The sequence below is a fragment of the Schistocerca cancellata genome, chromosome 3 (assembly GCF_023864275.1).
Source record: "Schistocerca cancellata isolate TAMUIC-IGC-003103 chromosome 3, iqSchCanc2.1, whole genome shotgun sequence".
In the NCBI taxonomy this organism is placed as follows: Eukaryota; Metazoa; Arthropoda; class Insecta; order Orthoptera; family Acrididae; genus Schistocerca; species Schistocerca cancellata.
Window position 1 is genome coordinate 11627181 of NC_064628.1, and position 288358 is coordinate 11915538.

Consider the following 288358-nt stretch of genomic DNA (forward strand, 5'->3'; position numbering starts at 1 on the left):
ATGAAGAACACACATCCACTGACCACATAAGAGAACCAATTTCAAGGTAACCCTCTCCCCATTTGTCTGGGCAATAGGATGACATAAAATGACGAAAAAATCAAGACAGCCCCTGCCCCCGCCTACACCCCCCTCCCCCTTCTGTCACTAGTTCAGTTGTGAGAGCCTCATGAATCAAGCTCTCTACACCTTAGTAAAAGGATCATCATGAAGTGTCATCAGAGATCAGCTGCAGTTGAACTGCCAATGTGATTTGGTTTGGTGGGATCAGGTACACAGGCTGATTTTTCCCCCATGAACAAACTCTAGGTATTCATCGATGAGAGGATATGGAACAAAAAAGGTCTAACGAGCTTATGCCCAGAAACACATGGTTTCCATGCTAGAGACCATTTATACAATCATACTTTGTAGCAGAGACTGTAGTCTAGTGCATGCTGTACCATGCAGCCACAGTTACAGTATGCATGGTTTCCTCCTAGAGGGTGGTACTGTGCCTAAAATGTTCGAACACCACACCTCTTACTTTAAGAGCAGAAAGCAGAAGGTAATTCTCCGCAATATTGAGAGTGGTAGTGATGTTCAGTCCCAATGGGGCACTGTTAAGTGGGGCGTTCCCCAAGGATCGGTGCTGGGGCCACTGCTGTTTCTTATTTATATAAATGATATGCCTTCTAGTATTACAGGTGATTCAAAAATATTTCTGTTTGCTGATGACACCAGCTTGGTAGTGAAGGATCTTGTGTGTAATATTGAAACAGTATCAAATAATGTAGTTCATGAAATAAGTTCGTGGCTTGTGGAAAATAATTTGATGCTAAATCACAGTAAGACTCCGTTTTTACAGTTTCTAACTCACAGTTCAACAAGAACCGATATTTTGATCAGACAGAATGGGCATTTTATAAGCGAGACGGAACAGTTCAAGTTCCTAGGCGTTCGGATAGATAGTAAGCTGTTGTGGAGAGCCCATGCCCAGGATCTTGTTGAGAAACTAAATACTGCTTTACTTACCGTTAGAACAGTATCTGAAATAAGTGACAGTTCAACACGAAAAGTAGTCTACTTCGCAAATGTTCATTCGCTTATGTCGTATGGTATTATTTTTTGGGGTAATTCTTCTGATTCAAAAAGGGTATTTTTGTCTCAAAAACGGGCTGTTCGAGCTATATGTGGTGTAAGTTCGAGAACCTCTTGTCGACCTCTATTCAATAGTCTGGGAATTCTGATATTGCCCTCACAGTATATATTTTCTTTAATGTCGTTTGTTGTTAGCAATATTAGCCTATTCCCAAGAGTTAGCAGCTTTCACTCAGTTAATACTAGGCAGAAATCAAATCTGCATGTGTAATGCACTTTCTTGACTCTTGTGCAGAAAGGAGTGCAGTATTCTGCTGCATCCATTTTCAATAAGCTACCACAAGAACTCAAAAATCTTAGCAGTAGCCCAAACTCTTTTAAGTCTAAACTAAAGAGTTTCCTCATGGCTCATTCCTTCTATTCTGTCGAGGAGCTCCTGGAAGAGCTAAAAAATTAAGCAATTTCCAGTGTTGCATTGTTGATTTTCTTTATTTAAACTTACGACTTGTCGCCTGAATACGTTTCTTGTATTTCATTTTATCTGTTTCTACTATCGTGTTATAATTTCATGTATTGACTCGTTCTATGACCATGGAGACTTGTCCTTAATTTGGTCCCACGGAACAATAAATGAATAAACAGGAAAATGTGATTAACACTGTGGAAGGTGACTGCTGTGTCAGCACCAGGCAGTAGGCCCGCCAGTACAGGGTAAGCCAGACGACCGTGTGGAACATTCTCCATGACAATTGTTACTGCCCTTACCACTTAAAGCGTGTGCAGGGCTTTCTAGCGACATACTTTCCACATCGGGAGCACTCTTGTCACTTGTTGCTTCACCAGGCAGCCACAGTTCTGGGATTTGTGTCGTCCATCCTATTCTCAGATGAGGCCACCTTTACATAGATTGTATCTTCAAGTTTCATTAAACTCATCTGTAGGATAGTATTCGTAACCTCCATGCTAAGATGACAGTGAATCATCCGCATCGGTGCAGCCGGAATGTGTGTGCAGTGGATAATTGGCGAACATATTTTGGGACCAGTCTTCCATCCACATTCACTAACATGTGGGTTACTTTGCTCTCCTGCTGGAAGACGTTCCACTGATGATTTGAAGGGTTATATGGCTGCTACGTGATGGTGCTCTTGTCCACTTCGCCATTAACCTCCAGACGCATCTCAATCATGTCTTTCCTGGTTTATGGATCAGATGAGGTGGTCGAGTTGCATGGTCTGCTCGTTCACTGGTTTTCAACCCGTGTGATTTCTGCTTATTGGGCCATCTCAAAAGTATCGAGTATGCTAAGCCCAATCCAGATGTGGAGACAGTGGAGCAACGTATTCATGCTGCTTTTGACACTGTTCGGATGCAGCCTGGTCGATGCGAATGTGTGAGACAGAACACGCTACAGTGCGTACACCCATGCATTGAGGTGCGTGGAAACTGGTTTCAACACGTACTGTAGCTATGGCTGTATGGTACAGAGCGTGTTAGACTGCTGTCTCTGTAACAGTGCATGATTGAATAAATGATCTCTAGCACCGAAACCATCTATTTCTGGACATAAGCTCATTAAATCTCTTTTGTTTCGTATCCTCTCATCGATCAGTCCCTAGAGTTTGTACATGGTGGAAAAAATCCCACTGTGTAAGGAAATTAATTTCAGCTTTATTCACAATATATACAAATAATATTTTCTTTGCTAACGGTGTTATTTGTGCTATATGCATTTGTTTGACAACAATTTTTTTGTACAGGGATACTTGAATAATGAATAGAAAGTTACACATATGCTGAGGGATACTTTCTTTACACTAATACTAGCAAAAACGATGAAAGACAAAAATAGAGCCCATGCGCCATGTTTCCCATGACAGTCTTTAAAAAATGTTTATGGCAATCATTCTTTCCTGATGCAGTCATCACATAACTTTTGTGATACAATTATCATCCTTTTTTACCAGTGTTTCAACATATAAACCTTTATTATTTATGTGGGAAATGAGACACATTAAATAATAATACTGACTGCTATAACTAACAGCAGGTGAAAAAAGTTATAAAACACACACACACACACACACACACACGCAATATACTCAGATGTTTACAAGTATATAGTACACATGCACACACACACACACACATACACACACATATATATATATTTCATAGATAGTCAAGTAAATGTTTCCTCTTCTACAATAGAAAAGAAGTTGAAAAACAATGTGAAAAATAGATTAAATAAATAAAATAAAGTTACTTTGGAGTCTGAAATCATATAAGTGATAGGGTTATAGTTCAAACCCATAGATGCAGTTACAATTTTCATAATGAGGTCGGAAAGTTTTTTATCTTTTCCAAGGGCGTCTGGAACTGATTCATATCATGCACTCATAAGTCTTGCTGTTGCAGGAACCAGCAGCCCAGTCAAGTTAAGGATTGTGTAAGTGGTATGGGAACTGTTATAAAACATACTGGATGTCAAGTCTTACACGCAAGCTAAGCTCACCATTGAAAAATAGTTAAGGATTGTGTAAGAGGTATGGGAACTGTTATAAAACATACTGGATGTCAAGTCTTACACGCAAGCTAAGTTCACCATTGAAACTGTGATACAGGTATGTGAATAGTAACCTGAAAGTTCAGGATTCTTTAAGTCAACAATAGAGTCTGACCGTGGTTTCAGATAGAACACCTATGATAAAGTAATTTCTGTTGTGGCCTATGTAAACACATAAAAATTGGTGCAATACAGGTTTATCAAGGACAAATGGTTTAGTAAATTATAACATCTCCTGGTGCAGCATGTGGCAGCTATGAGCCAGGATGGTGCATAGTTGGTGAAGATGAGGTGGGAACCCAGGTGGCTCCAGAGAAAGGCAGCTGAAAATGTAACAAGTTCTTTTATTGACACATCTGCACTGCTCAGTACGCTTGATTAGTGACTGATTGGTCACTGAATTCTGCTGGGCTGGCTGCCCACACACCCCATGTTGCTGACACTACACCACGTTGGAGGTCTTGTCACGTGTTCCGGTTGTAAATACAGACCCCACACCAGGTGTGGCCACTATGTGGCCACTATGACTCCTGCAGCCGTCCAGTGGCTTCATGGCGAGAGATGTCCACCTCATTGAAACGCCCATCCAGTGGCGGCAGACACTGGCTGGAGTGCAGGGGAAGCGACCCTCTGCCTCCTGTGTCAGGCGTTGGCCGTGCTGCTGGAGATGGTCAATTGTGGCCAGTGGCTCTGTGTCGCTATGTCCAGGGAGGGACTTAGTGCACAGAGCTGTTGTCCTGCCATGGTCTCGAACCGGTGACCTATGCTGGCAGGTCCGTGTGGCGTCCTCATCTGGCACAGTTCCGACGTCCTGGTTGGGTTGTGAGACTCAAAATAATTCTATTACAAGAGTGACCAGTGCCTACAGTCACCAGCAGCGCACTCGTTGTGTATATAAGCCACTACCAGTCACGTGTCTTAAAACTCTACTGCTACTGTTGGTGTGGAAATCTGCCTTGCCCTAGTCGATGCAGTGCCGCTGAGTTCGCTGTTTCAGTAAGCTACATTTTGCTGGCCTCATTGTATTATTTCAGTGACAACATCCCACGATCGCCCACCTTCAGTACTGTTGCAATTTACTGCTCAGACTCACAATAATACGCCCATAGAAGGTTGTTATGCCACGTTACTCCCCTCTGCGAACATGACCCAGTCCCTTGGGTCAATTATAAAACCAGTTTCCTATCAAAGTACATGTCCATATGGAATACAGAGAAATTATGTAACTAAACAATTGCGACCTGCTCACATGGGTTGGATAGGACACCCAATCTTACTTACTATGCTGCTTCTTACTACTTATTTATGAGTCTACTTCTTACATTTGTTTTGCACTTCAACCTTCATAGCTTGTCTTGTTGCTTCTTTCCCTCTTAGCTCTATATTTCCACCTATTCTGCATTCACACCACAAGGTTTCACTCTCACTGTCTCATATGCTCTATGGATCCAGTCTTTTGGAACCTGGACTATTGGTGGTTTATGCTGATGGTTGGCTCACCACCTCAAAAGAATACAAGCCAGACACAGCTGAGTTAGAGCCACAGTACAATCAGTTGATTAACAAGGTATATTAAGATTACCAACATTAAAGGTTTTTAATTGCTCAACTGGATCTTACTTTAAGTTAAAATTATTTAATCATAGACTGCATCAAGTACCTCCACTATTCAATTTTGATGTAACTCAAATCAACATATAGTAGACAGGTGGATGAAATGGTTGGATCAGGATACGATCATGACAGTCGTGAATTGACAGGTTTCTGTGGCCACATACCCACTCATCATTGTAGTCCTTGGAACTAATCAGAACACGGCCGATAGCCATGTACGAGGGCACATGGAAGAATAGAACATCTGAGTTGAGGTACCCTGCCTTCTCTATTTTTCATTAAATAATATTCTGACTGCTGACCATGAATTTAGGTTGACTCCAATAAGCAGTCAATGAGTGGTTGTATAAGAGCACAACACAGTTTGCTTACTTTTTTCATTTATTCTCGATCAGTAATTGATGATAATAGTTCATGTCTTTATTCCTTATGTGACAGTCATTCAGTGTCCACACCCCTAGCTCATTACCCTAACAATTAAGCATCGTTTACCTTCCTACATAAAATTAACCACAAAATCCTTTGTCAGTTTTTATTTTTCACCCACTACTTCTTGAAGTATTCTTTACATCTGTATTCAGGATATATACTAAGTTTTAATTCGAAACATAACCTACTTCTCGTAAAAAAAAGACCTTAAACGAGGAAGATCGACACCCAAGTCATGACTTACCAATTGCAAAGATTGGTGTTTAGCAACTATATAACGAATAGCTTAGAAAACATATGTACTATTACACTCTCTCTCTTTGACCCATTAAAGCCAGTAATTCACTATGGAGTAGGTTAATTATTTAAATCTAGAGAATGAGGCAATCCTGAAACTATATTCCTCCTAAAAACTTAATCAATATGTTCCTTATTACTACTGAAAATCACAATCATTCATAATCTTATGCTTAAATAACATTTTCTATTTGATCAACTTACACTAGTCTACCAAATAAGATAACCAATCATACTGTACATATATATATTCATTGATAAACCTTTTATCACAACTATCAGAATTAAGATTACCCCTATTCTATCTATAAATTCTCCAGTATTATAAACAGTTGGTGATATTTTCTCTGTTATCTAATATCACCTCTTATCATTAATTTGTTTCTGTACTTACGTTCAATTTTCCTTCAAATTTTATGTGGGTACAACCCTTTCATTCTTCCACTAATAGGGTACATCAATAAATAGGCACCAGGTATTGGATATCCACTATTCGAAATGGTCCAATATAAATAAACTTATTACTTTGACATTTACACCATGATAATTTTGGATGACTACATAAAAGGAGTTTTGTTCTTGTACTATACCATTGCATTCTTGCAATATTATGTACCTTGCTTTCCTTTGACTAAGTTTTGATATTAAGGTAACTATTACTTCTCATACCGTTTGCTCCCACACCTCAGTGTTCCTGGGAATGTGGGGTTATTTATCCACCCATTCATTTCTCTCATACATCTGTAACATTAATTCTGATGGTGTCCTATTTGTTGAGGTACAGATCAAGTTGTAAATCTCATCGAACGGCTACAGATACTCAAACCATGAACTGTGCATATGAGAACTGTAACTGGTTTAATTCCCCGATGAACTGGTTAATGGGGTTGGGTTCAGGGTGGTGTCTTGAGGCTAAAATTTGTTTTTCCCTGCATAAAATTCCTACAACGGAACACCGTGAAATAAGATGCATTATCTGATAACAATAGTTCGGGCTTTCCAAGATTATGGGCATTGTAATGTTACGCATACTTAGACGAGCTAATCGGCCGCCTAGAATTAGTGCAAGATAAGATGAATTTGTTTGCGGAGCTGTGCGGTCCCTGGAACAACAGAACTACGCGGCTGGGCGGGTCGCCACGGCAGCTCCAGGTGAGCTACGTGCGTTACCAGAGAGCCGGATGTGGAGAAAGTCACGAAGCTGCGCGTTTGGACGGCTGTTACTCGCATGTCCTTTGTGCAGCAAATGCTCCGGAAATGGAGTGTCAGAAAATCTGAAAGATGGCTAAGTTACAGCTCTTTGAGATTCGACAATAACTCACAGTCAGATATTAGCGCAAATCTGAATATATCTGCGATCTCCGGAAAATGAGGCACATCCAGAGACACAATAATGTCGCAATCTCTTTAAAACTACAAAAGTTAATATCTCACAGCCAATAAACTTGTTCACTATGCCAGCTGAATTAACAACTTTTAATGGCTTTATGCGATTTCAACAAACGATACCTCAGATGACAGCATTTTACAATAGCTATCACTCTGAAAGCTACGTGTCTGTGTCTATCTTAATTATTGATTTACGACGTCTTTTACATCTTTTTCACTATGCAAATGTTTGCCTGAACATAGTATTCTCCACATTTACACAACAAATGAACATAGCATGAATAGTCACATTTTGTCATTCTTGTGTATTTATTGAATGAACAGTTTACTACTTTGCCAGTAAGTTTATTTAAACGTTGATTGTAAGTGCTGTTCAAAAACTGTGATAATTTAGAGGTGGTTAGTCGCATGCGTTAGCGGACACCACAATTGAAAAGAGAACGAAAAGAGGCTTCTATCAACAAGGCATAAGTAATTGTTTAAAAGATATTTCACGACAATTCATTACAGTATCATTTAAAATGAGCGCACTTGCCCAAGAACGCTGACTTATTTATTTATGAGTCAACTATTACTTATGTTTATCGTAAATGGTATGAATGTAACCGAATGTTTATAATATTTCTTCTATTTAAATATTGTTATAATATATTATTTTAGTGTGAGAAAGTGGTCAAGAGAGTCAAATCGTATCTGTAAAGTTTGAAAACGTTGTATTTTTGGTGGGGAAAATATTCAGCCAATAAGAGTTGGACAGTGGCGGAACACTACTGGAGTAAAGTGGAGACTGAGACTTTTCGAGTGAAGAGCTCAGGGGAGCAATTCTGCTCTTTATGTCAAGTGCTGGAGGAAGGCAGACTGCCGAAGGTAACGTGCGTCATTATTTGGTGTGGTTGATTGGTTCTGGGCGGTGAACGGCAGGTACAATATTCTAACTTTTGAAGGGAGTCTAACTCACGAGAGATCTAAATGTGCTCCACTTACATCCCGAAACTGAGGACAGACAGAGTATGGGTTACTATTCTCTGTATCGCTTATGTTAATTTGTGAATCATCATGTTGAATTCTGAACTGTTTTAATCTCATGAATATTTCGTATACTGTGATCAAGAAGTAGACTTACTATTCGTGAGTCTTTGATGACTGTTCTGTTTTTTGTCTGTATTTTAACTGAATATTGTAGGGCCACTTCCTGTTTATTTGAGATGTCCTTCGTTAAATGAACATTATTTAACATAATTCTCTGTCGCCTACATCACTTACAGACGTTAGAACAGAAGTTTTGTTATTAAATTACTCGTTTAACGTTTACTTTGTATTTCAGTGTATTTTATTAACTCACAATTCTATGCAATGCATAGCCTATTTGACTGCATGATCATGGGTACAGGTCATAATTTTCAGCGAATTAGCTTTGAGGCATGAAAGCAGACCTGAGCGATTCGACCTTATGACTACATGAAGATATTTTTTTTAAACAGAACCGTGCACAGCCCCAGTACCTAAAGTACGAGTAACCACAGGTAAAGACGAAACCAGTTTGCTCGTATGGTATCCTGTTTCGAAGCAACCCAGCAGCAGTAACAGTTAGGTACAGTCCCAGCATACATGATGCAGATTTTAAAGAATGAAGTGTAATGTACTTTGAGAATAGATAATAAAATCCTACAATTTATTATAATGTCCAACTAAACCAACATATACAATCTGTAGTGGTCTTTTGGTTATCATTGAGTGTAGCATGTCTCAAAATCCCTGACTTGAATGTTTTGCCTTTTACCCTTCGTACTTTACATCGTAAATTAGGTGTATAACAGTATTTTCCAGTCTTATCAGCACATCAAACCACTCCATAATGTCCTTACGTGTGGTGAGTCCATGAAATCAATTTCTCCTGGTATTCAGATTGAATACAAACACACCACTGCTCTGATATTTCAAATCGTCTATGAAACTGCTCTTTTATATTCCTGATAGAGAAATGTTACCCTAGCGTTTTGTTTCAAAGCAAATTCAAATGTAACAGTGTGTCAGTTCCTAAGGGACCAAACTGCTGAGGTCATCGGCCCCTACAAAACAAATTGCTCTTGGACATAAATCCACCTTGGATGCTACTTCCGCAATGAAACCATGTTGTTACACGGCAATATCCAGGACCTTTCATAAGAAGAAGACGGAATTCTGAAGATGGTCTGTTTATTTCGTGATTCTCCCTCCGTCCCTCAGGCAATGCTTGCAAAAGCTCAATGCTTGATGGTCGCAGTATGCTTTTGTATTTGTACCTGCCAGGTAGTAATTGAACTTTTTAAAAGAGCAAACGACCAGAAAGGCATCTAATTCAGTCATGATATAAGTTTATTCACAATCTGTCAACACAAATGCGATTGTGCAGAAGGTAGGGGTACCAGATTAATTGTATTTGGAATAAACACAATCCCAATTCGTACAATGAAGAATCAGTCACTAAGCAAATATCAAGATCCATGTTGGGGTGATGCAATAATGGAGCATTCTCGAGTGCTTCCTTAATTTTCTCAAAGGCATCCTTACTTTCACTAGTCTATTGCCACTGAACATCCTTCTTCAAAAAATTCGCTAATGGTTTTGCATTCATCAATTGTATATCAAGAAATCTTCGACAGAATAATGCTAATCCTAAAAATTTCTTCACTTGTTTTGGTGTTCTTGATGTAGGCACATTCTAGACTGTTCTGATCTTCTTTCGATCTGGTAACATTTCAGTTTCTGTAATGTGATTTCCAAGATATTTAATCTCAGTGAATCCAAATTTAGATTTCTTAAGATTGGCTGTTACACCTGCCTGATCAAACTTATTGAGTAGCAATTAACAGGTTATCCACGAATTAGAAAGCTTGGTCTTTAATCTTGGGATCCAAGACTGATATAGATACTCCGGCACTTATGTTCAGTCCAAAAGGCAGAACAGTAAATCGCTAGTTCTGACAGATTAAATAAATGCTCCATATTTCCTTGGTCCTTTACCAACCGGAACCTGCAAGTACAATGATCTCATATTAATACTACTTAAGCATTTATCATACAGAAACTTTTGTATCAATGCGTCATAACTGCAGGGTCAGGTGCATACTAGTAGAATAATTGTACTGATAGTACTAGCATTCAGTACCAGGTGCACTCTAGCTGCTGCTTAAGCCACCACTAACAGTTGAGTTCAATGTGGACTTTCCGATCGCTCAGTTATTCCACATTGTTACATGTTCCTTACCTTTTGGTCAGTGGCTGTTTCTAATGCCCAAGGTACTACATATTAACCGTAACAATACGTTTTATGAGTTTTCACTTTAAAATGGCACTGATATCCCCAATCACATCAGGTTTTTCATCAAAAACCTCTGCAGAACTCATGAAAGTAGTAATAATACATTCCTTTCCTCTTGTGACAAAGTATCTAATCTAGAAATTTTTTCTCTAATCTGTTCTAGTATACTTCATATATCACTGACAACAGGAGATGATTTTGACTTGACCCAGTGTCTATGACCAATACATCTGATGCTCAATCCCTGGAAATATTTTCCATGTATCATCTCCTTCACTACTAGGTCAGCTGAAGTTGAGCTGTCACCATTCATAAATTTCAGCTTGCTGGCAGAAAAGTAGATCGATGCATCTTTCCCTTGTCACCAGGCAAGTCTGAGAATACATTCTATGACGAGATTTGATATGGCTAGCACTTGTATTCTGTAACTCCATTACCTAGTGTCAATATTAGTCATGTCTGTATTTTTGCCAAATGTGACTGACTTCCAATATCACCTGTTATACTACAATTTGTTAGAGGGAAAACCAGTAGATTTGGTCTCTTCTTAAGTTTTCTGAAGAGCGTCGTTGAAACTTCACTTATAACAGCGCCTATGTCTGAAATCACCTTTGCTATCACTTACTTAAATACATCCATCACAGTGGAGTACTGGATTTAAGCTTGTGCTGCTTGGAACCTTCTGTCAGTGCCTCACAAATGTGCCTCCCATCATTATAGTGCAACATTAACATGTATTTATTATGTAGCACCTAGCACAAACCTTGATTAACATATTGGGGCAAAATGAGGTTGTTCTAGTTAAATGTCAAATTTGGTTATCTACCTCCATAACTATAGTAGATTATTATGTGATGCACTATGCACTTTTGCTGAATGAGATTGTGATCATTTATCCTGTCCATCATTGTTGTCATCTCCTGGATTAATTTGCCTTTTGCATCTTCAATTTCTGAATCAGTTGTTGTTCAGTGTGTTTCCATTGCCATTAACACTGTTATTATTTCGATTCCTGTGGTTACTTAACTGTTTATGTTTGCTTTGTGCATTGTCATTACCTAATGTTCTACTCTTCCCTTTGGAACCATACCCTCTTCCATTGCCTGAACCATTCAAATTAGCTATATGAAATGAATTCGTCGCACCGTTTTTACTGTCTACATATAGCATCCCTATTGTGACAGGAACAAATAGGAACTTTTCCAAAATAGATTCATTCACATCGATTAATTTTTCTTGAATGTGTATTGGCAGTTTCGCCTTTAAAACCCTCATCATATCTTAGTTCAATATCCAAATGTTTCTCGTTAATGTACATCCCAAATTCCTTGTGCAAGCTATTTTGTCTTGCATTAAATGACTCGACATTGAAAACTTCTTTACGCAAGCACTCTTGAATCACATGTAACTAACACTTTACTATGAAAGCCTTTTCAAACTCTTCATACATACGAAATGCTTATGCTGCCTCAACAGCCCTTTAGACTCCATCACAGTGTGTGCATCCAGTTATTAAGCTTATATTTTGCTCCTTTGTCCACATCTTTGGCAACGCTTCCTTAAAAGCATTTATAAACACGATAGGGTTAATAGCTTTCTTTTCAGGCGTAAATACCGGCAACTGTGTGTTTTATAAATTTCTCTTCCATGATACATTAAGTGTAATCAGTTCCTGGGCCTTGGATGAATTGTATGTGTGGTGAGAAATTTGGTTGCCTGCTCTTATGTTGATCTAAAGAAAACGTCGGTTACAAATGTTATACATACCCATGATCATTCTCACTCACCATAGACATAATGTCAAGCAATTCTCTTCTTAGGATTGTAACTTCACAATTAATATTATCAACACGTTGGTAATCTCAGCCTCCCGTTGTTCAAAATTTTTAATTTTCCTTTCTTTAATGACTCCAGAACCATTCTATGTATTTTCTGCTCAGCATCCTTAATATCTTCGCTGAACTAACTTTGGAATGCACTTTTTCCGCTAACTGCGAATCCCTCTGTTTAAGTCAGGACTGAAAACTCGTTGTTACATTTCTTCTTTTGATCTGTTTACTGCTCAGCCATAACTCTTTGTAATTCTAGATACTGGTTCTACTAATCCATCCTACTACCAGCTAATGATTCATGAATTTGCTTTATAATAGATACCCCTGTCTACACTTTAGTAAATGCTTCAGGCAAATTCCTATACACTTCTCGAAATTCAGCTATCTCACTGACAACTGCTGAATGTGATTCTGTTATCTCTATTACCTTTCATTGCAATACCATACGTGAATCTACTATTTCCTTACGAAGTGTCTTTCGTACTTCTTTAATTTCATTATTAAAACTCATTCATGTATCATGCATCTGTAACGCTAATTCCTATTTCATACCATCACCTACTTTTTGTTTTACTCCATCCTATTCGTCAAACGTTTCCTATTTATGTTATCTTGATATGATGGCAGATCCTGCTTAATATTATAATGCTGTGCTGGCAAATCATGTTTAATGTTATCTTGCTGTGCCAACTACTCTTGTTCATTGTTATCTTCCCATGCCAGCAGCTATTGTTTAATGTTATCCTGCTGTGCCAGCAGCTCCTGTTTAATATTATCTTGCTTTGCTGATAACTCTTGTTTAATATTATCTCGCTATATCAACAGCCCCTGTTCAATATTATCTTGCTACACTGAGGCACCATACTAAGGGATCCTGCAACATTTGACTACTCGCAGTGATTTCTATGCTTCTTAGGCCTGCTCGATGTTGTATTCCGATTGCTCTGATGTTTTATATTGATGTCGAGTTTTTACCATGCCATAAAGAAAATTTGGCAGTTGACCTCAAATTATTTCTCAAAGTGACATAATTAATCCTTATGTCATTAATGAAAGTCGTTCCACTTAAAGCTGACTTAAATAACAAGACGGAATTTTATTTCATAGCAAACAATATTGTAATGACTTTAGCATCATAATCCATTCATCCTTGAAAACATATGTAATTCTAACGAAGCCTCACTAATACAACAGAAAACAACAATTTACCACTGAACAACCCTAATACACTTGGTACGAGTAGAATCTGAAAGGAATTAAATGTGAACAAATACTCGCAGCTCTACTGCGACACTGTGAGCAGGCTTACATGGACTGGATCTCATAGATTTTACACTCAGTTACCAATTTCCATAGACTGGACATGAAATAAAGCATACATGGGTTGTGCACTATATAATATTGTAGAAATACAAAAAACATAAATCAGTTATTGTAAGCGCTCTCCTGGGTGTAATTGGTTGACAGATTTTACGCTATCTCCTCGATTTTGCTGGCATCTATCCTCAGCAAAACCTACAGTAATGTATTATTACAGTCTCTAACAAATTTCTCCAGATTCTTCTGAAAATAGATAGTCAGTAAATCAGTCATTGGTCTTGGCTCGGTGCAGTGTGATCTAGGTATAGGAACTTGGAGCTCATTGCGGAGGCTTAGAATCCTGCATAGACCATGTGCTGCAGGCTCAAGTGTGGTGTCCAAGCTCCTCACCGTCCATCCTAATGTCCTCCAATGTCTTATGTAACATTAATAAAGTACAGAGTAAAAGAATTCCTGTATCATCACCGTCAGTCTCATGGATCTATTTCTTTTTAATTATTTTCGTAATGTTGCAGTGTATTATTATAGCACTTCATAGAAACAACCTGTAATTTTTCTGAATAATTCCATATTCGTTGATCACTTAACAGAAAATAGGCCTAGCTAGATAACATCTTTTTTCTCGAAGAATTATTATATCATCTTTGTATGATAACAGATACCCTCTCTTATATTAATGAATAAAACCTAGGGCATGAAGAGTATAATACAACTATCGCACATTCACATAGCGTCTTGGTCTACATAGTAGTGCATTTTCAGTGCCATGAATTGTAGGCGTTTTAGTTTTTCAAACTAAAGTCCTCTACTCTATTAATTCATAAATGTGATGTTATGGAGGATTATAACTCTATAAGTAGCGAATGCGTGATTAAGTGTAGGGGATAGATTTAATATTTCAAATACAGAGAGAGACTTTGCTTATTGACAGCAAATGGAAGACTGAAAAAATTGTCAGTTATTATTAAGGACCTGTCTGATATAAAACAAACTTGAGTGTTTATTTGTAAAACACTAAATAACATTTAATTTGCAACATTTAAAATTTATTAGTAAATTAAAAACATACTTGAACAGTTAGTGCTATGCCACTAAAAACAACTGAAAAGATAAGGGTTATTTTGAAAATTGTGGTGATCTGATGGTTATATGAATCTTACTGACTTCAAAATAACGGTTGTGCACTATGTATGTTATTGATTGTATGAGAGAAATGATTTCAACTACACAGATATTAAAGTCTTTTGTGTTTCAGATCCTTAATACAAGGATAAAACGATTATTAAATTTTCTTATTTGTTAAATGTTGGTACTATAAATGAAAGTGGAAATGGATTATAAGATACAGAGAAAAATGAATAGAATAATCTTTGATAATAATTATGTATGAAAGTACTTACATGTTTACATTACTGAAAACTATGGTTTTGTTATATTATGTGAAAAATATTGATTAGTACTTGTGTTTGTGGTTCATGTGTAAAAATTACATGACATATTTTTTCAAGAGATTAATGTAAACGTAAAACTTAATAATGGAGGAACTTGTGTAACAACACACACATTGCTAGCATTGTCGATCAATCAGAATCAGTTTTCATTTCATGAGGTGTCAACATGTGTGTTCAACACGGATGACCAGTCTGACTTCCAACACCAGTTGGGTGACGAGTTATGTGTACACTTATGACATCGAGTTACAGTAGTGCGAATTAAAGAAGCATAATGTAGTATGATTTGATGCCCTAAGAGCTTTACTGCACGGTGCTGTCACCTAGCGCCAATGATGGGACATAATTAAATTTATTCTTCATTGTGTTTTAGAGTAGAATACTGATACTGTAGTGTGTTGAAAACAAACTGCTAAATAATATTGTCCACGTATTTATTTATTTCACAACAGAGCACTGGCTATTCAATATGGTTGGTTACAGGGAAATATTGTGGGTCCATGGATGTTATATGAAGCCTGCTTTTCATTAGTCGTTCAGAGATGAGTTCGTCATACAAAAGCCAAATGTTTTACAGGAGATATTAGAGAATTACGACACTCATCCCAGATGTAGTCGGAGATAGAGAGCGCATTCAATAGGTAATGCAACATTTTTTTGTGTGTTTAATTAGGTTAGTTTTATTCAGGATCCCAGTAAATTATATCATTTCTCACTCTTTTGGCTACAAAACCCCATTTTTCAAAATAATCTCCATTCAGTGCGATAGCCTCACACCGCCTTACTGGCAGGGCCTGTATGCCCTCATGCTACTACTCTACAGGTCGACGCAGGTGTCAACGTCTTGCTGCATCCACAACCTTCGCACCATCTATATACTGCTTCCAGCAGGGTGCATCCTTCATTGGGCCAAAGAGATGGAAGTCAGTATGTGCAACATCAAGTATGAAGGGTGGATGAGGAAGAACAGTCCAGTGGAGTTTTATGAGCTCCTCTCTGGTGTACGGACATGTATGAGGCATTGCATTGACTCGGAGAAGGCGAAGTTTGTTTGCATTTTGTGGCGACGAACACGCTGAAGTCGTTTCTCCAATTTCCTGACGGTTTCACAATACCTTTCGGAGTTGATCGTTGCACCATGAGGGAGGAATCAAACAGAATGACCCATTCAGTGTTCCACAAGACCATCACCATGACTTCACTTGCTGAGGGTGCAGCTTTGGACTTTTTCTTTGGGGAGAGATGGTGTGGGGCCGCTTCATGTTCTACCGTTTTGTTTCTGGTTAGAAGTGCTGAACCCGTATTTCATCACCTGTAACGACGTTCGACAAAAGAAGTCAGCCTCGTAATGCCCAAGCAGTTCTGCGCAGAGCGTCCATCGTTGCTCTGTATGGTTTTCTGTTAGACAGGGAGGAACCCAGCGGGCGCACACCTTTGGCTACAGCAACTGGTGGACGAGTGTGTCGGCCCTACCAATGGAGACACCAAGTTGAGCAGCTTGGCGTTTGATTCCGATGTGTTCATCACTAAGAATGAGAGTGTCCGCACGTCACGACACTACAGCTCCGTGCAGTCTTCTGGCTTGCAGGAGATGGCACAGGACTGCGCGACCTTGTTGCGATGATGAGAAACGCCTTTCCCAACGACTCTACACGCTTTTGTTCATTGCTGGGTCTTTGTAGACATTCTGAAAGCGCCTATGAATATCTGCGATGCCATTTGGAAGGCCATGTATAGCGCTGATACCTATTGGAACCTCATGAAACCGCATGGGCTGACGCGAAAATAACCCATGATGCTCAAAAACAAATTCCACATTTTCTCGACCGAAACTGGTCGAGAAAAAAGAAATGTGTTACATTACTTATTGAACGCCCCTCCTACAGCACTTGGAAGAAAGCAGTTCTCGGTATTTTCCCTATCATTTTCAAAAAGTGCGCATACATGAGTCGCTAATGAACTCATGATGTTTGATAATGCCGTCTATCTTGTTTATTTACAACCTATGCAGACGTTTTTCAAAAACCCCTAAACAATAACATGTAACGATAGTAAAAACAAACGTGTGAAACCCCAAATACATCAAAACAGTGAAAAAACTGTCGCAAGCAAGGAAAACTTCAGCAATGGTCGCATCAATGCCTTCTCTGCGCGATAGCAATGGAGACACTATCGAAGACAGTGCTGCCAAAGCAGAGTTACTAAACACAGCCTTCCGAAATGCTTTCACAAAATAAGACGAAGTAAATATTCCAGAATTCGAATCAAGAACAGCTGCCAACATGAGTAACGTAGAAGTAAATATCCTCTGAATAGTGAAGCAACTTAAATCACTTAATAAAAGCAAGTCTTCTGGTCCATACTGTATACTAATTAGGTTCCATTCGGAGTATCCTGATGCATTAGCTCCATACTTAACAATCATATACAACCGTTCGCTCGACGAAAGTTCCGTACTCAAAGACTGGAAAGTTGCACAGATCACACCAACATTCAAGAAAGGTAGTAGGAGTAATCCACTTAATTATAGGCCCATATCATTAACGTCGATATGCAGCAGGATTTTGGAACATATATTGTGTTCGACATTATAAATTACATCGAAGAAAACTGTCTATTGACACACAGTCAAGATGGGTTTAGAAAACATCGTTCTTGTGAAACACAACTAGCTCTTTATTCACATGAAGTGTTAAGTGCTATTGAGATGGGATTTCAGATCGATTCCGTATTTCTGGATTTCCAAAAGGCTTTTGACATTGTACCACACAAGCGACTAGTAGTGAAATTGGTTGCTTATGGAATATCGTCTCAGTTATGTGACTGAGAGGTCACAATTCGTAGTAATAAACGGAAAGTCGTCGAGTAAAACAAAAGTGATTTCTGTCGTTCCCCAAGGTACTGTTACAGGCCCTTTGCTGTTCGTTATCTTTATAAACGAATTTGGAGACAATCTGAACAGCCGTCTTAAGTTGTTTGCAGATGACGCTGTCGTCATCACAAAACAAACTGCATAACGAATTGGAAAAGATGTCTGAATGGTGAGAAAATTGGCAGTTGACCCTAAATAACGAAAAGTGTGAGGTCATCCACATCAGTGCTAAAAGGAATCCGTTAAACTTCGGTTACACAATAGATCAGTCAAATATGAAGGCCGTAAATTCAACTAAATACCTGGAAATTACAGTTACAAACAACTTAAATTGGAAGGAACACATAGAAAATGTTGTGAGGAAGGCTAACCAAAGACTGCGTTTTATTGGCAGGACACTTAGGAAACGTAACAGATCTACTAAGGAGACTGCCTACACTACGCTTGTCCGTCCTCTTTTAGAATACCTAGATCCTTACCAGATTGAACTGACGGAGTACATCGAAAAAGTACAAAGAAGGGCAGCATTTTTGTATTATCGCGAAATATGGGAGAGAGCGTCACTGAAATGATACAGGATTTGGGCTGGACATCATTAAAAGAGAGGCGTTTTTCGTTGCGACGGAATCTTCTCACGAAATTCCAATCACCAATTTTCTCCTCCGAATGCGAAAATATTTCGTTGACACCGATGTACATAGGGAGAAACGATCACCACGATGAAATAAGGGAAATCAGAGCTCGTACGTAAACATACGGGTGTTCGTTCTTTCCGCGCGCTACAGGAGATTGGAATAATAGAGAATTGTGAAGTTGGTTCGATGAACCCTCTGCCAGGCACTTAAATGTGATTTGCAGAGTATCCATGTAGATGTAGATAAATTTGGAGGCTTTTATTTAATTTTTCATTTTTTGTCGGCATGTAACTCTAAATTACACAGAGGTGGTGGGTTCTCACCATATACAGTAGTGTGTGGTAGAAAGTTCCCTCACATATTCAGCTAGTTAAGCCTAAATCGAGAAAGCATTTGGCAGTTGTATGAGGAGCACGTTTTTGAACGTCTAATGGAAAGGAGGCCTCGCATTGCACGGTCCTGCAGTATTTCCCTGCAACCAACCCTATTTAACAGCCAGTGCTCTCTTCAACATCTGCTTGAACTAAACCTACTGGTTCACGTGGCAGGAGGGTAGTTGCAATAACATCTTTATTCCCAAGAATGTACTCTACTGTAAATAGTAATACTTGGAGATACACTGCCCATTGTGGAAGTCTCCCATGTGTCAACTTAGCATCTACAGTAACTGCAGAGCTCGTTGATTGGTAAACACCATTGTCATCCTACCAAATAAGTAGTACCAGAATTTGGTAAACGCCCATGTAATTGCAAGTGCCTCCAACTCTGTCACAGAATAACTTCTTTCGCAACACGTGAGCACCCAACTCACAAAGGAGATTGTTTTCAAAGAAGGCGGCTCGCTGTCTTCTGCCGCCTGGAATAACACGTGTACACTCTACTATAAACTGTAATTCTTGGAGGCACAATGCCCACTGTGCCAGTCTTCCATGTGTCAACTTAGCAGTCATCAAAAACTGCAAAGATTGTTGACTGGTAAACAGCTTTGTTGTACTACCAAACAAGTATTACCGAAATTTGGTAAAGTGTCTCCAACTCTGTCACAGAATAACTTCTTTTGCAACGTGTGAACACTCAACTCACAAAGGAAAGTGTTTTCGAAGAAGATTGCTAGTTACCTTCTACCACTTGGAATGAAACAACACCCACACCTGACAATGAGCTACGTGCCATAAGGCAGGAAACCTGCGATACACTGTGGATGTGCAAGGATTGGTGTATTGAGTAACACATCCTTCAGTCTCATGAATTAATCTTGTGCCTGCTGGTCCCAAACCCACAGAGCATTCTCTCCAATCAGGGAACAGAGATGTGGTGTGGAAGTCAGCTTTAGAGTCACGAAGCTCTTGTAGAAATTGCATACATATAAAATTCTCCTCAATTGATTTTTAATGGTTGGAACTATGCATTCTGCAATTGTGCTAATTTTGTCTAGGTAGGGCTGTATTCTGTCTGCAGGCACAATGTGTCCCAAGAATTTTGATGTCCTTCCTACCAGATTGTGACTTTTCTAAGCTCAGGGTTACTTCAGCGTTTTCAAATGCCTCTAACAAGTGGTGCACTACTCCGCTGTGATCCATTCACGACTTCTCTGCCACCAGAATGTCATCTACATACAGTGTTACTCACGATAACAAAACCTCTGGAAGAATACTGTTAAGGCCTGTTAAATAAAGGCAGCTGATGAAACATTCAGACGAAATGGAAGGCTTTTAAACTTACAGCAACTCCCATAACAGAAGAATGCAGTATACAGTCTGCATGCGGGGTGTAATACTATTTGCCAATAGCTTTAGCATAAATCAGTTGAGGACATCACCATTGTAGGAACTCAACTCTGTGATCCGTCTGTAGCATGATGCTAACATTCACTTGACTAGAATCTAACACATAGATTACAGATCTACTACGTATCGGCAGTACTAATTGTGATGAATTGTATGAGCTCACCACTCGTTCAGTCACACCTTGGTGCAGGACATCGTTAATTTCACACTCTACCTGTGCTTTATATGTCAGTGGAATGGGGTATGGCTTGAAAAAAAAATTGATTGTACTCACACACCCTAAACTGATACACGAATCGTTTGGTTACACAGGTGCGTCTGAAAATACACTAGCATGATCTCGCAAATTGAGGGACAATCTATTTCAGTCCACTTTTAATGCTCCAACACTGGTAAAGCACCTTTCCGCAAGCTTCGCAAAACAGCCTAGCTCTGCCGTTTGTTGGGTGGACAGCTCAAATCACTAACGTAGTTGATGAGGACCTCCAGTTCAGGCCGTGATCTGGGTCGAGAAGGAAACCCCAAGCAGCTGACCTCGGGCTAGCTATGCAGCGCACATTCATTAAAAACTAAAATTATGGGACCTCACTCAATTTTAACAGTTATCATTCCCCCACCCAGGTCAATCATTGTCTGAAGGATATTCATAAAATCGGTCCCTGTAATTGCTTCTACTTTCAAGAATGGTACAATCAAGGAACTACACTTACGTTCCTGCCCTCGAAACATAAAAATAACTCGAGCTTTCCGATTTCGAAATTCTTTCCACGGATTGCTCCCCACACTTCCATCCATCGCAAAGGAAAGCGCCTGCCTTCTCGCATTTTAAAAAAGCTGTTTCATTCAGAATACTGAAGGGGCTCCCAGTGCTCAGAACACACGTCAGTCACCACAGGACTCACAGCTGGAACCGTTATTATTAGTAGTGTCAAAAGTAGTACACCTTCCTCATTCATGTCTTCGCTTGCAACAAACCGAACATCGCTGATTCCTGTCACAATGCCCTCTGCATCAGTCAGTCATTACTGCAGTGTCCGCGGTCTATGGTTTGGTCAACTATAGTGGGGATTTAGCTAACCAAATCTTAACGCCAGGTGCCAGAACAGTGTTTTGTAATGATTCTCACCACACTCATTACGGAAATGGTCACGATTGGCGTAAGTATACTGAGCTCCATTCGGTAATTTGTGCTCACCACGCCTGCACCTTTCTGAATTAAGATTCCAATCACTGGCACCGTTGTGACGCCAGATGTCTTGGCCATGCCGATCGTGAGCAGTCCCTCCTTCTACTTCTACTCTGTCCGCGACTGTTATCGTGACTCATCCTGAGATTCCCGTTTTGTTCGATACCTTCTTTCGTTTCGTTACCAACACGTACTCATGCCCTGGTTTAAGACTTTTTTGTGCTATGGCTTCTGTGACCCCTCTCTTATCTGTGCATTTAAATTAAATGTTTTTCTGATCTCATATTTTGATCATTGTTAATGTAGGTCAATGGTAAATTTCCATGTTAATTCTGCACGTTAAAATCCCTTTTTTCGCTGTGTCTCGTCATGGAGGAGAGCCTTTGTTTTTTTTCTTTTCTCGTCTGTGTACACCTCATTAACTGCATGTGGGTCTTAAGTACTTGTATGCTTAACCCATCCTTGAATTATTCCCATTCCATAACCCACTAATTTAGTAGCGGACTCAGAACGAAGGTTTAAGATTTATCAAGTATGGAACTTAATATATATCAAGTACTAGCAATTGTCACATTTATTATGTTCACAAGCGTTTTTATTATTATTATTATTATTATTAGTCGTAAAGCTCCCAACATGGAAGACGCTAAGTAAAGATGGTTCACTTCTGGGGCTTCTTATTCTTCTTGTTTGCCCACCAGGTCTTCATTCTTTGCGAGAATTCAGCTTTTCTTTCTTCGCTCCATTTTGTTCCAGTTCTCGGCGCTTTTGTCTCTGGTTTGACCTCCCATTTGTCAAGTTTGAAATTGTTTCTTTTGTTCATGTCTTCAGTAGTAATGTTGGCTAATTCCAGATCTTTCTTTACATTTTTGATCCATTCTCCTCCATTAACAAGGGATGCTACGTATCTTACTATTCTTTTTGCAAGTCTGTGATCGGGAAGTCTCATTATGTGGCCATAGAATTTTAGACGCCTCTTCCTCATGTCTATCTCTATGTTAGAATATTCTTCAATTTTAGAATTTTTCTGTAATCTATACCCCTCTTTGGTCCATCTTGGTCCCAGAATTTTCCTAATGATTTTCCTTTCCTCTTTCTTCAGGTTTTCCATATCTGTTTTTCTTTTAAGTGTCAAGGTTTCGCTGGCATATAGCATTATTGGTTTAATTACCGACTTATAATGTTTAATTTTTGTATTTATAGATAGACATTTTTTATTGTAAATGTTTTGGACCAGCCCTAGACCCCTACGAGCTTTTAATATTCTTTCTTGTTGTGAGTATTTTTCAGAAATTATCTCTCCTAAATATTTAAAGTATGGTACCCTCTTAATTTCTCCATATTTGGTTTGTAACTTAGAAATTTCTAGATTTGTTGTTGTAAACACCGTTTTCTCAAAAGATATTTGTAGGCCAACTTTTCCTGCACACTCTTTTAAGGTTTCTATCTGTTTGACTGCCATTTCACTAGAATCTGCCATAATTGCAAGATCGTCTGCGTAGGCTAAGTAGGGGATTTGTAGGTCATCTTTTTTGGTTCCCAGTGATATTGGTTTCCAGTACTTTTCTTTTTTGAGTTCTTTTTCCCATTCTGCCATGACTCTATCCAGAACTAAGTTAAATAACAGAGGTGATAATCCATCACCTTGTCTAACCCCAGTTTTTATCTCAAATAATTTTGAAAGTTTTCCCATGAATTTCACTTTGCATTTTGTATTTGTTAATGTCTGCTCTATGATGTTCCGTGTCTTCTTATCCAGTCCTTGTTCTTCAAGAATTTTAAATAGTGTGGGTCTGTGAATTGAATCATATGCCTTTTTAAAGTCGACAAAGACATATACTGTAGGCTTCCTTCGCATTTGTCTCATCCTTGTAATCAATTTCAAGTTTAAAATTTGTTCTGGACATGATCTGTTTGGTCTGAAACCAGCTTGGAAATCTGAGATTTTGGGTTCTAGCAGTTTTTGTGTTCTTTCAAGAAGACAAGCTGATAATATCTTGTATGTGACGGCAAGTAAGGAGATTCCTCTATAGTTGTTCACATCCGATTTATCCCCTTTTTTATGTAACGGATGTATTAGGGCACATTTCCAATCTTCTGGTATTTCTTCAGTAACCCATATGTTTTGAATAATTTTAACTAGCTCATTTCTTGAGTTAGACCCTAGACTTTTGAGAAATTCGGCTACAATTCCATCTTCTCCCGATGCTTTATTAATATATGGAAGTTAATAAATGTTAATTTTATCTTTAATTATATTGTCTTTCCATAAATCAAAGCCATCCCATCTTCCATCCGCCTCTGATCCAGGGTGTACCCTACAGCACTTCCTTGCGTGATAATTAAATACAGACCATTCTTTTTCATGAATTATGAATTATTTAAGCTAGCCCAAGGTGCGATAGGTTGGATCGTACATTCTCAAATCCCCAGGCGTAAGTAGCAAATCAGAGCCAAGACTATTTAGGCAGAAGCCGCGATCTTTATTTGAGCAAATTTCAGCGAAGTACGCTAGCTGTAGGTAGTGACAGACATCACTACAACTTTATTTAGTGTTGCAACCCTGTAACTCAAAAAGTAGTAACCTTTTATATGGCGGCCCTGACTCTGGATTATGCTCCTCAAATGGTTCAAATGGCTCTGAGCACTATGGGACTTAACATTTATGGTCATCAGTCCCCAAGAACTTAGAACTACTTAAACCTAACTAACCTAAGGACATCACACAACACCCAGTCATCACGAGGCAGAAAAAATCCCTGACCCCGCCGGGAATCGAACCCGGGAACCCGGGCGCGGGAAGCGAGAATTTTTTGACAATTATTTAGGTTTTTGTAGAATATATAAATGTGTTTCTCTAAGCACTTCGACAATTTCTGTGTCGTCTTAAGCAATGACCGTGGAAACGGCGTTGTGGTGAATTTTTCGTTGTTTCTCTCGTTTCTATTTCATACATGAGTGTATTTGTGTGTTAATTTAGGCTCCGATAGTAGGATCATGTAACTTTACCGTAATTTGCGTCTGGAGAATTTCATGTTTGCGTAGACTAATTTATTTTGATTGTCATTTGCGCGTGGAGAAATTCACTGGGTCGATTATATTTATTGCAATCTGTGCGTAGCACTCTGCAATATTTGTATTCAAAGCGTATGAGGATATTGCGTATGTGAAGCAGCGTTCTTGTATTAGTAATTTTGCTTGCAGAATCATTCCTGTGTAGACAAATTATCTGGTAAAAAATGGATATGATTAGGCATTCTAAAAGTAATTCTAGATGAAACAAACCCGAGAACAATATGCCACCGAGAGAAGTTGATAACAGAGAATCGGAAAATATGGAGAATGTAGGGAGCAATGTTCCTGCTTCTCAGATTGTTCGCAGACCAAGTGAGTCGTTCGGTGTACTGAATTTTAGTGGCTCTGCAGACCAATAGGTTCAGAGGAGCGACCTGAGACACAGAGTTCTCAGAGAAGAGGCAAAATTCTTGCAGAATTCGATAATAGCACAGACACGAACCGAGAACCGTGTTTATTGGATTGAGCACAGTTTATGCCAAGATTTGAGACACCTTTGGTTACGAACTCCTAACGTATTGAGAGTTTAGGGGCGCAAATGGCCGCAAATAATGAACAAATGTCTGAGGCCAACGCAAGAGTCGAAGGTTTAGGATCGCAGATGACTGCAGATAACGAGCAAATGTCCGCAGCCAACGTACGGAGTATTTATGCACAAGGCGAGTTGAGAAACATGGCAATGATTAGTAAAGAAATTATCGTCGCTGAACTTGAATCAAGGTCTGGGTAGCGCAGTCGCTTGACACAATACAAGCGACTCAGGTACACGCGAATAGGATGTGCGAGGATCGTAGAGACTGCCTTGAACGGGGCTTCTGGGCAAGTGTGAGCACGAGCCTCGGCAGAGAGCTCGAGAGCTGAGGAAAATAAGTGCACGCGGTGTTGAGAAACTTAAAGAGAGGGTGAACAACTCAAATGCATCTGAGGGTGGTGAACGAACCTCGCCGACAGCAGAAAATGACAGAGCGGACGTGCAGTCCTTGCTGAGGTTTCAACAAGGGCAGTACGAGATCAATAAGAGGCGAAGGGGACTACGGTAGATTTACGTGATATCTCTTCCTGAGAATCGGATAAGTAGTGATGAAGAAAGGGATACGTATTACGAAAAGGCTGGGCGAAATAATAACAGGGGCTCGGGGCATGAGGATGAATTTGACCTGACAGGAGAGTCGAATCGCGTGAAGGCGAGGAAAATGTGGGAATTCTTGAGAGCGTTCTCTGAAAGGGAGGAATGTGACTTCGATTATAAGCATTTCCTCACAGCGCGACGATTCGAAGTGTTCGCTGTGCTCAGAAATGATAGGAACAGAGAATTCGCCCCTGGGCCTGAGTGGATCAATTTCAGTTTTCCTCGCCTCCCACATGATCCAGTGCACATAAAATTGAATTTATGTGCGGATGTCTAGAAGGAGAAAGTGCTCTACAAATGAGATCAGTTGGGTATCACTGCAACGCCGTGTACGAATTTTAGGAGGCGTTCCTTGCGGCTTACTGTTCTGAAACGGTTCAGTACCAAGTAAAAGATGGCATTACAATGCCAATAAACCTAAATCAGTCCAGTTTTACGAGTCTGGCGTGCCTATTCGAACAGGTGGTTCAGCGCAGTCAGTTCTTGTACAGTCCGTATGGGCCAGCAGAATTTATTCGCAAATGTATGACAAAACTTCCGCCACATCTCCGGCACGTACTTTTAGCCTGCAGATGCAACGACCACATAAAAGTCCTACCGCAAGATCTGGAGTGAGTCCACACTGAACAGAGGGCAGGTCGCACAAAACCACTATGACCTTTATTTTTTACTAACTGCACTGTAAACCAAGATGCCAGAGATATTTTAGATGAGGTTAGTTTGCATCATGAAGAGGCTCACATAGATACATCCATCTTGATGCTGTACCCAGAACCGAGACACGTCTGAATAGACGACATAGTGGCACTCCTGAGGTGAGTGTTGTCTTTGGGTGTCGGCGCGCATAAACCTGCTGCCACATCACAAGGCAGCCGCGACAACCGTCGCCATCTGGACGGCCCTGCAATGCTCCACAAGTACTGGCGGTGCCCGTGTGGATACTTGTCCTTCTGCGAACAACTCCATTTCCTAACTCAAGGTGTGTGACGACATCTGCGACTGACATAGGACTTCTCGCAAAGGACAAGCATCCAATGGTTCAAATGGCTCTAAGGACTATGGAACTGACGTCATCAGACCCCTAGACTTAGAACTGCTTAAACTAAACTAACCTAAGGACATCACACACATCCATGCCCGAGGCAGGATTCGAACCTGCGACTGTAGCAGCAGCGCGGTTCTGGACTGAAGCACCTAGAACCGCTCGGTCACAACGGCCGGCCAAACATCCAATGGATCCAGAATGTTGCCTCCACCATGATACGAAATTGCTGGGCGGTAGCGCTTGTTAAATTCTATTCCGAAGTGTCTCTGACTTGTCGAAATAGTTCGCGGGTGAAATGCCGGATGTCGATGTCCAACAGGCTCAATATTTCGCAAACGACCACGTTGTCATCATCAGATGCGCTGATGAACTGATTGAGAACATCTGAGAGCGGTTTTACAGAAGAAATGCTACAAGGAGTGCCAGAGTGAGAGAGCCCTACATCCTACACCTTGTGTACAACCGGCAGAATCAGAAGAGCATTCGCAAGAGTATGCGGCCATTGCATTCATTCCTTTTTACAGTGCGTCATCAGGGAAGATAGGGAGAATTCTGTGGAAACTCCAGGTGAATACGGCCTTCTGCACATCAGCCAAAACACGGGCACTGCTTGGTAGTCTGAAAGACGATCTTGGGGTACAGAAATCCGCGATGTATCAGATACCCTGCGAATGTGCTAAGACATACATAGGTCAGGCGGTACGTACTGTAGAAGATCGTTGACGAGAACACCGACGGCACACCAGATTGCAGCAGCCTAACAAGTCGGCAATCGCACAACATTGCCTGACGGAATGACGTGGAATGGATTATGACAACACCAAGGTTCTGACACAGACTTCAAACTTCTGGGACTGCGTCATTAAGGATAGTATTGAGATTCGAGTAAGGGAACCGTTGATAAATCGTGATAGCCGTTACATCCTTCGTAAGACATGAGACCCCGCTATGAGGATGGTCAAGAAGAAAAAAGAGATACTAGACATCGAACTGACTTCGGGGGCAGGTGGAGGAACAGCAGAGTTGCCGCCAGCAAGCACACCTGGGAGCGGACGGCGGATGGAGAGGCCGATCTATGGGACAGGGAGGGGGGGGGGTAGACAAAAGCGCGTCGCCGGTCCGCCATCAATCAGTTTATCAGCGTCACGGTGGCAACGTTATCGTTTGCGGAAATATTGTGCACGTTGGACACTGACATCCGGCAGTTCACCCGTGAACTGCTCGACATGAAGTACGCCTGGAGAAGCTAAAGAGTCATGTCTCTGCTTTGTTACAGTAATCCTCTCTTGTGTAAACTGCATCGCACAAAAGGCTCTCTTGTTGTGAGGCCGCCATTTTACAAACAGCAACAGTGCTTCTGGTGACGAAACTCGCCAATAACCAGTTTACAAAGATCGGCATCAATGTGTACCACTGTTGACCGAGTACGTCTTTAAACAGACTTTAGGAATTTCGTTTCTGTATAACTCTATCAGGCCGTGCGAATTTACCTTTTTTGTTTGTAAAACCCTGTACTTGTATGATTAACATCAGCCACTCCACAAACGCAGTAGGGGCCGATGTCCCTGTCGACCACGTGGCCATAACAAGTCCTCTGTTATATGCGGTACCAAGAAATACTGATGTTTCTCAATCATTCATTTCCCACACGTCTCCCGTCTATGTGCTCAGGACTGCATATTTATTCTTGACGAACATCATGTACTCACGGGACTGACATGATTTGTTGACGAGTCGCTTATAACTGTGTGATCGCTTATTGTGAGTAACAGAGCATAGCTATTAGTCAAACCGTGAAATGTCTTTTACATACCACAACGTGTGTACATTTAGTGACACATACTGACGTAAAAAAAATTAGTACATCCTTTTAGAGGTTTCCGATTCACTCAATATTTATTGTTGCAACAGTGCATATAGAATACATGAAATTATTACATTTACAGACTAACAGCACAAGCGGTTCTGAGGTATCAGGTATCGACTAATACTGAAACACCAACATCAGTACGAGGTGTTGCCACTATGGGTGGCAATGCAAGAACTGGCTCTGGGACGCAGTTGCTGCTTCAGATGGCGAATACTGCCCTGTGACACGTTATTCCACTTCTGCTCGTCCTGTCCTTGTAGTTCTGTAGGAGTTGTTGGCTGACGAGTCACACAAGCCATTTCTCATCCGATCATACCCCACACGTGCTCGGTTGGAGACAAGTCCTGAGATCCCGCTGGCCAGCGAAGTTGCTGCACGTCTTGCGGAGCACGTTCAGTTTCACGGGCAGTGTGTTGCCGACCATTGTCCTCTTAGAACAATACACCACCTTCCCGCTGCAAGAGCGACGAAAGAACAAGTTTAACAATATTATGCGCTTACAAAGAGCTGGTTAACGTCCCCTCCACCAAAGGTGAAAGTTCTTGACATCAGTCACGATATTAAACACATTGTCTCACGCTATCATCACCATGGAACAAAATGTGCAGACAAATGTCGTGCTTAATCTGAATCGAGAATTAAATGCGGAGCACTTTATCTTGCATCTCAGTAGTGTCTTATCTTCCACGATGTATCACTTTTCAGAATCAAATAACTGTCCAATACTTCTAAGCTTAAAGGAATCCTTGATCTTCGTTTCAAACTGAATCCACAATTTTATTAATATTTTCTGTCAAAAACAGTCTTGATCACAAATTATTTATTCCAGTGACCGCTTTCGACCACAACTGTGGTCATCTTCAGACCAATGAGCGTGAACCTCCTCCTGGTGGTAGTGGTTTACCACCAGGAGGTGGTTCTTGCTCATTGTTCTGAAGATGACCACAGTTGTGGTCGAAACCGGTCGCCGGAATAAATAATTTGTGATCAAGACTGTTTTTGATAGCAAACATTAGTAATAACATTGATCACTGTTTACTCCCACAATGTATTCAAAAGCCACAATTTTACATTTTACTTCCATATCACCCCCCTTCCTCCCCCCCCCCTCTCCTAGTCGCTGCTAGAAGATTTCGATAGCATGTGAAGGAAAAAGACATGTATACTCGTTCATAATAAACAAAGATATCATGAATATATTTGCAAAAAATTTCTTTTCAACAAACTTCTTAAACTGGAAGATGTTCCTTGTGAAGATTATGAAAGAAATTTGCAAGCAAATGTAATAGCGTGACAAAGAGTGTACCATGAGAGTACTTTCATCTTCAAAGGAAATTTTATTTAGAAACCAACACGTTTTAGTTATTGAATGGAGTTGCGTATGAACATAAAATGACACGGCATCCTTACACTTATTATCGAGAAATACATAAAACTATGTAAAGTTGAATTTCTGATGATACACACACGCACAGCGCGTTTTTGGCGAAGGTATAATTTTAGAGGGCTTCACGCTTGGCTGGTACAAAGCACAACTCAGCCGTCAGGGAAGAAGAGCAGTCATTCGCAAGAGTGGACGGAATGCGTGCTGTGTGTGTGGTGTGGGCGGCTCCGTTATTTATGGTTCTAACCTGCGCAGCAACCAGTAGGTGCTTTGAAACTGTTACTCAGTTTAGCAAGATAAACTAACAACAGAGTAATGACTTTTAATTTTGCTACTTTGTTTCCCATAAACTGGAAAAAAATCACATACACAGCAATTGCTAGGGAAAATATACGTTTATGAGTAATAGCATTAAACAATGGCGGCGGTTGTCGCAGGAGAGTTCAGTGGTTGTTTTATTGCTCACGAACAAAACAATGTAGTACCGCGTTTTACTAACTGTTGGAAAGGTTTCGTCCGAATTAGTTGTTCTACATATTTAACACTAGGATAAAGAGAAATAAAAACATTAGTTATACCTTGTCATCTAGACACTTTATAATAACATACGAAGGGGTGTAGAAGGTTACCTAAGAGACAGGATTGTTGCTTCCGCCGGCGTCGGCTAGTGTGCTTCGGAACAACTAATCTGTACTAGTATCATAAATTATTTATTTATTTATTTCTCAAGTGAAGACCTGTTTCCTGTTCTTATATAGCAGGTCGTACATGGTGTGATTTTTACATGTTATTTTTTATAGTTTTTACAGTTTTTATAGTTTTATCAATAGTACATTGTTATGAGAATTTTACGAAAGGATAAAATAAAAATACCAAATAAAAAAATATATAAAAGAGTACAACTGCAGATACAATTTTGTTTACACTTGTTACTAATATTATAAATACGAAAGTAACTGTTTGTTACACTTTCACGACTAAATCGCTTAACCGATTTTGATGAAATTTAGTATGGAAGTGACTGGGACGCTAAGGAAGAACACAGGCAACTCTAGAAAGCGCGTAATACACCATACTTATTTGGAGAACATAACCGGAAATATAAAACAATATTTACTCTCTGAAAAAACTGTTTACTTTCTGCCTCCTGAACTTTTATCATACTTGTGGAAATGCTTTTATTGTTTGATATGTTCTACATAATACGATTCAACGTAATGAATGCAATGCTTATACAGTCATGTACATGTTACATCCATACTTCCTAATATCAGTCTACATCTACATCTACATTTATACTCCGCAAGCCACCCAACGGTGTGTGGCGGAGGGCACTTTACGTGCCACTGTCATTACCTCCCTTTTCTGTTCCAGTCGCGTATGGTTCTCGGGAAGAACGACTGTCTGAAAGCCTCCGTGCGCGCTCTAATCTCTCTAATTTTACATTCGTGATCTCCTCGGGAGGTATAAGTAGGGGGAACCAATATATTCGATACTTCATCCAGAAACGCATACTCTTGAAACCTGGCGAGCAAGCTACACCGCGATGCAGAGCGCCTCTCTTGCAGAGTCTGCCACTCGAGTTTGCTAAACATCTCCGTAACGCTATCACGGTTACCAAATAACCCTGTGACAAAACGCGCCGCTCTTCTTTGGTTCTTCTCTATCTCCTCCGTCAACGCGATCTGGTATGGATCCCACACTGATGAGCAATACTCAAGTATAGGTCGAACGAGTGTTTTGTAAGCCACCTCCTTTGTTGATGGACTACATTTTCTAAGGACTCTCCCAATGAATCTCAACCTGGTACCCGCCTTACCAACAATTAATTTTGTGTGATCATTCCACTTCAGATCGTTCCGCACGCATACTCCCAGATATTTTACAGAAGTAACTGCTACCAGTGTTTGTTCCGCTATCATATAATCATACAATAAAGGATCCTTCTTTCTATGTATTCGCAATGCATTACATTTGTCTATGTTAAGGGTCAGTTGCCACTCCCTGCACCAAGTGCCTATCCAATGCAGATCTTCCTGCATTTCGCTACAATTTTCTAATGCTGCAACTTCTCTGTATACTACAGCATCATCCGCGAAAAGCCGCATGGCACTTCCGACACTATCTACTAGGTCATTTATATATATTGTGTAAAGCAATGGTCCCATAACACTCCCCTGTGGCACGCCAGAGGTTACTTTAACGTCCGTAGACGTCTCTCCGTTGATAACAACATGCTGTGTTCTGTTTGCTAAAAACCCTTCAATCCAGCCACACAGCTGGTCTGATATTCCGTAGGCTCTTACTTTGTTTATCAGGCGACAGTGCGGAACTGTATCGAACGCCTTCCGGAAGTCAAGAAAAATAGCATCTACCTGGGAGCCTGTATCTAATATTTTCTGCGTCTCATGAACAAATAAAGCGAGTTGGGTCTCACACGATCGCTGTTTCCGGAATCCATGTTGATTCCTACATAGTAGATTCTGAGTTTCCAAAAATAACATGATACTCGAGCAAAAAACATGTTCTAAAATTCTACAACAGATCGACGTCATATATACAGGTCTATAGCTTTGCGCATCTGCTCGACGACCCTTCTTGAAGACTGGGACTACCTCTGCTCTTTTCCAATCATTTGGAACCTTCCGTTCCTCTAGAGACTTGCGGTACACGGCTGTTAGAAGGGGGGCAAGTTCTTTCGCGTACTCTGTGTAGAATCGAATTGGTATCCCGTCAGGTCCAGTGGACTTTCCTCTGTTGAGTGATTCCAGTTGCTTTTCTATTCCTTGGACACTTATTTCGATGTCAGCCATTTTTTCGTTTGTGCAAGGATTTAGAGAAGGAACTGCAGTGCGGTCTTCCTCTGTGAAACAGCTTTGGAAAAAGGTGTTTAGTATTTCAACTTTACACGTGTCATCCTCTGTTTCAATGCCATCATCATCCCGAAGTGTCTGGATATGCTGTTTCGAGCCACTTACTGATTTAACGTAAGACCAGAACTTCCTAGGGTTTTCTGTCAAGTCGGTACATAGAATTGTACTTTCGAATTCACTGAACGCTTCACGCATAGCCCTCCTTACGCTAACTTTGACATCGTTTAGCTTCTGTTTGTCTGAGAGGTTTTGGCTGCGTTTAAACTTGCAATGAAGCTCTCTTTGCTTTCGCAGTAGTTTCCTAACTTTGTTGTTGAACCACGGTGGGTTTTTCCCGTCCCTCACAGTTTTACTCGGAACGTACCTGTCTAAAACGCATTTTACGATTGCCTTGAACTTTTTCCATAAACACTCGACATAGTCAGTGTCGGAACAGAAATTTTTGATAGGTAGTCTGAAATCTGACTTCTATTACTCTTGCTAAACAGATAAACCTTCCTCCCTTTTTTTATATTCCTGTTAACTTCCATATTCAGGGATGCTGCAACGGCCTTATGATCACTGATTCCCTGTTCTGCACTTACAGAGTCGAAAAGTTCGGGTCTGTTTGTTATCAGTAGGTCCAAGATGTTATCTCCACGAGTCGGTTCTCTGTTTAATTGCTCGAGGTAATTTTCGGATAGTGCACTCAGTATAATGTCACTCGATGCTCTGTCCGTACCACCCGTCGTAAACATCTGAGTGTCCCAGTCTATATCTGCTAAATTGAAATCTCCACCTAAGACTATAACAAGCTGAGAAAATTTATGTGAAATGTATTCCAAATTTTCTCTCAGTTGTTCTGCCACTAATACTGCTGAGTCGGGAGGGCGGTAAAAGGAGCCAACTATTAACCTAGTTCGGTTGTTGAGTGTAACCTCCACCCATAATAATTCACAGGAACTATCCACTTCTACTTCACTACAGGATAAACTACTACTAACAGCGACAAACACGCCACCACCGGTTGCATGCAATCTATCCTTTCTAAACACCGTCTGCGCCTTTGTAAAAATTTCGGCAGAATTTATCTCTGGCTTCAGCCAGCTTTCTGTACCTATAACGATTTCAGCTTCGGTGCTTTCTATCAGCGCTTGAAGTTCCGGTACTTTACCAATGCAGCTTCGACAGTTTGCAATTACAATACCGATTGCTGCTTGGTCCCCGCATGTCCTGAATTTGCCCCACACCCTTTGAGTCTGCTGCCCTTTCTGTACTTGCCCGAGGCCATCTAACCTAAAAAACCGCCTGGTCCACGCTACGCAACCCCTGCTACCCGTGTAGCCGCTTGCTGCGTCTAGTGGACTCCTGACCTATCCAGCGGAACCCGAAACCCCACCACCCTATGGCGCAAGTCGAGGAATCTGCAGCCCACATGGTCGCAGAACCGTCTCAGCCTCTGATTCAGACCCTCCACTCGGCTCTGTACCAAAGGTCTGCAGTCAGTCCTGTCGACGATGCTGCAGATGGTGAGCTCTGCTTTCATCCCGCTAGCGAGACTGGCAGTCTTCACCAAATCAGATAGCCGCCGGAAGCCAGAGAGGATTTCCTCCGATCCATAGCGACACACATCATTGGTGCCGACATGAGCGACCACCTGCAGATGGGTGCACCCTGTACCCTTCATGGCATCGGGAAGGACCCTTTCCACATCTGGAATGACTCCCCCCGGTATGCACACGGAGTGCACATTGGTTTTCTTCCCCTCTCTTGCTGCCATATCCCTAAGGGGCCCCATTACGCGCCTGACGTTGGAGCTCCCAACTACCAGTAAGCCCACCCTCTGCGACCGCCCGGATCTTGCAGACTGAGGGGCAACCTCTGGAACAGGACAAGCAGCCATGTCAGGCCGAAGATCAGTATCAGCCTGAGACAGAGCCTGAAACCGGTTTGTCAGACAAACTGGAGCGGCCTTCCGTTCACCCCTCCGGAATGTCTTTCGCCCCCTGCCACACCTCGAGACGACCTCCCACTCTACCACAGGTGAGGGATCAGCAATGCGGGCAGTTTCCCGGGCAGCCACAGTCGTAGTCCGATCGGGGGATGCGTGGGACGAGCTGGCCGTCCCCGAAAAACCCCCATCCGGACCCCCACGGTCATGCCCATTGGCAACAGCCTCAAGCTGTGTGACCGAAGTCAACACTGCCTGAAGCTGGGAGCGAAGGGATGCCAACTCAGCCTGCATCCGAACACAGCAGTTGCAGTCCCTATCCATGCTGAAACTGTTGTGCGAAGAACGTCTGAACTAATCTACAGAGAGCGCAAACAATTCCACACAAAATTTAAACGGTTATTAAAATACAAGAATGCCTAGTAAATGCAGTAATGCTGCTACTTGCGCACTGCTGACACACTGCTCGGCGGCAGAAGGAGACTACGCGATTTTACACTATTCAGGTACTAAAACGCGGTGCTACACTCTCAAATACTATAATACGCCCGAAATTTATGAATTAAACAATGCAAGTACCAAAAATACGCAAAGAAATTAAGAATTAACTATGTAACAAATAAGTGAGCTAAGAGTATACGACTTGCTGTTGCAGCTGCTTATCCAACGGCGGCAGGGAGCACACAGCATTGTAACTGTGGAACGTCACGCGTCTCTCATAACTTATAAGAAGGATTGCGATTTGTGTGAACAGCTCGTGGTCATGTGATTAGCTTTGCGGACACACGGTCATGCGGTCGCGGATTCGATTCCCGGCCGTGTCCTGTCTGGATGTGCGTGTTTTTATCATCATCGACGTCCAAATCACAGAAGTGGCGTCAAATGAAAAGGCTTGCACCAAGCTCCCGAACACCCTGACTGGGATCTCTCGGCCATTAAAGGCATACGCACATTTCATTTCATTTTACGGACACGCGAGCGCAGCCGAGGGTAACAGCTAAAACACCGTGCTTCTACAATTCTCAGCATGTTTGATCCATACCAATCCATACTTCCAAGCTAATATTATAAATACGAAAGTAACTCTGTCTGATACGTTTTCACGATTCTACCGCTGAATCTATTCCGACGAAACTTGCTCTGGAGATGGCTTGAACCGTGAGGCCACTTTAGAAAGTTTTATTTTCCCGAGTATTATTAACAATTTTAAATAGGGTATACGTGAGTGGGATGCGGACGACTCTGGCAACAATGTCGGCGACTCTTAGTGTTTGCAGATTATTCCAGACAGTGCTAATGCAATGTTATTGTGAGCGCGCGGTTTATCGTATTGAATTGCTATTCCACCTGGCATAGATGAAGAGCTTTTGTGGAGATACAACAATAAAATCCGACCATAAGCGCGAGAATCCTATTTAAAATTATTACGATAAGCCTTGCAAATGTTAAGTCTGATTTACCACGTAGTCCTAAGAGAGTTCGAGCTGCGAACGTTATTCGAATCCAGCAAACCTCAGAGCATTCTTAGGACCGCCGGAACTTCAATACGGAACGTTATGTGGCATTGAGAGCTACAAAGAGAGTGGAACATTCACAAGCCGGTCGCATTTTAGTAGCTGAGCGTCATGCATCTCTAACAGCTTCCCAGACACTTAAAGACTCACGACCATATTAATCATAAATTAGTCATCTTAGTGTGGTGGATCAAAAATCAGTACGTTGAAATAGAAGGGAAAAACGGTTAGCATGTGTTCCTCTGGTAGCAAAATCTCACATTCAGTACTACGTAAGCTTGACGAAACGCTAAAAACGGTATTTTTGCAGTAATGTAATGAATCGATGCATTTTTAAATATAATTAGAAAAGTAATGCATTCTTTAATGTTCGATATGCGGCAAAATAATAGAAGCACATTAATTATCTTCCTACATACCGCCACTGCACACATTTTATGTCTCTATACCACTATATACACAGTAATTTGTAAATTACTAGCTTACTTACTCACAGTCACTCATCAGAAGAAAACTAGTAATATGTGAGCGCAGCCACCAATAAGGCCTAAAGAGACACGTGGTTATCCTGATTCAAAATGGTTCAAATGGCTCTGAGCACTATGGGACTCAACATCTGAGGTCATCAGTCCCCTAGAACTTAGAACTACTTAAACCTAACTAACCTAAGGACATCACACACATCCATGCCCGAGGCAGGATTCGAACCTGCGACCGTAGCGGTCACGCGGTTCCAAACTGAAGCGCCTAGAACCGCACGGCCGCACCGGCCGGCGGTTATTCTGAATACTGAGATTCATCGGTACTATTATGGTAGAATGGTCGCCCCAATTCACGGACGTATTGACATGCGCTGTTGTGTTTCTTACACATTTGTTACAAAACTTACAATACGGATAAAATGAGCTAAAATACAGCGGTTTAAATTTTAGCAATGAAGGTGGCCTTTAATAGCACGCTAGTTTCGTTATCAAGAAAGTCGAAAATCTTAAGCCAGTACCCGACCAGCGGAAAAATGCTCGTCTGGGACCACAAAATAGGCCAATATGTTCGTCTTTAAAAGTATCTGACAGAATAGTGGGGAATCAGCTGGCTCGATCCTCGTTCCAACTTCCGCACCAAAAATTTTGGCATAGGAACGCATTCAAGCCGTTTTAACACAGAACATTCCAAATCCTTTTATCCAATCTCTCTTTGACTGTCATTGCTATTGTCTTAGTGTCTCTCTCTCTCTCTCTCTCTTTCGCTGTCACTGTCTCCTAACATATCTGTGTCCTCTCTCCTTGTCTCCCATCGGCACTGCCTCCCACTCTCTTCCACCGTCGTTGTCTCTCTCCTACAATTTTTCAGCACAAAAAACCGAATTATTGTTCGTGTTCCAAAATTTTTGGTGTAGAAGGCAGAATGAGGATTGAGGCAGCTGGTTCCCCACTTTTCTGCCAGAATGTTTTAATGTGGAACGTATTTGCCAATTTTGTATTCCGACAGGGGCATTTTTCCGCTAGTTCCCTTCTTTTCCCTGCTACTACAGGCTGTGCTGCTTACACAGCACGAATTCTATAGGTCAGTAAAGTTTTGATAGGTTTTCTTATACACTTCGACACATTCATAAACTTCGACACATGTAGACAACAAGCAGGCACGCACAGTATAAAGTTAACACAGAATACAGGAAAGACGTTCTTTTCGTCCAAACGGGGATTGCCGATCTCTTCGTCAAAACAGAAAAAAATTGATTTTTACGTTATGTTCAAAAAAGTTTGGAACCGCCGCTTGAGGAAAAAAAAATTTTAAGCGTTATTGTAAAGGTATGGTGCAAAGTGACCATATACAAAACAGAAGCTTCCTCGAGCTCAATGTGAATGCATGAGCCCATCCAAGATAAGTTCGCTTCACACTACTTCGAATAAAAATGCTCAACACATTAGCCTACACCTACAGTATTCCAAAAAACGCGGTGTTTGATTTGCAACTACAAAGAATTTCGTAGGGCAAAATGCTTTCTTGTATGGTGCTTACGCCATCAGGTGGCGCCGCCAAGTAAGTCCCAGGTCGAGACAGACTGTACAGGCGTCAAGTATCCAAAATACACAGACAGTGCGTCATGAAGTGTTATTGGTGACAAATTGGCGACTGCAAAGAAGGACTGGTGACCTCAGAACCCTTGTGGTGACTCCAGAACCTTTGCAATTTGTTCACTACGTCAGTTAAAACTGCATTTGTCCCTCAAACCGGTTATAATGCACATATTTTACGTGCGTGAGTGCGGTAACTTTGAACCTCTGGATCTTGTGATACTAGATGAATATTTGTAGTATGCAAGGATTGCTTTGTGGAGAGCGAGCGCGCTACATGGTGCGCGATTCGCGGAAGCTCTTTGCGCGCCAGCGCGAGATTTGCAACGGTCGGTGGGGTGGGATGGTCTCCGTCGCCGAGCGGCCACATGGCTCGCAGCTAGGGAGCATTGTTTGGTTTTTCGCGCATTACGCGGAAACTATGTAACTTACGGTTAAGAGCAATGCGGCAGTGGATTGTGGTCAGCAATATGCACCTTCTGAAAGATCGATCTTTATTTTAAGACACGAGACGCAAAAGTTATAGTAACCTCAAAATCGGCTAATATCACGAATACTGAAAGATTAGTAAAAATAGTAAATAACAACTTACAGGGATGAGCGAGCACTAATTAAAAACGTTTCGTATTAGCGGATCGAGTGCGATAGTCATATGTTAAGATTCATAAATAATTAAGCCCGTAAAGAGCAATAAACAAAGTTTGAGGGAAAATTGTCCACAAAATTCAATAAAAATTCATGACGTAAAGAACGGCACTATATAATATTTTGGGTGGTATCACACGTATTTTAAACTAGTTAAGTTATACTATACACTTAACCTGCAATAGTTTTCATTGTTTGCAAATTATTATTAACATTTATAGCCCATGACAATTATTATAGATATGAAGATTTTGAGCAGCGCAAGAGGTAGATCGCTAAAGATTACGTGTAAAAACGGTGCTATATGCAGTTCTGTATTAAAACTTTACAGCACATTGTAAACAAATTTGCGCTAAGTGGCGAAATTTTGCAAAAACTAAAACTTGATTTACGCGTCATAGGATAATCCTAGAAATTAATGTAACATGGTACATAGGATGTATTTTTTAGCGCGGTGCCGATGGTGTACTTATTTCTGTCGAGAGATGTATGTATCAAAATTTGTGACCTTAACTGGGGAGATTGGTACTTAAATAAGCACTGGGGTTGACGTCCGAGCCTATATAAGCAAGCGGCCATCTTGGACAGGGTTCAGTCGTTGGTCAGTCGTTTTGGAGAGTGGGTGGCGAGCGAGTCCCAGTTGAGGGTGGCCCATGTGGTCGTTTGAGAATTCTTTTCCGCGCCGATTTATTTCGACAAAGAGTATTGATTAATAGTGCAAGTGTGCAAGCATATATTTGGTGAACTGGAAGTGCTACGATTATTTGTGTGAGTGCGATTTACCAGGTATACATCGTCGTAAGTGAACATGTGGCGAACTGTGATTTCGCGCCGAAACTGTTAGAACAAAGAGGACAGTGGGACTTGTGGTTCTGTTCGAACTGATTAAGTAATTTTCGTTCATAGCAGCCTACGTTACTGCTACTGGGGGTTCGGAGTCAAATTATTATTAAAGTAAAACTGTAAACCGTCTCACCAGTGCTAGTTTCATTGTGTGAAAGAAAAGGACAACGCCAATATATAGTGATTGAACTGTGTTGTGAAAAACTGATTTTGCTATAATAATCGCATAATTTTCGTTCCATAGCATAAACTGTACTCACGTCTGAGTGAATAATTAATTCAAAAACTGTAACTAATGTGCGGGTGCGGAACAGTGTAGTAATGCACCATGTGTGGAAATCATCCCCTGAGACTTACGTGAGAGCCAAAATTTGCGATAACATTTTAAACCAACATTTGTATATGCACATTCATGTGAACTCTGCAACCGCACTCCTTTATTTACCGCCCCATCGCAATCGCAATCTCGATAACAGATAATGATATCTAAAAGATTTCGAAGCTTACCTGAGGACATCATCTTAAGAACACATGGTAAAAGGTTTAACGGTTTGCCATGAATACAAATTATAGTAGTGGCCATTCCCTCAATGGTACTTTAGGTATTCAAAAATCATGGTTTTTCGGGTGTACCTGGATAACGGATAACTTACTTATACTGGCCGCACAAACCGCAGCCAGTACTTGCCCTCACTCAGTCCAGCCTTCCACACTTTCCTGTCATCTCCATCGTCCTCTCCCAGACCCAATATCTGCATGTCTCCCATGGTATTATCCTTCCATCTCATTCTCGGCCGTCCCAGTGGTCTCTTCCCTTCAGCTTCTCGATCCATTACAGCCTTTATTACCGTGTTCTCCCCTCTGCTCCTCACATACCGGATAAAGATTTACGAAAACGGGAAAAGAGTGTTCAAAAATGGTTCAAATGGCTCTGAGCACTATGGGACTTAACTTCTAAGGTCATCAGCCCCCTAGAACTTATAACTACTTAAACCTAACTAACCTAAGGACATCACACACATCCATGCCCGAGGCAGGATTCGAACCTGCGACCGTAGCGGTCGCGCGGCTCCAGACTGTAGCGCTTTTAACCGCTTGGCCACCCTGGGCGGCAAAAAGAGTGTTACTAGACAAATGTTAAAATAATATACTGTTAAAATTTGAGCCATTAACTATTGTTAGTATTTAGATAATTGCGGCCCACCGTGCAATAAAGGCTAGAAAAAGTTTTTGGTGTTTTCTCAGGAACCGCCTATGAATAAATGGTGCGCCTGCAAGCCGCCTGAGCCCACCCTAGACCACATCTAATTCAAATAAACCAATCGATTTGGTCAATATGCGTGGGCTGGAGGAAGTGTAGAACGTTTAAGTTTGCACCCTGTACTGTACGACAGCCTCAGTATGTCCTTTCTTCCGGTAGGTATACAAATGGTCACTAGACCAAAGCTATCCGAAACACTTGACTCCTTAGCTCTGTGATCAATAGAACCAGAGATATGACCCTCTGAAAAATCGCATTTGAGCGCGTGGCTTCTTGGAACAATTTGTACCGTGCACTGTCGACCACGGGCCGTTAGGTTACAATAAAACGACTCTAACGTCATATGGAAAAGGACAAAATACAGAGCTGTATCATCCGTTTGAGAGTTGGAATCCTTAATCCACTCCCGGAGCGACTAGGCTGGGCTACCCCCAGGGTCACATACTTGAAGGCGCTACTTGATCTCTGTGCTCACAATCGTCTGATATCACTGCAATCTTTGTCATCACTGCTCGTCTGTGTTGCTGCAGCTCTGTCATCGTCTGTTACCCGTGGCTACTCATACGCTGCCATCGCCTGTCAGTCTTGGAGCAGCAGCCATCGCAGTCATTCTCTGTTTGTGTTGGTGGCCAACGATATCGCATATCTCTTCAGCTTTCACGTCGTTTATGGCATCCGCTATCACAATCACCATATTCACAATCTGATTTTCTGCCTACTAGTTTCTAAAGCAATCAATCTTTCTACTACCACAACTTGCGCTGTTACCTACAGCCACCAAAATTCCATCGCTACTACCACACGTTCCTTTACCCCTCCCCCCTATTCTTTACTGCCTCATGGATTTCACACCTTATCTAGCTATCGCGCTGAAAGGGCAGTTCCTGTAGTCGTTCCCCTCACAACTTAACATTCATTATTTTACAGTATCTGTAATTGTTGGACATCCAGAAGTTCTACTAACATCATCACCATCACACACAGCACACAGCTGCTCCATCATCATATACACAACCACAGCTACATCATTTCTGACAGCCAAAGACGCAACATCACCATTTGTAAACGTCACAACTCCACCACCGCCGTAATCCACAACAAACACAGCCACAGCAATATCATATGCAACAGTCACAACTCCATGACCATCGTTTGCAACAGTTGCTGTTGCACCACCACCATTTGCAATACAACCATATCACCAAACTTTTCAACAGTCATAGCTACAGCACCAACATTTTCAACAGTCACAGTGGCACCAAAACCGTTTACAACAGTCACAACCAAACCAACATCATCCGCAACAATCAAAGGTGCACCGCCATCATCTGCAACAGTCATAGTTGCACCACCATCGTTTGCGACAATCACGACTGCTAGAGCAACACATCCTACAGGCACAACCACACCACTATCATCTGCAACAGTGCTTGGCTATCATCTGTAGCACACATAACCACAGAAACTTCATTTCCATCTTTTACAGCCACCCCACCAGCATTTACAACAGTCACAGGCAAATCTCGCGCTGGCGCGCCACGAGCTTCCGCGAATCGCGCACCATGTAGCGCGCTCGCTCTCCACAAAGCAATCCTTGCATACTACAAATATTCATCTAGTAGCACAAGATCCAGAGGTTCAAATTTACCGCACTTACGCACGTAAAATATGTTTGTTGCAAATGATGGTAATGCAGCTGTGACTGTTGCAAACAATAATGGTGTGCCTGTGACGGTTGCAAAACATAGTGATATGACTATGATTGTTACAATGTTGCAAATGATTGTGGTTAGGCCTTGGCTGTTGCAGATGACGGTCATTATTATTTGCAACAGTCACAGCCACACCTCCATCATCTGCAGCAGTCACAGCTGTCCAGAATCATATGCTACAGGCACATCTGCACCACCATCATCTACAGCATTAACTGCAGCATCACCATCATCTGCAACAGCACACCCTAACCACCATCACTTGCAACATGGTAACAATCATAGACACATCATCATCATTTGCAACAGCCACAGGCACACCACTGTTATTTGCAACAGTCACAGCTGCATTACCATCACTCACAACAAACACAACCACAGCTCCATCATTCCCAACAGTTACAGTTGCATCACCAGCATTTGCAACAGTCACAGCTGCATGTCCTCAATACAGCTGCACCACTACAGTTAGCAACTGTCACACCCACAATGCTGACATCAGGAAGCCAATCACAGCAGCACCATTTGCAACAGTCAGCTGCACCACTAGATTTTGCAACAATCACACATCAGTCATCATTATTTGCAGCAATTGAATCTGAATCACTATCGCTTGCTATCATTTACGACATTCATAGCCACATTTATTTATTTCTTTATTTGTTGCTGTTCATCCGACTCCATAGTCTGGTGTATCTATAATGGGTTATCAGATTTTATACGTTTCACATTTCTTTCAGTCTGAGATGGAAAATACAAAATAAAATCTGGAACTAAATTCTACAGCCTTTTTAACAGAAAAATATGAAACAAAGCAATAAGAGTGAAGTAAAAATGAAAGAAAATACCAACATAACACGACACTTTTTTTCAATCCCATTACGATAATAATCGGCAATCTTGGAATAGCTTAACTTTAGTGACCATGAAATTTGCTGTGCTACATCTAAGTTTATCCCTTTAATGAACTACTCCCAACTTATACTGCGTTGGCTGGCAGCACTAGAGCCTTCTCATTGCTACTTTGGTTCCTATGACTACTGGTTCAAGAATCATAAAAGAAGGTTGCACACATGGAAGAATCCTGGAGATACTAGAAGGTATCAGATAGATTTTATAATGGTAAGACAGAGATTTAGGAACCAGGTTTAAAATTGTAAGACATTTCCAGGGGCAGATGTGGACTCTGACCACAATCTATTGGTTATGAACCATAGATTAAAACTGAAGAAACTGCAAAAAGGTGGGTATTTAAGGAGATGGAACCTGGATAAACTGACTAAACGAGTGGTTGTACAGAGTTTCAGGGAGAACATAAGGGAACAATTGTCACGAATAGGGGAAAGAAATACAATAGAACAAGAATGGGTAGCTCTAAGGGATGAAGTAGTGAAGGCAGCAGAAGATCAAGTAGGTAAAAAGACGAAGGCTAGTAGAAATCCATTACGGTAACAGAAGTAGTATCGAATTTAATTGATGAAAGGAGAAAATATAAAAATGCAGTAAATGAAGCAGGCAAAAAGGAATACAAACATCTCAAAAATGAGATCGACAGGAAGTGCAAAATGGCTAAGCAGGGATGGCTAGAGGACAAATGTAAGGATGTAGAGGCTTATCCCCCTAGGGGTAAGATAGATACTGCCTACAGGAAAATTAAAGAGACCTTTGGAGAAAAAAGAACTACTCATATGTATATCAAGAACTCAGATGGAAACCCAGTTCTAAGCAACGAAGGGAAAGCAGAAAGATGGAAGGAGTATATAGAGGGTCTATACAAGGCCAATGTACTTGACGACAATATTATGGAAATGGAAGAGGATGTAGATGAAGATGAAATGGTAGATACGATACTGCGTGAAGAGTTTGACAGAGCACTGAAAGACCTGAGTCGAAACAAGGCCCCGGGAGTAGACAACATTCGATTAGAACTACTGACGGCCTTGGGTGAGCTAGTCCTGACAAAACTCTACCATCTGGTGAGCAAGATGTATGAGACAAGCGAAATATCCTCATACGTCAAGAAGAAAATAATAATTCCAATACCAAAGAAAATAGGTGTTGACAGATCTGAAAATTACCGAACTCTCAGTTTAATAAGTCACAGCTGCAAATTACTAACGCGAATTCTTTCCAGACGAATGGAAAAACTGGTAGAAGCCGACCTCAGGAAAGATCAGTTTGGATTCTGTAGAAATATTGGAACACATGAGGCAATACTGACTCTACGACTTATCTTAGAAGAAAGATTAAGGAAAGGCAAACCTACGTTTCTAGCATTTGTAGACTTAGAGAAATCGTTTGACAATGTTGATTGGAATACTCTCTTTCAAATTCTAAATGTCGCAGGGGTAAAATACAGGGAGCGAAAGGCTATTTACAATTTGTACAGAAACCAGATGGCAGTTATAAGAATCAAGGGACATGAAAGGGAAGCAGCAGTTGGGAAGGGAGTGAGACAGGGTTGTAGCCTCTCCCCGATGTTATTCAATTTGTATATTGAGCAAGCAGTAAAGGAAACAAAAGAAAATTTCGGAGTAGGTATTCAAATCCGTGGAGAAGAAATAAAAACTTTGAGGTTTTCTGATGACATTGTAATTCTGCCGGAGACAACAAAGGACTTGGAAAACCAGCTGAACGGAATGGACAGTGCCTTGAAAGGAGGATATAAAATGAACATCAACAAAAGCTAAACGAGGATAATGGAATGTAGTCGAATTAAGTCGGGTGATGCTAAGGGAATTAGATTAGGAAATGAGACACTTAAAGTAGTATAGGAGATTTGCTATTTGGGGAGCAAAATAACTGATGATGGTCGACGTAGAGAGGATATAAAATGTAGGCTGGCATGGCAAGGGAAGCGTTTCTGAGTAAGAGAAATTTGTTAACATCAAGTATAGATTTAAGTGTAAGGAAGTCGTTTCTGAAAGTATTTGTATGGAGTGTAACCATGTATGGAAGTGAAACATGGACAATAAATAGTTTAGACAATAAGAGAATAGAAGCTTTCGAAATGTGGTGCTGCAGAAGAATACTGAATATTAGATGTGTAGATCACATAACTAATGAGGAGGTATTGAATAGAATTGGTGAGAAGAGGAGTTTGTGACACAACTTGACAAGAAGAAGGGACCAGTTCGTGGGACATGTTCTGAGGCATCAAGGGATCACAAATTTAGTATTGGAGGGCAGCGTGGAGGGTAAAAATCGTAGAGGGAGAGAAAGAGATGAATACACTAAACAGATTCAGAAGGATGTAAGTTGCAGTAAGTACTGGGAGACGACGAAGCTTGCACAGGATAGAGTAGCATGGAGAGCTGCATCAAACCAGGTGCTCTTTCAAACTCTTCACGCAGTATCACATCTCCCATTTCATCTTCATCTACATCCTCTTCCATTTCCATAATATTGTCCTCAAGTACATCGTCCTTGTATAGACCGTCTATATACTTCTTCCACCTTTCTGCTTCCCCTTCTTTGCTTAGAACTGGGTTTCCATCTGAGCTCTTGATATTCATACAAGTGGTTCTCTTTTCTCCGAAGGTTCAAAATGGCTCTGAGCACTAGGGGACATAACTGCTGAGGTCATCAATCCCCTAGAACTTAGAACTACTTAAACTTAACTAATCTAAGGACATCACACACATCCATGCCCGAGGCAGGATTCGAACCTGCGACCGTAGTGGTCGCGCAGTTCCAGACTGTAGCGCCTAGAACCGCTCGGCCACTCCGTCCGGCTTTTCTCCGAAGGTCTCTTTAATTTTCCTGTAGGTAGTATCCCCTAGTGGGATAAGCCTCTACATCCTTACATTTGTCTTCTAGCCATCCCTGCTTAGCCATTTTGCACTTCCTGTCGATTTCATTTTTGAGGTGTTTGTAATTCTTTTTGCCTGCTTCATTTATTGCATTTTTATATTTTCTCCTTTCATCAATTAAATTCAATATTTTTTCTGTTACCCAAGGATTTCTACTAGCCCTCGTCTTTTTACCTACTTGATCCTCTGCTACCTTCGCTATTTCACCCCTCAAAGCTATGCATTCTTCTTCTAATGTATTTCTTTCCCCCATTCCTGTCAATTGTTCTCTTATGCTCTCCCTGAAACTCTGTACAACCTCTGGTTTAGTCAGTTTATCCAGGTCCTATCTCCTTAAATTCCCCCCTTTTTGCTGTTTCTTCAGTTTTAATCTACAGTTTATAACCAGTAGATTATGGTCAGAGACCACATCTGCCCCTGGAAATGTCTTAAAATTTAAAACCTGGTTCCCAAATCTCTGTCTTACTAATATATAACCTATCTGATATCTTTTAGTATCTCCAGGCTTCTTCCATGTACACAACATTCTTTTATGTTTCTTGAACCAAGTGTTACCTATGACAGCTTAATATGCTTCATAAAACTGCTTCTTTCATCCAATTGGACTTCTAGACCTTGCTGCGTCATATATAGGCGTTGTTAATTCTAATCGTAGGCGTTTACTAGATTGAGGTAGTTGACTGTGGATTAGTATGTAATAACTTTGTGTGGTGCAATGGCTATTTTATTACTGAACGCCATGACTTCATCCACTTGAGCACTCCACTAGCCCTTTGCTCCAGCTTCGAGAGTCAGCAGACACAACAATAATATTGTGGGGAAGGCGAAACAAAGACTGCGGTTTGATGGCAGAACACATAGAAGATGCGACAAACCCACTAAAGAGACAGCCCACTTTAGACTTGTCCATCCTCTGCTGGAATATTGCTCCTGAGTGTGGGATCCGTACCAGGTGGGACTGACAGAGGACATCGAAAAAGTGCAAAGAAGGATAGCCCGTTTCGTGTTATCGCGCAATAGGGGTGAAAGTGTCACTGATATGACACGTGAGTTGGAGTTGAAAAAAAAGGTGGTTTTCTTTGCGGCGAGATCCATTACGAAATTTCACTCACCAACTTTCTCTTCTGAATGCGAAAATATTTTGTTGACACCCACCTACACAGGGAGAAATGATCATCATAATAAAATAAGAGATATCTGAGCTCGAACGGAAAGATTTATGTGTTCCTTTTTCCCACACGCCATTCTAGAGTGGAATGATTGAGAAGAAGTATGAAAATGGTTCGATGAACCCTCCGTCAGGCACTTAAGTGTGAATTTCAGAGTAACCATGTAAATGTAGATGTAGGTGTAGAACCACCAAGACATTGTCTACGTACGTCACTACCCCACTGACAGTGTTCTCATTGAGAAGAAACAGGAAAGGTCAATAGTGAAGGAACAGAACATAGGACCGCTTACAGATCCCTGTGGGCAGTCATTTATGTTTTTTAACAACTTTTTGTTCCCATGTGCTCCATTGAACAATATGACCATAGCAATAATCTTTAAAGCTATTGTACAAACATTTTGGGACCCAAAGATCCTTGAGATGCTTGAACACTGTAGTCCACCAGACATTGTCGAACGCGCCTGTGCTGTCACTCGTGATTGCTGTTACATACTTACTTTCGGGGCCATAGCAATATCAAGGCTCTACTGATAGCATCATTAATAGATCTTCTTTGCTGGGAGCCATGTTGCCACCATTTAAGTCCCAGGAGCTCCCTGTGTGTCTCCAACTGATCGCACAAAAGGCACTCCGGGAATTTTGCCAGACTGTTCGACAGGCTTATCGGACTGTAGCTCTAGGAAGCAGTCGGACCCTTACCTGTGCCCATGTTTAGCCTTACGGCTTGTGACACTTGCCAGTTCACGGGAAGCCTTTCCTGTGCTACAGGCTCATTACGACTACAGGATATATTCCGTCCGGACTTGGTGGCATATTGTTATTTCCTGTGCAAAGTGTGTTACCGTAGTTGGTACGCTGGCTTCCCTGAGCCTTACATGATCGTCATTGTCGGTGTTAGCGTCATCGTCAGGTAAAAGCGGGAAAATCAGATACTTTATTGATTCTCTCCAGCCCATTATCTTGTTACCATCTGCTCTTCTGATAGTGGACAGAAATATTAGACATCTAGCTGTCTTCATAATCAACCTATAGGGTTGCAGTCAAGCTTCGCACCACATTAATTCCCTTACATATTTTCCCCAGTGTATCCGTTTCGTTCCAGGTAGCACTCTTATTTAGCTCTTCTGTACAGTTGGAATGATCTTTCTTCCTGCTCTACTAAACGTTGCTACATTCTTCATGGTGCCCTGAGCCTCGACCTTAAGTGCCACATCTCTATGCTCCATGGTGTTTTAGCTGGTACACTCCCTCGTTTCTTGGCAGTATAGACTTCTTGAGTTTTAGAGTGTGCTGTGTAAGCAGCTGTGCAGCTAAACCAACATGGAGAGGTATCGATCTCACAGATGCAGCAAGGTCGGCACAAATTCCTTTCCAGTCTGCTTTATGAAGATCGAAGCTTATCGACTACACTGTATCTTACATGAAAGGAGCACGTCAACTACATGTGCAAAAAAAATCTCCTGTAACACCTACCATCTAAAACGCCTTTCTAGTATAATAGCGCCACATGTCTTAAGACAAATCTGTTTTGGAATCATACTCTCCCACCTACAACATGGTAGTGAGATTTGGAGTGGGTCACCAATCGTAACATGGATAGGGCTTTCAGAGCCAGAAAAGAGCAATTAGCATAACAGATAATATTAGTAAACGTCAATCCTGTAGCGAATACTTCATTACATATAACATACTAACAGTGTATTAGTTGTATGTTCTCAGGGATATACTGATTGTATAAGACAATATGAAGCATAGTACAATCAATAATGAAATCCAGAATTATAATACAAGAAAAAGAGATGTTACCACGTAAAATTTAGCAATGAAAGAGCAACAGATCGTAGTCTATTTTCTGCTGTAAGACATTTTTATAACAGACTGTCAAATAATATAAAACTGTTAAATGGAAACATATTTAAGACAAAATTAAAACAACTGTTAATTGCTTAATGTTTGTACTCTATCAAGGATTTTTAATGTCGTTGTGTATAATTTATTTTTATTTCTAAACGTTGTTATGGAGAAATAAACTATTTATTTATTTATTTTTATTCGAAGCTCTAATGTTATTATTGGGAGATTGAAGCTTAGGTTCGATAGCATTGCGTTCGCTCTAAGTACTGAAGCACCTTCCACTCTTCAGATCTCGCTGCTGCTGCTCTGTTGGCAAATGTTATATCTACAAGGTCATGCAGTTATGACTGGCCACCCCAGATATATCCAGAATGAATAAATGTTGGGTGTCCATAACTAAAGTTCCAGTTTCAAAACGATGTGTAAACAGAACCACTCATCAGAATGACCTCACATTTGAACAGCATATTGTTGACACGGGTGGAAACGTCATGAAACAAAAAATGTCCAATGAAAATTTTACATATAGATTGCGCTATAAGCTTCTTAATGTGAATTGAGTCGGCTACAAATGGCCGATGAATCGCGATATGACCACTATGTTTTGTTTGAGTTGTACGTTACACCATCCGTACTGGTCAAGCTGCGTGACTGCACAAGTTCGGCTGTCAAAAGTTGGTAAGCCCATCATCCACCATGGCGAGATCGCACCACATCAGATCAAAAAAATCGGTTTTTAATTGTCTTGGGGCCAGAAACCGCATACAAAATAAAATGACATTGGTTTCTAACACTCGTGAGACTGACGCAAGATATGTTCAGTGTGCTGTCCACCGTTTTCTGCCACAAGGTGAAATCGAGAAACAGCATGTTCCACAACAGATTGGAATATGACTAATTTCCTGACGTTTACAAGTAATTTTTGATAGTTCATAATCGGCGAAATGTGTAATGGAACTATACACTTATTTCTTTGGTATCTGAAAGAAGTTTCTAAGAGACTTTACTGATATAACATGTATGGGACGTGAGCAAATAGTATCAAGGTAACAGCGCCGCAAATCACTGTCCCGCAGTCAGAAGAGGAGGTTCCACAAACGCCTGACCTGTTACACCAAATGTAAGCAAATGCGTAACTCAAGTACGATTCGTTTGTTTAGTATCCGGTTGTCCTACGAAGTGCTGAAAATGTTGATCTTGAAAATTGCTACACGCTATAAACTGATTCTGAAGAAACAAGACTGATCGTTGAATTTTATCTGGAATTAACAGCACAGCACGTGTTATAAGGCATTTGATGCCTTCGGCAGTCGTCGACGATTCCTAATAGAGCTCCAGTTTTAATTTTCGTCGCAGATAAAAGCACAGAAGTGTTACGTTTGGTGAGTGTGCAGACAATTTTGCATTTCCTGAACGACCGCTCCAATGCCCTCCAAATGCGCTTCTAAGGGGGTCTCTCACAACACGTACCACACTGATTGCCTTATGTCCAGTGGGTTGTCTTCCAAATAACTGCGGCAACAGCATTTCGTAGGAACTCGAGATACTTGAATGCATTTAGATTCTCATAAATACAATAGTAATATGGATCTTGAAAAACAAGCACCAAACGTTGATAGACAAAAATGTTCAAATGTGAGTGAAATCTTATGGGACTTAATTGCTAAGGTCATCAGTCCCTAAGCTTACACACTACTTAACCTAAATTATCATAAGGACAAACACACACACCCGTGCCCGAGGGAGGACTCGAACCTCCAACGGGAACCGTTGACAGACAAAAGAGCGTTGTTTTTATCGATTTCTTTGACTCAGTCCAGATTTCTATGGATGCAGATCCCCCTGGCCACCTTTGTTTGGGATATGTGAACAAACATTTTCGAGCGTGCATAGTGGCGCACAAGATATGATGTACAGAGTGCATTAGACTCTGTGGAATATAGATGTTTCGTGTTTGTTGATGGGCAACGTAATATATTTAAGTAGCCAAATGTATTAATACGTGTTGTGCGAATAAAGCAAAAGTTTATTTTGTCCCTTAAATAGTTGTTACTTCTCATTTAGCTGCGTTAATCTGCATAAGCTACAACAGGTTATGGGCCCAGCTACTGGATTAAAGCGAAACAATAAGCTTTAAGGTGACGTGTATTTGAGTTAAAGGTGCGCGGAAGTTCGTATAAAGTTGGATTGTGTACGCTATACGAAGAAGAAAAATAGTTGCAAAATGAGTATAACACAGATACCGCAAATAGAGTGGCTTGTAGGGCGTATTTGCACCTGGATGACTTATGGCATGTCGTAAACGGTAAATTGGAACCTACAAAATCAAGTTTTGCTACTATGGATCAGAAGGCGAAATCAAAACTAATCCTTTTGATTTATCCAGTGAATTATGTTCACGTAGAAAAGGCTATGTCAGCAAAAGATGTATGGGACAAACTGAAAAACGCATTTGAAGATCGGGTGCTTTAGCCAGAAAAGTAGGATTACTTCATGAGCTGATAACCACAAGATTGAATAAGTGTGGAAGCGTGGATGAATATTTGAATAAAATAATTTCAATCTCCAATCGTCTCAGGAATATTGGTTTTGAAATTGCGGATGAATGGATTGGAACTTTATTATTAGCTGGACTACCAGAGAAATAATCGCCAATGATTATGGGTTTGGAAAGTTCGGGAATACCCATTACAGCGGATGGTGTTAAAGTAAAGATTCTACAGGACGTGAAGAATGCAGCAGATTCTAATGCTTCAGAAAAAGAAACAGCGTCGGCTTTATACTCTAAGCACTAGAAGAAGAAGCCAATAAGACGTTTCAGATGCCAGAAAATTGGAATATTGCTTCACAGTGTAACGAAAAGTTAAGTATAAAAGAAAAGAGGCATGTTAATTCTAGTAGTCCTGAGAGAAAGGCTACCGATAAAGGTAAGGCATTTTCTGTTTTTTACTCTTTTAATGAAGCGAGTGACGATTATGCAGAATGTTTCCTAGACTCAGAAGCATCTGTGCAAATTACCAAAGCTCCGTCAGGTTTGTATGATGTTCAGTCAAGGATTGACATTAGAATTTCTACAGTTGACGGATCTAAGTTAAGGTGTGAACTCGCAGGAAAAGTGGATCTTAATTTGCTTGTTAATGGGGAAAAATAAATTGTTACTGCTCATGATGTACATTTTGTAAAGAATATTGCAATTAATTTCTTGTCAGTAAATAGTAAAGAGCAGATCTACTGAAGTTTTTGCTACTCATACACTTAGATCTCTGTGGAACTATGGAGAATAAATCCTTAGGAGGTAGCTTCTATTTCCTGACATTCATAGGTGATTTTTCTAGATACATGTATGTTTTTTTTATAAGTAGCAAGGATCAAAAAATGGCTCTGAGCACTATACGACTTAACTTCTGAGGTCATCAGTCGCCTAGAACTTAGAACTAATTAAACCTAACTAACCTAAGGACATCACACACATCCATACAGCCAGACCTTCAGAGGTGGTGGTCCAGGCTGCTGTACGCACTGGTACCTCTAATACCCAGTACCACGTCCTCTTGCATTGATGAATTGATTTGTCATGGCATACTACCCACAAGTTCATCAAGGCACTGTTGGTCCAGATTGTCCCACTCCTCAATGGCAATTCGACATAGCTCCCTCAGAGTGGTTGGTGGGTCAAGTCGTCCATAAACAGCGCTTTTCGATCTATAGGGTTCACGTCTGGAGAACATACTGGCCCCTCTAGTCGAGCGATGTCGTTATCCTGAAGGACGTCATTCACAAGATGTGCACTACGGGGGCGCGAATTGGCGTCCATGAAGACGAATGCCTCGTCAATATGCTGCCAATTTTAGAATATTTACTTCGTCTTCTTTGCTGAAGGAAATTCGGAAAATTGTGTTTACTTTAGTGCAACTGTCAACTATCAGTTGAAGGATGGCATTCACGTGTCGTACAGCCGTTACGGCACCTTCCGTGACTACCAGTGGCGTACGTCGGCCCCACATAATGCCATCGCAAAACAACATGGAACCTCCACCTTGCTGCACTCGCCGGACAGTGTGTCTAAGGTGTTCAGCCCGACCAGATTGCCTCCAATCACGTGTCTGACGATTGTCTGGTTGAAGGCATATGCGACACTCATCGGGAAAGTGATGCCAGTCCTGAGCGGTCCATTCAGCCTGTTGTTGGGCCCGTCTGTACCGTGCTGCATGGTGTCGTGGTTGCAAACATGGACCTCGCCATCGACGTCAGGAGTGAAGTTGCACATCCTGCAGCCTATTGCGCACATAATGAGTCGTAACACGACGCCCTGTGGCTTCACGAAAAGCATTATTCAATATGGTGGCGTTGCTGTCAGGGTTCCTCCGAGCCATAATCCGTAGGTAGCGGTCATCCACTGCAGTAGTAGCCCTTGGGCGGCCTGAGCGAGGCGTGTCATCGACAGTTTCTGTCTCTCTGTTTCTCCTCCATGTCTGAAGAACATCGCCTCGACACTTCCATTGTTGAGAGTCGTTCCTGACACAAAGCAACAATGTGGTCGCGATCGAACCGTGGTATTGACCATATAGGCATGGTTGAACTACAGGCAACACGAACCATGAACCTCCTTCCTGGTGAAATGACTGGAACTGATTGGCTGTCAGACCCCCTTCACCTAATAGGTACTGCTCATGCATGATTGTTGACATCTTTGGGCGGGTTTAGTGACATCTCTGAACAGTCAAAGGGACTGTGTCTGTGATGCAATATCCACAGTGAACGTCTACCTTCAGGAGTTCTGGGAACCATGGTGATACAGAACACTTTTTGATGTGTGTATATGGGCTATGCATTGGGAGTGCAAAGCACACACCATTTTGCATTTTTAAATAATTAATTAGGTCTGTAATGACAAGTAGCTGCATGTATGTGCAGTTTGTCGATCTATGCTAACAGAGATGGCCAAGGGATAAGCAATGAGAATGTTCTGCATTGCGTTAAGTGCAAATTATTTCTGCAGATACTGTTTCATGTGGGATTGAACTCAGGGTGCCAGTGGTGGGAAGCCTGCAGCGCATTAGTCCAAAGGTTGAAGTTTAAGACCTCCAGCAGCCCACGTATGTTGGCACTAGCAGGGTGATCTCCAGCAGCAGGGCTTTGGTACTGCTGGACAGGCAGGCAGCATTTCCGGCAGCACCCTGTGACGCAAGCACAATGCCTCCCCAAAGTGAATAAAGTAGGTAGATGCCTCGGTAACAGACACTCACCATCCAGTGGCAACTGCTCATGGTACGTCAAGCATACAGGATTCTCACTGCTCCCAATTCGCCAGCATACCAGCTGCTCATCCAGCTATGGAATACCTTTTCTTAAATCGTCCACGAGCAACAAGACTGTTAGGGATCACCATGAAGCATGTGCTGGAGCCACTTGGTGTGGGGTAGGTACAAACCCAAATCCATGGTTGCAACCGACTGCCACTCTTGTTACTGCAGACACCCAGAGTAATTTTCGAATTAGCGTGATACAGGAGAAGTGTGCTCCTGCATATGTTTTTCATACAGTGTTTTATGACATTTTAAGTGAGCACCACAACTATATATCTGTGATCACAGATGAGTCTAAAGAAGGAATCTCCATTCGTTTGTTTGTTGTTTCTCCTGATTATGTCCTCAGGCCCCGATTGCTTCAAAAACTCACCATGTTTTATACAGAATTGTATGCGAACTTTGGGTTATCGGTGACCTTATCGGCTTTACTCCGCAGATGGCGCTGATTTGCGAAGGCTTACGATCACCGATGTCTTCTTGCGTCAGTATCTATCTGATCTGTTCTTCATGCCAAGCCACGACCCTCCAGAGTAATTCCTATTGAGCGGCGCAGCGATCAGGTCTTGTACCTCTTCAGCATAGCGAAGTGGGCTCGCTATGAGGACGAATTTTGTCGAGTTGATCGTAATTCCTGCGTAGCAAAAATTGGGTTCGACTTGAGTGAACCATAAGACCGGGTTGTTTGGCGAGAATCAATTACACGACCAGCCGTTATACCAGCAGCAAAATCAACAGCAAGAGCAACAGAATCATCATTAGCAACAGGAGAATGATCCACGACAGCAGCAGAATCAACTTAAACATTAGCAGAACCAGGACTGTCAACTAAAAAGCCTTCAGACAGCAGACATAAGCCAGTGCCTCCATCCCATCTAAATGATTTTTTAATGAAAACCAGAAAGAGAAGAAAGCCCACAAGAGAAACAGAGATCTGACCTTATTTAAGTTGGAAAAGCAGGGAAATCTACAACAAGGTACTTTAAAATAATCCACCAGAATGTACAGGGCCTGAGCAATGAATAGGAACAATTAGACATGTTTGTAAATGAAACTATGCCTGATGTGCTTGCCATTAGTGAACACTGGTTATCTGATGCCAAATTAGAACTTTTTAAACCTCTAAACATGGTACTAGCTAATAAGTTTTGCAAATCTCCCTTCAGAGGTGGGGATATGTCACTGTATGTAAAAAGCACATTTGGTTTTAATTCTGTAAACGTAAGTAAATATTAATAAGAAGGGGCAATTGAATTATGTGCAGCATGTATAAAGATACCAAGTGATAAAATATGTTATATGTTTATACAGACCACCAGATGGAAACTTAGTTTTCTTAACAAAGTTTTGTGACATGATAGAGAATGTTTTAATGTCACACCTGAATAAGTTAGTAATTACAGGAGATTTCAACATAAATGTATTAGCAGATAAGTTACACACTAGACTATTCAAGTACATTCTGCTTCTATATAATGTATGATACCTGATAAATACTGCAACCAGGGAGAATGTAACATGCCAATCTGCAGTAGATAACATAATCACTGGTATTCATCTTTGTGATCATACACTTCCTGTTATTATGAGTGCTTTGTCAGACAACCACATAGTGGAACTAGGTGTGAACATAAAAAACATTTCTACACACAGTTACTATAGATATATTAGGATGAATACAGGCCAAAATATAACTCATTTGAATAACATGCTAAGCAATGTGGATTGAAACAGTATTCTAATGACACATTACAGTTATGACAAATTCTCAAGTGAACTACCGTATACTACATTCTCAAGATGGTATGAGTATGCTTTGTTAAATGACTGTGCAATAAAAAATTAAAATAAGAGTTCAAAAAGTACCAGAAATGCTGTATAGACCGCCTAATTTCTGGAAAACAGAAACATTTAGAAAGTGTCATTCAAAACTCAAATAATATTTCCAAAACATTATGGTATTAGTCAATAGAGAAATAGGTAAATCTGGGAAACATACAACCAAAAATCACTTGCTGATAAATGGCACTATACAAAATGGTCAGAATAAGGCAGCATATCTATTTAACAATTACTTTTCTTCTGTTGGCTCCAGCATAAACAATCAGCTTACAAATCACCAATACAAATTCAAAGGAACACCAGAGTCAGGAAGTATATTTTTGACACTAACAAGTGAGGAAGAAATAATTAAAATAGTGAGTAGCTTGAAGAATTCTCCTGTGCAGGGTATGATGGTCTTAGTCTGGACACTTAAGAAATGTATTCATAAAATTGCATCACCTTTATCAGCAATTATCAGCTTTCATATGGAAGATGGTCTGTTTCCAGATGAGTTGAAAATTGCTCGAGCTGCGCCTATTTTTAATAAAGGAAATAGAAATCTAGTAGAAAACTTTCTACCCATCCCTGTTCTTCCAATAATATCCTAAATCTTTGAGAAAAGAATCTGGAACATCCTGATAAGCAAAAAAGTTATTTCTAAGGGGCAATATGGGTTTGTCAAGGGGTCATCCATCATTACAACAGCATCCAACTTAATAAAAGAAGTCACTCAAGCAATAGACAATAAACAGCATGTATTTGGCATCTTTCTAGTCTTACGAAAAGCATTTGTTTTTGTTGACATGACCATACAGCTGGATATAAAGTGAAACTATGGCATTCGAGACACAGCGCATAATCTTATTAGATCCTACTTGACAAACAGGAAGCAGTTTGTGTCTATTAGCACTACCGAGGGAGAATACAAATCGAACACCACTGACATTAATTTTGGTATTCCACAGGGGTCAATATTAGGACTACTTCTATTTATTATTTGTGTTAATGATATTCAGTTTATAACAAACCCCACTACATCTATCTTATATGCAGGTGATAACATGTTAACACTCTGCAATCCAAGCTTATTGCAGCTCGCAATGGAAGCCAATACTGCAGCAGGCATAATCTGCAGTATTTTAATGTAAACAAACTAAAATTAAATACAAATAAATATTTCTAAATTGAATTTGATCTTGGGAGGCAAAAAACTCATGAAAACTATATTTTAATGGGTGATGAATACACTAAAAAAGAATGCTCGACTAAATTTCTTGGCCTGACACATGATGCAGAATTAAACTGGTCTGATGATGTAAATGATATTTGCAATTGCTATCTTCTACCAGATGTGCCCTAAGAAAACTGACACTTTTTGTAACATTACCACTCCATGGCAAATATATTTTGCACTATTTGAATCCCATCTAAGCTATGGGATAGAGTTACAGGGAGCCAACAGAAAAGATAATATGAAAAGTGTACTTATCCTACAGAAGAAGGCACTTAGAATTATGGGAAAGAAATGTTCCAGGAGTCCTGCAGATCTTTGTTTAAAGAATTTAAAACACTAACTGTTCATAACCTGTATGAACTTAAGATAATCATTATGGCAGTAAACAGTAAGAAAACGCTTAATAGAGACCTACACGATCACAGCACTAGAGGTAGAGAGAGACCCCACAGTATCTCTCATAGAACAACACACTATGGGAAAAGTCCTCACTAAGCAGGTGTAAAACTACTGAATTGCTTCCAGCCTAATATCTCCAAACTGCCCATTAAAGTACTAAAAAATAAATTAAAATTATGGCTCCTAAACAATCCTGTGTATTTAATAGAAGAGTTTCTCAATTTAGTACACTCGTATGGTGGAAGACCATCTATCTAAAAATATATGAATCTCAGATCTTAGACTGTGTCACAAACTATAAATATTTGAATCTCAGATCTGAAGACTGTGTCACAAACTGTAAATTTTTTAATTACGTATTGTAATAGCAATTTGTTGTTATGTATAGTTCATATATGTAACATTGTTCTCTCATGAAATTTAGAAAAGGTTGTGTAGATAATAATGCCAGGCAATAATATGTAACTGTATTAAGTAAGGCTCTGAGTTATCCAGAAGACTGGAACAAAAAAATTGTAATCAGTTGATACTGAATCAAAATAAATAAATAAAGGTAAAAGGATCGCTAGTCTATACACTGTCAGCATGTCTGTATCTTGCATGATATATAAATTCCACATTAGTCACTCAACATTCTTGTTCAGCCCAGATCATGTCGGGGTCATCACTTGTTGAGATTAGCATGATTTGAATTAATCGACCTTTCTTTGGTGTGATCAAAACTGAGTCTGGAGATTCCATGGAACAATATTTTTTATTTAGGTAATAGTGTATGCTCAACGGATTGGACAACCAGTTACTCTAAGTTGAGTACGAATCCGAACGTTAAACTCGGAGGTGAAACGTTGTGAGAATGGGTATAACCCAGGAAGATGCGAAAGAGAAGACGCTCGTTGACACTGTATCCCTGAGAGACTGCGACTCAAGGAAACATAAAAATATAAAAACATGAAACAAACAAAATTATATAAAAATTCTTATGTTAAAGAATAGGCAATACAAAAGACCATAAAACAAATTATTGGCGCGGTAGCTGTTTCATACACACACACACACACACACACTACCACATACAGCACTGCACTACTGAACACAATGACATCATCGGTTGGCACGAACTTCGCAGCAGACTCTAAAACTCCTACACATTACGATAAACTGAGCAGTGAACTATCTAGAACCCTGACGGGTATCGGCCATTGTAAAATTCACTCTGCACAAACAGATGAGAAACACCTGACTGTACAAACAACTTCCTCAAACACGTTTTAGCGTCGGATTTGCAGATATCTCCTGTCCACAGCTCCGGTGTGTCTGTGCAGATGTGATTTGAACCCACAGATTTGAACGATTTCGCTCAAACCTTCAACGCCTACTTCCTGGTTTGCACATATCTCATTTATACACAAATACTCTTCATACGCAGCGATCTATCTGCGCAGATATGATGTGTGCAGTCTTTTGCGCAAACAGAGCGTTGCGTATGAACGGAACTCTGCACCGCTATGTTGGTAACAGTTACTTTCGATTTCGATATGTATCGAAACCAGTGACTGTATCTCAATTGACAATTGAACATGTTTGGTATGCCTGAGCTTGGAATCATATGATTGTATACAAATATTTTACATGTTTATCAATCATGTGAGGTGTAGATAGGGCATTACATGAGATTATGTCAGCGTAAATGACATCGGATAAGTGATAGTTTTTTCTTACTTGTGTTGCCTAGTAAAAAAACATGCATGGTTTACTAAAGAATTTTTTTAGGAGGTTCCGGGGAAAACAGAACATTGAAACAAGAGCTATTTGTCAAACGGACCAGGACACCGGGTTCTGTAGAGAATCAGCAGCTGATTTTAATAAATGTGGCAATGATACTTTAGCTACAGAGTCGCATGCTGAAGGACATTCGTGGAAATGCGACTTGTCAAACTGTGCAGTTTATTTCGTTTTTATGCTCCTGTTTGGAATTTTCGTTATTGTTCCGGCAGTGTATTTACTACACTGTTTCGATATTCTAAATAGCAAAACACCTGCGTATGTTGATATTCCCATTCGAGGCTATCAGCCTCATCGTGCCCAAACGCTGCACCCAAAAAGCAGACCAAAGAATCTACCGGACCCGCCTGCCCCATCCGTAAGTCAATGTTCAGTTGAAAACAGTCTTAAGTTTGACTGTTATCCAGAGGACGGATCCAATGAAGAAGGTTGTCGCAAGAGGGGATGCTGCTGGAAAGCCGTGTCTGATAGAAATATCAACGAAACACGTATTTCTTTGGGGATACCATTCTGCTTTTATCCCCAAAACTATGGTAGTTATAAAATAATCAACAGTACTGAAACTCAAACTGGAGGAGTAGTATTTTTACAGCGTATGTTTCGATCACCATATCCTAATGATGTGCCTGTTCTACGAATTGATGTAAAGCACTGGAAAGAAAATAAACTGCGAATTAAGGTATGTTATGTAAAAGAATTGTATAGCTCAGTACTATAACTAACCCTTGAAGTTTATTTCAATTAAGAAGATAATGTTTCAAGTCAGCTGTTGACTTAATGTGTCGTGTCTTGGTAGCTCATAGGACTGATAAGGGAACTTGAACACTGTCCATGGAGGGAACAGTAGAACATATTATGAGCTCAAACATTGTGACCTATCTTGAACAGAATGTCCTCAATGTTAACCAGCATGGATTCCAACCCAACTCACACTTTTCTCACATGACATACTGAGAGCTTTGGATCAACGCAGTTAGGTAGAAGCAGTATTTCTTTATTTCCGAAAAGCATTTGCCTCAGTACCACTTGTACTCTTATTGTCAAGAGTATGATCATATAGGGTATCAAGTGAAATGTGTGCATGTTATCGTGGGTGGAGAGTCATCATCAGATGTAGAAGTAACTTCAGGTGTGCCCCAGGGAAGTCTATTGGTACCCTTCTGTTCATGTTATGTATTAATGACCTTGCCGACAACATTAATTGTAACCTCAGACTTTTTGCAGATGATGCAGGCATCTACAATGAAGTAGGGTTGAGGCCCCAGTTATGGCCACATTAAGGGCAATTTGAGATACATCACGTTTTTAGTATGGGAAGAAAGTATACAAATTACTTCAAAAAATCATATCTATTGCTTCAAAGTCTACACATTACAACCATGTAAAAACAAATAGGCTATTCTAAGTTATTTAACAAAAGCTGAAAAAAATATTGAAAAATAAATGGCACATTTCCCCAGTTTTGGCCATGTTAACCCTACTTATGCCCAGTTGTTTCCCCACTTATGGCCACTTCATATTATAATAAAACTATGGCTAAAATAATTGTCAATCCATGTGCCAGAAAGTAATTTGTGCTTTATATAAGTATATAAGACAACAGACAACAAACATACATCAAATAGGTAAAAGATACAGAAACTGAATGAACAGAAAAAAAATCATTAGGCAAAATATTGTCCCAGTAATTACTTAAATCAACTTCCACACAAGTTTATTTCTCATGCGTATCAATGGAACCAGGGAACTTTGTTTTTAATGAACGTCCTTCTTGCATCAAGACTGGATCTGGCAGTTTCCCTATAATATCTTCACTTGTCATAGTCGAAACATCATTTTCAATGTATTCGAAACAAGTTTTCTGAGCAGTAGAACTTTTTAGGCACTGAATTTCATATTCAGAGTCGGAAAGCACTTTCAAAATTACAGATACATACTTAAAAATTGCAGGTCTTGTTCTTCTATTTCCTGTTAAACTAAATTTTACCAAAATAAAGTCCCCTACTTTCAAATTCTCACTCGAAGATAGTTTAACATTTTCTGGTATTTCATCTTCACCTCCTCCTACGTAGTCATCTAAAATGCTTCCACTGTCTGTTCATTCTTCTTCCTCGGAAGAACTTGTTGGCCTATCACTTAACTCTTGTCTGTTTCTTGTTTTCCCCTTTTTTTACATGAGATAATGCCAAGTGCTGCTCTTTGGACTTTAACTCCTTCATAGCTTTTCTCTTCCTTTTTTCCTGCTCCTTCTCCTGCTTCTCTTTTTCCTTCAGTTCATGGTATTCCACCCACTTGTCACTAGTCACAACAGTGGGTGTATGTTCTTTCTTTCTCTTTGTGCCTTGTTGTTTGGGTTCTGGACAAGTGATGACACTTTCAAAAACTGTTGCTAATGATTTTGGTGGTGTCACTTGGATACGCACTGAAGATGGACTATGGTTGGATGTTGGAGTACCTGAATTATGTGAAATACTGTTGGGGGTTGTTGATATATCTGCAGGAATAAGACTGTTGGTGGGTGTTGCAGGAATATCTGAATTCTGTAAAATGCTGCTGCGTGTTGAAGATATGTTAGTATTACCAACATTTTGAATGGATGAAGGATTAAGTCTGTCTGTGTTTTGTGAAACATTCTCTGTTTGATTATCTTCAGAGGGAGGCACTATGCTATCTGTCAGAATGTCATTAGTGTTACCACTAGCACCATGCATTTCAATCTCATCAGCTATTTTTCTCCAGAACTTGAAAAGTAATAATGCTTCTTGATTTCCTTCCCACTCATGATTACTTCTCTTGGTTGCTCTAAACTCATCTAGAAGGACAGGATCAATTTGCTTTTCTATGTATGAGAAATGTCTCTGAAGTTCCTCATTTATCTGAACTGTGGTTGAGGCTGGTATACTATGAACAACTATCTTGCTGTAATCTACATTGTTCACATTAAATGGAAACAGACCAGTTGCCCTGAAACCAGCACAAATATTTGCCACCATTTTAGGTTCTGTAATAATTTGTGACAGAACAGAAGGTACATCAGATTTTGAAATTTCAGTGCCATTATTTTCAAAACGCTGTTTCTGAACAATCTTCTTCCACATTTTTTTCGTAGGTCCAAAGACAGCTACATCTAATGGTTGCAAGGTGTGTGTAGAATTGGGATGGAGAGCAACTAGAATGATCTGATTTTCCCTACAATATCTGCTCAAATGAAGTGTCAAATGAGAGCAGTGCCCATCTAAAAATATTACTACAGGTTGGGAAATTTCAGCTTCTTTCAAGAACGGATGAAATACGTTTGTTATATACTCAAAAAACTTTCACCTGTCATCCACCCATTTTCTGTTTTTCCAATGCCCCAGTTTGGAGGAGCTGCTTTCACCAATGATGCTGGAATCCTTGCATATTTGAACAGTGTTATGGGAGGGGAAAATTTTCCAGCAGCATTCACTGCAAACAATGTAGTAATGTTAACTTTGTCAGAGTTACATGACTCATCATAAACATGATGGCCACGAGGACCTATGATTAATTCCCCTTTAGGAGTCAGAAAAAAAAGAAGTTTCATCCAAATTAAAAATTCTATTTGGGTCATTTAACAAAATGGTTCAAATGGCTCTGAGCACTATGGGACTTAACATCTGTGGTCATCAGTCCCCTAGAACTTAGAACTACTTAAACCTAACTAACCTAAGGACATTACACACATCCATGCCAGAGGCAGGATTCGAACCTGCGACCGTAGCAGCCGCGCGGTTCCGGACTGCGCGCCTAGGGTCATTTAACACATCCATGTCATTTAAAGGGATGGATACTTCGTGAAACCAGTTTCTTATTTTCTCTTCTGTAACAGAACCTCTAGCCCTATTGACATATTCTGCATGTTTTTGTGACAGAACCTTGTGTCTCTTAAGAAATCCATAATACTACTTTTTTCCAGGTCGATTGTTAGTAAATGTAGCCTTACAACTTTCCATATCTGCACTCTCAATAAGTTTTTGCACAGATGCACAGAGATTTTCTTTAGTAACTGGAAATCCCATGCTAGAACAGTCCAAAACCCAGTCCACCAATTTTTTCCAATTTGTTCTCCTAAGACAGAATGTGGACCACAGTGCCCTGTAGATTCTTTTGGAGATACACCAGAAATTTTGTTTCTTAATGTTGTTCTTGGAACTTTGTACAACTTGCTTGCAGTAGTAACCTTCATTCCCTCATCAATAGCCTTTAAAGCATCTTTAACTTTGCTGGGAGAATACTGAAACTTCTTATTCTTTGGTTGACTCATTTTTCCTATAAATAATGCACAAAGATGGAGTTAAAGAATGTTGGATATTTGAATAGTGCCTATTGCATATTTTGTATCTTGCAAGCATAGGTAAATTAGTATGATATGCCAAGACAATACTAACAGTGAGGTATATATTGATATAAAAATACCAAAAATATTTTAATAAGCCTATTTAAATAAAATTAGCCTAGTGTAATGTAGGACAGAACGCTAATATTGATGTTTTTGTATCCGTTTTTAGAAGTGGCCAAAACAGGATACATATATGTCTCCACTTATGGCCACATGCATGGCCGTAACACGGAACCAGGGCTAAATATGGATCTGTTAATGGCCACATACTTTTGATAACATGTTTTTAGGCTGAGCGATATAAAACTTAAAAGAAATGAAAATATAATGTCTTATCTTACCTCTGAACAGATTAAGTTTCTTCTGATGTTTTATTTAAACATGTAAAATACAAAAAAACAGATCATGTGTTGCTTAAAGAAAACTTCTGCAAAACCCAGCTTCTGCAACACTGATCATTTCACAAAATGGTGTCTCCAAACAAAAACAGACAAAAGAATGATTATGTAGACAAATGAATAGAGCCTTTCACAAAGTTTATAATAATCTATAGTAGAACTGGCTGGTATTCCAGAGAAGCTTAAAAATTAACCTTTGACATCAAGGTGGCCATAAGTGGGGTAGTGGCCAAAACTAGAGCCTTCACCCTACTATCTGAAAGAAGCTGCACAAATATTCAGTCAGATTTTGATAAGATTTCAAAGTGGTGCAATGATTGGCAACTTGCTTTAAATGTTCAGAAGTGTAAAACTGTGCACTTCATAAAATGAAGAAACATAGTGTCCTAGGAGTATAGGCCTAATATCAGTGAGTCACTGTTGCAAATGGCCTACTTATACAAATATCTGTGTGGAACCCTTTGTAGGGATATGAAATGGAATGATTACATAGGCTCAAATGTGAGTAAAGCAGGCAATAGACTTCAGTTTATTGGTAGAATACTGGGGAAGTTTAATCAGTCTACAAAGGAGATTACTGACAAATCACTCCTGTAACTGTTTCTAGAATATTGATCAAGTGTGTAACACCTGTACCAAATAAGACTAACAGGGGATATTGAGCATACACAAAGAAGAGCAGTACAAGTGGTCACTGGTTTGTTTGATTTGTGGGAGAGAGTCACTGGGATGTTGAAAGAACTCAACTGGCAGACTCTGGACAATAGACATAAACTGTCACTAGAAAGAGTACTAACAAAGCTTTTTAAGAACTCTCTTTAAATGATGACTCTAGGAATATACTACAATCCCCTGTGGAGTGCTCACATACAGATTGTGAGGCTAAGATTAGGATAATTACTGCGTGCACAGAGGCAATCATTCTTCCCGCACTGTGTATGTGAATGGAATGGGAAGAAACCCTAATATCTGGTACAGTGGGACATGCAGAGTATATATGTAAAAGTAGGGGGCTACAAGGAGGTAAAGAGAGGAAAAAACAAAAAAAAGCAGTTAAAAATTGCATTAGACATATCTTTGTGATGGTAGTCACGAAGACAGGTATACATAATGTGTTCACAAAGAAATTAAAATATTTTTATTGAGAAAACAGAAAACTTTTGAGCTTGTAATTCTGTATCTGTCCCTGTTTCCTAAACATCGCCATTTCTTTTCCTACATCCCTCTTCCTTTCCATTCTGCCAGAAGAAGGAGCCACCTGCTCCCAAAGCTTGCCCATTTCCATATCTTCTGTATGTTTTTTCTCCTGCTACCATTTGGCAAGTAGACTTTCATCTACCCATATTATATTAAATTTTCAAGCATTTCTTACTTCCATAGATATAATGTAGTAATGTGTTTGACTTCCATTATAAATGAAATGCCATCACTATCAGTCTTAGTAAATGTGGAACTCATTTGTTGTGCTACAAAGTTGCAGAATTTTTAGAAGCAATATTTATATTGAAGACTTGGTTCTTTATGTGGAAAGTATACAGTTATTTTTTAGCCAAATGTCTTACGTGAAATTTGAATTTCAGGTTTCTGATCCTAACAATATTCGGTATGAACCACCAGTGCCAGAAGTTCCTGCAGAAGAATTACTGTCTGTTGAGCCAAACTACAGGCTGCAGTTTAATGGAGCCACCATTGATGTGTTGCACAAGTGGACCAACAGAACATTGTAACTATGCGACGTTTATAACCGTTCTGTTGCTTGCTTTTTGTTCTTGAGGAGAAGTGGTCCTGATTCACATATCTGTGACTTTTATGTGTCTGATTTTCTGATCATCAAACATGTAAAGTGCAGTGAATTAGCAGTCCATTGGGGGAAAATTTATGAATAGGGGCTGTGCTAATACTTGGTTATTTTATGGAACAATGTTGGCAACACTCCCCTTCAGCTGTGAGGGAAAGCGAAGGGTTGTTTTAACAGCTTGTATTAAGCTACCAATCGGAGAATAGTATGCTTACACTGTGCTTTGTAGTGGGGAATTGAAACTAATCTCTCTTCTTCCACTCACGGTACAAAGACCTACACACAACGTATTTGGAAAAGAAAGCCATGACCAGTAATATTAAGTAGTTTTTGCAGAACTATAAAACCCAGAATCAGATGCTTGAACTCTCATGTCCCTACAACTTCATTTCAAAATTGCAGTGTCATTGAAGAGAAAAAAATGCTGGTGAGCGAACTATAGAAAGTACTGCATAAGTGTAAAATGTGATCAAAAGCATCTACCTTGTGTTCCAGCCTAGTCACAAACTGAGGCTGTGCAATGTATGAATAGAACTAAAGTAAGAAATGTGTGGCAGCTACTTCGCAACTGCTAAGCCTGTCCATTTTGGTGGCAACAGTTTAAAATAAGATCTCATGTCCCAATATTACCACAACCACAGGATATGCTGTATGTTTCAGACATTACCAATTATTTTCCATTTCAATGCTGAAAACACATCACCTCTTCTCGTCACACGTAATTTATCTATAACTTCTCCCACTGTCTCTGTGAAATTCACTTGTTTTTATGTATGTCATGTGGAGAAACAGTAATACGCTGTACATTGCTGATTGTTCATCAGGTGGACTCTGAGAGCTAAGTGTTCAATGGGAGGCCAAGATGTGGTGGGCCCTCTCAGGAATGTAAATGGGATGTGGAGACCAATAGTGGCTTCCATAGGATGGTACTAAGCAATTCTTATGTGGCAATAGCCCAACTTTGCTCCTGCCACTTAATCAGAAATGGTATATTGGAAGTCTTGCCTGAGGAGATTATGGGGGCCACTGGCCAGTGTTACTGTAGCTTCCCTAGTTGTTTCCTGGTAGGGAAAGTTTGGAAACAGGAAAATTCATTAGACAGTGTCTTATGAAGGTCTTGCTTTGGAAAACTGAAAATCCCTACCCAAAGCTGTGCTAGGGCTAGAAGAGCATCATTTCTTGTGGAGGGCCAATATAAGAGAGATTGAGAAGCTTCTTGCAGTCTCCAAACTCCATCACATAAGCAACAGGAAACCTTTTGATTGACTGTTCTTAACATTGCATGATGCTGTCCAGGAAAATGGCTAAGGCGGTAAAAAAAAAAACTCGGATCTTATTCGGCAACCTTTAAAAAGACTCATATGTAGTTACGACCTTGTTTGAAGTATAAAAATTGTAACGTGGCTAAATGTAAAACTGGCTGAATGACTCGTACGGGGGAAATTGTTTCTCGTGGCTCTAATAAATATATGAAAGAAGCCTGGATGCCTTATGCCATCCCACAGTATATTGTGCTATGGTAATGCATGTCCTTTTTATGGTCAGCAGTATCTATTCCTTCAGTTCCAAGGCCTAGTTCTGTCATACACCATCCTCTTGAAGATGCCCCACCATAATCCTAGCTCACAGGCCTCTCACTTGAGCTAAAATCTTCCAGATGTTGTGGTGCATCTGTAGATTCAATCATCATCTCTAAGGCTGTTTCAGTGCTGGTACCCAGTCCTGTGACTTGCCAGCTGTCTTCTTCATTTCAGCATTTCTGCTGCATCCCACATCATTGACAGTCTATCTAGACCTGCCTATTTCATAGCCCCTTTAACTACATTTTGTAACACAAATTCGTGTCATAATATGTACCCAGCTGGTCTATTCCCTGAGTTAATTATGTTCTGTATTATGAATTTTTTACTCACTATCTTGCCGCAGCCTACTGTTACAGTATATTTTAAATGCATTTCATTCCTGTTCCTCCATCGTCCACAGTTTTGCGCCTGTACAGAGCTGCACGCTACATATAGCTTTTCATAAACATTTTCTGATCTCAGGACTCATATAATTCAAAGTCAGCAGCTGCTTATTTTTGTAGGTATTCCTTTATGTCTTGTGCAGTACCTGGCACTATGTCTGTTTTTGTCTATTCCACTTCTTAAGTAATACAGTTCATCCACCACTTAAACAGCCCTGCATTCAAGAGTAAAATTTAGACGTGTACCACGGGTTTATGTGCTACACACACTTTTACCTTAATTTACTTTTTGTTTAGTGTATATTAGGGGCATCAATTAATATACAGTCTGTTTCGTTAAGTACCTAAGTCTAATCCTGTTCACGTATGGCGAGTACTGCTGTGTCATCAGTGAAGGGTATCATCCTGATTTTCTGTCTGTGACAAACAACTCCCTCATTGAGGTAGTCCTTTAATTCCCTAAATTCCTCTTTGTGATAGATACTACGTCTTAGATGTGGCACTTTTATTGGTGGATATTTATGGATTGCAAGTTAAAGCCATTATTCTGTTAAACTTGTTAACCAGTTAATGATTGTATTGAAAGAATGTTGACAGTTTTGACTGGGATCTTCTCTTCCTTCTTTTCCCTAGCATTTATCCATCTAGTATGAGGTCCACTTTTTCAGGATCTGCAAATTTAAATTAGTATTAAACTTTGTGGCCGGATGCCCTTCCTGACACTACAGTCATCAAGATATCTGAAGGGAGGTAATTTTTGTGCTTCATCTGCCTACAGATTGTGGTAGGTTGTTCTGTGTACTATCGTATTTTAACTGTTTGTGTAACGTATTCTCTGAAGCAGAGTTTGAGGTCCAGCACAGCATTTGCCTAAATGAGCATGGGAAACTGTCTAAAAACCACACTCAAGCTGACAGGTGTACCACCCCACAATCATTAATAAGCCATGCAGATTCCACCTGGGTCTGCTATAGCTCCCTTTCTTGAAAGCTAGTGCACTACACATTTCACTGTACAAGCAGGGCTCAGTGTCGACTGGAATACACTTTGAAGTTCTGAAGATAGCAGGGATAAAATACAGAGAGCAAAAGAATATTCACAGCTTATTAAGAAACCAGAATGTAGTTATAGGAGTCAAAGAAGCAGTGATTGAGAAGGTAGTGAGACAAGGTTATATGTAGCTTATCCCCAACATTATACAATCTGTTTGTCGAGCAAACTGTGCGGGAAACCTACAAGAAATTTTGAATGACTTCGAAGAGGAGTTAAATGTAATGGATAGCATATTTAATAGAGGTTATAAGATGAACATCAACAAAAGTAAAGCAAGGGGAATGGAAAGTAGTCATATTAAATCAGACAATGCTGAGTCAGTCAGATTAGGAGTTGGGTTGCTAAAAGTAGTAGAGCAGTTTTGCTATTTGGACTGCAAAATAACTGTTGATGGCTAAAGCAGATAAGATATAAAACACTGACTAGCTATATCAAGAAAAGAATTCCTGAAAAAGAGGAATTTGTTGACACCTAATATTGATCTACATGTTAGGAAGTATTTACTGGAGGTATTTTTCTCAAGTGTAGCCTTGTACAGAAGTGAAACTAGAGCAATGAGCAGTTGGACAAGAAGAGAATAAAAGCTTTTGAAATGTGGTACTAAAGATTAGATGGACAGATTGAGTAACTAATGATGAAATACTGAATCAAATTGCATAAGAAAATTTATGGCACAGTTTGACTACAAGAAGACAGAAATTTATAGGACACACCCTGACATATCAAGGAATCTTCAATTTGATGATGTAGGGAAGTATGTGGGGTAAAAATTGTAGGAGGAGACCAAGGTTTAAGTACGGAAAGCAGATTCAGAAAGAGTAGGTCACAGTTGTTATCTGGAGATGAAGGGGCTTGCACAGGATAGACTGATTTTAAGAACTTCATCAAACCAGTCTGCAGACTGAAGACCACAACAATAACAACAACAAATTCTACGAATGCGTACCAGCTGCCCGTCGGCAGTTGTTCCACTTGAAAATAGCCAAGGAGAGCTCGGTCAAAAGCTCATAGTATTTTAAACTCTTGATGCAGCTGGAGGTCCGAGAACATTTTATTCGATAGGTGTATTCACTGTGCAATAAAAGTTATGACTACCTGTTCTACTTCATTCGCACAAGTGACTCCCTACAGTCAGTGTGCTTGAATATAACTGACAACTGATTGGCTCCAGCCCAGTACTAGACAATGTGGTTAGCACACTACACTTGCACTTGTGAGGACGACAGTTCAAACCCATGCCCACCCATCCTGATTTAGGTTTTCTGTGATTTAGCACCAAGTACAAAAGGAGCTGTACAGAAAATAAATTTTTCTCCATTATACATAACTTAGGGTCCATGATACTTTCACACCTACCCAATGGTCTGTCACTGGAGAAAATAATTTGAGCAACATTAATATTGTTAATAGAAAATTTGGAAATGTACAAGGGTGGTTTCAAAAGTTCTCGAAATCACCACGAGAGTTTAGCGCTAGCGCAATGAGTTGTTCATGTGATATTCATTGGACTGTTGCATGTAAACACGTCCCATGTCAGTGCTCTTGGAAGAGAACTGTGGCGGTGACGTGGCTCTGTTGTTCCCATGTAGTATTTGCAAAGATGGAAAAAAATCGAGATTTGAGTAGTGATTAAGTACTTCGTAAGGAAAGGTATGAAAGCAAAGGACCTTCATGCGGATTTCCAGACTACACTGGGGGACTCTGCTCCTTCATATTCAACTGTTACTAAGTGGAAAAATGAATTTAAATTTGGTCGGGAGAACTTGGATGACGATCCGCGGAGTGATTGCCAAGATGTGTCGCTACTCCAGGAATCATTGCAAAAGTGAACAAAATGGTCATGGATGATCACCGATTGAAAGTGCGTGAAATTGCTCACGTTTGCCAGATGTCATCTGAAAGGGTATATCAAATTTTGGGCGACTCTTGATGCTGGATTAAAAACGCATGAGAATGGACATATTAGAACAATGTTTGGCCCGTTTTGGGAGAAACGAACAAGATTTTTGCACCAGTTTGTGACCACAGATGAAACTTGGGTGCACTACTATACCCCAGAGACAAAACAACAGTCAAAGCAGTGGAAACTTGCTGATTATCTGCCACCAAAAAAAGCAAAGACAATTCCTTTGGTGGGAAAGGTAATGGCATCAGTGTTCTGGGATACGAAGGGGATTCTGTTTGTAGATTATCTCCCTACTCAGCAAACAATAACTGGAGAATACTATGCTAACCTCCTGGACAATTTGCAACAAAAGATACGTGAAAAAAAGGACAGGTTTAGCAAGGAACAAAGTGATCTTCCATCAAGACAATGCATGCCTGCTCACATGTGCCATCACCGTGGCAAAATTACATGAACTAAGGTATGAATTGTTGCGACACCTGCCTTGTTCACTTGATATGGCTCCATCAGCTTCCATCTCTCCCCAAAACTGAAAATTTTTCTATGCGGGCAAAGGTTCACTCCAAATGAAGAATTGATAGCCGGAGTTGACCACTATTTTGCAGGTGTGGAGTAAACTCATTTTCGAGGTGGGATCAAGATTTGGACCAAGTGCATTAATCTGCAAGGAGACTACATTGAAAAATAAAAAAAAAGTTTCAGTGATGTAAGTACTTTTTTTGTATTCCATTCCGAGAGCTTTCCAAACCACCCTCGTAGTACGTCAAAAGAATGTTGAAGATTAATTGGGTGAATTAGATAAGAAGTTTATGGCACAATGTAACTAAAAAAAGGGATTGGTTGATGGAACACACTCTAAGGCAAAGCTGGCCGTGGTGGGCCGAACCCCTCGGTAGCCAGATGGGCGGGCTGCCTGCAGACCAAGGCTCAACCTGTCTCAGCTTTGCTAAACCATTCTTGGAACTGCCTGGTACAGTGTGACATACCACTTAGTATTACAGTATGACATTTTTTGACTTGCACAACTTTGTCAGTTCAGCAGAATCATGGTGTCAGTGCTGTTTATCCTTTGCTATGTGTGTGTGGTATGAAGGACATTCACAGGCCCAGTGACTGTTTGCACAAAAAGAGGTAATCTAGCAACTTGTCGTCACAGTCCTGTAAAACGAATGGGAATGAGAGAAGAGAGGCATGAGAATTCTCAACACCTATTTTGCAGCCACATAATCAACAAGTATTGCAAATGTGCTATGAAATGACATTACAATACCATGCAGAAAGAATTTAAAGATTTAGCTGACAATGAAAGAGCATAACATTCCAGTTATAGACAGACAGGATTCATCGGGGAGCACTTTGTGCTAAATTTGCAGGGATGCAGCACGTGTAGAAATAGGTGGTACGAATAGTAAAATTTCTTAAGCCCCATGCGTTATTCCACTAGTGAAATTGAATGAAGAGTATGGAGATTTTATATAGTACTGCAAAGTACAATGGTTAAATCAAAGGGCATGCCTGGAATGACTTTTTTTTTAATTTAAAATCTGCTATTGTTGAATTTATTAAGAAGAAAGGGAGTGCAGGAACGAAAATTAGAACGCCTGGAATAGATTGCAGACCTCACATTTTAAGTGGACTTGACTGCACCCTGCCTATAGTAAGACTACAAGATGAGAAATGAGTTATTTTTAGTTTTATGAGGATGTGTTTAAAAAGAAAATTGCAATGCAGAATGGAAAAATTGTGACAATAGTAAAGTTCCCTAAGCTCACTTTCATTAAAGAAATCGCAAGGTTTGAAGAATTCATTGTGGCCTTGAAAGAGTTGCAAGGTTAGTTTTCTAAACATTTTGAGGTCACCGTCAGTCTTACATTTGTTTTTGAGCTGTTTTAGAGACTATTTCCTGTTTAAGTTGAAAGAACCACTGTTCTGTTAACTGATTGATCTGCATTAAAACTGCCCAGGAGTCTCCTTTTTTTTTTTTTTTTTCCTCTTGCAGTTTCCGTGTCTTCTTAACAAGGTTGCAAAAGTGCTAAAATATTTTGATCAACCTGTGTGAAAGACTCTTTCTTGGTTATGAAATCAAATAAGTCACGATTACGTGGCAACCTGAGTGTGAAAATCTCTGAAGTTGTCTGCATCTGCCCATATGCTGACAGTTTGTACTAGATAAAAATTATATTATGTTTTCTGTGCACCAAAAATAAATAATACTGAAAATTTGTTTTGTTTGTGATATATGTTATTGAGAAATATGCAATATGAAACCAAGTCATATGCAGTGTGACTGCATTGCCATCTAAATATGGTATGTTCACAGTTACCCCCTCCTTCCACAAAGACAGGATGGCATGGCAGTAGGGGAAGTGTGCAGGTGCCACACCAAACTTGTTAACAGAAATATGATGTACGTGTTATCAAATCAGATTTGTGGTTTGATTGCGGACTTCTTGATAGGGAGAGTGCAGCATGTTATCTTGGATGGAGAGTCATTCGAGAGATATAGAAGTAATTTATTTTGGGGGGAGCGGGGGGAGGGCGTGCCCTAGGGAATTTTGTTGGGATCCATGTTCTTTATATTGTATTTTAATTACTTGGCTGACAATATTAATAGAAATCTCAGACTTTTTGCAGGTGATGCAATTATCTATAATGAAGTACTGTCCAACGAAAGTTGCCCAGAATTCAGTCAGATTTAAATAAGATTTCAAATCATTGCAAGGACTGATAACTTACTTAAATATTCAGAAATGTAAACTATGCACTTCACAAAACAAAACAACACAAAAATTTAACATTATATGAAGTTTTCTTTATGCTTGGCCACAGTCATGCACTATTTTTGAAAGAATAAACTGCCATTTGACTGTATATTAATGTATTTTTCATCTGTACTACTTAGATTTCAGCTTTTATGCCATTATCGAGTACAATGCTAAAAGTCCTTAGACCATTAACATGTCATATCTGGTACTCAGCCCAAAGCAGGTAAATGAGACTAGCATATGCCTTTAAAATGTAACTATTAAAGATTTATCATGTATTTAATTATATATATATATATATCTATAAAGAAAGATGATGAGACTTACCAAACAAAAGTGCTGGCAGGTCGATAGACACACAAACAAACACAAACATACACACAAAATTCTAGCTTTCGCAACCAACGGTTGCCTCGTCAGGAAAGAGGGAAGGAGAGGGAAAGATAAAAGGATTTGGGTTTTAAGGGAGAGGGTAAGGAGTCATTCCAATCCCGGGAGCGGAAAGACTTACCTTAGGGGGAAAAAAGGACGGGTATACACTCGCGCGCACACACACACACATATCCATCCGCATATACACAAACACAAGCAGACATTTGTGTCTGTGTATATGCGGATGGGGTGTGTGTGTGTGTGTGTGTGTGTGTGTGTGTGTGTGTGTGTGTGTGTGTATATATACCTAAAAACAAAGATGATGTGACTTACCAAATGAAAGTGCTGGCAGGTCGACAGACACACAAACGAACACAAACATACACACAAAATTCAAGCTTTCGCAACAAACTGTTGCCTCATCAGGAAAGAGAGAAGGAGAGGGAAAGACGAAAGGATGTGGGTTTTAAGGGAGTGGGTAAGGAGTCATTCCAGTCCTTTTTTCCCCCTAAGGTAAGTCTTTCCGCTCCCGGGACTGGAATGACTCCTTACCCTCTCCCTTAAAACCCACATCCTTTCGTCTTTCCCTCTCCTTCCCTCTTTCCTGATGAGGCAACAGTTTGTTGCGAAAGCTTGAATTTTGTGTGTATGTTTGTGTTCGTTTGTGTATCTGTCGACCTGCCAGCACTTTCATTTGGTAAGTCACATCATCTTTGTTTTTAGATATATTTTTCCTTCGTGGAATGTTTCCTTCTGTTATAACTATATATGTATATATATAATAGTTACGTCTTAAAGACATGTTCTAGTCTTGTTTACCTGCTTTGGGCTGAGTACCAGATATGACATGTTAATAGTCAAAGAACTTTTAGCATTGTACTCGAAAATGGTGCAAAGGCCAAAACATAGTGTGCAGGAAAAAAAATACAGTAATATGCAGCTAAATGGTGGTTTATTCTTCCAAAAAAGTAGTATTTTACAGTTACAGTATGAACAAGTCACAATTGTATCAGTTACTCATACAAATATCTGGTTGTAACAATTTGCAGGGTTATAAAAAGGAATGATCACATAAGCTCAGACTAGAGTAGGTAGTACACTTAGATGGGATACTGGGAAAAATTAAGTTCATAAAAGAGACTGCTTATGACAAGACACTTATGTGAGACATCCTAGAATAGTTCTGAAGTTTGTGGGACTCACACCAAATAGGGGTATCAGGGGATATAGAATGTTTACCAAGAAGGGTAGTATGAATTTTTACATGATTGTCTGGCCTATGGGAGATCATCATGGAGATGCTGAGAAACCTGAACTGGCAAATTCTAGAAAATGTGCACCAATTAACCTGCAGAAACCCATTTACAAATTTTCAAGGACCAGTGTTAAGTAAAGTATGTATGAATATACTACTGCCTTATGTATCGCTCCCCTAGGGATCTTGAGGAAAAGAAGACTGAATTGGTTACAGCATGCACAGACACTTTTCAGCAATCACTCTTACTGCACTCCCTACACAAATGGAAGAAGAAGATGCCCTAACATGTGATATAATTGAAAATATCCTTTGCCTTATACTTCAGAGAGGACTGTAGAATATGTCTGTATATGTTCAAAAGTGCCAAATTGCTGAATATGTGAAACTTTATTTACGAAAACAATCATTCTGACCTAACTTACAGACCTGCATGGATTGCAGTGGTTCAGCTGATTTTAAACAGTTTCTAGTAAAGTCAGCCAGCAAATAGACTTGTCACTATTGCCTATCCACCCATTGGAAATGAAATATAGTTATGTTTCAAACAATGGAAAGTCCAGGATGGAATGAAACAATATTACGAAAAGGATAGTTGCTACTCGCCATATAGCGGAGATGCTGAGTCGCAGATAGCCACAACAAAAAGACTGTCACAAAATAATCTTTTGCCAACAAGGCCTTTGTCAAAAATAGACCACACACACACACACACACACACACACACACACACACACACACACACACACACACACAAATGCAACTCTTTTTGTGTGTGTGTGTGTGTGTGTGTGTGTGTGTGTGTGTGTGTGTGTGTGTCTATTTTTGACAAAGGCTTTGTTGGCTGAAAGCGTATTTTGTGACAGTCTTTTTGTAGTGCCTATCTGCGACTCAGCATCTCCGCTATATAGTGAGTAGCAGCTATGCTTTTCATAATATTGTTATAGTTACCTCTTATATTTGAGCTTTAATGGATTTTTTTTTTTTAATTTTTAAAGATGTACTGTTGTAGAGTCAAATACTTGTGTTTCAGTTTTGCCATGTACAGTTTGGCAGTACAAGTACTACAACAAAGTCTTATCCATTTATCAGTAAGACTACTGGCCAATGTCCGTTGATATATAAATGGTGCAATCAGTAAGAGTGGTTACTAGAGGTATGCTCTGTTTCAAAACATTGTTGTCACTGTATGAATTTTGAGCTTACATATCACATGTTCAGGTTACTAGGTTCAATATATTACTTAGCAATTTTCTTTCAACCTTATTTTTGCTCTCTGCGATACCTGAAATGTAACATATACAACATACCAGTTCACACAGATAAGTAATTGATCAAACAATGGAAACTCCAGGTAGGAATATCAACAATGTAGTAAAAGACAGATTGCTACGTATTGTAAAGAAGACATGTTAAGTTGCAGACAGGTACACTTAAAAGACACACACACAGAGCTTTTGGCCACAGCCTCATCAGTAAAGAGACACCCACAAACACACACCATTCACACATACAAGCAAGCACACCATACACACATGACCGCCAACTCCAGCACCTCAGGCTGAAATGCAACTATCACGTGGGATACAAGCAGAAATGTGGAGGGGGTGGGGAGGGGGAAGGGATAGCAGTGTATGGGTGGGGAGAGAGACGAACAGTGTCTGGTAGAGTGTGAAGGGGCTAGAATGCCAACAGACACAGCGTCAGAAAGTTTTGGGACAGGGAGATGGGGTAAAAGGAGAGGAATGGGGAAAGATGTAGAGCTGCATTGGCAGAGGGCCACAAATAAACAAGATGGGAAGTGAGAATGGGGAGGAGATAACAGGACAAATGGGGTGGAAACTTGGGTGGAGGGTGTGGGGAAAGTGTGTTTCTGTAGGTTGAGGCTGGGATAATTACCGGAGCAGAAAATGTATTGCAATGATAACACCCATCTGCACTGTTCAGAAAAGCTGGTGGTGGAGGGAAGCATCCAGATGGCTCTGGTAGTGAAGCAGCCATTGAAATCAAGTGTGCTATGTTCAGCTGCATGTTGTGACACGGGGTCGTCTACTTTGCTCTTGGCCACAGTTTGGTGGTGGCTGTTCATCCTGGAGAACCACTGGTTGGTAGTCATACGAATAAAGCTGTTCAGTGATTGCAACTGAGTTGGCAAGTTACATGACTGCTTTCACGGGTGGCCCAGACCCTGATGTGGTAGGATAAACTTATGACTGGACCAGAATAGGAAGTGCTGGGAGGGTGGATTGGGTAGGTTTTGCACCTGGGTCTTCCACAGAAATATAATCCTTGTGGCATGGTGTTGGGATTTGGTGTGGCATAGGGATGGACTAGGAGGACTAGGATGTTGTGGAGGTTGGGTGGGTGATGAAAAACCACATCAGGAGGGGTAGAATGTCCCTCATTCCAGGGCGTGATGATAGGTAAGCAAAGCCCTGGCGAAGGATGTGTTTCAGTTGTTCCAGTCTGGGGTGGTACTGGGTGATGAAGGGGACACTCCTTTGTGGGGTGGTGGGAGGATTCCAGGTGTCAGGGGAAATGGCATGGGAGATCTGTTTGTGGGTGAGGTTGGGAGAATAGTGCCTGTCTGTGAAGGCCTTGTTGAGACCCTCAGCATACTGAGCAAGGTAGTTTTTGTCACTGCAGATATGCTGTCCTCAGGTGGGCGGGCTGTATGGGACAGCTTTTTTTTAATGTGAAAGGAATGACAGCAGTCAAAATTCAGGTACTGTTGGTGTTGGTGAGTTTAATGTGGACAGAGGTGTGGACAGAACCATCAGAGAGGAGGAGGTCAACATTTAGGAAGGTGGCACACTGGCTTGAGAAGGACCACGTGAAGTGGGTGGGAGAGAAGGTGTTGAGGTTGTGAAGGAACGAAGATAGGATGTCTTGGCCCTGAGTCCAGATCATGAAGATATCATCAACGAATAAGGATGAACAGCCACCACCAAACTGTGGCCAAGAGCAAAGTAGACCATGCTGTGGCACAACATGCAGCTGAACTTAACACACTTGATTTCAATGGCTGCCTCACTACTGGAGCCATCTGGATCCTTCCCTCCACCACCAGCTTTTCTGAACACCACAGAAGGGAGTTATCAATACAATACATTCTCTGCTCCCGTAATCATCCCAGCCTCAATCTATGGTAACAAACTGTTCCCACACCCTCCACTCAACACAGCAGTTTCCACTCCCTTTGTCCTATCATCTCCTCCCCATTCTCATCTCCCATCTTGTTTATATGCAGCCCTCTGTGAATGCATCCTCCCGTCTTTCCCCATTCCTCTCCTTTTTCCCTAACTCCCTGTCCCAAAACTTCCTGACACTGCATCTGTTGGCATTCTGGTCCCTGCACACTACACCAGACACCGTTTGTCTCTCTCCCCTCCCATGCACTGCTATCCCTTCCTCTTCCCCACCCCCTCCAGATTGCTGCTTGCATCCCACGTGATAGTTGCATTCCAGCCCAAGGTACTGGAGTTGGTGGTCATGTGCGTGAGGTGTGCTTGTTTGTATGTGTGAATGGTGTGTGTGTGTGTGTGTGTGTGTGTGTGTGTGTGTGTCTTTACTGATGAAGGCTGTGGCTGGAAGCTCTATGTATGTGTGTTTTAAGTGTGCCTGTCTACAGCTTAACGTGCCTATTTTATGGTAAGTAGCAATCTATCTGTTCCTAAATTGTTAAGGAATTGATCATGTACACTTTCATGATTTTGAATGAATTCAGCAAAAAGTAAATATTTGAATGGGCGAGACACCTGCTGTTATGACTCGAAATGGCAACAACTGTTATGACTGCCAGTCACAGTCAAACTTCCCTGACAGCCATGTCTAAAATAGTGCAAGACAAAACAGTATTTGGCTATGACCATAACACCATCAATAGTGGCACAAAAATTCCAAACAAAACATGCTCTGCTACCAGTGAAACAGTAAGAATTTAACTTACAGGAGGCAAGGAAGTGGTTGGCAGGGGTAAGAGTGCCACTGTGATCAATCTCGCAATTGTCAGAGTTAATAAAGACTATGGTTTAACTCCACTCAAGCTTTGTATTTATTAATAGGGATAATTCATTTAGACTGTGGATCCACAAAATTTATAAAAGTATAATAACATTTCAAATAAATAATTTAACATGAAATGTTTTCTGCAGTTACTTTATCCAGACATGCAAAACATAACAAACAAGTCTAGGTTTACAGTTTTGAAGAAGTAAGATTACATTGAATAGCACTCAGGTCAAGATTATGTTACAGATGGCCACTAAATAATCTTACACATAAAAGGTATTGAAAACTGTATTATAAAAACTATAATTACTTATCCTCCTTTTTCATTCAGGACAATATCTCAAACTGTATTCCTGGAGTGAGCTGCTGGTTACGAAAATGGGAACACTGTACAATGTCTTATGGAAAAGTAGTAAGCCAGTTGCAAACAGAGCAGCAGGGGTGCAGTGAAGTCAACAAGAAACACCGTCTGAACTTACACTTGCTCACCGAAAGACTGCTGCAGTCGACATTGCAATCCGTGACCAGATCACAGAATTGCATAAAAAAGGCCTACTGCATGACCACTGGAGAAATATTTATCTTGGCTCTACTGGTAATCCACAAGTTCAGCAATTTAAAAAGTTTCTTTCCTGCCCAACTGCTCAACCGCCACCATTTGGCTGGTGCGGCTCTGCTTGCTGCTGGTAGATGCTTGCTGTACTGTCACCAAATAGAGACTCTCCCATCTTATGCTGTCATAATGATCGAGTAGCCTCAGTGTCACCAGTCAGCACTGCCGCATGGCAGTGGCAGACTATTTCTAAATGCACACCATTGTTGATATGAATTAACTGTTGCTTTAGCATAATAACAAAAATAATTAATTTTTGATAATACAGTGTGACTGGATAGATAAGAAACGTACTCACCAAGCAGCTGGAGGAGACCACACATATAAGAGCCAGTGGCTCCTTCTTCCAGCAGAAGGGTTGAAGGGGAAGGGAGGGGGTGAAGGAAAAGGACTGTAGAGGTTTAGCGAAAAGGGCTGGAGTTCAGAAAAGTCACCCAGCACCTCGGGTAAAGGGAAACTTACTGGATGGTATGAGAAGGAAAGACTGATTGTTGGTGACTGCACCAGTTGAGATATGATAACCTGAGATCTTAAAGGTGGAACAGGGTAATACACACAACAGTGATTACTGCTAAAACATTGTGCATGAGTTAATAAGAGTGAAAAGCTAACTCCGTTGTATGTAACAGAGGAGGGAGGGGGATGGCGAAAAACAGACAGGTCAGGAAATGAAAGATGTAGAAAGCTAAAACGGAGTGAAGAAAGGAGTAGTTACTGTGAAGAAATCCCTGGTGATGGTGAGAACCGAGGATATGTAACTCTAGTTCCCACATGCGGAGTTCTGAGAAACTGGTTTGTGGAGGAAGAATGCAGATGGTGTGTGTGGTGAAACAGGTGCTAAGGTCACAGCTGTCTTACTGTAGAGCACGCTCTGCAACAGGATAGTGTGTGTTGCCAGTACATATGTGGCTCTGTTATGAATCCAGTGCCACTTTCCTTCATGTTGATCTCATCCTCACTGGAAGGCCTGCAGCACACTTCTGTCCACATTAAAACTACTAACAAACAACAGTACATACATTTGGACAGTTCCCATACTTTCCATGTCAAACGTTCCCTCCTGTACAGCCTGGGCATTCGGGGCAAATGTATTTGTTTGGATGCAGACTCTTTACAGTCTCCCTTATTGGATGTAATTACTCATCCAGCCTAGTGCTGTGACCTCAGTGCCTGATCCACCACACACACCATCTGGGCTCTTTCTCCAGACACCAGTTTCTCACAACTATGCAGGTGGGAACTACCACTACAACATGTCCATGGTTCTTGCAACCTACCTGGCCTTAATTTACATTAATTTTTTCTGTCTCAGCATTTCTTCACAATAACTACTCCTTTCTTCACTCTGTTTTAGTTTTCTACATTTTTAATTTTCTGACCTGTCTAGTTTCCTCTGCCCCCTCCCTTCTCTGTGGCATACAGTGCACTTAGCACTTCACTCTTATTAACTCCTACACAATGTTTTAGCAGTAATCTCTGTTGTGCGTATTACCCTGTTCCACCTTTAAGCTCTCAGGTTTCCAAATCTCAATTGGTGCAGCCCCCCCCCCCCCCCCAACAATCAGTCTTTTTTTTCTCATCCTGTCTGTAAGTCTCCACTGACCTGTGGTTCCGGGTGACGTTCCCGAACTCTAACCCTTTTCCTAGACCTCTTCGGCCCTTTTCCTTCACCCCGCTTCTTTCCCCTTCTGCCGGAAGAAGGAGCTACTGGCTTCAAAAGCTTGCACATGTAAAACCCTTTTTTATATGTGTGTTCTCCTGCTGTCACTTGGTGAGTATATTTATTATTTATCCAATTACATTTAACTGCTGCTTTAGGATAGAAATGCAATGCGATATTTCTTTTCTTTTTGTTTAGTAATTAGAATCAAATGCACTCTCCTGTTGCAGACTGAAATTCGGTATAAACACATTGACTTTCGCTGACCAGTTTCTGCAAGCATCAATGCTATTGCCAGGTGGCAGCAGTATGTACGGCCTGGGTGAACACCGTTCGTCTCTGAAACTCTCTACTGATTGGCAGCGATTTACTATGTTCAACCATGACAGAATGCCTCTAGAAAATGTAAGTATATGAGTTAAACTTCATTGTAGATTTACTTTGACTACTTTGTGTGGAATTTTATAATCAGAACTAAGAACAACAAAAACAATCAATTACTGAAAAAAATTAGTTAATAGGATAGATAAAAAAATCTACTCACCAAGCAGTGACAGAACACACGCACAAAATATGAAAGCTTGCCAGTTACAACTGTCTTTAATGTGTGTGTGTTATGTTGTTGCTTGGTGAGTAGATTTTTTTATCTATCCTATTATATATATTTTTTTCAAAACTAGGAACATTAGAGGCAGTCTTTTATACATCACTATATTGTTTCACGTGATTTTATACTTTTGTCATGTTTGTGATGGAGGTAAGTTTCATTTCACGGGATTCATTCGTAGACAAATGTGGACCGGGAGATACATATTAGTGTAACATATTCAGCAATGTGTAACACTATCTTTGCCTTCATTAACTGCATTAGTTATGTGTCGTAGTCTCCATGTGAAGGATTAATGTGCAACAACTTACCTACATGTGAAGACAATTTAGTTTTCTACGCTGGCTGTTATACAATCACTGTTCTTTATATTACAAAATCAGCTGATTTTGACGTGCAGCCATTTTCAAGTGCTACTCTTAGCATCATAATTTTACCATGTCATCCTGTGTGAGTGTTGCAAATTTGCATCAGTCATTTTAATACATAACCACTGTTGTAGTAGGCACAAGTGAGAACAACATTGCATACTCATTAGCACCAGCTAAGGTGGAAAATAGAATTATATTGTGGGCTGTGGCACACGACATGAAAAAATTTGTTAGATGTGAAGGTTCAGAAATTTCATTTAAGTTAATGGACTGGCTATTATGAATTGAATTCCTAAATTTGACTTGATGTAGAAAATTAATATACCTGCTAAGATGAATAGGATCATGGAAAGTTCTGGGTAAAATACAAATAATGGAAGGAGTAAAGGTAACCATGTATCACATAGTTGAGGTACTGAGCAGTTGACAGGCTTATAAAAAAAATAAAAAATAAAATAAAAGACTGATATTATTGCTGAGCTGTTGTACAGTGTGCTTCTAGTTAATTAATAAAACACACTCAGCTACATTGTCCTGACAAAACTACGTAGTCCTAAAATAAAGTTAGTCTCTCTCTCTCTCTCTCTCTCTCTCTCTCTCTACCAGTAGATAGCAATATTGTTAAAACAGAAACATTTGAAAATGTTGTTTATTAGATCAGTTTTCAGCTTCTGATGCCATCACTTGGTAACAACTGGATGTTGCAATTACATTTAAAATAATGTGCTATTTACACAGCTGTTATTGGTACATAGACAGAAGATACATTAAATGATGAGATGTAAGAGTGTTTACAAAGTGAAGTGTTACTTTTTTGGTTATGGGGAAGTCAGTTTGACAGGAAATGGAAAATAAAGTTGAATTTACTATTGTAATCTAAGATTTGCATAACTGAAACAATTTAACCAAGGAAGAGTTGTGTTTACTTATTTAAAGCTAAGCTGACATTCTGTATTCCATATTTATTGATGTCAAGTTTTTCCAGTCATCTTTTCACTGGTTTGATGGGGCCCCATCACAGCTTCCTCTCCTGTGCCATCCTCTTCATCCAATGTCCTCAGTTATTTGTTGGATATATTCTTATCTCTGTCTTTTTCTACACTCCTGGAAATTGAAATAAGAACACCGTGAATTCATTGTCCCAGGAAGGGGAAACTTTATTGACACATTCCTGGGGTCAGATACATCACATGATCACACTGACAGAACCACAGGCACATAGACACAGGCAACAGAGCATGCACAATGTCGGCACTAGTACAGTGTATATCCACCTTTCGCAGCAATGCAGGCTGCTATTCTCCCATGGAGATGATCATAGAGATGCTGGATGTAGTCCTGTGGAACGGCTTGCCATGCCATTTCCACCTGGCGCCTCAGTTGGACCAGCGTTCGTGCTGGACGTGCAGACCGCGTGAGACGACGCTTCATCCAGTCCCAAACATGCTCAATGGGGGACAGATCCGGAGATCTTGCTGGCCAGGGTAGTTGACTTACACCTTCTAGAGCACGTTGGGTGGCACGGGATACATGCGGACGTGCATTGTCCTGTTGGAACAGCAAGTTCCCTTGCCGGTCTAGGAATGGTAGAACAATGGGTTCGATGACGGTTTGGATGTACCGTGCACTATTCAGTGTCCCCTCGATGATCACCAGTGGTGTACGGCCAGTGTAGGAGATCGCTCCCCACACAATGATGCCGGGTGTTGGCCCTGTGTGCCTCGGTCGTATGCAGTCCTGATTGTGGCGCTCACCTGCACGGCGCCAAACACGCATACGACCATCATTGGCACCAAGGCAGAAGCAACTCTCGTCGCTGAAGACGACACGTCTCCATTCGTCCCTCCATTCACGCCTGTCGCGACACCACTGGAGGCGGGCTGCACGATGTTGGGGCGTGAGCGGAAGACGGCCTAACGGTGTGCGGGACCGTAGCCCAGCTTCACGGAGACGGTTGCGAATGGTCCTCGCCGATACCCCAGGAGCAACAGTGTCCCTAATTTGCTGGGAAGTGGCGGTGCGGTCCCCTACGGCACTGCGTAGGATCCTACGGTCTTGGCGTGCATCCGTGCGTCGCTGCGGTCCGGTCCCAGGTCGACGGGCACGTGCACCTTCCGCCGACCACTGGCGACAACATCGATGTACTGTGGAGACCTCACGCCCCACGTGTTGAGCAATTCAGCGGTACGTCCACCCGGCCTCCCGCATGCCCACTATACGCCCTCGCTCAAAGTCCGTCAACTGCACATACGGTTCACGTCCACGCTGTCGCAGCATGCTACCAGTGTTAAAGACTGCGATGGAGCTCCGTATGCCACGGCGAACTGGCTGACACTGACGGCGGCGGTGCACAAATGCTGCGCAGCTAGCGCCATTCGACGGCCAACACCGCGGTTCCTGGTGTGTCCGCTGTGCCGTGCGTGTGATCATTGCTTGTACAGCCCTCTCGCAGTGTCCGGAGCAAGTATGGTGGGTCTGACACACCGGTGTCAATGTGTTCTTTTTTCCATTTCCAGGAGTGTATTTAATGCAAATTGACTAATGTGTATATAATACAAAAATGTTTTCACTTTTTGTTAAATGTGGTGTTTTCTGCATGACATGGAAAACTAATATATTCCTTTGTAAATACTACAGCTCATCATTTTAGGTATCTTTTGTTTATTTATCATTAATGCTTGTGTTAATCACATCTGTGGTTACAACATTCAGTTGTTGATGATGGCCTAAGAGTGTTATATTGAACTTGAACTCCAAATAAGTGTTTTGTGCTAATGCCTCCTTTCTTGGTGTTGTATTTTGATGCAGCTGTCCACAGTAGTCTGTCCTGTGCAACCCTCTTCATTACTGCATAATTATTCCAATCTAAATCTATTTCAATTTGCTTAGTCTGCTCAAGCTCTGGTCTCCTTCTGCAATTCCTCCCCCCCCCCCCCCCCCCCCCTCCCCTCTTTTCTTGCGTTATCAAATTGATGATTCTTTGATGCTATAGTATGTTTTATAACAACCAATCCCTTTTCTGAGTCAATTGGTGCTGTACATTTCTTAATTCCTCAGTAGTTATTCTAGTTATCCATCTAACATTCAACTCTCTCCTGTACCACCACATTTAAAACTTTTCTATTCTCTTGTCTGAATTGTCTATTGTCCATGTTTTACTTCTGTGCAAGGTTACACTCCAGACAGATACTTTCAGAAACAAATTCTGAACATTATATTTTGGTATTGATAAATTTCTCCTTTTCAGAACTACTTTTTACCTCTTTCAGTCCACGTTTTTTGTCCCCTCTAATTTGATCATTGTCACTTCTTTTGCTGCCCATATACCTCATTTGCTGTTTTTGCTAATTTAACTCCTTGATCTAATTCAACTGCATTCCATTATCTTTGTTTTTCTTTTGGTGATGTTCATAATTTAACCTCTTTTCAAGATGCCATCCATTCTGTCAGCTGCTCTTCCAAGTCCTTTGTGATCTCTGCATGAATTGCAATGTCATTGGCAAACCTCAAAGTTTTTGCTTCTTCACTGTGAACTATTAATTTTGAAATTTCTCCTTGGTTTCCTTCACAGCTTGCTCCGTGTTCAGATTGAATTACATTGGGGATAGGCTACAAACTTGTCCTAATCTCTTCTCAACTGCTGCTTCACTTTCGTACCCTTCAGTTCCTATAACTGTAGTCTGATTTTTTAACAAGCTGTAGACAACCTTTCACTCCCTGTACTTTGTCCATGCTTCCCTTATGATTTTAAAAGAGAATATTCCAATCAGTACTTTCAAAAGCTTTCTCAAAATCTACAAATACTATACATGCAGATTTGCCTTTCTTCAGTCTGTCTTCTAAGCTAAGGTAAGTTGAAGTTTCAGTATTGCCTCATGTGTTCTTCTATTTCTCAGGAATCCAACTTTACCTTCCCTGAGATCTGTTTCTATCATTTTTTTCATTCTTCTGTAAATAATCCATGTGAGTATTTTGCAACCATGATTTATTAAGCTGAAACTTCTTTAATATTCACTCCTTGCTACACATGCCTTCACTAGTATTGGAATCATTACAGTATTCTTGAGGTCTGAGGATATTTTGCTTACCTCATATATCTGGCATACCAGGTGGAATAGTTTCATCATGGCTAAAAAATTCTAAGGAAATGTCATCTATTCCAGGTCCTTGTTTTGACTTATGTCTTCCACTGGACTGTGAAATACTTCTCACAATATTGCATCCCCCATCTGACCTTCATCTACCCTCTCTTCCCTTTCTGTAAAATTCCCTTCAAGTATTTTTGCTTTATATCCCTTCTGCGTTCTCTTCTTTGCTTCATACTGGCTTTCCATCTGAGCTCTTGACAGTCATACAGCTGCTTTTCTTTTCTCCACAGGTCTCTCTAATTTTCCTATTGCCAGCATCTGTGTTTCCTCTAGTGATTCAGGCTTTGCCATATTGCACTTTTAGTCAATCACTGTCTGTTTCATTTGGTTCATTTTCATATTTTCTCCTTTTGCCAGTTAAATTCAGTAGTTTGTATGTTATCCAAGGATTTCTATTTGACTTTTTCTTTTTGCCTACTTGATCCTCTGCTGCCTTTCTCTGGTTTCACTCAGTCTTTGAGTAACGAAGCCTTTGAAACTTTTAATTATGTCTGGTCCTTTCAATTGATCCTGGTTTAATCTCCATAATTTCCCATCTTTCTGGAATTTCTTCAGTTTTAATATGCAGGTCATACCAATAAATAATGGTCTGAATCCCCACTGCACCTGTTTTTTTTAATCTTGTTTCGAAATCTCTGTCTTACTTACTATTGTGTATTCTGTCTGAAACCTGGTGTCTCCAGGTTTCTTCCACATGTATGTTGATCTTTCATGATTCTCAAAAGAACATTTTAGCAATAATAAAATTATGCTCTCCGCAAAATTCTACTAGACTTCTTTCCTTTTTACTCCTTCCACTCAGTCCATGTTCTCCTCTACTTTTCCATCTCTTCTTTTTATTGCTGTTAAATTTTAGTCCCCATCACAATTGAATTTTCATCTCCTTTAACCATCAGAATAATTTCTTCTATCTCCTCATCATCTGCAGCCCTAGATGGAATGAACAGTTTAATTAGCACACACTATGAATTGAGACTGAAGTAAATAAAGTTAAAAAGTGATGAGGAGTAGGAGAAATGAAATTATCAGAAAACTTTACATCACAATTGGGGATGAGAAGTAGCTGAAATGAAGGACTTCTGCTACCGTGGAAGAAACGCAACACAGCACATAATGGGCAAAGCAAGCAGAATAGCACAAGGAAAGAGGGTGTTCCTGGCCAAAATATGTTGTGGTAGCATTATAAATCATGTGAATTGATAAGATAAAAGAAGAGGTTCTTTGCAATCAATGAGGAAAGAAATATGTGGAAAACAGTGACTAGATGAAGGGACAAAATGATGAGCTCTGTGTTAAGACATCATAACTTTCATAGTACTTGAGGGAGATATAGAAGGTAAAAACTTGTGGGAGAAGACAGAGGTTGGAATCTCTCCAACAGATGGTTTAGGATATTGCACGTAAACGATACTCTGAGATGAAGAGGTTGTCAGAGGGAAGAAGTGGAGGAAGTATGTGGTAGGCCTCATCAGACCATCCTGAGTATGAAAACTACCTACTCAGGTAAGAGGTTTAAAATTCCACCTTCTGGCTCATAGCTTGCCAGGTTTGTTTTGAATGATGTCAAGATTCTCTCCCTCCCTCCCACTCTCCCTCCTTCCCCTTCTTCTTCTTCTTCTTCTAGTATTCCTACCCAGAGATCTGGATGTGGGACTATTTTACTTTCAAAATATTTTATGCAAGTGGATGCCATCACCATTAAACAATGCAGCAGAGCTGCATCTCCTTGGAAAATGTAATGGCTTTAGTTTCCACTTATTTCAACCATTCACAGTACCAATACAGCAAGGCTGTGTTGACTAATGCCACAAGGCCAGATCAGTCAGTCATCCAGATTGTTGCCCCTGCAGCTACTGAAAAGCCTGTATAGTAGCCCCCTGGGATCTACTGGTACACAGCACAGACATGCATTGTGGGCCCGGCTCTGCAGGTTGCTGGCAACACTGTCCCGGAGATGCAGGGTAAACAGTATGAACACAAACATAAACACACTGTATTTGTTATCGACCACATATCCCGCACCTGCCACAGTAATATATGGCACCAGCTTGTCTGCTAGAGGTGCGAGAGGTGTTCCAGTCAGTGCTGCAAATGCAGTCACCTATTCTCTTCCATGATCACATGCCTACCAGACCATGTAGTTGTAAAGGATGCTACCTGGCTAACCAGAATCAGTTGGCACTGGGAGTTGCTCCAGGTTATAGCACTGACTGCCATTCCCAGTTCCTCAATTGCAGCTTCCATCTGAGTGGTTCCGCCTGCTTTTCTTATTTTGTTTGTTGTCCTCGGTGTCGACATACTGCATTGCTACACTGGCTGAAAGATGGGATGTAGAAGTACAACATAGACTACTTTAAATAATGTAGCAGACAGGTTCACAGTCGCGTTTCACTGTTCTTTAATTTCACTGTTCACAACCCCCCCAATAATACACAGTTATTTGGTCAGTTCATTATTGTTTAACTTTTTATAAGCCTCATTAATAGTTTGCAGGCAAACCTCCACATACTGCTACAATAGTTTACTGTTGAACATCTACAAGCAGTAAAACCGCTACCACAAAGTTCACAGTTCTTGAAGAATAGAAATGTATTTGTCATTCTAAGCAACACAGATTCCTCATTTGAAACTCGGCTGTGGACTGACTGTCTTGTGACCAAAAATTGGGCCCTTATATATCATCACAATAATAGGTACTGAAACTACACATTGTTTGAAGTTAAATTTACAGAAATTACAATTAAAACTTAGCTCATTAAGTTAACTGAATACAACAAAAAATTTGTTCCTTTTAACAGTTTCGTCTACTACAAGGGTTATTTGTTTAAATCATGAAATTAACAAACACAGTTATGCAAACAATACTTTTGACAAAACTGTTAACTATTTTGGAATTAATTAAGGGCTGGCTTTGCTAACATGTTTTCGGATAGAGCCAAATAGGTCCTTTAAGAATGCTAGTGTTTCATCTTCCAAATGTTTATAATTAGTACAGAATTTATATTTGTTTATAAATCAACAACAAAATCTAAGTTAAGAAACAATTACTGATTTCACCCTACAATGAAAGATACTAATTTGTAATAGTCAAAATAAATTAGAAAATCAATTACATACATAAAACTAAGCACAAAATTAGATCCTGGTTTTATATTCTTTAAAACTGAGGGTCAATCTTTCTCTCTTATGAAAATGCAGGTTATATTCACGTATGTTAATGGTAAACATGAAAATATTAATTTAAGGAGGCAGATGGCAAAACAAGAGGGAAATTAAAATTGTCCCGCCTTGCTTCATCACACATTGCCCAGCACTGCTATACGCTCAGAGCTGCATCCTAGTTTTCAATCCAGGCCTCACCTGAGTTCTCCGTACTGACCACTGACGCCTTCACTCTGAGTCCAAGCCACCGCTCCACGTCTCACAAAAGTTTCTCCACGCCGGGCCTGACATCAGCTGCACCTGCGGTCAGTTTGTGCGCATCTCACTGTCACTCCCTCATTGTCGGCCGCATCATAGGTCTATCAGAGAGAAGGATTTATTTCCAGCAGCTACAGTTGTCTCCTACCAGCTACGAGTTTCCGCCTTGCGGGGACCTCTCTATTAGACCATCCTCAATTCCTGTTGTGCTACACAGATATGGCTGCACTAACATTGTCATTGTAAGAAGTCTCCTAGTGCAGTGTTAGTGACTTATCAGCAGATTGGAACCAAGTGTGTATTCATGTCCAAATGACTGTTTTGTTGTATTCAGTTTGAGTGTAAATGAAGTTCATTTATTTCTTGTTAATTGAGACACATTATTTGGGGTGGCTGTCTGAGCCACGACATAAAAACCTGTTGATGAGGAGTGGATTTTGTCCAACCAATGACTGTTAGACTTTCTGCTGTTCTCTCCCAGTGAAGGTACTTATCTCTGTGCACCACTTACAATAGTTGCAATTTTTTTTTTTCTCATTCAGTATAGCTTTGTCACCTTCGACATTGTCAGCGCAGTTCCTGCTGCTCGTACAATGGAAGATTGAACTTGTGTATCACTAACTTGCTTGCTGTTCATAATCATAAGTAACACTTTCACTGTTGCTCTCATCCGAGCCCTTCAACAACCCTGTTGACATCTCACTCGCATATCGACAGCTGGGCAAGTCCCACCTGTCCATCACTTCTAGCCACAATGTCGACATCCTTCTGACACCTACCAGTGCAGCAACATCTGACCAAGCCCATCTGCATCTGCTTTGTAATTTTTGAAGTATGAATCTATTCCAGCGATGTAAGAAGAATGCTTGAGTATTGGAGAGGTGCTTTCTTACTTACTGATCATATATGTTATATAATTTGGTATAAGTGTTTAATATTTTGCAGATTATTAACATATCTTTCTTGAAAAATAAAATTCAGTTGTTCACACAGTCGGTCTTGACATACATGCCACCCACAGTTGTATTTGTAACAAGTACATTAAGTAATCAAGTTGGAGAACAATGCTCGAACAGGAGGAGGAAATTTTTAATTTTAAACCATTACCCAACTCTTAATATCATTATTTGCATTTATTAATTTAATAAAACAGTGCATATTTATACATTTCATAGATTCAGCTGCATGAGCAGCTCTGCATTCAGCCTCTGACTACAGCTTATTCATTTATACAAATAATTAAGAGTGTTGTGTTTGCACAACCAAGGCAGTGGTATTTGTTTGTATCTATGAGGATGTCTTTATAAAATTTCTAATTTGAATTGCAGTGCAAAACTCATTTTGCATTGGTAGAACACAAGTAAATTAGATTTATTAAACCATGTTACACTTAAAAAAATTTAGCCAGCGGTATTCAGTTTAAAAATACTTTTTACCTGAGAATGGTAGCTGGGTTTTCAGTGTTGATTTGTTCCATATTTTTTGTACAAGTAATTTTCCTTGTGTACATGCCTTTAATAAACTGATATAGAAGGATCTTCTTTGATTAAAGTAAGTTGTGTAGTTCTTGAAGCTGATTAAGTCCTAGACCACTTTCAGTTTGTAGCTTGTGCATTTGTATAGTGTATCCCATGTGACATGTACATCCTCAATATTTTACAATTTATGTATTTATTTTATTCTCTTATGTAAAATTTACTTTTCAAGATTTAATATGTAGTTCTTTGTGACAGCTTGAAACCGAATCATTTATGTAATTTATCTGTTGTTCACAGAAAAATCTGTATGGCTCTCATCCTTTCTTTTTACTTCTTGATGAGGACAATAATAGTTCTGGAGTTTTTCTTCTAAACAGCAATGCTATGGGTGAGTATGTAAATACTTATATCTAAAAACGAAGATGATGTGACTTACCAAACGAAAGTGCTGGCACGTCGATAGACACACAAACATACACACCAAATTCGAGTTTTCGCAACCAACGGTTGCTTCGTCAGGAAAGAGGGAAGGAGAGGGAAAGACGAAAGGATGTGGGTTTTAAGGGAGAGGGTAAGGAGTCAGTCCAATCCCGGGAGCGGAAAGACTTACCTTAGGGGGAAAAAAGGACGGGTACACACACACACACACACACACACACATATACAGACACAAGCAGACATATACAGAGGCCAAATAATAATACTTAACTGCACATTTCTGTTAGTGCAGGATAATCCTTCATTCAGTACATATATTGTATGATAAGAAGTTGTGTTTGACTTCGGTTAGTACTGTTGACAGTTACTCTCCAATCTTCAACTTTTGTGGTCCTGTCCTCCTCAGTTGCGCATTAAAACAAGCGTTCAGTGCATAGTGCTGTGGAATGTGGAAAAAACAGCAAATTGGCGCTCATAGAAAGAAGAACAACACCAAAAATGCAACAGGAGCGTAATATGTAAGAAACTGTCTACGCAACCTGCCACTGATGATGCCTTGCAGAAAATAAAGGCGAAACACATATGGCACTAAAATTGTGTTTTATTCAGTTGATGTCAGACGGTCCATAAGTGAAAATTATCAATATACCGTAGTATTACTCTCCAATATTTATTCCAACTTATTTGCCAGTCATATACCAGAGACATGGTGCATAGTGAAACGTAGCAATACCTTTTCATCGTTATGCATGTTTTAGAAACAAATAAACCAAGACTCTAACATTGAGCTCAACTGATGAGTTGATCAGTTAGTGGAGCCACAACTGATTAATAAGCTTGAGAGACATAATACAATTTTATCAAAAGTAAAATTCACCTGAGAAAATTGTAATATTAGAAGGAGACTGGCTAATACATACCTGGATGGATGAAATTCCAAGCACTGCTGATAGACACAGTTATACATAAATATTTCGTCTGTTGAAGGTAAGCACTGGCCAGCTTTTCCGTCTCCTTGTAATCATATTATTTTACATCCCTCATTTGTCAGTGTATTAATCAATTGAATTAAAAAAACCTACTGGGTTGTTGTGACAGCTTTTGTTAATTTTCAGTAATAATAAATAAAATTTATCAGTATTATGTGCAATCAAGCAAAAAGTGAAGTGATGTGTGCACACTGTGGGGTCAAGAGATTCTGGAGACAAATGAAAACAGTGAAACATTAAAGGGGTTGGAAAGACAGAATAAGTACCAGTAGTTTAATTCTGTCATTTTTTAATATTTTTATCGATCTTCCTTTGTTGTTTGTACAGCACCACTCCATATTATTTATTGCTTTATATTTGATTATTAATTGATATAGTCTGGCTTATTGGAAAATTAGGCATCGGACATTCGTAAGTAGCCAGTTTTGGAGGACAAACTTACTCCCGAGGTACCAATAACTAAAGTTCTTACTGTGTGCTTATGACCCGCGCCTATCTATTCTCCCCCATTATTTTGTAACTCATCCCGTCCAAAATTTTCTCATAATAATGAAGAGGTTGCAATATCTAAACACTTTTTTATGACACAGTAACCTTATTTCACTTTAATTTCAAGTATCATGTTCCTACTTGTTCTGATCCCACTCACACCACGATTACAATTACTTATTTGTCACAATCTTTTACTAATTTCCATTGCCGATTTCTTATGGCAGGGTTGCCGTATATATAGAAAATAACTTCCGCAATATGAAATTAATCTTGTGCTTCAAAATTACCATTTTAACCACAATCACTTTGCTCACATACATGCAAGTCGTGCTCACGTGGTGTCTTTGGTGCAACTCTCTCCCTTCTTTGCACCACACAATGTCCAGAGGCCAACCTAGGCCTTCTAGGTCTATCAGCAGTGCTGCTTTGTTGTAGCAAAGCAGCATAAGCATTAAATCTGTCAAGTAGAAGACTGATCCTGTACCTTTACAGGTTCACTTTTTTTCATTAATCCCTACTAATAATTTCCTGTCTAATTCTTGACTTGCAGTGGACTTTTTTTTTTTTTTTTTGCTGCCCTAATTCTTACTGTGTGAATATGCCAAACACTTCTTGTTTATGTCATACATGTACTAATCAGTTTCTTTTTAAACATTTCCTGTATACGGTAGTCCTGTTTTTAATTGTAGTACTTAACCAATAACTTTTTTTTAACTTCCTTCATATTTTTTACAAGTTATTTTTCGTATGTTGTGCTTTCAGATAAGGTTCTTGAAAATACTTGGGTTCTATAAGTAACTTATGCTACATTAATTAGGAGATAAATCTCAAAAACTTGTAGTTTAACTTAATAGAGAAGACCAGAAATTGAGTGTTGCTCTTGAATAGAAGTGATGACTGTTGTTCACTAAAAGATATCACCAAATATCAGAGAGAAATCTACATATACATTTTTGTGTTTATGATAGCAACAGTTAACAATTTATTGTAAAACGTAGCTTACTGTCTGAGGGAATGTAAATAAATCCAGTATGAAATCAGCTTGAAACAGTGCAATCATCCTTATCCTCCCAACTTCCTGAGTGGATGCATAGCAATGCCACTGTCCCATTGATTATAATTCTGTATTTATCCTGCCATCTGTTTATTTAGTATCCAACAGTGATTTGAATTCCCCGCCCAGCTTGAGTATTGATATGGAGGACAGGTCAGAGATACCCGGTCTTCATATTCTGGCTGCAGTGTGCTCCTGCAAGGGGTCTCATTGCAACTACAGACATATCATGTGGACCCATTCATTGATGCGAGTGTGCTGTTAAATACCATGGCCTGACACTTACCAGTCAGTTTCTCGCTAGTTTATTGAAGACTTAAGCATGTGCCATTGATCAGTAGAGTTTTGATCCTGCCTGTATTGTCTTTTTTATTTGAATTGCTCCCTGGGCTGTGTGCACATGCTTAATATGACTGTACTACACTTCATGAGCTCCACTGCCACCAATCTCAGGTACCGCCTGTTTGTTCCAGTGGTCTCTTCGTTGTCATCAGTGTGAGTGATCATGAATTACATTCTGCCTGCCAGAAGTATGACAGAAAAGTGGTGACAAGAACTTTCCTACCATGCAGCTATTCCAGTGAAGCATGGATCCTGAGTTTCAAAATTTGTGGCAGTAGCTGTTGCAGTTACAACATCATTGACAGCAGCAACAGCAGAAAAATATTGGGAATTCAACCAGCAATAACAGAAATTGCTATTCAAACTACTGCAAAACCAACAATAGTCAGCAGCCACAGCTTCCTTGCCTCCCCCTTCACCATAACTTGCTTGGACAAGGCTGAGAGTTGGGACATCTGTTTATGTTGCTCTGTTCTTGACTGTAAGCCAACTCAAATAATGAACCCAGACCATCAGAGTATACTCTTACTGTCTTCTAAGAATAAATTGTGCTAAGTGGTGCAGAAACTATGCCTGCTCTTGGATCCCAGTAGTTTGAGCTTTTTTGGTGTTTTGGGTTTGCTGACCGACTGTTATGGTCACCAAATCCAAGTAGTTGTAACTAGGCTCAAATTTAATCAATGTTTTAAGCAACATAAGCAATCCTGTGCAGCACGAGCTGCTGACTTATATGGCTTGGCACGCAAATGTGTTTTTTCTAGTAAAAAATGTGGTGCATCGTATGGCAGCTAATTAATCCATGATGTTGTTATACATCTTTCTCCTGATAGGAAAGTTGCTGCGAAGCCCTTAGAGGCATCTGATCCAACACTGAGTGATGTGCTACAAACTGGCAAAGCTCATGAAGCAACTGCATCAGAGAAAAGCTATGTTTCATGTTACTTGTGGCGTCAATATTGTTAATAGTCTCCATTGCGCTTTACAATCAGCTGATGACATGTAGTCAACATCATCATTCTGTTTACTCCTCACCTGTTCTTCTGGTAGTCCAGCAACATAAGATCAGTAGTTAGTGCAGTAGTTAGTGATCATTCACCCTCATTCTTCTTAGATACGCAAAAACAGAATCACTTTGTTCACCTTTGGCATGTTCTAAAGCACGCGGAGGCTCAGACAATAGCTTCCTCCCTGTCATTGTCAGTGGAATCCAGAGAAGTGCCTGTCATCAAATTGGGACCACAGTATGGCTCATGACATCAGTGGCATCACTGCCTTTTCCATAATGTCATATGTTGTGCCTACTGCAAACCGGGGCATCTCACAAGTGTCTGCCTTGGCCAGTATGTGATAATAACAGCTGTCATCATGATACATGCTATCTTGCAAGTGTCCATAGCAGTAGCAGACAGGATGCAGAATCTCATGTTGCAGCTGGATTATTAATGGAGCAATAGAGAGAATTCAGTTATTGTTCCAATAAAGATGGATTTTTAGTTCCTTGTTTGCGACGTGTTTGCAGCTCATTTCAACTGCATTGAAACGCATCTACAGACAATCTAGGAAAATTATAAAACCCAGTGCAAATATAATGGCCATATACAAGAATTTTAAAACAACAAAACCATGTAAAAATTCTTAAGCCCTACAACATAAAAGTTATAGGTCCTAAATTGCAATTGGGTGGAGATGGATGGTAACTGAAGAGTGCACTAGCTCCCATAGTATGAAATATAAAATTTAACACGTAGTGAACTATGGGTAAATAATCATCTCAAGAAATGAGGCGTCAAAAGCATAAAATTGCACCCAAGAAAGAATGGGCCAAGTGCATGTATAACGTTAAAATGAGGAACAGTGCCAACGGTTGCAGTTTGTACCTTGTGAGGGTTTACAGTAATGTGATAACACACCGGTAATAAAAGAGAACTCTGGTATGGAAAGATTAAATGCGACTTTTTAAAAATATAGTGTCTGTCAACAGCATAAAAAAATCGTCTGGAGAATGAAAACAACAGTGTTAAAATATATAAACCATGAAACCGGGACTTTGCACAATAGGAGGAAGCAAACTATCTGCGTGTCAAAAGAGCTACGACACAGGCATTATTTTACTTAATGGAGAAGTGACGTGTTTCCAGTTGGACACAGGCGTGGTCATGCCTCTGGTTAGTGTGGACACGTGCCAGTGCGTTGTTGGCTCCCCATAGTTGTGGCACCATCAGTGCTAAGTTGTGATGTACAGTGGCCAGTCGATTCCACTGCAGGGTCACATTGTGGTCCAAGCTAAGTATAAAACTGCAGCTCTGCCACTAACCCTGCTGGTAGTCAACCCATGGATGACAACTGACATTTTTGGCAAAGACACTTCTGAACTTTTTCGTTTCCAAATTCACGACCAAGTGAATCTTGTTGTAACTGCAATACCATTCACAGAACTTGATATGTTATGCACACCATATAAGCAACTGCTTGAACCTCCATTAGGTTGTGCAACTGTTTTCCAGTCCCATGTATCCTTAAAGCAATCCATTTTGTAGAACACATCCTGTGCCTGCTGCCATGCGCAGTCAAGTTAAAGTGGAACTAGGTATTAGATTGGTGCATAAGTTTGTAGCATTTTTCCATAAGTTTAACAAACACGACAGATACACATAACAGGGACTTTAGTCATCAGTAATAAGTTGTCCTTTACCATTTACAACAGTCTGCCAATGCTGGGGTAACTGCCGGATTCCAGAACTGTAGAAATTACGTGGTCTCGAGGTGAAGAACTCGACAATCCATGTTCGGAGTGCATTTTCATCTGGAAATTAAGTTCGGATTAGTGTCACTTCACACAATATTCCTGGTCCCTGTTCTTGGATTGCATTGCAAGACATCTCAGTTGTTGATAATAAATATCAGCAGTGATACTTACACCTCGGGGGAGCAATCAAATGCATAACATTATCCTTTGTGGAGTCATGCAGATCTTTGTACGGGAAGTTGCTGCTTTGTTTGGGCTCAACCATGCCTTTCTTTTCCTTATGTAAGCATAAAGACACAATTTCTTGTCACCAGTAATGATACAGAATAGGAATGCTAAGTGAAATGGCCACCTGTTGATTTTCGTGATTTTGACATAGAGAATGTGCTACCCAGACAACTGATTTTTGAACCTTCCCATTGGATACAAATGTCACACAATTATGGAGTGATCACAATTCATCACATTTGCCATCTTGAGTACACTGATGTGGATCATTGTGAATTAATGCATTTAAGTGATCTTCATCAAATCCCAAAGGTCTTCCTGAATGTGGAGAGTCACTAATGTGAAAACTATCCTCCTTAAAACAAAAAAACAATTTTCTTGCCATGCTCTGTCCAGTGGCATTATCACCACATGCAGCACAAATGTTTCTGGCTGCCTCAGCTGCTACCATCCCTCTGTTTAACTCAAACAGAAGGATATTTTGAAAATATTCCAATTTCTCCACTTGGCACTCAGTTTTCTAGCATCCACAGCGCCACCCACTATCTCCAAATGACAATATGTAACTAAAATAACAACAATAACTTACAAATAAAAAATGGCAATTGATAAATAAACCTATAGCATCTGGAACACCAACATGCAAAACAAAAACACTACGAACTGATGCACCAACTTAATGTATTATAATGTACAGAAGCAATACCCTCATTCTTGTCTAACTAGTGGGCAATACCCATGGTCACAGTTAAGGAGCCAAATGGATCGCTTAGAATGTATGATAATTTGAAGTCAACCATCAGTGCTCAAGTTAATGTCAGTTCGTATCAAATTCTTCGGCCAGAGGAGAAATGGCAAGATTGCCTGGGGGCTTTTATTTTTCAAAAGAAAGACGTCATTGACACCTATTTTCAATAGCCTGTAGATGATCAGACAAAATTGTTTTTAATGATTAATATGCCGTTTGGAATGTATCGTTATCATATGTTACCATTTGGGGTGATGTTTCACACACACCTTTAGCAGCTCATTCAGGGTGTCCGCCCTCCCAACTGTGTTAGTTATTTAGATGACTTTCTAATTATTGGGACCATGTGGCAGCAGGACCTGTGCAATCTGCAGATGTTATTTGAGCAGCTCCAAATCCGTGGTGTACATTATCACCTTAACAAATGTAATTTCTTTGATCCATGGGTAAAGTACCTAAGAAATATAGTATGTAAAGAAGGGGTCCTGCCCACACAGGGTCATGTGGATGCAATCACTAATTTACCAGCTTCTAAAAACCTCAAAGAACTATCCCCAATGTGACCCAGATTTCCCATCCGCTTGATCAGTTCCATAAAAAAGGAGTTGAATTTCTATTGTCAGAGATGTACCAGAAGGCTTTCTTGCAACTTAAAAAGTCTGTTCCTTGTTTAGCAATGTTCCTTGCAAGCAACACTTGATGCTTGCCACTGATACATCAAATTGTGGCATTGATGCCATGCTGTCCCACAAATACACCAATGGCGTGGAACACCCCATTGCATTTGCATCTAAAACTTTAAGTGCATCACAGAGGAATCATTTGCAAATTGAGAAAGTGCCGTTGGCTATCCAATACGGCATCAGGAAGTTTCATGTGTATCTCTGTGGAACTAAGTTTCACCTGATCACCGATCCAAACCCCACATTCCACTGTTTTGTCCCCGTTTGAAACATCAGAGTAAGATGGCACAGCAGCTGTAGCAGTGGGTTTTGTTCCTGAATTACTATACCTACAGGACCCCATTATGAGCTCACCATGCATCACTCAAATGCTGGTGCATTTTGCCATTTGCCATGTGGCCCAGATGCAAAGTTTGACAGGCACTAAGTGCTGTGTTTTTCCTTAGATGCAAATCAGTGGCACAACATTGACAAGTTCCCAGTTACAACAAGCAAATTATCAGGGGAAATGGGCCACGATCCGCTACTATACAGGTGCTGTCTGCTGTACATTGGTGTTGTCCAGAGCACCTGGCCAAGGGAACTGACTCAGAGTGGTGCACCTATTTCTCATTATGGCACAAACTTAACATCATTGATGGTGTTATTTTGTTAGCTGTCGATGATTGTGAATGCCGGGAATGCTGGGTGGTAGTTCATCCCACTCTCTGCCCCTGAGTACCGAACCTACTCCACACCACACATTGGGGAATTTGCAGGATGAAGACAATAGAGTGGCATCTTGTCTATTGGCTTGGTGTTAATGCCGCCTTAGGGCACATCATCAGGAACTGCTTGGCTTGTGCCCCCAGTCATGTAGCCACAGCTTGCCCTGACCACCCCTGCCAAAGAGTACACGTTGATTTCGCCAGACCGTTCCAGGGAACAATGTGGTTACTAGTTATCAGTGCCCTCTTTAATTTTCGATCTGTGGCAATGGAAGAGACGCCTTCCATCCTGCTCACTTAGCTCTCAGTTTACAGCATCTGCATTTTAGGATCTTCGTAAATGTGATGGCATTGGGAACCTGATCGCATCTCTTTCCCATCCTTCATCAAATTTGGAAGGGGAATGGATGGTCAGGACCTTACAAATGCCAGTGCACAAGATCTTCAACAGCAACTCCAGGCTGCACTCACCAGTCTCCCCACAACCTACTGGTCCACCCCCATAAATGGACATTGTCTGGCCAAAATTTTACACGGGCACGGATCCTAAATCCTCTTCGATGTGCTGTGCCTGATACAGCAGGCCCACTACCCAAGCCCACATCCTTATAATAGGGGCTCCCACATCTGGACTTGCACTTTCTGCCTTGCCCCAGGTGCACTCAGGGTGTCGTTATCAGCAATAAGGTGAAGTAAGTGTTTAAAGGTTGCAGCCATCCTGGAGTGTGTAGTCAGGCATCGCAATTGCCGCCAACTGCAATGAGATTGATTGGTAGATAGCTGGAGCACACTCTTACTTCTCTTTTACCATTCCAGGTAGGCATAGTTATACTAGGTTGCCAGATTGAAGATAAGCTGCCATGATCAATGATACATTTGAAGAACAAAGTAAAAATTTGAGATCTTCTTCATTCTAATATTTTCTTACTACACAATGCTTAAGACCACCTTTATTTTAATCAGTAGTACAGTGCCAGTTCTTGGGTTGCTGCACAGTAAAGCAGAACATGGAAATTCTTCATTTCATAGGTCGGAAGTAATCTGTCCGTGGATGTAAGTTGGTAGTTGCATTCTGAAAAGTCTGGTGGCTAGCCTCTTTGATCTATATAAATTAATTAATATTTGTGGCCTAATGTTGGGGTTTTACAAGATGACAGATCTTATTCATATCATCTGTTGTATGTAGCATGTGGTGTTTCTGTGTCCTGGTGACAATTCTATGAAAGTATATTAGGTGACCCATGTTCATATGATGGTATTGTCTTTGTTTCCTGTAAAAATAACACTTCCACTTACAAGGCTGGAAATTCTGAATGGTACTTTGAAAACCACCTATTAGAAATAATTCACATCCCCTTCCCTCCACTATCACCATATTTTAATGTTATCAAATGGCTGCCATCTATGTTGGAAAAACAATTACAGGTCTGTTACTAGCAGAATGCAAGAAAGGTAGAAATCTCATTGCTCACCTTTCATTAATCCCCTGAAGGATTTCAGAATTTTTTAGATGCATGGTACGTTTGACAGGTGTTTGTATTATTTTTTTACCAATGAGATATCAAGTTTGCTGATAACAGTATTTAGTTTCACTCCTCCAAAACATTTTAAATGCTTATTTGTGTTTTTAAGGATTACTGATGGGGCAAAGTCATAGTTCAACGAAAGGCTGGGTCTCTGAATTTGAATAAATGTCTAAAAGGTGTTTACTATTTTTTAGAGGTGATTCTGCAGCCGACACCAGCAGTTACTTTTCGCACAATAGGAGGAATCCTGGACTTTTTCGTGTTCATGGGTCCTTCACCAGCTGAGGTGGTACAGCAGTACCAAGATATAGTGGGCTACCCTGCCATGCCACCATACTGGGGGCTGGGTTTCCATCTCTGCAGGTAATTAACTCACAGTATCAGTTTCCTTCAAAAATTGTGCTAAATTTTATGTGGAATCAGCTGAATACAGCGGATAATTGACATTACTGAGCCTAATTTATATTTGCTTATAGCCTTACTGATTACTTGGACAAGCTTGCTTTGATAAATGGGCCTTCAGAGAAAACTGACACTGACGAAATTAAAAGTTTCTTTGGAAATAGTAATAAGAAGTGTGTAGTCATAATAATAGCCTGGTTATCAGGAACCAGAATTCTTGTTGTTTGTAAATGTTATTGCACTATGTCTTTGAGACTTCCTTCTCAAATGCTTTCATGAAATATGGATGATGATCTTTTTTGCTGTGATATCAATGTCAACATTCATTCATTCATTCAGCTGTAATTGCTCAGCGATTGTGGAATGAGATGACTTGACATTTAGACTCAATCTGTTCACAAAGAATAGAAGGAAAATATTGGAGTTCGGGTTCCATGAAAAAATGTCCCAAGCTTGAAACTACCTAATATTAATCTGAAAACTATTTGAGACCGCATGAATGTAAATATGTAAATCAACAAATCCACATGTTTGGTCAATATAACTTAGATCACTGAGCATATTTTTCATTTAGAGTTGCAGGTCCACAGCTTCTTTGAGGTTTTGTGGCTTTTTGTTAGTATGTGCACTCCCATGACAATGCTGCTACTCTACACCATTGGCATGGGCACTTCATGGGCCAGTGGTGGTTCTAACGGAACCCCACGAGAGGAAACAAATACTCACCATGTGAGTCAATCTACGTGAAGCAGAAAGTCCCAAAGTCATAAAGACTTGCATAGGGATAACTCGGCACACAAATGGCACAGGTGGCTGTCGACTGAGCACGAGATGACAATGCTTGAGACAATGCGCAATGTGAGGTCCGTGGTAGTAGGACTCATTATGATCACTGGCCCTGCTCGGCTTATGGCCACCCACAGGTAAACGTCTCCATCAGTGTGTCTGCCCATACTAAGCTCAGTGTGTGCCCTCAATGGGAGGTTTCCCCACTATTCTGCAGTGCTACCCAGCCCAGCTCATCTGCCTCCATCATGATGTCTGCTGGTGGGGATACGAAATCCTTCTTCCCTGAAAAGGCCCCAAAGTGATGAAAATGGCCAGGCATGGGAAGCAATCTCCTGCACAGAGCCAAAGAGGCTGCCAGAGAACCTGCCAGCAGGTCGACCACTGAAGGAAGGAGCACTGTCACCATTAGTTCTCAATTATTCAAAAACAGTCTTAATCACATTTATTATTATTATTATTATTATTATACCGCCAGCCGGTTTCAACCCGACGTAGGGGTCATCTTCTGGGCGTTTACACCATTGGTCGATTGCTGGTGGTGTCACTCCTGTTTACATAACGGCAAGAAACTATCATCTATGCCTGCTGTCAGGTTCTCTGGCAGTCTCTTTGGTTCTGTGCAGGAGATTGCTACCCGAGCCTGGCCATTTTAATGGTTTCCTGCCGTTGTGTAGACAGGAGTGACACCACCAGCAGTCGACTGATGGTGTAAACGCCCAGAAGATGACCCCTACGTCGGGTTGAAACCGGTTGGCGGTATAATAATAATAAATGCGATTAAGATTGTTTTTGAATAATTGATTAATCATACTAATCGCTGCTTCATCTCCACAACCATGTTGTCCAAAAACCATTAGGTCTACTGGAAGGGTGGAAGGTGCAAAGACTGAGGGAATGGGATGTCCACTGGCAGCAGCGGAGGTGAGGCCACCTCCGTCAGCAACAGGGGGTGGAGGAGGAGGAGGAGGAGGAGGGGAGATCAGAATCCGTGGGCTCCACCTCGGCAGGTGCAGAAACGGGGAAGCCCCCCACTGCAAGTGAGGCCCTGCACCACGTCGCGACCACAGTCACCCAGCATGCCAGAAGACTGTGGCGGTCACATCCCGACAGGGAGCGACTGCAACTGAATTGCGTGACCGACATCCACCACGAATAACTGGTAACCTTTGTAGCCCATCACGACAGCCTACAGCCACCCCTATTGCTGGCAGTAGGACAGGCCCAAAAGGCAGCCTGGGGAGGAAAATGAGGTGGGCCACTGTGTTCCGTGGCTTGTGACTCGGGGTGCAACAAATTGAGGAGACTGTGCTGCTGGCCCTCGTGCAGACATTGCACCAGATTGCAGATTGCACCTTTTGACTAGCATCATCCGGTACGTAGCCAGAAACCTCAACAATGTGTTGTTGTGGAAGAGGCAGGCACTGCCTTCTTCATTTGGGTCCTGAATGTACACGCAAACAAAGTCGGTGAAGTACACAGCAGCGACCCGTGTGGGGCTGCAGGGACAGTCCCACAGTCCAGCAAAAATACAGGTGTCTGAAAACTGAGTGTCGCAAGCAGTTTCCATGGCTTCCACACGTGGGCAGTCTCAATGAACATGCAACAAATGACAGTCGAGGGAGGACTGCTGGTGTACGCAATGAGCAGAAGGAGAACGATCCAATGACCGGAAAACTGTCACAAGTGGGAATTAAAAAGCTGCAACTAATGCAAACCCAGTGAGCTTGGCATGGCATAGTTTTTTTATTGTTTGAAAGACACCATCATATAATGTCAGCTACTAAGTTCAAATAAGGAACACTACATAAGATGAAAATTCAGGACATTCCTCTATCTTCAAAGTGTGTTATGGGACACCAGGACAATTTCTTAAAAATAGGGACTGTCGCCTAAAAATTGGAACAGAGGATACACTAATGGGAATCATAACCATGTAGTAAGGACAAAGTTGAGGTAGAGCATAAAGTTGGTCCAGATGTTGCTGAAATCATAAGGGTGACAAATATCTGCTCTTGGTGCATGAGAAAATAATAGGTATGGTGAGCCTTATGACCGAAGTTGACTTCAGGAAACCACAACTCCACTGATGCTTTCTGGATCTGAGAAATATGGAGTGAAAAGAAGTACACACTTTGGTTGTTTTAAAATTGATTCAGTGGGATTTGCAATTTCCTGCCTGATGTCTATTAAGATGTGTGTGTGTGTGTGTGTGTGTGTGTGTGTCTATTTTTGTTTTTGACGAAGGCCTTACTGGCCGAAAGCTTTATTTTTGACAGTCTCTTTGTTGTGCCTATCTCCTAATCAGCATCTCCACTATATGGTGAGTAGCAACTTTCCTTTTCATAATATTGTTACAGTCCATCCTGGACTTCCCATTGTTTGAAGAGTATACCTGTTATAGACTTCTGCAAAAGAATAAAAATGCTCCATTTTGAATCCTAGATAGCAGTGCACAGTCTGTGTGAAAATTATTTTTACCCCTTGTATTGTGGTTATGAACTTCGCAGTTCAACTTAAATTCACTCTTCCTATTAACTACTGATATTTTTATGCAGTGAATGCATTGGCCTACAGTAAGGATCCAAGGGTCCATGAAGAGGCTTCTGCAAGACTTTTTGGTTATCTGCTTTACATTCTTACTACATCTTTCTGTAGAATAAATACTTTTTTATCTTAGCTGCATTGTTCCTGAATATTAAGCCAGGGGGCAGTATTCAGCGTAAGTATGCTGTGTGAGAAATCGTGTCTGTAGATACAGGTAATAAACAGAGATTTACAAGAGTAGAGAAGGCAGGATTGAGCTTTTTGATGAACTGGCTGGTGCCAACTCAGTTTATTATCCATCTGGATACCTAGGGATTCCACACATGGAGCCTCTTACAGTGGGTCCCCATTGTCATTACTTCTGCAAGTCATTTTTATTTTTTGGGCCAGTATGTGGTGTGTGAAACTTGTAATCTTCAACTGCTAATATATGAAAGTTCCCTCTTTGCACTTGTTTCAATGAAAATTGTATTGTTTTCCATTTCATTGTCTTAGCTTCAGACAGAATCAGCTGAAGCCAACCGAGATACTGACTCAAGTGATTGTAGCTGAAACCTAACAATGGAAAGTTCAGGATGAAATGTTACAGTATTATGACAAGGATAGTTCTTACTCGCCATATAGCGGAGAAGCTGAGTCGTAGATAGGGAAAAAAGAAGACTATCACAAAAGGGGGAGGCTGGGATGGGGAGAGTGAAGGATAGAAGGGAAGGGTTGGGCGATGATGCGCACTGCTGGAAAGTGTGCTGGAATGAGGTGAAGGGAGCTTAAATGGAGAGTGGGGAAGGGGTGGAGGGGGGGGGGGGGGGAGTAGCGGAAAAGGAGAGAAGTAAAATGTGCATGGGTGAAATAAAGGAATGTGTAGTGCTAGAATGGGAACACGGAAGGGGCTGATGGGTGATGACGCTGACTAATGAAGGCTGAAGCCAAGAAGGTTACGGGAACGTAGGATATATTACAGGGAAAGTTCCCACCTGTGCAGTTCAGAAAAACGTATTGGTGAGAAGGATCCATATGGCCCAGGCTGTGAAGCAGTCATTGAAATGAAGAATGTCGCGCTCAGCAACAGATGGTCCAGTTGTTTGTCGGTGGCCATTCATGTGGACCGATGGCTTGTTAGTTGTCATAGCCACATAGAATGTGGTGCAGTGTTTGCAGGAGTAGCTTGTAGATCACATCACTAGTTTCACGGGTAGCCCTGCCTTTGATAGGACAGGTGATTTTTGTGACTGGACTGGAGTAGGTGGTGGCAGGAGGATGTATGGGACAGGTCTTGGATCAAGGTATATTATAGGGGTATGAGCCATGAGGTAAGGGGTTGGGAGCAGGGGTTGTGTAGGGATGGATGAGTATATTGTGTAGGTTTGGTGCACAGTGTAATACCATTGTGAGACTGGTAGGAAGGATAATGGGCAGGACATTACTCATTTCAGGGTACGACGAGAGGTAATTGAAACACCGGCGGGGAATGTGAGTCTGTTGCTCCAGTCCTGGGTGGTACTGAGCTACGAGGGGCATGCTCCTCTGTGCCAGATGGTGAGACTGTGGGAGGTTGTGGGGGACTTTAAAGATAAGGGATGGGAGATTTGTTTTTGTAGAAGGTTTGGAAGATAATTACAGTCTGTAACGGCCTTAGTGAAATCCTCAGTATATTTCAAGAGGGACCGCTTGTCACTGCAGAAACAGTGACCACAGGTGGCTAGGCTGATGGAAGGAACTTCTTGCCATGGAACAGGTGGCAGCTGTCGAAGTGGAGCTATTGCTGGTGTTCAGTAGGTTTGATATGGACAGAGATAGTGATGTATCCATCTTTGAAGTGGAGGTCAACATCTGAAAAGTTGGCTTGTTGGGTTGAGAAGGACCAGGTGAAGCGAATGGGTGAGAAGCTGTTGAGGTTCTGGAGGAGTGTTGATAGGGTGTCCTCACCCTCGATCCAGATCACGAAGATGTCATCAGTGGATCTAAACCAGGTGAGGGGTTTAGGATTCTGGGTCTGATGTCCCACGTTACTCCTACCAATATCATTAATTCTATATGTTCAAGTAGATCACTCTTCCTGCATCACAGACCCATATTTTCACATGCTATTTCCCGCACCTTTCTGGTGCTTCTTGATCTTGTATCTCATCCTACAAACCCTCCCCACTGCCCACTCTTTCTCTTTTCTATCCTAGTTCGCACCTACTAATTTCCCCTCATCCAGTTACATCTGCCATCCCCCATCTTCACACTTATCCACCCTCAGATCTGCAATCCACAGTAAAATATTTTTTATTTATATCTTTTCTGTGATCTCATTGTGACTTCATGACAATTATAGTGGGCTTTCGCCTTTTACTATTGTCGTACTCTCTCAGATTTCATCTTGTTTTCCCCTTTTCCATCTGTTTCTTCCTTTTCATGATTTTTCCAATGTATTTGGGTGTATGTTTGCAAATTTTTTCAGATGTAATTCTACGTTTGTTACGTAGTTCTTCGCGTTTTTTCCAACACCATGGATCTTTGCTCCTTCCATCTGTATCAATACAGAAAATGTTTCTTATCCCTAACCAGAACCCAGTCCCACATACTGTTCCTGCATTGTTGCTTTGCTCACGGAATCCCCCCAAATGGCCTTAACCATCAAATTACCCATCTCCGGCTGACACCCATCCTTCCGCTACGATCTCCATCTGTTCAGATTCCACCAGACCTTACCCCTCATCAACATAGTCCTTCAAAACCAAGTCAACCGAGCCCAAACCTCCTTGCAATACCTTCTCTCCATCCATAAAATTCTCCTGCTATGCAATCCCAAATTCCTTTATCTGATAACACAAAGTGAAACTCTTGCCCTCGGGGAACTAGAGCAACGTACACAACACCACCCAAAAAACCTCTCCAGCCTGCTCACTACCTACTACCACGTTGGAGTACCACTGTCCACCACTCTACATCCTCCAAACCTCCCCCACATCCCCTCATAGCTGACAAACCTTGTCTCACAGACCTAGTAGATTTACTCCACCCTCCAAAACTCCCTCCCACCATTAAACAGAACCCAGAACCTATACAGACCCAAAACACAGTCATGGACCTTTCCTCCAAAAGCCTTAACCCTGCAGAAATATCAGTCCTTTCCAAAGGCCTCACCTTTTGCTCCCCTCTCAAATTCAATCATGCAGGACTTGTTAAATAACTTTTCTCCTTCCACCAGTCCCTACAGTGGAGACACTTTTTCGCCACCAACCCTACCAATCGTATTCATCCAGAGACCAATGTTGAAACCTGCCTGACTCAGTTCACTCCACCATCCAACTGTCATCCACCCCCGTTGCCCCCAGATCACACCCTGTTAGCTTTCCAGAATTTTTTAACCTTGAACCTTGCCTCACCATCATACCCCAAATCCCTCAACATGCAAATGAACCTTACATCTGCCGAAAGAACCACAGCCCACCATCTAAAACCTGATGCTGACCCCCCCCCCCCCCCCCCCCCCCCCCCGGGGGCCCATAACTCTTTTGTGGATACGTGCGTAGCGAGCACGGGACCCCGAGCTAATGTGGCCTTCCTTCCTTTCCAGGCTGCATACCTTCCCTTTCCGAATCCTTCCCCATCCCCCATCTTCGCCCCTCCTCCCCTCACCTCTGTCTCTTTCCTTCCTTTTCTCCCCATCTGGGAGTATGGTTTGTGCCTACGTCCGGAGACGGACGCTCGAAAATGTAACGCATTCTTCACCTTATTTGCTTGTATGTCTTCTTCCTTCCTTTGTCCTTCTCTTTTCCTTACTTCTTCTCTTTACCCTTTTCTCCGCTGCGGTGTTGGAGACCTCTCTTCTTTCCTTTCCCTTTCTCTTTCTTCCTCCCTGTGCGTGTCTGAAGGCCGACCCACACATTTTTGTGCGTAGCCGGTGACGGGGTAACGCGTAATTCCCCGCCCCGGGTAGACAGGTAGGACACGTACGTACCCCCTGGTAACGGCCAGGCCCAGGGAGGGGTGATTACCCGAGCTGATACCTTCCGAAAGTGCCGATTGGTCCCTCCGTCCGTTTGTCGGGAGGTGTGACCTGAGGTGTGAACAATCACCTAAGGCGGGAGTGCCCTCAGAGAGGGCCCCCACAAGGGAGGAGCGCGCCATCGGAGATGCCGGTAATCGTGGGGGATTCTTCCGCAATGGTTTCCTCACCTTCCACTATGTCTGCTCACAAGCATAAGTTCACTGAGTCTCAGCCACAGACAGTTCTTCCATCGTTGCCACAGTTCCTTGTTGTTTCTCGGTCTGACGAAGGTCACGACTTCTCCACGGTCAACCCTTTCATTATTCAGAAAGGTGTCGACGCAATTGCAGGTCCTGTAAAGTCTTGTTCCAGATTATGGAATGACACCTTGTTGTTAGAAACAGTCAGTGCCCTCCAGTGCGTACTTCACTGCTCCGCACCTTCCCTGTCCGGGTTGAAGCGCACCGCACTTTAAATTCCTCGCGTGGAGTCGTTTATACACGCTCCCTCGATGGATTGTCTGACGAAGAAATTCAGCACTACCTGTCTGACCAGGGTGTAACGGCTGTTCATAGAGTTATGAAAAGGGTTGACACGAACATCATTCCAACCCGCACTGTCTTCTTGACATTTGACAAAGTTCAACTTCCATCGAAAATCAAAGCAGGCTTCCGTTCGCCCTTACGTCCCAAACCCTATGCGTTGCTATCGGTGTCAGCGGTTCAATCACACCAGCCAGTCCTGTTCCAATCCGGCCAAATGTGTTACGTGTGGCAAGGATGCCCATGAGGGTGCTTGTCCACCTCCATCCCCTCGCTGCATCAACTGTATGGGTGACCACGCTGCTTCCTCTCGAGATTACCCCGTTTTTAAGGATGAAAAGCTCATCCAGGAAATCAGAGTGAAGGAAAAGGTGTCGACCTTTGCTGCTCAAAAATTATTCGCCAGTAGACAGCCCACCGTGCCTCAGACAGGAAAATACAGCACTGTCCTTGCTTCTCCTCGGCCAACAAAGGAGGCAGCCACGCAGACTTGTGACCTCACCTTTAGTGCCACGGTCGTCAGATCGGCCAGCGCAAAGATCGTCCGTTCAACCTCACCTCTTTCGCCTGCCCACTCTATGGCTCACCCTTCATCGGGTTCTGCTAAATCTCGAGCCCAAAAGTCAGACACCAAGACTTCGAAAAAAGAGCATACTCGTGAAGATTTTTTACGTACCCCAACTTCACAACCATCGGTTCCTCCTTCATCTAAACATCATAATTCCAAGAAGGCTATAAAGAAACCCAGTTCATCTCCTTCTCCGCCAAGGTGTGTCCCATCTACAGCACCACCTGGCGGAAATCGCCCTCGGCCGTCTTCTGTGTCGCCGAGGCGCACTGCTGGCGGCCGATCAACTGGCCGATCGCTGGTGGCAGGAGTTGCTCCTGAACAACCTATGGATCAGGATCTTCTGCCTTCGGCCGAATGCCATTCCGTGCTGTCGGTCGCAAGCTCTGAGCAGTCATTGAGTTGACAGCAACCTTGGTCACATTCCTCCATTTTCTGTTCTCCCTATGTCCATTATCCACTTGAATATCCACGGCATTCGAGCCAATCGGGATGAATTGTCGATCCTCTGATGATCCTACTCGCCGGTCATCTTCTGTCTTCAGGAAACAAAGCTGCGTCCCCATGACCACTTTGTTCTCCCTCATTTTCAGTCCGTCTGATATGATCTCCCCTCTGTTGAAGGCACTCCAGCCCATGGAGGACTCATGATACTCTCCATTATCACCCAATTCACTTAAACACTTCCTTCCAAGCTGTCGCCGTCCGTCTTTCCCTTTCTGGATACACGTTCTCTCTTTGTACTGTATACATTCCATCGTCCACACCAATGGCACGAGCTGATCTCCTTCATCTTCTTTGTCAGCTTCCACCCCCCCCCCCCCCCTCCCTATTTGCTGGTTGGGGACTTCAATGCCCACCACCTGCTTTGGGGATCTCCACATCCTTGTCCACGTGGCTCACTATTGCTAGACGTCTTCCACCAAGTGGATCTAGTTTGCCTCAACACTGGGGTCCCTACATTTTTGTCTGCCTCCACGACAAATTTATCTCATTTGGACCTTGCGGTCGGTACTGTTCCGCTAGCTCGGCGCTTCGAATGGTTCGCCATTGATGACACACACTCGAGTGACCACTTTCCATGTGTCCTCAGATTGCAGCCTCAACTGCCATGTATGTGCCCGCGACGCTGGAAGTTTGCCCAAGCCGATTGGACACTTTTTTCGTCTCTAGCGACATTCGATGACCGTCACTTTCCCAGCGTCGATGATGAGGTCACACATATTACCGACGTTATTCTTATAGCTGCGGAACGTTCAATACCACGCACCTCCGAATTGCCCCAGCGCCCCCCAGTTCCTTGGTGGAACGAGGCATGCCGTGACGCAATATGTGAGCGGCGACTTGCTCTTCGCGTTTTCCGCCACCATCCTACTTTGGCCAACTGTATCCGCTATAAGCAGTTCCATGCACAATGCCGTCGTGTCATCCGCGATAGCAAGAAGGCAAGCTGGAAATTCTTTATTAGCTCATTTAACACCTTCACTCCCTCCTCGGAAGTTTGGAGTCGGCTTCGACGGTTCTCAGGCGCGCCTAGTTTCTCCTCGGTCTCTGGGCTCACTGTCGCGCATGATACATTAGTGTACCCCATCGCAATTTCTAACTCATTGGGTCAGCACTTTGCTGAGATTTCGAGCTCTTCAAATTACCCGCCCGCGTTTCTCCCGAAGAAACGTGCAGCGGAAGTGCGACCTCTTGCTTTCTCCTCTCAAAATCGCGAGAGCTACAATACTGTTTTCTCCATGCGGGAACTCCAACATGTACTCTCTTCTTCTCGCTCCTCCGCCCCAGGACCGGATGGTATCCACGTCCAAATGTTGCTGCATTTAGCAACCCATAGTCTGCGTTACCTCCTTCGCCTTTATAATCGAATTTGGACCAACAGTACTTTTCCCAGACAATGGCGGGAAGCTGTCGTCATTCCTATTCCGAAACCTGGAAAGGACAAACATCTCCCCTCTAGCTATCGCCCCATTTCTCTCACGAGTTGTTTGTAAGGTTTTGGAGCGTATGGTGAATTACCGTTTAGCTTGGTGGCTGGTATCCCGCAGTCTTTTAACACCTGCCCAATGCGGATTCCGAAAGCATCGTTCTGCAGTTGACCATCTTGTTGCTCTCTCCACTTATATCATGAACAATTTTCTCCGGAAACGCCAAACAGTAGCAATATTTTTTGATCTGGAGAGAGCATACGATACCTGTTGGAGGACAGGCATCCTCCGCACACTGTTCTCTTGGGGCTTTCGAGGTCGGCTGCCCCTTTTTCTTCGCGAATTTATGGCAGAGCACACATTTAGGGTGCGGGTGAACACTACTCTCTCCCGTACTTTCTCCCAAGAAAACGGGGTACCCCAGGGCTCCGTGCTGAGTGTTGTACTGTTTGCCATTGCCATAAATCCAGTTATGGATTGTCTCCTTCCTGATGTCTCAGGCTCCCTCTTTGTGGATGATTTTGTGATCTACTATAGCTCTCAACGGACCAACCTTCTTGAATGACGTCTTCAAGGATGTCTCGATTGCCTCCACTCTTGGAGCATCGAAACCGGCTTCCGTTTTTCTCCCAGTAAGACCGTTTGTGTTAATTTTTGGCGACGTAATGAGTTTCTTCCACCCTCCTTACATCTAGGACCTGTCAACCTTCCGTTTTCAGACATCGCTAAATTCTTGAGTCTTATGTTTGACAGAAAACTATGCTGGTCCTCCCACATTTCGTATCTTTCGGCTCGCTATCTGCGATCCCTCAACACCCTCCGTGTCCTGAATGGTACCTCCTAGGGAGCGGACCGAGTGGGCCTTCTCCGCCTCTATCGTGCCTTTTTGTGCTCGAAATTGGACTATGGAAGCATAGTCTACTCCTCTGCTCGGCCGTCTATTCTTCGGCGTCTCGACTCTATCCACCACCGTGGATTACGTTTAGTGTCTGGAGCTTTTTCCACCAGGCCTGTGGAAAGCCTTTATGCTGAGACTGCTGAACCTCCGCTGTCCAATCGGCGAGCAGTCCTTCTGAGTCGTTATGCCAGCCATCTGTCTTCCATGCCTGCTAATCCAGTCCATGACATTTTTTTTGACGCCTCCTTTGATGTAGGGTATGCAGGCCGCCCCTCCTCCCTACTACCACCGGGAGTCCGCTTCCGTCAACTGCTCCATTCTCTTTCCTTCCGCTTTCCTAAAACCTTCTTGACAACTTGGGGTACAGCACCGCCTTGGCTCCGTCCCCAGATCTGCCTGCTCCGTGACCCTTGTCGATTTTCCAAGGATGGTACCCCTTCACTTGTTTATCGTCAGGCATTTGCTGCTCTATGTGCACAAATGAAAGAAGCCACATTTATTTACACCGATGGCTCGAAAACATTGTTAGGTGTAGGGAGTGCCTATGTTGTTGGCGACACCCCAAATCGCTTTCAGCTTCCCGACCAGTGTTCGGTCTATACTGCGGAGCTTTACGCTGTTCTCCAGGCTGTCCACTACATCCGCCAACAGTACGTTATCTGCTCAGATTCTCTCAGCTCTCTCCTCAGTCTCCAAGCTCTTTACCCTGTACACCCTCTGGTCCACCGGATTCAGGACTGTCTGCGCTTGCTCCACTTGGGGGGCGTCTCGGTGGCGTTCCTCTGGCTCCCGGGACACATTGGTATCTGTGGAAATGGCGGCCGATATTGCGGCCAAGGCTGCAGTCTCTCTTCTCCGGCCAGCTATTCAATCGATTCCCATCGCCGATCTACGGAGCGTTTTATGTCATCGTGTTACTCTTTTATGGCACGCACATTGGTCGACACTTCCCAATAATAAATTGCGGGACGTAAAAGCTCTTCCTTGTGCTTGGACCTCTTCCTCCCGAACGCGTCGTCGGGAGGAGGTAATTTTAACTAGACTCCGGATAGGGCACTGTCTTTTTAGCCATCGACATCTTTTAAGCGGCGATCCTCCCCCACTCTGACCCCACTGCTCTCAGCTGTGGATGGTAAGACACCTTTTAATTGAGTGCCCCTATTTTAATCCGTTACGCTCCCGTCTACAGCTGTCGCCTGATATATCGTCGATTTTAGCAGATGACACGCGCTCAGCCAATCGCGTTCTCAAATTTATTAGTGCCAGTGAGATGACGTCAGTCATTTGAAGCTTTTTTTGGGGACAACCAACCTCTTTCTGTAGAGGATTTTTAAACCTTCGTTATGCTTTTAGTTTCTCCAATTTTATGACTTTCGTTCCCATTGCTGCTGATTTCCATTTTCGGTTTTTTACTCTCCTCAAATCCTTAGGCCCTCCCCAGAACCTCCCCCTAGAGTACATCTCCCTCCTCACCCCCACCACGACCCGCACTCCTACTTTCTATGTGCTTCCTGAAGTCCATAAACACAACCATCCATGACGCCTCATTGTGGCCAGTTACTGTGCTCCCACAGAGAGAATTTCCGCTCTCGTAGAACACCACCTTCAGCCTATTACCCGGAACATACCCTCCCATATAAAAGATTCCAACTATTTCCTTCACCGAATCTCCACAGTTCCTGTCCCTTTACCACACAGTGCCCTGCTCGTCACTATTGACTCAATGCCTGTGGTCTTACTGCTATTAAACACTACCTTTCCCAACACCCTGTGGATTCCAAACCAACCAACTCCTTCCTGGTTGCCATGACCAACTATATTCTCAGCAACAATTACTTCTCCTTTGGAGGCATTACCTACAAACAAATCTGGGGTACACCTATGGGCACCCGCATGGCTCCATCCTACGCCAAGCTATTCTTGGGCCATCTAGAGAAATCCTTCCTAAACCCCTCACCTTGTTTGGATTCGTTGATGACCTCTTTGCGATCTGGATAAAGGATGAGGACACCCTATCCACATTCCTCCAGAAACTCAACAGCTTCTCACTCATTCACTTCACCTGGACCTACTCAACGCAACGAGCCACCTTTCTAGATGTTGTCCTCCACCTCACAAGTGGCTACATCACTACCTCTGTCCGTATCAAACCTACTAACCACCAGCAATACGTCCACTTTGACAGCTGCCACCCATTCCATACCGTGAAATCCCTTCCGTACAGCCCTGCCACCTGTTTTCGTTACATCTGCAATGACGAGCGGTCCCTCTTGAGATATACTGAGGGTCTCACTGAGGCTGTTACAGCACCATAGTTATCCTCCCAGCATTGTACAAAAACAAATATCCTGTTCCTTATCTTTCCAGTCACCCACCACTTCCAAAAGTTTTATCGTCTGGCCACAAAGGAGCATTTTCCTCATAACTCAGTACTACCCATTACATTCTCTACCAGTTTTTTTTTTTTTATTACCTCTCTTAGGGCCCTGAAATGAGAAATGTCCTGCCCACTATCCTTCCCACCTCCTTCCCCCTCCCACCTCCCCATCCGCACAGTGGTACTCCATTCTCCACCAAACCTACATAATATACTCATCCATCCCTACGGAACCCCTGCTCCCAACCCCTTACCTCATGGCTGCTCATATCCCTCTAATAGACCTGGATGCAAGACCTGTCCCATACATCCTCTCACCATCACCTACTCCAGTCCGGTCACTAACATCAACTATCCCCTCAAAGGCAGGGCTACCTGTAAAACCAGTCATATGATCTACAAGCTAAGCTGCAACCATTGTGCTGCATTCTATGTGGGCATGACAACCAACAAGCTTTCTGTCAGAGTGAATGACCACCAACAAACTGTGACTAAGAAACAAGAGGACCACCCTGTCGCTGAGCACACTGCCCAACACAACATTCTTCACTTCAGTGACTGCTTCATAGCCTGTGCCATATGGATCCTTCCCACCAACACCAACTTTTCTGAACTTTGCAGGTGGGAACTGTCCCTTCTCTCTGTCCTACGTTCCCGTAACCCTCCTGGCTTCAACCTTCATTAGTCATTGTGCTCGCCCATCTAACCCCTTCCCTGTTCTCATTGCAGCACTACACATCCCTCTATTCCATCCACACATATTTTACTTCTTTTCTTTTCTGCTAATTTTTTTCATTTAAACAATATTTTATCAAAGATCAGTAATTAAGGATTTATATATGCAATGAAAGTGGCATTTTTTGTGTGTATTTAATTAGAAAAAAGATGATCTGCATTTTTCATAAAAATGACAGATATCATTAATTAGTATGTATTTGACGAGTTTTACATTTAAATGACATAGGTATTTGAACTAAATGAAGGGGAGAAAAAAAAACCAAAACAGATAAAATGAGATTCTAACCAGCGATCACCAGTCTCATGCCATACCATTTTTTCCCCCCATCTTTATATATTTCACACATAATAGAATCTTTTGTTTACAAATTTTCATTGGTTGGGAATCAAATGGAAGACATCCACATGGCAGTCAAGCATTCTACCAGAGAGCCATGCGACCTTTAGGAAAATCGAGCTAGCCTTAAGGACACTCAGGAAACTTTAAAGTCGATTTTGTCGATAATTTTTGACAGTTGTATTAAACAGTTATGACTCTCCCCCTCAGTCAGAAGACACTTATTAGTCTATCATGTCTGTTCTCTTTATCTCTGCATGACTACCCTAAATAACTTCATCCATTCACATTGTAACTAACAGCTCCCTCCCCCCCCCCCCCTTTCCCTTCCCTTCCCTTCCCTTCTTCCTTCAATGACCAGATTAACTATTCCTTGATACCTCAGGATATTTACTATCTGTTTATCACTTCTTTCAGTCAAGTTGTCCATCAGAGCTTTTGATTCAGTTCCATACCTCTTTGTCAGTTATCCAGTCTTATATCTAAAGATTTAAATAATGCATTGTTTTAGAATACAATACAGTACTTTTCTTTTAACATGTTCTACAGTAACTTACCGCTAAGTTTTAGCCTTCAAGAAGCATCATGTTTTTATTTCAACTTTTTGTGTTGCTTCGGAGTAAAAAGTTCTACTATATTTGTTATATAAACTAAATAAAATATCTGGAAGATAATCATGTTTATTAAGTAAACTTAAGTGAAATACATAAATGTCATATTATGTAAAAAAACAACTAAAAGGGAGGGAAATGTTGATAATTCTTGTGCATTTTTGGTTGCAGATTTGGCTACAAAACACTAAATTATACAAAGGAGATACTGAAGAAAACACAGGCAGCTGGTATCCCAATAGTATGTATAATTAATTTGTAACTTTAAATTGAAAATATGTTCTTGGAACTCATTTAATTCATCCATATACATATGACATAAAAATCAGTATATATCTGGCTGTGTGTGTGTGTGTGTGTGTGTGTGTGTGTGTGTGTGTGTGTGTGGCTTTTTTTCCCCACATCTCCTATACCAGTGGACTGACTTCAACCAAACTTGGTAGACATATTCCTTTCTGTCAGGCAACAATCGCTGTGGGTGTAAGAACCACCTCCCTATCATAGTTTAGGATATATGATGTCATAAACAATGAGATATGTGAAAAACTGCCGTATCATGCGTGACATTCAGATTTATTACTTCAGTTCTACTAACTCTGTTCACAATAAATTTTGTGGACAGTATCCTCATGTGCCACTATACACACCTACAAAATTAGATCATGGCACCACACATAGTTCAGGAGAATGATGACATAAACATTGGGATGCATGAAAAACTGCCACATTATGCATCACATGTAAACTTATTACTTCTTTGCTGCTGAATCTATTCACAACATATTTGCAAACAGTATCCGCATAAGCTGCTGAATGTATGCATACACATATATTGCTCTACGAGCCATAGTTCAAGAGATATGATGTCATAAGCACAGAGATATGTGAAAAAATGCCACATCAGTGTTTTAACACATTTACTCTTTACTGCTAAGACAGTCCTTCAGTCGTGTCAATTTAAGGAAATCATTGACACCTGGAAACACATTTGGCAGCTTTCAATTGCGAAGTGCAAACAGCTATAGGCAAAAACAATAACCATCTATAGAGATATGAAGAGGTGTTGCCATTGAGACGTTTACAAAATCACATTGCTAGACATGTGAAGCAGCTGCATCCAGCATACAGAACTGTCTGGGATCATCTCGCACCAAGTCTACTGCAGGAGTACGTATAAGGTTTTGTTTATAAAAAAAAATTGGCAGAATGAACACCTAGGCAATGCTGTGTTTGTCAGCTAGTTACACTATAAAATGCAATTTGATTATATGAGATAATATTAGGTAGTTATTAGAAGTTGTATATGATCTTTAGTGTGTTTGTTCCTTTGGCTTTGTCACTGTTATGCTTCTTCTTAAATTACTACTTTTATTTATGTTTAAGTACCTCATTCTAGTAACTGCTTGTATTTGGCGTTTTAACAAATCTTTGCTGGGTTTGTTCCTTTGGCTTTGTTAATGTTGTGCATCTACTTAAATTACTTTTTTTTATTTATATTTAAAAACCTCATTCTAGTAACTGCTTCTATTTGATGGTTGTACCCTGACAAGTGTTGTGCTTTTCAACACATCCTGTTTCTCTTCTCCTGCCTTAGGATGTGCAGTGGCTGGATCTGGATTACATGAATGACAGTAATGACTTCACTTATGACAAAAAAAGGTTTGCAGGCCTGCCTAAGTTTGTTGAAGAATTACATGAGGTGAGCATACCTGTCTTTCTGTAGGTAGTTGTTCTCATTTATTCATGTTGGTTAATATATATTTTATTTGTTACCAGGCAAACATGCATTTTGTACCATTAATCGATCCAGGAATAAGTGCAGGGCAGGTGCCTGGTACATATGCTCCTTATGATATGGGTCTTCAGATGGGCATTTTTGTTAAAAATTCCTCAGGGAAACCATTTGTTGGAAAAGTAAGTCATTAATACTCGTAAGTACAAAAGTAGAAAATGAAAACTGTATTAAGATAAATGAAATTCATCTACTTAGCATATTTAGTGAACCTGAAGCACTGGTACATGAGAGATCCTTCATGTATTCATGACAGGAGTCTGTGCTGAAGCAAAAGCTTTATTGTCAAAACATGGAAACTCAAGATTGTGAAATTATTTACCAGTGATCTTTCAGCTAGCACATGAAGCAACGCTGCAGGTACCAAATGCAGAGTGACAACGAGGGGAAAGTGTCAATATATTTCCTTTCTTGAGATGCTCTAATGGTGGGAACTATTCATGATGTAAAGTCACAGCTGCTAAATAAACATTGGAAAAACCATCCAAGAATTTGATTGATGTTAAATTCATGTTTTTAATTCATTTTGATGTTTGTGCTTAAGCTGTGTTAATACTAGTGTTGATCCCAATAAAAAATGCATTACAAATATCAAATTTCAAGGAATATTTCTAAAAACATATAATTTAAAAAATTTTGTGGTGGCTATGTCACAAGCACCCTGTCATATTTTGTGTTCTGTTGTGTCTCTGTATCAAAGTAGGCAGTAGTACTAACTAAAAACAGATGCCCTCATTTAATTTGAAAAACTTGAAAAAATAAGGATTCAGTAAGGCAATGATACTGTAATTTTGTGCATTATCATTGATAAGGCAAGTAATAAACAACATACTGACTTAGACTTTTAATTCTTGAGTAACTGTCTTTGTTTGAAACTTACTGACAGATAAAAACTGTAGCGAACAGGGACTGAACCACAGAACTTTCCTGTTTGCAGCTAACTCTCTTGCTGAGTGAGCTATCTGGACACTTTAAAGGTTCTCTCTCTGCAAGGGATGCAGGAAAATGTCCGTAAAGTTTGGAAGCTAAGACGGGGATATTGGGAGAAGTAAAGTTGTGAGGCCAGGTCATACATTGTTTGTGGATAGCTCACTCAGAGAGAGAGCATTACCTATGAAAGGCAAGGTTCCGGATTCTAGTCTCAGGTGGGCACACAGTTCTAATCTACCAGGAAGTTTCGAAACAGCACACATTCCACTGCAGAGTGAAAGATTCATTCTGTCTTTCTTTCTTTTATTTATTTGCCTTTCTTTATGAGAACAGGTGTGGAATCGAGTTTCAACTGTGTGGCCAGACTTCACCAACCCGATGACTACTACTTACTGGTTGAAACAACTTCAAAACATGCATGACTTATTCCCCTATGATGGTGCTTGGATTGTAAGTATTTTAACAGTTTTGTTATCTTTGACCTATCTTACCCTAACAGCTCTGGTTTTGTTTACATGACTGCAGTTAATTTCTTTTTAATTTATAGGATATGAATGAGCCGTCTAACTTCTATTCTGGGACAGCCGCAGGGTGCCCTCTCAACAACCTGGACTATCCTCCATACTTGCCTGTTTTAGAAGGCGGAAATCTTTTCTATCACACCTTGTGTATGTCTGCCAAGCAGTATTATGGCAACCACTATAATTTGCACAACTTGTATGGCCTAACAGAAGCAATTGCAACAAATTTGTAAGTTTAATAACAAATTACCTCTTGTATCTTATATACAGGGTGTTACAAAAAGGTACGGCCAAACTTTCAGGAAACATTCCTCACACACAAAGAAAGAAAATATGTTATGTGGACATATGTCCGGAAATGCTTACTTTCTATGTTAGAGCTCATTTTATTACTTTTCTTCAAATCACATTAATCATGGAATGGAAACACACAGCAACAGAACGTAACAGCGTGACTTCAAACACTTTGTTACAGGAAATGTTCAAAATGACCTCCGTTAGTGAGGGTACATGCATCCACCCTCCATCACATGGAATCACTGATGCAGCCCTGGAGAATGGCGTATTGTATCACAGCCGTCCACAATACGAGCACGAAGAGTCTCTACATTTGGTACCGGGGTTGCATAGACAAGAGCTTTCAAATGCCCCCATAAATGAAAGTCAAGAGGGTTGAGGTCAGGAGAGCGTGGAGGCCATGGAATTGGTCCGCCTCTACCAATCCATTGGTCACCGAATCTGTTGTTGAGAAGCGTACGAACACTTTGACTGAAATGTGCAGGTGCTCCATCGTGCATGAACCACATGTTGTGTCGTACTTGTAAAGGCACATGTTCTGGCAGCACAGGTAGAGTATCCCGTATGAAATCATGATAACGTGCTCCATTGAGCGTAGGTGGAAGAACAAACTAAAATGAGCTCTAACATGGAAATTAAGCGTTTCCGGACACATGTCCACATAACATCTTTTCTTTATTTGTGTGTGAGGAATGTTTCCTGAAAGTTTGGCTGTACCTTTTTGTAACACCCTGTATAGGTGGCATACCTTATGCCAGCCGTGGTGGCCGAGCGGTTCTAGGCGCTACAGTCTGGAACCGCATGACCGCTACAGTTGCAGGTTCGAATCCTGCCTCGGGCATGGATGTGTGTGATGTCCTTAGGTTAGTTAGGTTTAAGTAGTTCTAAGTTCTAGGGGACTGATGACCTTAGAAGTTAAGTCCCATAGTGCTCAGATCCATTTGAACCATTTTGGCATACCTTATGTGTTTCATTTACTTTAAATTATGAAAATAATTATTGTAAAACAGTAAAGCTATTTTGGTTATACTGTTTTCACAGGTCACCATAGTTAATGTGCATGAATCACAATAATCTAACTGTGTTTCATTTATATTAAATGAGTGGGCTAATTTTGTGTGAGTATGGGGGAGAAGGCAAATACTTACTGCTTCCATAGCTTACCTATGCTATAAATGCCCCCTGGGTCGTTCTAAATGGTGATCACCTCAGGTAGCAACAGTGTTAATGCCTCTGGCTGTGCAGCTCACAAGGAATGCTGCATTGTCAACTTGGCTGAATGTGCATAGACAGCAGCTGTGATAGGGACAGCTGCAATACCGAAAGTTTAACCTACCTCCTACCTTGCTACAGTCTGGTTCATTGTGCACTGAAAACCATTTTATGATAAATTTATTAATGGTGCCTAACAAATATGAGATACACTTTACAGAATGGAATGTCTATTCAGTCTTTCCCACCCTTAATGACATGAAGAAAAAGCAGTGGCACTGATTCCAGCTCTGCAGAATGAATTCTATAATAAAATGCACCTGAAAGAACACATTACACTTTCTGTTGTCTCCTACTTTTTTAGCAAAACAACAAAAGAATCAATCGTAAAATATGAGCAACAGGATGAAAAGCATTTTAAGTGATGCTATGTTGTAGTCAGAATTTCGATTATGAAACAGATTATGCACTGAACTACTTTCTACTGCACAGACAGCTTGATAAGAAAGCAAAGGTTCCATGAAAACTACAGAATAAATTTACATCCTATTCACATACAGTTTTATTCAGGTGTTTCCCTGTCATTGCCTTCAGAAGTGGAGTCAGTGGATGTGTGTGCCAAACTGACAATTAATGAATCTATTATTCTAACATCTTTTTTCTGGGAATCTTCTTCTTGAAGTTTGTCAGTGTGACTCATGCGAGCTTCCCAATAAGCAACAGCGATTTTGTCTATTGCTTAGTGGGTTAATCTTTCAGTGTCTGCCACATATCTCATCGCCTGTGTCCACACCAGTTCTGTTGGATTATAATCGCAATGATAAGGAGATACTCGTATCACCCTGTGATCATGTTACAGAGCTGTGGAATCAATTTTGTATTTTTTACCACTGCCTTTTGAAATCTTAACAAGCTCCAACAACTCCAATATGTTGTATATTATTACTTCACAGCCATGAAAGAATATCACTTTTTCTTCCGTTTGTAGCAGGAGGCCTGTCGATAATAGCAGAGTGATAAATTACTATGTCCATAACAGGGACAGAGCCTGGATGCAAATAAGGCACCAACTGATTTTGAAATCATTCTCAAAATGTTACTCCATTAGTTTTGGAGGGATAGTCAGTGTTTGTTTTCGATTTTGATAGTAATACAAGTTTACTTTCAGATACAAATCCAGGCATGACATATTATAAGACACCCTCCTTTACCTGCTGGAACTTTCAAGCTGCCTGGCCCCTTTGTTGTTTGTCAAATAAAATTTGTAGTTTGGTTTTGATTTACCCAGGTCTTGTCAAGTAATATATAGTTGACATTGCTTTCCATCTGACTTCATGCACAGCTCTTAGAAACATCATTCTAGCAGCAGCAGCACCACTTCGCTCCATTAAAAATTCCCCATCTGTCATCAGGTTTTACATGTTTAAATATTATGTTCTTCAATATTCTCTGGATTGACCTCGCATTTGCTTCAAACCTAGTAGTTTCTTGCATAACAGTGAGCAATTTCCCTGCCATCGGGGAACTTGCCCCTTTTGTAGAATTCAAAAATCTTTCAATGCAAAACATCTCGATTGAAGTTGTCGATTCTTGGTACCCGCTTTAGCATGCTATGTTTCTTCCCTGGGGACTGAAATTCCACATCTCCAGTTGCCTGCTGTGACAGCTTAGCTTCCTGCATAATTTGTCTCACAGTTTGTGCCCCAGTATCGCCCTAGGACACTGCAGTGTGTTTCTGCACTTTGGCAACCTCGTAGATTGTCTTGCCTGAATCTGCCTCAAGTTTGAAGAACGAGTAGACTTTAAAAATAAGGTCCCTTGCCTGTTTGTTACACATTTGGCACCTTCTAGGTGTTTCAGCCATTATGAGAAAACTCGCAGAATATCACAGAAACCAGTCACTCGTAGTTTTGCACACATACGATGGAAGTTCACGAAATACAGAACGCGGAAACCGAATGAGCGCTGATTGGCTAGCTGCACAGCTGTCTACTGCACATCCCTGGCCCAGAGGCCATCAACACTGTCACAGATTTAGATTAGATTGGATTAATTATTCATTCCATAAACCCACAAAAGAGGGGATCCTCCTGGGTGTGGAACGTGTCAGATAAACACATTACAAAAATGTAATTAGAAAAACTTGAGTTTCATTAATTTTAATTATCCTCAGTCAATAAAAGTAAAATTATGTACATTAATTAAAATTAAACTTGTAGTATTTACAGGTATAATACTTACATCTGATTTCATTAAATCCATCATTCACACAGTAGCTAGTTACTTTGCCATTACAACCAAGTATTGTCAAAAATTAAAGTAAATTATTCATTTCAATGATCCTCAGTTAAGAACAGCCAAATTATGAACAAGATTTAAAATTAAACTTCCACTATTTACAGACTTACGTCTGCTTTCCATACATCCGTCATTCACACAGTAGGTAGTTACTTGGCTGTTACAACCAAGTATTGTCGAAAATTAAAGGATAATAAATTTTCATTAAAATGGTCTACTGCACTTGTTGGGAAATTCATGGATTAAATAGGAGTTGGCGACCAAAAATTCTTTTAAATTATGTTTAAATTGTTCCTTGTCTGAAACTAAACTCTTAATGGTTGCTGGTAACTTATTGAAAATAAGCATTGCTGAATACTGGACTCCTTTCTGGGCAAGAGTAACTGATTTTAAATCTTTATGTATATTGTTCTTATTCCTAGTATTGATACTGTGTACTAAGCAGTTAGTTGGAAAAAGAGATATATTATTCACAACAAACTTCATTAAGGAATAAATATACTGAGAAGCTGTGGTTAGTATGTGCCCAAGTCTTTGAATAGGTTTCGACATGATGTTCTTGTATTTACACTACACATTACTTTTATTGTATGCTTCTGTACTCTAAAATTTTTTTCTCAGTTTGTGGAGTTACACCAGATTATGATACCATATGACATAATGGAGTGAAAATAAGCAAAATATGCCAGTTTTTTAAAAATATTTATGTGTCCTATGTCGGGCATCATTCGCTTTGCAAACACAGACTTGTTTAGGCACTTTAGCAGTTCGTTAGTATGTCGCTCCCAACTGAATTTATCATCAAATTGTAATCCCAAGAATTTTACGCTCTCAACTTCTCCTGTTTCAATGTCATCATATTTTATACACACACTAGAAGGAAATGTCTTGGAAGTTCTGAACTGCATATAGTGGGTCTTTTCAAAGTTTAATGACAGTGAATTGGCTATGAACCACTTATTAATGTCAGTAAAAATTTGATTAGCTACCTTTTCTAAATTTATATTTGATTTACTATTTATTGCAATGTTTGTAGCATCTGCAAATAAGACAAACTTGGCATCTGGTAATGTTACAGATGACATGTCATTAATAGACACAAGAAAAAGTAGGTAGTGGGCCTAGTATGGAACATGAGGAACACCACATGTAATTTCTTCCCAGTCAGATGATGTCTGATTGCCAACTGCTGAAGTGTTACGTAATACACCCTTTTCTATTAGTAAGATATGACGGAAACCACTTTGCAGCACTACCAGTGATGCGATAATATTTTAATTTACTTAAAAGAATGCTGTGATTCACAGAGTCAGAAGCCTTTGACAGGTCACAGAATATGCCAGTGGCCTCTAATTTGTTGTCTAATGAATTAAGGACATTACGAGAGAAGGGAAGTTGCTACTCATCATATAGCGGAGATGCTGAGCTGCGATAGGCACAATAAAAAGATCCACACAGTCATAGCTTTCGGCCATTAAGGCCTTTCTCTCGACGTATTTGTTGCTCGAACAGTCCACGGGTGTACTGCCGGTTCATAGTGTCCAACAGGCACAATATTTCGGCGATCAGACATGTCGCCATCATCAGGTGCGCTGCCGAACTGAGCTCCTGAGGGCAGGCGGCCGATTTAAGTCCCCTCCCCCCGCAGGCAGCTCTCTTCGCCGTCCATGCCCGCGTGTCAGCTGTCGTGAAGACGTGGGCGTCGGAATCTGTCGTAGCATCGATGTGCTTGCTACGTCCGCCCTGGTCGCCAGTTCTTACTTCTTGCTGAGAGTCTTCTTAATTACATTCAATACCAGGTCCCAAGCGATTGTAGCCGCAATCTTGGTTGATAAGATCTTCCCTGGTGCAAATTTCGATGGTCTCTCTTATAACGCTGTCCCAATATTTAGAGGTCTGAGCCAGGATCTTAGTACACTCATAATCCATCTCGTGTTTCTCGGACAAACAGTGCTCTGCTACTGCCGACTTATTTGGAATTTTTCAGTTGAGTGTGCCTTTGATGTTCTCAGCAACGATCTTCGATGGTGCGTATTGTTTGTCCGATATAAGTCTTCCCACACTCACAGGGAATTTGGTATTGGCCGGCCTTCCTCAAATCGAGGTCATCTTTCACACTTCCCAGTAATGCCCGTGTTTTATTGGGCGGGCAGAAGACGGTTTTAACTCGGTGTTTCTTTAATATACGGCCGGTTTTCCCCAATAGTGCGCCATTGTACGGAATAAAGGCAATGGCTACCTCTTCTTCCGTGACTTCATCCGTCTCCACATGTTGTACTGTGGTGGTGGGACAGAGAGCGCGTCTAATCTGCCATACCGAGTACCCGTTTTTTCAGAACACGGTTTTGAGGTGTTCCAATTCCTGGGGCAGATTCTCTGCGTCTGAGATGCTGTGCGCCCTGTGTGCTAGTGTTTTTAGTACTCCATTCCTCTGAGAAGGCTGGTGGCAGCTGTCTGCATGCAGGTACAGGTCAGTGTGCGTTTCCTTCCTCCACGCACCATGGCTCCGGGTACCATCAGCTCTTCTCCTGACCATGACGTCCAGGAGTGGTAATCTTCCTTCTGCTTTGGTCTCCATAGTGAATTTGATGTTTGGATGTATGTATTTTAGGTGTGTAAGGAAATCCAGGAGCTTGTCCCTACCGTGGGGCCAGATGACGAACGTGTCATCGACATAACGGAAGAAACAAGTAGGTTTCCAATTGGATGACGCCAAGGCTTCCTCCTTGAAGTACCCCACGTACAAACTCGCGACCACCGGCGAGAGTGGGCTGCCCATTCTGACTCCATCCGTTTGCTCATAGTATTCCCCATTAAACAGAAAATATGTTGAGGTCAAGACATGCCTAAAGAGAGAGACCTGTGGAGACGGATGAAGTCACAGAAGAAGAGGTAGCCACTGCCTTTATTCCTTACAATGGCGCACTATCGGGGAAAATCGGCCGAATATTAAAGAAACACTAAGTTAAAACTGTCTTTTGCCAGCCCAATAAAACCTGGGCATTACTGGGAAGTGTGAAAGATGACCTCGGTTTGAAGGAGGCCGGCATATACGAAATTCCCTGTGAGTGTGGGAAGACTTATATCGAACAAACAGTACGCCCCATCAAAGATTGTTGCTGAAAACATCAAAGGCACATTCAACTGAAATATCCAAATAATTTGGCGGTAGCAGAGCACTGTTTGTCCGAGAAACACGAGATGTATTATGAGCGTACCAAGATCCTGGTTCAGACCTCTAAATATTGGGACAGCGTTATAAGGGAGGCTATCGAAATTCGCACCAGGGAAGATCTTATCAACTGAGAGTGTGGCTACAATCTCAGCAAGGCTTGGGACCCGGCATTGAATGTAATTAAGAAGACTCTCAGGAAGAAGTATGAACTGGTGACCAGTGCGGACGTAGCAAGCACATCGATGCTACGACAGATTCTGGACACGGACGCCGAAGAGAGCGGGGGGAGGGGAGTTAAATTGGCCGCCCGCCCTCAGGAGCTCAGTTCGTCAGCGCACCTGACGATGGCGACATGTCTGATCGCCGAAATATTGTGTCCGTTGGACACTATGAACCGGCAGTATACCCATGGACTGTTCGAGCAGTGATAGTATAGTTTGCAGGGGTTGAGTCCTTTTACACAAACCTTGTGCTTTTTTGGCTATGGTATATGCCAATTCATTTCCCCTGATTACCACATTGTGTGCTACCCAACAAAACTGCACAACCTTTCCTAGTACCTTCGAATGGAAGAGACCATCCTGAATGCTTTACACTGATTTCTCCACTGAGTGACCTGCAAAGGACGCAGTGAATTAGATCAGATGTGGAATTTTTCCACACAAATGTGGGTAGTGGGGGTACATGATGGAAAGAAGGAGGCAGGCTAGGGATATCCTTTCTACCACTCAACACCTCCCCTATGTGGTTGAGTAGCAATCTATCCAATTCATTTTGTGTGTTCATTTTGTATGCGTAACCTGAGGGCACAGTTGTGAAAAATAGAGCAGCCAACCTTGTCCCATCAGTGTGCACTAGTGCATAAATGCATACTTACTTTAAATATCATAAAACTGGCTATTAAAAACGTAACTGCGGTGAGGGACATTATGAACTCTGTCAAATTCAAAAACAACTTGGACCTTATCAATAACCATGATGGAAATATATTCCAAGCAGAGATTGAAACTGATCAATTTTGCCAGTCCTCTATAACCATCAGCTCTGGAAGTGTTTCTGTGACCCCTTCTTGACTGGGTAGTGGATAATTGTGATTTGTTAAAAGTGTAGATTTTGTTTTAATTGTCCAGAGTGTGAGGCTGCTAGAAATCTCTGTGAAGATGCATCAACCACAGGGTGTTCTATGCATCAATGAGGCGGTAGAAAACATGGGGTAACTGCTGCACCACACTTGTGCGGGTGTTAGCAAAATATTCAAGTAGTTTCTATCTCCTTGTCTGATTAAATGCAATTTTTCTCCCTGGAGCTTGCTTGCTGATTTTTTGGGTATCTCTCGGAATCTGTTTGTGGGAAATATGTCAAATTTGGGGAAATCAGCTGTTTTGAACAGGAGACTTCTAAAATTACAGTAGAATTATCAGAACATAAAGGAATTACAGACATTGGCTACAAGCGGTCATTGATGTAAATCAATGGGGAAAGCTGAAAATTTGTCCTTACTAGTCAAATGCACTGACCACCGTGCCATCTGTACTCAGTGGTCATTGCGACTGTACGGATTACCCTAGCACACCTCCTACCAGGCCCAATTTCTCAACTTATGCACATGCTACAGATGTAGTGCCACTTGCCTGTATACTGATTACTCACAGCGTTTTGTTGATTTCCATAAGAGTTCGAGCCTGGTGTGCATCTGCACTGAAGAGATCATTGCTTGTTCTCGACTTAATTATACAGGGTGATTCAAAAAGAATACCACAACTTTAGGAATTTAAAACTCTGCAACGACAAAAGGCAGAGCTAAGCACTATCTGTCGGCGAATTAAGGGAGCTATAAAGTTTCATTTAGTTGTACATTTGTTCGCTTGAGACGCTGTTGACTAGGCGTCAGCGTCAGTTGATGCTAAGATGGCGACCGCTCAACAGAAAGCTTTTTGTGTTATTGAGTACGGCAGAAGTGAATCGACGACAGTTGTTCAGCGTGCATTTCGAACGAAGTATGGTGTTAAACCTCCTGATAGGTGGTGTATTAAAAGTTGGTATAAACAGTTTACAGAGAATGGGTGTTTGTGCAAAGGGAAAAGTTCTGGACGGCCGAGAACGAGTGATGAAAATGTAGCACGCATCCAGCAAGCATTTGTTCGCAGCCCAGGAAAATCAACTCGCAGAGCTAGCAGAGAGCTGCAAATTCCACAATCAACTGTATGGAGAGTCCTACGAAAAAGGTTAGTTATGAAACCTTATCGTCTGAAATTGGTTCAAGCACTGTCTGCAGCTGATAAGATTAAAAGAATCGATTTCTGTGATTTTATCTTTGCTCAAATGGAAACAGATGAATCTTTCATTTCAAAGATTGTGTTTAGTGATGAAGCAACTTTCCACACTAACGGGAAAGTCAACCGTCACAATGTCTGTATATGGGGCACTGAGAATCCGCAGGAAACAACTCAGTATGAACGTGACTCGCCTAAGGTGAACGTTTTCTGTGCCATTTCAGCCAATAAAGTTTTTGGTCCCTTTTTCTTCGAAGGTGCTACTGTAACTGGACTACAGTATCTGGAGATATTAGAGAATTGGCTGTTCCCTCAGCTTGAACAAGAAGCACAATTCATATTTCAGCAGGATGGAGCTCCACCACATTGGCACTTATCTGTCCGTAACTACCTGAACGTCAACTACCCGAGGCGACGGATCGGCCGCCAGGCAGCCCGTGACAGAGCACTTCATCATTGGCCTCCAAGAAGCCCTGATCTTACCCCCTGCGATTTTTTCTTATGGGGGTATGTTAAGGATATGGTGTTTCGGCCACCTCTCCCAGCCACCATTGATGATTTGAAACGAGAAATAACAGCAGCTATCCAAAATGTTACGCCTGATATGCTACAGAGAGTGTGGAACGAGTTGGATTATCGGGTTGATATTGCTCGAGTGTCTGGAGGGGGCCATATTGAACATCTCTGAACTTGTTTTCGAGTGAAAAAAAACTTTTTTAAATACTCTTTGTAATGATGTATAACAGAAGGTTATATTATGTTTCTTTCATTAAATACACATTTTTAAAGTTGTGGTATTCTTTTTGAATCACCCTGTATATTTATGCGGTGTCGGTTCCTTTGGACAGGTGCAGTGGTCAGTGCATCTGCCTAGTAAGCAGGAGGCCCACATTCAAACCCGGGCCCGGCACAGACTTTCATCTTTACCCATTGATTTATATCAGTGCCCACTCACAGCCAATGTCAGCGATTCATTTGTGTCTTGACTCATGGTGGCTGCTGGATCAAAACAGTGTCTTCTTTTGGATGTGTCTGAAAGAACAGACACCACATTTATGTAACTTAATGTGTGTTTACAGAACATATTATGGATATCCTCTTTGAAGTAATCAATGCACTGTGCATACATTGTATGTTTTTTGATGCGCTACATCCTGTCAAGAATATTCAGCTCTTTCAAAATCTCCACATTCATGTTTTCCTCCAGGAAATAGTTGGAAATTCTTGTGTGTTTTACATGTACACTGATGAGGGACTGCTCAAATTTTTTGAAAACCATTTAAGGTCAGTTGTCAGAAAGGACTCCAAATGCTACCTCAGCCTGGGTCAAGTAAAATTCCTCTAAGTTTGTCAGTCAGAATTTGTGTGTTGATCTGTATGATGGGATGCAATTTTATGTCCTTCATGAACTAACCTGTAAAGATTTGCATCCACTTCACTATGGGCAGGGGTGTATGGTTCCATCAAGCGAATTTGTTCTTGTATTATGATGTTTACATCCTAAGCATCTGACAGCAATTGAGTAGCTCAGAGGAAGAAGAGTCCATCCAGTCGACAGTCTGAAACGAGTTGCACACACGGCATGTGTACTGACTCCATTTGTAATCCAGTCACTTAATATCGTGTTTGCATTGAGGGGAAGTTTCTTTTGTAATACACAGTTCAGTTTTTCCACACGTGACTGGAAAAGGGCCCATTCTAACTCAGAGTATTTACAACATTGTTGTAGCAATTGAAATATTTCTGCTCACAGTTAAGATGAAAACTGATTGTAATTTTCAGTTAAAAAATTGCAGAGCTTTCTGTACTGTACTTGCAAATGACAGAAAGTTTTTGGAACAAAAAATGATTCATTGACATACAAATACTTCTTTTGATGAATCAGAGGTGACAATGATTTTTGATCAAAGCATATCATTCTTGTTTGCTGCAGAAGCCCTGGGGTTGCTTTTGAATTATCCATTTCTAATGTAAGTCATGTTTCCTTTACTTTTTTAAATCACTTTTCAGTACATAGGAAGTGGTTTTTACTTCTTTGTCAAAACTTATGGTATAATTGCAGTTTATAATCCAAGTCATTTCTCTTTTTTACAAAACCTTCCGCATTTGTCCTTCACTCTTCATAATTTAACACTCGGATAACCATGCTTCCAGTAGATACAGCTCTTTAAAATTGACAACTTTTTATGAAAATTATATGAATTGTGACATTAACAATGCAATGTTTAACATATCCTAATTATTGTTTGACTTTGTTAACCACTTCATCATGGAATTATGAGTATAAATAAAAGAAAAATTACAGAGAAATGATCATTGAAAAGTGCCTGTGAGGTAATACAGGGACTGAAAGGCGAACTATGAAAAACATCTTTTGTGTTCTTTACTATTTGCGTGTGTTGTATCCTACAATGTGTGAGTCTCGGTTTGTTATATTAAACAGTGAAAGGCAGTTTCAGGATTTTTGGCAGCAGCTGTAGTCTGGCTGATTTTTCAAATGTTCAAAGTGAATGTAATTAGTGATCTTCATAGTGGGAACAAATCTAGAAAACAAAACGTGAAATCTATGGCTGGAACAAACTGGAGAATAAAATTTTGTGCAGTTATGGAAAGGAATTCATTTCTGCTTCTGCAAGTAGTACAACTTAGAAGTGGAATCCAAATGTAAAAGGACAGTAGATCTATTAGATTATTTTTGATAAGGTAGTAGGGATGCTGTCAATGTTTTCTCAAAATTTTCAGTTATTACTATCAGTTTACTTACAATAACCTTTCAGACAGAATTGTTTTTGAAGAACAAACTCTACAAGATACCTACACAAATGATGTTGACAGGCAAATGCTTTTCAGACAGAAGTAGTTTGAGTTTAGTCACTATTCACTAAAGTTAAGTTTTGTATTTGGATGTAATCAATTAATTAGTAATATTAAAGGTTCTTTGCCTGAGAAAGAGCATTGTATTTAACATAGATTTTTACTGACCCTTGCCGAAGGTTCTTCAATGTCCAGTGTGTATACTTATTTAATGCAAAAGCTAATGTTTGGCATATTTACCTGTAAAACTTCATTTTTCTGAGTGTACTGTGCATTACATTTTGTTTTGGTTTTTCAGTGCCCTGGCAGAGATCAGAGGAAAAAGGCCATTTATCATATCTCGTTCTACATTTTCTGGTATCGGTCACTTTGCAGGCCACTGGAGTGGTGACAATTTATCTGGATGGTATGACATGAAAAAGAGTATATCAGGCATGTATAAATAATTATGCATTTTTGGATATTATCATTTAAAAAGTTTTCTGTGTGTGCCTGTCAACAACTTAGCATTTCAGCTGTACATGAGTGGTTATATCTACTCATTTTTTAAACATTTCAGTGACACACTCACACTAATTAAATAATTCTGTGATGAATTGTGCAGATCTTCTTAGAATGTTTTCTATCTATTTCATTAATAGAGATTGGCAAGGGATCCAGATTGGCAAACAGTACTCAAGAATTGGACAAGGGTCTTGCAAGTGACCTCTTTTGTGCAAGAGTTACACATTCTTAAAATTCTACCAATAAACATTAACATTTCCAACAGATTTATGTGGTAGTTTCACCTTAAGTTGGAGTCACCCAGATACTAGATAGTTGTGACTGATCACAAGGTCAAACAATATCAGATCTTTTCATCTATTTGCACACATAATGTTACATTTATATATGTTGGGAGTCAGCTGCTGATCTATGTGCGGACTGCTGACCATTGCAAGTCTGTATGCATTTTGTAACAGGTTTATAACAATGCCTTCTTGCCAAAATCAACAACAGTGTAGGAGGATTACAATTGTGCACATTGGTTTTGCGACCCTTCTTACAAACCAGAATGACCTACACCTTTTCCCAGTTACTTTCCATGTTATGCTGCTGCAGCAACCTATCGTAAACAGCTGTTAGAAGAGGGGCTAGTTTCTTCACATATTCAGTGTAGAAAAAAAAAGACAGACCATCAGGTCCTATGGCCTGTCTCTACCAGTATTTTCCAGTCTACCCTACTTTATTTCTGCATCTGTAATTTTTGCATCCGTATGATAGTTGGGTGAAGGGACTGCATCATTGTCTTCTGTGGTGAAGCATTTTGTAACCAAACGTAAACTTAAGACAGTTTACCCATTGTGTTCCTGTGGATTGTCTTGCTATATCTTTTATCTCTCTGACTGATGGTAACTTCTCATAGACTCATGTAGCATATGTGTCACAAATATTTAATTATTCTCTTTTTATTTTGCAAGTACTTAATACATTGACGGAAAATCCAGGATGGAAAGTAATATACAGGGTGTTCATTTTAACTGAAGTCATTGAAATATCTTGATAACTACCCATCAGATCAGTAAAAGTTATAATTCCAATGTGTTTGTCTTGGAGGGGGGCATCCTGTGATACCACACTCAACTGGAGACACCACCTGTTGCGTGGGGGGTGGGGATGGCAACTAAATCTTCAATGGAAACCCCCATTTTTTATTGCAGATTATGATTCTACAGCAAAATCTACATATGTTTTTTTCTGAAGCATTTTGTTCTTTTTCCAATGGATGGCACTGTAATTGGACAGGCCAGTATTTCGTAACTTCTAATTGGAAACCCCATTCGCGTTGTTGTATTCCTCCGAGATATCAAATAGGGGACTACTCGAAGCGCCACCATGGCCGTGTAGCGAACTACAACGTATCATAACAGGCAGTACACAGTGGCAGGAGCTCACATATCGTGCAGACATAGGACAGATAACAACACTAAACATTACAATGCTTACTCAGTGTTTATTTCCTGCGTATCTGCCTATCATTTGGAGAACATACGTGCAAGTGGGAGATGAATGTTGCAACCACAGAAGAAAAAATTGAAATGATCCTGTGTTATAGAGAATGTAGGAGAAATGTTGAGGCTGCTGTTGCCTTCTTTGCTGAGCCTTTTCCTGAGAAAGCTCATTCTTGTTTGTTCTTTTACAAGGTTGTGAACACTTTTATGTATGGTGGCATTGTACAGATTAGCAAAAGGAAATGAAGCTAACATCTTACAGGAAAAGCTAATGAAATAGCTGTACTAATGGCAGCTTACCACAACCCACAGATTAGCATCCAACTACCGTATTTACTCAAATCTAAGCCGCACTTTTTTTCCGGTTTTTGTAATCCAAAAAACCGCCTGTGGCTTAGAATCGAGTGCAAAGTAAGCGGAAGTTCTGAGAGATGTTGGTAGGTGCCGCCACAACTAACTTCTGCCGTCGAATATATGTAGCGCTACACAGGCATGATTTGCAGACACAAAGATAAATACTGGCGCCAAAACCTCTGCGTCAGTAAATAAATTTAAAAAAAGGTGGAAGATGAGCTTTTTTCTCCGAGTTTTGACCACTGCATTTTCATACATTATCCAAGGAAGTAAATACAAATTCCGTATTGTTCATCTTCGAATGTTGCAGCGTTTCAATGTACTATGAAAATCTGACTGGCAAGACTGTTAGGGATGTTTGTCAATATGGCCACCTCTACGTTCTGAATTTTTTCCTACCTGTGAGAAGAGGTGGTTGCTAATAGGAACTTTTACGAATTGTGAATCACATGCAGTATTCTCTCAACATAAGAATAATATGAAAATAAACATTTTGCCATGTATTCTTTTGTGTTTGCTGCTATCTCATTTAAATCCTGTCTGCCTAATAAACTACGAAACTAGAGTGAGACAACAGCAAACGCAGAAGAATATACATATCATGCCATGTTTATATTCGTATTCTTCTTATGCCTAATAGTGATACAGTCAGAAATGAAGCACGGCAATTGACTAGATTTTTAAATCTAAGATGACTAATTTCTGTGCAGAATTTGATGTACTAAAGAAGCGGCCGCAAAGATTTTCAAACAGAGAAAAATTTTCGCTAAACTCTTGTTCAGAACATCTTCTATCATACGCAGTCTATTATTTGGTTCTTGTTGATCATTATCAAAGAAAGGCGGCGACAGGTAGTAAACACTCATTATCAGAATGAGACAGACAATGCATGACACAGTACAGTAATGCATTTTTCAGCTTAGAGTGACGTAAACACCTATAAGAAAAAGAACGGCACTTATCAGGTCAAAGAAAAATAAGCAATTAATTCAAACCAGACGAAGCACGTGAAAAAGGAAGGGTACCTGTACAAATACGGATGGAGCGCCTGACGCATAGCAATGGCTACCTGGTAAAGCTTAACTGCTAAGCTTACGACTCGAACCAAACTACTGTAGCTGTATCGTCATTCATTCGACCTAAATTGTGTCTCATATTACAGTGCATCAACTTTGTTTCGATTTGGACGTGCGGCCTAAAACTTTTCTCTCACCTTGAATTTCGACTCTCAAATTTCAGGTGCGGCTTAGATTCGGGATTTTTTTTTTTCCCTTGATTTCGAGTCTCATTTTCCAGATGCGGCTTAGATTCGAATGCGGCTTAGATTCGAGTAAATACGGTACTACACCATGATTCTGGTATGTCCATAGGTAGTATTTTCACAATATTGCATTACCATAAGTATCATCCATAACAAGTGTCACTGATCAAGAGTGTGACGGTACCGATTTCCATAAGCAGGTATGTTTTGTAAATGAGCATGTCAACAAATGCAAACGACCCCATGTCCTTTGCCGGTGTACTATTTTCCAATGAGACTATTCATTTACCAACCATGGTAGCATTAATGAGCATAACATGCATTACTGGAGTGTAGACAATCCCCAACATCCTAAGTTGGTTCACATATGGTATGGCACCATGGGGAATAAACTCATTGTTCCAAATTTTATCAATGGAATGTTGAATGGATGCAAATATCGAATGTGTTTGTAACAGGGACTACCAGTATTATTACAGGATGTTGGCTGGGATGTTTGCTAACATAAGTGGTTTCAGCATGAAGGTTGCTCAGTGCACTATGCAACTGAAGCATTAGCTGTATTCAGGGTTGCCACAAGTTTCCCAAAATGAAATTCCGACATTTCCCTGATTTCCAGACAAGTTTTAGAATTTTTCCCTGACAAAATTTTGAGATCTCAAGGATACGTAAAGACATAAGTTGACAAAAAATTGTAAGGCCTTCCGTATTTCTCCCCTGTTTGAGCGAAACTCTTAAGTATTAACATCAACATCTTTTGCAATGAACTGATTTTAGATGGAGAAAGAAAGCCAAATGGTATATGTGTTTTATTAAGACCAATGTTGGTATTTTATTTCATCAAAACGAAACACATTTGGTGACAAAAATACACATTTCCTTGGAGTTGCAAGACAGATTTAAAATACCTTCACTGATTTCAGAAATAATCTCAGAAAAAAGTAGGCCCTTGGAAGAAGAATACAAGGCAGGGAAGAGTTGTGTAAACCAACGCTGTAGGTGACCACTAATAAAATGTTGGTTCTACTATGTTCATTATTGTCAGTTATTTATCACTGTGTCACGTCTATTATTTTACAGGTATTGTGTGATTTTTCTTCTGAGAAATATATGAGTACATAGCGTACAAACCACCAGAGACTGCCACAATTTCTTCTTCTTATCGTCCATACTTTCTAATATATAAATTATTTTAGAAATGCCAAAAATGTACTAGAATAAATGACTGTCTATAAAACACCGCACTGTACAATGTACTTGTTGTGAGACTCGCAATCCCTGAAATCCACTGCCTGTGGCCTCTGGCCTGCCAAGGAGCACCACAGTCCTGGATCCTTCTGTAAACCACAAAAGTCCACCACATTATGCCACACACAGACAGACCTGGCCTGCAGGCAGATCGGAGAGATTAGATCCGGTGGGCAGGGCCTGCACATTAGTGGCAAACAACAGGCTTCAGGTCGGCAGGCCCGACCCGTCAGAGATACCTGCAGAAATGACCTGCAGTGTTGGCCCGTCATGGAAGTCCAATCCTGTGGCCAGCTATTCGTGTGACACGGTCACCGTGCTGATGAAATGAGAACGCTGTGATCAATCCGTGCAACAGATAACTTGCACAGATACTCAGAGAATCAATTCTAATAAAGGTAGGTAGCAACTCATCGTAAAGATGGTTGCTGAGCTGTGGACAGGCGTGCAGAAAAGACAATCACACTCTCACAATCAAATTTTCGGCCATAGCCTTTGTCAGAAAATGAGAGCACACACACAGTCACTCAGAAACAACTCATGCACACATGTTCGCAGTCTCTGCCCGCTGCGTCAACAATCTCTGCGAATCAGATCTGAGCAAACCAGTCCTTACACCGCCCTGCCCCTCATCTGCAGCTGCCAGGCTAGTAGCAAGAAGTGGTGGCAGCACTGACTGCAAGATGAAGGAAGTGGTAGGAATGGGAGAAGCAGTGAGAATGAGGAGGGAAGCAGCACACTTACTCAGATGCGCCCTGCCAGCGATGATGCGTGACATCTCAGTATACAAACCATTTTGTTTACTAAGAAAAAAAAAAAAGATATCTTTCCAGTTTCTTTTTCCCCCTCCTATGAAGCTATGAAATGATCACAATAACTCATTATTGTGATTGTTTCATAGCTTTGGTTACTGAAAATAACTTGCCTATGAGTTTTAATTTGTATACTACAGCACTGAAGATGATAATTATGCAATTGAAAATCGATTTTGCTGTCAATAAACCATCAAAATTATGGCCAGTGCTGCCCTGCCTTCTAATTTCACGTATATGGTTGTTGTGCACACAGCACTGTATGGCGTCGCCAATCAATTGTGAATGGGGTTTCCGAGTAGAAGTTATGCAATGCTGGTGTGTCCTATCCTTGTAGCTTGGATGTGGGGTCCCAGCCTGCCATTGGATATTCCAGGGCCATTGAACAGCATGTCGTAAATTACGATTGTGTACCCATTTCTATTCCTCCGATTACAGTGCCGTCTGTGACAAAATGGAGAAAATGTTTCAGACAAAATGTATGTAGATATTGCCATAGAATCATAATCTGGAATATAAAATGGAGGTTCCAATTGAAGATTTCAAAGTTGAACCCCCCTTCCCCGCCCTCGCCACTTACACACAGGGTGGGATGGCAAGTCGAGTATGGTATCATTGGATGTCTCTCTCCAAGACAAACAAAGAGGAATTATAACTTTTTTGATCCGATGTGTAGTTTTTGAGATATTTCAATGTCTTCAGTTAGAATGGAAAACCTGTATAAGGGGTAGTCAAATGAAAACAAGACATATGGATAAGAACTAAGTTAATGGTTTCAAATGTAATCATCATAACTGTCAATACAGTTATACCACTGTGTGAGAAGATGTGCAGTGCCTCCATGAAAGAATGTCTACAGTTGCATATGGTACTATGATTGTAACCAAGCATGCACTTCTTTGTCCTATACAAATCAGTGGCCACAAAGTCTTTCATCAGGGCTCCAAAGCAATGGACATTGCACGGGAAGAGGCTGCAACTGTATGAAGGGTTTGTATGGACTTCCCAACAAAATTTCTGTTGCATTCTGGGAGCAACTGTGTCAACATTGGGATAGCCCAGACAACTGTGCTCCAGAAGTTCCGCTGGGAAGCCCTTACACATCCTCCATTAAGAAAAGGCTTTGTGGCTGTCGATTTGTTTGAACGAATGAAGAGTTGAATGCCTGGGTACAATCACAGTTCTGTAGGCTACAGCAAACATTTGTCCATGAAGGCATTGATTATCTTGTCACACAGTGGGATAAATGTATTAACAGTTGTCGTTATTACTTTTGAAACAATAAACTGTTTACTTACTTTTTCCATATGTCTCGTTTCATTTGACTACCCCTAATATGTTTGGGGATAGATCACTACTCATGATATAGAATAGGCACTGGGCAGTGGACACGCCTGTAAATCCTTCAGTGTGTGCTGCTCAGCACCTTCATTGTGATGAGCATACATCAATTACTAATTGTACTTCATATGATATGTGGCCTCTACAAATTGTGGCAGTTTACCTCTAATGGAACTTAAAACTGCTTTCATGTTCATGAAAATTTCTGTACACCACTCATTTCCTTCATCACGTATCATCTGAGTCTCGTATTTCACTCAAGCTCCTTTGGGATTGTTGAATAATCCCTGTCTAAACTGAGTATATAATTTGTTATTAAACTGAATGTACAGTTCGTTCCCATCGACCTATAATGGGGAGAGCCTTAAGGATATGAAAAAATGATAGAAATTACAGACATTCTTTCATTTAGCTATCAGTCGAAAAGCTCATCAGAAATGTTTAAATGTACAAATACTGAAGTATATAAGAGATTCCAAAGTTAGTATGACCAAGCATAATCAAAAACAGACAGTTTGCAAGGCTAACTCACACAGATATCCTTACTGAAGCTGTGACAAAGTCGGGTATTATATTGCATCCACGCTACACATATAATTGGTAATAATCACATCAGTTGGCTCTCTTAAGTTATTCATCAATGGAGTAGGAGGAGTTGGTCAACAATAAATCCTCGACTCTTCATCAGTTGTACTTTGTTAGTAGCAGAACCCTTTATGGTTGTCGGTAAACAATTGAAAATGTGTGTTTCTGATGAGTGGTCACACTTCTGGAACAAAGTGAGGGACTTTCAGCCCTTGTGAAGGTCATTTTTACTCCCGATATTGACTCCTTCAGTTGGTTTCAACAGAGATGTTTTGATTATGACAAATTTCACCAAGGAATAAATGTACTGAGACGGAATACTTAGTATACGCACTTTAATTTGTATTGTGTACTACTAGACCTGTCTTGATGAGTTATCTCAAAATATGATGATGCATGACATTATGGAATGAAGGGAAGCAATGTACTCTAGCTATTTTTTATTTTTATATAACGTGTATCTATAAATGTTTTTATTGCAAACCAAGATTTATAGGCATTTCAATGGCTCCATTGTGTGCTCCTTCCAACTGTCCTCACATTTTACACGTGTGTACTTGTGCAGGTTCTCAGGTGCACAAGTGATTTTTTTCAATGTTTAATGACAGTGGATTGGTAACTTGCAAAGTACTATGTCCTCCAGCTCTTTTATTGTTACACACAAATTCCAAAAAAACAGTATATTTAAATACTGTGTGCCATATTTAAAATCTGATGAAAGAAGGTTTATTGTTGCTTTCGAATTATTGATAGTTGTGAGAAAAGAAAACTCTTTGAAGAGATTGATTTTTTTGCATTCCAAGAAGTGAAACACGCCCAAGTGGGGAATGTTTTCATGTAATAGTCGTGCCTTCATGCTTCAGAAATATGACGTCCCCATTTAGAAGTGCTGGATCCAGTCATATGGCTAGTTTGATATTCCATGACATCTAATGTCAATTAATCATTAGAACACAGTCTACTGTCCTTCAAGATGGTATCTCAACTAGTAATCAATAACAGGAAATCGAGGATGCGATATATAAATAAAAACGAGGAAAAGCATTGATGTACAGGATGACCTAACAATCCATTACCATTTGAAAATTGTGTACTTCATAGAATAATGTAGGTAGAGAGGTAAACATTGACACACATGCTTGAAATGACATGGAGTTTTATTGAAAACAAAAAAGTGCACAAAGTAACCAACAGATTGCACTTCCCATATGATATAAAAGCAATAATCAGCATCACAATTGATTTTTAACAAAGACTATGTTCTTCGTAACGGATGTTGAGCGTGTCAGCCATAATTCATTGACAGTACCTGTAGTAGAGGGACTATACTGTGAACAGCACTGTATAGCGTATCAATAGGTCTGCTGAGAAATTTCTGTTGGATGTTGCCTTTTAGCATCCCTAATGATGTCAGGTGATCTTAGTAGACATGCGACTTCAGGTAACCCCACAACCAATAATCACACAAATTGAGGTCTGGAGATGTGATTCCCTCTCTCACTGTAGCTCATTTTATACACAGTTCTCATGAAGCATCACTGATGTGTTGCTGTTCAGTGCCATCTGTTCACTGGTTTTTACACTTGTTTTTGCTTTCAATAAAAAGCCCTTGTCATTTCAGGTGTGTGTTTCAAGTTTTACCACTCTTCCTGCATTATACTATGAATTAGTGCAGTTTCAAATCTTAATGGACTTTTGGGTCACCCTGTACAACTAATTAATGTGTGATTCATTGACACTTAGTAGTCTTCGAGTTACTGCTCTTTCCCTAATGAAAGTTCTCTCTCTCTCTCTCTCTCTCTCTCTCTCTCTCTCAACACACACACGCGCACACGCACACACACACACACACACACACACACACACACACACGCAAAGTAACAAGTAAATTTGTGAGTAACTTTGCACCATGTTTATTGTGGGTTCTTTCCTTTGCAGAGCTACTTAGTTTCAGTTTATTTGGTATACCACTCATGGGTTCTGATATCTGTGGATTCAATGGAAATACCACAGTTTCCCTCTGCCAGAGGTGGTCCCAACTTGGAGCTTTCTATCCTTTCAGCAGGAATCACAATACAGATGATGGAATAGTGAGTATTCAGCTGAGGTAACACCAACGGCCTCTCCCTTCCCTATTTTTGTCTTTGCTGTCTGTGCGATAAGAGATATAGGTATCATTTGAAACCATCAATCTTAACATGATGAACTTAGTTCAAATGGCTGTGATGATAAACTTGGAATGTTTTTAATTGATTATAGTGTTGTCTGAAAATGGGCCTCATTTCTACCAATGTGTCATTCGTTCACCATGTGCTATAGATCTCATTGGGAAGGAAAATTTTCTGGGATGTGAAATGAGTCAAGTTATACATTAACAAAGAAACTCTTAAAAATTTATTTTGTGCATTGTGTTGACAATGAACTGTGACTTTACTGCTTAATACTGTTTGTCTGCATGTTTTCTAAATGTAATTAGTAAATTAGCCGGAAGGCTGCTTCTGTGGGAAAAAAAATGCTGTTGCCTCAATTTATTATATATTTGATGTTATTTTGTAACTATTAAATCACTGAATCTGATAAGGTAATTTGTGAAATGAGATGTTAATAAAAGAAGTTTAAATTTTTTTCTAATGTGCTGAGTCCCAAGTATCTTTTTTATGGTGCAAGGTACTTCAAAATAATCTTTAATATCCCCACCAGCGGATGTGAGGGATAGCGGAACAGAGGCATTCTTGTTAAACTCAGCCAGGTGCCACCAGAGGCACGACCGCCCAGTCACATGGTCTTGGCAAACAGCAGCTTGGTTCTAGACGAGTGGCTGCATCTCAGTCTAGTATAATATGCCACATGGTCTCAGATAGAGCTCATGTAGCTGCTATTCAGGTTATGACCCTGCTATAGAGTTGACTTTCTGTCTTACTTTTTGGTGTCTGTATTGTGCTCTGCTCGTAACATCCTTGGCCTCGTTCACAGATCACATGTTCGTATTGGGTGTGGACACTTTAGTTGTAATGAGTTCTTACCTTATTACATTTACGGTGATGTGTTCACCTCTGGTTCCTGTGTTATGGATCCCAGGTTTATGGAACTTTGGCACCAACAGCTGTCACTGCAGCAGCAGCAGTTTGTGACTCGAGCAATGGCGGAAAGAGCAGCAGGTCGCTCTTCATCAACTTGTGTCTCGACAGCAACAAACATGTCAGTCAGTTGCTGCAGCTACACCCACACCACTGTTCACTGCATTCAGTGAGGCACTGGAGAACTAGAAAATGTACATCTATTTTTTTAACTCCACTGTTTTGCTTATAACATTTCTGATAGGCAGAAAAGCACTTTGCTTTTGTCTTCCAGTAGTCATTTACACGAAGTGGTTCAGAAATTGCAACCACTTTCAGAACTGAGCAAATTGTCTTTCATTGATCTCTGCACTGTTAACCGAATAATGTGGTCAGCAAACACACCTTGTTGCAACTAGGCTCCTGCTTAATCACCATCATAAACAACATGTACCGTCATAGGAAGCTAGGGCTCTCAGGTTGTTGAGTTTCACATGCAAGTGCAGTTTTACGTGGCAGAGCTGTAAAAGTTTCCTACACGGAGTTCTAGATTTGAGACGTGATTGTGCATCTTGCCCCTGGGAGGGAGGTCACAGCTCAGGCTTGGACCAAGTCTGATCTCAGTCTTGGCAAAGTGTTTAAAATTGACAAATCTTTTGAGGTTACTTTGGCAGCTTCGTATGCTTTTACAAATGAAATTTCAGCTTTCAAGGTTGTTAGTCGCTGTCATAAGCAGTGGTCAGCTGATGATTCTGACTTATCATCCTCTACTTCTGTGGTAGTCAGCATGGTCCCTGCTGCCCAGTAGTTGGCATTCCAGCTTTTAAGGTGGGTAGTAGGTGGTTTGGGGTTAAAGATATTTTCATTAGGTTTTCATAAAAATTCATAGAATGTTGCTCTAAGAAAAAGAGCAGACGTATTGCAGCATGTCCACATGCACCAACGACCATCCAGCAGCTGTCAACATTGCTGGTATTGGAATGGAACATCCTGCCACAGGAAATCCTTACCAACTTCATGGCCAGCATGGGAGCACGTTGCAGAGCATGCATTGTTGTTCGTGATGCTCACGCATGCTATTTAGACTGATGTCCCACATTTTGTAATGTCCACTGGACTAAACTGCGATGACTTCAGTGTAGTTATTGTCTTTGAATAAAAGTGTCATTTCTGTTTGTCTCACTGTGTACTTCTTTCAGTTACCTTCTGTACTATACTGTAGCAATTCTTTTTATGTGTAATCCAAGTTTAATCAAACTTGGCAGTGACACATCATGCAAAATATACTTTCATCCATATGTTTTGCAATGAGTAAAAACAATATGTCATTTTCATAACATGTCCCTCTTGATTGTAGTTTTTCTGCTAATATACCATGCAACATACATACAAAGGCTGAAAGAGATACTTTTAAACCAAATGGTGTACTACTTTAAAATGCTAACATTGACCCATGTAAACAAATTCTATGTACTTTGTATATCTTCTGCTAATGGTACCTGCCGAAATCCGTCTCTCAGATCAATACTAGTCATAATCTGTTTGCCATTAAACTCTTGAATCTTCTGCTCTAATATCTCTGATTTGTCGATCTATGAAATTAGATGGGAAAATGCTTTGCATTGGGGAGGGAGGGGGAGGAAGGGGGAAGTATTGTGAGCAGGACAAAGGTCTGTATGAATAATATTATTGAAAGGAAAGTTGCCTCTCACCATATAGCAGAGATGCTGAGTCGCAGATAGGCACAACAAAACGACTGTCACAAATAACGCTTTTGACCAGTATGGCCTTTGTCAGTAATAGATGACAGACACACAGTCACATACTCGTGCAAACGCAACTCTCTCACACAACTGTAGTCTCAGACAACTGAAACCACACTGCAAGCAGCAGTGCCAGTGCATGATGGGAGTGGTGACTGGGTGGGGATGAGGAGGAGGTCGTGGTGAGAGGCAGGGATAGTGTGGTAGGTGTGGCGGATAGTGAAGTGCTGCAGTTTAGACAAAGGGCAGGGGGAGGTGGGGGAGAGAAATAGTGGAAAAGGAGAGAAGTAAAAAGACTGGGTATGATAGTGGAATGACGGCTGTGTAGTGCTGAAATGGGAACAGGGAAGGGACTGGATGGGTGAAGACAGTGACTAACAGAGGTTGAGGCCAGGAGGGTTACGGTAATGTAGGATGTATTGCAGGGAAAGGTCCCACCTGCGCAATTTGGAAAAGCTGATGTTGGTGGGAAGGATCCAGAAGTCACAGGCTGTGAAGCAATCACTGAAATGAAGGATGTCAGGTTTGGCAGTTTGCTCAGCAACAGGGTGGTCCACTTGGTTCTTGAACACAGTTTGTCGGTTGCCATTCAAGCAGACAGACAGCTTGTTGGTTGTCATGCCCACATAGAATGCAGCACAGTGGTTGAACCTTAGCTTGTAAATCACATGACTAGTTTCACAGGTAGCACTGCCTTTGATGGGACAGGTGATATTTGTGAGCAGACTGGAGTAGGTGGTGGTGGGAGAGTGTAAGGGATAGGTCTTGCTGCATCTAGGTCTATTACAGGGGTATGAGCCATGAGGTAAGGGGTTGTGTAAGGACGGACGAGCATATTGTGTAGGTTCGATGGACGGCAGAATACCACTGTGGGTGGGGTGGGAAGGATAGTGGGCAGGACATGTCTCATTTCAGGGCACGACGAGAGGTAGTCGAAACCCTGGCAGAGAATGCAATTCAGTTGTTCCAGTCCTGGGTGGTACTCAGTTATGAGGGGAATGCTCCTCTGTGGCCAGACAGTGGGACTTTGGGAGGTGGTGGGAAACTGGAAAGATATTTTTTAATGGTTACTTCTCTGGCATTTTTTATGTCATGAGGCTGCAAATGCTTGCAGGGCGCGACATCAGTGAAGAGTGCCCCCTGCAATATACTGTGTGCATCCGCAGCCTCGAGATTAATTGAAAACATCAAAGAAGTGACCATTAAGAGATGTGCATTGTAGTGCTGTATTAACAATAAACGATCACTCTACTGCTTAACACTGTTTATGCTGATGCCGTATAAATATAACTGAGTAAATCAGAAAGGAAGCTGCTACTCTGAAAAAAGCTGCTCGCTCCTCCATTACAATACAGAGCTGCTGTTTATCTGTTGTTAGTAGTTTAATATGTACTTGATTGCAGTGGAGTTTCTCAAAGAAAATATGTACCTATGTTTGTAGACACTAAGTCCTATTTACAGTACATTACTGTTTGTTATGTAGCTAACAGAACATTCCAGTCCTCAAATCCAGGTATTGAAATAATCAGTACAAAATGTGACTAATGAGATGTATTTTTAACTTTCTTTTGAATTGATAGAGGCTCCCAGTTTCTTGCTTTGTGTTGGACAGGACCGTGTTAAATGTCAGTTCTGAATCGTATATAAAGAGGCAATGGCCTACATTAAAATTATTTTTGTCTTTTGTATATTTACAGTGTAAATCACAGTTCAGCTTTAACTGATTTTTATCATCAGCAATAGATACTATTAACAAGTAAATATATCATGAAGTGAGTGTAAGAATTGGAAGCTCTTCAAAAAGGCTTCTGCGAGATGTACAATTATCTGCATTACACAGCATTCTTACTGTTCACTTCTGCTGAACAATTTTATTTGCACTGCCCCAGAAGGTAATTCTGTAGGACAACAGGGAGTGAAAATATGCAGATCAATACATCTCGACCGAGTGCCTGCACGCACCAGCAACCTGCATGACAGATCCATCAGACAGATCCCAGACCGAGTAGGAACCAATCTGTTGGCCATCAAACAGAAAGCAGGGCAATCCAGCTGCCACTAGGAGGCATCAGATATGCCACTACAGGTTGCGATGCACGCAAGCTAGTTCGTTACACGTAGCCGTGTGACTGAAAACAGTGCACAAAGTATTCAGCTGCGTGCAGCCTATTTAAGGCTGCACACAGACCACGGAAGGCAGTCTTCACTGAGTAACCTGCAGGGCCAGGCACTGAAAACAGCAGCTCTTGCATATTCAGGTGTTTACTACAATCCATCCAGGAAGACATGTCACAATCCACAGCCAGCTGCACCACCGAATATAATCTCGGTAGAACCATAAGGGTCTGGACCGTTACCAAGTCGATGTGTGGCCTATGACCCTGAATCAACAGTTTGCACTTGTAATTAATAATGGTTACTAGTTACACTGAACTCTAATTCTTCTCACCGATTGTAGATCTCGATTATCAGTGATTGGTGTTCAACTCCAGAAACAGAAATTGACCTACTTGCTATTATGAGGGAGGACATTGACAGCCATCAGCCTAATTTCAACTGGTTTAAGTACTTTTCAATACTGGCCTTCTGCCATAACTAATTAGTTGATGTATTAACTGTTTCTCTTATTAGAATTAGTCATCTTCCAAGAATTATTTTGATGTGTGGATATTTAGCCAGAAATTATTTGTTATTGTAATTCGGCCTTCAGCCCAATTACTGTTTCTTTTTTAAGCCTTCAGTGTGGTTCATCACCACTGTGCAGAGCTCGTGTTTATTTTCAAGAAATAAACTTTGTTTCTTTTACATCTTGAGAATCATTCCTGTCCTCTGATTGCTAATGTAGTGCAATTTAAACAAACACTCATGTCCTTAGGTCAATATAATGAGAGATACATCTAAGGCCCTGATATTCTGAAACTGAAGTTCTTGGTTATCTATATGTTGACTCTATTTTAACTTGTTATCCAACTGGATGACAAGAAATTTTACACAGTATGTTTCATTCAATATACAATTATTTCCAGATCAATAACACATTTAAAAGTAAAGTAATGTATTAATATGCACTTAGGAAAGGTAGGACAATTAGAGTTTATGATGACATAATTAGAGACAAAGCTCAAACTCAGATTGTGAAAGTATTAGGAAGGAAAGCAGATCCTTTTCAATGAAGCTCTCCTGGCATTTGTCTCAAGCAATTAAACCGTGCAAAACCAATACACTCAGAAGTATCTCTCATTATGTTGATTGCAAAATGAGATGCCAATGTATTTCTGCTCAGTTATCGTGATGGATAATCATCCTTTGTTGTTCCACACCCTTAGAAATACTCCACTACAATAATAAACACAGCATTTATGTAAGACTGCTAACGCTGTTGCGACGTTATATATTAAAGCATGAGACTTCTTTCATTTGTATATGTTTTCTAAGGGATAACTGAGTTTTACTCAATGCTTATATGAGTTAAACACTGTAAAGAGAATGTGCAACTTAAAATTATTTCCATATTCATACGATGTCAAACATCTCACAGCCACAAGACCCCGTGTCGCTGGGCCCTGCAGTTGTGGAGTCGGCCCGCAAGGCGCTCCTCACGCGGTACCGCCTGCTCCCCTACCTGTACACACTCTTCTGGAGAGCTCATGCCTTTGGTGACACTGTTGCACGGCCTTTATTCTTTGAGTAAGTTGGCACATTTTTATGCACTATATTAAATTTAATTTTTTATTTGAATTTCAGGACTGGCTTTAAAATATAAAATTTTATTTCTATACTAATTTCAGAACTATTTTAGAACTACTGTCCACCATGTAGAATTACACTTCTGTAGGAGCTCACGGAGTTGAGCAGCAGAAATGCCACATGACGCACAGTACACATGCCTAGTCTTACATTTCCCTTCAACTCGTCCAAACCCACAAACCATTCAATGTAGAGAGATATGTTCTGTACAAGGTGCACTATGTTTTTCATTTTAGTTTTGTTTACAGAAACAAATTTTAAGAAAATACATATTTCTTGATCACATTTACAAATTTTCCAGTGAATAACATTTTCAGTGTTGAATTTAGATAAATGTGACGTCGTCGTTGTTTTGGTCTTCGTTCAGTCTGAAGACTGGTTTGATGCAGCTCTCCATGCTACTTCATCCTGTCATCCTGTGCAGGCCTCTTCATCTCCAAACAACTACTTCAACCTACATGTTTTTGAATCTGCTCATCATATTCATCTCTTGGTCTCTTTTTACAGTTTTACCCCCCCCCCCCCTCCTGCATTTCCCTTCAGTCTTAAATTGATGATCCCTTGAGGTCTCAGAATATGTCCTATCAACTTGCGTCCCAAAATCTATTCAGTACCTCCTCATTAGTTATGTGATCTACCCATCTAATCTTCAGCATTCTTCTGTAGCACCACATTTCGAAAGCTTCTATTCTCTTCTTGTCCAAACTATTTATCGTCCATGTTTCACTTCCATACATGGCTACACTCCATACAAATACTTTCAGAAATGACTTCCTGACACTTAAATCTATACTCGATGTTAACAAATTTCTCTTCTTCAGAAACGCTTTCCTTGCCATTGCCAGTCTACATTTTATATCCTCTCTACTTCGACCATCATCAGTTATTTTGCTCCCCAAATAGCAAAACTCCTTTACTACTTTAAGTGTCTCATTTCCTAATCTAATTCCCTCGACATCACTCGACTTAATTCGACTACATTCCATTATCCTCGTTTTGCTTTTGTTGATGTTCATCTTATATCCTCCTTTCAAGACACTGTCCATTCCGTTCAACTGCTCTTCCAAGTCCTTTGCTGTCTCTGACAGAATTACAATGTCATCGGCGAACCTTGAAGTTTTTATTTCTTCTCCATGGATTTTAATACCTACTTCGAACTTTTCTTTTGTTTCCCTTACTGCTTGCTCAAGATACAGATTCAATAGCATCGGGGAGAGGCTACAACCCTGTCTCACTCCCTTCCCAACCATTGCTTCCCTTTCATGCCCCTCGACTCTTATAACTGCCATCTGGTTTCTATATAAATTGTAAATAGCCTTTTGCTCCCTGTATAAATTGTAAATAGCCTTTCGCTCCCTGTATTTTACCACTGCCACCTTCAGAATTTGAAAAAGAGTATTCCAGTCAACATTGTCAAAAGCTTTCTCTAAGTCTACAAATGCTAGAAATGTAGGTTTGCCTTTCCTTAATCTTTCTTCTAAGATAAGTCGTAGGGTCAGTATTGCCTCTCGTGTTCCAACATTTCTACGGAATCCAAACTGATCTTCCCCGAGGTCAGCTTCTACCAGTTTTTCCATTCGTCTGTAAAGAATTCGTGTTAGTATTTTGAAGGTGTGACTTATTAAACTGATAGTTCGGTAATTTTCACATCTGTCAACACCTGCTTTCTTTGGGATTGGAATTACTATATTCTCCTTAAAGTCTGAGGGAATTTTGCGTGTCTCATACATCTTGCTCACCAGATGCTAGGGTTTTGTCAGGACTGGCTCTCCCAAGGATGTCAGTAGTTCTAATGGAATGTTGTCTATTCCCGGAGCCTTGTTTCGACTTAGGTTTTTCAGTGCTCTGTCAAACTCTTCATGCAGTATCATATCTCCCATTTCATCTTCATCTACCTCCTCTTCCATTTCCATAATATTGTCCTCAAGAACATCGCCCCTGTATTGACCCTCTATATACTCCTTCCACCTTTCTGCTTTCCCTTCTTTGCTTAGAACTGGGTTTCCATCTGAGCTCTTGATATTCATGCAAGTGGTCTCTTTTCTCCAAAGGTGTCTTTAATTTTCGTGTAGACAGTATCTATCTTACCCCTCGTGAGATAAGCTTCTGTATCCTTACATTTGTCCTCTAGCCATTCCTGCTTAGCCGTTTTACACTTCCTGTCGATCTCATTTTTGAGCCTTTTGTATTCCTTTTTGCCTACTTCACTTGCTACATTTTTGTATTTTCTCCTTTCGTCATTTAAATTCAGTATCTCTTCCATTACCCAAGGATTTCTACTAGCCCTCGTCTTTTTACCTTCTTGATCCTCTGCTGCCTTCACTATTTTATTCCTCAAAGCTACCCATTCTTCTTCTTCTTCTACTGTATTTCTTTCCCCCATTCCTGTCAATTGTTCCCTTATGCTCTCCCTGAAACTCTGTACAACCTCTGGTTCTTTCAGTTTAGATAACATAACAACCATTTAACAGAAAAAGGAGTTTCAAATAAAGGTTATAAATAAGAGCACAAAGTTAAATCAGATATTAGGCCTACAAGAGTAAGTACAGGTACAGCCAATCTTTTGTCACAAAAAGTGTGATAATGCTCAAATGCTCAATAAAATCAATTGAACTAGTTCTAGACACAATATGTTTAGTGATAGTATACATTTTCTTTCAAATATTCGTCCACAGTATCAAAGGATTTCTCTGTCAGGTAATCTTTGAGAACTTGTGTAAATTTTGGCAGTTCTGTATGAACACATTTGATATGTAGTGGGAGAGCAATGAACAGTTTAATGCTAGAGTAGTAAACTCCTTTTTGTACCAGGGTGAGACGTATCATTTCGACATGTGGATTGTTTTTGTTTCTGGTGTTGTCTTGGTAGATAGAATAATTTTTTGCACACAAAGGTCAGCAAGGAAAAAATATACTGTGAGGCAGTTGTTAGGATACCTGTCTCTCGAAACAAGTGCCTGCAAGAGTGTCTTTGATGGACCCCACACATTATTCTGATTGCTTTTTTTTGGATGGTGAGAACTTTTTTCCTGCAAGTGGTTGGTTCCCTTAGAATATAATAGCATATGATATCAATGAGTGGAAATAGCCAAAGTAGGCAACCTGAATGGCATCAACTTCAGCCACTGAAGAAATTACCTGTAATGCAAATGTTGCTGAGCTAAGTTTTTTACATATATGAAGAATGTGAACTGACCATTTACATTTGCTGTCTATATAAGCACCCAGGAATTTTGCATCTTCAACTTTCTGTATTGTTTTATCTCTACATTTTATGTTAATTTCATTGAGATTACTTTGTGATGTATGGAACCTCATATAATGAGTTTTATTTGCATTGAGTGAGAGACCATTTGAAGAGAACCAATTTAAGATATTAAAAACAGTATCTGTAGTTTTTTCAAGATTGTGATCTATCAAATCGTCAATTAGAATTATGGTATCATCAGCAAACAGTGTAAATTTGCTGTTTGTCTCAGAACAAAGAGGAAGATCATTAATGAAGATGAGGAATAGCAGTGGGCCCAAAACGGAGCCTTGAGGCACACTACACATTATCGTGCCCCACTCAGACGAGGCAGGTTCTCCAGAAGAGCCATTTAGCGTTACAGTCTGCTTCCGATCCTTTAGATATGATTGTAGCCGCAAGCCAACAGTACCACCTAAACCACAGTATTCTGCCATTTTCAAAAGAATTTGGTGGTTTACACAGTCAAAGGCTTTCGTAAGATCACAAAAAATACTCACTGGAGACATTTTTTTGTTAATGGCTTCCAAAACTTGCTTGCTGAAAGAGAATATTGCCTGTTCAGTACAAAGACCAGCACAAAAACCAAACTGATTTTTGCTTAAGATACTGTGGAAGTTGAGATGATCTACAATCCTCCTGTGTATGAGTTTTTCAAGAATTGTCGAGAAGGTAGTTAATAGGGATATAGGGCGATAGTTTGTAACATTGTTTTTATCACCTTTTTAAAGAGAGGAATCACTACAGCCAATTTTATCCACATTCTTATTTTCTTATTCATTATTAAAGCTACTCCTGTATTACCCTATTTGATTTTGTATTTATGACCATTTATTCACCTGACCATACTTCACTAATTCCCACTATATGTAACTTTAACCTACCAATTCCCCTTTTTAAATTTTCTATTGCCCGATTAAGGGATCTGACATTCCACACTCCAATCCGTAGAATGCCAGTTTTGCTTCTCCTGATGATGACATCCTCTTGAGTAGGCTCTGCCCAGAGATCTGTGTAGGGGACTATTTTACCTACATAATATTTTACTCAAGAGAGTACCATCATCATTTAATCATACGGAAGAGTTACATGCTCTGGAGAGAAATTACGACTATAGTTTCCCCTTACTTACAGCTGTTCGCAGTACCAGTGCAGCAAGACAACTTCTGCCCCCTTCAGGAACCACGTCTGTCTGACTCTCCCCACCAACAGCAAGGTCCATTCCATGGTTCATGGTAGTGGGGTGGGCATGAACTTGATATATGAACAAAATCAAAAGAATAAGACATATTTTTATTTGCTCCAAACTCAGACCAAAAAGACAAGATGCTTCGATCAAGTGCTAAGAACTGTCCTATCGCCTGTGTTGCAAAGTTTGTCTCTAATTAAATTATTGCCCTGATCAGCCTACATATTTCTAATGCAGCACAAGAAATAATGCATGTTAATCAAGACGTGAAAACATATCTTAAATAAGGCAAGTGGTGTTGGGATAAAAGACAGCAACGATACAAAAACAGTATTTCCTTATTGGAGAAGTTATATTGCAAATTTATTTATTTAGTCATTCATTGTGTTCCATAGAGCCCATCAAGAAGGAGAACATTCAGAGATGTGGAACAAGTCAAGATATATGTTGACAAAAGACAGAGAAATTATAGAGATTTAATCTTATGGTGCTGAACTCAAGAGACCGCACATAGGTAGGAAATTAAGGAGACTAGGCCCTAGTAAGTTAAAAGAACCAGAGTTTGTTGAGGGTCAACCTATCCAAACTCCGGAGATGGGAACTTGCTCTTCAATGTATCCTTTCTTCCCGTTATCCACCAGGCCTCAGTCTCCGCTAATTTCAAGTTGCCGCCACTCATACCTCACCTGTCATTCAACAACATCTTTGCCTCTGCACTTCCGCCTCGACTGACATCTCTGCCCAAACTCTTTGTCTTTAAATACGTCTGCTTGTGTCTGTATATGTGTGGATGGATATGTGTGTGTGTGCGAGTGTATACCTGTCCTTCTGTCCTTTTTCCCCCTAAGGTAAGTCTTTCCGCTCCCGGGATTGGAGTGACTCCTTACCCTCTCCCTTAAAACCCACATCCTTTCATCTTTCCCTCTCCTTCCCTCTTTCCTGACGAAGCAACCGGGGGTTGCGAAAGCTTGAATTTTGTGTGTATGTTTGTGTGTCTATTGACCTGCCAGCGCTTTCTTTTGGTAAGTCACATCATCTTTGTTTTTAGATATATTAATATATGGTTAGGTATATCCAGTTTTTATGTTCAAAGTTAATATGTAATGTCATCATGGTGCTTTGGGGATGTGATAATGAAGAAAGTAATGGCTTGTAATTAATTCCTAATGTACCATGCACTGAATTACTATGCTTATAGAGACTGCAGGTTTAACTGGCTCAGTCATTTGTTCCAAACAGCTGCCACTGTCCAAGTATAATTCAAGGCTGGTAGTTTATCCTTTTCTAAGGGATTGTAATTATTATCCACTTTAAAGTAAGTTATAATTTTGGGGAAAATATTGCATTGTTACAGTATTAATTTTAGATATTTTGTGGCTGGATTGTTTCAGTAATGTAATTCTGTTTAAACGATGCTTCAACATGGAGAATTAATCTTCCAAAACTGATAGTGTTGTTAATAAATGACATTGTGGTATAGGTGGAATTTTGTTTACTGCTCATTTTACACATTTTTTCATTCTCCAGGAGATCCTTTTGATTTTTTACAAAACAATTATAGGATACAATTATCTTGTAAAAATGGTTTTATTGTTTGTCAAGATAGTTACTGTTAAAATTTGTGTGCTACTGCATCTGTTGAAGCCAGTTCTAGAAACCATGATTTGAAAGCCAGTGTTTACAATGAAAAATGATGCAACATTTTTGCTTGTTGTTCCTGAACTCTTTGGTGTCTTGTGGGAAACAAATTGTTGTATACAATTCAGTGTTAGCTGTTCTTCAATCTTCTAAAGCAGTGATTGCAACGTCTTCAGTGTAACCAAGGATACAAACAGCCATTTCCTTGGATGTGCTTTACAAACTAACCACTTTTGTTGGTTTTGGTGAATTGTGAAACATTCAGACAGTTAACTGCCACATACTTCCAGCTTGTATGAATACATCCAGACTTGCCTCCTGCTATGATCTCGTATACAGATATCGGTCTTAAAATCTCTAAAAGACATTCACACAAAATTTTCATATTTTCTCCAACACTGTCTCTGTAAATACTCACTGTAAACATATTATTCAGCCAATTTATGCACTCCTATTGTTTTTGCGATAGCAAATGACAAATTGTTAAACAGTAACAATGTTTTACATACCAGTAGTGCCATCTAGTAGCTGCCTGTAAAAATGTGTGAAATCTGGGTTGTTTTTTGCAGATTTGTGCAGGATGCAGCTACCCATAGTTTGGATGAGCAGTTTTTGTGGGGTTCAAGTCTAATGATTGTTCCTGTTCTGGAAGAGGTAAATTTGCTAATTTAATTTGTCGTAATTGGAATCTGATTCAAAAGCAAAAACTGATCTTAACAGACTTCCACTAACATACAAAGGAAGGCCTTAATTTCAAACAAATTAATTTTTGTAAAGTAACTGAACAGAAAAGTAATTCTGAATTTTCTTTTCAATTTCTGGGGACATGAATTTCAGTTAAGAAAAGCACATTAAAAGAAATTGTAGAAAGAAGGAGATTTCACTTCCCTTTTTTGGAAGTGATAAACTGAAAATAATGTCTATTCTTGAAGCTTATTGTCAAGCTACATGGAAGTACATTTGACACATCTCCATCAAAAAATAACCTTACGATGGGTTCACGCAACTTAGAGTGGAGTATAATGCTACTTCGAGTAGTTATAAGGGTTGTATTAAACCAAAAACTGAGTTTAGAAGTAATTTTTAATTGACATTTAACATACATAATGTGGGAAACATGTAAATCGCATTCAGTGTTTATAAACACAGAAGCAACTTACTAATAATTTTTCTGAGAATGAAATACATAAGCTTGCGAAAATGGTCATGGAATTTCTGACATGAGAAGGTATATAGATAAGTGTGCAGCCGAGACTTGAGAATGTGTAAAACGCGTCTCCCAATGCTCCAGAGCAACAGAAGAAGATTTAAAGGGAACATAGCAACTTCCAACGTACAAGTAGCCCAAAACATATATCTGACATGATAACAGCATGCCCCGAAGAACTGTATAGAAAGAGTTATACACACATGTTGCATCAGCCATGGCTGAGGGATTAACACTGAACATGATTTTGCTGTCCATTAAGCATGAAAGTAGTAGTAGTAGTAGTAGTAGTAGTAGTAGCTTTATTCATCCATAGATCTCTTTCTACAAGGATATAGGACATGTCAAAGTATTTACAAATTTAGATCAATTTAAATTAAGCTAATTTGTATACACATATATTTACAGACTTGTAGTTAGATTTACTCCTGGTATACAATACTTATTTTTACAAATAACTTATTAAATAATGTAATGCCACATTGATCACTCATATCTCACTATCAATCACTGCACACACTATGCACACAGTGTTTCATAATACTTCACTCACTAAACACACACGCGCGCGCGCGCGCGCGCGCACACACACACACACACACACACACACACACACACACACACACACACACACAGGTGATCTCTGGGCCATTTTCTGTACCGCAACTTCCCATTTGCTGTTCTGAAATGGTGAGTCAGCATCCCTCCATAATGAGTGAGATGTTGAGCTCAGAAAGAGGAAGAGGTGTTAGTATTGTGCTATGCATAGCTTGGGGGTAAGTATTTCTAGAAAGGAAAAAAAGAAGGGAAAAAACATAAAGTGAAGGTGTTATGTGGAATGTTGAATATTTTATAATCATTGTTATTATTACTTATGTGTATAAAATTTTTATCAAACCCCCTACTCTGTTTTAGCTAAGTAATCCTTCAATGTATAAAATGTATTGGATAACAGGTACTTTTTAGCTGCCTTTTTAAATAAGTGTATTTTTGCAATTTCTTTAATCTCTTTTGGTAATTTATTGTACAGTTTTATTCCTTGGTAGAAAATGCTGTTTTGAGTTTTATGTTTATTTTTTATTGGTAAATGTAAGTTGAGTCTATCTCTTGTTGCATGGTCATAGACAGAGCTGTTTGTGCAGTAATTAGCAATGTTATTTTTGATGTATATAACTGACTCGTAAATATATTCACATGAAGCAGTTAAAATCCCCAGTGTTTTGAACAGACCTTTACAATAAGCTCGACTACCATTTTTGGTTATGATTCTTATGGCTCCTTTCTGGAGTTTGAAAATTGTGTTCATATTTTGTGCATTTGTTCCCCAAAAATGAATGCCATAGCTAAGAATTGAGTGTACATATGAATAATATGTAACTAAAAGAGACTGCGTGTTACACACTATTGATAGGATTCTAAGGGCATAACATGCTGACGACATTCTGTTTGCAAGTACCTTTGTGTGCCCACACCGCTTCAACTTGGAATCAATATTCATTCCTAGAAATTTTGCATTTGTTACACAGCCATCTACATTTAACTTAACATTGTCATTTTTCCTCTTCAAACTGAAATTCATGGCATTAGTTTTCTTTATTTTCAATGTCACTTTATTACTTATTGACCAATCATAAACTTCCATGAGAGTTTCATTTGCTTTCTTGGCAAGGAGTTCTCTTGTTTTCTTAGTGACTATAATATTGCTGTCATCAGTGAAGAGGATTTTTTCACCATGAGTAACACTACTGGGAAAGTCATTGATGTATATCAGGAACAGTATTGGTCCTAATATGCTGCCTTGCGGAACCCCTATATTAATGTATTTTGGTTCTGATAAGTTTTTACTAAATATTTAGAACTATTTGAAGTATGTGTTATCTCTACTCTTTGTACCCTGTCTGTTAAGTATGATTGAAACCAGTCATTAGCTACCCTTATTATTCCTAATGCTTCTAATTTATTTAATAGAATCTTGTGGTCGACTGTATCAAACGCCTTAGATAGATCCAAAAATATGCCTGTGACACACTCATCTTTATCAAGAGCATCAAGTACAACTTTTGTGGATTCTACTATGGCTGACTCCATATTTTTGCCACTTCGGAAACCAAACTGTGATTTGCTTAAAAGATTGTATTTATTCAGGTAATTCATTAATCTGTCTTTCATAATTGCTTCTATTATTTTTGAGAATGCTGACAGCAGGGAAATGGGCCAGTAATTTTCTATGTCTTCTACATTACCTTTCTTAAACAAAGGTACTATTCTTGCCTGTTTTAACTTCTCTGGAAATGTCCCTGATGTGAAGGATTCATTTATTATATTTGTTAAGTGGCCTTGTATAATCCCTATGCATTGTTTCAGTACACACATTGGTACTTCATCTAAGCCTACTGACTTTTTATTTTTTAGTTCTTAAATGTTTTACTGACTTCATTCTCTGTGGTTGGAAATAACATCATTGTATTTAGTGCAACATTATTTACAGGTGTTAAATTTGTTTGGGGGAATTTTTGCTGTATCTTCTCTGCAATACTTGAAAAATGCTCATTTACATAGTTTGCTAAGTGCTGCGGATCATTTATTACTTTATCACCCTCCCTTAGCAGTATGTTATTCTGTGTTTGTTTGCCTGTCCCTGTTTCCTTTTTATAACATCCCAGACTGCTTTGCTTGTATTCTCTGCATTATATATTACTTTGTCATTAAATTACTTTTTTGCAGCAATCGACACCTTCCTATAAATCTTTTTGTATCTGTGATAGAAATTTAAGAATTCTGGATCATTGCAAACCTTTTTCTTGGAACTGAGGTGTTTAAGTGTTCGGGAGGACTTCTTAATACCTGCTGTTATCCATCTGTTTTTGTGAGATGTTGATAAAGACATGCATACTTTTGGAAATGCTTTTCCAAAGTTGAATTTAAAGAGAATTTCATATTCACATTGGTTTCCTTATACACTACATCCCAGCTTTGTTTTTCTAGTTCTTTTGAAAAATCTTTTATTTTGATTTCTGATAGATGTCGTTTGTAGGCTTGTAGTTTAGGGAATGATTCAATGCCTGACTTTACTGTTGTTATTTGACAGAGATGGTCTGATAGTCCGAGATCTTTTACAGCTACATCACATTTTTCCCTGTCCATATTTGTGGCCACATGGTCAATTACTGATGAAGTCGTTGTGGTAACCCATGTTGCACTATTGACCAATAGGGACATGCCAAAACTTTGAAGGATGTTTATGAAGGTGCTGCTGGATTCATTTGTGATGCTAGTGTTGATATTAATGTCCCCACACAGAATTTTGTTGGCCTTTGTACTTGAGACTTTATGTAGAACTTCTGTTAACTTATTGAAAAAAGTGTCCACACTACCACTGGGAGATCTATACACACAGAAAATGATTAATTTCTTGGATATATCAAGCCCTGTTAATTCAGTAGCGGATATTTCAAAGTGTTTCTCTCCACTTACGGTACTGAGGTCATGTCTTGATTTGAACTATGTTCCTTTTCTGATATAAATGCATGATCCTCCACCCCTTGATGTAGTTCTGCAGTAAGAGTTTGCCTTTGATAATTCTACATGTTGGATTTCTGTGTGTCTACACCAGTGCTCAGTAATAAAAACTACTGTGCAGTTCGGAGATTGGAGCTCAACTTCTAATAGTTGTATTTTATTTTTTATTGATTGCATGTTTTGATGGAGGATTGTTAAGTCTGTGAAATGCCCCATGTTATTATTTCCAGTGGTTTGTTTTTCTTGTGACATGTGGTATATGTGATATTTGAAGTGTTAAAATCTGTCTTGTGAGTGATTGTTTCAGTATTTTTTAAAGTGCTGGATATACTCTTTAGGCAGGGGAACCTGTTGTCTGGATTTATCCTAAGAAAGACCTACTTTTCCTACCTATGACAACAGGTATTTGACCATGTGTGGCCCGAGATCCACCCCCTATACTTTCATGAGTCAGCTGTACCAATCTTCCCTTCCCAGTCCTGTTTAGGTGTGGGCCATGCCTAGTGAAACCCAATTGTTGATAGTCCCAACAGGCACCAGAGAAACATAGCAAAGTTGGCTGTCCTCAGAGCCATCTCTAACCCCACATTGATTTGCCTCTCAGATCCATCAAGGTGTGGTCGATCATGACACCGGAACAGCTCAACAAAGTGTATGTTGGTGCCATAAGTGAGGGAAGCTATCTTGTCCAGGTCACCACCTATGTCATATGCCCCATCCCTGTCCAATCTGTTTCCCGCCCCACCCACTATCACTACATGGTCCTCTTTTGTGAAGTCCTCACATAAAGATCATATATCCTCTATCACATGACTTAGCCCTGCATTTGGCTTGAAGATACTGGTGGCCTGGTACACTGCCCCTAAACTTTCCTGTAACTGAGGGCCTACACCTCGCCCATGGCTACTACCTAGCAGCAGCACTTTCTTCTTCCTAACACTTTGCACATTCCTAGACTTCTTGGCCTTGGTGGAAGTGTGCTGCACATTTCCTGCTCCTCATTCTACCTGATGCTCTTCTCCACTTAACTCTGGGAGTGGTACATACCTGTTTTTGGTGTTGATGAGAAAACTGTCAGATCGCGCTCTCTTTCTTCCTATCCTCCTACCTGCTGCCAGTTCCCAACCACCCTGCTCCCCCCTATCTCCCTTGATCCGTATGAGTTCCTTCCTTGCTTCCTCCAACTGTGCCTGAAGGGCACAGATTTAGCTTTCCTGTTCCCCAATCAAAATGTTCCTACTGCATACTCTGCAGTTCCAAGAGAGAGCCTCTTTTGTTCTTCCAACATTCTCCCCACTGCAACCCCCCCCCCCCCCCCCCCTCCAGTGAAAATATTTCCTACAAGATTGGCAACAAATCCCTCTACTCACTATAACAGCTCCCACATTTCTCACTCATGGTCAGTTTCAAAAAAATAGTTAAGTTTAAAGAATGTTTTAAATTTGTCAAGGACGCGAGATCGGCTGTGTGTAAACGAAAAATGACACAAAGGTCTTATGTGTGTTGGTTGTTTTTTTGTACTGATTTAGAGATACAATGACAGAAGAGTGAATTTGTAATTAATTTGCTTTTAGAGAATTATGTTATCAGGCGTGTTTGGTCAGGTTTTTAAACTTTATAACTCGGAAAATTTAGGCCTAGATCGCGTCTGTCTAACTAGTAAACAATACGAAATGTGTTAGTTAAATATGATTTACAAATATTTAATTACACTTGTACTGCTACAGTAGATAATGATGAAACTAGTAGCAGTCTTTTTCAAATGAATTTTGCACTATCAAGAAAACTTGAATATAATTTTTTGTGTTTGTCACACAAAATTTCGGGTTATGTCGCGATTATCGGGACTTCAGCTAAAGAACAAGTTTTTTTCAAGAACAAGCACTGCTGGGACGCTAATATTCAGTTGTGTGACAAGAACAGACACTACAGCAAGTACACAAAACAAAGAAAATTTAAATTTGACACTATTTCCTCTTAAATAAGTTCTTTTAGCGGACGAAGAAAATACCTGTGATCTCACTCGGTGGCCATCTTGGTTGTGATTAGTTACACAAAAAGTGAAAAGTGTATGATTTTGTTCTGTACTCCCTGTTAATTCGTATAATTCTTGAATGGTGCTGTGTACAGTGTAGTGGACATCTGTTTAGCGGATGTCATTCAATAAAATGTGAATGGTCACAAGATATCTTCCAGTGAGAGGAAATATTATAAGCAAAGATAATCAGTATTTTGGACCTCAAGACAAAAATCTCTGTGATGACTGTGCATCAAATTTAAAACATAATAATTTGCATGAAAATTCAAAGATAATAATGGGACCCTGAATTAGCAGCTGTCAGTCTGTTTTCCAATACGATTTTAATGTAGCAATGTTGCTCAGTAATGACTAAACCTACTTTTCACAATTATGGAGAAATGATATTGGAGAGAAAAGAGCTTTACAGTGCATTTTGAGTAAGTGTGTTGTTATGATGTGAGCAGTGGAGCACATGCCGCAAGTGTAATTGTATTGGCTATGCTGTTATTCTGGTGGACTCCAGTTGTAACATACAGAGCTCTGGTGTGACTTGGACTGTTCTTTATGTGGAAATGTGAATCTAAGAAAGTGTGTACTGTCCCTAGTAGCAATTTGTCTTTACCTTTTGTTATGAATAAACTATGTTGTTTGTGTTGAGTAGATCACCTTACTACAGAAGTGGTGAAGACTTGGAACCTGTGACATATGAAACCAGGCTTTGAAAAATTTTGTACTTAGGCAAGAATGTGGATTTTCAATGCTGAAACATGTACAACAACTCCTAACACAAACCATGCAGGGTTAACATAAGCTAATGGCACTTACATAACAAGCAGTCCAAGCAATAGTGAATGGAACAGGAACAAATCCTGTGCCGTCTTGTCCATTGTTTTATGAACAACATGAAGAGTGGTTTGCACCCCACTGACAATTGCAGTTATATGTTTTGGCTTGTCACATTTCTGACTCAGAAGGACAAAAGATGTGGTTTTACTTATTGCTCCGGTAGGGTGATTTGTAAGCCTATGTCTACCTAGCTGACGAATGACTGTTGAAATTATTAACCTATATAATAGTTTAATGGTTAAGAATAGCTGTTTGTAGGTTCTTAGCATGTTTTTTGTATGTGACACTTAACGTGGATGGACACCATGCAGCTTTAAGGTGGGGAGGCAACCACAATATCATCACAAGTTGTGGTACCTGTGAGTGCTTTATACTTACAACTTTTGTTGTTGTCATGCCAGGCTTGGAGTAGTGTGGTGCATCATCAAGTAAAACAAAAAAAAAATCTTTTGTCGGGACAATGGAACTGCTTATAAAAGTGCTCAGGTGATGGAAAACCTCAGAGATTTGAAGTATGAGTTCATGACCAAATTTGACACCCTCTGATTATGACCTGCTTTCATTTCTAAAGAAAATATTTTTAATCCAAAGAAGAGATTACTGCCACTGTAATTGGGTATACTGCAGGCCTTTCCTAAGGACTGAATCTACACTCTGAAGAAACACGGAGAAAACTGTATTCATCTGCATCTACAAACATACTCCACAACCCACTGTACAGTGCATGGCAGATAGTACCTTGTACCTCTACTGTCATTCCCTTTCCTGCTGCACTAACAAATGGAGCAAGGGAAAAATGACTGTCTATATGCCTCCATACGAGCCCTAATTTGTCTTACCTTGTCTTCATGGTCTTTACATTAAATGTACATTGATGGCTGTAGAATCGTTCCACAGTCAGCTGCAAATGCCAGTTCCTAAACTCTCTCAGTAGTGTTTCAGAAAGAACATATTCATTCCAGGGATTCCCATTTGAGTTCATGAAGCATCTTCGTAATAATCACACCTATTGGTAATAAATCTAGCTGCACATCTGTGCATTGCTTCAGTGTCTTTCTTTAATTTCACCAGGCAATGATCACAAACACTTGAGCAGTCTTTAAGAATGTACCAGTGTTCTTCATGTGCCCACCTTTATAGAAGTACATGTTCCTAGGATTCTCCCAATGAACTGAAGCCGAGAACTCACCCTCCATACTACCAATCTTAATGTACCCATTCCATTTCTTAACGCTTTGCAACGTTACTCTCAGATATTTAATCGATGTTACTGTGTCCAGCAGCGCAGTACTAATACTCTATTTGAGAATTATAGGATTGTTTTTCTGAGTCATCTGTATCGACTTAAAATTTTCTACATTTACAGCAAGCTACCATTCATCAGACAGATAGATATTCTGTCCAAATAACCTGTATCCACCCCTAATTGTGAAGTGACAACACTTCCACATATACTACAGCATCATCAACGAACAGTCGCATATTGCTGCTCACCGTATCTGTGAGATGGTTTATGCATATAGAGGCCAAGAGCAGTCCTATCACACTGCCCTCAGGTACTCCTGATGATGTCCTTGTCCCTGATGAACACTCACCACCCAGGACAATGTACTGGATTTTTTTACTTAAGAAGTTTTTGAGCACTTGCATATCTAGGAACCTGTTCTGTGTGCTCATATGTTGGCTAACAGTCTGCAGTGGAGCACTCTGTGAAACAGTTTCTGGGAATCTAGGAATATGGAATCTGCCATGTGCCCTTCATCCATGATTTGCAGGATGTCATGCAAGAAATAGTCAGACTGTGTTTCACACAAGCAAATTTTGCAGATGTGCTATTTTACCCTTCTCATACAAAGGAGTCACCTGCACTTTGTTCCAGTCGCTTGTGATATAGCACTAGGTCGTGTGGCTAGGACTTCCCGTCGGGTAGACCATTCGCCTGGTGCAGGTCTTTCGAGTTGACACCACTTTGGCGACCTGCGTGTCGATGGGGATGAAATGATGATGATTAGGACAACACAACACCCAATCCCTGAGTGGAGAAAATCTCCGACCCAGCCGGGAATCGAACCCGGGCCCTTAGGATTGACAGCCTGTCACGCTGACCACTCAGCTACCGAGGGCGGACATAGCACTAGGTGAGAGATCCATGTTAAATGCAAGCTAAGTAAGGGGACAATGCCCAAAAGTACTCTCTGTAAGATTTATTGGGATCCTATCTGGACCTGGCAACTTACTTTTTTTCAGCTCTTTCAACTGCTTCTCAACTCTAAGGATGCCTATTCGAAATCCACCAGATGGGAGTCTGTGTGATGGTCAAACAGTGGTATGTCTGTATGATCCTCGTGCATGAATGGTTTGTGAATGTGAAATTTAAAACTTCATCTTTTATTTTGCTGTCTTCTATCGCCACTCCAGACTGGTTGATGGCTAGATAAGAAGCCTGCGACCCTTTTACTGACTTTATGTTGGACCAGAATTTTTTGCATTCTTGGCAAGTTCTTTTAGTAAGATATGACAGTGGAAGTTTTTGTTTGGTTCACCCATCAATCTTTTTATGTATGCTCAGATTTCTACTAACTTTTGCTTGTCAACTTTCACATGTTCTTTTTGAACCAAGAGTGAACAATGTCTGCTTCCTCAGGATTTTTTAAACTTTTTTTATTAAACCATGCTGGTCTTTTCTGTCCTTAATTGACTTGCTCAGCACTTACCTCTCCAGAGCATGATTTAAAGTCAGTTTAAACTTTGCCCATAGTTCGTCTATGTACATTGTATCAGAACCAAATGATGTCCTTCCATTGTCCAAGTAGAGGGTAACAACTGCTTATCTTCTCTTTCCAGTTTAAAAATTCTCCTGTTCTTCTTGATGGATTTATTAACTTCACTAAACATTGTTACTATAATGGCATCATGATCACTAATTCCCGTTTCTGTACTGACACTGTCAATAACATCAGTTCTGTTTGCAACTACAATACCCAAAATATTTCCGTTGCTTGTGGTTTGTCAAACTAGCAGCTCAAGACAGTTTTTGGAAAATGTGTTCATAACTACTTCACAAGAGTCTCTGTCTGTACCATCTACATACAATGAATCCAAAAATATCCCATTCTGTTTGCTCAAAGTTGTCTACAACTAATATTGCACGATTGGAATGTGTCAGCATTACTGAGGTTAGGCTTTCTGTGAATGATTATACAACTTTAATTATGGGATTGGGTGGCCAGTAAAAAAATGTCGTGGTTCACTTGAGTACTTCACCTAGGCAGATTACTCGTGTCCAGATAACTTTGCGGTTAGACTCCATTTCGATCTCCATATATAGAATATTTTTCTCAGTTGCAGTGAATACTCTCCCTCCTATGGCATCTTACCTGCCTTTTAGATACATGTTCCATGCCTCATATTTTGAAGCTTTCTGCTTCTGGTTTCAGAAGATAATTTGAGCTCAACAGCTTCCCTGGAGGGTGGTAAGTTTTGGAACAATGCTATGAATCATTCAGCAAATTTTGACATTGGAAGTGTGTTTACTTCGTAACCAGTCTGATTTCAGTTTCTGCATATCGACTGATGAGCACTCATCAGAAGAGCTCACACTGTTGGGTAGCCCTAAAAATCCCCATGTGTGCCCCATAAGAACTCTTCTACCTGAGTAGCTGCTGTCTTTGTGTGCTGCATCCCTGACCTATCAAGGGGAGTCCTACAATTCTGCACCCCGTAATGCAGGTCCAGAAATCTGCAACTAAGATCATCACTGAATTGACGGAGCCTCTGGTTGAGACCGTCCTCTCGGCTCCAGAACGAAGGACCCCCATCGATTCTGTGTATAGTTCTGCTTGTACCCCTCGAGTGAGACTAGCAGTTTTCTTCTGCTACCTGAAAGAGACTGAGAAATACTTCTTGGTTGATAACACTGTATTTCACTACCTCACTGAGAACTTCCCACATACTACTTCATTTGACATTTTTTTCTGTTTCTCATTTCCACTGTGGCACTTGTGAGGAAGACAAAAAATAGCTATACTGTGTAGATTGATTTGTATTGTTGTTGTTGTGGTGGTCTTCAGTCCTGAGACTGGTTTGATGCAGCTCTCCATGCTACTCTATCCTGTGCAAGCTTTTTCATCTCCCAGTACCTACTGCAACCTACATCCTTCTGAATCTGCTTAGTGTATTCATCTCTTGGTCTCCCTCTACGATTTTTACCCTCCACGCTGCCCTCCAATGCCAAATTGGTGATCCCTTGATGCTTCAGAATATGTCCTATCAACCGATCCCTTCTTCTAGTCAAGTTCCACAAACTCCTCTCCTCCCCAGTTCTATTCAATACTTCCTCATTAGTTATGTGATTTACTCATCTAATCTTCAGCATTCTTCTGTAGCACCACATTTCGGAAGCTTCTATTCTCTTCTTGTCCAAACTATTTATCGTCCATGTTTCACTTCCATACATGGCTACACTCCATACAAATACTTTCAGAAATGACTTCCTGACACTTAAATCTATACTCGATGTTAACAAATTTCTCTTCTTCAGAAACGCTTTCCTTGCCATTGCCAGTCTACATTTTAAATCCTCTCTACTTCGGCCATCATAAGTTATTTTGCTCCCCAAATAGCAAAATTCTTTTAGTGCTTTAAGTGTCTCATTTACTAATCTAATTCCCTCAGCATCACCCGATTTAATTCGACTACATTCCATTATCCTCGTTTTGCTTTTGTTAATGTTCATCTTATATCCTCCTTTCAAGACACTGTCCATTCTGTTCGGCTGCTCTTCCAGGTCCTTTGCTATCTCTGACAGAATTACAATGTCATCGGTCAACCTTAAAGTTTTTATTTCTTCTCCATGGATTTTAATACCTACCTCGAATTTTTCTTTTGTTTCCTTTATTGGGGATAGGCTACAACCCTGTCTCACTCCTTTCCCAACCACTGCTTCCCTTTCATGCCTCTCGACTCTTATAACTGCTGTCTGTTTTCTGTACAAATTGTAAATAGCCTTTCGCTCCCTGTATTTTACCCCTGCCACCTTCAGAATTTGAAAGAGAGTATTCCAGTAAACATTGTCAAACGCGTTCTCTAAGTCTACAAATGCTAGAAATGTAGGTTTGCCTTTCCTTAATCTTTCTTCTAAGATAAGTCGTAGGGTTAGTATTGCCTCACATTTTTCAATATTTCTACGGAATCCAAACTGATCTACCCCGAGGTCAGCTTCTACCAGTTTTTCCATTCGTCTGTAAAGAATTCGCATTAGTGTGTCGCAACTGTGGCTTATTAAACTGATTGTTCAGTAATTTTCACATCTGTCAACACCTGCTTTCTTTAGGATTGGAATTATTATATTCTTCTTGAAATCTGTGGGTATTTCGCCTGTCTCATACATCTTGCTCACCAGATGGTAGAGCTTTGTCAGGACTGGCTCTCCCAAGGCTGTCAGTGGTTCTAATGGAATGTTGTCTACTCCCAGGGCCTTGTTTTGACTCAGGTCTTTCAGTGCTCTGTCAAACTCTTCCCGCAGTATCATATCTCCCATTTCATCTTCATCTACATCCTCTTCCGTTTCCATAGTATTATCCTCAAGTACATCGCCCTTGTATAGACCGTCTATATACTCCTTCCACCTTTCTGCTTTCCCTTCTTTGCTTAGAACTGGGTTTCCATCTGAGCTCTTGATATTCATACAAGTGGTTCTCTCATCTCCAAAGGTCTCTTTAATTTTCCTGTAGGCAGTATCTATCTTACCCCTAGTGAGATAAGCCTGTACATCCTTACATTTGTCCTCTAGCCATCCCTGCTTAGCCATTTTGCACTTCCTGTCGATCTCATTTTTGAGACGTTTGTATTCCTTTTTGCCTGCTTCATTTATTGCATTTTTATATTTTCTCCTTTCATCAATTAAATGCAATATTTCTTTTGTTACCCATGGATTTCTCCTAGCCCTCATCTTTTTACCTACTTGATCCTCTGCTGCCTTCACTATTTTATTCCTCAAAGCTACCCATTCTTCTTCTACTGTATTTCTTTCCCCCATTCCTGTCATTTGTTCCCTTATGCTCTCCCTGAAACTCTGTACAACCTCTAGTTCTGTCAGTTTATCCAGGTTCCTTCTCCTTAAATTCCCACCTTTTTGCAGTTTCTTAAGTTGTAATCTACAGTTCATAACCAGTAGATTGTAGTCAGAGTCCACATCTGCCCCTGGAAATGTCTTACAATTTAAAACCTGGTTCCTAAATCTCGGTCTTACCATTATATAATCTATCTGATACCTTCTAGTATCGCCAGGATTATTCCATGTATACAACCTTCTTTTATGATTCTTGAACCAAGTGTTAGCTATGATTAAATTATGCTGTGTGCAAAATTCTACCAGGCGGCTTCCTCTTTCATTTCTTATCCCCAATCCATATTCACCTACTACATTTCCTTCTATCCCTCTTCCTACTGTCGAATTCCAGTCACCCATGACTATTAAATTTTCGTGTCCCTTCACTATCTGAATAATTCCTTTTATCTCATCGTACATTTCATCAATTTCTTCATCATCTGCAGAGCTATTTGGCATATAAACTTGTACTACTGTGGGGCTTCATGTCTATCTTAGCCACAATAATGTGTTCACTGTCCTGTTTGTAGTAGCTTACCCACACTTCTAATTTTTTATTCATTATTAAACCTACTCCTGCATTACCCCTATTTGATTTTGTATTTAGAACCCTGTAATCACCTGACCAAAAGTCTTGTTCCTCCTGCCACCAAACTTCACTAATTCCCACTATATCTAACTTTAACCTATCCATTTCCCTTTTTCAAATTTTCTAGCCTACCTGGCCGATAAATTGTTGTAGAATTTTGGAACACGTATTGTGTTCGAGTATAATGACTTTTCTGGAGACTAGAAATCTACTCTGTAGGAATCAGCATGGGTTTCGAAAAAGACGGTCATGTGAAACCCAGCTCGTGCTATTCGTCCACGAGACTCAGAGGGCCATAGACACGGGTTCACAGGTAGATGCCGTGTTTCTTGACTTCCGCAAGGCGTTCGATACAGTTCCCCACAGTCGTTTATTGAACAAAGTAAGAGCATATGGACTATCAGACCAATTGTGTGATTGGATTGAGGAGTTCCTAGATAACAGGACGCAGCATGTTATTCTCAATGGAGAGAAGTCTTCCGAAGTAAGAGTAATTTCAGGTGTGCCGCAGGGGAGTGTCATAGGACCGTTGCTATTCACAATATACATAAATGACCTGGTGGATGACATCGGAAGTTCACTGAGGCTTTTTGCAGATGATGCTGTGGTCTATCGAGAGGTTGTAACAATGGAAAATTGTACTGAAATGCAGGAGGATCTGCAGCGAATTGACGCATGGTGCAGGGAATGGCAACTGAATCTCAATGTAGACAAGTGTAATGTGCTGCGAATACACAGAAAGATAGATCCTTTATCATTTAGCTACAAAATAGCAGGTCAGCAACTGGAAGCAGTTAATATCATAAATTATCTGGGAGTACGCATTAGGAGTGATTTAAAATGGCATGATCATATAATGTTGATTGTCGGTAAAGCAGATGCCAGACTGAGATTCATTGGAAGAATCCTAAGGAAATGCAATCCGAAAACAAAGGAAGTAGGTTACAGTACGCTTGTTCGCCCACTGCTTGAATCCTGCTCAGCAGTGTGGGATCTGTACCAGATAGGGTTGATACAAGACATAGAGAAGATCCAACGGAGAGCAGCGCGCTTCGTTACAGGATCATTTAGTAATTGCGAAAGCGTTACGGAGATGATAGATAAACTCCAGTGGAAGACTCTGCAGGGGAGACGCTCAGTAGCTCGGTACGGGCTTTTGTCAAAGTTTCGAGAACATACCTTCACCGAAGAGACAAGCAGTATATTGCTCCCTCCTACGTATATCTCGCGAAGAGACCATGAGGATAAAATCAGAGAGATTAGAGCCCACACAGAGGCATACCGACAATCCTTCTTTCCACGAACAATACGAGACTGGAATAGAAGGGAGAACCGATAGAGGTACTGAAGGTACCCTCCGCCACACACCGTCAGGTGGCTTGCGGAGTATGGATGTAGATGTAGATGTAGAAATGGATCTGACACTCTACGCTCCTATCCGTAGAATGCCTGTTTTTCTTTCTCCTGATAACGATGTCCTCTTGAGTAGTCCCCACCCGGAGATCCGAATGGAGAACTATTTTAACTCCGGAATATTTTACCCAAGAGGACGCCGCCATCATTTAATCGTACAGTAAAGCTGCACACCCTCAGGAAAAATTACGGCTATAGTTTCCCCTTGCTTTCAGCCGTTCACAGTACCAGCACAGCAAGGCCGTTTTGGTTAGTGTTACAAGGCCAGATCAGTCAATCATCCAGACTGTTGCCCTTGCAACTACTGAGATGGCTGCTGCCCCTCTTCAGGAACCACACGTTTGTCTGGCCTCTCAATAGATACCCCTCCGTTGTGGTTGCACCTACGGCACGGCTATTTGTATCGCTGAGGTACGCAAGCCTCCCCACCAACGGCAAGGTCCATGGTTCATTGGGGGGGGGATTTGTATTGACAAAATAAATTGTCCTAGAAAGTGTTGATGTTTGACTTTTTTCCCTTATACTTCCAGTTCACAAAAACATTTTGCTGTAGATGATTGTTTTAATTATTAACATTTCTTTCAGGGTGCAACTACAGTAGATGCCTATCTGCCAGCAGCGCTTTGGTATGATTCACACACCTTGACAAGTGTGGAATCGAGTGGTAAATGGTACACCTTCAATGCCCCTTTAGATACAATACCAATTCTCATTCGAGGTGGCAGTATTCTACCAACACAGGCTCCTAACATGACAACCATAGATAGGTAATGTATTTCTCTCTTTCTTTCTGTGATTGCCATCAGAGTTATTAAATGAGTCGAATAACCTGAAGTTATAATTTTTGTCATATCATTATTTTAGCACAGAAAGAAATATCTCTGTCTCTTTACAGAATTTCCTCTTTATTTCTATGAATTTACTGCAAAAAATGGACAGCAGTTCAAATTGCTTAAAAACATATTTTTTTTACACTAAATGTTTTGACCCATAAGTCATTATCAAGTACTCAGTTATCTCTCCTGTACATAAAGACAAACTAGAAGTGTCTTTAAACAAGAAAATAGTAGCCACACATGCATAACTATTTGTCATAAGTAAAATTTATTTTAAGATATTGTATAAAACTTACTCAATAGGAATCATGTTGTGACTCCACAAGTATTCAGGGTATGCTGGAGTAGCAGGAGAAGCTGCTGTAGCTATCAGGCAGAGAGTGCATAAGAGGCAACCAGCAGAAGTTGGGAAGGTTGGTGGACTGATCTGCAGTTGACTGCAAGTAAAATCCTGAAAACTGCAGTTTAAAACCAAATGGTGATACACTAATATACATTACTAGGTTTTTATTTTCATTCAAGCACTGTTCAATCTTAATTCCCTGCCCTGTCGGCCCCCAGTTCTTGATAAAGACCTAGGGGAACAACCTAGTTGTGTAAATAAACATATTTTGATGCATCTAGGACTGCCATTTAATAAAACTGCAAGGAATGTTTTCCTTCATGAAAGTCTTGACCAGAAATATTGGATTTTGACTCCAATCAGTCCTTTAAGAATGAGTTCAAGTGCTCATTGACAAACCCTTTTTCCGTTACCTGTTCAAAAAGCACTACCAGAAAGAAAAAAACATAGTACTACACCTGGAAAGATGACATCGATTTTGATCTGATGAAAGCTTATGCCACAAGGAGGATAGTAGGTGTACGGATTAGTGGTTTCGACATTGTCTGCCTACAGGTAGCATAGTGGCATAGCTACCAGAACACCATCTGCCTGTATGCTCACAACCAGAAGGCTTAATGTGGAGTAATATGTGAAGCAAGCAGGTAACCGTGCCGTGGAGACACACTTGTGCTTCCTACAGTCAACTTAGTGAGTTTGAAAGGGGTCAAATTGTGGCCTTCGCAGTGGCAGGATGGTCCTCTAAGAAAATTGCCACACGAGTTGGACATGTTGTGTCAGTTGTGCAACAATACTGCTATCAGTGGCCACGTGAACATTCTCACACCCGTAGATGAGGTTCTGGACACCCACGCAGCACAGACACCCGTCGTGAAATTGTCGCATTATAAAGACAGCAGTGGCAGATTGTGCGGATATCGCGGCACAGATAAGAGGGGTTGTGAGCCCAGACGTGTCTATGTGAAATGTTGCAGACTGGTTGTTAGCAGGGGGACTGTAGACACGAACACCTCTAGCGCTTCTTCTACTCGCACCTTTTTGCGAGTATTGCAACAGGAAGGTGATGGGGTGTTCCAAGAGGGTAATGCTCACCCACACACTGCCTGTGAAACTCATTGTGCTGTGCAACATGTGCAGCAACTTCCCTGGCCAGCACAATTTCCGGACTTGTCTCCAGTCCGGCACTTGTGGGATGTGATGGGACGGGAAGTGACTCGTGCAGCTCATCAGTCAACAACTCTTACAGAACTATGAGATCAGGTCGATCAGGCGTGACACTAATGTGTCCCAGGACAGTACTTTCCATCTGTACGATCGAGTGGATGCCCGTGTCAGCACCTGTGCTACTGCCCACGGTGGCTACACCGTGTACTAAAATGAGAGTTTCCGCATGGGTCAATACCTGGACCTCAGAACTGCTCGTGCTATTGATCTGTAAATGTACTAATTTCATGTACTCGATATGCACTGTTGCAACAATAATCTTGAATGAATTGGAAACCTCGAAAAGTATGTATTACTTTTTTTTTCCTGGCTGTGTATTTTAGTTTTTGACCAGTTTAATTTTCTCATCTTGTTCTGAACTCAATAAAAGTATTCCAGATTTCTTTTGTTGATTTTAGCATTTAACTGAATGACTTTTCTAGAGATATCATTCATAAAAGTGAGAAGATGCAAGCACTGAAACATGCTACATCAAATAACTCTTTCACTCTTCTATTTGATGGTTTAGGGAAAAGTTATGAATGTTTTTCTTTTATGCAAAATATACATGAATCTGAATTGATGTTCATCCAATTTGGTCCATCGGGCATTTTTTCCTCGAAGAAACGCTTGCTTACACGATTTAAATGTCCCAGTCTTAGATTGAATTTGATACGAGACGACAGTTCCATACACTCTAGAACAAACGGAGTTATGGAGAGCGTGAATTCCATCATCATTGAAAAAGAGAGACTGATGTTGACAGATCCAAGATGAAAGAAACAGTTTTGGTTTGAAGCTAATATTGAATAAGAAACTTATGTGTGGTTTTGAGTGTATTTTACCCTCTCGATTACAACCCTTGAAAAACAGCAGTCCATTTGCTGAGGATGGATTTATGTAGAGATCATTGTTTGTGAAAAGTTAATGCTTTGTGGTGAAATTTGCATATAAATCTGTATTTACACTCTGCAAGCCACCATATGGTGTGTAGCATAGCATACATAACAAACCAGTATTGTTTTTCCCTCCTTTCTTTTTCATTTGTGGGGAGAAAGATTGTCAATTTTAGTGCGTACAATACTGGAATTTTGTGATGAGAATTGGTGTCTTTATGCCATCATAAAGAAAAGAAAGGCATGGTTGAGCCCAAACAAAGCAGCAACTCCTCGTATAAAGACCTGCGCACATCCACGAAAAATAATGTTATGCATCTGGTGAAACAGCAACAGTGTGGTGTTTCCCTGAGGTGTAACCATCACTGCCGTAATTTATCCACAACAACTGAGACATCTTGCAGACGCAATCCAAGAACAGCAGCAAGAAGATTGTGTGAAGTGATGCTATGCCATGATCACAGTCACCCACATTCTCGTAGACTGACAAAAAAAACACTGTACAAAAGTTGAGTTGGGAACATTCTGCACCTACCTTCTTCACCTGGTCTTCTGCTTGCAGATTTTTCACATTTTCCTCTCTCTGTTGAACAATCTTCAAGGAACTGCCTTTCCAGATGAAAATATGCTGTGAGCATAGTTCAATGAGTTCTTCACCTCAAAACCACATAATTTCTACAGTCACAGAATGGAAAAGTTACCCCAGTATTGGCAGCCTGTTGTAAATAGTGAAGGAGAATATATTATGTATGACTAAAGTCTCATTTTATCTGTTGCATTTATTAAACTTATGGGAAAATGTTGCTTTCAACAACTGCCTAGATATGCAATTGAAAGGTTTGTTTAGAAATTGCAGTCATATGTACTATTGGCCCAATCTTAAACTTGTAGTTTGTATTTGACATTAATGTATGAGATGCTTACCGCGTACCAAATTGTGCTTCGTAGCTTAAGGCATTTTTTGACATGACAGTTTTCCTTATTGTCTATAACAATATTCATCAAGAGTTGATACATGGTTGACACACGGCCATGTGAATAAAAACCCAAGTTTTCAGTCTGGTATAGGAAAAGGCTTAGGTATACACCAGACATTGTATCACTGACATTCTCAGAAGTTCTTGATCATGTTATCCAAAAAGCACCCTTGTGGATCCAACATCCCAGAAGTGTAGGAGAATTAAAAACAGTTAAGTGGCAATCAAGCTCTCAGTTTCTGTGTGGGGTGGGGTCCCTCAATTGCTCACACATACCAATTATGAAACCTCCTGAATTTGGAGTCCAATTTAGTAATGAAATGGATTTCCAAATATTAGTGCGTAGGTGATGTGTGATTGTATTGTATTTTATTTATTGGTCTTGTTGTCTACAAAACCATCTTTTGCATAAGACATTGGAAAATTCAAGTTATAGGTACACTCCTGGAAATGATTTCTAGGCATACTTACTTAAAGTTACAATAAAACACATTATGCAGTAAGTATTTATATAGCACACTTCATAATTTAAATATTCTTTAATGGAGTAAAAGCAGTTATGCTGTAAATGTGATCAGATGTTAAAGTGAAATGTTTGCTAATGTCGATGCTTAATGCCTTTTGTCAGAAGTTTTGAAATTCTAATAAGAAGCCCTTACCAGTAATTAATTCCAAGTGCAGTTCATCTCAGGAATTCAGTCTGTATCACACAAAACAAATATTGCAGAAGTAACAAAATACTATTTTTGTATCACTTTTGTTCTTCCTCCCAATACTGGGTGGCATATTTAAGGTACGTTTACTCACAGCATATATCTTCTTTTTTTATGTTATAAATAAGTAGATGGATCATAAAAATTACTAAAACATGTAGAGATTGTTTCTCGTAACAAAAGTGCCCAGGAGACCACTCAGTACTTGATGCATGAGCAGACCATTGCATGTCATACTTAACTGAAATTATTTCCTGTTAGAAAACTCTAACAGACTTCCTGTTTGGAGTAAATGAATATTTTGCATAATGTGTTCATCTAATTTCAATAAAAAAAACGTTTACTGCATCTCAAAAATTGGGAAACATCACCAGAAATTGCATTTTTGTAAACTGTCCATATATTGTTTTAATAATCTGTTGCTGCACGTAAAACTTAAATCAAAACATAGAACAACTCTTCCAGAATATGTTGATGCCAGTTTCATATTTGTACATTATATAGTTTGCATGTTTGAGTGAGGTGAATGGAATGTAAAATTCTGCATGTGTTCTGTGCCGGATATGGCAACACAACACACACCAAGAACTTTCTTAAGAAGAATGGAAGGTAGTAAGAAAGAAGTCCCTGGACTAGAGTAATGCACAACCTCCAGGCATGCTGAAAACCACCTTCCTTGCATCCTCAAATGTGATGACACAACAAACATTTGCGTGGCTTTTTGACTGTTTGCGTCCAACCTCTTCAGTTTGTCACCAGCAAAATACACTTATTGCACATGTTCAAAGTCACTTCCTACACGAATGTAACTCAGACAACATTACTCACTTAGGACGGACATCAACATTTTGATCGAGAGCCACTTTCACGCGTATGTCAGAGTTCAGCAATGCACCATGTCTCCCCTTATAACAGTGGCCATGCATCCCTCTCCTCACCTCTGCACACTGAGAGTGATCAGCCATCATCATTTACTGGATATCTAATGTATTTGCAGCTCTCACCTTCTCCTTTATGAATGTACATAGAGCAGAACATGAAACTGAATTTTAATGAAGGTGGCCAGTCTCCCACCATCCACCACGACAGACCTTTTAAGGGGCTACTTTTCCCCCAAAATGTGACACCTCGTGGACTCAGCCATCCAAAGCCAAGTAAAGGAGTGTTGTCCCTCTAAAGTTACATTTTACCTTTCTGCTTTGGGCCTCCTTCTGGATCCATGCGCATCTGTCTGCCAGCTATGAGCCCTGTGGTCACCAGTCGCCACGCTGATTTTGAACATTGAGAGCTGGTCCCCACGCTGTGCCATCAGCACACTGCAGCTAGTATCGCTGCCCAAATTCTGATACAACCACAGAATTAAACTGAGAATTTTTCTTTCACCGTTTGATTGGGTTGGGGTGGATTGGGTTGTTGTGGGGGAGGTGACCAGACAGCGAGGTCATCTGTCTCATCGGATTAGGGAAGGATGGGGAAGGAAGTCGGCCGTGCCCTTTCAAAGGAACCATCCCGGCTTTGGCCTGGAGCGATTTAGGGAAATCACGGAAAACCTAAATCAGGATGGCCAGACGCGGGATTGAACTGTCGTCCTCTCGAATGCAAGTCCAATGTGCTAACCACTGTGCTACCTCGCTCGGTCACCATTTGACTTCTCAGAATTTACTACTATACTGAGAAAGGTTTTTAACTAACTTACTCTCATGATTCGATACATACAGTGTTGTATTTCTTTTATCTAGGCTTTGAGGGTGCATAATGATATGACAATACACTGCCACATCTCAAGCAGAAAAGAATGAATTGATGAAAATGTAAATGATACCTGTAGTAAGAAGCATTATTATTAGAATGAAAGTGAGAAATATAAACATACAGAGAAGGATGGTAAAGCAAAAATCGTAAGCCCAGCAGAGATTTTTCTGTTGACAGAAGTTTTTTTTTTTACAGATATTCCAAGGACTTGTTCTACATAGTTCGATCAGGCAGGGTACATTCCTGGAATGACAAAACATTTTTGGACCAAATGTTCATAGACAGCATAGGCAGCTGCGCTTAAGATTCCTTGATGCTCTCAGCATCAGATTTCCCATAGCATTGTGAGAATTCTCACTTGTAGCCAAGCTCAGATTCCACACATTGTTGTCATTGTGCACTGGGTGAGAAATTTTATGCAGCATATTGCTTCAAAGAATTACTAGGAACCATTTATCTATTATAGAACCAAGGTCAGTTTTCTGCACTGCTACACTTATAAAGTCAATCAGAGTAAGGACACCAGATGCATTTTGACACAGGAAATAGGATTCAACTTGTCAGTGCTCAAAAGTCAATAATTAATTCCCTATAGCTATGTAGCTGCATTATGAAAGATTCTGAGATTTTACCACTGGGCGCGAAAACATCCACCACTAACGGTTCATACACTGCCCCCAGCTGGCTTGCAGCAACTTCCATCAATAATCTCCACAAATGAAACAGGGTAACAGTTAAAGGTCAAAAAGTAATTAGTCCCACAAAAAGTCACATTTTCCATGGAAACAAATTTGGGCATCAATCAAGCTTCACCAAATTAATCATTGATAATAAATACCACATCCTGCTAACTAGTGTTTCCAAGCTCCAAGATCAGGTTTTTTCTTACCAAGCATATGTATGCTCACTAAATTGCAACCCTTATCAGAAAACTGGAGAGTCACTAAGCAGAATTCCACGCCTGCACATGTGGATGAACTTCTGAATTCTGGCAGTCTTTCTGTAGTACAAACATAACTTCATTGATTATAAAAGATCACTAACTCTCAACTACAGGAATGCATAACAGTTTGCAACACCACCTCTATCTCAGAGTCATCTCACTTGCTTCCTACATCCACAAGAGCTGTCTGCCATATCCTTGATTTTGTGAGCTCTGCGCAGCTACATGGAACTGCTTTAACATTCTATATTTTAGCCAGTTGGTAAAAGTGGACTTACAGTGTCTGCAGATTTTACAAGAAGTGCAGCAGTTGGTAACTCTGTAATGAACCATGGGAAATCTAGACAACCAGTCATGAGTGGGGTGTTGATAGCCATTCAAGACATGCTGGAGGGAGGAGGAGGGGGAGAGAGGAGAGAAGGAGAAAGGACTTGTTGGTGTATTGGGGAGATAGAAAAGATGTGTAGTATTGGTGTGGGAGCTGGAAAGGTCATAGGTAGATGGGAGACGGTGACTACCAAAGGTTGAGACCAGACAGGTTACCAGAATGAAGAATATATAGTAAGGAGAGTTCCTACCTGCACAGAAGAGAGAAGCTGGTGTTAGTAGGAAGAATACAAATTGCTTCAGCAGTGAAGTAGTCATTAAAGTGAAGCGCGTCATGTAGGGCAGCATGTTCAGCAACTGGGTGGTCCAGCTGTCTCTTGATCACAGTCTGATGGTGGCTCTTCATGTAATGTGGACAGAAAGTTTGTTAGTTGCCGTGCCCACGTAGAGAGTGGCGTAGCGGTTGCAGCTTAATTGGTAGATCACATGCCTGCTTTCATGGGTGGCCCTCCTTTGATGCGGTGGGAGATGCCACCAAGAGGACAAGAGTAGATAATGGTGGGAGGATATATGGTACAAGTCTTGCATCTGGGTCTAATGCAGGACTATGAGCCGGGGGCAAGAGGTTCGTAGCAAAGGATAAAGTAGGGACGGAGAGGGATATTGTGTAGGTTCAGCAGGTGCGGAATATCACTGTGGGATGGGTGGGGAAGATATTTCTCATTTCGTGGCATGACAGGTAGTGGAAATCGTAGCAGAGAATGTGACTCACTTGCTCCAGTCCTGGGGAGTACTGAGTCGTGAGAAGAGTGCTCATTTGTGGCTTTTGGACAGTGGGCATGTGGGAGGTGACTGGAGACTCAAGGCACAAGAGATCTGTTTCTGGACCAGGTTTGGAGGGTAATTTCAGTCTCTAAAAGCCTCCATGAGACCCTTCGTATATTTGGAGACAAACTTCTCATCACTATAGATGTGGTGACCTTGTGTGGTATGCTGTATGGAAGTGTCTTCCTGGTATAGTATGGGTGGCAACAATCAAAATGGAGCTGTTGTTGGTTTGAAGTAAATGGAAGTATTGATGCAGCCATTCTTGAGACGAAGGTCAGCATTCAGGCAGGTGGCTTGTTGGGTATTGAGGACCATGTGAAGCGCTTGGGAGAGAAGGTATTGAACTCTTGGAGTCATGTGGATTGGGTGTCCTCACTCTTGATACAGGTCATGAAGATGTAATCGATGAATCTGAGTAAGGTGAGAGGCTCGGGATTCTGGTTGATTAGGAAGGATTCCTTGAGGTGGTATGTGGACAGGATGCCATAAGACGATGGCATGAGGGTGCCCATTGCTGTACCATTGAACTGTTTATAGGTGGTACCTTCAGAGGTGAAGTAATTGATGGTGTAGTTGGCCATGGCGACTGGAAGGAGGTTGTAGGTTTGGTGTCAGTCAGGCAATGGGAAAGGTAGTGTTCAGTTGTGGGAAGAGCATGGGCATTGGAAATGTTAGGAGTATATGTTACGGCTAATAGACTAAAGGTGTTGTTCCACAAGAGCAAAGATTCTCTAGGTGCACAGTAAGCAGCAACAATGCAGTGTCCTGTGTGGTTGAGATTATGAACTGTCGCGTGGGATTAGCCGAGCGGTCTAAGGCGCTGCAGTCATGGACTGTGCGGCTGGTCCCGGCGGAGGTTTGAGTCCTCCCTCAGGCATGGGTGTGTGTGTTTCTCCCTAGGATACTTTAGGTTAAGTAGTGTGTAAGATTAGGGACTGATGACCTTAGCAGTTAAGTCCCATAAGACTTCGCACACATTTGAGCACTTTTGATTATGAACTCAGGGGAGAGGTTCTGCGATAGACCAGACGATGTGAAGCAGGACTGAAGATACTGTAGGGTTTCAGGAAATGGGGTCACTGTGGCAGGTTTGAAGGTGTACATATCTGACAGCTGGCTGAGTCCTTTAGCCTTCTAATCCCTGCAGTTCATAACCACAGTTTCTTTGTCAGCAGGTGGGATTATAAGATCAGGGTTAGTTTTTAGATGGTGAATTGCTGTTATTTTAGCAAATGTAAAGTTGAATTCAGGTGGATGGATTTTTTAGTGAATCACCATTGGATGGAGGGGTATACTGAGTCATGCAGTGTTCAGTGTTGGTTTTGGACTGAGTCTGATTGGTAGGGTTGGTGGAGAAAAATGGTTTCCACTGCAGGTATTGGGAGAAGGTCTTTAACGAGCCAAGCATGATTGAATTTTGGAATGGGAACCCATCCTTATATTCGTACCTAGTGGTGTAAACTTCAGCATTTATAAGTTGGGGCAAATGTCCAGGCATTTATCCTGGGCAAATACCCATAATTCATAAATGCATTTATGCATTTTAAAGCTTCATTGGTAAGCGGCACTAACAAAAAAGTTTAAATTTATATTTTCTATTGGAAAAGGTGTTTTGCAACACTGCTTCTGTAGTGGTTGGGTAATGAAGTTGAAAAAGTTTCTTGAGATTTAGGGAAGAGTTATTAAGGAAAAAAATTGGTCTGTAAACATAACTATACATTTTTAGTGAGGTCAGTTCTTGATGTAGTACATCATAAAAGAAGAAAACAAAACTCAAGTAAGTCTTGAAATAAATTATAGTTTATATTGAGTATGTAGCCTGTAGGTAGTATTTTTATTTATACTACACTACTGAAAAAAATTAGAGTAAAAAAGTTTATCCATAATGATTTTAATTAGTGATGCATCATATGCCGATGCTGATTCCGCAGGTCCAAGAAGCTCTAATTCTCTAGGAATCACCTAGTATCTTCAGCATCAATTCTGTATTATTAATTTTTTTATGTGTGTGTTCTCATTTTATCTTCACAGCATTGCAGTTATATGAAAATACACTCCTGGAAATTGAAATAAGAACACCGTGAATTCATTGTCCCAGGAAGGGGAAACTTTATTGACACATTCCTGGGGTCAGATACATCACATGATCACACTGACAGAACCAAGGCACATAGACACAGGCAACAGAGCATGCACAATGTCGGCACTAGTACAGTGTATATCCACCTTTCGCAGCAATGCAGGCTGCTATTCTCCCATGGAGACGATCGTAGAGATGCTGGATGTAGTCCTGTGGAACGGCTTGCCATGCCATTTCCACCTGGCGCCTCAGTTGGACCAGCGTTCGTGCTGGACGTGCAGACCGCGTGAGACGACGCTTCATCCAGTCCCAAACATGCTCAATGGGGGACAGATCCGGAGATCTTGCTGGCCAGGGTAGTTGACTTACACCTTCTAGAGCACGTTGGGTGGCACGGGATACATGCGGACGTGCATTGTCCTGTTGGAACAGCAAGTTCCCTTGCCGGTCTAGGAATGGTAGAACGATGGGTTCGATGACGGTTTGGATGTACCGTGCACTATTCAGTGTCCCCTCGACGATCACCAGTGGTGTACGGCCAGTGTAGGAGATCGCTCCCCACACCATGATGCCGGGTGTTGGCCCCGTGTGCCTCGGTCGTATGCAGTCCTGATTGTGGCGCTCACCTGCACGGCGCCAAACACGCATACGACCATCATTGGCACCAAGGCAGAAGCGACTCTCATCGCTGAAGACGACACATCTCCATTCGTCCCTCCATTCACGCCTGTCGCGACACCACTGGAGGCGGGCTGTACGATGTTGGGGCGTGAGCGGAAGACGGCCTAACGGTGTGCGGGACCGTAGCCCAGCTTCATGGAGACGGTTGCGAATGGTCCTCGCCGATACCCCAGGAGCAACAGTGTCCCTAATTTGCTGGGAAGTGGCGGTGCGGTCCCCTACGGCACTGCGTAGGATCCTACGGTCTTGGCGTGCATCCGTGCGTCGCTGCGGTCCGGTCCCAGGTCGACGGGCACGTGCACCTTCCGCCGACCACTGGCGACAACATCGATGTACTGTGGAGACCTCACGCCCCACGTGTTGAGCAATTCGGCGGTACGTCCACCTGGCCTCCCGCATGCCCACTATACGCCCTCGCTCAAAGTCCGTCAACTGCACATATGGTTCACGTCCACGCTGTCGCGGCATGCTACCAGTGTTAAAGACTGCGATGGAGCTCCGTATGCCACGGCAAACTGGCTGACACTAACGGCGGCGGTGCACAAATGCTGCGCAGCTAGCGCCATTCGACGGCCAACACCACGGTTCCTGGTTTGTCCGCTGTGCCGTGCGTGTGATCATTGCTTGTACAGCCCTCTCGCAGTGTCCGGAGCAAGTATGGTGGGTCTGACACACCGGTGTCAATGTGTTCTTTTTTCCATTTCCAGGAGTGTAGATAAAGGAAAGAGCGGAATAGAAAACTAAAGTCTGCCTCAAATGTCACTTCATTTGACAATAAAGCTCAGCTCCCCTGAATGTTATATCTTTCCACAAATACACCACAATCTGAAATCCTACCTTCTAAAGCTTCTGAAAGTCTATGAACCTCATCCAGGGCACCCCACAATGGCCGCTTACTGCGCTTCCACAAAGAGAATCTCTGCTCTTGTGGACAGACACCTTCACTCAGTTACCCAGAAGCTACACTCCTATGTAAAAGACACCATATACTTCCTCCGCCAACTCCCCACAATTCCTGTTCCTCTGCCACCTGGCACCGAGCTCATTAATTTCAATGCCAACTCACTGTGCACTAACATTCCCAATGCCCATGCCCTTCCCACAACTGAACACTACCTTTCCCATTGCCTGACTGACACCAAACCTACAACCTCCTTTCAGTCGCCATGGCCAACTACACCCTCATGCTCAATTACTTCACCTCTGAAGGTATCACCTACAAACAATTCAATGGTACAGCAATGGGCACTCTCATGGCATCGTCCTATGCCATCCAGTCCACAGACCACCTCAAGGAATCCTTCCTAATCAACCAGAATCCCAAGCCTCTCACCTTGCTCAGATTCATCGATTGCATCTTCATGAAACTTCCTGGCAGATTAAAACTGTGTGCCGGACCGAGACTCTGTCTCGGGACCTTTTCCTTTCGCAGGCAAGTGCTTTACAAACTGAGCTACCCAAGCACAACTCATGCCCCATCCTCACATCTTTAATTCTGCCAGTACCTCGTCTCCTACCTTCCAAACTTCACAGAAGCTCTCCTGCAAACCTTGCAGAACTAGCACTCCTGGAAAAAAGGATACCTGTATCAAGAGTGAGGACACCCAATCCACATGCCTCCAAGAGTTCAGTACCTTCTCTCCCAAGCACTTCACATGGTCCTCAAAATCCAACAAGCCGATGTTGACCTTCACCTCAAGAATGGCTGCGTCAGTACTTCCATCCACTTCAAACCAATCAATGACCAACAATAGCTCCATTTCGATTGTTGCCACGCATACTATACCAGGAAGAAACTTCCATACAGCTTACCACACATGGTTATCACATCTTTAGTGATGGGAAGTCTGTCTCCAAATATACAAAGGGTCGTGTGGAGGCTTTCAGAGACCGAAATTATCCTCCAAACCTGGTCCAGAAACAGATCTCTTGTGCCTTGAGTCCCCAGTCACCTCCCACATGCCCACTGTCCAAAAGCCACAAATGAGCACTCTTCTCATGACTCAGTACTTCCCAGGACTGGAGCAAGTGAGTCACATTCTCTGCTACGATTTCCACTACTTGTCATTATGCCATGAAATGAGGCATTTTGTGCCCATTCATCCCACAGTTGTTTCCGCCACCCTCTGAACCCAAAATAGCCCCCTCCATCCGTACTTCTTCCTCTGCTCCCAACCTGCTCCCCTGGGCTCATACCCATGCATTAGACGCAGATGAAGACTTATTCCGCACATCCCACTCCAGTCCTGTCACTGGCATCTCCTACTCCATCAAAGATGGGACCCTGTGTTAGTCAGTTGTTTGTTTTGGACAGCCAGTGCGCTTTTGACACAGTGCAGTGAGCCTCGAAAAGCCGCTGGTGAAGTATCAGTGCAACAGCAGTGCAGTAGTGAGTCACATATTTAGCTTTCATATTTGTTTTGTAGTTTGATTCTTAATTTCTTTCCGAGTGTTTGTGTGCTTGCATATTTAATTTCATAAAATCCTTGCGTATTCTCGTATTTGAGAGGAGTAGTATTGCTTATTGATAGCTGTAGAGTATAAATTCTCGGAGTTGTTGGACATTAGCAGTAGGATGGATAGGGTGTGTGCGTGCAGTGTGTGGGCGCAGGAGGAACTGACCGCAGTTCGCGAGCAGCTGAGCGTGCTGTTGGCCACGGTCAGCTGCCTTCAGGCTTCTGCCTCGAGGTGCAGCGACGGCGGAGGGTCTGGCGCGTCACTCGAGACACCCCAGGTGTCAGCTTGCTGCGTCCGCTGACTCAGCCACCGAGGCATGTTATATTGTACTCGGCGTGTTGGGGCCGCTCTCACCTCAGGGTGAGTGGCGGACTACAACGCGTTCGCGTCGCTCGAGGCGGAGGGTCAATGTGGAGGCTGGCCAGCTGGCCTCGCCCGTTCGTCCTGTCAGTGGGCAGGTGTCCACTCCTTCAGCAGGGCCCGAGCAGGCACACGGGGGCAAAGGTTTGCTGGTTATTGGGAGCTCCAACTTTAGGCGGGTGATGGAGCCCCTCAGGGAAATAGCGTACAGGGCTGGAAAGAAATCCAACGTGCACTCGGTTTGTCTGCTGGGGGGCCTCATCCTACGGCCTTGGCTGCGGCTATCGAGCATATGGGGTGCAGTCGTCTGCAAGTAGTTGCTCACGTCGGCACCAGTGATGCCTGTCGCTTGGGTTTTGAGGCGATCCTCAGTTCGTACTGGCGGCTGGCGGATTTGGTGAAGACTGCTGGCCTCGCTCACGCACGCGGGGTGCAAGCAGAGCTCTCTATTTGCAGCATCATTCTCAGAGTGGATCGGGGTCCTTTGGTTTGGAGCTGAGTGGAGGGTTTCAATCGGAGGCTTCGTCGACTCTGTGACGGTCTTGGCTGCAGATTTCTAGACTCGCACTATTGGGTGGGGAATTGTAGATAGGTCAGGGGTGCACTACACAAAGGAAGCACCTACTCGGGTAACAGAGTACTTGTGGCGTGCATGTGGGGTTTTTTTTAGGCTAGGCAGTAGTGCGAGGTGTCCTGATGAACACTCACCAGTCGACGTGCAGGCAGGGAAATCAGGATGCGCTCAGTGTAAAGACACTTCAGCTATCAAGACATTAGCAGGAAATTTTCAGAGTGTTTGGAATAAAGTTCCTGAATTTACTGCCCTCCGGGAAGCGTGTGGCGTGCAAATTATTCTCGGGACTGAGACCTGGCTGAACCCTGAGGTAGGAAGTTCTGAAATAGTAGTGAGGGTTGGAATGTGTATCGGAAAGACAGATTAGACACCGTAGGAGGTGGTGTCTTCATTGCAGTTGACAAAAATATTGTGTCTACTGAGGTCGAAGTAGAGTGTGATTGTGAAGTTATCTGGACACGTTTAACAGGGCTAGGGGAAATAAAGTTAATTGTTGGGTGTTATTACCGGCCACCAGGTTCCACCGTGACAGTTCTAGAATCATTCAATGGGAGTCTACATTCTGTATCGCAGAAGTAATTAGTCGGAGGCGACTTCAACCTACCTAGTATAGACTGGGATGTCTACGGATTCATTACGGTGGTACAGACGAGCCGTCGTGTGAATTACTTTTGAACACATTATCCGAAAACTGTCTTGAGCAGCTAAATCGACAGCCAACGCGTAATGGAAATATTTTAGATCTGGTAGCCATGAACAGACCAGACCTCATTGACAGTGTCAGTGTTGAGACAGGGGTTAGCGCTCATGATGATGTCATTACGACTATGGTTACGAAAGTTAAAAAGTCAGTCAAGAAGGCTAGGAGAGTATTCTTACTAGAAAGAGCAGATAAGCAGTTGTTAGCATCCCACTTAGTAAATGAATAGACTTCATTTACTTCCGGTACAATGGACGTGGAAGAATTATGGGCAAATTTTATACACATTGTAAATCATACATTGGACAAGTATGTGCCGAAAAAGTGGGTTACGGACGGAAAAGACCCACCGTGGTTTAACAGTGCAATTCGGAGAATGCTCAGGTAGCAAAGACAGTTGCACTCGCGGTACAAGAAAGATTGGGAGAATGAGGACAGGCAAAAGTTAGTAGAGATTCGTGCTGCTATAAAAAGAGCGATGCACGAAGCGTTCAGCCACTACCACCGTCATACCTTAGCAAAAGATCTTGCTGAAAACCCAAGGAAATTCTGGTCTTATGTAAAATCGGTAAGCAGGTCGAAGGCTTCCGTCCAGTCACTCACTGGTCAGTCTGGCCTGGCAACGGAAGACAGCAAAACGAAAGCTGAAATTTTAAATTTAGCATTTGAGAAATCTTTCATGCAGGAGGATCGTACAAACATACCGCCGTTTGAGTCTCGTACAGATTCCCATATGGAGGACATAGTGATAGACATCCCTGGGGTTGTGAAGCAGCTGAATGGGTTGAAAATAAATAAATTGCCGGGTCCTGATGGGATTCCAATTCAGTTTTACAGAGAGTACTCTACTGCATTGGCTCCTTACTTAGCTTGCATTTATCGCAAATCTCTTGCCCAACGTAAAGTCCCGAGCGACTGGAAAAAAGCGCAGGTGACACCTGTATATAAGAAGGGTAGAAGGACGGATCCTCAAAATTACAGACCAATATCCTTAACATAGGTTTGTTGCAGGATTCTTGAACATATTCTCAGTTTGAATATAATGAATTTCCTTGAGACAGAGAAGTTGCTGTCCATGCATCAGCACAGCTTTAGAAAGCATTGCTCCTGCGAAATGCAGCTCGCCCTTTTTTTCACACGATATCTTGCAAACCATGGATGAAGGGTATCAGACAGATGCCATATTCCTTGACTTCCAGAAAGCGTTTGACTCGGTGCCCTACTGCAGACTCCTAACTAAGGTACGAGCATATGGGATTGGTTCCCAAATATGTGACTGACTCGAAGACTTCTTAAGTAATAGAACCCAGTACGTTGTCCTCGATGGTGAGTGTTCATCGGAGATGAGGGTATCATCTGGAGCGCCCCAGGGAAGTGTGGTAGGTCCACTGTTGTTTTCTATCTACATAAATGATCTTATGGATTGGGTGGATAGCAATGTGCGGCTGTTTGCTAATGATGCTGTGGTGTACGGGAAGGTGTCGTCATTGATTGACTGTAGGAGGATACAAGATGTCTTGGACAGGATTTGTGATTGGTGTAAAGAATGGTAGCTAACTCTAAATATAGATAAATGTAAATTAATGCAGATGAATAGGAAAAAGAATCCTTTAATGTTTGAATACTCCATTAGTAGTGTAGCGCTTGACACAGTCACATCGATTAAATATTTGGGCGTAACATTGCAGAGCGATATGAAGTGGGACAAGCATATAATAGCAGTTGTGGGGAAGGCGGATAGTCGTCTTTGGTTCATTGGTAGAATTTTGGGAAGATGTGGTTCATCTGTAAAGGAGACCGCTTTTAAAACACTTATACGACCTATTCTTGAGTACTGCTCGAGTGTTTGGGATCCCTATCAGGTCGGATTGAGGGAGGACATAGAAGCAATTCAGAGGCAGGCTGCTAGATTTGTTACTGGTAGCTTTGATCATTATGCGAGTGTTACGGAATGCTTCAGGAACTCAGGGGGGTGGTGGGGAGGAGTCTCTAGAGGAAAGGAGGCGTTCTTTTCGTGAATTGCTACAGAAGAAATTTAGAGAACCAGCATTTGAGGCTGACTGCAGTACAATTTTACTGCTGCCAACTTATATTTCGCGAAAAGACCACAAAGATAAGATAAGAGAGATTAGGGCTCGTACAGAGGCATATAGGCAGTCATTTTTCCCTCGTTCTGTTTGGGAGTGGAACAGGGGGAGAAGATGCTAGTTGTGGTACGAGGTACCCTCTGCCACGCACCATATGGTGGATTGCGGAGTATGTATGTAGAATTAGATGTAGAGGCTTGTCTTTTCAGCGCCCCAAAAAATTATTCCATATGTTATAACGGTTATGAAATATGTGTGGTATACAATTTTCTTCACCGTTAAATCCGTTACTTTGAGTAGTACCCTCATTTCATGTAATCTCTTCAGTAAACTGTCCACATGGTCAGTCCATTCCAAGTTTTTATTTAAAGTTATCCCAAGAATTTTTACAGAATCAATTGTGGGCAGTTCTATATATTCTATTTGCGATCACATTCAGTAGTTTGGTCCTGAAGTGCATGATTTGGGTTTTTTCAAGATTTAATTTCATAGAATTATTTTTTATCCATTGTTCAAGTTCTTGTAGAGTTTGTTTCGTGGTCCATACTAATTCTTCAGTGCTTTTGCAGCAGACTACAGCAGTTGAGTCATCTACGTAAAGTATTATATCTGTATTTACTTTGATAGGCATGTCATTTATGTAATATAAGAACAGAAGTGGTCCTGATATCGAGTCCTTCTTTCCAGCTAGAGCAAGTTTTCTCTCCCTTTTGATGTATCACCACCATTTGGTGTCTGTTTTTGAGATAAGATGAAAACCATCTTATAGATTTACCATGGAAGCCATTGGTACCCAATTTTTGGAGCAGAAGCTTATGGTTTACTGTGTCAAATGCCTTTGAGAGATCACAAAAAATACCAGATACACTCTGTTTTTTGTTGGTGCATTTACTTACATTAGAGATTAGTTCATTTACAGCTTGTAAAGTGTTTCGTCCCTTCCTAAACCCGTATTGGTTATTGAGAATAATATTACCTTCTTTATTGTACTTTTCTAAGTGATTATATACTATTCGTTCAACTGTTTTAGAGAAAACTGGGAGTGTAGAAACTGGTCGGAAATGTACTAAATCATCCTGTTTTCCCTTTTTGTAGATTGGACAAACTTCACCATATTTCAGTCTCTCTGGAAAGCAGCCCTCTTCAAATTATTGGTTTATTATTTTAGAGGTGAGGTGCAATGCTGTCACTTCCTGCCTTTATGATATTTGTTGGAATTTCATCCCAGCCCACAGATTTAAGATTTTTTAGGGATTGTATGATGTTAGCTATTTCCTGACATGATACTGCAGTAAATTTAAACTCTCTTGATTCCTGCAGTACTGCATCAGGTCTTATTGGTGAAAGCAAGTAGTTATGAATTTTGTTTGTGGTTATGAAGTACTTATTAAATTCTTCACAGATGTGCCGAGTGTTAGTAACAGTGTTCCCACCAATTTCTAATACCTATTTCTTTCTTGACAACCTGCCATACTGCTTTTGATTTATTTGAGGCATTAGCTATCTATTTACTGTTTGCCATTTGTTTTGCTTGTTTAACTACTCAATCGAATATATTTTAGTATTTGATTTTGTACCTAATAAATTCAGCATCATGGTTGGTTTTCGCTTCCTTATGCATTTCCCTCTTTCTAATACTAGAGATCCTGATACCTTCCGCAATCCATGTCTTACTTTTATTGTATTTATCACGTGTTGATACACCTTTTTTCTACAAAAACTCGAAGCTAACTTGTATCCTGAGAGTGAATTTAGTAGCTTGACATTTTCCCAATTAAGCCAAAGTTTATTCAAACATATGACTTTTACAGAGTTTATTTGCCCTAAGAGTATTTCTAATTCATATAGTTTGTTCATCATTTCTCCTGACACACCACCTATATTAAAGTGCATTATGAAGCTATTTTTACTGACTAAAGAACTTAGAGTATCTATTAAACTGTCAGCAAGGTTTACAACTATGTGAGTCTTTACTGCTAATTTAAGGTCCCTCGCTTTGTTAGTTCTTTTGGACCTAATTCCATAGGAGTTGGTCCACTGTATTAGTTTCCCCGTGTAGGAGCTTCCATTGCAATAACAGGTCTGTTTTCGTTATCATGTTCAAGTACATCGTTAATTCTCGCAGCTAATCTTTTCTTACCATGTTTGTTGTGATGCATTCCATGGTGTGTAAAACAGTTTCTTTCATAAGTACCAATATCTATGAGCTTTACATTTACAAATTTGGCACAAAAACTTTTTAACTCCTAATTCATTCATCGAATTTCTTTGTTAACACACGACCAGTCCAGAAGATCATACCTTTGTGGGAGTGTTGTTACAATTACGTTTGCAAAATACGGGAACCGCAGCACTGTGATCAGCTTCTTAACAAAGGCCGTGGCTTCAAATGGTTCAAATGGCTCTGAGCACTATGGGACTAAACATCTATGGTCATCAGTCCCCTAGAACTTAGAACTACTTAAACCTAACTAACCTAAGGACATCACACAACACCCAGCCATCACGAGGCAGAGAAAATCCCTGACCCCGCCGGGAATCGAACCCGGGCGTGGGAAGCGAGAACGCTACCGCACGACCACGAGATGCGGGCAGCCGTGGCTTCATTTCTGTAAACATTGTTTGCACCTCCTATTATCACCACACTGTCTTTTTTTGTTAGTTTTGAGCAATCTTCGTTAACACTTTTAACCACATTGTCAAAACTGGCACCAGGCTTTATAATGCCTGAGATATGAACATCGTTATTTACACTGTTTGTCAAGAGTTCCCGAATGTTGCGGCTGTGACTATTGCTGAATGTTTTCACCTTCTTCTTCTGTTGTATCTTCTTTGTAAAATCGTTTTTACACGATGCTGAGAAGACTTCTTTCGATGTTTCTTTATGACCATAATCTTTCTTAATCGAGAAATCGTCTTCTATTAGCGAGAGAAGGAGTCTGGTTTGTTTACACCTGGTTCCTTGTATTGAAGATGTACTCTGCGTATTTGTTGTTTAGAGTAAGTAAATCACTTTGAAGTACTCTGATTCTTTTGTCTTTTTCCTTGATGGTGTTTCTAAATTTGTTTTCCACAGCAACACATGTGAAACAAGTCCAGATGTAGTCCTCGTTTACAAATTTTAAGCTTAATTTAGTGCACTTCTCGTGGAACCAGCGGTGACAGACTTTCACCGAATACCTTTAATCACTTTTTTGTCACACATCTTACTAGGCAGACATTCCATTCACCTGAGCTGTACATTATCTTGTTCTGTGAGATTCTGGGCACTGAAATAATATATCATCACTTGCATGCTTTATAAGTAGTTTCATGTATTAACAAACTTGTATACTCATAAAACATGTACATCTTATTATTTTACATGTGCAGTCGCAAAAATGACTTTGAGCTCATTGTAGCAGCTGATGAAGATGGTCATGCCGAGGGCTCTTTGTACTGGGATGATGGAGATTCTATGAGTAAGTTTAAACCTTTCATAAAATTATATGAATTTTAAATCATATATAAATTCAGTCCTTACATTATCTGATGAAAAGTACCTGGATACCCCTGTGTAATGTGTAATTGACCACTAGATGGCCCAAGAGGTTCACCCACGAATGTAAAAGAAAGCGAGGAGTATGGCATTGTAGGTAGAGCATGAGCAACAGCAGGATGGGTCAGTCAGGAGAGCTGGTGACTTAAAATGTGGAGTAGTCATTGGATCATTTCAGCCCTTCTGAACCTGACCAGCCATCTGTTGGTGATGCGATTTTGAAGTTTGAGATGCGAAGGAACAACCACTTTCTACAGAGACCAGGCAGGCCACGTGTACAGACGGATGGGTAGTTTCGAGCATTGCAGAGGTTAGTTGTAAAAAAGCACAGGATATCAGTGAAAGAAATCATGTACGAGTTTGGGAGTGCTACCAGCAGTCCATGCACACGGAATTAGAAAGAACGGGATACAGTGGCCAAGTGGCTCCTCATAAGCCACGCTTTCCTGTAGATGTAAAGAGTGATGGCACTTGACAGGGGATGACTGGCAACAAGGGATTTAGAGGAATGACCAGTGCTGTACCGTGTTGCAGTCCAATGAAAGCTTTTGTGTTTGGCAAATTCCTGTAGAACATTAACCGTCATCAAGTATTATGCCAATAGTAAAGTATGGAGTAGGTGGTGGAGCAGTAATGTGTGCATTTTGTGGTTAGGTTGTGGTCCCCTATTGTGTTTAAGAAAATGCTAAACGCAGAAGGAATATGAATACAGTTCATAGTATTGCGTACTGTGTGCAGTAGAGAAACTGCTCTGAGATGATGGTTTTTTGTGTCAGCATGACAATGCACTCTGTCACAAAACAGCATCCATGAAACAGTGGTTTGTGGACAACATTCTGAAATGGACTGGCCTACCTAGAATCCCGACCTGAACCCATTGGAACATCTTTGGGATAAGTTAGAATATTGACTTCGCTCCAGACCCCTGCAGCCATAATCACTACTGTCTCTGGTTTCAACTCTCAAGGAAGAATGTGTCGGCACTCCTCCACAGGCATTCAAACACCTCACTGAAAGTGTCCTCAGCAGAAATCAAACTGTCCTAAAGGCAAATGGAGGGCACACCCCACATTAATGCCCACAATCGGTGTCTGGATGCTTTTGATGAGATAGCAGTAGTAGAAGTAGAAGTAGAAGTTTGTTGTCTCATTACATACAATTTCAAGCCATTGACTTAAAAGTACAGGAGACTCGTCAAAACACAAAAACTGGTTTACAATTTTCCTTATAATACCAGTAATATAATGTATGGTACTGAATAATTACTTATTTAAGCAATTAATAATTTTTTTCAAATGTAACAAACTTTTAAGATGAACAGTCCTAAGTACTTGCTCTCTCCTGCTCAAATTTTCAGGTTCTCATTTATAAATTCTTCTACTGAATAGTATCATTTTTGCACTAATTTCTCATATAAGGATTTTTTCAGTGTTTCTAAATTTATGCTGAGCAATTCTCTTCCTTTCACTTCGTTATAAATTTTCATACTCATATAATGTGGAGTTGAGCATAAAGTTTTAAACTTTGGGTGGGCAGCATAAAATTATTTTGATTTCTGGTGTTGTAATCATGTTGAAAATTATTTGCTACAAATAAATCAGGGTTACTTTGTACAAAGATAATCAGCTCATATATGTATAGTGAGGGAACACATAGTATACTCAGATTTTTTAGGCGTGGGCAACATGATTTTCTTCGCCCTACATTGTGCATATTTCTAATGATGGTTTTCTGAGGGTTTAGTATTTGACACATATGGTTTGAGGTACCCCAGAACACAATTCCATACCTTATTACTGACCCAAAGTAGCTATGATATACTACTTTTCTTATGCCCATACTGGTAGCATTGTACAATATTCTCATTGCATATGCTAGGCTATTTAATTTATTTGCAAGGTACTGTATGTGTGACCCCCATGATAGATTTTTATCTAGTTGCATTCCTAGGAATTTCACACAGCTAGCTTCCTGCAAATCCTGGTTTCTGTAACTGACCTTAATATCATTTAATTGTGCTTGTTTTGTTTTAAATTGCATTATCTGGGTCTTTTCCATGTTTAATTTTAACCCATTTAAATCAAACCAGGTATCTAAGTTTTCTAAAGTATTTAATACAGTTTGTGGAATTTGATCTGTAATGTTACTTTCAATGATTAAAGATGTGTCCTCTGCAAATAAAACATTTATGTAAAACAAAAGCAGAATGGGACCTAAGGCAGAAACTTGGGGTACTCCTTGAGAAATGGCTTTCCATTTTGAAGTAAAAGTTCCTCTCTCTGATGTTATCACCACTCTTTGTCTTTGGTTGGTTCGCTAGGATTTAAACCATTCTAATACCGTGCCCCTAATTCCATACTTTTCCAGTTTACAGAGTAGCAAGGAGTGATTCACACTATCAAAGGCCTTTGATATGCCACAAAAAATTCCTGTGGCATGCAGTGAGTTGTATAGAGACAAGCCAATTTTATCAACAAAATTATTTATAGCAGATATTGTGGTTTAGCCTTTTTGAAATCCATACTGATTTTTTGAGATTATTTTAAATTTTTCTATGAAGTTTTGAATTTTTATGGTGACTACCTTCTCAAATATTTTTGACAGTGATGGAAGAAGAGAGACTGGACGATAGTTTCCCATGTGTTCTTTTGTGCCTTTTTTTAATAGTGGCTTAGCTGCATACTCCAGTGTTCCTGAAAAATAACCTTCTTGAAGGGACTGGTTAACTACTGTAGTTAGTGACTGCACAATTATTTTAGAAACTGTTTTTAACACTTTTGTTGGTATCCGATCCCATCCTGCTGATGTTTTATTTTTTAGTGACAGTATCACATTTTCAATATCTTTTACTGTAGTTTTTGTAAAGGTACTGAAAAATTCAACGTCAAGTTGCTCACCTTTGAAGAAGTTTACCGTGTCTGGATACTGTGCTACATTGACATTTTGAATAATATCAATGAATTTTGTTGAGTTATTGGCTTCACTGGCTAGATCTATGTTGAAATCAGCGGTTATTATGACTCTTTTCTTGGTTTCTTTTTGAAGTTTTTGCAATAGACGCTGTAATTTTGACAAAAAATGTTTCATTATTTCTGTGCCTGGAATTCTGTACACAGATAAAATTACAATATTTTGCCGTAACTCTACGCAGCGGCTTTCAAATATACATTCTTTGTTAAGGGAATTGAAATTGAGTTTTGCGTTATATTCCATTGATCTTTCCACTAGTATGGAAAATATATACATATTTTATTTAAGTAAAAAAAATGAAAATTATAGTCAGATGGAACATTAGAGAGCTATTTAAATACAGAAAGATAAAGAAATGGAAGGAGTAAAAGAGTTTGTAGAATTTACAGAATGGGAAGTGAAACCTGTTTGTAGTTCCTGGAGCAGGGAAGCTAGTTATTAACACTGTGTAACAATCTCGCAGTTTCCTTGTAAAGAAAAAATATTGTTCAAGTTTTGGTGCAGTTGGTCCAAAAAATATTCAACACAGCAACAAGTTGAAAATGGGTACTGTTTGCAAGGATTAAGAGGTGAGTTTGAAAATCTTTTAATTTAATCAGAGATGTGCCTTCTGAAATATAAGTGATGGGGAACACAGAGTACCAAAAGCACTTAGTAAAGTTTTTTCCAAGTTTGTTTGCCTTCTGTCTGAAGTCTTGTTTATTTACATTCAACGATCTTTGCAATATTCTAGAAAATTTGTGTTAAGGAAGCTCTTGAGCTGCTTCTGTTACATCTGTTACAAGCAAAACACTGAGAATAATGTGCACATGTTTGCAGATACATATGAAAGTGGGCAGTACACTTTACTGAATTTTACTCTGGATACGTCAGTGCTGAGCAGTAATGTAGTACACTACGGTTACCACACACCGATGATTCTTGGTGGTGTGCTCATCATGGGAGTGCCAGGTCCAGTTAACACAGTTATTATCAGTGATGAGAAATGGCCTTTTTCATATGATTCAACTAATAAGGTGAGTACATTGAATGGTAATTTTTGTCACTCATTTATATTCTGTCTGTAACTAAAGAAGTATTTTGGTGTGGAAGGTTTGGCTAGCAGCAGCACACAAATTGTAAACTCAAATCTTTATTTCTAATTCAAGCAGTTTCTCCTGTGGAAACTAAATTGAGTGAGAAGTGCATAGTTGTCATGGGACTAGGATCTTTGTGATGCAGTACAGATTCTTGTGATATGGTGTTTTGAGTAATATCTCTTCTTTACAAGTTGTATCATACTTACATAAATTCTCTCTCACTGTCTGGGAAATGCCTCCATCAAAAATCAAAAGGCCACTACAACATTCTAGGTGTTACTCTGAGGTGGAAGCAGAGCTCAACATTTGTAGCACCATCTTCAGGATCCACTGCAGTTTTCTAGTTTGTACCTAGGTGGCAGACATAAACAAGAGACTCCATTGATTATTTGATTATCTCAGTTTCAGCTTTCTTGACCTGTGTGATAAGATGGAGAATTCCCCCTCCCCTCCTTAAATCTCTGCCGCATACAACTATAGGTCAGGGATAAAATATATCCAAGAAACAGGTACTTGGATAGCAGAGTCTGTGGCATAGCTGTGAAGGGGAGTCGAGAACGTCTAACACAAATTTAGACATATTGTAGGCTTTCTCTTAGATAGTGTATGCTGTGGAAGATACCGGAAGTGGAAAGGCCCCTCCATAGTTTAGTAACATTATTATGTAATTGTTTTGAAAACAGAGACAGCTGCATAGCAGATTCAAACAAAAACAGATCCTTGCTGGCAGTACAAAAGCTGAACAAAGTTAAAATAAGCTTAATGATAGCTACACGAGAAATATTCATTAACTTCCATAGCAAGACCACTGAGTTGACATTAAAAACTAAAAATGTTTGTTACTACATAAAATCAGTTGATAGAATGAAGTCATCTGTCCATATGCTCACTGATTATGATCTCACTGCAACAAAAGATAATAAAAAGCCTCGACTACTGAACTGTCATCAAAATGGCTTTACTGAAAAGACCAAAACACAGTTCCTTTTTAATTGTTGCATAGATGCAATAAAAGACAAAGATAGAAATAAGTGACAACAAAGTTGAAAACTAGCTCAAGTCATTTGATGCAGTGGGAGAGTGTCATATAGATACTGAAGAAACTGAACTGGAAGGCTATTGAAGACAGACATAAACCATCCCAAGAAAATCTATTAACAAAGTTTCAAGAACCGTCTATAAATGATTACTCTAGGAATATACTACAACCCCCTATGTATCGTTCACACAGTGATCGTGAGGATAAGATTAGAATAATTACTGCATGCACGAAGGCATTAAATTATTCTTCCTGTGCTCCACATGCAAATAGAACAGGAAGAAATCATAGTAACTGGTAAAATGGGACATACACTCTGCCAAGCGACTCACAATGGTTTTGCAGAGTGTAGATGTAGATGAAGATATATGTACAGCCACTGGACCTTATGGTGATGCACGTTACATTGTGTATTGTGAAAGAACCGACCACTCCTTTAGCTTCAATCTACTTTTGGTCACGGCATCAGTGGAGTGTGACATACTATTGGGTACAGGTGTAGGTCATTTCAGTCTTTATTGAATAAATCCTTATAGGATCTTCCAGGGATCCACAACAAGTGACTGAAAATAATTCAGTATTCTTTGTTTGTTCACAACGTACTAAGGTTGATGCTGTGTATTTTTACTTCCAGGAAGCCTTTGGTATTTTTTTCTATCATCACTTTGTATACATGGTATGTGCAAGTGGAATATCAGAACAGGTATGTGATTGGATTGAAGACTTCCTAACTAATAGAACCGAGAAAATTTTTCTTAGTGGGAAGACATCATCAGAAGTGAATATAATAGCCTTTGTACTCCTAGGATGTATAGTAGCACCGTTGTTACTCACAATGTGGAATGAACTGTTTGCAGATAATACAGCTTTATACAGGAACTCACATTCTTAGAATACTGTTGGGAAATCTAGGAAGAATTGAAGACAACTGGTGCCTTCTTAAAAGATTGTCAGTTCACCCTCAACATAAATAAACATAATTTAATTTTACACATAATTTTTAATACTCTGTGTACAGGGTAAACATTAATAAAACTGACAAACTGCAGGGATGGATTCCTGAATGCAAATGGAGGGGAAAAAGTCCTACGAACATGGGACTGGAAATGGACAGTGTGCGTGCAATGACAACAAATAGCACCAGAACACAGTACAGAGTTGCTTCGCATCCATTTCACAACAGATGTTCATAGTGGCCTCCACTGGACTGCAGATGTTGAGGGTAGTGGCACAGCCGTAGACTATAAGGAAGTAGTGGATTTCATGCAAGATACACTTAATTGTACTTTGGCTTACACCATGTTGGCGGGCTACTTACCTGGAGCTTGTGCAATGGTTCGTCACACATCCTGTAGAACCTGGTCCTCCAGATCTGATCTGCAACACAATTACATCTTACTGCTAGAATCGTTTAGTCCATAAGGTGGGAGGGAGTTACAGAAGTATTCAGTACGTCCCAATAGGAGACACTATGAGAAAGGCAATGTGCATCACAGAGAGTCTTATTCTCAAATTTGTGGGTACCCATATTCCAATATGAGTAAAGATTCATATTCCTTCATTCAACCTGCATCTCACATATAGATCATGGGGGCAAACTTAAAAAAATTTGGGCTAATTCTGTGTGGTGCCAACAGTCTTTCTCCCCATGCACTGATCACAGGTACTGTGTGCATTCACACAAAAACTATGAACTTGTACTGTTTCTCAACATCTCCCTCCAGCCCTACACATTTATCAAAACTTCTATGTCATGATTTCATGACTGCTGCAAATGCTTCTTTAGCATTATTGTCTAGTTACTGGAAAATCAGTGATGCATTAGTGGGCATGACTAGTAAATGTGCAACAATGGAGAGTGTCTTTCATTGTGCGAAATGTATCTCCTTTTTCCAAATTTTGTATTAAAGTAATGTATAAAATAACACAGTTATCTTCTTCAAACTTGTGTTTTTTAATGTCACTGTTGCTAATTCATTTTCAGTATCTACTCATAAAGGACATGAGAATCTCATTACACAAGAATTTCTCAGTCCACTGGTCATAAAACACATTTAGAGACTGAGAATAGAAGAGTCAAGAGGCTGCTGTTTTTTTTCCAATAGACTAATCATTGCTTCTGAGTCTTAGTGATTCTTCATTATCGTGTCTACATTTTATGTACCATTCTATAATAAACTTGGATAGGACAATACTGTTGCATTGTATTAATTTATATATCTTATTATTGTGTTTATCATTTACTGTATTCTAGCAGTCTGAGTTATTTGTGGCTTATGCATCATAATTTTTATTTCAAGTGCACTATTGTATTAGTGTTTGATTCCCAAATGTACAGATCTTATTTTTCTTTGATTTCTGCATTATACAGTTTGCCAAACTGAAAAAGAATTCCCTGATAATTGCTCTAATTTATAATAGTTTTGATTATTTATGTTCACACACCCTGAAACAAACCAGAACAAAACTGGTAACCATTCATTTCAAACTAACTGTGGTATGCATGTTTAATAGTATCATGTATCTACAAGAAATGTACCTCTTTATATTAGTGTTAAGACACCATTTTCATTTTGACACAAAGTAGATCACTTTTACAGAGACAAGAATGATATTACCATGTAAATAGAAACTTAAGTGTTTGGCTTCTGTCAGCCAAATTTTCTTGATCAGTGTAAAAGGGAAGACTGAGTCTAACAATACCTTTCAGTGAAACTGTCAGTGTTTTTGCCTACTATTGTATTTAGTCATTCTGTGTGATTTGTCAGATAAAGATTATGTATACCAGACTGACTCTTTTCTGTGATTAAATTAAAAAAGAGAATATTATGCTCTCTGCATGGATAACTCTACAGTGGATGTTCCTATTTTTAATTAGATTGTCTGTGATGTATGAAGTGATTTTAGAATTTTTTCTTAGTTGTGGAATAATTGTTCCCATTGTACAAACTCTGTGTGACAAATGTTGTAATCAAGAACAATGTGATATATGCATTAAAGAATAAAATATTGTTACCATATCATTATTTAATTCCATCCAGAGTTTTCCATTATTGTTTTAATTAGGATTATTACACCTTTGAGTAACTGGTACAATCTTTCTGTGTTTTATTGCTTCTATGGAATAATGGTGCACTTCCAGGTGTTCTATCGAGTTGTTGTTTCCATTTTAAGCACAGTATTTTGATGGCCAACCCAGCCATGTATTTTAGGTACTACAAGTTTTTCTGTTATGTGTACTCTCTGCCTGCACTCCAACAAGATTTTAAGTACTGTTGGTATTGCACTGCTTGTGATGAAGCAAGCTGTGATAAATTTTACTTCCCCTCTTGTTTTACCATCTGCCTCCTTAAATTCGTTTTTTCAATTTGATCTAATTACCATTAACATACATGAGTATAATCTGCATTTTCATAAAAGAGAAAGGTTGGCCTTCAGTTTTAAAGAATATAACACCATATCTAATTTTGTGCTTAGTTTATCTAAAAACAAAGATGATGTGACTTACCAAACGAAAGTGCTGGCAGGTCAATAGACACACAAACATACACACAAAATTCTGTATGTTTGTGTGTCTATCGACCTGCCAGCACTTTCGTTTGGTAAGTCACATCATCTTTGTTTTTATATACATTTTTCCCACGTGGAATGTTTCCCTCTATTATATTCATATCATTAATTTGTGCTTAGTTTTATTTATGTAATTGATTTTCTTGTTTATTTTGACTGTTCCTAGTGAGTATCGTTTGTTATAGGATGAAATCAGTAATTGTTTAGTAACTTAAATTCTGTTGTTGACGTATAAACAATTATAAATTCTGTACTAAGTATAAACATTTGGGAGACAAAACAATAACACTCTTAAAGGATCTATTTGGCTCTATTAGAAATCATGTTAGCAAAACCAAGCCTTAATTAATTCCAAAGTAATTAACAGTTTTGTCAAAAGTATTGTTTGCGTAACATATTTAGTAATTTCAGAGTTTAAACAAATAATTTGGCCTAAACCTTGTAGTAGAAGAAACTGTTAAAAGGAAGGAATTTTTCAATGTATTCTGTTAACAACATCGAACAATGTGTAGCTTCAGGGCCTGTTTTGTGATGGAATACAAGGGCCCAATTTTTGGTCATGGGACAGTCAGTCCATGGCCGAGTTTCAGACGAAGAACCTGTGTTGATTAGAACGACAACAATGCATCGACTTAACAGTGAAATAAGTGTTACACCAATAGGCTGTGTGTAAAAACAATGACATTATCTGTTTCCATATGTATCTGTTTATTCTTCAAGAACCGTGAACTGTGTGATTAGGTTTTTACTGCTTGTAGATGTTCAACAGGAAACTATTGTAGCATTATGTGGATGTTCACCTGCAAACTATTAATGAGGCTTACGGAAAGTTAAACAGTAGTGCACTGGCCACATGAAATATATATATTGGGGGTTGTGGAAAGTGAAAGTAAACATCTGTGAAACGCAACCGTGCACCTGTCAGTGTCCAAATTACAAGCCCCATTTTCAGCCAGTGTAGCAATGCAGTATGTCGACACAGAGGACAACAAATGAAGAAACAAAGCAGGTGAAGCTACACGTATCTTAATGCACTTTTGTTTTTCGGAGGTCATGGCTACATTCCGTGAAATACAAATTCTCTCAGTGTTTTCCCAGCCTTGTGGCTCTGATGGCCAATGAGATTTTAATAAAGTGTGTGCCAGAACCCAAGCATTATTTAAATTGTAATCTGACATCTTTATTTCAGTAGATTCCTTTATTATGCTGTCCCAGAAATTTGGCATTTCCACCGCAATACTGGTCACATATTCCATTTTAGGACTATATTTGAGGCAGTGCTTGAAAATGGCTGATTTGCTTGGTTATTTTAGTCACTAGAACAGCAGGAAACTAACTGACAGACATGTGACGTGTGGTCACTACCTGCACTTAAGCAGATTGTTAACTATTGTTGGTATTGCACCGCTGTTTATAGCAGTTCGATTCCTTCCGTGCACCTTACACTTTAATGCTCTTTTGTTTTTTGCAGGTTGTGCTGATATTCTGTGAAATACAAGTTCTCTCCGTGTTTACCCACCCTTGATCATGCAGTTCTCTAAAATATATGTATAAAACAAATCAATATGTATTCTCATCAGGTTACCTTCCATTAGGAAAGTGGATGCACTCAGTGACCGTTATGTAATTTATAAATGATAGAGTGCAGCAATCAGTTGTCCTTTTTTTGCAGGTTTTATTATGCAAATCCAGATTTTAGCTAGTGCCTAGCCATTACACTGGCCAACAAAAGAATTTTTTTTTTACTTTGATAGCTGATCTTTATAGATTTTCATGAGCTGAATCCAAATCTAGCCTTAGTTTTTCTGTATCACCCATAATTTTCGAGCAATATGCTTTTTCCAGAATGAGATTTTCACTCTGCAGCGGAGTGTGCGCTGATATGAAACTTCCTGGCAGATTAAAACTGTGTGCCCGACTGAGACTCGAACTCGGGACCTTTGCCTTTCGCGGGCAAGTGCTCTACCATCTGAGCTACCGAAGCACGACTCACGCCCGGTACTCACAGCTTTACTTCTGTCAGTATCTCGTCTCCTACCTTCCAAACTTTACAGAAGCTCTCCTGCGAACCTTGCAGAACTAGCACTCCTGAAAGAAAGGATATTGCGGAGACATGGCTTAGCCACAGCCTGGGGGATGTTTCCAGAATGAGATTTTCCCTCTGCAGCGGAGTGTGCGCTGATATGAAACTTCCTGGCAGATTAAAACTGTGTGCCCAACCGAGACTCGAACTCGGGACCTTTGCCTTTTGCGGGCAAGTGCTCTACCATCTGAGCTACCGAAGCACGACTCACGCCAGGTACTCACAGCTTTACTTCTGCCAGTACCTCGTCTCCTACCTTCCAAACTTTACAGAAGCTCTCCTGCAAACCTTGCAGAACTAGCACTCCTGAAAGAAAGGATATTGCGGAGACATGGCTTAGCCACAGCCTGGGGGATGTTTCCAGAATGAGATTTTCACTCTGCAGCGGAGTGTGCGCTGATATGAAACTTCCTGGCAGATTAAAACTGTGTGCCTGACCGAGACTCGAACTCGGGACCTTTGCCCTTTGCGGGCAAGTGCTCTACCATCTGAGCTACCGAAGCACAACTCACGCCAGGTACTCACAGCTTTACTTCTGCCAGTACCTCGTCTCCTACCTTCCAAACTTTACAGAAGCTCTCCTGCGAACCTTGCAGAACTAGCACTCCTGAAAGAAAGGATATTGCGGAGACATGGCTTAGCCACAGCCTGGGGGATGTTTCCAGAATGAGATTTTCACTCTGCAGCGGAGTGTGCGCTGATATGAAACTTCCTGGCAGTTTAAAACCGTGTGCCCGACCGAGACTCGAACTCGGGACCTTTGCCTTTCGCGGGCAAGTGCTCTACCATCTGAGCTACCGAAGCACGACTCACGCCCGGTACTCACAGCTTTACTTCTGTCAGTATCTCGTCTCCTACCTTCCAAACTTTACAGAAGCTCTCCTACGAACCTTGCAGAACTAGCACTCCTGAAAGAAAGGATATTGCGGAGACATGGCTCAGCCACAGCCTGGGGGATGTTTCCAGAATGAGATTTTCACTCTGCAGCGGAGTGTGCGCTGATATGAAACTTCCTGGCAGATTAAAACTGTGTGCCCGACTGAGACTCGAACTCGGGCCCTTTGCCTTTTGCGGGCAATTGCTCTACCATCTGAGCTACCAAAGCATGACTCACGCCCGGTACTCACAGCTTTACTTCTGCCAGTACCTCGTCTCCTACCTTCCAAACTTTACAGAAGCTCTCCTGCAAACCTTGCAGAACTAGCACTCCTGAAAGAAAGGATATTGCGGAGACATGGCTTAGCCACAGCCTGGGGGATGTTTCCAGAATGAGATTTTCACTCTGCAGCGGAGTGTGCACTGATATGAAACTTCCTGGCAGATTAAAACTGTGTGCCCGACCGAGATTCGAACTCGGGACCTTTGCCTTTCGCGGCTGTGGCTGTGGCTGTGGCTAAGCCATGTCTCCGCAATATCTTTTCTTTCAGGAGTGCTAGTTCTGCAAGGTTCGCAGGAGAGCTTCTGTAAAGTTTGGAAGGTAGGAGACGAGGTACTGGCAGAAGTAAAGCTGTGAGTACCGGGCGTGAGTCGTGCTTCGGTAGCTCAGATGGTAGAGCACTTGCCCGCGAAGGGTAAAGGTCCCGAGTTCGAGTCTCGGTTGGGCACACAGTTTTAATCTGCCAGGAAGTTTCAATATGCTTTTTGTTATATAGTATAAAAATCCAATGCTGTACGGTAAATGGGGAAAGTAATGAAACGCTTTGTTACAACATAAGCATAGTTTGTATTTACAATAAGCTACTTAAAACAATGATATGTGTTAATAGAGGTTTCACTTGTCACCTGGAACTGGTTTGTATTTTCTTTTTCTTTTTTCTTTGAAGCTTCTTTCATAGCTTTTTCTATAATGAGTCACTTGCTGAACTTCTCGGTGACGTGAACAACAGTGGCAGATACTTAAAACGTGGTCCATCTTTAGGCAAAGCCTTTACAAACTGTTTCATTAGGCCTAACTTTATATGTAGAGGTGGTAGGAATATGTTTTTTGGATCTATGAGGTTTTTGCGTAAAATGTTCTCACCAGGTTTTAAAGACTCCCTCACAGTCCAGTTCTTTCTGCACCAGTGTTGATCCCAAGCCCTACTGTCCCATTCACACAAGAAGCATGGAAATTTGGTAAAGCAACCTTGCTGACCAAGGAGCATGAATGTTACTTTTAGAATGCCACATATCATTCAACCACGAGCAGAATAGCCTATTTTATTTAGCACTATTTCTAGGTTTTCATAGCTTTCTTTCATATGTACAGAATGTCCAACAGGTATAAATGCATACATGTTACCATTGTATAGTAAAACAGCCTTTAAACTAGTTTTGGATGAATCAATAAACAGCCTCCAGTCTTCCTTTTTGTATTCAGTACAAAACTCATTCACATACTGGGAATGTCTGAGCAGTATACTAAATCACCTTGTTGGAAAAAACTTGGAAAATTGCTGCTCTCTTTCTATACATGGTTCCAACTGCCAATAAGTTCTTTTCTTTTAATCTAGAGCCAAGCAATCCAGCTTTTTCTTTCGTTAAGCCCAGATCCCTAACCAAATCGTTAAGCTCGGTCTGAGTAAACAATTTGGGCTCTAGACTTTCTGTATTACAATGGAATTTGCCATCATATAGTTCATCTAAATCACATTGTACATCACAAAATACTTCTGGTGGTTCAGGAACTGGCAAATCTACACCATGCCCTACTGGTCGGATGGTGGACGGAAAGTTAGGGTAGCTTATTACCTTCTTGTTTTTCGAATTATGACCAGTAACATCAACACTGCAAAAGTGAACAGCAAATCTAAAGGCCTTTTTCTCCTTTTTGGACCATTTTCTCAGATCTTCAACATACACATAACATACCTTATGTGGTACCCAAGATTTATTTTGATCACCAAGTTTAGATCCAAAGTATGATAGATAAACCTTTTTCACAAAGTCTGTAATGTTTCTTTGGTGTTTTTTAATGACAAATTCACCACAAATATAACAAAAACTGTCAGCAGAGTTTTTACAACCGCAATTAGACATTATACTGACAAGGGAACCTCCCCATCGCACCCCCCTCAGATTTAGTTATAGGTAGGCACAGTGGATAGCCCTTGAAAAACTGAACACAGATCACTCGAGAAAACAGGAAGAAGCTGTGTGGAACTATGAAAAAAATAAGCAAAATATACAAACTGAGTAGTCCATGCGCAACATGGGCAACATCAACAAAACTGTGAGCTCAGGAGCGCTGTGGTCCCGTGGTTAGTGTGAGCAGCTGCGGAACGAGAGGTCCTTGGTTCAAGTCTTCCCTCGAGTGAAAAGTTTAATTTTTTATTTTCAGACAATTATTACCTGTCCGTCCGTCCCCGATGCGAGGTAACTGCGCTGTAGTATGGGCACGCTACACCTAAACAAACATCGAAACACACGTCAGTCGATTACAGCGCATGGAAGAGAGAGTATTCCTGCTAACGAGGCTCCCTGGCTGGCAGTTGACTGTTCACTACTTTGGACGAGAGTGCATTAAATACTTGAGATGTATTCCGTGGGCAAAATGAATCCAGAAAATATAGCATGCGACTTCAATAACAAGGTCAATGAACGAACGGACAGATCATAACTTTGCGAAAATAAAGTAAACTTTTCACTCAAGGGAAGACTTGAAGCAAGGACCTCTCGTTCCGCAGCTGCTCACGCTAACTACGGGGCCACAGCGCTCCTGAGCTCTCACTCTCCTTGATGTTGCCTATCTTGCGCATTGACTACTCAGTTTGTATATTTTCCTTATTTTTTTCATAGTTCCACACAACTTCTTCCTGTTTTCTCGATTGATCTGTGTTCAATTTTTTAAGGCCTATCCACTGCGCCAACTTATAACTAAATCTGAGGGGGGTGCGGTGGGGAGGTTCACTTGTGAGCACATGTACAGGAAACAGGAAAATGAGGTTAGCTTGTCAGTAAGCAAAACACCATCTGTTAACACAAAAATAGAAACGACCTTTTTTTGCCAGCAACTGTTTTTCAGCAGTGCTACCAATGTCATTTACATTCATTAAACCTCCTTTTTAAATTATTTTAACTACCTAAAAGCTGTTAAATTCTTTAAAAAATCGCTTAATTTAATAAATTTAACTGTAAAATGTGAAAAATGGTGGGCGATACAGCTTTTTAAGTATCATATTTGCATTTCTCACCCTAAAAAACATATGTATAAGGTATTTTCAGGAAAAAAGTTTTTCCATTGTTGGCCTGTGTTATCAATGCATTATTTTTTTACACTCAATGCATGTTAGTTCCCTGTTGTTCTGTGACTGACGCCCGAACAACAGGGAACAAACACGCATTGAGTTTAAAAAATAGTGCATTGTTAATGGCTAGGCACTAGCCGAAATCTGGATTTGTGTTATAAAACTTCCAAAAAAAGGACAACTGATTGCTGCTCTATCGTTTATAAAAATGTATACTGCTTCAAAGAAGACACCAGTTATTTCAGTAGATGCAGTATGTCAGTAAAGTCTTTTCAGCTCCTTGTGTATTTTCATACTTGTCAACAGACAATTTGTAACAGTGGTTGACTGATAAGCACCTTCTTTTCAACTACAGTCATCTGGAGTGAGAGCAGGGAAGGGGGGAGAGGCAGGAGAAGGACAGGGACTGGCGAAGGTTGAAGCCAGGCATCTACGGCAAAGTGGGACGTATTGCAGGAAGAATGCTTACCTACACAGTTCAGCAGAGCTGGTGTGGTAGGAAGAATACAGATGGTACAGGTTGTGAAGCAGTTATTGAAGTGAAGCACATTGTGTTGGGCAGCATGGTCAGCAACTGGGTTGTCCAGCTGTCTCTTGGCTAGGTTGTTGGTGGCCATTCATGCAAATAGGCAGTTTGTTGGTTGTCATTCCCATAGCTGTTTTCCCAGGAAGCCCTGCCTTTGATGGGATAGGTGATGCTTGTGACTGGACTGAAGTGGGTGGTTGTGGGAGATAAATTGGACAGTTCTTGCATATGGGTCTGTTGCAGGGATATGAGCCTTGAGGGAAGGGCTTGGGAATATGGGTGGGTTGAGGATTGACAATGATATTGTGAAGGTTCAGGGGGTGGCAGAATGCCACCGTGGGGTGAGTAGGACATTCCTCATTTCAAAACACAAGAGATAGTCAAAATCCTGGTAAAGAAATTGATTCAGTTCCTCCAGGCCTGGGTGGTATTGATTTATGACAGGAGAGCTCCCTTGCGGTCAGCTGGCGGGAATGTGGGAGGTGGTGGGTGATTGGAGAGACAAAGCGTGGGCAGTCTGTTTCTTGACAAGGTTTGGGAGAATAATTTTGGTCCTTGATGGCCTCAGTGAGACCCTTGGTATGTTCGCAGAGAGGATGTTTGTCACTCACTACAGATGCGACGCTCACAGGTGGCTAGGCTGTATGATATTCTTGGTATATAGAATGGGTGACAGCTGTCAGACTGTGATATAGCCATTTTTGAGATGGAGGTCAACATTGAGGAAGGTGGCTTGTTGGGTTGAGGAGGACTAGGTGAAGTGAAGAGGGAGAAGGTTATAGGATATGGATTCCGCCTTTTTACAAACACACTGCTTTTTCTTTTTATCCAAACATGTTTCAACACCTCTGTGCCATCATCAGTGGGTTTTTTGTTTACTGAAAAACTGTAAAAAGTGAAAATATTTTATGTTATATTTGGTTTAACAAACTGAGGCCTAAAGGAAGGCACACTGGACTCGCATTTGGAAGGACGGCGGTTCAATCCCGCGTCCGGCCATCCTGATTTAGGTTTTCCACGATTTCCCTAACCCACTCCAGGCAAATTCTGGGATGGTTCCTTTGAAAGGGCACAGCCGCCTTCCTTCTCCATCCTTCCCTAATCTGATGAGACCGATAACCTCTGTGTTTAGTCTCTTCCCATAACCAATCCTAAAGAAAGTTTTGCTCCTTACCAGGATTTTACATTATGTGGTTTTGCAGGACCAACTCTATAGTATCCTGCACTGATAGCTTGTCATCTACAAACCAAACAATATAAATGTAAATTTCATCAGCAATTTATCACATCCCTTGATTTTTAAAAACGTGATTTTTGGCGTGTCCAAATGTATTGCGTATGTATTTGTTAAGGTGCGTTTACACTGCCATTTGTATCGGCACATGTATGAGATACATGCATATGCGACTTTGCGGACATGTATCGCGACTTGTATGAGTTGACAAGTATCAACCTCATACATGTATGAGCGTGCGTTTACACTGGTTGATATGTATCACTGTGCGATAGCTTTCGACGACGATTTGGAAGATTTCACATTTTTATGTGCTGGTACACTTGCTCTTTTGGAAGATGATAAGAAGAAAAGGCGGAGGAAGCGTAAATGGTGGCAGAGAGAGTTTCTCGCGAATTAACGCTAAAGGATGGCGCATATTTTAGAAATTATGTTAGGATGAGTATGGAGGATTTCCGCGGTTTGTTATCACTTGTGGCTCCTCTTGTGTCCAAAACCAACACAAACTTTCGGGAAGCGATTCCACCAGAGGATCAGTTGGCAATAACACTCCGTTTTTTGGCCACTGGGGATTCCTCTTGAAACGAAGATTTCATTGCAAAACATTTGCATTGTCGCGCGATTGCTAATGCCAACGTCGCACACACGATTGTCGGCATCCGTTCTCAACATTATCACGCGAGGCCGCCAGAATAATAGCAAAAAATTGATATACGTGCCAGATGCATGAAAAAATTATAGAATGTATTACATACTCTGATATATATAAAACTTTTACCTTCACTTCTTGGAATAAAACTTGCACAATGGCCTCGCAAACGCGAAGAATAATGTTGCATATGGCACTTTTTGATGTTCTATGCAGATACATTAACGTCGAAACGATAGTCGGCACCTCCAAAACTCAAACAGCCGCCAGAGAGCCTGGTACTACGCATGCGCTAATCATCAAAATAAGCGGCAGGCGACAAGACGACAGGAAATGATAGTACTGCGCATGCGCGAGTTCAAATGTCGCTCATACATGTCGCGTATATGGCCAAAAAGCGATATACAAAATGTATACGCGACATGTATGAGCTCCAGGGTCCGCATACAAGTTCCGTGAATTTTTGTATGAGGTGATGTATCGCGACATGTCAAATTGACATGTCGCTCATATATGTCGCGATACATTTATCCCAGTGTAAACGTACCTTTACTACATCATGAGCATTAGGGGCATTAGTGTAGAGGGATGTGACATCAGCAGCAATAAGCAAGGTGCCATTGGTAAAGCAACAGAAGCTGTGTAGAGTCAATAGAGAATAGAACACTAACATTGCTAATGCTCATGGTCTTGCTACTACTGAGCACTAAATTTCCCAATGCTTGACTGATTCCAAGCCGACAACCCTCTTCCTGGTTGCCACGAACAATTGTATCATCACCCACAATCCATTTTTCCTTGAAGATAACACATACAAACAAATCCATGGTACAGCAGTGGGCACCTGCCCATCCTGTGCCAACACATTCATGGGCCTCAGGAGGAATCCTTCCTAATTACCCAGAATACCAAACCCCTAACCTGGTGCAGATTTATTGATGACATCTTTGTGATCTACATCTACATTTATACTCCCCAGGCCACCCAACGGTGTGTGGCGGAGGGCACTTTACGTGCCACTGTCATTACCTCCCTTTCCTGTTCCAGTCACGGATGGTTCGCGGGAAGCACGACTGCAGGAAAGCCTCCGTCCACGCTCGAATCTCTCTAATTTTACATTCGTGATCTCCTCAGGAGGTATAAGCAGCGGGAAGCAATATATTCGACACCTTATCCAGAAACGCACCCTCTCGAAACCTGGACAGCAAGCTACACCGTGATGCAGAGCGCCTCTCTTGCAGAGTCTGCCACTTGAGTTTGCTAAACATCTCTGTAATGCTATCACGCTTACCAAATAAGCCTGTGACGAAACGCGCCGCTCTTCTTTGGATCTCCTAGCTGTCAACCCGACCTGGTATGGATCCCACACTGATGAGCAATACTCAAGTATAGGTCAAACAAGCGTTTTGTAAGCCACCTCCTTTGTTGATGGACTACATTTTCTAAGGACTGTCCCGATGAATCTCAACCTGGCACCCGCCTTATCAACAATTAATTTTATATGATCATTCCACTTCAAATTGTTCCATGTGCATACTCCCAGATATTTTACAGAAGTAACTGCAACCATTGTTTGTTCCACTATCATATAATCATACAATAAAGGATCCTTCTTTCTATGTATTCGCAATACATTACATTTGTCTATGTTAAGGGTCAGTTGCCACTCCCTGCACCAAGTGTCTATCCGCTGTAGATCATCCTGCATTTTGCTACAATTTTCTAATGCTGCAACTTCTCTGTATACTACAGCATCATCCGCGAAAAGCCGCATGGAACAGCGAACACTATGTATTAGGTCATTTATATGTACTGTGAAAAGCAATCTGGACTGAGGGGGGGACACCCTATCCAAATTCTGCCAGAACCTCAACACCTTCTCCCCTATTCAATTCACATGGTCCTCAACTCAACAAGCCACCGTCCTCTGTGTTGACCTCAATCTCAAGAACAGCTACATCAGTACCTCCTTCAATATCAGACCCATCAACCACCAGCATTACCTCCACTTTGACAGCTGCCACCCATTCCATACTCAGAAGGCCCTTCCATACATCTGCATCTGTAGTAATTACCCATCCTACCTTCTCCAGAAACAAATTTCCCGCACCATATCTCTCCAGTCACCTATCAGGTCCACATTCTCAGTGTGTGGCCACAAAGGAGCACTCCCCCCGCCCCCCATCCCCCCCACCCCCACCCCCTCCCCATGACTCAGTATCACCCAGAACTGGAGCAACTGAGTCATATTCTCTGTCAGGATATCAACTACCTCTCATCATGCCCTGAATGGAGCAATATCGTACTCATTATCCTTTCCACCTCTCCCATAGTAGTATTCCACCACCCACCAAACCTACACAATACGTCTATCCATCACTGTCCCATCCCTGATCCCATCTTTATGCCTCATGGCTCATGTCCCTGCAATAGAAATAGATGCAAGACCTGTCCCATACAGCCTCCCACTACCACCTACTCCATTCTGGTCGCAGGCATCATCTATCTCACTAAATGCAGGACTGTCTGTGAAAACAGTCGTATGATTTACAAACCAGATTGCTTTCTATGTGACAACCAACAGTCTCTCTAGAATGAGATTTTCACTCTGCAGCGGAGTGTGCGCTGATATGAAACTTCCTGGCAGATTAAAACTGTGTGCCCGACCGAGACTCGAACTCGGGACCTTTGCCTTTCATGGGCAAGTGCTCTACCATCTCAGAAGGTAGGAGACGAGATACTGGCAGTAGTAAAGCTGTGAGTACCGGGCATGATTCGTGCTTCGGTAACTCAGATGGTAGAGCACTTGCACATGAAAGGCAAAGGTCCCGGGTTCAAGTCTTGGTCGGGTACACAGTTTTAATTTGCCAGGAAGTTTTAACAGTCTCTCTGTCCGCATTAATGGCCACTGACAAACTGTGGCGAAGAGAGAGCGGGACCACTCTGGTGCTGGACATGCTGCTCAACACAATGTGCTTCACTTCAGTGACCGCTTCACAGCCTGTGGCATCTGGATCCTTCTTACCACAGCCAGCTTTTCTGAACTGCGCTGTTGGCAGCTCTCCGTGCAATATATCCCGTGTTTCCATAGCCTCCTGACCTCAACATTCGCTAGTGCCTGTCTTTCACCTACCCCTCCCCTTCCCTGCTCCCACTCCAATTCTACAGACCCTTCTATTCCACCAACACAGCCACTAGTATAAAATGAAATAAAAAGCAACCAGTTGCATAAAAGAAATTAAATTTCTTTACAATTTTCGGGCACTTAGTGCCCTTCTTCGGAAGGTCATTCCTTTCATGTTATTTGCGAGTGGTAATTATAATGTGCATACAGCAAAATATCGTGGTCCTAAAAAATATGCAGAAGCAATAAGTAACACAATACTGAATCCATTAATGCAATGAGACATCTTAGATGCCTACATGTAGTTCACAGTATCTGCACAAAACTTGTACTGGTACTAAAGGTATTCGATGAACTGCTTGGAATGTATTTTTGCGGTGCGTTGCGGGAATGTATGGGCATTGTTGACCTTTGGTGGTGTCACACCTGGAATGAATATCTCCTTTAATTTGCAACTGGAGCTATCATTGTATAATAACATTTGTAATTCTGGAACTGTGTGCTTTTCATCCATGACATCTGGTGGTGACATTCCACTGATTGCATTTCATGTCCGTGAGAGACAATCCGCGACAATGTTTTTGGAACCATTTATATGGCGGATGACCGTAGTAAATTGTCCTATACAGCGTGTTACAAAAAGGTACGGCCAAACTTTCAGGAAACATTCCTCACACACAAAGAAAGAAAATATGTTATGTGGACATGTGTCCGGAAATGCTTACTTTCCATGTTAGAGCTCATTTTATTACTTCTCTTCAAATCACATTAATCATGGAATGGAAACACACAGCAACAGAATGTACCAGTGTGACCTGAAACACTTTGTTACAGGAAATGTTCAAAATGTCCTCCATTAGCGAGGATACATGCATCCACCCTCCGTCGCATGGAATCCCTGATGCGCTGATGCAGCCCTGGAGAATGGCGTTTTGTATCACAACTGTCCACAATACGAGCACGAAGAGTCTCTACATTTGGTACCGGGGTTGTGTAGACAAGAGCTTTCAAATGCCCCCATAAATGAAAGTCAAGAGGGTTGAGGTGAGGAGAGCGTGGAGGCCATGGAACTGGTCCATCTCTACCAATCCATCGGTCACCGAATCTGTTGTTGAGAAGTGTACGAACACTTCGACTGAAATGTGCAGGAGCTCCATCGTGCATGAACCACATGTTGTGTCGTACTTGTAAAGGCACATGTTCTAGCAGCACAGGTAGAGTATCCCATATGAAATCATGATAACGTGCTCCATTGGGTGTAGGTGGAAGAACAAACTAAAATGAGCTCTAACATGGAAATTAAGCATTTCCGGGCACATGTCCACATAACATCTTTTCTTTATTTGTGTGTGAGGAATGTTCTCTGAAAGTTTGGCCATACCTTTTTGTAACACCCTGTATATTCTAGGTGTCTTACACAACAAGGCAGGCTTTGCTGGTTAATTATTGGGAAGGCAGTGATGAGATGGTAATAACTGGTTAAGAGGGTGAAATTCTTTGCCTCTATTTCACTGGAGAATTATTTTACTGGTTCGTACATTGCAAGTAGCTCTCGGTCTATTGCTGACCAATGGCTTTGAGCTGTAGTAAGTTTGTATGAAAAAATCTTTAATGGCTGCCAAGTTCTCAACACACAGAGTTGTTATGCTCCATCAGTGACTGTTTGCTAGTGGTATTTTCTCCCACTAGAATGGCACTGAGAGGGACCTGGGGTTGTGCTACTTTCGGCAAGTGTCGTCAATAAAAGTTTATAGTGCCAAAACAAATTCTTAACTCTTGGTAAATTTTGGTTTGGGACATATTCTGAATTGTTTGCACATGGTTGGGGAGGGGTTTCATACCCTGCTGTATCCTAAAAAATTAATAGATGGCTTCCCTAATGGGCATTTGTTTGCATTTTGGAGGACAGCATGTTCCTGTAGGTGTTGCACAATGGCTATAAGTGCTCTCCGTGCTCTTAGGAGAAAAGAGAAACAGGATGTCATCTATATAAGCAAAACAAAAATTTAGACCTCTCAAAACTTCATGTATAACAAAACTTCATATGTAAAGCACTGCTACATCTGAGTTGCATTGCATAAACCATACGGCGTAAATTGAAACTCAAACAATTTGAAAGGGGTAATAGTAAATTGAAACTCAAACAATTTGAAAGGGGTAATAGCGGCAGTCTTAAGACTGTCACAGGGGCCCACTGGAATTTGTGTCTAGGCCTTGTCACAACTGAGGGAACATGTAATGCACTTGTAAAGTTATGGATACTTGAATGGTGTAATGATCTGGGACAGTCCTAGCATTCAAGGTCCTAAAATCACCAGAAGTTTGGTAAGTACCATCTTTTTTATTAGCCAAATGAAGCAGTGACAACCAGAGGCTGACCTGTCTACATACAAGACCGGCATCCAACCACTTGTTGAAATGCTGTTTTGCTGCCGCACAAGGTTCTGGAGCCAAGTGGCAGGTAAAGGTAGATACAAGCAGTCCAGGTATTGTCTGAACGTAGTGTGCCATTGAATGTAACACTTCTTTTCGGGATGTTGTTGGTGTGAGGAGTCCCGGAGACTCTAAAGAAGTTACAGAAATGGATCTTTGTCCTCACTGTCAGTGGCAGTTCTATCTGAGCCTGTCATACTTCCAGGGATTGTATACTGAAGATCCATTATAATCAGCTGATGATTGTTTATGTAGACTAAAAGCATAAAATCATTTTAAAAATCCACTCCTAAGACAGAGTGAAAGACTGTGGCAATTATGAAAGTCCATTTGTCATATATTTGGCGTACGAGGATAACTGGAAGGTTAGTTGCACCACAGATAGGATAGCTGTATTATTTGCTGCTTTTAATGTGCAGTGTTGCAGATGGCGTGTCGGCTTGGGGCACTGAAGGGACAAGATACTAATGCCTGCACCACTTTCAATTAAGTATTTGATACAGCTCACTGTATCTTTTACAAAAATGTGTTTCACTGAAGAACTTGAGACTTCTGGATACTGGAATTGTAAGTCACTTTTGTTTAACATATGTGGAGTACATGAACTGTTATTTGTGGGTGATAATGACCCCTATTGATCACATTTGGTGTGTGGGTAATGGCATGGTGGTTTGCACTTCTTACACGATCTCCAAATTTAACATGATACCAGCACCATGTGGAAGTCTGACTATAGTTGACCCCTTACTTGTGGCTACACCATTTGTATGTGCTGTATTCTTCTAGAATACTGAAATGGCACTGAGAGATGAAGAAAAGTTTATCTTTTTCTCGATTTGCTTCAGCACGAGTGGCATCAATCTGGAGTTCCAGTGTGTTGCTTTCTATAACATCGCTATGAACTAGAGCATCTGCCACTATGTTTGTTGTAAAACACTTATTTTGAGTAAGTGCCTTAGGAGAAAAATGGAAAATTGTGTCCACCTTCTCTGCTGAAGTAGGTAATGGTGAATTGTCATGTGTCACCAAAAACATACTTATTGTTGATGGGAGGCAGTTGAGCCATATAATATGCAATGCATCTCCTGAAGACAGATTCTGATCTACCACATTGTGAAAGTGTCATAACAATTCTGATATGCATCAATTTCCAATGGCCTCTTTGTGCATACATTGCTCCTTAGGTACTGACAGGTGCCTTATGACTGTATCTTTAAAGTTCTGATATGTTTGCCTGGAGATACTAAGTCTTGCATACTTTAACTAATTCTTGACCCGTGTTGGTGAAAATAAGGTATAATTTGTCTTTGCTGTTGCACACACACCATGCTGCTGAAAATTGGACTCCATTAGAAATGAACAAATCTGTTGGAAGAGCTGTCCAGAAAGTCGGTATCCATATTGCAGATGATGTTGTTGATGATGTAGCTGAATTGCCTATTTGTGATGAAGCCATCATCAAAACTGGGGAACTGCAATTGTACTAATGCTGATCTTGTTATCCGAAGGTAAGCGACTTCTGATCTCCCATTGTCATGGTGGTGAGGTATGTTACACGACGTGGAAGAAATAATTCCTATAAATTGGGGTCACCAGTGTGTTACTCCCTTTACAGTACTATGAAAGATGAATAAACAGAAATACGAAAGATTTTAATGAAGAACTACTACATGAGAGACATATGCAAAATGCAGGTGATTGTCACAGAGTCATGAACCACATTGCAGTTCTCACATGAAAACAAACACTGTATCACTTGCGTTGACTCCTCGCACTATTGATGTGTGACAAACGATACGTCACCACACAATCACTAACTGAAAAAGAGTTAATTGCACTAAACATATCCTTCAGAAATACGAGATATACCATGAAATGTACTCAAAAGTAAACTTATTAAAACACATTTCACTGAAATGTCACATAGAAAAAACGATGTTATTTGTCTTGTTTACTGTTGAAGATGTTGGCATTTTTAGGTTTCAAATCAAATTTTTAAAATATTTTGTGCTGCTAGACATAGTATTGTATATCAGAAGGTAGTAATTAAAATAAGGATTTGATTAAAAGACTGACACTGATTAATGCAAAGTTTATATTCATTTGAGTTTACTTAATCGTTTATAGTGTTACCACTTTCAAACAGGTTGTCTCACAACTGACTTCATGCTGCTTATTCTTAGTATAACGCAATTGCAACTTGACTGCCATACTGTGAGCAAAGTCTGTACTTAAATAGACTGTAGTGCCCTGTTGCACAATGAAACATCTCACATTGTTCATTTACTGTCTGTGAGTGTTTACAAGATAAGAAATGCTTTTATGTTTGCACAGTATGAATTGTCTCTATGGGACAGTTTCACAACACAGTGGAAGCTTTCCAGTTGTTGTTGAAGTTTATCTTCACTTATGGAAAACCATTCTATGTCATCTGCAAAATTAAGATTGTTCAGATATTTTCCATATGTTCCTTAACTTTCCCAGTTTAGAGATTGGAGAATTTCCTGTGTAGCTCCTGAGAATAAGTTTAATGATATGGAAGCCCCTTCCTAACTCATAATTCCATTCTGAATTTCACTCTATCTTGATGAAGTATAATGGGAGCTGTGGCATTGATTTATCAATTCATCAGTATAATTACATAGACTGATTCATTGACTTATTTCTTAAGGGCTGTTACTATAGATTTTGTTGAAAATAAAAAAAAATCTTTAAATACCAGAGAGTTATTTCCCATTACTTACTATGTTCTTGACTTCCAAATCATCTGTGTGCTATACCCATTTTAAACTGCAGCACATTTCTTTGCTTGATTAATATTCAAAGTATATTTTGTGTGCTTGGTGATATTTAGGGGAGAAGTTTTGTATGTTATGAATAGGAAGCAATTCGGTCTAAAGGATTTTTTATTTTAAAATTCTATGTGTTAAATAAAATGTTTAAAGCACCAGTTGAGGTTTTCCTTATACCTGTGAGATCTTTTGCTATTTAGTTAAGTGCCTTTATTACACAACTGTTCACTGGACATTGTGTCTATATCTCCACCTTCCATGATGCTGAACTTGCTTAATTTAAATTTAATGTTCATCCCTACTTTTAAACAAATTTTCACAATCTTCATAATGTTATCACCATTGGCAAAAGGTCTGGAGTAGTCCCCCATTCGGATCTCCAGTAGGGAACTGCCAACAGAAGGTAACCACAACAAAAATATTGAAAAAGATTGAATAACAATTGAAAGGATAACATTCTACGAATTACAGCATGAAATGTCATAAGTATGAATGTTGTATGGAAGCTGTAAAATCTGGAAAGAGAAATGCAGTCTTTGTCGAGATACAGTGTTGTTCGATGAAGAGAAATGGAAAATTAAGTTAATACAGTAGAGCGTCGATTATCCGAAGTAATTGGGGGACATGGGTGTTCGGAAAACTGGTTTGTTCGGATAATCAAACTGTACATGTTTATTTGCCAAAAAGAAGTACTGTACAGTAAATTTATTCATAAAAACAGGCATCTCTTTTAGTATTATAAAGTAACATACAAAGGCAACTTCAGTAGGAATATACAGTATGTAGCACAGTTTATTAAACAAAAATATACACATATTACATACACATTTTACATGAACAATACACACAGTATACAAAATTAAAATAGTATAAAGTCGTTGCTGATTCACCTTCTTCTAACCTTTTAATAAGCTCGTACTTGTCCCTTATAGAAAGGACAACACCTTTACGTTACGACGTTCTGATAGCATTTTGTATAGTCAAGTCCACAGCAGCAGCATACAAGTGGTCGTAACAGAGAACAGAAGGTGACTGTTTGCACCGTGAAAAGCTCTTCTTCGGGACGCGCAATTCTTCAAACTGCGCGGAGTGGCACGCTTCAACTCTAAGCTGGCGCAGCTGTTGCTGTGAACAGCTTTGATACTGCCGCTGCTTCTACTGCCAGTGCCAAGCCGACAGAAGTGTGCCGATTGTTGAAACACAGTGACTGGCAGCTCAGCCTGTCAGCAGCGCCTTGTGAAGGCCCCATTAGAAGCAATGTTCCGCCAGCGGTGGCCCAGTGCGGCGACTACTGTGGGAGTGAGGGGGATGATGGAGAGTAACAGGTGCGAGCGAGTACACAGTTCAGTTAAGCGGTCGTTCGGTTGACCGACGTTCCGATAATCGACGCTCTACTGTAATTTCTAGTCAGACAAATATACAATAATATCAACAGCAGCAGGAAGTAGGATTCATTGTGAATAAGAAGTTAGGGCAGCCAGTGGACAGTTCAGTGATGGGGTTGTTCTCATCACAACTGATAGCAAACTAACAGCAACAATAATAGTTCAAGTCTACTTACCAGTATCTCAAACAGAAGATGAAGAGACAGAAAGGTTATGAGGTAACAGGTAACTCAGAATGTAAAGGGAGATGATAAACATGGGGGACTGGAACACAGTAGCAGGGGAACAAACAGAAGAAAGAGTTACAGGAGGATATGGGCTTGGTAGTAGGAATGAGAGAAGAAGAAAGACTGCTCAAGCTCTATAATAAATTCCTACTAGTAATAGCAAATACACTATTCAAGAATCGCAAGAGAAGGAGGTATTCTTGGAAAAGGCCTGGTGGTTTGGGAAGATTCCAATTGGATTACCTCATGGTCAAACAGAGATTCTAAAATCCGGTTTTGGATTGTAAGACACACTGGAGCAGATGTTAAAGGGAGTTTCAGTTGTATGAACTTGTTTTGCAGCATAAAATTCTTGCGAATCAAATTCGTCTGCCAAGGATATGACATTTTGCCCAATATCATCAATATGCAGGCACGGGTTTTAGTTGGACAACTGTCTGCTATGAAATATATTACATAGAATAGGTCAGCATTGGCCTGAATATCTCTTTCTGCATGCCCATACGAGGTATGTGGATGGTGCTTGATGGCATTCAAGACTTATTGTTGTCATGTTCAAGGATTTTGTGCCATTATCTGCTTCACACAGATATTTTTTTACTTATACGTCTTATTTTCTTTGGTATCTCACTTACTTGGTCACCATTCTGGAAAAGATTTGAACAAGATGAAACTAAAAGAGTATCTTAAATTTTTAAATACTCAGTTTAAAGATAATTAGTTATCTACTAATTATGAAAAGTCTGTGAGCATTTGATACTGAGTGCATACTGTTTAATTTCTTGGTATATATACTGTATATAGATTTAAAATCAACATGGGACAGTCATACAGAACATGTATGTTAAAAAGTTGTGACATGCTATTTTTATCTGTTGAGTAAATGACACACGTGTTTCTGAAAAACTGTTGCTTAGTTCCTATATAGCTTTCTTTTACTGCTATTTAAGATACATTTTTTGTGGAGTACTTCTTCCAGGGCCAGAAAAAAAAAATTATATGCAGAAGAAATACATAAAGTGCATATCTGGAATTTCTAAAATTAGAATGTCTTGTATCCCTTATCTTAAATAGTTAAATTTATTAACAGTACCATCTCTCTGCATATACAATTGCAATTTCCATATAAAAGAAAACTCTTAACAGGTATAGCCTGAGGCATTCTGTATATCAACATAATACCAGGCATTAAAGATGGATTCTCCTTTAACAAGGCTCAGCAGAACAGTGTTGTTATGGATATTTAGGTAAAATGTTGTTTAATACATTACCTTCACAGACACATCACATCTTACTAAATGTGTTCAAATATAAAACAAAAATAGCTGAAAGAACTGCTTTTTACAAATCTGGAGAATTTTAAGATATACAGGGTGTCTCAAAATTACACTGACAAACTTTCCAACAATGCTGCAGAGTGTCAGTGTTACAGGCGCCAACACCTGCTGCTGAGCCTCTCGTATGGCAGCAGGCGTGACGTTGTATGTGAGCTGCCTGCCTGTGTGGGCAGGCTGAGACCCGTGGTGATCACAGCTGATTGCCACGATCTCCAGTGTTCCTCAAGACACCTCATGATCTGGAAAGAGAAACGCAGACTCAGTCGAGATATGGTGTTATTCAGTGAAGAGAAATTGAAAAATAAGTTAATGATTTCTCGTTTGCTGCTGCATAGACAGGCCTGTCTCCTTTGAATGCGATGCTGACGGTGTCGGATGCAGGCTCATCTCCCGGCACCCTCTACGCAATATCTGCTGTTTTGTGATGTAGTATACAGGATGTAATAGACAGGGAACAACTGTGTGCAAATTATGGGGGCTAAACGTCGGCCTATGTAACAGCTATTGCTGTCTACTCCATTGGAGTGGGTGGCAATTGGTAACATTATACGAGTAACGGGAGACATTCTGAGATGTCGGTACCTTTATTGAATTTAAAGGACAAAATCGGGGGCCAATAGTGCCTGTGTCTTCTGCAGACTGACTGAATGCCTTCCCCCCTCATGTAGCACCCACGAAACCTAATGACCGGGAGCTTTCCATTGCATACGCCTCAGCACGAATGCTTGTGGATGGGGCTGCGTCAAACCTGTCTAGTACGTCTTCCGCAAATCCTGGGGTATATACGCTTCGTGGCTGACCTCTATCGTGTCAGTGCCCTGTGGAATCACCCATTTCAGTCAGACGCCAATGGATGGTCACAAACCTAGAGTGGTGCAGCTGATGCCTATTGGGATATTGTTGCCCGTAGGTGAGCGACATTGTGTGTCCATTGCCTCTCGCATCGCCATATGGGGAATGCGTGTCACGTTGCTCAACCCAGGTAAATGTCTTCAAAACCAGCATGTGACAAACTACAACTTAGCGCTATGTTTATATTGCATATGTTCGTCATTCCCGTCTGCCACTACTGCTGTTAGTGGCCTGTACAGTGATGGTGTAACTGGGGGCCTGAGTTCAGCACCATATAACATCCACACTGCTATCAGGCACATTGTGAGATGTTATGCCCGTGGTCTGTTTCAGTAAAAAGCCACACCTGCTGCCACAAAGGAGACCTAGTAGCAGGTGCCAGTATCAATAACTTTGACACTGTATAGTGACATTGGATGACATTTCCTCATTTTGTTCCCCAAGACATCCTGTATATGCATTTGTTATTCGACTGTGTATAGTTTAATATGTATTAATGTACAATATAAGACAATATTTTTCTGACACATCAATCTCTAATGTAAAATTGTTTCAAAAATTGCTCCTGAAGACATCAAATAAAGATGAATGAAAACAAAATTATACAAACACAAGCATGTGCTCTCTCTCTCTCTCTCTCTCTCTCTCTCTCTCACACACACACACACACACACACACACACACACACACACACACAAATAAAAAGAAGAGAGTGGACATTATTAGGTGAAAATCTGAGGAATGAAACCTTGGTCCCATCATCACAAGTTGAAATACGCAGAATATGATGTTGATTTAAATGAAGTCAACTATGATATTCTACTTTATAGTGTAGATTTAAACATTCACACTCTACATGATGTACAATGCATTTTAGGCAGCTCATTGCACAATGACTGTTGATCTGTGGTTCTATAGCTGGGTTTTCAGAAAATACTTCAAGAAGCCTTAATTTCATCACCCCTGTTGAGATACCTACAGGAAACATATCACACTGTGGTGTTCAAAACAATCTTCAGATTGGTAACTAATATCTCTGTTCAATGCTTACTGCATGACAAGCCGCCTAACATGCTTCGAGATACTGAAGAGTGTGCTTGTTTTAATCTGGACTAAAGAATATAATTTCTTAGTTGACTTGTGTTGTGAATAATATAGCACACTGGACTCGCATTTGGGAGGACGACGGTTCAATCCCGCGTCCGGCCATCCTGATTTAGGTTTCCCGTGATTTCCCTAAATCGCTCTAGGCAAATGCCGGGATGGTTCCTTTGAAAGGGCATGGCCAACTTGCTTCCCTGTCCTTCCCTAATCCGATGAGACTGATGACCTCGCTGTCTGGTCTCCTCCCCCGCAACAATCCAATGTGAATAATAACTTTCTTTTGTTAGGAAAGAGGAACTGTTAGCTTTGTTTAAATCATCATCATATTCCATGTATTTCAACTTGTGATGGTGAGACTAAGATTTCACTCCTCAGAGGTTTTCATTAATGACGCCCACTGTCTTTTTTTCTTTCTGTGTTAACTGTCAGAGAGGTCCTCTAGTGCAAGGCTCTGCAGACTTGCTAGGATTATAGGCCGCAAACCCTCACAGTGAGTAGTGCTTACATCAGTTGTTTTATAAATATTCATTTTATTTGAAAAATATAACTACAATTGTGTATTTGTACAGAAAGATTATTTACACAACTTAATATGAAAAATGACACACTATTGCTTTGATGTTTGCCTTAAATTTTGTTGTAGCTAAGTGTATAATTTGTTCTGAACTGTCAACAGTCAAGTGGTTCCTATTTTTTGATTTGTTGTTGTTAATTATGGGAAAGGTTTGTCCACAGATTTACAATGACCCAAAGAAGCAAGCGTATTTTGAGGTATTATGTAGAAATGAATTGTAATTGTTTCTATCAAAGCAATGATAAAAATTCAGCAGGTTTGTTTCATTGAACTTACTGTGCAATGTATCTTAGTTTTGTGTGTCAATGAGCTCAAGTTGTGCCAGTTCTGGTGCATTTTCAGGAAAAATGGCAAAAGCTTTGTTGAATAAATCCAGTGATAGCTTTACCCTCTGAAAATCAGTGTAATAAGCCATGAACATCAACATCACTTTACCAATTTTTTCATTGTATATACTCAAAAGTACTGCTATTGGGTTTCTGCAACTCAATTGCTGTGGAAGTGTGCAAAGTTTAAAAATAATTTTCTATGAGAATAGTTAGAAGAGACCAGCAGATAAATAGGGGTCATCATCTGCGTACGTTTACAGTAGAGCACACAGTTTCAACAATGCCCCACGGAGATGGGCACTCACAAGTGCTCATTGCTTTGCAGGCAATATAGACTGTCCCACCAGGCAGTTCTGTTGCAAGTGTTCTGTACTTCTGTACATGTGTGATCCACCTGTGCACTTCCATCCACAGACACACTGCCAGATCAGTGCTATCAAATGTGCTACAGCCTGGTGTCCCCCCCCCCTCTCTCTCTCTCTCTCTCTCTCTCTGACTGTGTGTGTGTGTGTGTGTGTGTGTGTGTGTGTGTATGTGTGCACGCGTGAGCACACCAGTTGTTTGGTCACCGCTGCCACTTGAGCTGGAACAGCATCCACTAGATAGCTCAGATTCAGCTTCATCATCATGTGAACATCTCCTTTTTATTGGCACAAAGTGTATTAGATAAAAAAGAAAATGTCCGTGATTTTACAACGTTTGTTGGCAAACGTACTATCAGTTTATGTCCGTAGAGTTCTTTTATACTTCAAAACTTGTTGAGACAATTAAGTGACCTAATAAAAGATTACAAAAATGGAGAAGATAAGCCACCATAGCAAAAAAAATCTCTAATTACTGGTTTGAAAGGAATCATTTTTATTAACATCCTCTCCAGTTAATTAAATAACTATATCATTTTGACAGGAACACAAAAAAATTACACTGTTGAGCCTGTGACAAGTATGAAAGTTATGACTGACGAAACTTTTTTCCACTGTCATGGACTTACTGCAGTCTCCATGTATGGCCTCAACATCTGCCCTTAATGCTATTCCATCTAGAAAGTTACTAGCTCCACATGAGTCCTTACTATGTTTTCCATTGAACAAGTAATTTACAATTTTTTTTTACTTGTTTTCCCTTGTCAGCACCTCAGCTGTGATTGCTTGGCAAGTGCTGCAAGCAGGCATTACTAAAATTAAATGATAACCAACAGTAGCAAATAGTGTTGTTGGAGTAACAATATTAAGCTCAAATAAATGTTTTATAACAGCAGAATTGACAGCAGCAGCACTATCGTCAAGAGCAGCAGAAGACCATTAAACTAAAATATCTGAATTGTTGAAAAAACATGTGCATGAAACATTAAGAGTCCTTAATACATAAATAAATGACATGTGGCTCCCAGCCTGGTGCAAATGTTTTGATTTTGGCAGTTTGCTTGTCAGTTTCACTGCTTTTTTTAATTTTAAAAGTTTCTGATTTGGCCTCTTTGAGGTTGTGTATATGCTGTTCCACCACAGAAGAATCTGAGATCATTACCAGGAATTGAATCGAGGACATCTATGTCTGTAGTTTATAATACTGACCACTAGAACACGGAGGTGGCAAAGACTATAATGAAAACTAGTCGGGTATAGGTCCCCACTCAGAAATTTTCAACTACTTTTGGAGAACTTGATGCTTTGTTGTGCTATCTGTCAGACAGACAGAAGCAAATTATTGTTTTTGGGGATTTCAATATAGATTTTCTAAAAGAGTCTGATAGAAAGTTTGACTATGAAGTATTACTTGGTTCTTACAATTTGACTTCAGTTATTGATTTTCCTACTCAGATGGTGCAGGAAAGCAGCACACTGATAGATAATGTTTTTATAGACCAAGATAAATTTAATCAAATAAAAACTTTTCCTGTTAAGAAGTCTGTCTGGTCATGACGCACAGCTAGTTACATTATACGATATAGCTCCATACAGTAATGCAAAACAGTTCTCCAAAATAGTGTGTTCAATTGACAATTTAACAATTGAAAAATCTAGGGACAGCTTGCAACAGTTACACTGAGATGAGGTGCATAGGGAACCTGATGCTGATTTAAAGTTTAACCTGTTTCATGATACCTTTGGGAGTACATTTCAAAACAATTTCCCTAAGAAAACAGTGAAATATAATTGTAAGAAGTCATCTAAAAAACCATGGCTTACAAAAGAGATAAAAATAGTTTGTAAACAGAAAAGGGAAATGTATCCTATAGCTAGGAGGAATAATGATCCAGAAATAGTCAAACATTTTAAAAACTACTGCACTGTATTAAGAAGAGTTATTAGAAAGTCCCAAAGTATGTGCATTATGTCTGAGATTATCACATTTGATAGTAAAATTAAAACAGTTTGGAAACAGGGGTACCAAGAGCACATGAAGACTGTATTTCCATCAAACTCAATGAAAAGTTTGTTAACAACAAGTTCGAAGTAGAAAGCATTTTTAATAATCATTTTTAAGTGTTGTAGAGAAAATAGGATCCAGCTATTCATTAGAAAATGCAAGGCAGTATATGAAAGAGACAATACCTATGCAACTCGATAAAATTGAAATCCAAACCACCTCTCCTACTGAAATTAGGTAAATAATAAATTCACTCGAAGATAAAAGCTTGCTTGGAATTAATGGTATTTCCAACAGAGTACAAAAGCTTGTTCCTAACAAATTAGTAGGATTCTCAGCCACATATGTAGTAGGTCACTTAAACATGGCATTTTTTCCAGATAGACTGAAATATGCTATTGTTAAAATATTGCATACAAAAGGGGATAGATCTTATGCTAACAACTATGGCTCAATCATACTTCTGACAGCTTTATCAAAAATTCTTGAAAAAGTAATGTATTCAAGAGTAGCTTCACATTTGTAAACATTGCACTGACTGCAAAACCACGTTCGTGATGAACACTAACCTGTTGATGAGTCACATGCCAACACAAGCACTGAAGTCAACATTACCTTCCTTCAATTGGGCCAACTGGTGGTGAATTGAGGAAGTACAGTACATACTGACGAAACTAAAATGAGCTCCGACATGGAAATTAAGCATTTCCGGACACATGTCCACATAATATGTTTTCTTTATTTGTGTGTGAGGAATGTTTCCTGAAAGTTTGGCCGTCCCTTTTTGTAACACCCTGTATATTAATGACGTGCCACTCTATATTCATGAAGATACAAAGCAAGTTTTTTTTGTTGATGATTTAAGTATAGTAATCACACCCAACAAACAAGAATCTGCCAAGCAAATTGTAAGTTATGTCTTTCAGAAAACTATAAAGTGGTTCTCTGCAAATGGACTCTCACTAAATTTTGAGAAAACAGTATATATAGAATTCTGTGCATCAACAGCATAGCACCATTAATAAATAGAGACCATGAACAAAAGTATGTTACTGAGGCAGAATATTCATAATTTCTGGGTGTGTGCATTGGTGAGAAATTGAATTGGAAGAAACACATTGATACTCTGCTGAAATGGTTAGGTTCAGCTACTTATGCTACTAGGGTTATTGCAAATTTTGGTGATACAAACATATCAGTAAATTAGCCTACTATGCCTATTTTCATTCACTACTTTCGTACAGTATCATATTTTTTGCAATTCACCATTAAGAAAGGTGACAACAAAAAAATAGAAAACTACAGACCAGTCTCAATCCTTCCTGTCTTTTTCCAGAATAGTTGAGAAAGTTATATACAACAGGATTATAAACTTTCTTAACAAACACAACCTGATGCTCGAAAATCAAAATGGATTCCTAAAAGGTAAATCAACTAGCAATGCAGCTGCTCAACTAATTGAAGAGGTGTTAGGGGGTATCAAAAGCAAGGAACATGTGGCAGGTGTATACCTAGACCTGGAAAAAGCCTTTGATTGTGCGAACGTTGACATCTTATTAGACAAGCTATGGAACATGGGCATTAGAGGCGCTGCTTATGACCTAATAAAGTGTTATATGAGCAATAGAAAACAGTTTGTTCTATTTAAAACGGAAAGTGGTGTCTACAAATCAGAGAGAACTTACATAAAATATGGCATGCCCCAGGGCTCGGTGTTGGGCCCCCTTCTGCTCTTGATCTATGTAAATGATATTAAATACTGTACTATAAATTGCAAAATTGTTCTGTATGCCGATGACATGTCCATTGTATGTAAAAAGGAATCATGTAATGAACTAGAGGCCGAGTGCAATAATGTGACAAAAGAAATTGTTCAGTTTTTTAATGATAGCCACTTAAATGTAAGCACCAGTAAAACATGTTTGATGGAGTTTAACAAAAGTAGTTTGAATAATGAAATTAAATTATACATGGGCAACGAATTCGTAAAGAAAGAGTCTAGTGTAAAATTCCTTGGCATAACAATCCAAAGCAACCTGAAATGGGACACACATATTGACTCCCTAACAACAAGGTTGTCCAAAAATATATTTGCAATCAATACTATTAGCAAGTTCTGTAGAGACACCATAGTCCTAAAGACTGCATACCATGCTCTTTTATCCTCTCACTTGAACTACGGTATTGAAATTTGGGGGGCAACAACCAAACCTAATCTAGATAAGCCACTCATTCTTCAAAAAAGGGGTGTGAGAATAATCTGTGGAGCAAAACATAGGGAATCTTGTCACAACTTGTTTCCGAAAACAGAGGTGTTAACTGTTATAAACACATACATTCTAAAAGCCATATTGCTTGTGAAAAGACTGCACCCAAACACTTATTCAGATTTCCACCAGTACAATACTAGAAATAAAGAAAGATTTTACATTGGCAGCCACAGAACAGCACTTTAGGAAAAGGGGCCTCAGTATGCAGGTATAAAATTAGCTAATGCACTGCCTAGTGCAGTCATGGCTCTTCCTACAATTAAACTGAAACATCAGCTTAAGAAAGTTTTAGTAAAACACCCTTTCTACACATTAGAAGAGTACCATACTTATATGAAGAACAACAAATGCTTTGTGAAATTATGTGAATAGAAATCAGTAAACATCTTATTGTAATTTTGTTGTAAATTAATGATGTATTCAGAAGAATGTGTCTTGTATATTGTACAAATAACTTTAATCATGACTGTTTCTTTGTACATGTGCAGTGTACCATTCGATGTTGAATAAAGCTATTATTATTATTATCATTATTATTATTTTAAAAAAAGAGAAAAAGTATTCATTGCACAAAAGTATGTAATCAGAATAATAGCTGGAGTCCACCCAAGATCACCTTACCTTGCAGACATTTATTTAAGGAACTCGGGATACATATATTCACTTATGAAATTTGTTATTAATAACCCATCCCAGTTCAAAAATAACAGTTAAGTGCATAGCTACAAAACTAGAAGAAAGGATGATCTTGACTATTCTGGATTAAATCTGCCTTTGGCACAGAAAGGGGTGAATTATACTGCCACAAAAATCTGTGCTCATTTACAAAATAGCATGAAAAGTCTGGCAGATAGCCAACAAACATTTAAAAACAAATTAAAAGAATTTCTGAATGACAGCTCCTTCTACTCAATAGATGAATTTTTAGATATGTTGTAGTAACTGAAAAAATTTAATTATTTTTGTATAAAGATAACTTGTGTAAAAGTGACACATTCCACATCATTATGAAATGTTGTATTTTTTATCTATGGAACAAGTATTAATGTATGTATGTGTGTATAATTTAAATCTCATTAACATGATGCACAACATCGTACTGCCAGAACTGACGCAAGAAATCACTATATGATACAAGCAATCAGTTAATTATAAAATACAAACAAAGGATCACTGTAAATTTTGGAATGGAAAGAGTAAATAGAAATAAATTCACTATGTTTGGTTTCCACATAAACAGATATGGCTTTTCTCAATGGTATGAACAAATAAAAAATACTAATTGTTACCAGTCAGTCTCAGAAAACTACTGATAGGTGGATAAAGAAGAAGAAAATAGAAGTCACAGAAGAAAAAATGATCAAGACAGTACCAACTACAACAGACCAATGGATACCAAAGAAAAAAACCAAAATACCTAGGAAAGAAAACCATGAAAACAGTACAAACTACAATTGAACAGTGGTTCAGGGTGCTAAAGAGAAGAAATTTGAGGAAATAATGGCAATTTGGGCCAACCAATCACAAAAAAGAAGATATCAAGACAGTCATCAGTGCAATTATGAAACTCTTATCATTGCAACTGTGAACCTTTTACATGTCCATAGTTTTGTCCCAATGAATGCAGAATCTTACACTGGTAGACCAAAACATTATGACCACTGCCCACTGCAGGACTGGAAGCCACCTAGAAGTGTTGTGAGCTGGCACAGAAAGGAAACTGTATAGGAGGATCAGAGACAAATAAGTGTCATATTAGTGATGATAAAGGTGAAAAATGGGGAACTCCACTGATATAATTGACTTCAACAAAGGGCAGAGTTCTATAGTCCTGCACCTAGGAACTAGCATCTTAGAAAGAGCAAATCTGGTCTACACTTCATGTCTTATTGTCACGAGCAATTATGGAAAGTGGTTGAAAGACAGCGAAATCACGATTGGGCGACAAAGCGTTGGATGTCAACGCCTCATCACAGAACGTGGAGATAAGTAGCTTGCCTGCCCTATAACACAGGAAAGGCAGCGATCTGTGGCAGATCTGATAACAGAGTACAGTGACGGTGGAAGCATTAAGTATTTCAGAGCACTCTGTTCAATACATTGTAGAACATGGGGGTCTGCAGCAGGTTACCTCTAAGTGGTCCCATGTTGGCGCAATGACATTATCAACTGATTTGTGTGACACAGGATCAATGGAAATATGTTGCCTGTTCAGATGAATCATGTCTCTTGTTACACTAGGTTGATGGTCATGTCCAGATACGCTCTCCTCCAGATGAATGGATTCTCGAACCACGCCACAAGCGCAGGCCAGCAGGGATAGTATTATGCTATGGGAGAATTTATGTGGACTTCCGTGAAGCCTGTGGTAGTAATCAGAGGTGCCATGATAGCTGTGGACTAAGTGAATATTATTACTGATGATCTGCATCCCTTTATACTCGATACCTTCCTCGAGGGCTGACTGTCTGTGTCACAAGGCCAGAATTGTGCCACAGTGATTTGAGGAACATGATTTTAAAATCATGCAGATGTCTTGGCCATCAAATTTGCCTAATCTGAACCCAATGGAACATATCTGGGACACTATCAGGCACCAACTCGTGTCCTAAAACACCAGTCCGTAATTTAAGTGAATTGCATGATATGTGTATCAACAACTGGTGGTAGATAGCTCCGGAAACCTACCAATGACTTGTTGAATTCATGCTGTGCAAAATCACTGTAATATGGCATTCCAGAGGTGGACCGACATGCTTTTATGAAGCTGGTCAAAATGTTCTGGCTCATCATTGTATAAAATGTTATTATATTATAGTAATAATGCATTTATGTCAGCACTCAGTAACTCAGTAGAGAATAACATCCAAGAATTTATAATCCAGAGAAATGCATCATTTGAAAAGCATACATCCGAAAATACGAGTATGTGAGTTGCACAGTTAATTTAAGAAGTATAATAGCAGAAACTCTCACAATTTTAATGCAAAAATTCACAAACTATAAGAACTGTACATTTGCCATTATCAGCATTTCAGGAACCCCTTCAGTGTGAGGATGCCACATCTACTTTATGTTAATGGCATTCAATGCTCCACATATTGTCTACCATGTGACCATGGTATTGGCTGCTAATGGCAACAAGGGGTGGGACTGGTTGTATCCAATGGTGAGCAGAGCATGAGGCTATGGAGCATAGTTGAACTGGTTACTTGATGAGTAACTCACAATAGTTCTACAGGGTTAGCAGTGTTGCTTCAAAGCAGAGCAAAGAAAATGATAAACAAAGCAAGCATTGCATTATATATACCACAACAGTTTTTGAAGTTGTCATTTCATCAGAAAAGAACCCAAGCAATTTCACAGACTGAGAAAGAAGTGACAGATAAAATGTTAGCATTTCTGCAAGGTGAATCAGTGGAATGAGTGGTGTTGAATGTGCTTGACTGTGCAGACAATGTACACAAGGAGTAAAATGACGACAACACGTGCTTAATGAGTGAAAGTGATACTGAAACAGGTGCCGAACCATGCAGTTCATCATCGTTGTTGGACAGGGAGCCACAAGTCCTGTCTCCAGTGAAAAGCAGTAAAGGACAATCACTGTCCAAGGAGTCAGTACTAAAAACAATTATGAATATGGAAGATCATCCACAGCATATTGAAAAAACAATTATGAACAGTTCAAGTATGTCCACAGCAATATGCACAAGAAAAAATGCAGATGTTCAAGAGAGGACAAGGTGCACTTGTTACAAAATCTGCTGTTTGGGTTTTTCAAGGCTACTCAACATAGTTTACAGAATGTGCATGATAGTGACCTACTATGTCATGGACATCAAATTGCATAAACGTACATTAGAGTGATTTCAAGGGAAGCAGCAGATGGTTGCCTAACTTCAAATTGTGCCACAGAACTGGAAAATGTAAGGTGACGAAACTTCAAGCGAAGCATCAACTTGATGGTGCACAGCAAACTGTGGAATTGGTCCAAAAATTTGTAAATGACATAAACAAACTTATCCCATCGTTCAGTAAGGAATTTGTTTTCAGTTCCAGCCAATCAGGATTTGAAGAGGAAATGCTTATGAAAGGACCCTGATTTCTGCTATGTTTTTCTTCCTTTCACCAACAGTACTGTTTCATATGCCTAACTTCAAGTCACATTGCAGCACAGGTTTTTTTTCTTTTTTACTCATTTTGGACTCTTTAATTAAAACATAAGTGACCACTTATAACAACAAATTAACAATGCAAGCAGTTTTTACATCTGATATGCAACTGAAGAAATAGAGAACACAGCTGCTCTCAACGTGAGTTCATTGTTGCTTATGACCTCCGGAAGAGTGCTTCTAAATATCCTTCGTTGAAGAGTGGTTCTCATAATTTATTCAATATTAACAATATAGTATTTACCTATAGAGGAGTACCTTATGACTCCACATGTGAGGAACTACAGTATGAAAGACACATAAAACATTCTGAAGGGCCACACAGCATTGCAGCTGGTGCCCACTTCCCAAAGCTTTGTAAAATTACAGTTGTTGTTCTTATGGTCTTCAGTCCAGAGACTGGTTTAATGCAGCTGTTCATGCTACTCTATCCTGTGCAAGCTTCTTCATCTCCCAGTACCTACTGCAACCTACATCCTTCTGAATCTGCTTAGTGTATTCATCTCTTGGTCTACCTCTACAATTTTTACCCTCCACGCTGCCCTCCAATATTAAATTGGTGGTCCCTTGATGCCTTAGAACATGACCTACCAACCAATCCCTTCTTCTAGTCAAGTTGTACCACAAATTCCTCTTCTCCCCAATTCTATTCAGTACCTTCTCATTAGTTACATGATCTGCCATCTAATCTTCAGCATATACTCGATGTTAACAAATTTCTCATCTTCAGAAACGCTTTCCTTGCCATTGCCAGTCCACATTTTATATCCTCTCTACTTCGACCATCATCATTTATTTTGCTCCCCAAATAGCAAAACTCCTTTACTACTTTAAGTGTCTTATTTCCTAATCTAATTCCCTCAGCATCACCTGACTTAAGTCGACTACATTCCATTATCCTTGTTTTGCTTTTGTTGACGTTCATCTTATATCCTCCTTTCAAGACACTGTCCATTCCATTCAACTGCTCTTCCAAGTCCTTTGCTGTCTCTGACAGGATTACAATATCATCGGCGAACCTCAAAGTTTTTATTTCTTCTCCATGGATTTTAATACCTATTACAAATTTTTCTTTTGTTTCCTTTACTGCTTGCTCAATATACAGATTGAATAACATCGGGGAGAGGCTACAACCCTGTCTCACTCCCTTCCCAACTGCTGCTTCCCTTTCATGCCCCTCGACTCTTATAACTGCCATCTGGTTTCTGTACAAATTGTAAATAGCCTTTTGCTCCCTGTATTTTACCCCTGCCACCTTTAGAATTTGAAAGAGAGAATTCCAGTCAACATTGTCAAAAGCTTTCTCTAAGTCTACAAATGCTAGAAACGTAGGTTTGCCTTTCCTTAATCTTTCTTCTAAGATAAGTCGTAAGGTCAGTATTGCCTCACGTGTTCCAATATTTCTATGGAATCCAAACTGATCTTCCCCAAGGTTGGCTTCTACTAGTTTTTCCATTTGTCTGTAAAGAATTCACGTTAGTATTTTGCAGCTGTAGCTTATTAAACTGATTGTTCGGTAATTTTCACATCTGTCAACACCTGCTTTCTTAGGGATTGGAATTATTGTATTTTTCTTGAAGTCTGGGGCTATTTCGCCTGTCTCATACATCTTACTCACCAGATGGTAGAGTTTTGTCAGGACTGCCTCTCCCAAGGCCGTCAGTAGTTCTAATGGAATGTTGTCTACTCCCGGGGCCTTGTTTCAACTCAGGTCTTTCAGTGCTCTGTCAAACTCTTCATGCAGTATTGTATCTCCCATTTCATCTTCATCTACATTGTCTTCCATTTCCATAATATTGTCCTCAAGAACATTGCCCCTGTATAGACCCTCTATATACTCCTTCCACCTTTCTGCTTTCCCTTCTTTGCTTAGAACTGGGTTCCATCTGAGCTCTTGATATTCATACAAGTGGATCTCTTTTCTCCAAAGGTCTCTTTAATTTTCCTGTAGGCAGTATCTATCTTACCCCTAGTGAGATAAGCCTCTACATCCTTACATTTGTCCTCTAGCCATCCCTGCTTAGCCATTTTGCACTTCCTGCCGATCTCATTTTTGAGACGTTTGTATTCCTTTTTGCCTGCTTCATTTACTGAATTTTTGTATTTTCTCCTTTCATCAATTAAATTCAATATTTCTTCAGTTACCCAAGGATTTCTACCAGCCCTCGTCTTTTTACCTACTTGATCCTCTGCTGCCTTCACTACTTCATCCCTCAAAGCTACCCATTCTTCTTCTACTGTATTTCTTTCCCACATTCCTGTCAATTGTTCCCTTATGCTCTCCCTGAAACTCTGTACAACCTGTGGTTTAATCAGTTTATCCAGATACCATCTCCTTAAATTCCCACCTTTTTGCAGTTTCTTCAGTTTTAATCTACAGCTCATAACCAATAGATTGTAGTCAGAGTCCACATCTGCCCCTGAAAATGTCTTACAATTTAAAACCTGGTTCCTAAATCTCTGTCTTACCATTATACAATCTATCTGATACCTTCTAATATTTCCAGGATTCTTCCATGTGTACAACCTTCTTTTATGATTCTTGAACCAAGTGTTAGCTATGATTAAGTTATGCTCTGTGCAAAATTCTACCAGAAGGCTTCCTCTTTCACTTCTTTCCCCCAATCCATATTCACCTATTATGTTTCCTTCTCTCCCTTTTCCTACTCTCGAATTCCAGTCACCCATGACTATTAAATTTTCGTCTCCCTTCACTACCTGAATAGTTTCTTTTATCTCATCATACATTTCATCAATTTCTTCATCATCTGCAGAGCTAGTTGGCATATTGTTGTTGTTGTGGTCTTCAGTCCTGAGACTGGTTTGATGCAGCTCTCCATGCTACTCTATCCTGTGCAAGTTTCTTCATCTCCCAGTATCTACTGCAACCTACATCCTTCTGAATCTGCTTAGTGTATTCATCTCTTGGTCTCCCTCTACGATTTTTACCCTCCACACTGCCCTCCAATGCTAAATTTGTGATCCCTTGATGCCTCAAAACATGTCCTACCAACCGATCGCTTCTTCTAGTCAAGTTGTGCCACAAACTTCTCTTCTCCCCAATCCTATTCAATACCTCCTCATTAGTTACGTGATCTACCCACCTTATCTTCAGCATTCTTCTGTAGCACCACATTTCGAAAGCTTCTATTCTCTTGTTGTCCAAACTAGTTATCGTCCATGTTTCACTTCCATACATGGCTACACTCCATACAAATACTTTCAGAAACGACTTCCTGACACTTAAATCTATTCTCGATGTTAACAAATTCCTCTTCTTGAGAAACGCTTTCCTTGCCATTGCCAGTCTACATTTTATATCCTCTCTACTTCAACCATCATCAGTTATTTTACTCCCTAAATAACAAAACTCCTTTACTACTTTAAGTGTCTCATTTCCTAATCTAATTCCCTCGGCATCACCCGACTTAATTTGACTACATTCCATTATCCTCGTTTTGCTTTTGTTGATGTTCATTGGCATATAAACTTGTACTATTGTAGTAGGTGTGGGCTTCATGTCTATCTTGGCCACAATAATGCATTCACTATGCTGTTTGTAGAAGCTTACCCGCACTCCTATTTTTTTTTATTCATTATTAAACCTACTCCTGCATTACCCCTGTTTGATTTTGTATTTATAACCCTGTATTCACCTGACCAAAAGTCTTGTTCCTCCTGCCACCAAACTTCACTAATTCCCACTATATCTAACTTTAATCTATCCATTTCCCTTTTTAAATTTTCTAACCTACCTGCCCGATTAAGGGATCTGACATTCCACGCTCCGATCTGTAGAAAGCCAGTTTTCTTTCTCCTGATAATGACATCCTCTTGAGTAGTCCCTGCCCGGAGATCCGAATGGGGGACTATTTTACCTCCGGAAGATTTTACCCAAGAGGACACCATCATCATTTATCCATACAGTAAAGCTGCATGCCCTTGGGGAAAATTACAGCTGTAGTTTCCCCTTGCTTTCAGCCGTTCACAGTACCAGCACAGCAAGGCCATTTTGCTTAGGGTTACAAGGCCAGATCAGTCAATCATCCAGACTGTTGCCCCTGCAACTACTGAAAAGGCTGCTGCCCCTCTTCAGGAACCACACGTTTGTCTGGCCTCTCAACAGATACCCCTCTGTTATGGTTACACCTATGGTACGGCCATCTGTATCGCTGAGGTACACAAGCCTCCCCACCAACGGCAAGGTCCATGGTTCATGGGGAGGATCTTGCAAGGGCAGTAGGGAATATTTGTGTCACAGCAAGCAAGAGTGGGAAAATGTGTGTAAGAGAACTACAACTATTGTATGAGCACTGCTTTTGGCCAATAGCGTTTTGCTCGATTCTGCTCTGCGTATAAAAATCATCCTTCTTCAGAGAAAACTATGTCTCTTTAGAAAGTATGTGACATTGCAAGTCATACCACCTGGAACCACTGGACAAATTCATCCACTGTATATTTGTTTTTTCCGTACCTATAAAACACTGAAGATGGGATCGGTTGGTAGAGCTTTTTTCTGAGGCATCAAGGGATCACCAACTTAGTATTGGAGAGCTGCGTGGAGGGTAAAAATCATAGAGGGAGGCCAAGAGATGAATACACTAAGCAGATTCAGAAGGATGTATGTTGCTGTAGGCACTGGGAGATGAAGAAGCTTGCACAGGATAGAGTAGCATTGAGAGCTGCATCAAACCAGTCTCTGGACTGAAGACCACAACAACAACAACAATGTATTGTCGCACTATCTGCAGCTCTGCCTTAAAGGATAGTCAGTTTAATGATAAGCTCCATGACAGACTATTTCACATTCAGTTGCATGGCATCACACTCCATTCGGTTCTCATCATCCCTTTATACCAATATCATTCTATATGTGTTCCTTCAGAGCTGATAACTAGCTGAGTGCCCTGCACAGTTGTAACTCCCAAGCAGTTTGCCTTCGATCTTGATGCTAACCTTTGAGGTCATTGTGACACATCATTTTTTTCATTCGGTGTTAATGTTACAAGCTAATGGTTCATTCTGAACATTTCTTGAATGTTGACAATGTCCATTGTAAAACCATTGATAAAAAGGGGAATACGTCAGATGTCAACAGCTGCTGCCCAATCTCTCTTCTTACAGCTCTATCAAAAATTTTTGAGAAAGTAATGTATTCAAGAGTAGCCTCCCATATTTGTAAAAATAAAGTAATAACAAAATGTCAGTCTGGTTTTCAGAAAGGCTTTTCAACAGAAAATGCTATATACGCTTTCACTGATCAAATATTAAATGCTCTGAATAACTGGACTTCACCCATTGGTATTTTTTGTGTTCTCTCAAAGGCCTTTGATTGTGTAAATCATGGAATTCTTTTAGATAAGCTAAATCATTATGGTTTGAGGGGGGCAGTGCACAAATGGTTTAATTCATACTTAACTGGAAGAATGCAGAAAGCTGAAATAAGTGATTCATGTAATGTTAAAACAACAGCTGATTCCTCAAACTGGGGGCTATCAAGTACGGGGTCCCACAGGGTTCGGTCTTAAGTCCTTTACTGTTCTTGATATACATTAATGACTTACCATTCCACATTGATGAAGATGCAAAGTTAGTTCTTTTTGCTGATGATACAAGTATAGTAGTAACATCCAAAAACCAAGAACTAAGTGATGTAATTGCAAATGATGTCTTTCAGAAAATTATTAAGTGGTTCTCAGCAAACGGACTCTCTTTAAATTTTGATAAAACACAGTATATACAGTTCTGTACAGTAAATGGCACAACTCCAGTAATAAATATAGACTTTGAACAGAAGTCTGTAGCTAAGGTAGAATTTTCAAAATTTTTAGGTGTGTCCACTGATGAGAGGTTAAACTAGAAGCAACACATTGATGGTCTGCTGAAATGTCTGAGTTCAGCTACGTATGCTATTAGGGTTATTGCAAATTTTTATGATAAGAATCTCAGTAAATTAGCTTACGAAGCCTACTTTCATTCACTGATTTCGTATGGCATCATATTCTGGGGTAATTCATCGTTGAGTAGAAAAGTATTCGTTGCTCAAAAACGTGTAATCAGAATTATTGCTGGAGCCCACCCACGGTCATCCTGCAGACATCTATTTAAGGATCTAGGGATCCTCACAGTAACCTCACAGTATATATATTCACTTATGAAATTTATTGTTAATAATCCAACCCAGTTCAAAAGTAATAGCAGTGTGCATGGCTATAACACCAGGAGAAAGGATGTTCTTCACTATGCAGGGTTAAATCTGACTTTGGCACAGAAAGGGGTAAATTATGCTGCCACAAAAGTCTTTGGTCATCTACCAAACAGCATCAAAAGCCTGAAATATAGCCAACTAACATTTAAAAATAACTTAAAAGAATTTCTAGATATCAACTCCTTCTACTCATTGGCTGAATTTTTAGATATAAATTAACGGAGGGGGAAAAAACCAACTTAAACATTAGTATCATGCAATATTTTGTGTAATGTAATATCTTGTACAGACATCTTTTATTAACCTGACACGTTCCACATCATTACGAAGTGTCGTAATAATGACCTAGGGAACAAGTATTAATCTAATCTAATCTGTAGTACAAGCATCCCCTAGAAGGTCGATCTCTGCACCACCCAGACACAGATTTTCTGTCACCCTCTTGAAGCACATGGTGAGTAATTAGCATCCAATATTGTTTCTGTCATAATTGTCACAACACATTCAAATGAGCATTACTGAAGATTGAGATCGTGACCTTGTACTCAAGGGGTTCCTTGCAAGTGTTATGATTACGACCACAGGCCAGTAGACTACAAGCCCCATAACTAACACATAAATGAGGTGGATGCTGCTTCTTTCATCTACATCTACATCTATGTGATTACTCTGCTATTTACAATAAAGTGCCTGGCAGAGGGTTCAATGAACCACCTTCACGCTGTCTCTCTACCGTTCTGCTCTTGAACGGCACGCGGGAGAAACGAGCACTTAAATTTTTCCCTGCGAGCCCTGATTTCCCTTATTTTATCATAATGATCATTTATCCCTATGTAGGTGGATGCCAACAGAATGTTTTCTGAATCGGAAGAGAAAACTGGTGATTGAAATTTCATGAGAAGATCCCTCGCAATGAAAAACGCCTTTGTTTTAATGATTGCCACTCCAATTCACATATCATGTTTGTGACACTATCTCCCCTATTTCATGATAATACAAAACGAGCTGCCCTTCTTTGTACTGTTTCGACATCATCCGTCAGTCCCACCTGATGTGGAACCCACACCGCACAGCAGTGCTCCAGAATAGGGCAGACAAGCATAGTGTAAGCAGTCTCTTCTATAGACCTGTTGCACCTTCTAAACATTCTGCCAATGAATCACAGTCTTTGGTTTGCTCTACCCACAATATTATCCATGTGATGGTTCCAATTTAGGTTATTTGTAATTGTAATCCCTAAGTATTTAGTTGAATTTACAGCCCTCAGATTTGTGTGACTTACCGCATAATCGAAATTTAGCTGATTTCTTTTAGAACTCGTGTGAATAACTTCACACTTTTCTTTATTCAGGGTCAATTGCCACTTTTCGCACCATACAGATATCTTATCTAAATCATTTTGCAAGTCGTTTTGATCATCTAATTACTTTACAAGACGGTACATGACACCATCAACTGCAAACAATCTAAGACGGCTACTGAGATTGTCTCCTATATCGGTAATATAGATCAGGAACAATAGAGGGCCTATAACACTTCCTTGGGAACGCCGGATATTACTTCTGTTTTACTCAATGAATTTCCATCTATTACTATGAACTGTGAACTTTCTGACAGGAAATCACAAATCCAGTCGCACAACTGAGGCGATACTCCATAGGCATGCAGTTTGATTAGAAGACCCTTGTGAGGAACGGTGTCGAAAGCCTTCTGAAAATCTAAAAATATGGAATCAATTTGACATCCCCTGTCGGTAGCACTTATTATTTCATGAGTATAAAGAGCTAATTGTGTTTCACAAGAACGATATTTTCTGAATCCGTGCTGACTACTTGTCAATAAATCGTTTCCTTCGAGGTACTTCATAATGTTCGAATACAGAATATGTTCTAAAACCCTACTGCAAATCGATGTCAGTGATATAGGCTTGTAATTCAGCGGATTACTCCTACTTCCCTTTTTGGGTATTAGTGTGACTTGAGCAATTTTCCAGTCTTTAGGTACGTATCTTTCTGCGAGCGAATGGTTGTTGCTAAATATGGAGTTATTTTATCAGCATACTCTGACAGGAACCTGACTGGTATACGATCTGGACCGGAGGCCTTGCCTTTATTAAGTGATTTAAGCTGCTTCTTTACTCCGAGGATATCTACTTCTATGTTTCTCACCATGGCAGTTGTTCTTGATTGGAATTCAGGAATATTTACTTCATCTTCTTTGTTGAAGGAGTTTCAGAAAACCATGTTTAATAACTGTGCTTTAGTGGCACTGTCATCAGTGACTTCACTGTTGTTATCGCGCAGTGAAGGTATTGATTGTGTCTTGCCACTGGTGTGCTTTATGTGTGACCAGAATCTCTTTGGGTTTTCTGCCAGATTTCGAGACAGAATTTCATTGTGGAAATTATTAAAAGCATCTCACATTGAAGTATGTGCCATATTGTGAACTTCTGTAAAACTTTGCCAATCTTGGGGAGTTTGCGTTCTTTTAAATTTGGGATACTTTTTTTGTTGCTTCTGCAACAATGATCTGACCCGTTTTGTGTATCATGTGGGATTCATTACCATCAATTATTAATTTATGTGGTACATATCTCTCAATTGCTGTTGATACTATCTCTTTGAAAAGATTCCACAACTTTTCTACACTTACATGATCAAATCGGAAGGAGTGAAGACTGTCTCTTAAAAATGCGTTAAGAGCATTTTTATCAGCTTTTTTAAATATATATACTTTGCATTTCTTTTTGATGGTTGTAGGTGTTACGGTATTCAGCCTAGCAGCAACTGCCTTGTGGTCGCTAATCTCTGCATTCATCACAACTCTCACTATTTGTCCAGATAGGGTTGATAGAAGAGATAGAGAAGATCCAACAGAGAGCAGCACGCTTCGTTACAGGATCATTTAGTAATTGTAAAAGTGTTATGGACATGATAGATAAACTCCAGTGGAAGACTCTGCAGGAGAGACGCTCAGTAGCTCGGTACGGGCTTTTGTTGAAGTTTCGAGAACATACCTTCACCAAGGAGTCAAGCAGTATATTAATCCCTCCTACGTATATCTGATGAAGAGAGCATGAGGATAAAATCAGAGAGATTACAGCCCACACAGAGGCATACCAACAACCCTTCTTTCCATGAGCAATACGAGACTGGAATAGAAGGGAGAACCGATAGAGGTACTCAAGGTACCCTCCGCCACACACCGTCCGGTGGCTTGCGGAGTATGGATGTAGATGTAGATGTAGATTATTTGTTGGTAAAAGGTCAAGTATGCTTTTGCAACCATTTACGCTACGAGTGGGCTCATGAACTAATTGCTCAAAATAATTTTCAGACAAAGCATTGCCAGCCGTTTCTAGGCGCTACAGTCTGGAACCACGCAACCGCTACAGTCGCAGGTTCAAATCCTGCCTCAGGCATGGATGTGTGTGAGGTTAGTTAGGTTTAAGTAGTTCTAAGTTCTAGGTGACTGATGACCTCAGCAGTTAAGTCCCATAGTGTTCAGAGCCATTTGAACCATTTCTTCAGAAAGCATTCAGTACAATTTCGGATGATGTTTTATGCCTGCCGCCAGCTTTAAATGTATAATTTTTCCAGCATATCAGCCATTTGTTACTGTAACTAACTAGCCAATAGATACCGACACTGTTTTCAAATTCCTGGATCTGTGGGTTCAAGATAACCTGAAATGGAATACACATACAGGAAAGGTAAATGACAGGATTTGTACAGGCTGTTATGCATTGAGTGTACTGAAAACATGTGCTAGCCTGAAAACATTAACCAGCGTGTACTACGCGTACATACAAGCCCACCTAAAATATGGTGCAATATTCTGGGAAAATTCTCCAACTGCTCTGAGCGCATTCGGAATCCAGAAGAGAGAAATGAGGATTATTACTGGGAGCAAACCCAGAGACTCCTGCAAACCCATCTTTGGAAAGTTGGAAATCCTTACACTGCCTTGCCTCTACATTCTCGAGACTCTAAAATTTTTCAGAAACCACATAGTGCCAACTGACCCCAGTTGTAAAAAATAATGAAATACATTAACACAACACCAGGAAAAATACAAATCTGCATGTTATACATACAAACACTCAACTGCGTAAAAAGGGAGCTTTCCACATGGGCCTCCAACTGTTCAACAATCTTCCCACTAGTATTAAGTTCATCGAAGACAACATAAAATTTAGCAAAGCCGTGAAGTCATATTTGTTGTGTCACTGTTTTTACTCTATAAATGAATACTTAGAACAGTAATCCTGTTATTGGTTTAAATTGAAAACATTGAGCTATATAATACGTTATGATGCTATAGGCCTATGTTAATATATGTTACCAATGTTAACTGATATTTTCTGACATCTGCAACACAATGTGTACCATCAGATGACATGGAATAAATAAATAAATAAAGTCACCATCAACTATAATTGTATGAGCGAGGTATTTATTTGAAATGAGACTCAAGTTTTCTTTGAACTGTTCAGCAACTATGTCTTCTGAGTCAGGGGGTTGGTAAAATGATCCAATTAATAGTTTAGTCCGATTGTCAGGTATAACCTCTACCCATACTATTTCACATGAACTATCTAGTTCAATTTCGCTACAAGGCAAACTACCTCTGACAGCAATAAATACTCCACCACCAACTGTATTTAATCTATCCTTTCTGAACGCTGTTAGACCATTTGAAAATATTTCAGCTGAACTTTTTTCCAGCTGTAGCCAGGTCTCTGTACCTACAACTATTTGAGCTTCAATGCTTTCTTGGTTCTTTCCCAACACAGCTACGACAATTTACAACTACAATACCAATCGTTTCTACAACTACCTTACTGTGTTTTACCTGCCCACTTTCTGATGGATGCCCCTTCTGTGGTTCTCTGAGACCCTCTAAACAACCGCCGAGTCCCTTCCACACAGCCCCCGCTACCCGTGTAGCCGCCTCCTGTGTGTAGTGGACTCCTGACCTATTAAGCGGAACCCGGAAACCCACCACCCGATGGCGCAAGTCAAGGAATCTGCAGCCTACACGGTCACAGAACCGCCTGAGCCTCTGATTCAGACCCTCCACTTGGCTCTGCTCCAAACGACCACAGTCAGTTCTATCGACGACGCTGCAGATGGTGAGCTCCGCCTTAATCTCGGAAGCAAGACTGGCAGTCTTTACCATTTCCACTAGCTGCCCGAAACCAGACAGAATGTGCTCCAATCCAAAGCGACACACGTCATTGGTACTGAGATGAGCCTCCACCTGCAGTTGGCTGCACCCCGCACTCTTCATGGCATCCAGAAGCACCCTTTCCACATCCGGAATGACTCCCCTCGGAATGCACACAGAGTGCACACTGGCTTCCTCCACCTCCTTGGCAGCCATGTTCCTACGGGGTCCAATTACGCGCCGAACATTGGAGCTCCCAACTACCAGCAAACCCACCCTCTGTGAATGCCCAGACCTTGCAGGCCGAGAAGTTTCCTCTGGAATGGGGTGGACGACTGCATCTGGCTGAGAGACATCATTAGCCACAGATAACGCCCGAAACCTGTTGGTCAAACGAACCGGGGAGGCCCTACGATCGTCCCCATGGAAAGTTTTTCGCTGCCTGCCAGACTTTGGAATGACCTCCCACTCGACCACGGGTGAGGGGTCAGCTTCAGTGCAGGCAGTACCCGAGGAGGTCACAGCAGTGGACCAATCGGAGGACATGTGTGACATGCTCGACGTCCCTCGCATCCCCGCGTCCGATCCCCCACAGTGACGCCCCCTGACAGAAGCCAACGCAGCCTGAAGCTGTGAGCGAAGGGTCGTCAGCTCAGCTCGCATCTGTACACAACATTCACAGTTCCTATCCATTAGTGCAGTCGCTCCTGTTTGAAGCTCATAAAAATAACTAGCGGTGCACTCTCGCTGACTGTCTAACTGACACTGAGCTGTTCTAACCAAACAAACAAAAGCCTGCATGATATGAGAGTCAATACAATGGTCGATACCAACGGTGGTACTGTACACTACGCTGTTATTGAAATAAAAGGTTGTGCCTAGTAAGCACTTGAACACCCAAGAAATTACAAAAATAAACTAGTAACTACACAGATAACTGAAAATACGTCACTTCTGTATCATAGTGTGAGAAATTTAGAAACTAAAGTTTGTGTAGAGCAAAATATAGAAGCATGTGCATGAGAGTCTAAACTACATAATGGTGCTTTTATAATTGTAGCTGTGTGTAGGTTCCCATTGACAAATTTTCAGCTGTTTTTGAAAGACTTGGATTCTTTGTTGTGCTACCTGTCAGACAGACAGAAGCAGATTATCATATGTGGGGATTTCAATAAAGATTTTCTGAACAAGTCCAATAGAAATTTTGACTTTAGGTATTACTCGATTCTTTCAATTTGATGTCAGTTATTGATTTTCCTACTCAGGTACTATAGGAGAAAAACACGCTGATAGGTAACATTTTTTTAGACATGCTGATAGATAATGTTTTAATAGACTAAGATGAAGTTAGTCAAATAATACTTTTTATGTTAAAAATGGTCTGTCAGATCATGATGCTCATCTAGTTACAGTATATGACATAGTTCCATACAGTAATACAAAATAGTCCTCCAAAATAGTGTGTTCAATTAACGATTTAACAATAGCAAATTTTAGGGACAGTATGCAACAATTACACTGGGATAGAAGTACAGGGAACCTGATGCTAATTTAATCTATTTCATGATACCATTGGGAGTGAAAACCGTTTCACTAAGGAAACAGTGAAATGTGATTCTAAGAAACTATCTAAAAAGCCATGGCTAACTAAAGGAATAAAAATATCTTGTAAACAGAAAAGGGAAATGTATCTTACAGCTAGAAGGAGTAGTGATCCAGAGACAGTCAAACATTATAAAAACGACTGCACTATATTAAGAAAAGTTATTAAAAAGTCCAGAAGTGTGTGCATTGTGTCTGAGATTAGCACCTCAGAAAATAAAATTAAAACAATTTGGAATATTGTTAAAAGGGAAACTGCGGATCCAAGGACACAGGAAGACTGTGTTTCTGTCAAACCCAATGAAAAGTTTGTTAACAAAAAGTCAGAAGTAGAAAACATCCTTATTAATCATTTTTAAGTGTTGTAGAGAAAATAGGTTCCAGGTATACGGTACATCAGAAAATGCAAGGCAGTATATGCAACTTGATAAAACTGAAATTCAAACCACCTCTTCCACTGAAATTAGGAAAATAATAAATTCACTCAAAAGTAAACGCTCGCATGACATTGATGTCATTTCCAACAGAGTACAAAAGCTTGTTCCTAACAAATTAGTAGGATTCTCAGCCACATATGTAAGGTCACTGAAACAGGGCATTTTTCCAGATAGACTGAAATATGCTATTGTTAAACTATTGCATACAAAAGGGGATAGATCTGATGCTAACAACTACCGCTCAATTTCACTTCTGACAGCTTTATCTGAAATTCTCGAAAAGTAATGTATTCAAGAGTATCTTCACATATTTATAAAACTGAAATACTAACAAAATGTCAATTTGGTTTTCAGAAAGGCTTTATAACAGAAAATGCTATACGTGCTTTCACTGATCAAATATTAAATGCTCTGAATAACTGAGCATCACCCATTCCGATGCTTTGTGATCACTCAAAGGCTGGTAACAGTGTGAATCAGTGACACTCTTCTGGATAAGCTTAAGCATTGTTGTATGAGTGGGACAGTGTGCAAGTGATTTAATTCATATTTAACTGGAAGAATGCAAAAGGTTGAAATTAACAGTATAGATAGCCTCCAGAAATCAGCGGAGTCCTCAAACTGGGGAGGTATCAAGAATGGTATCCAACAGGGTTCAGTCTTGGGTCCCTTATTGTTCTTAATATATGTTAATGACTTTTTTTTATGATGATATAAGTATGGTAGTCACACCAAACAATGCTACTGGAGAGGAAATCAGTAGCATTGTACATAAATTCAAGAGTAAACCATCCACAGGTTTAAATGAAGTTCCAATGTGTATACTAGCAATGTGTATACTAGCAGCATAAAAGAACCCTTAGCAGACATAATAAATGAGTCTTTCTCATCAGGTTGCTTCCCTAATTATCTAAAGCATGCAAAAATTCTTCCCATACACAAAAAAGGTAATACAGAAAATATAGCGAATTACAGACCAGTTTCATTGCTGTCTTCTTTTTCAAAAATAATGGAAACTATTATGAAATACAGACTTATGGACTACTTAAAAAATACCAACTCCTATGCAAAGAACAGTTTGGTTTCAGGACTGGAAAGGCAACAGAAGCAGCTATATAAAAATTTACAACAGTAGTTCTAGAAGCCCTAGATAAAGGAGAACAAGTAACAGGCATTTTCCTAGATCTCAGTAAAGAAGTTGATACAGTTGACCATGAAATCAAATCGAATCAAATCAATCAAATCAATCAAATACTACTAGGTAAACTTGAAGCACTAGGAATCAGGGGGGTTGTAAATAACTGGTTTAGATCTTACCTTGCGGACAGAGTGCAGAGGGTGGAGATATCTAAAATTTCAAGTAGCTCAAATTATTTAATGAAACATCTTTCAGATGAAGAATATTTGAACGTTGGAGTACCTCAAGGGAATGTGTTAGGCCCAGTACTATTTCTTATTTATATTAATAACGTCCCACAGTGGGTAACACAAGGTGAAACAGTGTTATTTGCTGATGACAGCAATATAATAATTACAGACAGGACACAAGAAATGTTAAATGTAAAAACTGAAAAGGCACTTATGGCAGTTCACAACTGGTCAAATAACAACAAAGTAACCCTTAAGGTGAAAAAGACTAATAACATAAACTTCTATATAAAGAAAAAACCGAATATGACAAAACTTAAAGTTCAAAATGAAACTGTGGAGTGTGTAGCTACCACAAAATTTTTGGGTATGTATGTTGATCAACAATTAAAATGGGATGAACATATTAGCATGCTTGGGGAAAATATTTGCACAGCATGCTATGTCTTATGAATATTAGTCCCTGTGTGCAATAGTTCAATTCAATTCAATTCAATTTATTAGCATCCTTGTAGCACATCATCAAAATGACATAGGACTTGCCAATAAACGTTATATTTTAAAATACATGTACATGAAAACTTATAACTGAATTTACTTGTCACTTAGACATTGCAATTTTAATAGAACTATAAGAACATTAACATAAAAATATACAAGTAGGATAACAACATCCAAAAAAAAAAGCTAGTGATTCTCACATCAAAGATTATTTCCATTCTTACATTAACACTGTTTCACACTTTCATAGAAACAGCAAGTATTTAAATGTGAGCAATTACACATATTTATTATGTCAGGGAAATATTAACTGTGCTTTTATTGTCAATGATTCATAAACTCTTCAATACTGTAAAAACTATTGCTCAATAACATTTTTTAATTCTCTTTTAAATATGTGTAACTTTGGTATTATTTTTAGTTCTTTGAGGAGAGCACTGTAGAGGATTTTGGGTTGGTATAGTACACTTTTGTGATACATAGCTGTTTTATGAATTTCTCTGTGGAAATCATTCCTATTCCTTGTTTTGTAGTTGTGAAATTCTCTGTTTAATACAGAAAATTCCTCGTGTTCTTTTAAGAAACATATGCTTTCATATATGTATAAGGATGGTAGTATCATGATGTTTAATTCTTTGAAAGCATGCCTACAAGAGTCTCTATATCCTATACCTTTTATTATTCTGACTGTCTTCTTTTGTAGTCTAAATGAATATTTTGTTAGACTGTTGTTCCCTTAAAACTGTACACCGTATCTTAATAAACTGTGCATGAATGAGAAATAAACACATATCACTGTTTTAATATTACATGAGCTATTAAGCACTCTAAGTATATAACATGTTTGACTTAATTTTTTGTTCAACGATATTACATGCTTTTCCCATCTTAAGTGTTCATCAAACCATACTCCCAAGAATTTAGTGTTTGATGCTTGTTCAGTCTAATACTTACCCAGTTCTACTGTAAGGTTAGTTTTCATTTTATTTGCAATATGTCTGAAGCTGATCCACATTGTTTTTTTGGCATTCACAATGAGTCTGTTTTCATTAAACCATCTGTCTGCCTAGTCTGTTGCTAATGTGACTTTTTCCTGTAAGTCTGCTTCACTATTTGCTTTAACAAACAAACTTGTGTCATCAGCAAACAGTACTGCCTGTGTTTCAGATAGTTGACTTGGTAGTCATTGATAAATACACTCCTGGAAATTGAAATAAGAACACCGTGAATTCATTGTCCCAGGAAGGGGAAACTTTATTGACACATTCCTGGGGTCAGATACATCACATGATCACACTGACAGAACCACAGGCACATAGACACAGGCAACAGAGCATGCACAATGTCGGCACTAGTACAGTGTATATCCACCTTTCGCAGCAATGCAGGCTGCTATTCTCCCATGGAGACGATCGTAGAGATGCTGGATGTAGTCCTGTGGAACGGCTTGCCATGCCATTTCCACCTGGCGCCTCAGTTGGACCAGCATTCGTGCTGGACGTGCAGACCGCGTGAGACGACGCTTCATCCAGTCCCAAACATGCTCAATGGGGGACAGATCCGGAGATCTTGCTGGCCAGGGTAGTTGACTTACACCTTCTAGAGCACGTTGGGTGGCACGGGATACATGCAGACGTGCATTGTCCTGTTGGAACAGCAAGTTCCCTTGCCGGTCTAGGAAGGGTAGAACGATGGGTTCGATGACGGTTTGGATGTACCGTGCACTATCAGTGTCCCCTCGACGATCACCAGTGGTGTACGGCCAGTGTAGGAGATCGCTCCCCACACCATGATGCTGGGTGTTGGCCCTGAGTGCCTCGGTCGTATGCAGTCCTGATTGTGGCGCTCACCTGCACGGCGCCAAACACGCATACGACCATCATTGGTACCAAGGCAGAAGCGACTCTCATCGCTGAAGACGACACGTCTCCATTCGTCCCTCCATTCACGCCTGTCGCGACACCACTGGAGGCGGGCTGCACGATGTTGGGGCGTGAGCGGAAGACGGCCTAACGGTGTGCAGGACCATAGCCCAGCTTCATGGAGACGGTTGCGAATGGTCCTCGCCGATACTCCAGGAGCAACAGTGTCCCTAATTTGCTGGGAAGTGGCGGTGCGGTCCCCTACGGCACTGCATAGGATCCTACGGTCTTGGCGTGCATCCGTGTGTCGCTGTGGTCCGGTCCCAGGTCGACAGGCACGTGCACCTTCCGCCGACCACTGGCGACAACATCGATGTACTGTGGAGACCTCACGCCCCACGTGTTGAGCAATTCGGCGGTACATCCACCCGGCCTCCCGCATGCCCACTATACGCCCTCGCTCAAAGTCCGTCAACTGCACATATGGTTCACGTCCACGCTGTCGCGGCATGCTACCAGTGTTAAAGACTGCGATGGAGCTCCGTATGCCACGGCAAACTGGCTGACACTGACGGCGGCGGTGCACAAATGCTGCGCAGCTAGCGCCATTCGACGGCCAACACCGCGGTTCCTGGTGTGTCCGCTGTGCCGTGCGTGTGATCATTGCTTGTACAGCCCTCTCGCAGTGTCCGGAGCAAGTATGGTGGGTCTGACACACCGGTGTCAATGTGTTCTTTTTTCCATTTCCAGGAGTGTATTAAAAACGGTAATGGCCCTAATACAGATCCCTGGGGTACTCTGTACAAAACTCTCTCGAATCTTGATGAATATGTCCTATCTGCATGGCTTATTTCCACCTTCTGATACCTGTCCGACAGATATGATTCAAACCATTTGTGGACAACTCCACATATCCCATAGGCATATAACTTCCTAAGCAGTAGCTTATGGTTGATGACATCAAAGGCCTTTGATAAGTCTAAAAACAAGTTGCAAAAAATGGAAGATAGCTGTTTCAGTTGATTTAGTTTTACAGAAACCATTTTGCGCATTAATCAATATTCTATTCTTAATAAAACATTTCTATAGTCTATGATACATTATCCTTTCTATTATATTTGAGAAACCTGACAACATTGATAAAGGCCTAAAGTTACTAACATCATATTTATCACCGTTCCTGTAAAGTGGCTTTATAGTTGACATTTTAAGTTTTGATGTAAACACCCCTGTCTTAAAAGATTCATTTATAATTTCAGTGAGATGTGAGACTATGTTTCTTGCACTTTGCTTAATGACTTTTTTAGGAATCCCATCACACCCATATTTTTTAACTTATTTAAAGCATTTAGTACCTCTGATTCAGTTACTGGATAAAGGAACATTGTCATGTCATTCATGGGGATTTTTACCTTGCTATTGGAATTTGTATTTAGTTTTAATTAAATTTATGGCTATAGTTGTGAAATGTTTGTTAAATATGTTGGCAATCTGAACAGTTTTACCCCCACTTTTAATGACGAAGTTGTTACCTTTTCTTTTGTGTCTACCTATATTTTTATTTATTACCTCCCAAGTTGACTTCATTTTGTTGTTACCTTTCTCAGTATATGAATCATTATCAAACTTCTTAGCTGCAATTATTACTTTCTTGTGCAGGCTTCTATAACATTTCACATGTGCTTTCAGTGCTACATTCTTCCTGTCTTATTTATTTAACTTTCTGAGAGTGTCTGATGACTTTCTAATCCCCCGTGTACCCCATGTTTTGGTTTTATGTTTTGTTTTGACTCTTTTTATAGGAAAGGCAACATCGAAGCAGTGTTTGTAGCTTTCAAGGAATGAGTCAAACTTTGTGTTGACATTACCACTTGATTCACTACCCCAGTTGTTATTTTCCAGAATGTAATTAAAAATACTTATGTTGTCATCATTTATAAATCTCCTTTCTCTGTAATTGTTATTGATAGCAGGGTCCTTGTAAGATGTGACATTTAAACTCAATTTGCTACCCTTGTGATCCGAGAAACCAGTGTCAATTACTTCAGTGTTATATTCACACTTGTCCTTGTTTATAAATACTTGATCTGTTATAGTTTCAGACATATTTCCGCACCTGGTAACTTAATTTACAGTTGCCATTATATTATGACACAAAAACAGATTGCACAGTTGCTGTTGTTTACTACAATCATTCTTAAAGTTAACATTAAAATCACCAAGAACAATTACATTATGTTGAGAATGACATACTTTACAAACATACATTCTATAATAAGTTACAACATAACATTAAGGGGTGCAAATGCCCAAAATGAGAAATATGTGTTCAGATTGCAAAAACGAGCTGTCAGAATAATGAGCAAGAGTCACAAAAGAGCACACTGCAGTGAGCTATTTAAAAAATGGGATATTCTAATAATCCCAAGTGAATAGATCTTGCAGACTAAAGTTTTTATTCACAAAAATATTGAGCAATATTTAGCAAACAGCTGCATACATGATCACCAAACCAGAAACAGTAATTGCCTGTACCTAAACAGAATGAATAAAACCAAAACCCAAACCAGTATGTTTTACCAATTGCCAAAAGAAATCAAAAACATGAAGGAACTCTGTAAATTTAAAGCATTCCTTAAAGAATATTTATTAAAAAATAGTTTTTACTCGATTAGGGAATTCATGCAGAATAAAATTGGCATAAATAAATAATCAGGTTAATCACTTATAAAGTGGACATTCTAGATTGTAATTTACCCATACAAGTATTAGAGGAGTCTTGTGATCTATTTATTTTGATTGAAGCAGGTTCTTCTGCATTACATAATTCAATGATAAATTGTGTGTGTAATATACATATATATATTATGAATTTATTATAAGTAGCTTGTATTTCATTATCTTTTATGACAAAATAATGTACATATGTATATATAATGATGACATTATATATTGTTTATGGATGAATAAATAAATAAATAAATATACAAAAAAATAAACAAACAAGAATTAGCTGAAGAAAATTATTAAGTGGCTCTCTGCAAATGGACTCTCACAAAATTTTGATAAAACACGGTACATACAATTCTGTACAGTAAATGGCATTACACAGTTGATAAATATAGACTTTGAAGAGAAGTCTCTTGCTAAAGCAGAATACTCGAGATTTCTGGGTGTGTGCACTTGATCTGCTGAAACAGTTAGGTTCAGCTACGTGTGCTATTAGTATTATTGGAAATTTTGGTGATAGACATTTTTTGTAAATTAGCCTACTATGCCTATTTTCATTCACTGCATTCATAGGGCATCATATTTTTGGGTAATTCATCATTAAGACAGTGGTTCATGGTGTGGGTTCCTGTAGTCATGTCCTAGTTCATGAACCACGGGCAACGTATGAGTGGCCAAGTAAGTGGTCCCGACAGTCGGGATACCAGTTACTTTGGAATAAGGCTGGGCATCTCGGACATATTCTGAGTCGTGGTCACCTTTGTGCTCATACGGCAAAGATTACCAAATCCACCGGTTAGTCCCTCAACCGTTAGGGGTAAAACCCAATGGGACTCGGGGCAAGTAAGGCTAGCAACCTGTTCCCTGGTACTTTAAATATGATGCTGGCAACAATCAGAGCAAAATGCCTCAGACCTTTGGAGGTGACAGAGTCCCACCTCTAACTGACAAACCAGGGACTCCTAAGATACGACTTGGCAAACAAATGGTAATGAGATGGGGAGCTATAAATATCAGTGGGGGCTACTCTGGGAAGAAGGTAGAGCTGGCAGAGGCTGCAAGTAAGATGGGGCTGGACGTTTTAGCTGTTAGTGACATTCGGGTAAGGGGTGAGAAAGAAGAGGAAGTGGGAGAATACTAGGTCTACCTGTCAGGAGTCAAAGCAGGAATAGCACAATGGGATGCAGGGCTTTACATCAGCAAAGAAATGGAACCCAGCGTAGTTGCAATAAGGTATGTAAACGAACGACTGATGTGGATAGATTTGACAGTGTCTAGCAAGAAAATTAGGGTTGTGTCAGTATATTCGCATTGTGAAGTGACAGATCAAGATAAGATGGATAGTTTTTATGAGGCACTCAGTGATGTAGTTGTTAGAGTAAAGGACAAGGACAGTGTTCTGCTCATGGGTGATTTTAACGCCAGGATTGGAAATCGAACAGAAGGGTATGAAAAGGTTATGGATAAATTTGGAGAAGATATGGAGGCCAACAGGAACGGGAAACAACTCTTGGATTTCTGTGCCAGTATGGGCTTAGTAATCACAAACTCTTTTTTTAAACATAAGAACATTCACCGGTATACTTGGGAAGGCAGGGGAACCAGATCTGTCATTGACTATATAATAACAGATCAGGAATTCAGGAAGGCTGTGAGGGACACACGTGTATTCAGGAGATTCTTTGATGTCACTGATCATTATTTAATCTGCAGTGAAATTGGGATTGTGAGGCCGAAAGTGCAGGAGGTCAGGTCCATATGTAGGAGGATAAGAGTGGAGAAACTTCAGGATAAGGAAATTAGGCACAAGTACATAACAGCGATCTCAGAAAGATACCAGTTAGTTGAATGTAGTCAATTACAGTCATTGGAAAAGGAATGGACAAGGTACAGGGACACAGTACTAGAAGTGGCTAAAGAATGTCTTGGAACAGTAGTGTGTAAAAGTAGGATGAAGCAAACAGCTTGGTGGAATGATACAGTCAAGGCAGCCTGTAAAAGGAAAAAGAAGGCATATCAAAAATGGCTACATACCAGAACCCAGGTAGACAGAGAAAGTTATGCTGAAGAAAGAAACAAAGCCAAACAGATAATTGCAGCATCCAAGAAGGAATCATGGGAAGACTTTGGAACAGGTTGGAGACTATGGGTCAAGCAGCTGGAAAACCATTCTGGAGTGTAATTAGCAGTCTTCAAAAGGGAGGTAAGAAGGAAATGACAAGTATTTTGGACAGGTCAGGAAAACTGCTGGTGAATCCTGTGGATGCCTTGGGCAGATGGAGGGAATATTTTGAAGAGTTGCTCAATGTATGTGAAAATGCGATCAGTAATGTTTCAGATTTCGAGGTAGAATGGGATAGGAATGATGATGGAAATAGGATCACATTTGAGGAAGCGGAAAAAATGGTCAATAGATTGCAGTGCAATAAAGCGGCTGGGGTGGATGAAATTAAGTCGGAGCTCATCAAATACAGTGGAATGTCAGGTCTTAAATGGCTACACAGGATAATTGAAATGGCCTGGGAGTCGGAACAGGTTCCATCAGACTGGACAAAAGCAGTATTCACACCAATCTTTAAACATGGAAACAGAAAAGATTGTAACAACTACAGAGGTATCTCTTTAATCAGCGTTGTGGGTAAAATCTTCTCAGGTATTGTTGAAAGGGAAGTGCGAGTATTAGTTGAGGACCAATTGGATGAAAATCAGTGTGGGTTTAGGCCTCTTAGAGGTTGTCAGGACCAGATCTTTAGCTTACGGCAAATAATGGAGAAGTGTTATGAGTGGAACAGGGAATTGTATCTATGCTTTATAGATCTAGAAAAGGCATATGACCGGGTTCCTAGGAGGAAGTTATTGTCTGTTCTACAAGATTATGGAATAGGAGGCAAACTTTTGCAAGCAATTAAAGGTCTTTACATGGATAGTCAGGCAGCAGTTAGAGTTGACGGTAAATTGAGTTCATGGTTCAGAGTAGTTTCAGGGGTAAGACAAGGCTGCAACCTGTCTCCACTGTTGTTCATATTATTTATGGATCATATGTTGAAAACAATAGACTGGCTGGGTGAGATTAAGATATGTGAACACAAAATAAGCAGTCTTGCATATGCGGATGACTTAGTTGTGATGGCAGATTCGATTGAAAGTTTGCAAAGTAAAATTTCAGAGCTAGATCAGAAATGTAAGGACTATGGTATGAAGATTAGCATCTCCAAAACGAAAGTAATGTCAGTGGGAAAGAAATATAAACGGATTGAGTGCCAAATAGGAGGAACAAAGTTAGAACAGGTGGACGGTTTCAAGTACTTAGGATGCATATTCTCACAGTATGGCAACATAGTGAAAGAACTGGAAGCAAGGTGTAGCAAAGCTAATGCAGTGAGCGCTCAGCTACGATCTACTCTCTTCTGCAAGAAGGAAGTCAGTACCAAGACTAAGATATCTGTGCACCGTTCAATCTTTCGACCAACTTTGTTGTATGGGAGCGAAAGCTGGGTGGATTCAGGTTACCTTATCAACAAGGTTGATGTTACGGATATGAAAGTAGCTAGGATGATTGCAGGTACTAGTAGATGGGAACAATGGCAGGAGGGTGCCCACAATGAGGAAATCAAAGAAAAACTGGGAATGAACTCTATAGATGTAGCAGTCAGGGCAAACAGGCTTAGATGGTGGGGTCATGTTACACGCATGGGAGAAACAAGGTTACCCAAGAGACTCATGGATTCAGCAGTAGAGGGTAGGAGGAGTCGAGGCAGACCAAGGAGAAGGTACCTGGATTTGGTTAAGAATGATTTTGAAGTAATAGGTTTAACATCAGAAGAGGCACCAATGTTAGCACTGAGTAAGGGATCATGGAGGAACTGTATAAGTGGGGCTATGCTCCAGACTGAACGCTGAAAGGCATAATCAGTCTTAAATGATGATGATCATTAAGACAAAAAGTATTCATTGCACAAAAGCATGGAATCAGAATAATAGCTGGAGCCCACTTAAGATCACCTTGCAGACATTTATGTAGGGAACTCAGGATATTCACAGTATCTTCACAATACATATATTCACTAAGGCCTATGAATTTGGTATTAATAACCCATCGTAATCCAAAAATAACAGCAAAGTGCATAGCTACAACTCCAGAAGAAATGATGATCTTCATTATACAGTGTTAAACTTTACTTTGGCACAAAAAGTGGCAAATTGTGCTGTCACAGAAACATTTGGTCATTTGCCAAATAGCATTAAAAGTCTGACAATGCAACAAGATGGCACTGGTAGAACAGTGAAGCGACACTTCAGTCTCAGCCAAAAAGAATTTTCATAACAGCTCAGAGTGTAAAGAATGCAAAAAAACGTATGATTAAAGGCATCCTCTGTGTGAAATGTAACTTCTGATTACACGAAAAATATGCGAATGTGAATATCAAGTTCGTTAACGACAATATTAGGTGGTCATGTCGTAACTGTGTTAGTGATGAATGTGAAGACTTCCTCAATACTATAAATTCAAAAGACGAAATTATCAAGTTACTGAATAGTGACATTGAGACGCTCAGAAAAGAAATTGTAATCTTGAAGCAAGAAATCGCGAAACTATTAAATGAAAAACGTTTATGGATCCATGGAAACAGTGGAGATCTCCTAAATAGAGCAGGACAACTGTATGTCTGAGCTCAAATTATGAAAACAATAAATAATCTCAATGATCAACACAAACTGCCTAGTATCCTCACCGTAGCAGTAACTGATAAAATGGAAATTTGCAAGGAAACATCTAAGATGAGAGAGATACCTAACATACCGGTACCAGTATCTGAAGGAGTGGTAGAATATGGGGTACCAGCAGAAATGTCAGGAACACCCAGCAGAGTTGAAGAGGAAACAATTTCTTCAGATGAGAAAGCCTACAAACCTAGTGTAAACTTGTGTGCACTTGAAACCTCCAAGGATGAAGCTGTCAGCACATTCAACACACTTAATGCCTCATGCTCACTTGTAACTAGGACACCAACAACACCAACAGCCAAGAACCATTCTACTATATCCAGAAACTCATCAGCTGCTCTGCAGACATCTCAAAGGAAGAGCCTTGGGATAAGAAGAGCTGCTGTGTGTAGTGACTATTTTTTATGGGATCTTCGCAATTCAAAGAAGAAGAAAAGACAGAATATTTACAGTGCCAGCAACAAGAAAGTACAAAAGTAAATAGTGCAGCAAATCCACTACATGAAACTTTAACAGTTGTATACCAAAATGTGCAGGGACTAGAAAGTAAATTAGCTGAAATAGAAGTTCTATTAACTGACTAGTATCTAAAAGACATTAACATACTATGCACAAGTGAGCACTGGGTAAAAGAAATGCAAGCGTCTATCATAATTATTCCAAATTTTGAAATGATTAGCAAATTTTGTACAATCACCCATAAAGGGGGTGGGACATGTATTTATGTTAGGACAGGGGTAGAATCAAAAGAAATTAAATGTAAACTAAAATGCATAGAAAAATATTTTGAATACAGTATATGTGAGAAACCAAATTAAAAATTACTATTGTGTGTTTGTACCGATCACCATTGGGCAACTTTGCCATTTTTATGGAAAACCTTGAGGGACTACTGACTGAATTTAAACATAATGTAATTGTTCTTGGTGATTTTAATGTTAACTTTAAGAATGATTGTAGTAAACAACAGCAACTGTGCAATCTGTTTTTGTGTCATAATATGATGGCAACTGTAAATGAAGTTACCAGATGCAGAAATATATCTGAAACTATAACAGATCAAGTATTTATAAACAAGGACAAGTGTGAATATAACACTGAAGTAATTGACACTGGTTTCTCGGATCACAAGGGTAGCAAATTGAGTTTAAATGTCACATCTTACAAGGACCCTGCTATCAATAACAATTACAGAGAAAGGAGATTTATAAATGATGACAACATAAGTATTTTTAATTACATTCTGGAAAATAACAACTGGGGTAGTGAATCAAGTGGTGATGTCAATACAAAGTTTGACTCATTCCTTGAAAGCTACAAACACTGCTTCGATGTTGCCTTTCCTATAAAAAGAGTCAAAACAAAACATAAAACCAAAACATGGGGTACACGGGGGATTAGAAAGTCATCAGACACTCTCAGAAAGTTAAATAAATAAGACAGGAAGAATGTAGCACTGAAAGCACATGTGAAATGTTATAGAAGCCTGCACAAGAAAGTAATAATTGCAGCTAAGAAGCTTGATAATGATTCATATACTGCCAGTCAACATCAGGCAGTTAGAAGATGATAACAAATTTAAAACAGAATTTTAAAAAATTCTAGTAGAACAATGTTTTTATTCTGTAAATGACTATGTAGGTCAATAAATTTTTTCTGATGATATTTATAAAGGCAAAATGGAAAATACTCTATCAGTACCTAATCATTCATTACCTAATCATTCATTACATTTATATACTTAAAGGAGAGCTGTTGTGTGATATAAATATATACTTAAGCAGTGTTGTGTATATAAGGGCTCTCCGTTTGGGGAGCACAAAACTAAAGCCTTATGAAAAACAGACTATGCACTTAAAATAACAAGCAGGGATGTATATAGGCTATATTAATTTCATTGTATTATTATTAATTCCATTGTATTATTTTGTTTTGTACTTTTTTATGTATATATTGTTTGTGTCCCATTTCTTTGAAATGGCTTACATGTACTCTTGACAACATCCACACAATATTTATTGTCAACAGATGGATAAATAAAATAAAGAAATAAATAAATAGATGAGCAGTGTATGATTTACAGAGTCAAAGGCTTTTGTGAGATCACAAAAGATTCCTGCAACTTTATTATGATTGTCTAATGATGTGCTAATCTTGTCAGTAAACTTGTTCCCAGAACAAGATTTTCACTCTGCAGCGGAGTGTGCGCTGATATGAAACCTCTGGACAGATTAAAACTGTGTGCCCGACCGAGATTCGAACTTGGGACCTTTGCCTTTCGCGGGCAAGTGCTCTACCATCTGAGCTACCGAAGCACGACTCACACCCAGTCCTCACAGCTTTACTTCTGCCGGTATCTCATCTCCTACCTTCCAAACTTTACAGAAGCTCTCCTGCGAACCTTGCAGAAACTTGTTAATTGCATCAATAGTACTTCTGCCATGCTGGAAACCAAATTGGTTTTCCGTAATAATATCATATTTCTCTATAATATTGCGAATCTGCACAGCAGCAGCATTTTCAAAGATTTTTGATAGGACTGGAAGGAGGGAGATGGGACGACAATTCCCCATATCATCTCTTGACCCTTTTTTGAGCAACGGTTTTACCTCTGCATGCTTCAGCACCTCTGGGTAGCTTCCTTGTTCAAAGAATTGGTTTATTATTTTAGATAGTGGGTATCCTATTATTTTACACACAAATTTAAGGACTTTTGCTGGTATTCCATCCCAACCTGTAGAATTTTTGTTTTTTTAGTTTTAATATAATATGCAAACTGAAAAAATTGATGATAAGGACAAAAATCGCGTAGAAAGAAATACAAAATATGTCGAACCTAGAAATAAATATAAATGGGTTGCAGTGACGTACAAAAACAAAGGAAGAAAGCAACAAGAACGTGGCAAACAAGGCACTGGAAATGGCTTCTTAATAATTGGTGGTTCACTAATTAAAAACGTTGCAGTATCGAATACTAAAACTGATGTCCGCCCAGGGATAGGTATAGATCAATTAAATAGTCACCTTAAGAATATGCAGACAACGAAACAAAATGCATTCCCGCAGGTACATCGCGATGAAAACTACAAAGGTGTATTCATCCACGTGGGGGCGAACTCACTGCAAAACAGCAGTGAAGAAGAGATGGTAAACGAAGCAAGAAACCTAATCCAGATGGTGAAAAACGTGTACCCAGCATCAAAGTTAATTATTAGTAGTATCCTGCACAGAAGATCGGTATGTGATAAATACATAAACAGGATAACAATCGCGTCAGAGAACAGTGCAACAGATTCGAATAAATTTATTAGCGATAGATGTCTAGGACAAGATGGACTGCATCTGAATAGGCTAGGATCGGCAACATTCAGCAATATGTATAGTGATATATGTAAGATCATACTTAATAAGGGAAACTAGTATGCAAAGATGGGGGAGTAAAAATTGTTAATGAAACTGAAACAAAAATACACAAACAGTGTTTCAAACCAGGTGCCATTAGGAGTATTAACCGCTTAACATAAAATCCCAAGTAGACTCATTTTTTTAATTCTGACGAAATAATAAAACGCCGAGTATACTCGAGCTTATCATTTCCGACTGGTACACGTTTTAAAAGGCTGAATTTACTCGTTCTATTTCGTGTTTTCACAGTTCCTTGATATTTTCGGTAGATGTCACTGTGGTATGTTACTCTGAAGCGTATATTTCTGGCAAGAGATGTCTCTGAATCAGGCAGTTGTACTAGTGGTCACTCTACAATCTGTTCTTGCAGTTTGCCTGTTATTTCCTAACGTTTTATGGAAATGGAGAGTGAAGATGAGTTTGATATTGGATTTAGTTGGTCTGAGAGTTCTCAAGATAGCTAGAAGAGAGTTCGGAAGAAGGAAGTGATGAATCAGTTTCTTCTGAGTGTGACATTGCAAGCGCCAGAGTGTGGTACGAGACAGATCCATCTCAGCCACTGCCTCCTTCTACACCACGTTTTCCTTTTACAGGTAAACCTCAAATTAATTGTGAAGGATGTCTTGCATTATTTTAGACAGTTCATTGATGACGGATACATGCAAATTTTGGTTACCATGACCAACAAATATGCAAGACAAACAAACGTCCTGGCATGGCAGCCAACAACAATTGATGAGATGTTCGTATTTGTTGCTGTAATATTGTTACAAAGCATTGTGAAAAAACCAACATATCAGATGTACTGAACAAAAAGAGATGCATTAGCTACACCAATTTTTAGAGAGGTTCTATCATTCAAGAGGTTCATCAATTTGAAGAAGAACTCACATTTTTCAGACGATGCAACCTATAATGCAGAAAGCCATTCACAACCCAAACTGAATAAAGTATGGCCTATTGTGAGCTACCTGGCGGCTAAATTTATAAACAGCTGTGTTCCAGAAAGAGATGTTACCATAGATGAAAGCCTGCTGTTATATAAAGGGCGACTGGGACGGATGCAGTATTTGTCGCTCAAGAGAGCTAGGTTTGGCATTGTGGGAATCGAGATGTTACGTATGGTAATATCGAACCCAACATTAAGTATTTGCTCGTTTATAATGAATTAACTTTATTTTGATTTTGGTACAAACACATCCGCTCGAATACAGAGTTTGAAACACACTGCAATCAACAGTTTTCAAAGAAGTTCATTCTCAGAGATGAGGTGGTCGACTCTTGCAGTCGATAACTGCCACAGAGAACCCCGCCGATAGTGTGGAGCCCGGTAAGGATGATGAGAGGTGTGTGTGCACCCAGCCGGCTGATGGCGCAGGTGTGCGTGACCGACCGTGTCGTGGCAGGCGTTAGTGTGAGGTGCGATTGGACCATATCTCAATGTCTCGGTAGGCCCGACCAGCAGAGGGAAGGAGGCACGGAAGGCGACCTCATGTTGACCGTGCCGATCTGCTGATGGCACGGTGGAAGCAGAAGGCGGCGGCATGTCGGTGGGGAGAACATCGTTGTGCCGAGGCCGTGCGGCGCAGCGGGGTTTTTCATCTGTTCGAAGGCGCGGAGTGGGTTGAAGATGCGATGCGACGTATTGCCGAAGTATTTGCCGGCGAGCACCGCGGTAAGTGCAACGTGTCCGGTAACAGTTTGTTATTGGCCGTACGACATGAAGCAGCAAGCATGCTGTGGCTTACCAGGTTGCGTAAGAGATGCCGGATGAGCAACACTCGTGGTAATGACAGAGTTATAGAGGCACTTGATGTCGCAGCAGGAGAGAAAACAGCAAGCTGCACACATCTGAACTTGGTGGCAGATGAGTTCAGTGTAGACGGAAGTGTCATGTCAGAGTCCGTGGACGGTGAGTGTGTTACAGCGGTAGATGGCAGGATGTTCTGAGCGGAGTTGACAGTGTCGGTGTATTGATGTCCGAAACAGCCGTGATCGAAAGTCGGGGGGGCGTGGCCGTGAGCCCTGTGCATGAGACATGGCGACGGCGAGAGGTGGTGGAAGGCAGGCACGGTCGGCAAAAACGTGGTCGCAGCAGGAAGGTGATGAGACATAACGTGAATGTGAACAAGTCGAATCGGCAGATGAACTACTGGTCTGTGGCGGAGAGGCGACACAGTTCGACGGAACTGGAGCTGCGTGTGTGCTGTCGTTGTCGGCCCTGAGGTCGAGTTGTAAGGTTGCAAGCTGCTCGCGCGAAACTGCTGCACGGTCGTGTGTTGGAGCGGAAAGGTGCTCACTAGTCAAAGCAGAAACGGCAGATGTCTTGGTCGTACATTGTGGAGGTAATGAAGAGGGCGGCAAAGCAATTGGCACTGGAATCTGGCTGGTCATGCCGTGGTACCGAAACGAAGTGTCTGGAACTACCGAGGAAAGGTGGCGGCGGCGTAAATAAGTTGCTTGTATCACATCAGTGACGTAGAATTTCCACTTGAGGTGGCGTGATGATGACAGTTGTGACATCTGGGACATAGATCCATGTAGCGTGATTGTCAGGGTATTAGTTGTAGCTGGTAGTAAGGGCGAAGGATCGTCAGCAGTCGGAGGCGGAACAATGACAGGAGCATCTCATTGCGTGTCGTGCTCGGTCGGTGTTGGCTGCAGCATGTGTAACTGATCTTGTAACAATAAGTTGTTTGTCGCAATTTGCTCACGTAGCTGTCGCAGCTGTTCAGGCAAAAATGTATGTCGTGATGCAGTCTGCTGTGTATCACTGAGTAAGATGGGGTCGAAATCAGAATCTGTCTCTATCAAAGGATAAACTGGCGTACACGACAAGGTCGGCGGCACAGTATTGACGTAACAGTTTGAGTAGAAGAGACCGTGTGTGCGATCACGAATGTGAAACTCAGTACTCGGTGGCGGCGGAGTGAGAACACGTTCACTGCTGTATGGAGCATTGATACGGCTGAAATCGTCTTCTGGGGTGGGTGAACAAGTTGCGGGCACGATCGAGTAGTGAACGGCCGGGCGGTAAGCGTGCGTAGTGTCAGCGAGTTGTTGACGAGATGTAGGTGTGGTAGCCGTGGCGGGATCGTATGTCACGCAGCTGTTTGTTTTGACTGGGTCGAGGGTCAGTGAGCTAGCAGGCGGCGGCCGTGACGTTGCTGTCGGTAGCGGTCGAGCAGAGTCGGTGCAGCTCGGGTGCTGCATAGAGGGAGGCGTGGCACATCCAGTGTTGAACTGGGAAACAGCCGGCATTGTCGTTGGTGTAATTGGTGCATTGTCGTTGATCGGTAGGATGTCCTTGACGAAATTGTTCCTGTGATGTTGGTGACAGGTGTTGAATTAAAGCGGCTTTTGCTCTGCTGTACTTGTCACTCAAATTGTCACAGATAATGTCCGTAACTATATAATGATAGTCCTTTAGGTGCCTGAAGAGTACGAGGTATTTTTCACTTTCGTCGGTGATGCCATAAGAGGAGAATATATACTCCGTGGCCATGAACTACACTGGAAGTTGCTCCGAGAGAAATGTTGGTAGTTGAATGCTGCAAATGAGGGAAAATCGCGGAGACGCGGCGGAAAAGTTGACGCGAACATTCGAACTCTGGAAGACAGGCTGTGCGGAAACTGGGTCGAATGAATTTGCACATGGTGCAGAAGACGTGGTAGCCGTGACGGGCATTTGTGAATTCAACCAGGAATGCGATTTAGCAGTAGTTCGGAGTTCGTGCAAACTGGGATTTGCAACATAGTCCCCGTTTGTTGCAGTCCATTGTTTGGCGTGATTGCCCGATGTCAAAGCACTGCACAAAGTTAATTCATTACACAAAAGCAAGTCAAAATTGTCCAAATTAATCGTCGAAGGAGCAGTGCACTGACCGGAAGGGAAATTCCCGACGCGTTGAGCGGGTTTTGACGGACAACGTGAGTGCCTCGGTCGCATTGTCGATGTGTGAGAAGGTGATGAAAGTTACCAAAAAGCACGATTCACACAAGAGTCGGGAATTTACACACTAATTACACTTCCTGTACACTGCATCCAGATGTGGCGCGATGCGAAGTCAATGTGTGAGTCACAGACTGGATATGTTTTGTCCCTAATTATTTACGTTGGCAAGGGCACTACATTTGAGGAAGAATACAAGGATCTGTCAATGTCATCAGAAATTGTAATGACACTAATGCAACCCTTGGTAAATATGAGATACTGCTTGTCTCTAGATAATTATTATAGTTCTCCCCAGCTTGCTGACCTTCTGCTAAAAAAAAAAAAGAACAGATATGTATGGAACCGTATGTGCTACAAGAAAAGAAATGCCACCTTCTTTCCAGACCAAGAAACTGAAGAAAGGGGAGGTTGCAGCATTCCAGCGAGGTAAACTGACCTGTACTGAAATGGAAAGATAAGAGAGACGTCTGCATGCTGTCCGCTATCCACAATGCGGAAATACAAACACGGAAAGTAAGAAACAAATATATTGCCAAACCAGTGCCTGTACTTGCTTATAATGACACAATGGGGGTGTGGATAAAGTTGAACAGCACATCGCAAACAATCCATTGCAATGCAAGACGGGTAAAAAGTATTACAAGAAGATATTTTTTCATCTATAGGAATTAGCAGAATGGAATGCCTTTGTCCTATATAAAAAAACAGGGAGCAAAGCTCACTGCCCTTGAATTTCGCATGGCTGTCACTGAACAGCTCATTGCCAAACATCAGGGGGAGGAATGTTCACCCAAAGCTGTCCATCAGCAAAATCGACCCCAACACGACTTGTTGGACATCATTTTCCATCTACGATTCCTCCGACCGAGAAGAAGCAGAATCCAACAAGAACATGTAGGATGTGCAGTAGTATGTGTGATGCCCGAGGGAAGAAGGCATGGAGGGAATCAAGATACATGGGTAAAGACTGTGGTGTACATTTGTTTGTGTATTGTTGGGTGTTTCACACAGCCACAAACATATAAACAATGGCTCTAAATTTTAACGGTTAGTGTTGCTGTTTACTTTTAGTGCTTTGTTGCACAGAATTACTGTAATTTTAAGAAGAAAGAAAGGTTAAGCCTATCACAAGTATACTCGTGTTTTTAAACCAGGGGCTATTTAGAGATGAAAATGTCCATTGTTAAGCACCTAAAAAATCATTTCATTGTTACTGTCATTATTGTGCTTCACTGAATATTTCATTTTGGCAATAAAAAAATTAGTTGAAAAAAGAACCATCATATTGTAAATAATACATATTACTTTATTACTTTATTTATTACTTTATTACTATATCTTCGTCGTTTACCAGCCATGGCTGGACAGACTGTGTCACAAATACCATGTTTATCTACTAGCATTTATACAACGCGATATACAAAATTTATATTACAAATAAAAGAAAATATTTATGCAGTGCACAAAAACACATAGAACATAGAGAGAATGAAATATAACTAAACAGGAAAGTAAAACTTCATAGCAGCAAATGAAAATACCATAAAGCAAAATGTTTACAAGTCCGTGTAGATCACACACACAATGTTTCACTTTGGCAAAATATGTACTTTAAGTAAAACACAAAATTAAATGTGCAGTTAACATAAAAAGAACATTAAATTTAGACAAAATAATATATAAAACATAACAATATTTATTATTTTGTCCATTCACTAGAACCCCTGTTGAAAAACTCTTCCAAGGAATATAGTGGATGTTGTTTCAAGTCCTGAGCAATTTTTTTCCAAAATAATTCAGGTGGCAGGGATTTCACTTCTGGAGGCAGTTGGCTATACATTTTTAGGGGGACTGTTGGGAAAGCTTTCTTGTGTACTTGATAGGCAACACCTTGGCACTTCACTGTTCCTCCTACAGCGAGTGTCATGATTATGTATTTCTTGTCTTATGCTAAAATTCCTTTGATTTTCTTTTATATAAATGAGGCAGAAAAACACATACTGGCTAAAAACAGTCATTATGCCTAGCCTGGTGAAAATAGGCTTACAGTGGTCCAGTCTTTTGCTAGAGGATATGACCCTGATGTGTTTTTTTTTTTTTTTTTTTTTTTTTTACACACATCTTTTCTGCCTGAGGAGTGTCCCCACAACAACAGTCCGTAGCTAATGTGGCTGTGGAAGAGTGCATGGTAGACTATTGTGAGAAACTGGTCAGTTATTACCCTCTTCAGCTTCCTAAGGAGGTATATCACACAAGAAAGTTTGGTGCATACATATGCAGTGTGACCATTCATGGAGAGTTTGCTGTCAATCTTGAAGCCCAGTAGTCTGACAGTCTCCATGTTTTCTTGGTCTTCAATGTTGGTTAGACTGCATATCAAATGTTGGGTTTTTTCTTCATTGATCTTCATTTTGTTTGTTACAAACCATTCTTTTATTTCTTCAAACATCAAATTTGATGTACCAAGAGCTTCTGCGGCTGCATGTCCTTTGGCAATAAGGGTAGTGTCATCTGCAAACTGCAACATTTGACTATTACAGCTCATATCATTGACATGTATGAGGAATAGGAGAGGTCCTAAGACTGATCCTTGGGGCACTCCATGTTCCAGTTTTTGTTCAAGAGAAGTTGCTCCGTGCACTGATACTACCTGCTTTCGGTTTTCCAAATAAGATTGGAGTTTTGATAGAACAACACCTCCAACACCATAGCATCTTAACTTGGCTATTAGTGTTGTGTGTGAGATGCAGTCAAAGGCTTTGCTGAGGTCACAGAGTGTCAGTTCCACACTCTCTCTCTTCAAAACTCTGTCAAATTGTTTTTAATAAGTCCATTGCGGCTGTCACTGTTGATCTCCCTTTGCGGAATCCGTGCTGTGTGTTTTGGAATAAGTTGTTTTCCTCAAAGTAATTCAGTACCTGGCAGTGCATCACAGACTCAGTAACTTTGGCTAGTACTGGTACCACTGAAATTGGTCTGAAGCTGGACACCTCACAAGGATCCCCCTTCTTATATATTGGTACTGTGCGCGCCAGTTTAAGGAAGTCTGGGAAGACACCAGAAGGTAGACATTTGTTTATTGCTATGGCTAGTGGCTGAGCTAATTCTGCAATAATTTTCTTTAGCAGCGTGCAGGACATGCCATAGATGTCTACACTTTCTGAGTGTTTGTAGGAGTTCACAATTTTTATCATGTCTTCAGGGTGTACTTCCTTCCAGTTTTGAATACTGCAACTGTCTGCATTTCTTATGTTTGCAGTCGGATCTAGGTCAGAGTGTGGAATTTCACTCACTGTCTTTTCCACTATTCTGACAAAATATTCATTGAAGTCATCAGGGCTACACGAATTTAAGCAGGAGGTAGTCTTCTTTCTGTTCTCATTTACAAGATTCCAGGCAACTTTACAAGGATTTTGGGCCTCTTTAATGTATGTATCATTATATTTCTTTTTTGCTTCCTCTACTGCCTTCCTATAAGCTTTTTTGGCTTTTACATAGTTGCGGTGATGTAATTCTTTAGCTGGAATGTCTAAAGCTGATTTCATTTGGTCCTTGCACATTGTTACAATACACTTCAATTTATTGAGCTCTGGGGTGTCCCATTGTTTCACATTGATAACTTTCTGTATGCCCTGTGATTTGTTCACAGGATTCTTCACTGGTCTTACCGGAAACATGTCATCAAATATTGCTTTTAAGGTTTGGAACAGACATAAGAAAGAACCACTGCCTACTAACTCTGCAATTTTCTGCTGCCAGTTAACACAAGATAGAGCTGCTTTGAAATCATTTACTCTCTTCTTTAACAAATCTTCTTTTGAATGTGTAGTTTGAATGCCATGTGCTTATCTGCGGTTTGCTCCTCATACTGGTTTCCATTACTAGTGCACAATAATCTGCTATCATAGGTTCAACTACACTGAGTTTATAATCCCAGATGTTGAGGTTGGTGCTTATGGTGTCCAGACATGCACCACCCCTTGTTGGGAGCTTATTCACAATAAACAACACATAACTGGTAATTAATCTCATAAGGACCCTCTCTCTGGCATCTCCATCACCTATGTGTATGTTAAAATCTCCACACAGTGCGATTTTTGACTTTAGGCATGTTAGGTAACACAAACAGTTCTCCATATGTCCAATAAAATTCTCAAAGTTACCATGTGGTGAATGGTACACAGAAACAACAACTAAATTAATATTTGTTAATAACAGTGCAGCTAATTCAAGATCAAAATCCACACAAAAACTGCTTAAATCAATTTCCTTGATGCTATGATCTCTGTTGGCATACACATGTTAAGAGGTTAAAAAGGTAACAATACATTCTTAATGAACTTGAACATAAAGTAGGAAATGAAGTCAAGTGGATTACTGAAGGAATAAAAAAACTCGAGTGCAAGAAAAGGACGGCTACATAGGGAACTAAAACATAATAAAAGTCCTGATTTTGTTACCTATGTAAAATATTAAAAAAATATTTTTAAAAAGGTTGTAAAGGCAGCCAAAGAACTGGTAAATAATAAATTTATATTGGATAGTGAAAACAAATAAAAAGCATTATGGTCAGTGATCGAAGCTGAAACAGGTGCCACAGTTAAGAGGCTGTAATACTTCTGAAATCAAGGTAGAGGATAACACTATTGAAAATCCTGCTCAGATTTCTCAATTGTATAATGAATTCTTTATAAATGTAAACAAATCTAATGTCAATGTAGCAGAGTATCCACACACAGTAAATTTTTTCAATGATGAGCAACATGATGGTGAATTTTTCAGTACCTTTATAAAAACTACAGTAAAAGATATAAAAAATGTGATACTGTCACAAAAAAGTAAAACATCAGCAGGATGGGATGGGATACCAACGAAAGTGTTAAAAACAGTCTCCAAAATAATTGTGCAGCCACTAACTACAATAGTTAACAGTCCCTTCAAGAAGGTTATTTTCCAGGAACACTGAAGTACATAGTAGCTAAGCCACTATTCAAAAAAGGCACAAAAGAACACATGGGAAACTATCATCCAGTCTCTCTCTTCTTCCAGCACTGTCAAAAATATTTGAGAAGGTAGTCACCATACAAAATCAAAATTTTATAGAAAAATTTAAAATAATTTAAAAAAATCAGTATGGATTTCAAAAAGGCAAAACTACATCTGCTATAAATAATTTTGTTGATAAAATTAGCTCATTTCTAGACAACTCACTGCATGCCACAGGAATTTTTTGTGACCTATCAAAGGCCTTTGATAGTGTGAATCACTCCTTGCTACTTTGTAAACTGGAAAAGTATGGAAATAGGGGCACGGTATTAGAACGGTTTAAATCCTATCTAACCAACTGAAAACAAAGAGTGGTTATAACATCCACAAACTGTATTAAATACTCCAGAAAATTTAGACACCTGGTTTGATTTAAATGGGTTAAAAATTAAACATGGAAAAGACCCAGTTAATGCAATTTAAAACAAAACAAGCAAAATTAAATGATATTCAGAATGCAACTAGATAAAAGTCTGTCATGGGGTCACACATACAGTACCTTGGAAATAAATTAAATAGCCTAGCACATGCAATGAAAATATTGTACAATGTTACCAGTATGGGCATAAGAAAAGTAGTATATCACAGATACTTTGAGTCAGTAATAAGGTATGGAATTGTATTTTGGGGTATCTCAAACCATATGTGTCGAACACTAAAACTTCAGAATGCCATCATTAGAAATATGCACAATGTAGGGTGAAGAAAATCATGTCACCCACTCCTAAAAAATCTGATTATACTACGTGTTCCCTCACTATACATATATGAGCTGATTATCTTTTTACACAGTAACCCCGATTTATTTGTAGCAAATAATTTTCAACATGATTACAACACCAGAAATCAAAATATTTTTATGCTGCCCACACACTGTTTAAAACTTTATGCTCAAACACCACATTATATGAGTATGAAAATTTATAACAAAATGAAAAGAAGAGAATTGCTCAGCATAAATTTAGAAACACTGAAAAAAAGAAAAAAATCATTATATGAGAAACTAGTGCAGAAATGTTACTGTTCAGTAGAAGAATTCATAAATGACAACCTGAAAATTTGAGCAGGAGTGAGCAAATAGTTACGACTGTTAATCTTAAGAGTTTGTTACTTTTGAAGAAGAATTATTAACTGGGTAGTTAAGTAATTATTCAGTACTGTATATTATATTACTGGTATTATAAGGAAAATTGTAAACCAGTTTTTGTGTTTTGACGAGTCTCCTGTACTTTTAAGTCAATTGCTTGAAATTGTATGTAATGAGACAATAAACTTCTACTAGATCACCAAACAGCATTTAGAAATAGATTAAAAGAATTTCTAAATGACAACTCCTTCTATTCAATACATGAATTTTTGGATATGAAGTAATAACTGTAAAAAAAATAAAAAATTGTGTAATGAAAACTTATGTTAAACTGACAGGTTCAACATCATTACGAAATGTCGTTTTCATGACCTATGGAACAAGTATTACTGTAATGTAATGTAATATCGTCATTTCCATCTTTGACTTTGGTTTCACACATGGATTCAAAGTTAAAATGCCCACCTTCATGGTCTAAAAGACTTTTCCTAACTCTCAGAAGTGATATGTTCAGAGTCTCTTTCCACACTTCGGCCAACCACTCTGTGAAATCTAGCAAGTCAATACCCTTTAGAATGGTTACACTGTCTTCATTATTATCAATTGCTGATGTCAATAAACTGAAAATATGGTAGCCATACTTCTTCTTTAGGCATTTCAAGGATGCCCCGGTCCTTTTGCTGACAAAGAGCATTCGTGATAAATATAATACTTCGATATCTCCATCTGTGAGTTCATCACTGGCAGAAAGTGACAGTGTTCTCAAGAAGCTGCAGATCTTTCCTCAGTAAACTAATCTCTTCCAAATACATCTTTACAGGTGGTATGAATTCATTTTGGAACCAGGTTTTAACGATTTCTGAATTCATCCTTACTTTCTTTTGATGAGTGTAATGTAAGGGCAGGAATTCCTGATTTTTCAGGTTTTGAAAGCCCTAGGTTTCCCTGATTTCCCTATTAATTCACACCTAAGTTTGTAGTTGGCAGTTGCATTACTGCAAGCTAATATAGTACCTCGTTCCATAGTAATTTTCTTGTATCCAGGTGCCACATCTTTTTTTGAAGCAAGCATTTTCAGGGAGCATCTTGTAATTAAACAACTCTCATAGCAATTGTACAACTGTTCACCAGAAATTCTGTCCTTATCAGTTGTCTTTGAAGAATAAGTCTTTAAAGAATGGCAGAGCCTCTTGGCCAGCACATAAAGCCTCTCCAAATAAAGATAATTGGGTGTCAATGTCTTTGTGCTTACCTTTCAACATTGTCTTCCTGCATTTCATTCCACTTCCAGTAGCTTGGGTAGCACACCACTCTTTGATTTCTGCTATGTTTTTCTTCCTTTCACCAACAGTACTGTTTCATATGCCTAACTTCAAAGCAATAGTTTTACCCCAGAATCCAGTCACATTGCAGCACAAGTTTTTTTTTTTCTTTTTTACTCATTTTGGACTCTTTAATTAAAACATAAGTGACCACATAAAACAACAAATTAACAATGCAAGCAGTTTTTACATCTGATATGCAACTGAAGAAATAGAGAACACAGTGTTACCAACAGAGCTGCTCCCAACGTGTGTTCATTGTTGCTTATGACCTCCCGAAGAGTGCTTTTAAGTATCCTTTGTTGAAGAGTGGTTCTCGTAATTTATTCCATATTAACAATATAGTATTTACCTATAGAGCAGTACCTTGTGACCACATGTGAGGAAGTACAGTATGAAAGACACATAAAACATTCTGAAGGGCCACACAGCATTGCAGCTGGTGCCCACTTCCCAAAGCTTTGTAAAATTACAGTTGTTGTTGTTACTGTCTTCAGTCCAGAGACTGGTTTAATGCAGCTCTTCATGCTACTCTATCCTGTGCAAGCTTCTTCATCTCCCAGTACCTACTGCAGCCTACATCCTTCTGAATCTGCTTAGTGTATTCTTCTCTTGGTCTCCCTCTACAATTTTTACCCTCCACACTGCCCTCCAATATTAAACTGGTGATCCCTTGATGCCTCAGAACATGTCCTACCAACCAATCCCTTATTCTAGTCAAGTTGTACCACAAATTCCTCTTCTCCCCAATTCTATTCAGTATCTTCTCATTAGTTACGTGATCTGTCCATCTAATCTTCAGCATTCTTCTGTAGCATCACATCTCAAAAGCTTTGACTCTCTTCTTGTCTAAACTATTTATTGTACATGTTTCACTTCCATACTGGGCTACACTCAATACAAATACTTTCAGAAACAACTTCCTGACACTTAAATCTACACTCGATGTTAACAAATTACTCTCCTTCAGAAACGCTTTCCTTGCTATTGCCAGTCAACATTTTATATCCTCTCTACTTTGACCATCATCAGTTATTTTGCTCAACAAATAGCAAAATTCATCTACTACTTTAAGTGCCTCATTTCGTAATCTAATTCCCAAAGCATCACCTGATTTAATTTGACTACATTCCATTATCCTCGTTTGGCTTTTGTTGATGTTCATCTTATATCCTCCTTTCAAGATGCTGTCCATTCCATTCAACTGCTCTTCCAAGTACTTTGCTGTCTCTGACAGAATTACAATGTCACTGGTGAACCTCAAAGTTTTTATTTCTTCTCCAAGGATTTTAGTTCCTATTCCAACTTTTTCTTTTGTTTCCTTTACTGCTTGCTCAATATACAGATTGGATAACATTGGGGATGGGCTACAACCCTGTCTCACTCCCTTCCCAACCACTGCTTCTCTTTCATGACCCTCGACACATATAACTGCCATCTGGTTTATAAACAAATTATAAATAGGCTTTCATTCCCTCATTTTACACTTAACGCCTTTAGAACTTTCATTCCCTGATTTTACCCTAGGCACCTTTAGAATTTGAAAGAGAGTATTCCAGTCAACATTGTCAAAAGCTTTCTCTTAATCCACAGATGCTAGAAACCTAGTTTTGCCTTACCTTAATCTATCTTATAAGATAAGTTTTAGGGTCAGTACGTCTTCATGTGTTCCAACATTTCTATGGAATCCAAACTGATTTTCCCCGAGGTCAGCTTGCACCTGATTTTCCATTCACCTGTAAAGAATTCATGTTAGTATTTTGCAGCCGTGACTTATTAAACTGATAGTTCAGTAATTTTCACATCTGTCAACACCTGCTTTCTTTGGGATTGGAATTATTATATTCTTCTTGAAGTCTGAGGGTATTTCACCTGTCTCATACATCTTGCTCACAGGATGGTAGAGTTTTGTCAGGACTGGCTCTCCCAAGGCCGTCGGTAGTTCTAATGGAATATTGTCTACTGCCGGGGCCTTGTTTCGACTTAGGTCTTTCAGTACTCTGTCAAACTCTTCATGCAGTACCATATCTCCCATTGCGTCTTCATCTACATCCTCTTCCATTTCCATAATATTGTCCTCAAGTACATCGCCCTTGTATAGACCCTCTATATACACCTTCCACCTATCTGCTTTCCCTTCTTTGCTTAGAACTGGTATTCCATCTCAGCTCTTGATATTCATACAGGTGGTTCTCTTTTCTCCAAAGGTCTCTTTAATTATCCTACATGCAACATCTGTCTTACCGCTAGTGATATATGCTTCTACATCCTTACATTTGTCCTCTAGCTATTCCTGTGTAGCCATTTTGAACTGCCTGTTGATCTCATTTTTTAGACGTTTGTATTTCCTTTCACTTACCTCATTTATTGCATTTTTATATTTTCTGCATTCATCAATTAAATTAAATATTTCTTGTGTTACCCAAGAATTTCTACTAGCCCTCATCTTGTTCCTTTGGTGCCTTCTTTATTTAATCTCTAAAAGCAACCCATTCTTTTTCTACTGTATTCCTTTCCCCTGTTCTTTTTTCAGTCGTTCCCTAATGCTCTCTCTGAAACTCTCTACAACCTATGCTTCTTTCAGTTTATCCAAGTCCCATCTCCTTAAATTCCGACCTTTTTGCAGTTTCTTCAGTTTTAATCTATTTTGTATTTGTATTTGTATTTCTTTATTGGTTCTGTAAATATTGTTTAGGTACATATTTTGCACAAATGATGTAGGACAAGTCAGGTTGGTACAGTATATACAACATCATACACATTGTTATTTTGAAAGGATAAATACACTCCTGGAAATGGAAAAAAGAACACATTGACACCGGTGTGTCAGACCCACCATACTTGCTCCGGACACTGCGAGAGGGCTCTACAAGCAATGATCACACGCACGGCACAGCGGACACACCAGGAACCACGGTGTTGGCCATCGAATGGCGCTAGCTGCGCAGCATTTGTGCACCGCCGCCGTCAGTGTCAGCCAGTTTGCCGTTGCATACGGAGCTCCATCGCAGTCTTTAACACTGGTAGCATGCCGCGACAGCGTGGACGTGAACCATATGTGCAGTTGACGGACTTTGAGCGAGGGCGTATAGTGGGCATGCGGGAGGCCGGGTGGACGTACCGCCGAATTGCTCAACACGTGGGGCGTGAGGTCTCCACAGTACATCGATGTTGTCGCCAGTGGTCGGCGGAAGGTGCACGTGCCCGTCGACCTGGGACCGGACCGCAGCGACGCACGGATACACGCCAAGACCGTAGGATCCTACGCAGTGCCGTAGGGGACCGCACCGCCACTTCCCAGCAAATTAGGGACACTGTTGCTCCTGGGGTATCGGCAAGGACCATTCGCAACCGTCTCCATGAAGCTGGGCTACGGTCCCGCACACCGTTAGGCTGTCTTCCGCTCACGCCCCAACATCGTGCAGCCCGCCTCCAGTGGTGTCGCGACAGGCATGAATGGAGGGACGAATGGAGACGTGTCGTCTTCAGCGATGAGAGTCGCTTCTGCCTTGGTGCCAATGATGGTCGTATGCGTGTTTGGCGCCGTGCAGGTGAGCGCCACAATCAGGACTGCATACGACCGAGGCACACAGGGCCAACACCCGGCATCATGGTGTGGGGAGCGATCTCCTACACTGGCCGTACACCACTGGTGATCGTCGAGGGGACACTGAATAGTGCACGGTACATCCAAACAGTCATCGAACCCATCGTTCTACCATTCCTAGACCGGCAAGGGAACTTGCTGTTCCAACAGGACAATGCACGTCCGCATGTATCCCGTGCCACCCAACGTGCTCTAGAAGGTGTAAGTCAACTACCCTGGCCAGCAAGATCTCCGGATCTGTCCCCCATTGAGCATGTTTGGGACTGGATGAAGCGTCGTCTCACGCGGTCTGCACGTCCAGCACGAACGCTGGTCCAACTGAGGCGCCAGGTGGAAATGGCATGGCAAGCCATTCCACAGGACTACATCCAGCATCTCTACGATCGTCTCCATGGGAGAATAGCAGCCTGCATTGCTGCGAAAGGTGGATATACACTGTACTAGTGCCGACATTGTGCATGCTCTGTTGCCTGTGTCTATGTGCCTGTGTCTATGTGTCTGTCAGTGTGATCATGTGATGTATCTGATCCCAGGAATGTGTCAATAAAGTTTCCCCTTCCTGGGACAATGAATTCACGGTGTTCTTATTTCAATTTCCAGGAGTGTAATTAAAAATTATTCAATACATGTTGAATATCGATGACAAATTTGATATGATAAAATAAAATGATAGACTTATTAAGAATATTTGAGCAATTACTCTACACTTTTCTTCTGGTACTCTAAAAATTCAGAAACAGAATAGAAGCAGTGGTCAAGAAACTACTCTATCAGTTTCACTTTAAACTTTTGTAAATTTTGCATCTGTTTTAAATAGGATGGCATGTGATTGTACAGCATTATGCCAGTATGATACACTCCATCTCTTGCAAATGTTTGTACTTACTGTATTGACATGCAAGTAATGCTTCTGCCTAGTATCATGAGGGTGGTAATCACAGTTATACTTGAAGATATTTCCATCTTTTAAAATATTTCCTTTTGTGAAATTTAATATTTCATACATATATAAGCAAGGAAGAGGCAGTATACTGAGATTTTTAAATATTGGTCTACAGAAGTCTCTGTACTTAGCATGGTTTATTATTCTAACAATCTTTTTGTGTAGTCTAAATGTTTTGTTTGTACCTACGGAGTTCCCCCAAAAGATAATGCCGTGCGTCAACAGTGACTGAATACTGCCATGGTACATTGTGATCACAGACGCACAGCTTGTATTTTGTGCGACGATTCTTACTGCGTACGTAAGTGTGTTTAGCTTTTTATTTACATGGTTAAGATGTGTCTCCCATTTTAGGTTTTGCTGAATATGTATACCTAAAAGTTTTGTGTCGCTCACAGATGAGACAGTTTTTCCATCAGTTTTAAAAATTGGTCTTGCAGGATGTAGTTTCTGTGAATTGTGGAAATTGACTGTCACTGTTTTTTCATTATTTATTATTAGCTTGTTTGTTCTGAACCATTGTGTCAAATTTTGCATTATACCTGTAGCTGTTTTTTGTAGGCTTTCCTCATCATGTGATTTGATTAGGATATTTGTGTCATCTGCAAAAAGTACTGTTGTCCCTTTAGTTATTTTTTTTGACAAATCATTAACATAAAGAATGAAAAGAATTGGCCCAAGGACTGACCCTTGAGGAACTCCATATGTAATGTTTTGTGCATTCCTGTAAAAATTACAAATTTTTTGTGTTTTTATGTCTTTGTATTTTATTTGAGTGATCTGTTGATGGTCATGAAGATAGGAATGTTGTTTGGCAGGCCTCGTATTCCATAATTACCTAGCTTCTGCAACAGACTATTATGATCAATTACATAGAAGGCTTTACTAAGGTGAAGAAATATGTCAGACACATGTTGCTTATTATCTACTGCAGTTAGAATTTCATTTAAGAAGGTATAAATATCTGACTGTGTTGATCTGCCAGTTCTGAATCCGTGTTGCGCATCACTTATTATGTTATCTTTATTTAGAAAGGCTGTCAGCCTTCTAAGAAATAGTTTTTCAAGAATTTTACCAAAGCCTGACAATACTAATACAGGTCCATAGTTTGCAGCTTCATGTTTGTCCCCTTTCTTGTACAGTGGTGTCACCTTTGCCATTTTCAGATTTTTCGGGAATATACCACTCACGAATGATGAATTGAAAATATCCGTTAATGGTTCTATGATAGATGTTACACTTGCTTTGATGATAATATCTGGTATTTTATCAGTACCTGCTGAATACTTATTGGGTAACCTTTTTATAATGACAGATAATTCCTCAGGTGTTGTTGGAGACATGAATATGGTTCTTGTAAGAATTTTTGTATCTGACTGGGGTGTATTGCTGTCTGGTTGTGGGTTGTAATGTTTGGTAATCAGGTGGTGTGCTACATTAGAAAAGTAGTTGTTAAATTTATTAGCCACTACAGCTCATGACCAACAGTTTGTGGTCAGGGTCCACATCGACCCCTGGAAATGTCTTACAATTTAAAACCTGGTTCCTAAATCTCTGTTTTACCATTATACAATTCACCTGAAACCTTCCAGTGCAGGCCCCTTCCATGTCTTTCATGTGTCGTAAACCAATTATCAGCTATGATTAAGTTATGCTCTGTGCAAAATTCTACCAGGTGGCTTCTTCTTTCATCCTTACTCCCATTCCATATATTCACCCACTACTTTTCCTTCTCTACCTTTTGCAACTATCTAATTACAGTCCCCCATGACTATTAAATTTTCGTCTCCCTACAGTATCTGAATAATTTCTTTTATCGGAGATTTCTTCAATCTCTTTGTCATCCGCTGAGCTAGTTGGCATATAAACTTGTACTACTGTGGCAGGTATGGGCTTCATGTCTATCTTGGCTACAATAATGCGTTCACTATGCTGTTTATAGTAGCTTACCCACATTACTATTTTTTTATTCATTATTAAACCTACTCCTGCATTACCCCTATTTGATTTTGTATTTATAACCCTGTATTCACCTGATCAGAAGGCTTGTTCCTTCTGCCACAGAACTTCACTAATTCTCACTATATCTAGGCTTAAACTATCCATTTCTCACTATACCTAGGTTTAACCTATCCATTTCCCTTTTTGAATTTTCTAACTCACCTGCCCAATTAAAGCAGCTGATATTCTACACTCTGATCCATAAAAAACCAGTTTTGTTTTTCCCGATAACGACATCCTCCTGAGTAGTCCCTGCCCGGAGATCTGAATGGGGACTATTTTACCTCTGTAATATTTTACCCAAGAGGATGCCATCATTATTTAACCATACAGTAGAACTGCATGCCCTCGGAAAAAATTACGGCTGTGGTTTCCCCTTGCTTTTAGCAATTCACAGTACCTTGAGAGCAAGGCCATTTTGGTTAGTGTTACAAGGCCAGATCAGTCAGTCATCCAGACTGTTGCCCCTGAAACTACTGAAAAGGCTGCTGCCCATCTTCATTCAGGAACCACACATTTGTCTGGCCCCTCAATTGTGGTTGCAGCTATTTGTATCACTGAGGCATGCATGCCTCCCCACCAACAGTGAGGTCCATGGTTCATGGAGGGAAAGCATCTCTATCTGGATGTAATTTCTGTGGAAACTGACATGCTGTGTTTGGTGGACTTCATATGTACTCATTTGTAATACGAAAAATGCAGTGTACGTGTTGCTGTGCATCAAAGATCTTCTCAAAATGTGTCTTTATTTTTCATTTTTTCTTCTGGGTTCCATTTTGTAAAGTGCCAGGACGTTCTGTGCTGGTGTGTAAAACGTTTACCATTCAAATGATTGAGAAGTTTCCCATTTCTGAGGGACAGTATACTATCACTTAAAGTGGAAAAAAGTGTATTTTCACCTGGGAATAAGTGTCTTTTTAACCGGGAATTTTTTTTCCTTGTCCACATACATACCCTGTTCGTTGCTACTTTATCAGAACCACTAGATTTTTTAAAAAATTTAAATATTTTATGGCGGACATTACGACTTCTGAAGATCATATTTATATTGTCACATTGTAATGACAATCATGTTCTTATCTGAAAATGGGGTCATCAGTGAAGTACAACACATAGCACTGAAAACACGTTTATTACTGAAACCAACATACAGACAGAACAGAATTGTTTTTATTTTGGTGATTTTTTCTTGCTTGTTTTATTGCTGCATATTATTTTGCTGTAGTGGGCTAAAATATAATTCTGTGTTAGATTATCAGTTGTTACGAGTCAAAATAATAAGAATTTAACTGAAAACTAAAGCAATGAAAATTTACCGGGTTTTCTCCCAGATGTAAAAGTTCCCAGATATTTCCTGGATTTCTCAGGATGTATAAACACAGAATGAAGTTAATTAATGGGTATTGTTCTAAGCTTAATAATATGTTAAGTCCATTATATTAAAAAGGATAACACTGCCTACTGTCCAGCAAAATTGTATTTATTTGGCCACCAACTGGCTTTCTACTTCTCAGGCCATTTTCAGGTGACAAATGAATATTGCAAACATAGATAAATATGATGTGTTACTTACACAGACATTATTTACATAGAAGACAGAGTGTTTACATATGAAAATATTACCCTTTTTTGACACTAAAAAGTAATTACATGAACTAAAAAAGGAGGTAAACAAAGTTTTTAAGTGGAGACATATTTAAAAGCTGATGAGAAATAAGATGCAATAATAATTTCAATTTAATATTTGTAACAAAAACTTAAATTGGCACAGGGGAAAATGGAAACTGAGTCTGATCATTTAATACCAGGCTGGCATTCCAGTGTCATGTGTTGGCTGATTTCCAGCAGGGTCATCTTTCTGTTTTTCCTGACAGAATGTAATACTTCACATTCTACACCAGTGAATGGTTATTTGCAACAAGATGATCATTAAAGGTGGAATCTTCCTTCCTTAATCTCCAGCTTCTCTCATGTTCACATAGTGTAATAGATATAGCTCTGCCTGACTGACTATTATACACTTTTTTACACTGCTTGCAAGCGATTTCATACATATCACTTTGTGGCAAGAGTTGTGGTCTTTAGTATGGATAGGGATGGTGACTGCTGTGTGCAGATATGAGTTGGTGACACTTCACTCTCAGCTCCAGGCTGTTATGGCTTCTGTTACACAGCTTGAAACTGCAGTGGACAGGCATCGCTGTTGTGGGCCAGTCATAGGGATCCAATGGATATTCAGCTTGTCTGAGTCTGCCAATCAGTCTGCACCGGTGTCCGGCCCAGTTACGCCTCGCACTGAGATTGACCTCTCACCCGTGGTCGAGTGGTAGGTTCCCTCGGGGCATGGCAGGTGGCGAAAGACTTCCTAGGCAGCGGGCGAAAGGCCTTCTGGTTAATCTGACAAGCAAGTTCCAGGTGCTGTCTGTGGCTGACACTGTCCCTCAGTCAGATGCAGTCACTTGGCCTGTTTCAGAGGAATCCTCTCATCCTGCAAGGTCCAGACAATCACAGAGGACAGAATTATTGGTAGTTGGGAGCTCCAATGTTAAGCGCATTATGGGGCCCCTTTGGGACTTGTCAGAGCCAAGGAGGGGAATAAAGCCTATATGCAATCCATGTATGTGCATGGAACAGATCCTTTTAGATTCCATGAAGAGCACAGGGTGTAGCCAACTGCAGGTGGTGGCTCATGTCGGTACCAGTGATGTGTGTCACTGTGGATTGGAAGAGATTCTCTCTGGGTTTGAGCGGCTAACAGAAGTGGTTAAGGCTGCAAGTCTTGCTTGCAAGATGAAAGCACAGGTCATCATTTGCAGTATAGCTGACAGGACCTATTGCGGACCTCTGTTACAGAGCCAAGTGGAGGGTCTGAATCAGAGTCTCAGATGGTTCTGTAACCGTGCAGGCTGCAGATTCCTTGACTTGCACCATAGGGTGGCTGGGTTTTGGGTTCCACTGAATTCGTCAGGAGTCCACTACATGCAGGAGGCAGATACACGGTTAGTAGGGGCTGTGTGGAGTGGACTGGGCAGTTTTTTCAGGTTTGAGAGTCTCGGGGGAACACAAAAGCTGCTTCAGTCTCAAAGGGTGCAGGTTGAACATAGGATGAACGTAGATCTAAGAACCATCGGTATAACAGTTGTAAACTGTCATAGCTGTATTGGGAAAGTACCAGAGCTCCAAGCACTAATGGAAAACACTGATGCTCAAACTGTTGTAGGCACTGAAAGCTGGAGATAAGTTAAGCCGAAATTTTTGCGAAGGACCTAACGTCGTTCAGAAAAGGACAGCCTAAACACAGTTGGCAGTGGCGTGTTTCTTGTTGTTACAAGTAGTTTATGTTGTAGCAAAATTGAAGTAGACAGTTCCTGTGAGTTAGTATGTGTAGAGGCCATTCTTCACAACCAGAATAAAATAATAATTGTATCTTTTACCAACCTGCCAACTCAGATGATAGAATTGCTGAAAAAGTTCAAAGGAAACTTGAGTTTAATTTTGAACAAGCATCTGAATCATACAATTGTACTTGATGGTGACTTCAATTTACCCTCGATGTGTTCGCAAAAATAAATGTTTAAATCTGCAGGTACGATAAAACATCAGCCAAAATTGTGCTAAATGCATTCTCTGAAAATTATTTCGAGCAGTTGGTTCATGAGCCCAAGCGAATAATAAACGGTTGTGAAAACACACTTGATCTCTTAGTGACAAATAATCCTAAGCTAATAACATACATCAAAACGGATACAGGGATTAGTGAACACAATATTAAAGCACATATTGAGCAAATGAACAAAAAATTAAGTACTTCTTGTTTTGTGTTACATACATTAAAAATGTATACACACTTTGAACTGTCATAGACAATTTATTTCCCATTCTACAAGGTTAAATATCTGTGAGAAAGTAATGTTATGTTTCTTCAACAGGTGGCAGCAGTAGCAAGGAAATAACTGCAACATGGCGGACGTGCGTTTGAGCTTTGAAGTGCGGAAGCAGATAATTAAGTGGTACTGGAAGTTTGAGAATGTAGCTGCGGTTCAAAGACAGTGGAGAAGTGAGTATGTTACAGAACCACCTTCAAGGTTAACAATTACACATCTACGAGACAAATTTGAAATTCGTGAAACAGTGTGTGATGTGCATAAAAGTCGATCAGGGCAAACTCGTACAGATACAAGTGATGATTCCACAACTGCGGTCTTGGAACTGTTTCAGCGTTCGCCTCAAAAATCTTCAAGGCAAGTAGCATGTGAGAGTAATGTAAGTGCTAATAGTGTGCTACGCATTCTGAAGAAAGGCAAGTTTCATGTGTACATTCCAAGGCTGGTGCAACAGATAAGTGACGATGATCCAGATCGAAGGTTAGAATTTTGCGAATGGGTTCAGCAGATGGTGAGACGTGAACTGGGATTTATGGGTAGCATAATTTGGTCGGATAGAGCCCAATTCAAACTCAATGGAACTGCCAATAGGCACAATTATGTGTACTGGGCTGAAGATAATCCTCACATTACAGTTGAAAAGGCTGTGAATTTGCCTGGTGTAAATGTGTGGTGTGGTTTGTCTGCAAGGAGACTCATTGGGCCCTTCTGCTTTGAAGGTACTGTTACTGGAGAAACGTACCTAACAATGCTTGCTGACTCCATATTACCTGCCATTCGTTCTTTATACAGTAATGATGAGTTTTATTTCCAACAAGATGGCGCTCCGCTGCACTATCATAGGGACGTACGAGCATACTTGGATCACAATGTGCCAGGCCAGTGGATAGGACGCAGGGGACCAATCGAGTTTCATGGACACTCTCCAGACCTCACGCCGCTGGATTTCTTCTTATGGGGCACAGTAAAAGATGAGGTGTACAAACGTAAACCACGTAACCTGGGCACACTTTGGAATGAGATTCAGCGGTGTGCGCAGAAATCTCATTGGACACTTTGGTACGATGTACGGAATCAGTGGTTACTCGTATTCAGAAATGTATTGATGCTGAAGGCCATCAGTTTGAACATTAATCACATTTGCAAAGTACATTTATTTTTCCAATTGGACTTTAAGCTTTCCATTTCCAGAAATTTAACATTATAGAATGGGAAATAAATTTTCTATGATGCTTAAAAAAATGTATACATTTTTTTGACGCACCCTGTATATACTTGAAAATATAATGTATTTAAAGCAAAACTTACATACAAAAAGACCAATCATCACTCAAAATCACACAATACGCAGCTATGATACAAGACAAAAATTAGATGTCCATGTTCAAAGCGCCAACACAAAGTTATTTCAAAACGGCCTTATCCATCCTAGTATCAAACTATACAGTGCCTTACCAGATACCATTAAACACATACAAAACATTGATCACTCCAAATCTAAACTGAAGTCGTACTTGGTTGATCACTGCTTTTACACAGTAAATGAATACCTACAAAACTAAATTTTTCTGTGTTAACCCAATGTACTCTCATTCAGAACAACATTTGTATTTTATCTCTCTGTATATAGCGTAACAACATTTATTTAAGTATTCATCACTAATTGATATATTAATGTGTGTTATTATGTACAAAGGTATATTATATGTAAAACTGTTAATATTAACATAAAAATCCAAATATCTCTTGCACATTGTGCAGCTATTGATGAAAATGGATCAATAAATCAAATCAATAAACCAGTAGGGAGACTTCAGTATTCTAACCCCCAAATCCTCCAAAAAACCTGTTCAAAAAAGCAGATAAAAATTCACTTGACACCTTCCTGAGAGACAATCTCCACTCCTTCCAAATTAACAGTGTAAGTGTAGACCAGATGTGGCATGAATCTAAAGAATTTTTTTATTTTATTTTATTTTATTTATTTATTCCACGTGATCTGATGGTACACAGTGTGTTGCAGATGTCATAAAATATCAGTTAACATATATTAACATAGGCCTATAGTATCCTAATGTATTATATTGCTCAATGTTTTCAATTTAACACAAATAACAAAATTAGTGTTCTAAGTATTCATTTACAGAGTAAAAACAGTGACACAACAAATATGACTTCACAGCTTTGCTAAATTTTATGTTGTCTTCTATGGACTTATTACAAGTGGGAAGATTGTTGAACAGTTGGAGGCCCATGTGGAAAGCTCCCTTTTTACACAGTTGAGTGTTTGTACGTATAACATGCAGATTTGCATTTTTCCTGGTGTCGTGTTCATGTATTTCATTATTTTTTACGTCTCTGCGGTCAGTTGGCACTATGTGGTTTCTGAAAAACTTTAGAGTCTCAAGAATGTAGAGGCAAGGCAGTGTAAGGATTTCCAACTTTCTGAAGATGGGTTTGCAGGAGTCTCTGGGTTTGCTCCCAGTAATAATCCTCATTGCTCTCTTCTGGATTCTGAATGTGCTCAGAGCAGTTGGAGAATTTCCCCAGAATATTACACCATATTGTAGGTGGGCTTGTATGTAAGCATAGTATGCGCAGGTTGATGTTTTCAGGCAAGCTCATGTTTTCAGTACACTCAATGCATAACAGCCAGTACAAATCCTGGCATAAATAGTGACGACTGCGACTGAGAGATTTATATCAAACAAATTAACAAATTACGGAGCTGATCCTCCTTGGTACACAACACGGGTCAGAACACTGTTGTAGAAACAACGAAAAAAAGCATGCCAAATTGAAATGAATGTGAAATCTTCTAGATTGGGTATCTTCTTCAGAATCTCAAAATTAAGCTCAGATTTCAATGCGAGATGCTTTTATAACTGTTTCCACAATGAAACTTCGTCCCGAAATCTGGGAGAAAATCGAAAAAGATTCTGGTCGTATGTGAAGTATGCTAGTGCCAAGACACTACTGATGCCTTCTCTGTGCGATAGCAATGGAAACACTATCGACGACAGTGCTGATAAAGCAGAGTTACCAGACGATGTAAACATTCCAGAATTCGTATCAAGAACAGCTGCCACCATGAATAACTTAGAAGTAGATATCTTCAGAGTAGTGAAGCAACTTAAATGACTTAATAAAAGCAAGTCTTCTGGTCCAGAATGTGTACCAATTAGGTACTCGGTGTTAAATCTAGAGCTTTCGGGGGTCGCGTCTCGTAATGTCACGCCACCACATATCTTGCGCTGTCACTATCATACTGAATGTGTCGTCTTTAAACTGTGGCGCCACGTATGAACAGATGACAGCCGAGTGCAAACTCCCCTGTTATACCCCTGGTACTGAGGCAAAAACGTAAGATAAAATTGCGGAAAATACGCCATTAAACATGTTTTGAGCTACTGTATGCTTACTGGACCAATAATGCAACTCTCAAGCTTTATATGCCCTAACAGTATATGGAGTTCAATATAGAAAATCTAAAAGATATTTATATAGGTAGGCTTACATATTTCTGGTTTGAAGCTTGTTCAGGAGACAATCACTCAACTAACAACAACGTGGACTACAAATTTAGATATTTTAAGACTTTCCTTCATATCAAGTACAAGAAGTTAAACAAACACGCATTAGCCAGAGTAGATAAAACCGCACAATAATTATTAATATCTTAGTTTAGATAGTAAATCAGCATTTATGCTATGTCATGACTCTACAAACTTATAGTCTAGTCTCTACAACTTATAGTGTATAAAGTATTGTCGAGGAGATTTGTTCAGCAACATTTCTTCAAGCGGGGGCATATTTACAGTAAACAGTGTTACAGCAACCAACTAAAAATAGAGAAATAAAGAATACATACTCACAATTTATCAGTGCCAACAGCCAGTGGCAATAGCAAAACCAAAACAAAGCTTGGTAGTCTGGATCGTGATAAAACTGAGATTGAAACTTTTTGTCACCAGTTGTGACTGGAAGATAAAACCTTCATGAAATCTGGTAGTCGTATGAATGAAATTTTAGAGAGCTGTAGTCCATCAAAAAATCAGTAGATTTCCATACTTGGTGGAATAAATGACATTTACACAAAGAAATATGGTCACGTAAAATGTTGAGAGACACTGTGAGCAAAGTGGAAAAGCAAACAGATATCATGACAGGCTTCCCTCACATAAGTAATCCAGTGGAACCTAGTACCGTACGTAAAAATTAAAAGGTTGGGCTGTATTTACAGAAAAATCTGCCGGTCAGCTGAAAAGGCATTTTTTCCTGAGTATTCTATCTTCTCTATTTACTGTTAATGCACAATAATTTCTTCGTTAAATACGGAAACGAGCATACGAAATGTGCCAGTATTATTGATGAAACATCTTGGCAGGTTAATCTGGTTTTAATCTGCTTGGGAGTTTCATTTCAGTGCACACCCACTGCAAATGAAAATTCATTCTAGATTATTATTGATGTATATACATCATTTCATACACCTGTATCAAATTTTGATTTGTTTCATGTGAGCTATAGCTGAAAATAAAAGCCCAGGTTGCCCTGTCCGTTAGTACAAATTGTGAATTCACAATGTTTGCTGACAATACAAGTATTGTCGTAGATGGTAAGTCTACTGCTGATCTGGAGATTGATGTTAATGATATACTCAGAGAAGTTACAGCTTGGTTTTCAATTAATTCTCTTTCAGTTAATATTAAAAAAAACTAATTTTATACAGTTCCACACAAAAAATAAAACTCTAGAAAATACAGTAATTGCTCATGACAACCAGGAACTAGAACAGGTGCAATCCACTAAATTCCTTGGGGTTCACATTGACAGTAGGCTCAACTGGGAACAGCATGTGTCCCTTACTCTAAAAAGGCTTTCATCTGCAACTTTTGCTCTAAGAATCATTACTCATTTTGGGGACATCAACATTTTAAAATCAGCTTAATTTGGGTACTTTCACTCTTTAATATTAGAGTTACGGCATAATATTCTGGGGTAATTCACCAGCCTCAAAAAAAATCTTAACTGCCCATAAGAGAGCAGTCAGAATCATGTGTGGGGTTCCTCCATGAACCTCATGTAGAAAACTTTTTACACAGTTAGGTATACTGACCACAAAATGTCAGTACATATACTCTCTGATGAATGTAGTTAATAAAGACTATGCTCAGTATGAAACAAATTGTTCATACCATAACTACAATACTAGAGGTAAAGATGATCTACATGTTGAACTAAAAAAATTTAACACTTGTACAGAAGGGAGTAA

At 40.3% G+C, this 288358-nt stretch overlaps 1 protein-coding gene across 1 annotated transcript; it reads left to right on the forward strand.

The window, feature by feature from the left end:
- The first annotated feature begins 60280 nt into the window (after positions 1-60280).
- On the forward strand, positions 60281-200995 carry LOC126176785 (lysosomal alpha-glucosidase-like). The gene is made up of 18 exons (XM_049923957.1): positions 60281-61176; positions 66836-66978; positions 82885-83059; positions 92976-93066; positions 102826-102994; positions 118519-118588; positions 119942-120046; positions 120124-120261; positions 121403-121519; positions 121617-121819; positions 133958-134091; positions 143190-143341; positions 149609-149757; positions 156461-156545; positions 172180-172361; positions 192724-192812; positions 196679-196875; positions 199962-200995. Exons 1-18 carry the CDS (start codon positions 60457-60459, stop codon positions 200022-200024), a joined length of 2982 nt encoding a protein of 993 aa, XP_049779914.1. The 5' UTR covers positions 60281-60456; the 3' UTR covers positions 200025-200995.
- The last annotated feature ends 87363 nt before the right edge of the window (positions 200996-288358 follow it).

Coding starts and splice junctions, on each gene's coding strand:
- LOC126176785 (XM_049923957.1), top strand. CDS start 60,457: ATGCATGGTTTACTAAAGAATTTTTTTAGGAGGTTCCGGGGAAAACAG. Junction 61,177..66,835: donor AAAATAAACTGCGAATTAAG/GTATGTTATGTA, acceptor TTTGAATTTCAG/GTTTCTGATCCTAACAATAT. Junction 120,047..120,123: donor TTGTTGAAGAATTACATGAG/GTGAGCATACCT, acceptor ATTTGTTACCAG/GCAAACATGCATTTTGTACC.